The 239,520-nt window shown below is 43.6% G+C and overlaps 3 protein-coding genes across 6 annotated transcripts; 1 reads left to right on the top strand and 2 right to left on the bottom strand.

Moving 5' to 3' along the window:
* Positions 1-29,625: 29,625 nt before the first annotated feature.
* CCDC134 (coiled-coil domain containing 134) lies at positions 29,626-92,181 on the bottom strand. 2 transcript variants are annotated; one of them, XM_075286372.1, is made up of 8 exons: positions 92,121-92,155; positions 87,037-87,150; positions 75,732-75,842; positions 72,228-72,349; positions 68,949-69,033; positions 66,005-66,186; positions 62,096-62,167; positions 29,626-30,200 (listed from the first exon to the last, which is right to left on the bottom strand). In XM_075286372.1, exons 3-8 carry the CDS (start codon positions 75,835-75,837, stop codon positions 30,075-30,077), a joined length of 693 nt encoding a protein of 230 aa, XP_075142473.1. In that variant the 5' UTR covers positions 75,838-75,842; positions 87,037-87,150; positions 92,121-92,155; the 3' UTR covers positions 29,626-30,074. The 2 variants fall into 2 exon arrangements, with proteins under 2 accessions (XP_075142473.1, XP_075142472.1); XM_075286371.1 differs by lacking the exon at positions 87,037-87,150 and having other exon boundaries at positions 92,121-92,181.
* On the bottom strand, positions 78,076-165,944 carry WBP2NL (WBP2 N-terminal like). Of its 3 annotated transcripts, XM_075286366.1 has the most exons (9): positions 165,821-165,944; positions 157,969-158,077; positions 134,471-134,606; positions 131,222-131,314; positions 130,717-130,923; positions 129,924-130,061; positions 129,647-129,723; positions 122,833-122,899; positions 78,076-78,086 (listed from the first exon to the last, which is right to left on the bottom strand). In XM_075286366.1, exons 1-8 carry the CDS (start codon positions 165,877-165,879, stop codon positions 122,852-122,854), a joined length of 867 nt encoding a protein of 288 aa, XP_075142467.1. In that variant the 5' UTR covers positions 165,880-165,944; the 3' UTR covers positions 78,076-78,086; positions 122,833-122,851. The 3 variants fall into 3 exon arrangements, with proteins under 3 accessions (XP_075142467.1, XP_075142466.1, XP_075142468.1); XM_075286365.1 differs by lacking the exon at positions 78,076-78,086 and having other exon boundaries at positions 119,652-122,899; XM_075286367.1 differs by lacking the exon at positions 78,076-78,086 and having other exon boundaries at positions 119,652-122,899; positions 129,647-129,720.
* A 41,437-nt stretch (positions 165,945-207,381) lies between these two features.
* LOC142217927 (uncharacterized) lies at positions 207,382-211,912 on the top strand. Its single transcript, XM_075286257.1, has 2 exons — positions 207,382-207,452; positions 209,489-211,912. Exons 1-2 carry the CDS (start codon positions 207,445-207,447, stop codon positions 210,132-210,134), a joined length of 654 nt encoding a protein of 217 aa, XP_075142358.1. The 5' UTR covers positions 207,382-207,444; the 3' UTR covers positions 210,135-211,912.
* Positions 211,913-239,520: the final 27,608 nt, after the last annotated feature.

Raw genomic sequence — 239,520 nt, 5'->3', positions numbered from 1 at the left:
CCCAAACACGCTCCTCCGGTCCATACCCCTTCCAATGTATGAGGAACTGAAGGGAATTTCGCACTCTGCGTGAATTAATGACCCGTTCCACCTCATACTCTAGTTCCCCCTGAACGATCACTGGTTCGGGTGGGGAACGAGTGACCATTGCCGGAACATACTTTTTGAGTAGGGACTTATGAAAAACTGGGTGAATATGGAGGGACCTAGGAAGTGATAATTTGAATGACACAGGGTTGATTATTTCAGAAATGGGATATGGACCAATAAAAAGCGGGGCAAACTTAGAAGATGGAACACGAAGTTGGAGATTTTTAGTGGATAACCAGACCTTGTCACCCACCACAAAGTCAGGTCCTATGTTTTAATCGATGTTACAATCTATCTATGTGCCAAATTTCATTTAAATCCGTTCAGCCGTTTTTGCGTGATTGAGGAACAAACATCCAAACACACAAACTTTCCTCTATATGTTTGTTTTCTACTCCTTTGTCTCTTCATTGTCTCATTACGGTTTTCATGTATATTGTATATAGTACATTTATTTATTTTCTCTATGATATTGAGCCTTGACCTTTCATGTCACATTTCTGATTAATGTTTGTTCATTATTTCTAGATCTATTCCGATGAAGGTCTAATGACCTAAACGTCAAAACATTGATTGATCTAGTTTGCCTTGTCTGAGAGACGCTGGAGGCGGTCACAGGGGGAGAGGAGGAGGAATTTTCGGCGCACAAGCTAAAGAGGGGCCGGTTTTAAGGTATGACGCAGGGGGGTGCACGGTGGCTTGGAGGAACACCCAGGGTGCACAGACAGGCTCATTTACATATCGGTTTTACTGGTATGTTATAAATAGGGGGGGGGGGGGGTCCTTTAAAAAAAGAGTAACAGCATCCCTCTGCAACCACTATTATGCCCCACAGCGTAATAGTGGTTGCATAATAGAGTTGGGTGGACAACTGTGGGGCATAATAGAGGTTACAGGAGGCCACTGTGGGACATAATATATATAGACGCACACCTTCCCCCCGCTACCTGATGCGTACGATTAAAAGAAAAACCTAATCGCGCCCCCCCCCCCCCTTCAGTGCGGAGGACTTGGTAGGTCCTTTAGTTAAGTCTGCTTGAGGGCATCAGCATACTTTGGTAGTCATGGACTATGCTACCCGATATCATGAAGCCAGATATCATGAACCCTCTGCTGCCTCCAATTCTTTTGATCGACCGCCTCAAGTTGATCAAAAGACAGATAACACTTGTGGTATTCTTGGGGCTGTGTCCTCTGACCCTTGTTTTCCCCGCCACAAAGTCCATAACAGGGGAAAGTCCCATCCCAGAATGAGGTCATGGGGCAAGTTCTTAACAACCCCTACCTCGTGTCGGATTTCTCCACAGGGGGTCTGGATGGAGACCATCATAATTGGGTAGTCCCTTATTTCTCCATGTATACATAAAACCCCAACTGTGGGTCCAGTGACAGTCCCATGGTTAACACAGTTCTCACTAACAAGGGTCACCCGACTGCCAGAATCCAGTTGTGACACCACTTGGCATCCAGCCACAGTCACTTGGCACAGGTGACGCTCATCAGCAAAAAAAGGAAAAAAAAAAATATATAAAAATATAAAAAGTATTAAAAATTCAAATCACCCCCCCTTTCCCTACAACACATATAAAAGTAGTTAAAAACTGTGAAACACATACATGTTCGGTTTCCCCGTGTCTGAAATCGCCCGCTCTACAGATCTATAAAAATATTTTTCCTGTTCAGTAAACACCATAGCGGGAAAAATAGTCAAAAGTGCCACACCGCCGTTTTTTCGCTGTTTTGATTCCGATAAAAATTTGAATAAAAAGTGATCAAAGCAATAGCATTTCCCGAAAATGGTAGAACTAAAAAGTACACTCGGCCCCACAAAAAAAGACACCCTATGAATCCCCGTACACGGACGTATAAAAAAGTTACGGCTGTCAGAATATGGCAACTTTTAGAAAAAAAATTTTTTAACAGTTTTGGATTTTTTCTAAGAGGTCAAAATGTAAATAAAACCATATAAATTTGGTATTCCTGGAATCGTACCGAAACACAGAATACAGGGGACATGTCATTTTGGCTGCACAGTAAACGCCGTAAAACCAAAGCCAGTAAGAAATTCGCAGAAATGCATTTTTTTTCAAATCCACCTCATTCTGAATTTTTTTCCAGCTTCCCAGTACAATCTACAGAATAATTAATGGTGGCATCATGAATAAAAATTTGTCCCGCAAAAATTAAGACCTCATATGGCTCTGGGAGTGGAGAAATAAAACAGTTATGGGGTTTAGAAGGAGGGGAGTCAAAAACGAAAATCAAAAAATGCTATCGGATCGGCGATAAGGGGTTAATATTTAGACACTCCATGCATTCTTTTGGCTATAAGGAAAGAATGATGAATGAATGAATATCACTGATTGAACTGCTGCATTTTTCCATGTATGACATATCTGAAGAGGATAAATAGATAAACTTTAGCAAAAACCAAATTGATACGATAATGATTTTAACCAATGGAAAGTTTAATAACTTTATGGATTCCCAATATTATTTGATCATATTCATATATTGTACTAGAGGGAGGACCCGGCTTCGCACGGGTATATTACATTTTATGTTTGTGTAGTGGCCCCATAAGAATTGTCCAATTTTGCACTGGTGTATTTTTTTATATTGTTTGTGTGTATGTCCATAAGCGTCATGTGACTATGTGTATCTCATTTTGGATGTCAGTGAAAAACCTGTGATCAGTTGTTATGGATACCTGGAGTAAAGCTGTATCTAATCCTTCCCCGTGTAGTACCGTGTTTAGACGCAAGGATTAGACACAAGTATCTAATCCTTGTTGGTGCGGTACTGTGTGCAGATGCACATATATAATCCTATTATATATACTGTATATACCAGCTGGTACCCGCGACTTTGTCTGCGGTGATTGTAGAAGTGGGTATATACAGGCGTGGGTAAGGTTTTCGTACTGTGTATAAGGTAGGGGATATGAAATGTAACTTTGTATCTTGTTTTTGCTGTAATTCAGAGAATACGTGAGACTTTCGTGTTGAAGTTAATTTGTATTTGAGCTGCTATACGGTGTTCTGAGAAACTGTACATAGTGACTTTGGGACAGAGGTATTTGAAGTTAATATACCTCGATATATGACATTGTATGATTTGTTATTTTCTGCCAGTCACCGCAGTTGTGTTGACCATTTTTTGTTTGTAAAAGTTGCCATATTCTGACAGCAGTCACTTTTTTATTTGTCTGTGTCGGCGGATGTCTTTTTTTGCGGGGCTGGGTGTAGTTTGTAGTTGTTGCATTTTCGCAATGCTATTGGTTTGATCACTTTTGATTGATATTTGTATGATAATGAAAATAGTGAAAAAACAGCGGTTTTGGACTTTTCAGTATGTTTGCCGCTATGGTGGTAAGCGTCCAGGCAAAATATTTGTATAGCTTTGTAGAGCGGGCGATTTCGGTCACAGGGATACCTAACATGTATGTGTTTCACAGTATTTAACTACTTTTATATGTGTTCTAGGGAAAGGGGGGAGATTTGAATTTGTAATACTTTTTATTTTTTATTTATTTTTTTTGTTTTTGCATTTATTAGATCGCCTAGGGGTATTGACATGGATGGGCGGTGTTGCGGATTGTCAGAGCGGTGGGGGTCAGCAAACATGGCTGCTCCGGAGCGTTAAAGAGAGACTCCTGGAGTATCGTTAAGGTGAGGGGCAAAGTGATAAAGTATATGTATATGTGATTGTGTGGGGTTAGGGGCGAGGCTGTAGAGGGCAATATGAATTTTGGGGCTTGCTATGGTCCAAACTGTGTGAGATTGCAGAGATGGTGCTGTGAGTTTGGATTTTGTGGGGGTCCTGGCACAAACGTATGTGTGCTATTGTGACGAAAAGTAGCCTATTGCGCAATCCTGTGTAGAAACTATGTTTGTGGAAACTTTCAGCCAAATCGGTGGAGCGGGTTTTGCGTGATTGAGGAACAAACATCCGAACATCCAAACACACAAACTCACAAACTTTCACATTTAATATTAATAGGATATATATACACTCACCGGCCACTTTATTAGGTACACCTGTCCAACTGCTCGTTAACACTTAATTTCTAATCAGCAATTCAGTGCATTTAGGCATGTAGACATGGTCAAGACAATCTCCTGCAGTTCAAACCGAGCATCAGTATGGGGAAGAAAGGTGATTTGAGTGCCTTTGAACGTGGCATGGTTGTTGGTGCCAGAAGGGCTGGTCTGAGTATTTCAGAAACTGCTGATCTACTGGGATTTTCACGCACAACCATTTCTAGGGTTCACAGAGAATGGTCCGAAAAAGAAAAAACATCCAGTGAGCGGCAGTTCTGTGGGCGGAAATGCGTTGTTGATGCCAGAGGTCACAGGAGAATGGCCAGACTGGTTTGAGCTGATAGAAAGGCAACAGTGACTCAAATAGCCACCCGTTACAACCAAGGTAGCCAGAAGAGCATCTCTGAACGTACAGTACGTCGAACTTTGAGGCAGATGGGCTACAGCAGCAGAAGACCGCACTGGGTGCCACTCCTTTCAGCTAAGAACAGGAAACTGAGGCTACAATTTGCACAAGCTCATCGAAATTGGACAATTGAAGATTGGAAAAACGTTGCCTGGTCTGATGAGTCTCGATTTCTGCTGCGACATTCGGATGGTAGGGTCAGAATTTGGCGTCAACAACATGAAAGCATGGATCCATCCTGCCTTGTATCAACGGTTCAGGCTGGTGGTGGTGGTGTCATGGTGTGGGGAATATTTTCTTGGCACTCTTTGGGCCCCTTGGTACCAATTGAGCATCGTTGCAACGCCAAAGCCTACCTGAGTATTGTTGCTGACCATGTCCATCCCTTTATGACCACAATGTACCCAACATCTGATGGCTACTTTCAGCAGGATAATGCACCATGTCATAAAGCTGGAATCATCTCAGACTGGTTTCTTGAACATGACAATGAGTTCACTGTACTCCAATGGCCTCCACAGTCACCAGATCTCAATCCAATAGAGCATTTTTGGGATGTGGTGGAACGGGAGATTCGCATCATGGATGTGCAGCCGACAAATCTGCGGCAACTGTGTGATGCCATCATGTCAATATGGACCAAAATCTCTGAGGAATGCTTCCAGCACCTTGTTGAATCTATGCCACGAAGAATTGAGGCAGTTCTGAAGGCAAAAGGGGGTCCAACCCGCTACTAGCATGGTGTACCTAATAAAGTGGCCGGTGAGTGTATATATATATATATATATATATATATATATATATATATATATATATATGTGTATATATATATATATATATATATATATATATATATATATATATATAAAATGTGCAGATGCGTGTATCTAATCCTCCCCCGTGTGGTATTATGTGAAGAGGCACGTATCTAATCCTCCGGTAAGTGAAACTGTATGCAGACGTGCATATCTAATCTTATAGCATGTGGTACTGTGTGCAGACGTGCGTATCTAATCCTCTAGCGTGTGGTACTGTGTGCAGATGCGCGTATCTAATCCTCCAAAGTGTGGTACTGTGTGCTGAGACACATATCTAATGCTCTGGCATGTGGTACTGTGTGCAGAGGCATGTATCTAATCCTCCAAAGTGTGGTACTGTGTTCAGACGCACGTATCTAATCCTCCCCTGTGTGGTATTGTGTGAATAGGTGCGTATCTAATCCTACGGCATGTGGAACTGTGTGTAGACACGTGTATCTAATCCTATGGCGTGTACAACTGTGTGAAGACGCACGTATCTAATGCTCTAGTGTGTGGAACTGTGTGCAGATGCGCGTATATCCAATCCTTTGGCATGTGGTATTGTGTGCAGACGCATGTATCCAATACCCCGGCGTATGGTACTGTGTGCAGACGCACATATCTAATACTACGGCATGTGGTACTGTGTGCAGGCGTGCGTTTCTAATCCTCTGGCATATGGAACTGTGTGCAGATGTGCATATCCACTCCTCTGGCGTGTGGCACTGTGTGCAGATGCGCGTATCTAATCCTCCCCCGTGTGGTACTGTGTGTAGATGCACGTATCTAATCCTCTGGCGGTAGTACTATGTGATGACATGCGTTTCTAATCCTCTGGTGTGTGGAACTGTGTGCAAGATGCGCGTATATCCAATCCTCTGGCATGTGTTATTGTGTGCAGACGCATGTATCCAATACCCCGGTGTATGGTACTGTGTGCAGACACGCGTATCTAATCCTCTGGCATGTGAAACTGTGTGCAGACGCACGTATCTAATACTACGGCATGTGATACTGTGTGCAGACGTGCGTTTCTAATCCTCTGGCATATGGAACTGTGTGCAGATGTGCATATCGAATCATCTGGCGTGTGGTACTGTATGCAGATGCGTGTATCTAATCCTCCCCCGTGTGGTACTGTGTGTAGATGCGCATATCTAATCCTTTGGTGGTAGTACTATGTGAAGAGATGCGTATCTAATCCTCCAGCGTGTTGAACTGTGTGCAGATGTGCGTATCTAATCCTCTTCTGTGTGGTACTTTGTGCAGACACACGTATATAATCCTTTAGCGTGTGGAACGTTGTGCAGATGCGCACATCTAACCCTCGGTCGTGTGGTACTATATGCAGATGCACGTATCTAATCCTTACCTGTGTGGAATTGTGTGTAGACGCGTGTATCTAATCCTCCCCCGTGTGGTATTGTGTGCTGAGGTGCGTATCTAATTCTCTGGCTTGTGGTACTGTGTGCAGAGGCATGTATCTAATCCTCCAAAGTGTGGTAGTGTGTGCAGACACACATATCTAATCCTCCCCTGTGCGGTATTGTGTGAAGAGATGCGTATCTAATCCTACGGCGTGTGGAACTGTGTGTAGACGCACGTATCTAATCCTACGGCATGTGGTACTGTGTGCAGACACGCGTATCTAATCCTCTGGCATGTTGTACTGTGTGCAGACGCGCGTATCTAATCCTCCTCCGTGTGGTACTGTGTGTTGAGACGCATATCTAATTCTCTGGCTTGTAGTAATGTGTGCAGAGGCATGTATCTAATTCTCCAAAATGTGGTACTGTATGCAGACACACGTATCTAATCCTCCTCTGTGTGGTATTGTGTGAAGAGGCGCATATCTAATCCTACGGCGTGTGGAACTGTGTGTAGACGCGCATATCTAATGCTACGGCATGTGGTACTGTGTGCAGACGCGCGTATCTAATCCTACGGCATGTGGTACTGTGTGCAGATGTGCGTATCTAATCCTATGGCGTGTGGTACTGTGCTCAGACGCATGTATCCAATCCCCCAGAGTGTGGTACTGTGTGCAGACGAGTGTATCTAATCCTTCGGAACGTGGAACCATGTGCAGACGCACGTATCTAATCCTTCAGTGTGTGGAACTGTGTGCAGAAGCGTGTATTTAATCCTCTGGTGTGTGATACTATGTGCTGATCTGTGTATCTAATCCTCTGGTGCGTGTATCTCAGTTTGGATATCAGTGTTGTATTGTGCATGTGGAGTGACCGTGTGTATTGCAGTTGGAATATGAGTGAAAGATTTTCAGGTTTGTATTGGCTAAGGGGGTGGCAATGTGTTTGGAATGCTGTATCTCAGCAATCGTACGTCCAAACGAGTTGGAATCTTGTCTTAAACCTTCCCGGATACCTGAAGTATCTCTGTACCAAATTTGGTGAAGATCGGCCCAGTCGTTTGGTTTGCATTAGAGAACAAACAGACAGACAGACAAGAATTCATTTTTATAATATAGAGAGACTAGCTTTTACCCGCGACTTCGTCTGCGGTGATTTGAGAATTGGGCGGACACAGACTTGTGAAAGTAGTTTAAAAATGTTGGTAGGCCAGTAAATGAGATATTGTATATTGTGTATGTAGTAATACAGACAATTGTTATAGGGTTTGAACCTGCAATCGTTTGAGTGCAAGTCTCCATAGGAGGCAGTGATATGTATATGCATTACAGTAGTTTTGTCCGTGTGTTAATGATGTGTGATATGTATATGCATTACAGTAGTTTTGTCCGTGTGTTAGTGATGTGTTTGTGTCATTTATTTTATTCTTAGTTGAAGTTTTTTTGAGTGCCACTTAGGGGTTTGAACCTGCAATCATGTGATTGCAAGTCTCCATAGACGGCAATACACGCGTATTGCCGTCTATGGGAGATTGTGCCCTGTACTATTATCGCGGCTGTCTATAGACAGCCGCGATAGTAGTATTCCAAGCACAGACGTGGGAGCTTGCAGTATGCTCCCGGCGGTCAGCGGAACAGGTCGGCTCGTGGGAGGTGAGCAGCAAGGAGCCGGCCTGCAACTTAGAAGGTATCGGGATGGGGTCATTGAGGTGGGGGGGGGGGGGGTGTGTTAAATGTTAATGGCTGCAATCCTTTGATTGCAAGGCTCCATAGACAGCAATGCACGTGTATTGCCGTCTATGGGAGATTGTGTGCGGGACTATTATCGCGGCTGTCTATAGCCCAGCCGCGATAGTAGGATTTAAAGTACAGACGTGGGAGCGTGATGTGTTTGTGTCATGTTATTTTATTCTTAGTTGAACATTTTTTGAGTGAGTGCAAGTCTCCATAGACGGCAATACACGTGTATTGCCGTCTATGGGAGATTGTGTGCGGTACTATTATCGCGGCTGTTTATAACCCAGCCGCGATAGTAGTATTTTAAGCACAGACGTGGGAGCTTGCAGTATGCTCCCGGTGTTCAGCGGAACAGGTCGGCTCGTGGGAGGTGAGCAGCCAGGAGCCGGCCTGCAACTTTGAAGGCATGGGGGGGACACTTGTATTGTAAGGCCTCCGGGTGTAGCGGAGAGTCGGTAACTCTTTGGGGATGTTGTGGAGGGCCGGCCCGTATGGGCTAGCCGGTGGGCTGTGGGGAAACGCTAGGGCGGAGGAGACTGGAGAAAGAGCAGGAGCATGTGTGCCTGGAACTTACCGCTGAGCAGGCAAAGCAAGGTAGGGAAGGCAAGTTTGAGGGTCGGGGATGAGTGTGGAATGCCGGCACAGACTTGTGGCGGCGCGGACCAGGCTTTCTGTGCACTGTAGTGACGTGTAGGCAGGAAGTGTGCATGTGGCCTCCTCAGTGCAGTGTAGTTCGCCTGGGGCTAGGAGTCCTGCTTTTGTGAGTGTTCTGCTAGGAAGCCATGTTGTTTAGTGGCACAAAAAGTAGCCTATGACTCAATCCTAAGGGAAAGCTAGGTTTGTGGAAATTTCCACGCAAATCCGTCCAGGCGTTTTAGCGTGATTGAGGTACAAACATCCAAACTCACAAACATCCAAACACACAAACTTTCACATTTATAATATTAGTAGGATATATCTCAAATGTACGACCTGATTCACTTGGTGAAAAAGTGGCTGGAACCAGATACCTGTACCCCTGCAAAGATGGTGGAAAAGGTGGTCCTAGACCAATTCACCAGAGCTCTTCCTCCTGCGTTGCAGCGCAGGGTTAGACATGGAGACCCCAAAGATGCCAACCAGCTCCTCAGCCTTCTGGAAAGGTATCTGGCGACTGAGGCGGAACTCCGTGATGACTCTACAGCGCGACCATCCCCCAAGGAACACCCGGCTTAGGGCACCTCCCGGTAAGACTGTTCCGTTATTTGAGAGTGGAGGGAAAAGAGCTGGAGATGTGTTTTCTAGGCAGTCCACCAGCCCAAGAAGGGACTCTCTGCTGGAGAAACCAGGGCTGGTACAGTGTTGGAGATGCCATGAACGGGGACATATTTCTGCCCAGTGCCCAGTCACCTCTGAGCCAATGGACTGTGATGCTGGTGGACGTCGATCACTATTTGCCAGACCTGTCTGTGCTGTGGCACCGGAACTAGAGACTGGGCCTCAGGTCTGCCAAGTTGTGGTTAATGGCCATTCTGTCCAGGCGTTGTTAGACTCTGGTAACCTGGTCACTCTGGTGCATGCCAGCTTCATGTTTGGAGACTTTATACCGGAGAAACGTATGAGTGAGTGTTGCATCCATGGGGATGTCAAGGACTACCCCATGTCCAAGGTCACAATAGAGACTATATTAGGATCTGTTTATTATGAAGTGGGTGTTGTAAAGAACCTTATGCATAATGTAATTTTGGGACGTGATTGCCCTTTGTTCTGGGATTTGTGGGGAAAAGGTACAACCACACAGCCAAAGGTGGAAACCCTGCCTACATCCAAAGTGCATGAGGAGGACGACACCTTTCTGTTACAGGTACTAGCTGGAGAGGAGGATGATGCCTCTTCCCCAGCTCCTGAGCCTAACATACCTGAATTAGAGGTCTCACGGGATAATTTTGGTACTGCACAGTTTAGAGATCCCACTCTTGCTAATGCTCGTGATAATGTGACAGTTGTTAACAATGTTTGCTGACCACCAATTCCCACATTTTGCTATGAATAATGACCTTTTGTATCAGGTTGCTAAAAGTAATGGGGAAATTGTGGAGCAGCTTCTTGTACCAAAGCCATACCGCCGTGTGGTACTTGGTACTTGTGGTACCATAATCATGTGCTTGGGGGACACCTCGGGGCGGAGAAAACACAGGAGAGGATTCTCCAAAGATTTTATTGGCCAGGCGTGTACAGGGAAGTGAAGGACTACTGTGCGTCCTGTCCTATGTGTCAGGTACATGACCCAGCCCCACATTTCCGTAGTCCCTTGGTTCCCCTGCCCATCATTGAAGTGCCTTTTGAAAGGATTGGTATGGACTTGGTCAGTCCAATAGTCAAGTCAGCTAGAGGTCACCAATATATTCTGGTTGTCTTAGATTACGCTACTCGCTATCCTTAGGCGGTTCCCTTGCGTAATACGGCATCAAAGAGTATTGCCGTGAGTTATTCTATATGTTTTCAAGAAAAGACATACCTAAAGAGATACTGACTGACCAAGGCACACCCTTCATGTCAAAGGTGATGAAAGAGCTATGCAAACTATTTAAAATTACCCACATACGGACCTCTGTGTACAGTGTCGGACTGGGGTGTCTAGGGCCCACCAGTGGAATTATTTCTAGGGGCCCACCATCAGGATCCCTGCAAACCAGCGATACCAAGACAGGGCGGTTGAAGGTATTAACATATCAGGAGCCATGCTGCTCACCCGCCATACAATGTGCAACACTGCACTACCTAAACCTATTGCTACATACTGTATGGAAAGTGAACAGCGTGGCTCCTAGAAATGTTACCATTACCTATAGCTGCGCTGTCCTGGAAGATCTGATCTGTAGAGGTCCTGGCTGTTGTGGACAGACCATCAATATTACAAAGATGGATAAACCCTTTAAAGATTTATCCAGGAATTGCAGCGACCCATGTGCTGGGAGGGAGGTGTAAAATAAAAAAATAAATAAAAAGCGCCTTCACCTGTTCCTGTTGTTCCGTTGTCCGCTGCCAGTGTCCTTTCAGTCTCGCGCCGATGCCTCCATGCTGGGAGTCCTGCACCTCATGGGACGACTGAAACCAATTAGGTCTCATTTCTGGAAATCCTGTATCTAACAGACACAGGCGGGGACAACGGAGTGCTGGGGACAAAAGCTCAATGAAAAACACTGTGGAAAAAATATATTGAGATTCACTGCAATTTTTTCCCACAATGTTTTTTTAGCTGTATCTCGCAGTTGCGCCTAATCCTTAAAGAAGACCTTTCACCATCTGGGGCACATGAGGTTTAATACACCGCTAGAAAGCCAACAGTGCGCTGAATTCAGCGCACTATTAGCTTTCACGTTCTGTGCCGGTACCGTAGATCTTCATAGTCAGAAGAGCGTTCTGACAGTCAGTCAGGAATGGCCTTCCTCACGGTAGCGTCTATAGCGCTGTACTGTGAGAAGGGTCGTTGCTTACCAGCCAGCGATGACACTGAACGCCTATAGCGCTCTTACAGTACAGCACTATAGGCGCTGCTGTGAGGAAGGGTGTTCCGGACTGACTGTCAGAAATGCCCTTCTGACAGTGAAGAGCTACGGTACCAGCATCAATAGCTCTTCACCGGGGGCACAGAATGGGAAAGCCGAAAGTGCGCTGAAATCATCGCACTGTCAGCTCTCTAGCAGTGTATTAAACCTCAAGTGTCCCAGGAGGTGAAAGGTCCTCTTTACCATCTCAATATACTGTACATCACACTATAAGGATAAGGCCTAACACAGCGTCCCACAGCCTAAACACAACGTCCCACAGCAAAAAAGTTTTTACAGAACTCCACAGAGGTTTCCGTTTCCGTACTCGTTTTGTACACAATACAGGACTGGGAGGGGCCACACGGTGGCTCAGTGGTTAGCACTGCAGCCTTGCAGTGCTGGAGTCCTGGTGTTCAAATCCCACCAAGGGCATAAAACCATCTGCAAGGAGTTTGTATGTTCTCCCCGTGTTTGCATGGATTTCCATCCCATATTCCAAAAAAAACCATAATGATAGGGAAAAATGTACATTGTGAGCTCTATGTGGGGCTCACAATCTACATTATAAAAAAACAAAAAAAAAAAACAATACAGGACTGGGAGCAGAAAGCTTTATCCACTGTATAGTTGCCTGGCAGATTCACTGCAGCTCAGCTCCCACTGACTTCAAAAAGTGCTGAGATGCAGAGGCCTCAACATATGCAGAGGCCTCAACATATGCAGCGGCACCATAAAGTAGCCTGGAAAAGCTGTGCCTCAAATGTGGAGGTCCAGCCTGTCACAAGAACTGTTGCATCGCCCAGTTGCATACACCCCATTTCAGGCAGTCAAGGCTCCACCACCTCAGCAGAAGGAAGCTGGTCGTGTGATGCTCCTGCTCCTCCTCCTAGTCCGTCATTGCATAAGCAATCAATCAGAGAAACTAAGAGCTAAAAATATGTGTGCACTCATCCAATGGTGCAGAAGCTGAACGTGCTCCTGTCCAAGTTGCTGGTGCTGCATTCACTCTCGTTCCAAATTGATGGACTCTGCAACATTCAGAGAACTGATGGCTTGCGCCGAGCCGAGGTGGAAAGTCATATCTTTGCCAAGAAGGCAGTGCTAACTCTGCATAAATATGTAGAACAGAAGGTGGATCAGTACTTGAGTCTGTCGGTGTCTGCCAAAGTGTGTGGCAGTGCCGACGTTTGGAGCTGTAACTACGGTCAAGGACAATGTATGTCATTTACGGGCCACTGGGTTATTGTGAGACACCAGCAACTCGGATAGGTGACACAGCTTCTGCCTCCACATTCTAACGCCATTGGTCCTACAATGTCCGCCTCATCCTCCACTGTGTCCTCAGCCTCCACTGCAGGGACAACTCCCTATACTCCTTCGCGCACCACATGTGCAGGGCACGGCGGCGTCATGCTGTTCTACACCTCGTTTATCCTGGGTGAACGAAGTCACACAGTGGGAAACTCCGTTGTCTCAATCAAGAAATCAAATCCTGGCTTTCTCCAAAAGAACTTAAAATCAGAACCATGGTGATTGACAATGGCAAGAAAAACATAGTGTTGGCGCTTCGTCAAGGAGGGCTGAGTCATACACCCTGCATGGCGCATGTGTTCAGTCTGGTTGTCAAGCATTTCCTTAAGTATTCCAGCCATCTGCAAGCCATCCTAAAAATGTCAAGAAAACTTTGCATGCACTTAAGCCACTCGTACATAGCCAAGCACACACTCCTTGAGCTGCAGTATCAATAAAAAGTTTTCTCTGCAGTAAAGGAGCTATTATGTAGCTCCATACATGAAAATATTAAGTTAAGGGTGTCAAAATATGTTTGTTTTTTATTTGTTGGTGCCATTATGAAATACAGGTTGCCCTGCAAAATATTATCCCTTATATGATATAATTAAAAAAAAAGTTGTGGCTTTTTAAAGATGGGGAGTTAAAATTTTAAACGCAAAACACTTAATTTTAGCAGTTGCAGAAATTTCTTAAAAACTGCCATGTGTGAACATACCCATAGGTTCTGTTCACATTTCTGTTTTTTTTTTTCCATTTTTTTCTGTTCAGTAAGAGAACCAAAAAAGATAGTGCCGAATCCATCATGTGAAACACTATTGACTAAGCCCATCAGGGGTCTGTTCTGTTATCCATTATTTTAACTTGAAGAATATGCATGCTGCACTATTTTAACTGTCAAACATGACAGAACTGACAGACTCCGAACAGTGCTTTTAGCAGAAATGTGAACATAGCCTTAGTAACTGGCTGAAATTTTGTTATGGCAGAGAAAACGCTTGAACACAAATGTAATGCATTGCATGGGGTTCAAGACTCCTATGGGGTCTAATAAATGCATAAAAATGTTTTTAAATGAAGTTAAAAAAATATTTTTTCAAAAATTGAAATCAACCCCCTTTCCCTAGAACACATATAGAGGTACTTAAATACTGTGAAACAGTTACACATTAGGTATCCTTGTATCTGAAAATACCCGGTCTAAAAATCTATAAAAATATTTTTCCTGTACGGTAAAAGTGGGGAAAAAAGCCAAAAGTGCCAAACCACCATTTTTTCACTGTTTTTCCTCTGATAAAAATTTGAATATAAAGTGATCAAAGTAAAATCAATCCCACAAAATGGTGTAACTGAAAAGTACACCTGTCCTCGCAAAAAAGACACCCTATGCATCCCTGTACACGGAAGTATTTAAAAGTTACGGGTGTCAGAATATGGCGACTTTTATAAAAAACATTTTTGGGCACAGTTTTGGATTTTTATTAAGGGGTTAAAATGTAAATAAAATCATATAAATTTGGTATCCCCGGAATTGTACCGAAAAGTAGAATACAGATGATGCTAGGTTCACACCTGCATTCAGCCCTCCGTTCTGTGCTTTCCGTCTTCTACATGCAAGAAGACGGAAAGCACAGACCGGGTCCGGCCGTGAGCGGCGGTGAGCGTTTTATGCTCTCCACCGCGAAACTGTTTTTTTAAATCCAGACACAGAGTACTGCATGTCCGACTCTGTGTCCGGATTAAAAAACCCGGTTTTGCGGCGGAGAGCGTAAAACGCTCACCGCCGCTCACGGTCGGACATCTTTCTCACCCATTCAAATGAATGGGTGAGAGAGACTCCTGTAGGTTTTCGTCTCCTGCTCTGTTTTATGCAGGAAACGGAAACCTGTATAACGGAGTGCCGGGCGCAGATGTGAACGAGCCCTGACATATCATTTTGCTGTACAGTGAACGTTGTAAAAACGAAGCCCATAAGAAAGTCGCACAAATGCACTTTTTCTTCAAATTTATCCCATTCTGATTTTTTTTCCCCTTCTTTCCAGTACATTATACAGAATAATTAATGGTAGCATCTGAGGTAATGGGATGGAGGTTAGCAAAGAATTCTACAGTCTTATTATCAATGATATCCTCCCTAACTTAAAAATCCAGTGTGTCATGCATAGTGGATGCAATTCTAGAGGAGAGGTTAGATGTAAGTAATTGGTATGTGTTAGTGTCTCAAAGTTGACGCATAATTTCCTCTAGATAATCCTGTTTGTCCATAACAACCAGGGCACCCCCTTTATCCGCTGGTTTGATATGATATCCTTGTTATTTCTCAACTCAGAAAGGGCTTTCCTTTGTTCCGGGGAGACATTAAAGCAGTATTTGAAATGGCCCTTAGAGACCGTGTGTACAAACTGAGTTGTTAATCATAGTGTAATGTTCCTTGTAGTGGAGTATTAGGGTGATAGACAAAGAGTGAAAGAAAGGAAAGAGAAAAAGTTCAGTTTAGCTGGTAGCTGTTGTATCAAGACAGCCACACAGGCGAGGCCATACAGAAACCCAGTCGCAAAGTAGAGGTTGCAGCAGCAGGAGGAGCCCATACAGTCTGTTAGGACTGTGCAGTAGGTGCGGCCATGATGTTAAGCTCGCAGCCTGTTCCGCTGTAGCATTTCAGTCCAGTATGCATGGGGTTAATTCCCTTGCAGCCGATGGGCATGTTTGGTCTGCTGACTGACACTGGTGTCAGCCTATCGGCATCTGGCTTGAGCACCTGGGCTGGCTCATCAGTCCCGTCTTCTCTCCATTTAAGGAGGCTGGTTTGGGCCGTCCGTGCTGTAGCCTCAAATCACATTTGCAAAATATGTGTGCGTGTGCATGGGTTCCTGTGTGGTTCTCTAGTTGGCCATAGTTAGATAATTCCCCTCAGACAGAATCGCACTATTAGTTGCCTTGTGTGTCTGGTTGGAATTGGTAGCACACACTTGGAGTTGGTCAGTCTAGCTCTGCTGTACTGTCTAGACTTGCTCTCCTATATTGGACAGTCTGCTACCTGTGGTACTACAACTGCAGGTGGCTGTGAAGTGGTGTGGCCCAGTAAAGCACTTGGAGCACACGGTAAAGTTTGTGTTGGTCTTGCAGTGCAGTAACTGCAAGACTTTATAATTCATTTGCGGCTGCTCTGTCCTGCAGAGAACTTATCGATTTAGTTTCAGTTTGTACCCAGATAGTGTTGTCGCCCGGCAGTGACATTAACTGTCGAACTTTGTTCACACTAGGGTGCTCTGCGGTTCAGAGCCCAGTGGGCTCCGAAGAATATTTATTATTTATTTATTTTTAATATATCCTGCCAATCATAACACAGTGGGAGTAGGCAACAGAGTGGAAAGTCGATATAATTTGGAAGTAGCAACAGCCTTATGAGGCCATACAGTGACAGAGTGAAGGTTGCAGCAGTATGAGCATTTCTTAAACAAATCTTCTAAATGGGTCTAAAAACTTAAACATGAATGCACCCTAACTTGCATTTCATTAATCTATGCCCCAACTCTTTATAAACTTAGAATTGCAATGGGTCACTCCTGCTCCCACCACATCTTTAGCTCTGCTACAACTCTGCTTGTTGTTACTATCAATCATACTCTTGGTATGTTGTTAACCACTTTATAGTAATGGGAGTTTTTTTTCCACGTGGATTCTGACACGGATTCAGCTTCAAAATCAACGCCAAAAAACTCTGTATGAATGTACCCTAAGTGTCATTATGGGCGATTTCAACATCCCCATTAACACAGACCACACCCCCGCATCCAGTCTCCTGTCCCTCACCGCTGTTACGGTCAGCAGGGTTTATTAAAAAACTAAATAAACAAAAACTCTGCGGAGCCCTACTGAACTCTGAACTGCAGAAACACCCTGGTGTGAACACGGTCTGGCAGTTAGTGTCACTGACATGCCCACCTAGTCATGTGGCCGTGTGATGTCACACAAAGGTCCTACCATAGAGAAGTGATCCTCCACAGCCTTTTATCTATTATAAGAGCAGGCGGTGATCGGAGGAATGATTGTTAGGTAAAACATTAAAGGGACATTCAGGGAGCTGTGCGGTACAGGGGTAGGAAAGCGTGACTGTCCCGCCAAATGCGGGACGGTTGGGAGGTATGTTAACCAGTGTGTGCAACCAGTTCCACACAACACACAAGGCAGCTAGCTGCCCAACCAACTAACAGTGTGATTCTGTCTTAGGGTAAAACTAGCTAAGGCCAACTAAGATTGATCAGCCTGGAACCCATACACATACACACACACACACACACACACACACACACACACACACACACATATATATATTTACAAATGAGATTTGATCTTAGAGCGCTGGGCATCCAAACCAGCCTCCTTAAATAGGGAAGGGGCGGTCCAAGCAAACAGCCCAGCTGCCCACGCTGAGCGTACATTGGTCAACACCCCAGTCAGTCAGACAGTCGACCATGCCCGGCTGCTGCAAGGGAAGTTAACCCTTGCAAGTAAGACAGAATCAAGTAGTGGAACAGGCTGGGACTGTGATATCATGGCCACACCTGCTGCACAAGCCTAACACTACCCCCCTCCCTCCACGGAGCAATGACGCCATGCATCTCCGGACCAGAGAAGAAAATGGTGAGGAGTGAGCCAGACATGACCCCCTGGGAACAACTCAGTCCCTTTGCCATCTGTTAACTTAGCCACATGATTTGGCAAGTCTGGAGGAAAAACATGCTTAGCCCTCCTTTTATGCTGCCCAGACACTGTGCCTTCACCAAGTTTAGTGTACGTTTTTTTTCTCATTTTTCCCTTGCAGGCACAAAACCTCCCTGGCACCAGTTGGCCGGGGACAATGAGACCTTTTTGCAGATTTTAGCTTTCTGCTTCTGCCTCAAGGCGGCGGTGCCCTTGGCAACAAATCAGTGGAGTATACCTGAGGCCTAGGTTCTGTCAAAGTCTTAATAGCATTGTTTTTAGTAAAGGCCACTGCAGGCTGAGGGGTAGGCCCTCCTGCTTTGAAGGCCTCACTGGAGGGATGGATAATGGTATAGCCTGGCCTTGCCACAGGCAAAACTGCGATCAACTTCTTACCTTTACCGTCCGCTCTCCTACAATGAGAGCGGGTCTTATAGGAGAATACGAGACGAGCTTTCTAAAGTTTTTATATTTATTAACCCAAGAGGGTCGATACTAGACAACCAACATAAATAGAGATATATGCTAGCGGATTACAAGCTTATATGGTTACAGAAAGGTAGGATACAGTACAGTAAGGTAATAAGAAATAAAGATTAGAAACAGAAATACCATACCCGATTGGTTCTCTGGAATTCCACTCACGAAATCCAGGGCACAATCCTTTTAGAGTTCATAAGTAGTCCACAAATCCATAAGTAGTAGTAGTTGGGGGGTTGTCTACCCCATCACAGAACAGTCCCTAGGCACATGGCATTTTTACAGCCAGCACATGGTATCCATAAGGCAAGAGATTACAGTCCAATAGTGTCCATGGTAGTGGGACATACAGCCTACCATATAACATATAGCAATAGAGAGAGTCCATACCAGTATAACAGTCAATCATCAGATCAGAGTCCATAATCGTTCATCATAGTCCCTCGGCCTCACCACATGGCTTCTTAGTCCCCACCCTTCCACCCATCAAGGGGGGAGGGGGCCACACACACAGAGCTGACTTGCTCACATGTTGTAGGCAAGAGAGAAGACCAAAGAGACCAGCTTCGTCCAAGGTCCAACCATATATTGACCCTGGACTCCGCCCTGGGGTGATGTAATCAGGGCTTTTGTGCCCGCCCCCCATCCTTGTAATCAAATTACTATAAACAATCATAATTTGTTCGCACATGACCATACTGTCAAACGAGGGGCATGACTGGGTTCACAGCGAGGCCCCTGCCATATAGACACCAAGGACGACACTCCAATCCCCTATGGGTAATGAGATCAGTGTCTGTGCTCTTCCTGGACCCCTAGGCGTACAGTCTTTGGGCTTAGAACGTGCGTCTTTGTACTGAGCACCTGAGGAGTTTATTGTCATAACTATAACATATTTTTCTGGGACAATATTATCATAAAACCATAACTGTTTGAAGTTATCTATGATTCAAGCTCGGCACCGCACAGTCTAATAGGGTTCGTTTCAACCCTTGTGTTGCAGGAAAGCCCCCTGAGGAGATAACGACCTTGCATAGGTATGCAAAAGAACTTTTGCCAGGAGATAACAATAGATTTTGATCCAAGTAATTTACAACAGTTATTTAATTAGACTCAGCCGTTTGACAAATGCCCCTTACACCCTGCTAACATAACGAGATGAATTAGCAAAATGGTGGATTACATGGCAATTAGAGATTATATACGGATAACAGGCCCTGTATATGAGATGGACACTGAAAAATCTACAACTGATGGGCCATTCATCCCATTGATACAATACACAGATTTTTACATACAGGGCTGAAAATCATAATTGAGGGCCAGTTCATTACAACCTGGCTAGCCCGTTTTTCCGGTGGACTTGAACATTGAGGGGCAATATGCCCTGGTCTGTTGCAATGGTAACAGATCACCCCCTTAGTCTTCCTACTCCTGCTGCCACCAGAAAAGGAAGCACAGGAGGTGTCCATAGGTTCCGTGGACTCCTAAACAGGCGAGGCAGTGATGATTTTAAGGTTATGCTCAAGTCCCCGCTCCACTCTCCTATCTGACAACTGTGTATTAACACGAGTCGCTGAATTTATAAGGGCTGAGAGTGAAGTAGAAGGTTCCCGGCCCGCTAGTTCGTCCTTTATACCTAAGGAAAAACTCTCCTAAAAAATTGCCACCAGTACCCTGTCTGGCCAATCCAGTTCGGATGCCAAGGTCCAAAACTCGATAGCAAAGTCCGCTACAGAGCTCTGGCCATGCCTTAAGCGCAAGAGCTGAGAGTCGTGGTGAAAACAGCAAAGCTAGCGTAGCCAACTCCGCCACGTCCCATTCTTTTAACAGAGTGACCCAGGCCAATGCTCTCCCAGTGAGCAAGGAAACCACAAAGGCCATCTTAGTTTTCTCATCTGGGAAGAGACTGGGACAGGTCTCTATACAGGTATAGTAGCAAAAACAGCGAACACAAGCCGGCAACTGCTCCGAAGGTGTATGATAAAATTAAACTTTATTTCAAGAGTACATACAAAAATAAACAAAAACAAAAAACCCCATAAAAAAACGCCAATGCGTTTCGGAACAAGTCGTTCCTTTTTCAAGGCATATACCCTAGTGATCTCCAAGCCTTATATACTCTCATCTTTCCCCCCTAACTACTTAGTTCCGGTTTCCTGCATTTCAATAATAATGCACAGGTGATATCACGGTACACATACAGGGTCATTATTCAACCACACTTTGTGTTCTATTTGTACGCCACAATTTTACTGCATTCTACAACCTCTACCAACATGTTTGATGCACAATAAAAATGTTTATTTTGGCAAACAATTCTTCTATTTATAATTTATTAATGTGGTACATTAGACCAATCACCGGTTAGGACCGCCTCCTACATAGCTAGGTTCCACTCTCACCATCAAGAGATGGAAAGAATGGTTCACGCCCATTTTCTAACCGGTGATTGGTCTAATGTGGTCACGTGCTCAATAAAAAGTAGGTGGAGATTGTGAGAGTGTACCAGAAAGCTGGGTAAGTTGCGAATCCAAAGAAATCACACATTTTGTGGGTATTTCTTTATTTTCCCTAGATTGGATGTAAACGCTCATGCTGGATGCAATTCTTTTTGGGGCATGCATGATGGGATGCTACCATATGCTTATGTACGGCTTTGAAGGAGCGTGTTTCTTCTTTTTTCACCAGTGGTTGAAATGGGTCACGTGATGATGTGACTCATTTCAGTGTAAACTTGACTTTAAATCTCTTTGTCCATAATAGTGTGATGGTTCATTGAGGGTAAAATGGATGAGTATGATAAAACACAGAAATTCTTGTATGACTCCACATTAGTTAGAGTGTGAATAACACGGAGTTATTTGATGACAAAACGCACTATGTGTGAACAATGAGTAAATAAGACACATTAAGGGTAAACAACAAGTAGAGTAATAAAACGCACTGAGTGCAGATAACAACTCAAATAATATGATGCGTCAAGTACAAATATATATAAAAAACAAATAATAAAAAATAGGAAGTAAGATGATAAAACGCACTCAGTGTAAATAACGGCTAAAGGAACAGAATGCATTGAGTGTAGCTAAAGGAATAAAATACACCTAGTACAAATAATAAATTATAAATAGAAGAATTGTTTGCCAAAATAAACATTTTTATTGTGCATCAAACATGTTGGTAGAGGTTGTAGAATGCAGTAAAATTGTGGCGTACAAATAGAACACAAAGTGTGGTTGAATAATGACCCTGTATGTGTACTGTGATATCACCTGTGCATTATTATTGAAATGCAGGAAACCGGAACTAAGTAGTTAGGGGGGAAAGATGAGAGTATATAAGGCTTGGAGATCACTAGGGTATATGCCTTGAAAAAGGAACGACTTGTTCCGAAACGTATTGGCGTTTTTTTATGGGGGTTTTTGTTTTTGTTTATTTTTGTATGTACTCTTGAAATAAAGTTTAATTTTATCGTACACCTTCGGAGCAGTTGCCGGCTTGTGTTCGCTGTTTTTGCTACTATATTTGAAGACGTCCACCAGTTCTGGATGTGCCGTGCACCCTGAAGAAAAGTTCCACTGCAACAACTTGATATAATTGGGTGAGCTCTCAAAAACTTTTTTCTTCTCTATACAGGTGTTGCACTGATGGATGTATCCCCGATATCCCTATGGCTCACCCGCGTACTGCTGCGGAGGCAGGAGAGGACGTGGTGACGCTGCAGGGGTCGGCAGACTACCCACCAACTTAACCATAGCCTGAACTAAACCCTGAGATAGGGCAGAAATGTCAACTGGGGCAGCTGGTGAAGATTGCTGCAAGTGTTGCTCCACCGTGCCCAGGCGTGTGTTCAGACACACTTTAACATACAAAGCCATCCACAACTTTTCCCCTCCATATACCTCTGACCTAATCTCCCGCTATCTGCCCACACGTAACCTCAGATCCTCCAAAGACCTCCTACTAAACTCTACTCTCATCTGCTACTCACAAAACCATCTCCAAAATTTCTCTTGTGCATCCCTCATACTCTGGAACTCCTTACCAAGACACATAAGATTGACCCCCACAATCACAGGTTTCAAGAAGGCCCTGAAGACTCACCTATTCAGGAAGGCCTACAACCTCCAATAATACTACTATCACCACACCACCATCTGAACAGTCTCTCCCCTCACGTTCTGTTTCTACTCCTCAGATTTTAAACCCTTGCGGGCAGGGCCCTCTATATCACTGTGCCAGTCAGTCATTGTTAGTATTATATTTGTCTGTATATTTTGTGTACTGTATGTAAACCTCCAAATGTAAAGCACCATGGAATTAATGGTGCTACATAAATAAACAATATTATTATTAATAATGATAGTTACTGACAGCCTTTTCTTTAAGACGTTTATACAGAGTGTTTGGTAGCTTGGTAGAAGCCGTGATGCAGACCCAAACAGTCAAGACAGGAACACTAAATATGTATGAAACAGTTTATTTAGAAAAAAAAACCCTTGACTTCAGGCACAAAATGAGCGCAACAAAATACAGCCTTAACTTCAGGCAAAAACAAACTACAAACCTGCTTGTCCAAGCGACTAATTAAACTATAAGGTTAACCTAACTATACATGTGGCTTACTTACAGCCACACAAAAAAAAAAACTAGCATAACTTTGTCTCATCAGACTCAGGATTAAAGGAGAGACCCAACATTTTCTTTCACTTCAAGGATCTGCATCGGACTGCAGAGTCTGCAGCCTTTTTCTGGGCAAATAATGAGCCAATGACTAACACCTAGAGCTGAGGCTTACTCAAGACCCACACTGAACCACACATAGGTCAGAAACCTGGAGGAGACATAGTGAGATTCCAGGAAAAAACACAAAACAGCACCGCACGGCACCTAGTGCATTATCCCTTATATTGAAAGATAATCAAACATAGGGACAATTAAAAAATCACCTTATGATATGATGTTAAAAGTACTCAACAAATATCAATACAATGAGGGACCAAAAGCAGCAGGAATCACTTGTATAAAAATGCAGTAATGGAAAAACCAGGACCAATCCATCCAATTCTATCATATAAGAGTGGAAAGGAATAATAGATCTGCGCTTACTCTCAGAACACGTTTATTCAAACTTTCAGAAGAAACACAATACACAACGCGTTTCGGAACTAGAGCTGTTCCTTTTTCAAGTGTCCGTTTGATCAGTATAAAAACCATGTTTAAAATGAGCAATATATAAGAGGACAGGCTTAATTGATACACGCCCACTTGTTCACGTATACAGAGACGTCTCAATGTGGAAAAATCCATAATTATAATCATTCATTAACAAAAAGAATCATAAAACATACCGCATACAAGTTTCCAATCCCATCATAGCATTATCCGGGATCCGATGTGCAAATGTGCCGAACATGCCGCCGAGGTAATGCGCTCCACCTGCCAGGAGGGACTAATACGCATGCGCAACACAACACGGCAGGACGTGAATGCGTTCCACCGTATTGAGAGAAATGCGCACACATAACAGATTCTAACACCATCATATAGTACATGATATTGTAATAATGATAATACAAAAATAAAAAAATAATAAAAAATTCTTTTACAAATAAGACAATTATTACGGCCATATCCCCCATGTTTCTTAATAAAAACATACCTATGAGATGAAAATCTAAAACTATAGATCTGTAAAACATACAAAAGAAAAGATGTGACGAATATATAATAAATAATGGGCACATATTTCCCTAAAATCTCATATACCATATAATATGTACCTAAAAATATGTTTTATATAATATATAATATTTTTAAAATATTTATTTTAAATTCCCCATTTATATTAGGTAAGTGAATATATTTCAAAGAAAAAGGAACCAATCATGAAGTGATATCTTCCAACATTTCATTTAGACCCATTGGACTTATTCAATTGATAGACGTCGTGAGATCTATTGGATCTAAGTGTCTCAAATCTATTTGACTGATTACTCGGAATAAAATCAATAGGCGTTACTCTGAATCCTCCAAAATCCCTATTGTGTCTTGTGAAAAAGTGACGGGATACACTATGTTTTAATGTTTTTGAATGGATACTTAAAACATAGTGTATCCGGTCACTTTTTCACAAGACACAATAGGGATTTTGGAGGATTCAGAGTAATGCCTATTGATTTTATTCCGAGTAATCAATCAAATAGATTTGAGACACTTAGATGTCGTGAGATGTATTGGATCTATCAATTAAATACTTTAAGTCCAATGGGTCTAAATGAAATGTTGGAAAATGTCACTTCATGATTGCTTCCTTTTTCTTTGAAATATATTCACTTACCTGTGTATATAGTTTTATAAATAAATTATATATAGAAATGGGGAATTTAAAATAAATAAATAAATATTTTTAAAATATTATAAATTATATAAAACATATTTTTAGGTACCGTATATACTCGAGTATAAGCCGACCCCCCCTAATTTTACCAAAAAACACTGGAAAAACTTGTTGACTCGAGTATAAGCCTAGGGGGAAAATGCAGCAGCTACTGGAAAATTTAAAAAATTAAAATGGTCGGAGTTTTTGGGTGCAGTAGATGCTGGGTGCTGGGGAAGGGGAGGGGGTGTTTTGGTTGTCTGTCTGCCCCTTCCCTAAGCTTGAGGACTTTTTTTTTTTTCCTCCACTTGGAATTCAGCCTGGCTGAATATAGCGTATCTGCAGTGCTCCTATTAACCCCTTCCCGACGGAATATGAGCAGTGCAGATACCCTATACTTAACCTGGATGTAGTCAGGCTGAATTCCATTGGGGGGGGGGGGGGACTCAGTCTCGGGGAAGGGGCAGTTAGACAACATTTTTTTCCTGCTACTGCATTTACCGTACAGGAAAAATATATTTATAGGTATGTAGAGCGGGTGTTTTTGGACAGAGGGATAACTAACGTGTATGTGTTTCACAGTATTAGTATTATATGTGCTCTAGGGAACGGGGAAGGATTTGAATTTTTAATACTTTTTATTTACTAATACTTTACTAATACTTTATTTTTATTTTTTTACATTTTTTTTGTTGTTTTTTTTGCAATTATTAGACCCCCTAGGGGTCTTGAACCCCAGGGGGTCTTATCACTAATGCAATGCATTGCAATGCTAATGCATTGCAATACATTGCAAAAATTGTCATTTCTTTTGCAGGCTGCATAGAGCAGCCTGCAAAAGAGAAGCACTGCCAGCTGGGGAGCCTTTGCAGGACCTCTGAGGAGAATCCCCAGCAAGAGCTCTGAAGGGAATCCCCAGCCGGCCGGACCTGAAGGAGAACTGCAGCTGGCTGGCGGCAGGAGCGCTGAGGGGAATTCCCGGCAGAAGCGCTTCTGCCGGCGGCCGACTGCAGTTCCTAGGATCGCCCTTGAGAGAGCGGTCGCGCCCGCTCCCTCCTCCCAGGACATCATAGAGCATCTCCGCTGTAACACTTACAGCGGAGATGCTCTAGCACCCCATGCCTGCAATCTCTGATTGCAGGCATGATTGCAGGGAGCTCCGAGGTGCCGCTTGGTATGGTAACTACTTTGAAGCAGAGTGGCGCCATTATAGTTACAGACCTGTCATCCGGACCCGGCATACAGACACCGGGGCAGATGCCGGGCCACAGCATCGCCACGCTCATAGCAGGAGTGTAGCGATGCTGTCAATTTCAAACTGCAGAATTACTTACGATACTTCTGCTAGCAGGGCTGGAACACAGATACACGCCTGAGCCTGGGCCTGAGCTTACGTGGCCACATCACCCGGCGTGTGATGGAGTTGGGGGGCAGGGTCTGTATTCCGGCCTGCTAGCAGAAGTACCGTATGTACTTCTGCAGTTTGAAATGAGAAGCATCGCTACGCTCCTGCTATGAGTGTGGCGATGCTGCGGCCCGGCACCCGTCCTGGTGTCTGTATGCCGGGTCCAGATCTGCAACTATATTGCTGAATTACCATAATGACCCGAGTATAAGCCTTATAAGCTTATACTCAAGCATATACGGTACATATTATATGGTATATGAGATTTTAGCGAACTATGATGTGCCCATTATTTATTATATATTCATCATATCTTTTCTTTTGTATGTTTTACAGATCTATCGTTTTAGATTTTCATCTCATAGGTATGTTTTTATTAAGAAACAGGGGTGATATGGCCGTAATAATATTGTTTAGTAATAATTGTTTTATTTTTTTTTTGTATTATCATTATTGCAATATCATGTACTATATGATGGTGTTAGAATCTGTTATGTGTGCGCATTTCTCTCAATACGGTGGAGCGCATTCACGTCCTGCCGTGTTGTTTTGCGCATGCGTATTAGTCCCTCCTGGCAGGTGGAGTGCATTTGCGTTCCACCGTTGTTTTATGTTTCCATTTCCTGTTGGGTCTTCCGGTATGAGATGTTGTGGATATCACTCAGCGGCATCTTTGGCGCTTTTGCGCAGTAGATCCCGGATGATGCTATGACGGGATTGGAAACTTGTATGAGGTATGATACTTCTATCACTAGGTTCACATTAGCGCCTGGAGTCCGTTCTGAGCTTTCCGTCTTCTGCATGCAGAAGACAGAAAGCTGTCAGGCCGGGTCCGGCCATGAGCGCCGGCGAGCGTTTTATGCTCTCCGCCGCAAAACAGTTTTTAAAAAAAACCGGATTCAGAGTACTGCATGTCTGACTAGGTGTCCGATTTTTTAAAAAACGGTTTCGCGGTGGAGAGCATAAAACGCTCACCGGCGCTCACGGCCGGACATCTTTCAAACCCATTCAATTCAAATGAATGGGTTTGAAAGAGGCCTGCAGGTTTCCGTCTCCTGCTCAGTTTTGTACAGGAAATGGAAACCTGCATGTATGGAGACTGGGCGCAGATGTGAACGAGCCCTATGTCTGTTTTATGATTCTTTTTGTTAATGAATGATTAGAATTATGGATTTTTCCACATTGAGACGTCTCCGTATACGTGAGCGAGTGGGCGTGTATTAATTAAGCCTGCTTTCTTATATATTGCTCATTTTAAACATGGTTTTTATACTGATCAAACGGACACTTGAGAAAGGAACAGCTCTAGTTCTGAAACGCGTTGTGTATTGTTTCTTCTGAAAGTTTGAATAAACATCTTCTGAGGGTAACCACGGATCTATTATTCCTTTCTGCTCTTACGCTCTACGGTAGTAGAATTGGATGGATTGGTCCTGGTTTTTCCATTGCATAGTGAGATTCCAGCACCCTGCTTGTCACCTTTTCACAAGAGTTAGTTGTCAATCACTAAGTTGGACCAACCTACTGCACTCCTAAACATAGAAACAGCAGGAATTAAAAATAATGTATAAGTTACACTATTTTTTTTGCACAAAAATATACAAACTTCTGTCTGCAGATGGGACTGCAATTTCCAATTTTCAAAGTGACAGAACTTGACAACCCGTGTAATAAAAAGAACTGTTGCAAACCTGATAATCTTTAATAAATAAATAAATAAATATTATTTATAATGGAAAGAAGTTGTATAGATTTTTAGTATTCAATATATCTGATTGAATAATACCTATTTCCATGCACAGTATAAATTAACATGTAGTCTGGATAATCAATGAAAATGAATGCACCAGTTATGTCTTGATACGTCTTTCCAAAATATTCTTATTGCTCAATTTTAGCAATTTATTTTTGGGGAGAATATAAAGTTGTCAAAATAGTTCTTGAAGAAGAAATTCTAAGATTACCGTATTTTTCGGACTATAAGACGCACCTAGGTTTTAGAGGAGGAAAATAGGGAAAAAAAATGTTGAAGCAAAAAATGGTAAAATATTTAATATATGGGAGTTGTAGTTTTGCAACAGCTGCAAGGCCACATTGACAGGTGACCCTGCAGCTGTACGGGGACGCATAGAGTGTTTTTTTTTTTTTCCGGGGCCAGAAGTACTTTTTAGTTATACCATTTTGGGAAATATCTATTGCTTAGATCACCTTGTATTGAAAAAAAACCCGGTGGTTTATGACATATGATTTTCTACTTTTATATATATATTCTAGGGACAGGAGGTGATTTAGAACTTTTATTTATTTCATATTTTTAAAGTTTTTTTTTTTTTTTTTTTTTTTTTTTTTTAACTATTTTATTTCTCCCCCGGAGGCTTGAACCTGCGGTCACTTGATTGCAAGTCCCATAGACGGCAATACAACTGTATTGCCGTCTATGGGCCATTCTGTCTATTAGTATTACGGCTGGTCATAGACCCAGCCGCAATACTAATATATAGCAGTGACAGGCCTGGGAGCCTCATTAGGCTCCCGGCTGTCACCCGAACAGGTTGGCTCCTGCGATATCGCCGCGCAGGAGCTGGCCTGCAACTTTACAGGTACGGGGCCGGTGGGGACCGGCCCCGGGGGAGAAGGGGCCACCGATACTGACCCGACATCCGCTGTACTAGAGAGGCGGATGCCGGCAAGGGATAGATGCCAGCACAGGTGCTGGGGCCTGAGACATCGCTGCGCTCCTCTGCCCTGCATGAAGCCAGCGGCGGGGGGACGGAGGAGCGGAATAGCATCGCCCCTGCCGCTGCTGGCTTCATGCAGGGCAGAGGAGCACAGCGATGTCTCAGGCCCCGGCGTCTATCCCTTGCCGGCATTCGCCTCTCTATTACGGCGGGTGCCAGGCGCCACATTCAGACTAAAAGACGCACCCTTCTTTTCCCCCCAAATTTGGGGGGAAAAAAGTGCGTCTTATAGTCCGAAAAATACGGTACTATTCAAGGCTGCTAGTAAGGAATCAAATTCCGCCACAATTTCTATGACTTTTAAGAGTCTACATATTATTGTATGGTTAAATTTTCATATAGTCTTACTTTGTTAATGATATACTGGCTATAAGCTATAATTGAACTTGGGGGCATCTGTAAGTCTCCCACAATCTTCTCATATCTCAAAGCAGGAGCAATTCTTAACAGAGAACTTCTATGTTATTTGACAATACTTACTGCAAAGAATAGTGCAAAATCAAATGTATCAGACAAAATTACTTTTAAAAATAAACAAGTATTTTAAGGGTGTATTGTAGTTTAAGGGTGTATGTTGTAGTTTAACTATAGTTATAGTAAATCTTGCAAAACTTTAGCATCAAATGACAGCACTGAAGTAAAAACAAAAAAAAGCAATCCAACCAAAACATGGGATTATACCCTTTGAGAATGCCCATATTTAGCAGCTTTATTGCCGTTTTGTTACAATTTTTGCTATAAAAGTGAATTAATGAAACATGACCCATACTGCACAATATAGGACTATAAAAAAAAGCACTAAATAAAAAACCCACAAGGTTAAACACAGTAATTACACAGCAAACATTCTTTGATTCAACTATCGCATGGATTTTGTTTTCCAGATCAAAATATCTTGTGAGTGAAAGAATAATAATTTACACAAATAAGGAATAGAGGACAGAGCCAGAGAACCACGGATTAAATCTTCTACTTGTGTTCCTCTAAATCCAGTTAAGAGTTTTTGTTATATTTGTGTTCAGAGAGGAATGATGTTGGCACATATATTGTTCTATAAGGCTTTCTCCACTATATTCACACAACGTTACTCTCACTCAGGATTACAATTCAGACCTAGAGCGTGTGATCCGAGGACCTTTCCTGATTTCTTTCCTTTTCTCTTCCTTACGTCTTCGTTTTTCCTCTTCTTTTAACGCTTTCTGAAAGGCATCTGTATTTGGTAAAAACTAAGAAAAATAGATCCACAATTACATCTGTTAGACTTCAAAATTCCAATTCATACAATAATTAATACACAAAGCAATAATCAATAGATTTATGATATGATGATGTTTTCTGAGAAAATATGGTCCACAAGTATCAGTGCTTTATAGTAGTCTTTGTGCCCTGCATATCAGTTTGTAACAACCTTAAAATATTGTGTTATTAAGCCCACAAGCTGAATATTGTAAAAGGACAAAAAAAAAAAAAAAAAAAACACGTCTCCCTCAAGCCAACAAAATAATATATACAGAACAAAAAGTGATTTCAAAAGTCATGTACCCCAAGAAGGTGCCAATAAAAACTACAGCTCCCTCACAAAAACCAAGCCCCAGAACAGAAAGAATAAAGTCATAACTAACTTCTTATATGGTGCCCATTAGCAAAACAAAAATCTGTTTCAATCTACAGCACAATACGGTGTATGCACATGGGGTTTAAAAACCATAGAACTTCTTGTACACAAAAAAGTGGTGAAATTTCCATTAACCCCTTCCCGACATACACCGTACTAGTACAGCAGATGCCAGGTGTTTAACTATAGCGGCCGCTCGGGAGCCGAGTAGCCGCAATAGCAGCAGACACCTGGCACTAATGCCCGCGATTGGTGCCCAATCAGCTTTGACTGAGGTGCCATTTTCCCGAGGATCGCAAGCACCTGGAGCAAGCTCCAGGGCTGTCGTCCCATTTCTATGAGAGACGGGAGTCTTGTCACTCCTTAGGGAGAGACCACCATGTAGGTGAGTGGAGTCTTATAAAATGGCTTTATAAGACTCCACACACCTACATGGTGGTTTCTCCCTAAGGAGTGACAATATCCCCAGAATCTGGTCTAGAAGTCTCTCACCTCTGCCAAGTCAGTTCTCCTTAGACTGTGCTGATGAGATCAAATCGGATCAAAACGGCGCCGTCCATAGTTGGGATTATACTCACTTGGCAAAATCCCGCATCATTGCAATTAAAGGGTTGTTGAAAAGTCGGGCACGATGTTCAAGGGAGCTGCTTCCAATAGAGGGCAGCATACAGAGGCAGTGTTTCCCTATTTATATCCTGGGAAAACATATGCATATTCTTCCCATAAACCGGGAGTCTTGTGAAGACTCTCTGGCTAGTCATTCTATATATTCTATTACAGACTACTCTATGTACTCTGTGCTTGTTGTCAACAGGAAAACACATCATCATCAAGAAAGACAACATACTAAAGGGGTTTTCTGGAATTAAGATATTAAAGCATAATGAAAATACAGAAGTATTTTCTGGCAGTATTTGTGTCATTAATAAATTTTGTAATATACTTTATTAACAAATTTTGCCTCCTTTCTGCAAGTATGGGCTTGGAGTACAGGGCTCTGTAAAATGTAGGGAAAATAAAGGGAGGAGAGGGTAACTTCAAACAGTTATATTGAGCATTCTAAAAATGTACAAACTTGCCTTTATTGTCATATGAAAGAGGAGATTCTCTTCTTTCATATGACACCAACATGCTATCTATATTATTTCCAGAGATAACATATTCTCCTACTATAGTGAGCTGGTGTAAAGCTGCTGCTCATCCCAGGGACCACTTAAATGGGTTGTCCACGATAAACTAAGAATTAACCCCTAAACTAGATCCCCTCCCCCTGCCTAACTTGTAATTTACTTCAATTTAAAAATAAATAAATCTATAATTACCCATATCCCTGGAGCGGTCATGTGACCGAATGAATGAAACCTCACCACTTATTCTCCAAAACCCCCTTATTCCCATCAATACTAAGCAGCCTTCCTGTGCCCGGGAATGGCTTCTCCCCTGTTCCTCTTTTGCTAGTAGTGGGCAGAATAGGTTAGTAATGGGCAGGATCACAAGGCTAGGGAGATGGGGGAGGCTGGGAGGAGCTAATAATGGGCGAGATCGCTAGACTAGAGATATGGGGAAGGTGGGAGGGGCTAGTAATAGGCGGGATCGCAGGGGTAGGGAGATGCGAGAGGGTAGGAGGGGCTAGTAATTAGAGGAATAGCTAGGCTAGTGAGACAGGGAGGGGGAGTGTAATGGAGTGAGGGGACGCTGAGTGAGAGGGAACTAGTGTAAAAGCTACACAGGAAGCTGCACAGAAGGAAGTTACACCAAGTAAACAAATGCATAGGATGCTAGCAGCAAACAGAGACATCCAGAAATCACTCCAAACACTGCTAAAGGTATATGGGTGTGCTTATTAACCCATTACTAGCATTAACTTACTGTCAGAATCCTGTGTATTTTGCTAATCTACCACCAGTGGCAACTATTTCTCTCACTCTGAAATATTGTTGCACTTCCACTAATCACCACTGGAGGCTGCTGTGTTCATCCTAGGAATTGACTTAAAGATTACAGTTCTGTACCAGTGTGAAGCCTTCTTGTTTTCTTTTTGGGCCTATTTATTCCCATGAGGCAGTACAGCCTTTGCTTGAGTATTGTGACTTGTTCCAGTCTCCTGCTTCTCAGAACTGTCTTCCCAGACTCTTTCTACTCCTTGCTTTATTACTAGAGATGAGCGAACACTGTTCAGATCAGCCAATCCGAACAGCACGTACCCATAGAAATGAATGGAAGCACCTGTGACGCTGACTTTGCTGGCGGCCGGCATCACAGGTGCTTCCATTCATTTCTATGGGTGCGTGCTGTTCGGATCGGCTGATCTGAACAGTGTTCGCTCATCTCTATTTATTACCCTTGCGAATCTACACTTTAAGCCACACCTCAGACTACTACTCTTCAGTACCTATCTGTTCCTGGCTTGTTCCATCTGGCCACCGTATTCCAGTTGTGTATACCAGTAACGTAACAGAATTCTTGAGCCAAAACTATGGAATCCAATGGAAAAGTAAGCTTGGAGGCTCGTGTAAGTAATAAGAGCTGTTTACTTACTAAGGGAGCGTTCACACTACCGTCGGTGTCTGACAGCTAGTGTCCGCTGCTAATGTCCTTGCAAAATCTTGAGCGGACATTAGCATCAGACACTAGCTGTGTCCGTGACATTTTGCATTGATTTAAATGGACATGTAGGTTTTTGCTGTCCGCTTGAAAAGTCGGACATCTTTGGGAACGGACAGTTAAGGACACCCACGGACAGTAAAAGAACGCAGCCGATGTCAATTTAAATCAATGCAAAATGTCACGGACACAGTCAGTGCCCGATGCTAATGTCCGCACAAGATTTTGCACGGACATTAGCAGCGGACACTAGCTGTCGGACACCGACGGTAGTGTGAACGCCCCCTTGCATCTACAGTGATATGCAAAATTTCAAAACTAAGTATTTGGCATTTGAAAATCAAAACATCTCAATGTGCAATTATTTGGACAAGCAACTCAGGAATTACAAAATATTTTAGCTCAACACGCAGAGCAAATACAGGAACTTCAAAACCGGGCTGTGGTTTCAGCTCCTGCATCTACCTTGACCGAAGGTGGACCCTTTAGATTTGGTGGGGACCCTGACAAATACTGTGAATTTATTAATCAATGCAAGTTGTATTTTGGTGCATACCCCTCTCACTTCCTCACTGGCAGATCTAAGGTGTTGTGTATTGTGTATTGTATAATGTGTATTGTATAATGCTTTTGACATATAAGGCCATAGCCTGGGCTAATCCTCTTATTGTGACTGATGATGCACGTTTTGAGGATTTGGATGCCTTCCTTGCAGCTATGAGTCAGGTATTTGATGATTCTAATTGACGCCCGGTTACCGAATGTGCAACAGAATTCAGAAGGGGGGGGGGGGTCATTGACATTGAATGGAATAATGTTGCAAAATTAACATTTTTCAAGATGCTTCTGATGCTCCCACAATGTTTGATAATTTTGTACTTCATTGTGTTCGTATTGATACTTGATTGTCTCAGCAGAGGCAAGAAAAGTGGAATTCTATTTGGCCTCGTAATCATCTGTACTTATCTGTTCTACCTTCCACTTCCAGAGACTCTGAACTAGAAAAATACACTGAAGTTGATACTGAATGTATGCAGATTGACAGTATACAAAAACATGAAAGTGCCGATAGAAGAGAACGCAGACTGCAGTAAAATCAATGCTTTTATTGTGGTAAACCTGATCATTTTCTCAGTAATTCTCCAAGTCGTCAACAAAAGTCAGTGGCGGTTATAGCGTCATTCGCTCAATCTCTTCAATAGCATCTAACATTAAGAAGGAAAGAAAACTCTCATTGCTTCATTTCCATCAAGTTTGAATTATTTGAATTATTGGTGTTTTGTGTGTTGTCTTTATATGTCATATAACTTTTAAATAATGGAATTTTTTCAAAAATAAAAGATGTTGTTTTACAATACTCTTTGTATATGTTGAATACTTCAAACCTTTTTGGGATTTTATATCCCTAATCTTTTGTCTATATGTATTTTTTTGGTTGAAGTATGCTCTCTACGATTGGACTTACTGGTGGGAGTTATTTACATATATTTGACTAATTTTGAAACTCCCTTGTGCTATGCTTGTTCTGTACTGTATATCCATTGCCAGAGCCTGAACTGAAAGCTGTTAAAGAATATATAGATGAAAATTCAGTTAAAGAAATTATTCACCCAACTACATCACAAGCAGGTGCACCGAGATTTTTTTTTTGTTAAAAAGAAAGAGGGTACCTTAAGGCCTTGTGTTGATTATAGAAAACTGTGTGTAAGACCTGGTAATGAATGGAAAACAGCATTCAGATCATGTTATGAACACAGAGTATTTATTCGTGTCTTTTGGACTGTGTAATGCAGTTGCCACCTTTCAGCACTTTATTAATGACATTTTCAAAGATCTGCTAGATCACTTTTTAGTCATCTATCTGGATGATATACTAATCTTTTCCAACTCTGAAGAAGAATACCAAAACCATGTCAGAGTTGTGCTACAGTGTCTACGAACTCATCAACTCTATATTAAGTTGGAGAAAGTGAATTTCATTAAACAGAAATTCAGCTCTTGGGTTATGTAATTTCTACTAAAGGACTGCTTAAGATTCAAGATTCAAGCAATAATTGACTGGCCAACCCCAAAGAATGTGAAGGAGTTCCTAACTTTTCTAGGAACTGGTAATTTCTACACACGGTTTATCAAAAAGTTTCCAGCTATAATAACACCAATTACTCAATTAACAAGGAAGGGAATACCATTTATTTGGTCTTCTCAAGCACAGGAAGTCTTCCTTTGTCTAAAGACAAAATTTACCACAGCCCCTATACTGATTCATCCTGACCCTGAACTTGCCTTTATCATTGAAGTTGATGCTTCTGATTGTGCAATAGGGGTTTTTCTATCACAAAGAACTGGAGAAAAAGACTTGCTACATCCTTGTGCTTATTTTTCTCGAAGATTAACCTCCTCAGAAAAGAATTATGATGTAAGAAACAAGGAACTTTTAGCCATTGTTGCTGCTTTTCGGGAGTGGCAACATCATTTGAAAGAAGCAGCACAGTGGTATTAATGGACAATTGTAATTTATTTATTTATTTTAATGTAGATTGTGAGCCCCACATAGAGCTCACAATGTACATTTTTCCCTATCAGTATGTCTTTTTTGGAATATGGGATGGAAATCCATGCAAACACGGGGAGAACATACAAACTCCTTGCAGATGGTTTTTTGCCCTTGGTGGGATTTGAACACCAGGACTCCAGTGCTGCAAGGCTGCAGTGCTAACCACTGAGCCACCGTGTGGCCCCTGGACAATTGTAATTTAGAGCTCATCAGATCTGCTAAATGCTCATCAGATCTGCTAACCAACTACCATTCTGTTGGATTCCAATTTTTTGGGGTCATTGCCAACAAGGATCTGCTGGAAGAGATAAGGGCAGCATACGAGACAGATGCAGTTCTTCTGAATCCACCAGATGATGTATCCCTTATGTTTCAAAATAGAGTATGAACTCTCAAACATTGCATTTATGTGCCAGAGAGTGTACGACTAAGAGTATTAAAGTTTATTCTTGACTCCAAGCTAGCAGGTCACAAGGGTAATCAGAAGATAAAAGAACTTCTGTCACACCTCTTTTGTGAAGAAATATGTTTCTTTTTGTAACATCTCTGCCATGAATAAAACTCCTAATACGTCACCAGTGGGTCTGTTGCAGCCTCTTTCAATCCCGTCCCCTCCTTGGGGGTCTATATCTATGGACTTTATTATTGAAATGCCTGCCTCTAAAGGGAAAAATGCCATCTTAGTTGTGGTTGATCGACTGACAAAAGCAGCTCACTTTATTCTATGTTCTGGTCTCCCTTCTGCTAAAGAGACTGCAGACCTTATCATCCAAGATGGCTTTCGTCTCCACGGAGTACCAGATGAAATTGTCTCTGATCACGGAGAACAATTTAAGTCCACATTTTGGAAGAATTTTTGCAAAACACTTCACATTGATGTTAATTTGTCATATGCATTTCACCCCCAATCAAATGGTCAGACTGAACACACAAATCAAACTTTGGAGTAGTATCTTCAATGCTGCATTTGCCATTTGCAAGATGACTGGGTCGAATTTGCTTCTAATGGCAGAATTTTCATACAATGATACTCAGAATGCTTCCACCAAACAAACACCATTTTTTGCTAATTTGTGTTACCATCCGAGTATCCTTCCTAATTTTCCCAGAGAGAGCAAAAGAGGGGAGAGAAGACACTGAGCGCTCTGGGTGCAGTATGCAAATCAAAGTGGTGGATAAAAATATGAAGAGTTGATGAAGTAACCAGTTGGTCTCTCACCTATAGTAGCTTTGAGATGGAGAATCCAGGTGAGAGTGGCAGCGGATCTGGTAGTGCATCAGATGACCGGAGAAGAAATGCGTGGAGAACAAGAACCAGAGGTTCGTAACAAGAGAAGGATCCGCGCTCACTGGTGATGGAATGATACAAGAACCGGAATATCCAATATGGAGTATTTTTATTAAGGTAGATAAAACAGCACGACGCGTTTTGGGCCAACCCAGGCCCTTTCTCAAGTGTAAATGTGCTACAAAATACATAAAGTAAAATACATAAAATAGTGTTATGTCAGTCCAGGTAGCTGCAACGGGGCTAAGGGATAGCAGTAGGGAATCTCGCCCTGCACTACTCCCACTAGCTATCCCGGTCCCTGCCTCACGGGTGTGGGTCGGCTGTACTCAGGCTAAGCCTGACCCCGACAGCTCCTCTCTCACTGATTCCGTAGGCCTAGAGGGAAGTGGGAGAAGGAATGCCCTATAAGATCACTAGGGACTGGAGACTAAAGGGGGTCACCCCTAACGAACAAGTGAAGCTGCTACTGACAGGGACTGACAAGGGTGTGCGCTGACTAACAACACAAGCAGCACACAGGAAACATGTGGGAAAGGATTCCCCCAAACCAATATGGGAAGGAACCATACACTAGGAAACAAACACAGGGAAACTGAGTAGAAATCAAAGGATAAGGCAATTCACTCACACAGTCAATTATACACAGAGGGAGGATTGGTGAACACAGAAGGGAAAACACACAAACCAACTCGTTCACCCAAACCTCCCAAAAATCAACCACGGAACTTCCTCTATCCCAGAACACCACCTACTCCTCCTGCTAAGGCCTAGCTCTGTAAAAGCGACACTCAGCACAGAACCAAGGGAGGCATGGGTTTAAATACAGAGTAGAGACCACTCCTCCCAGGTGCAAATGGGAGGACAGACTAATCAACCAGGAAATAAAGCTGCCTACCAGCAGTGCGCGCGTGCAAGTCAGAAGGTGTGCACCAATACTCACGACAGGACAACCCCGCAGCGCCAGGATGCCACCCCAGACACTGCGCAGCCAAAAACTCCCCAGGTAAGAAAAATAGAAATTAAAGAACCTAAATACTCCTAACAAATAGAAGTAAATGAAAGTATGTCCTAGAAAGATGCATCTAGCCTAAAAGCCGTTTGGAATGGATGAGTCCTGATCTGAACAGACTTGGTTATGCCGTTTTCACGGAAATTATAACAGACTTCAAATTATCCATGTAAATGAGTAAATCATGGAGAAAGTCAATCTCACCATAAAAGTATCTAGCAAAAATTAAAAACCATTATGTGGGTACATACTGTAACCAAAGGTAATAAAACTTTATAAAGGTTAAAAACATTATATATATATATATATATATATATATATATATATATATATATATATATATATATATATATATGAACATAAGAATGTGTATAAAACCAAGATGCTAACTATATCTCCCATAAATAAATAAAAGTTTATAAAAAGGCCAAGTTGCTTACATAGCGAATATAAACTTCATTTTTATAAACACCTTAGAACTTTTAAAGTTGGAGAAAGAGAGAATAGTATAGGTGATCCCTGATATAGATGAAGTAATCTAAATGAGATTCAGAAGTTCCCATAGAGTTGATATATAGTGAGATACATACTGTATATACTCTAGTATAAGCTGGCCCAAATATAAGACCCCCCTAATTTTACCACAAAAAACTGGGAAAACTTATTGACTTGAGTATAAGCCTAGGGAGGAAATGCAGCAGCTACTGGAAAATTTCAAAAATTAAAATGGCCAGAGTTTTTGGGTGCAGTAGACGCTGAGGAAGGGGAGGGGGTGTTTTGGTTGTCTGCCCCATCCCTGAGCTTGAGGACTGTTTTTTTTTTTTTCCCCACTTGGAATTCAGCCTGGCTGAATATAGTGTATCTGCAGTGCTCCTATTAACCCCTTCCCGACGGAATATGAGCAGTGCAGATGCCCTATACTTAGCCTGGATGTAGTCAAGCTGAATTCCAAGTGTGTGTGTGTGTGTGTGTGTGGGGGGGGAACCTCAGTCTAATCTCTGATTGCAGGGAGCTCCGACGTTACCACTGTAAGAGTTACAGCGGAGGTGCCGGTTGGTATGGTGACCGCTCTGAAGCGGCACCATTATGGTTACAGACCCAGCATCCAGACATTGGGGCGGGTGCCGGGCCGCAGCATCGCCAGGCTCATAGCAGGAGCATAGCGATGCTGTTAATTTCAAACTGCAGAGGTACTTATGGTACTTTTGCTAGCAGGCTCGGAACGCAGATACACGCCAGGTGCGGGCCTGAGCTTACGTGGCCACATCACCCGGCGTGTGATGGAGTGGGGGGGGGGGGGGAGGGGCGGGGTCTGTATTCCGGGCCTGCTAGCAGAGGTACCGTAAGTACTTCTGCAGTTTGAAATGAGCAGCATCGCTACGCTCCTGCTATGAGCGTGGCAATGCTGTGGCCCGGCACCTATGGGTCTGTAACTATGATATTGCTGAATTATAGTAATGACTTGAGTATAAGCTGAGGCGGACTTTTTCAGCACAAAAACTGTGCTGAAAAACTCGGCATATGCTCGAGTATATGCTCGAGTATGAAATTACTGTAGAGGGAATCAGCTATAGGAAGCTTCAAGTCAAGTGGAAACAGGGCGCGGGGAATTGCTTCCCGTGCGCACGTACCACAAATTTTTTGGTTTTCTCTGTATAATCAACATATACTATATGTATTCATACTTCAATTTGTTTTTCTGACCTTCTATTTTATTTTGATGCTTGGCTAGTATTTATGATATATTTATGTGTTGATGTTGCTCTATAATGACATTTACATGATGTCACTATGTTTTCCTTTAACAATTTCAGTCTTTGAGAATTCAGTTTTCTCGATCATTCAGGCAGGTTGAATGCCAATGTGGTCAGTATATTGCTATATGCATGCCATTTTGCAAACACCATCAGTCTTATTATATTGAGAGTACAGGGCTTTCTACTATTCTAACCAATGAATAGTCAAAGCCTCTCTATTATACTAATACCCGCTCCATAGTGCGTGCATGCTGTTAATTAGATGCATGCACGGTAGCCACTCTGCTATACAAGACATACACCTCTATGCGCGTGCATGCTGTCAATTAGATGCACATGCAGCAGTCACATCGCCAGACAAATACACACCCTAGAGCGCATGCGCGTCTCCACAGACAGGTGCATGTGCAGTTCAATTTTCAAGATACCGAAAATCCTCTCCATATGGAATAGTGGTACGCGTGCAGGAAGCAATTCCCCGCACCCCACTTCCATTTGACTAGTTAAATACCGCGGTCATAGTCGGGCCAACATGCATCTGGCCCGACATGACCTGGTAATTCATATTTTATTCTTATACTCAGTTTTGCACATATGACAATGTTCACCTTTACTGCCTTTCATGATTGCAAGCAGCTCCATGGGTTACTTATATCTTGCAACTTTGTTTCATATGTTGCTTCTCTGTGTTTATGGTTCATGTGCCTCTAATATTAGTACTTTATCTTTGTTTTGAAACTTATTTAGCCTGAGAAGCTTCCTATAGCTGATTCCCTCTACAGTAATTTCATTTATGTATCTCACTATATATCAACTCTATGGGAACTTCTGAATCTCATTTAGATTACTTCAAAAAACAAAAAACTTGAGTCTTCAGTAGTTGATACCTTTTTTTAATGGCTAACTCATAATGATGACAGATTACAAAGTTTTGAAGCTCTCGGCTTCTTTCTCAAGTAAATTTAAAAACAATTTCTGAAGGCTGCATATTTATCTACAAAAGGACACTGCATTTGAGGCTTGAAAAAGCGCTCAGAGGAGCGCGAAACGGCTGTTGCCTTTTTCAGTCGCCATCTATGCTGTTCTTCCCTCACAAAAGGTTGATTTTAATGTTTAAACCCTAACAAAGGATGCCTTTTTAGAAGAAATTCTCTAATGGGTGAGTGCCCCTCCTATTTTTTTCTTTTTTGTTTATTCATTTCTTTATGCTGGTTTCCTGGATGTTGAGCACCCCTCCGTGTACCTGCTTCTTATTGTTTATCAAGATTATATGCATATAGAATCAGCAGTGCCATCCTATCTTTCTGTTTTACTGGACTTCATATATATAATGCTTTTTAACTTGTATAAGGTTTTATTACCTTTGGTTACAGTATGTAACCAAATAATGGTTTTTAATCTCTCCATAAAAGTATCTAGCAAAAATTGACTCTCCATGATGTACTTCTTTACATGAATAATTTGAAGTCTGTTATAATTTCCGTGAAAACGGCATAACCAAGTCTGTTCAGATCAGGACTCTCATCCATTCTGAACGGCTTTTGGGCTAGATGCATCTTTCTATGATATACCTTCATTTACTTCTATTTTATGTATTTCACTTTATATATTTCACTTTATGTATTTTGTAGCACATTTGTACTTGAGAAAGGGCCTAGGTTGGCCTGAAACGCACCATGCTGTTTTATCTACCTCAATAAAAATACTCCATATTGGATATTCCGGTTCTTGTGTCATTCCATCACCAGTGAGTGCGGATCCTTCTCTGGTTCTTGTTCTCCACGCATTTCTTCTCTGGTCATCCGATGCACTACCAGATCCGCTGCCACTCTCACCTGGATTCTCCATCTCAAAGCTACTATAGGGGTTGTGACTGCTCACAACCCTATCAGGTGAGAGACCAACTGGTTACTTCATCAACTCTTCATATTTTTATCCACCACTTTGATTTGCATACTGCACTCAGAGTGCTCGAAATGTTCTCTCCTGTCTTTGCTCTCTCCATTCTTTCAGCTCCAGTCATTGGACTGCAATCAAGCAAGTTGAGTTTCCAGCATCCCAATCTTGGCTGACTCCACCTGCTTGTACCAACACCTAGAAGCTGCCTGTGGTCTCTCCCACCAAGGAATTCATCAAACAATGTAATGAGAAAAGGGAAGACCTTGCATTAAGGTACACTAAATAGAGGCCAGCTGCGAATTCCCCTAATTTTCCCAGAGACACTCTCATTCCTGCAGTCAATCTCTCCCACAGAATCTGGAGATGTTAAGGGACACATTGACGTTTTCCCAGGAAAGATATAAGGGAACAGCAGATAAATCCCAAGACTTTCTCCAACTTCCAAGGTAGGAGATAAGGTATGGCTTTCTAAGAAAAATCTGAAATTTCATGGACCAGCAACACTAGGTCAAAAATTCATTGGACCTTTCAAGGTTATTGGACAAGTGAATGTTCCATTTATCACTTCTGAAACCTGTTTTTCCACATCCATTTCTGGAACGTAACTTGCCTCCCCTCGATTCAATTGTAGTGGAAGCCATCTTGTTTTCTGTTTGGGCCTATTTATACCCATGAGGCTGTACAGCCTTTGCCTGAGTATTGTGACTTGTTCCAGTCTCCTGCTCTTTATTTATATATATTCATAAACATCAATTTAAAATAAAAGTAAATAAAAACAATAACAAAAAAAAATGTCAAATGTATAAATATTGAAATGGAACTCATAATATATAATAATATAATAATGGATGACATATGTAATAAATATATTTATCGTAAACAACAGTATCTGCAATTAATAAATAAATGGAAATAAATGTATATACAGAAGTATTTGTATAAACAAGGAGGAAAATGAATAAGTAGGTGGTAGGGAACGTAAAATATGTAGAAAAATAAATCAAAAACAAAAAAATAGTTTGAAACAGAAGGCAGAGCAAAAAACAGTGAATACTCAAAGAAAGCTCAATGAGCTGGTACGTACAGTACAGACCAAAAGTTTGGACACAAGTTCTCATTCAAAGAGTTTTCTGTATTTTCATGACTCTGAAAATTGTAGATTCACACTGAAGGCATCAAAACTATGAATTAACACGTGGAATTATATACTTAAAGTGTGAAAGAACTGAAAATATGTCTTCTATTCTACAGTCATGGCCAAAAGTTTTGAGAATGATACAAATATTAAACTTTACAAAGTCTACTGCTTCAGTTTTCCTAATGGCAATTTGCATATACTCCAGAATGTTATAAAGAGTGATCAGCTTAAAGAGGACCTTTCATCAGGTTAAGCACAGGCAGTTTTATATACTGCTGGAAAGCTGACAGTGCGATGAATTCAGCGCACTATCGGCTTTCCCGATCTGTGCCCCGGGTAAAGCGCCATCGGTCCTGGTACCGTAGCGCTTTACAGTCAGAAGGGCGTTTGACAGCTAGCCAGGGACGCCCTTCTGCCCAGCAGCACATATCGTGCTGTACTGTGGAGCGGGGAAGAACGCCTCCTCCCTCTGCTCACACAGCTCGTCCATAGATGAGTGTTATCAGGAGAGGGAGGAGGCGTTCCACCCCGCTCCACAGTACAGCGTGATAGGCGCTGCTGGGCAGAAGGGCGTCCCTGGCTAAGTGTCAGAAACGCCCTTCTGACTGTAAAGCGCTATGGTAACGGGACCGATAGCGCTTTACCAGGGGCACAGATCGGGAAAGCCGATAGTGCGCTGAATTCAGCGCACTGTCAGCTTTCCAGCAGTATATAAAACTGCCTGTGCCCAACCTGATGAAAGATCCGCTTAAACAGCAATTTACTTGCAAAGTCAAAATTTGCCTAGAAAATGAACTTTATCCCCCAAAGCACATTTCAACATCATTGCAGCCCTGCCTTAAAAGGACCAGCTAACATCGTTTCAGTGATTGATCTCCAGCCCTGTCCTCATCAACACCCACACCTGTATTAATGGAGCAATCTGTCATGTAAGATCAATCTGTCAAGTAAGAATGACACCACTGGACACTTTAAAAGGAGGCTGGTGCTTGGCATCATTGTTTCTCTTCTGTTAACCATGGTTATCTCTAAAGAAACACGTGCAGTCATCATTACACTACACAAAAATGGCCTAACAGGGAAGAGTATCGTAGCTAGAAAGATTACACCTCAGTCAACAATCTATCGCATCATCAAGAACTTCAAGGAGAGAGGTTCCATTGTTGGCAAAAAGGCTCCAGAGCGCCCAAGAAAGACCAGCAAGCACCAGGACCATCTCTTAAAAGTGTTTCAGCTGTGGGATCGGGCTACCAGCAGTGCAGAGCTTGTTCAGGATTGGCAGCAGGCAGGTGTGAGTGCATCTGCACGCACTGTGAGGCGGAGACTCTTGGAGCAAGGCCTGGTCTCAAGGAGGGCAGCGAAGAAGCCACTTCTCTCCAGAAAAAACGTCAGGGACAGACTGATATTCTGCAAAAGGTACAGGGAGTGGACTGCTGAGGACTGGGGTAAAGTCATTTTCTCTGATGAATACCCTTTTCGATTGTTTGGGGCATCTGGAAAACAGCTTATTCGGAGAAGACGAGGTGAGCGCTACCACCAGTCTTGTCTCATGCCAACTGTAAAGCATCCTGAAACCATTCATGTGTGGGGTTGCTTCTCAGCTAAGGGAATCGGCTCTCTCACAGTCTTGCCTAAAATCACAGCCATGAATAAAGAATGGTGCCAGAATGTCCTCCAAGATCAACTTCTCCCAACCGTACAAGAGCAGTTTGGCGATCAACAATGCCTTTTCCAGCATGATGGAGCACATTGCCATAAAGCAAAGGTGATAACTAAATGGCTCAGGGAACAAAACAGAGATTTTGGGTCCATGGCCTGGAAACTCCCCAGATCTTAATCAAATTCTGACAAAATGCAAGCATTGATTGTGCAAGAATGGACTGCTATCAGTCAGGATTTGGTCCAGAAGTTGATTGAGAGCATGCCAAGGAGAATTGCAGAGGTCCTGAAGAAGAAGGGTCAACACTAGAGATGAGCGAACACTAAAAAGTCCAAGGTTCGAAATCTGATTCGAACAGCCGCACACTGTTCGACTGTTCGAACGGATTTCGAACCCCATTATAGTCTATGGGGGGGGGGGGGGAATGCTCGTTTCAGGGGTAGACAACATTCGATAAAATTATACTTACCAAGTCCACGAGTGACAGTCGGACAGGATTCTCCTTGAAGTCTTCTCCCGGCGCAGTGTCCCCGCGTCTTCTTCCGGCTGGAATTCACTCTGCCTAGGCATCGGGGCCTAGGCAGAGCCGACTGCGCATGCACAGTCGGCTCTGCCCAGCCCGATGCCTGAGCAGAGCTGACTGTGCATGCGCAGTCTGCTCTGCCTAGGCCGGATGCCTAGGCAGAGTGAATTCCAGCCGGAAGACGCCGCGGGGACGCTGCACGGAGAAGACTTCTAAAGGTAAGAGAAGAACCAGCGTTGATTGGCAGAATGTATAGCATTCTGCCAATCAATGCTGGTTCTGCATCGAACCTTAAACTTCGAACAGCTAGTAGTGTTCGATCGAGTACGAGTATTTCGAATACCGTAGTATTCGATCGAACACCTACTCGATCGAACACTACTCGCTCATCTCTAGTCAACACTGCAAATATTGACTTGCTGCATTAACTCATTCTTACTGTCAATATAAGCTTTGGTTACTCATAATATGATTGCAATTATATTTCTGTATGTGATAAAAACATCTGACAAACACACATAAAAACCAGAGGGCAGCAGATCATGTGAAAATATAATATTTTTGTCATTCTCAAAACTTTTGGCCATGACTGTAGGTTCTTCAAAGTAGCCACCTTTTGCTTTAATTACTGTTTTGCACACTCTTGGCATTCTCTTGATGAGCTTCAAGAGGTAGTCCCTGGAAATGGTTTTCACTTCACAGATGTGCCCTGTCAGGTTTAATAAGTGGAATTTCTTGCCTTATAAATGGGGTTGGGACTACCAGTTGTGTTGTGCAAAAGTCAGGTGGATACACAGCTGATAGACCTGACTTTACACCATGGTTGCTTTGTAACCTTTTTATTCAAACGATGGAATAAAAGTTAAATTTTAATTTATTGCGGAAAGTTTTCATCATTATTCTGGACGTAGCTGGCTTCATTTATCTTTGCAATATCTTCATCAAGACGGGTCCAAGTCCACCTGTATGCCGTGCTCTCCAGGACTGATTTATCTTGAACATATGGTGAGCTGAATAGTATTTTTTCTTTTTCATCTATTTGTTGGACTTTATTCGTGCTCCCAAAAACATGGATAAAAATAGTGATATATGTTCAAATCTGGACAATTTCTCCATAGAAAGGGCTGCTAAAATAGCCACAGTTTTTGATGTGAATATGTCTGGAGTAGAGATGAGCGAACAGTGTTCTATCAAACTCATGTTTGATCGGATATTAGGCTGTTCGGCATGTTCAAATCGAACACCGCGTGGTAAAGTGCGCCATTACTCGATTCCCCTCCCACCTTCCCTGGCGCCTTTTTTGCTCCAATAACAGCGCAGGGTAGGTGGGACAGGAACTACGACACCGGTGACGTTGAAAAAAGTAGGAAAAACCCATTGGCTGCCGAAAACATGTGACCTCTAATTTAAAAGAACAGCAACGCCCAGGTTCGCGTCATTCTGAGCTTGCAATTCACCGGGGACGGAGGTTTCCATCCAGTTAGCTAGGGCTTAGATTCTGGGTAGACAGGGACAGGCTAGGTTAGGAAGGAGAAGACAACCAACAGCTCTTATAAGAGCTAAATTCCAGGGAGAAGCTTGTCAGTGTAACGTGGCACTGACGGGCTCAATCGCCGCAACCCAGCTTTCCCAGGATCCTGAATGGAATACACTGACAGTGTATTCCCGTATACCCCATATATACACCCCAAATCCCCGTTCCAACGGTGTGCCCCCCCCCCCCCACCTTCACCCCAGAAATACCCTGCAAGTCCCCTAGCAATAGAATTGGGGCTATATACACCCACTATTTTTGCTACTGCCATATAGTGCCATTGTCTGACTGGGAATTCAAAGAATATATTGGGGTTACATATAACTTCAATTCCAGGGAGAAGCTTGTCAGTGTAACGTGGCACTGACGGGCTCAATCGCCGCAACCCAGCTTTCCCAGGATCCTGAATGGAATACACTGACAGTGTATTCCCGTATACCCCATATATACACCCCAAATCCCCGTTCCAACGGTGTGCCCCCCCCCCCCACCTTCACCCCAGAAATACCCTGCAAGTCCCCTAGCAATAGAATTGGGGCTATATACACCCACTATTTTTGCTACTGCCATATAGTGCCATTGTCTGACTGGGAATTCAAAGAATATATTGGGGTTACAAATACCTTCAAGTCCTGCCACTGCCATATAGTGCAAGTTTCTCACTGGGAATTTAAAGAATATATTGGGGTTACGTGCACCCACAATTTTTGCTACTGGTATATAGTGCCAGTTTCTGAGTGGAAATTCCCCAAATAATTTGGGGATTCATTCACCCTACATCTCAGGCTCTTGCCATATTCACCCAGGTTATCAGTGCTGCACCAGCTCGTTCCCAGACAGCTCGGCCCGAAAAACACATTACCTATATAGAGGATTTGGACAATGAAAACAACATGTTCTAAATCTAATGTCTGCACCTTCTCCAGAATTAAAATAAAGGCAGCGTTTAACTTTGAAATAGCACTGCACAAAGGAAGATCTTATCAGCTTGTCTCATGACATGCTACTAAAAAGTGTCATTTGTGTATCTTAATGTAAATATAGTTGTATATGCTTTTTGGGTTTTAGGCACTGCCAAGTTATTTACTACCACCCGCTCCCTTATAATGATGATGACGCCAAAGTCACTGTGGGTGTTCAGAGCTCACAGCTTTGGTTGACATTTGTCTTGCTCTCTGTCGGGACCAGCTGTCTTTTTGGATACCGTAAAGTTATGTTGACTTTATTAACAGCTATAGAAGCTTTAGCCAGGTTGTGACGGTGTGTAACCCTAACAACACTAAGTGGGATACACATTAATAGTCAGTCTATGTACGCTAAACGTATCACTGAAGTAATTTTTTTTCCCTCTCCCCTAATATAAGAAAGGAACAGACATTAGACCTAGACCGGGGTTCGAGGCTTGTAAAAATCCAGTATTATTTGTTCTTCATGATGTGAAATATGTGTTGAAAAGCAACCCAAGATGAAGTCAGCCATGTGTGCCCGTGTGTTACTTGGCATGCCTTTGCTGGCCCCAACTGTAAGGGTCACTCTCCATTTCCTCCATTTTCCACTCCCCTTCACACCATTTGTGGTGAAGCAATGGGATGCACTGAAGTGCACCCTCTAGCCTCGTGTGGGACAGGGACATCAGATGCCACTCCAACCCCCTCGTCTTCCTCCGCCAGCCAACGGTGCGAAGATGAGAGGAGTGTGCGCTGAATGTTTTCTGCCTAGCAGAGGCTAGTTCTCACTTACGAAAATGGCCCCACTTTGACCTGTATATCAGGTACAATGGTGTAGGTTTCAAAGAAACATGGCACCAACAAGTTGAAAAACGTGGGCCATGCGTGGACCGTGTTTGAGTCTGGCAAGCTCCAGATCTGCTACCAGGTTCCAGCCATTATCACAGGCGCAAAAATGCCAGGCCCCAGCTGTAGCAGGGAAAAAAAAATGCCATCTCAGCCAGGATGGCATCCCTGACCTCGGAGGCACTGTGCTGTCTGTCCCCCAAGCTGATCAGTTTCAGCACGGCCTGCTGACATCTCCCCACGCCAGTGTTACAGCGATTGCCGCTAGTAGCTGGGGTGGAGGTTGCAGCATCGTAGGGTTTCAGTCTACTCCTGCCATGAATTTTGGCCTGGGAGAGGAGATAGGCCACCCCAGTTTGAACCCGGGGACCAGACTCCACCACATTCACCCTGCCTGTCATTAAAGATAAGCACTGCAGCATCCCTGACCACAGGCGCTTATCCATGTGTCGGTGGTCAAGTGGACCTTGCAGCAAAGCTCAGAGCTCTGGGCCCGACTGATGTTATGGGACACATGCAGGCGCAAGGCAGGGACAGCACACCAAGAGAAGTAGTAACGGCTAGGCCCAGCATAGGGAGGTGCCCCAGCTGCCATCTGCTGACGGAAGGCCTGGGTATCCAGAAGCATAAACAAACACCAACATCTCCAGGGCCAGCAGTTTATCGATGAGGCTTTTAAAGGCTTGGGCATGGGGGTGGGTTGTGTTGTACTTCTGCCTGCAATGAAAAGCTTGGGAGATGTGGAGTGGCTGGGAAGAGGCGCATGATGGTGCAGGCCAAAAGGGCGCATGAGGGTGAACTCCCCAATGTGTCAGAGATAGGTGTGTAGGTGTCCTTGCATCATATACTTGCACCATACTTGGCTTTGGAAGTTAATTTTGTGCCAAAAAGTGGTTAAGACAGCAATACCTCAGCTACTCCCGTTCCACTGTCTATTGACAACTCCAGCCCTGAAATTACCACCTTTGGAAGTGGACCACCACTTCTAAGATCCCAAAGGAAGTAGGCAAGAGATGTGCAGTGCAGAAAAAAAGATGAAAAAAATAAGTGTAGGCAGTAGAGCACAGAGGGATCGGAGAGGACAGAGCTGGTGTCGGCCAGGTATTTCCACAACATGCGCCTATACTTGTCCCTCCTGGTGACACTAGGCCCCTGAGTGGCAGTAATTTGTCCAGGGGGGGCCCATTAACGTGTTCCAGACCTAGGAATAAGTCTTCCAACAGGGTAGAGTTTTGCATGCCTTTGCTTCTACCCACTGTTTTTTGCTGCTTAGCTTCCCTCCACATCTACACTGCTTTAGCCCCTAGACATCACCCCTGTCCATGTGGGGTCGGTGGCCTCGTCATCCACCAACTCCTCTTCCAATTGCGCACTGCCCCCTTACTGCAAACCGCACATGACCACAGCTTGCCCTGATGGGAACTGTGTCTCATGATCCCCACTGAGGTCCAGACAAGTCGGTGGCGGGTCCAAAACCCCAAAATTGGAAGGAAATGGCGGATGCTGCAGTATTTCTAACACCTGTTCCTGGTGCTCGGGCCTGGTCTGTGTTGTACCCTGCACCCTGCTTAACGCAGCTGCCATATCCGAAGTTGTGCTGAGCGCATGCTAATGTTTCGTGTCCAGTGCAATGGATGGGATGGGATTTCACATAAGTCTGCCACCCATGGTTGAGCAACTGAGGGAGTTGACTTTGACGAACCCGAGGGTTTTGGAGTTGGAACTACATCAAAGGTCTGTGCTGCTCACACACTCTGCTCAACACATGATATGTTTAGTGCCAGCAGTGTGGAGACGTCGCACAACAGCCGTTGTTCCAGCAGGTACAGGCGTTGTAGGAGTGCATAGAGGCTAGCAGTGGCAACTATAGACTTTAAAAACTATCCGCACAAGCGCCACACTTTCACCAGTAGCTTAGGAACATTGGGGTAGCTTTTTAAAAAGATTAGCAGCAATGAGTTAAAAACGTGGCCCAGGCATGGAATATGTTGCAGGCTGCCAAGCTACAGAGCCGATCCCAGGTTACGGCCATTATCACACATGACAACATGCCTGGGCCCAGGTGCAGTGGCAAAAACCACATTGCCGTCTCATCGAGGATGGCATGACTCACTTTGTAGGCAGTGTGCTGTCTGGCCCCCAAGCTGATGAGCTTCAGCACGGCCCGCTGACGTCTCCCCACACCAGTGTTGCAGCGTTTCCAGCTCGTAGCTGCGATCAATCTAACAGCGGAGGAGGAGGAGGAGGGGGGTGGTGTTTCAGCCCTCCTCCCAGGAATGTTTTGTGGGGAGACAAGTCAGGTAAATTCTTGAAACAGGGGAGAGTTTTGCATCTTTGCCCTTGCTGCCTATGGACATCCCTTTGCCTCTAGCCACCATTTTCCCTGCTTTGCTTGCCTCCACATCCACACTGCTTTTGCCCCTGGACATCACCCCAGTCCATGCCTCTGCTTTTACCCCCAGTTTTTTATGCTTAGCTTGCCTCCACATCCACACTGCTTTTGCCCCTACACATTACCCCTATCCATGCCTGTGCCTCTAGCCATAACTCTGCCACCCATGGAAACTCATGGTGCAGAAAGTGAGGGAGCTGACTCTGAGGAACCCTTGGGTTTTGTAGCTGGTACTCCAACAAAGGTCTCTGCTGCTCACACACCCTGCTCAACATACGGTATCTAGGGTTTGAGCGTGTGGTGACCTCGCACAACAGTAGGTGCTTCAGGCAGATGTAGGCCTTGCTGGAGTGTATTGCGGCTAGCTCCAGGTACTGTAGACTTGGGAAAGTGGGTGTCCAAGTGCCCCACTTTCACCCTTATCTCTGCTAATTTGGGGTATGTTTTTAAAAATCGTTGCACCACTAGATTGAACACGTGGGCCAGGCATGGAACGTGTTGGAGGCTGGCAAGCTCCAGAGCCCTCCAACAAGACAAAAAAGCCTGGCCCCAGGGGCAGCGGGGATAAACAAATTGCCATCTCATCCAGGATGGCATCCCTGACCTCAGAGGCAGTGTGCTGTCCGTCCCCCAAGCTGATGAGCTTCAGCCCGGCCTGCTGCCGTCTCCCCACACCAGTGTTGCAGCGTTTCCAGCTCGTAGCTGGGGTCAATCTAACAGCGGAGGAGGAGGGTGGTGTTTCAGCCCTTCTCCCAGGAATGTTGTGTGGGGAGACAAGTCAGTCTACCACATTTTGCGACCCGGTCCATGCCTCAAGTACATTCAACCACTGTGCCAAGATTAAAAGTTAGCGTCCCTGTCCGCATGCACTTGTCCATTCATAGCTGGTCACGTGGAAGTTTTGGGCAAAGCGCTGAACTTAGGGACCGCCTCATGTTTGGGGAAAAGTGCTGGTGTGGACGGCACAGTGAGGTGGCGCAGTAGCCAGCAGGCCCAAAAAGGGCAGAGTGTCCACAAGCCGGGACCCCAACATCTCCTGGGCCAGAATTTTTGAGATGAGGCCGTTGAAGCCTTGGGCATGTGGGTGGGTTGTGCTGTACTTTAGCCTGGAATGAAAGGCCTGGGAGATGGGGAGTCGCATTGCAAAGTGTGTAAACCACACTCAGTTTGTCCTCGACCTATACATTTAGAAATTATCTCCCCCAGCGAGGAACGTGGCCTCTATGGGGGAATTTTTCTAAGGAAGCTAGAAAAGAGGGCATCTTGGGCCTTGCTGGCTCAGGTCTAGCTTCTGTCATGCAGCTGTCTTCTGCCTCTGGCCATCCCTTTGCCTCTAGCCCCCTTTTTCCCTGCTTAGCTTGCCTCCATATCAACAATGCTTTTGCCCCTAGACATCACCCCAGTCCATGCCTTAGCTTGTACCCCCAGTTTTTGCTGCTTAGCTTGCCTCCACATCCACACTGCTTTTGCCCCTAGACATCACCCCAGTCCATGCCTTAGCTTGTACCCCCATTTTTTGCTGCTTAGCTTGCCTCCACATCCACACTGCTTTTGCCCCTAGACATCATCCCTATCCATGCCTCTTCCCCTAGCCATAACTCTGCCACCCCTGGAAACTCATGGTGCAGAAACTTTGGGAGCTGACTTTGAGGAACCCTTGGGTTTTGTAGATGGAACTCCATCAACGGTCTGTGCAGCTCACACACCCTGCTCAAGATATGGTATTGTAGGGTTTCAGCGTGTGTGAATGACGGACAACAGCCTGTGTTTGGACAGATGTAGGCCTTGCTAGAGTGTTTTTAGGCTACCAGCGACTCCTGTACACTTGCAAAAGTGGGCGCACAAGCGCCGCATTTTCAACAGTAGCTTCGGTACATTTGGGTATGTTTTCAAAAAACGTTGCACCACTAGGTTAGACGTGGGCCAAACATGGAACGTGTTGGAGGCTGGCAAGCTCCAGAGCCGCTACCAGGTTCCAGCCATTATCACAGGCGTAAAAATGCCAGGCCCCAGGTGTAGCAGGGGAAAAAAAATGCCATCTCAGCCAGGATGGCATCCCTGACCTCGGAGGCACTGTGCTGTCTGTCCCCCAAGCTGATGAGCTTCAGCACCGCCTGCTGACGTCTCCCCACACCAGTGTTTTAGCGTTTGCCGCTAGTAGCTGGGGTGGAGGTTGCAGCGTCGTAGGGTTTCAGTCTACTCCTGCCATGAATTTTGGCCTGGGAGAGGAGATAGGCCACCCCAGTTTGAACCCGGGGACCAGACTCCACCACATTCACCCTGCCTGTCCTTAAAGATAAGCAGCATCCCTGACCACAGGCGCTTGTCCAAGTGTCGGTGGTCAAGTGGACCTTGCAGCAAAGCGCGGAACTAAGGGCCCACCTGATGTTGAGTGACACGTGCTGGTGCAAGGCGGGGACACCACACCGGGAGAAGTTGTGACGGCTAGGGACGGCATAGTGAGGTGCCACAGTTGCCATCAGGTCCGGGAAGGCGGAGTTTCAACAAGCCGGAACGCCAAGATCTCCTGGGCCAGCAGTTTAGCGATGTTGGCGTTCTAGGCTTGCGTGGGTGGGTGGTTAGCGGTGTATTTCTGCCGGCGCTCCAATGTCTGAGAGATGGTGGGTTGTTGTAAAGAAGCGCCTGATGGTGCCTTTGATGGTGCAGGAGGAGATAAGACAGAAACAGGGGAGGATGAGGGAGAAGTCAACAAAGTGGCGGAGGCAGATGAAGTGATGTCCTGGCTCGTCCTCTGGAGTGCATCGCCAGCACTGTGAGCAGAAGCAGTGGCATGAACGGCGGGCGACGTTTGTCCTGCCGTTGCTGCCTGCCACTGATTCCAGTGCTTGGATTCCAAATGACGGTGCATTGAAGTGGTGGACAGGTTGCTCTTCTCAGGGCCCCTACTCGATTTCGAGAGGCAAATTGTGTAGACGACACTATATCTGTCCTCGGCGCATTCCTTGAAAAAACTCTACACCTTCGAGAAATGTGCCCTCGATGGGGGAGTTTTTCTGGGCTGGGTACAAAAGGGAACATCTTCGGACATTCCGGGTCTGGCCTGGCTTCGGCAAAGCTGTTGACCTCCGCCTCTAGCTACCCTTTTTTCTAGCACCTGCCTCAACATCCACACTACTTTCCCAGCTTGACATCCGCCTTGTCCAGGTGGGGTCGGTGTCCTCGTCGTCCACCACCTCCTCTTCCAACTCCTGTCTCGCCTCCTCCTCCTGCACAATGCGCATGTCAACTGGCTGCCCTGACAGCAACTGCATCTCATCGTCGTCGATGAGGGTGGGTTGCTGGTCATCCGCCACCAAATCGACCGGAGATGGAGGAGACTCTAGTGTTTGAGCATCTGGACACAGATACTCGTCTGTTAGGTCCGTGGAATCGCGAAATGGAGGGGCAGGTTGCGGTACAGTCAAAGGAAGGGAGAACAGCTCTGGGGAGCAGGGACAGTTGGGGTTATTGTTCTGGGAAGATTGGGAATTTTGGGTGGAAGGAGGACAAGACTGTTGGGTAAGAGGAGGTAGAGGCTGACTGGCTGGTGGACAATGTGCTTTAAGCGTTATCCGACAGCCATTGCAAGACCTGTTCCTGGTTCTCGGGCCTACTAAGGTTTGTACCATTCAGCCTAGTTAATGTGGAACTTTTGTGCAAAGCGCAGAACTTAGGGCCCGCCTGATGTTAAGGGACACATGCTGGTACAAGGCTCAACTCACCCTAAGTGCCAAAAACACTGCTGGTGCAAGGCTCTACTCATGCCAAGGGCCTCAATCTCTGCTGGTAGCTCAGCTTAAGGTCCTGTAACTTTGTTTGGAAGGGCTCATGTTAAGGGCTAGAAAAGTGAGTTTGGAAGGTCTTACCACATCACACACACTCACACTCAAAATGACAGTTAAGGGTCAGGGCTTTTGGATTTCCCATTGTCTATTCCATCCGTGGTGGTCATGGGGAACGTGATTTAAAGGGGTGGTTGTTACTGTTTGTTGAGCTTAAATTGGGGTTTGTGTCCATCCATTTGGGGAGTAAAGAAGGTTTCCAGGTATTTTCCCACTTTGATAGAGGTTTTTTTGAATGTGTAAAGTGTGTAGTTGTTAGGCTGTGATGTCGGGGTAATAGAGGGTCTTTGGTGTGTTAGATGCCCCCAGACATGCTTCCCCTGCTGTCCCAGTGTCATTCCAGAGGTGTTGGCATCATTTCCTGGAGTGTCATAGTGGACTTGGTGACCCTCCAGACACGGATTTGGGTTTCCCCCTTAACGAGTATATGTTCCCCATAGACTATAATGGGGCTCGAAACCCGTTCGAACACACGAACAGTGAGCGGCTGTTCGATTCGAATTTCGAACCTCGAACATTTTAGTGTTCGCTCATCTCTAGTCTGGAGTTCCGAGCACTGTTGAAACCAATGTGGATTGCAAACAACTGATAACTAAATGGGAACGCTTAATGAGTTGCGATTATCTTGGGACTGCATTACCCTTGAAAAATATATTGAAAATAGGATGGTGCCGAGAGGACTCCGTTTAAGAAAATTCCCGACAGTTGTATACAATGATAATTTTATGACGGCTTGGAACGAGACATTGTCTTCATGTTCTATACAATTAATGAAACTGATTGTGGAACAAGAAAAGATTAAACTGGATGTTATAAAGAGAGACATCCTTGAATTACACGCTCAATTGAAAGTGTTTGAGAAGGACCCCGTATATAAAAGTCTGAGTGATAAAGCTGTAATGAAACTCGATAACATGGAAAAACAGATTATGGCAGTAAAAAGAAAGACATTTACTAGAGATCTGGATGATTACATTACCGGATATGTATATGCACAAAGGAAACAACAGAACACACCTAAGTCAATTCTTAAAAGAAATAAACGCACCAGAAATTTTGATGAGCGTAGAGTTTCATTCAGCCCATCAGATTGGGGGTCCGATAATTCTAATTCCGCTTGCAATGAGAGTAATAACTCCAATGTGTCTAATTTTCAAGTTCATTCATCTACCCCGTATAGGGATAAAAAGAGACATTTTCATGCTACATAGGATTCAAAAAACGAACAGGAAAATTCAGACGTGCGGGACGCAGGCATAAAACACAGAAAGCGTTATTTTACAAGGGCCAACAGGTCACTGACCCACAACCCAATGAATTAAGTAATATTGATAAGGCTGTTTTGAATTTGTCATCTGTTGCTTTACCACAAGAAGAATTGGCGATTTTGGCTAAGGGATTGAAATTTGTCCCTACACAGGACTTTGATGTGTTTTCTACGATTTTAGATGTCAACAGATTTATAAGAACTTTAACTGTCAAGAGACACTTCTATAATGATGATGCAGTTGGTGATTTATAACAAACAGCCGATGATGATGATTTAAGAGGGGTTGTGAATGAACAATCAAGTTCCACGTCCGATAATGTCTTTTCGGGCATATTGTTTAAAGAACAAGTGGCTTTAATGAGTCTGATGGATTTACAAAATGAGAATGTTCCATATAATGATCACTCTAGGGTTAAATTTCCTAATCCTGGTTTTTATCCCCTGAAGTCTCGGGCTCCGGTCTACGGCTTGTTTCAACAGGCCGTGGAGGCGGACCTCGAGACTTTGGGGGAGAAAATTAACCATTCTGGGAGGACTGGTAATCTTTCCAGTCAAGAACAAGCTATGATGAAACATTTAAAGGATCGGAATGATATCGTGATTAAACAATCCGATAAAGATGGTAACGTGGTTATAATGGATAGTTCTGATTACTCAAAAGGCTGTCTGGATATTTTGGGAGATAAGATGACAAACAACTTGATAGTGATCCAACTGATTGTGTACGAAGTAAATTGGAATGTATTGTGAATAAGGGAGTTTCTCTTGGTATCTTCTCTCCAGAACAGGCTAGACACTTAGTACCTAGTCATCCAGTTATGGCCATCTTGCATGGCCTACCTAAAACCCACAAGGGGCGTATACCTCCACCATTACGCCCCATTGTGGCAGGTATCGGGAGTATCAATGAACCATTGTGCTCCTGGCTGGATGACTTATTAAAACCTTTGGTCTGGCGTACGCCGGGTTTCCTGCGGGATTCGAAGGCGGTACTACAAACCTTTCAGAGTTTTTCCTGGAAACCACACTACGTATGGATTACGGGTGATGTAGAGCAGCTCTATTCGAGCATACCACACGACGTTGCTGTTGTTGCATTAGAACATCATTTATTAAAATACAGTAAATTTTCTTTACAGTTATGTGAGTATATTTTGGAAATTACATTATTTTTGCTTCAACACAATTTTTTTAGTTTTGATGGGAAATATTATTTGCAGGTTAGGGGGGCTCCCATGGGAGCCCCCTTTTCTCCATCTATAGCAAATTTATTTTTGGCATGGTAGGAGGAGGATTTTGTTTTTTCTTTAAAGAATCCGTACTTCAGCAAACGTCGTGTGGTATGGCCGATATATAGATGATCTGTTGGTGGTGTGGGAGGGTGATACTAGTTTGATTCCTGACTTCATGGCATACTTGAATCAGAATAATTTAAATTTACGACTTACATACTCAGTCAATCAAAAGTTTCCTTTTTGGATATTGAGCTTTGCAGTGATATGTGTAGGAGTACGGTGGAAACTAGTATATATATCGGAAACCCACGTCTGGAAATAATGTACTGCTTGCTAGCAGTTTACACCCGAGGCATACTTTAAAGTCAGTTCCTCTGGGTGAGCTATTGAGGACACGTCGAGCCTGTTCAAATGATATTGACTATAAAATTCAGAGAGAGTACACTCTTGCAAGGTTACGGGATCGTGGTTATCCGGAGTGGAGTTTGAATAGAGCAGTGAAAATAGTGGATGGTAGAACTCGTGCATCTTTGCTGATTAATAAAAGACAGAACAAAGTCAAAGAGTCTGATCGTAGAATTGTTTTTTCCACTCCATATTCTAGACAATTCACACAGATTAAATCAATTATACTTAAAAACCTGCCTATTCTTCTACAGGATGCCATAACCCGGGAAATATTGAAAGATGGCATACAAGTTGTAGCCAAGAGGGGCTGTTCTTTGGGAAGTCAGTTGTCTCCAAGCTTATATTCTAGTAAGAACAAACATATATCCACATGGCTTAATTACCGCGGTTTTTACAAATGCGGTAATAATAGGTGTGCTGTATGTCAGTACGTGAATAAAACTTCCACATTTTCTAATTCGGATAATACAGGTCATTTTTCCATTGCTTCCTTTATGAACTGTAATACAGATCATGTTATTTATGTAGTTGAGTGCATTTTGTGCAGACTCAAGTATGTGGGATGCACGATTAGAGCAGTCAAAGTAAGGATTAGTGAACATATTGTGGGTAGTAATAGAGAACAAGAGAATTCCTCAGGAGTTTCCCGACATTTTTTTCAAGAACATCAAGGTAACGTTTCCAGTCTTAGGTATTATGCCATAGAGCATGTGTTGAGACCCGCGCGGGGAGGTGATTGGAGAGAAAAAAAAAAAAGTTCTCCTACGTGAGGCTTTTTGGATCTTGAAATTAAAGACGAGGTATCCCAGTGGTCTCAACATACGGTCTGATTTAGCTTACATTTATTGAGTAATCGTATTGGATTGGAGATAGTAACATCTTAATATATTTGACACAATGTATACATTATGGAGTTGTAGGTTTACATACTAACGTGTGCATGTGTGGGAGATTTTGATCTATATATATGATTGACTGTTATCTTTTGACTGGATTAATATAGGTAACCCTGTGAGCTGTGATTACAATGTTTCACTATTTAGTGTTAGATTTGTGGTTATAGCAAATATTAGAGGAGTATTGTAATCTATGGCGAGTTCGGCTGTTGCCTCCGATCATGTGATCAGGAAATTATTGCGTTCCAGTGTGCGGTCCACTTGATAGTTTCTCCGATCACGTGATGAGTTTAGTCATGAATACGACATGAATTTACGACATGAATATTTACAATGAAGGAATGTGAGTACATGTTTTTGTATATGTTTTTTTATTTATTTTTTAGGTTGATTTGTATTTCTAATGGAAGATTCAAAATGGGAATGTATTTTTGCTATGCGATCTACCGTATTTTTCAGACTATAAGACGCACCCAGGTTTTAGAGGAGAAAAATAGGGAAAAAAAATTTTCAGGCAAAAAAATGGTAAAATATTTAATATATGGGAGTTGTAGTTTTGGAACAGCTGCAAGGCCACATTGACAGGTGACCCTGCAGCTGTACGGGGATGTATAGGGCGTTTTTTTTGTGGGGCCAGGTGTACTTTTTAGATATACCATTTTGGGAAATGTTTATTGCTTAGAGCACCTTTTATTTAATTCAGAGGCAAAACAGAGAGAAAAACCCGGCAGTTTAGCGCTTTTGATTTTGACGTTCACTGTACATAAAAATATTAGTAGACCGGGCATTTTCAGACACAGGGATACCTAATGTGTATGTTTCACAGTAATGTTATACTTTTATATGTATTCTAGGGAAAGGAGGTGAACTTTTATTTTATTTTTTATTATATTTTTTTTTTTAAGTGTTTTTTTTTTTTTACTATTTTATTATCCCCCGCCTAGGGGGCTTGAACCTGCAATCATTTGATTGCAAGTCCCATAGACGGCAATACAAGTGTATTGCCGTCTATGGGAGATTCTATACATTACTATCGCGGAGGGTCATAGACCAGCCGAGATAGTAATATATTACTATGACAGGCCTGGGAGCCTTCATTAGGCTCCCGGCTGTCATCGGAACAGGTCGGCTCCTTCGGCCTCACCGTGCAGGAGCCGGCCTGCATCACTAAAGGTATGGGGCCGGTGGGGGGGGGGGGGGGGGGGCTAACTGACTGCCGGGACCTGCGGAGGAGGAGTGGATTTGCAGCATGGCCGCGCTTCCACCGCTGGTTTTCTTCAGCGGCAGTAGCGCGGCAATCTGCAGGCCCCGGCAGCTAAGACAGTCCCCGGCATCTGCTGTAATAGACCGGCGGATGCCGGGGAGTGTCTTAGCTGCCGGGGCCTGCAAGATTGTCACACTCCTGCCGCTGAAGAAAACCAGCGGTGGCAGTAGCGCGGCAATCTGCAGGCCCCGGCAGCTAAGACACTCCCCGGCATCCGCCGGTCTATTACAGCAGATGCCGGGGACTGTCTTAGCTGCCGGGGCCTGCAGATTGCCGCGCTACTGCCGCTGAAGAAAACCAGCGGTGGCAGTAGCGCGGCCATCCCACATTCAGACTATAAGACGCACCCTCATTTTCCTCCGAAATTTTTTGGGGAAAAAAGTGTGTCTTATAGTCCGAAAAATACGGTATGTCTATTCTATGGATGTGTTCAGATTTGCTGAAAAACCTTTTTTTTGTATTTGTGTTTTCTGCAGTATATAAAAAACAAACAAAGTATATTTATTATACGTTATCCCGTTCATAAATTATGATTATTATGCATATTGGATTTGTGTTATATTTGTGCACAACTGTTGGTAAATATGCAAATGAGTTTGGTAGAAATGGGGTTAATTTTGTGGACGGGAGGTGGAGTTTGGTCAGTGTCATGATTTTAAAAGGATTGTGTTCAGTTGTATGTTTAAGCCAAGAGGAAGGGACGAGCGTCCCGAAACGCGTCGCTTTTGTATACCTGACTTTACACCATGGTTGCTTTGTAACCTTTTTATTCAAACGATGGAATAAAAGTTAAATTTTAATTTATTGCGGAAATTTTTCATCATTATTCTGGACGTAGCTGGCTTCATTTATCTTTGCAATGTCTTGAAGAAAGTAAAAGGTAATAAAGTACCCAACTGTTTGGGATGAGTAAATCTAAAAACTCAAATCTGTTGAATAATGATACATTTTGACCAAGTGAGAGGATTAAGTTAGATGCAGATTCGTCATCGCCATTCCAGATAATTATTAAGTCATCTATATATCATTTGTAAAAAATAATTTGGGGATGTGGTTGTTCTGTAGACTGGATGAATTTTACTTCGAAGTAACCCATGTATAGGTTGGCATAAGACAGTGCAAATGTGGTGCCCAACGCACATGCTTTTATCTGCAGGTACATTGTGTTTTGAAAGGAAAAGATGTGTTCAAATATGAATTGGATGCTATCCAAAATGAACTCCTTCTATAGTGTTGGCATTGATTAGTTCTTGTTGGTGGTGGAATGTTTGAATATAAACCTGGAACATTTGCTATCAGTAGAACCCACCCATTTTTGGGCTGGTGCGTGGTATTCAGATATCTGAGATCTTTAATAAGTTGAATTTTTTTTAAAAAAATGTAGATTGTGAGCCCCATATAGGGACCACAATGTACTTTTTTCCATTTAAGTATGTCTTTGTTGAATGGGAGGAAATCCACGCAAACACGGGGAGAACATACAAACTCCTTGAACATTGTGTTCCTGGCGGGATTGGAACCCAGGACTCCAGTGCTGCAAGGCTGTAGTGCTAACCACTGAGCCACCATGTTGCCTCATGAGTTGACTCTTTTAGGTATGAGGGGAATTGTAACACCAGTACCTGAAGGTGGAGTTTTGTTAAGTGGGAAAGATTACTGGTTAGTGAACCTTTCTAATATTATGGATTGGCCAGGTAGGAAAACCAGAGATTCATGCACTTTTGCTAAGTTGTAGAAGAATGGAACAGGAGGTTCAATAACATGGAGGAATTTGTGTGTGTGTGTGTGGGGGGGGGGGGCGGGGGGGGGTTTGTTTAGGAGTTTGTTGGTTACAGCCCGGTTAATAAGGTCTCTGTACTCAAGGATATAAAATGGTAGTGGTAAGGGATGGTAAAATCCATTACAATCAAAGAGACAGATGGCTTCCTTTATATAATCAGCTTGGTTTTGGATCAATATTCTGACTCCCTTGTCGACTAGCCGGATCATTACGTCTAAGTTCATTTGTAAGTTTTTTAAGGCCTTAGATTCTGTTACTGAAATATTTTAAAGTAGGGTCTATGAAAAAGCTGCAACTCTTCTTAAAGCAATTATCTGGATTAGTAAAAAACAAAAACAAAAAAACATTCAAATCCTCAATGAGAAAATTCTGAGTTGGTATGAGAGTGGATTCCTTTTCAGCACCCTCAATTTCAGATGGACACAAAAGAGCAGGTCTCAATTTAGAGAAGCCACTACCTCCATGCACAATACAGCTTTTTTGATTCTACAGAAGCTTTTTAAACAGCAGCTCCTGAATCCAACTGCTCCACCCCATTAGCGTATATCTGAGGTACTGTTTCACAGGATTTGACAAGTATACCACTGTAATGCTTTCATTTAAAACAATGGCTAGGTATTAAAATCCACATATTAAAAACAGAAAAAGTATACTTACTTCCATATTTTCATTTCTAAAGGGATTTCGATAATCAGGCGACTTTTCACTGATGCCCAACTCCTGAGACATCTAAAATAAAAGGTTATATGAAATCACAGTATAGCTGCCAGTAAAGCTACCCATAGCACCTATAAGCATATCATTGTAGCATTAAATATAATACTCATTTAGAATTAAGTAAGTTCACATACAGTAGCAAAGCTGTGTAGTAAGAGAAATTTGGGGTGGAGATGGAGTAGAAAAAAAAATATGTTACTGACTCTCTACTACATTTTATAACAAATAATCCTACTAATATTATAAATGTGAAAGTTTGTATGTTTTTGTCACTCAATCACGCAAAAATGGCTGAACGAATTTGGTACTTTCGACAGACATCATGTGAAGGTTAGGAGACTCTTATCCAGTTATTGGAATATTTTAGAGGCGGACCCGGATTTGAGGAATGAGATTGGGGATGTTCGAAATGTCACTTATAGATGGGGAAAGAACCTTAGGGATCGACTGATCTACGGTAGTCTACCACGTATCCCAGAACATGGGAATTGGCTAACACAACATAAATCAGTGGGGACTTTCAACTGTGGTAGATGTACAGCTTGCCCATTTATTAACAACAATCCCCGTTTCTCAAATGGATCCACAGGAGTCTCCTTTGAATGCAGAGAATTTGCAAATTGTTCGACAACGGGGGTTGTTATCTCCTCAGCTGCTCTCGCCCACTGAGATATGTGGGGAAGACCAAAAGACAACTGAGGAGGTGTATTCGACATCATATATGTGATATACAAAATAACAGGGATACCCCCGTTGCGTGCCATTTCTCTACATATCATTCAGGAGAAGTCACTGGTTTTGGGGTTCAGGCTATAGATGTCATCAGGCCTCCCCCAAGGGGAGGTGACTGGGATAGATTTATCCTAAAAAAAAGAAGCACAGTGGATTTTTAGGTTGGACAAGATATTCCCAAATTGGTTGAACGAACAATTAGACTTCACTTGCTTCATAGAATAGCTTTGTGAGTTAATCATTGGCTCCATTTCTGCCTTTTGATGTAAATAGACTCTTATTTATCTATGAGTGTTTGACAGTTATCTTGATGAGAAAGCAGAATGTGCAAGTATCACCTTTAGAACTGTTTGGATATTATAGGCTTTATGTTTTTCGGCGCGGCAACTTTGTTGCTGCTAACCCACGGTAAAAAATAAATAAATTCTGCGCTATTATTTAGACCAGGTTGGCGCAACACACCTAGACATCTCTACTGTTGTGAATCTGTATGTCGTTTATGATCTGTGATCCAGGAAGAAGGTGATATATTGGGATCATCCTGTAAATTGTATCTTATATCTAGTACCCCGAATCAATAACTAAGAGACCCTTACCTGTATAATGATGGCTCCACAAGGTTGCAGCGCTAAAGGGACATGTTTTGAAATATGAGGGCTGAAGTAGCGCTGTATATACTAAGAAGGAGAGCATATAGGTCTATGGGAAACATTGAGTTGTCCTAGTTGGCATATGAGCGCTATGGCATGGGTTGTTTGAATTCTCCTTGCAGAGTTGTGCATGCGTGACAGCAATATGCATTCTGAATACCTTGACAGCAATGTATATTCTGAATACTAAGTCGGCGCGCATGCTTCAGAACACATGCAGGAGACGGGACAAGAGGTGCACAGGAGCTTCTAAGTGGGCATGCATGTGCGAGGAGGCAGATCATTGATGTCTATAGTGTGGTCGTGACATGCCTGGAAACTGTAGTGGAGCTATTGGAGGCGTTCCACTGAGAACCAATGAAGCGGGAGAACTGTCTTACGGTATAAGCGGGAATGAATTACAAGAGGTATGTGTAGAGTACCTACTCTACATACACCTCCTGTAATTCAATCCTGCATATGCCGTAAGACAGTTCTCCTGCTTCATTCTGGCATGATGATGATTGGATCGAAAAACCCTGGTGGGGGTTGCAGGAAGTTTAAAAGACCACAGATTTGCAGGGCAACTCAACGCTGAATGTAGAGCGGCAGTCCTTCCGGCGGTCAGTCACCACACTGCTATCACAAAACGGAAGTTTTGTCTGCTTTCTTTTTGTGAGGAAAATTTATGAGACCCCTGTTGAATCTTTTGTTAAAAGAGGAAACGCGTAGGGTCAGTTCTTTTAGCAGTTTGTGAGCACATTCCCAATATAACTTCCAAAAGGAGACCTCTCTGTTGGTGTGGCGGTAGGGAAGGGGGGGGGGGTGTGTGTGATCCACTGAGCCTAGATATCGAGTCCCTTTGTTGGTGATTGATATTTGAGAATATAATCTGAATATATCTGAAGGGAGTGAGTGTTACCCTGTCTCTTAGGGACAAGTAGAAACAATATATCACTCCTACTCTCTCCTCACAATTGAGCACGGTGTTCAACATTTTTTATACTTTTTGATTTTTTAAAGACAGCTAATAAAAGCGATGTTTTAATATTTGTATAGTAGTTCTATGGATGGACAAGTTTGTTGTTATCCCTTTGACAAAAAATGGTCAGGAGTGTAGGACTGTTTATTGCTAGGGAGTGATTTACTTTCACATTTTAACTAGGAATTATTAAAGGTTAAGTTTTATTTTTTTATTTATTAGTAGCTTTTTAGTAAGGACCTCTGGTGTTTGAATGTTCAAGTTTTCCTTACACCCTGTGTATCATACAGATGTTGTCCTTGGCAGGATTCAAAACCAGGATTGCAGAGCTGCAAGGCTGCAGTTTTAACCACTGAGCCACCATGCTACCCAAGTATCAACCATTCTAAATGGCACTGAGCTGTAGCACTACCATGTGAGCAATGGATGCAAGATCACTTCCCAAGAAGAAAGTAAAGTAGAGCTCCTGAGTACTAAGTGGTTGTGAAGGCCTAGAAAACATGACTGCTGTCAGTTTTCATTGTCAACTGTTTTGTGCTTAGTGGTTATTACTCAACCATACTAAGTGGTTATTACTCAACCATAATAATAGCATGTACAGCCAAAGCAGATCTAGTAAATAAGACATTTTATGAACTGACCTGACAGTGAACTCAATAATTAGAAGGGTTGTACACATACTTTTGGACATACAACATATTTAAAAAATCAGCTAATCCAACAATAAATTGATAGCATTGTAGTATTGTGGGTGTACTTGACAAATAATACGATTTCTGGCCCTTATATTACTTGTATGATGCAAGTTTAATGATTTTCTTCTTACAGGCTCTCTCAAGTTATCCATTTTCTATGAGTTGGTGGAAATGGATAATGGTGCCATAGACAACGCCATCATTTACTCTCACAAAAGCAGCAGCATCATATAACACACAGCAGCATCATATAACACATATAACAGTTACACACTTCTTGTGTTTGTCTTGCCCCCATCTCACTGAGCATCTGCTCACCCCTCCCCCTCCATAAACCTCTATTGGGAGCCTTAGCAAGATGCCTTTTGCAGGTCTTGTTCTGGTAAGATACAACTCTGTAGAAATGTCATAGTGAAAGTCAGTTTAACTGAGGGGGAGACATACATTTAGAAAGACGATTTTTTCAAATAAGATAAAGTATTACAAAGATTGTAAGATATTTGTTTGTACTATTGACTTAGTTTTATTAAAAGCAGAGCGTGCAGCCTGTGGCTCTTGAGAGGGGAGTCCAATGCTTCAGTCAGATAATTATATAACAATAACAGGACCTATCTTGCCCCAAGAAGATCGAAACAGAAACCTCACAGTCTCCCTTGAAATCAATGGGGAACAGAAGGCACTCAAATGACATCCAAGTGCTGGAAAAAAAAAATTGGTGTGCTATCTGGTCAAGCAAACTGATATCAGATGAAAATACATAAATATGAACTCAAAGAGAGTAGTTTGCCATGATAGAAGGTTAAAGGCATACCAGGCCAAGAAGCTGGGAATGTGGACCGTCATCAAAGATGCCACTCAGGTTACAAAAGCCAATACCCCACCGAATTAGGTTGTTCCAGTTGGAATTTCGATCAAAATAATGATGAACGATCTTGGGAAAACGTAACACAACATCACCAAAGAATGCAGAATTTTCCACAGTGTGCGAATAGGCTGCAACAATAGTTACATAAAGAAGGTGTTAAGATATATTTATGGAATTCAGCTACATAGGTACAGCTCTAATTCTGCCAAGAACATAACTGCATTCAATTTTTTCCTTAAAACAAATACACTAAAAAAAAAAAAAAAAAAAAAAAAAAAAAAAAAAAAAAAGGAGGAGATGAAAATAATTTCTGCATTCCTATTTCTTTCTAGGAAAATCTGCCATAGTTACTGAACATTTTATGTTTAAATTAGATTATTATTTCAGTTTAATACAATTCTGTAATGTTGGCATCTCATAACCTATTCACAAGATATTCAAAAGCAAAATCCTTGGTAATTGTCTAATAAAGTATAAGAAATATATTTGACTGATATAGACAATATCAAAACCATGTATTTTAATGGTATACAAAAAATACATACGGTACATTGAAAGGTGGCCACATCTCTGCTGGACCTGCACCCACAAGGTATTGCTGTGCTGCTTTGAAGATCTATTTTTCTAAGCTATTCCACCCACTACTAGAAGACAGGAGGAGGGGGGAGGACTCATTCCCCAGACACAGCAAGGTTAGAAAGTATTGCAAGTGATAGGGGAGGGGGAAGAGAGATGGTGATGTTCCGTTTTGGAAGCGGTAAAAAATTGAATGTGACCAGATTATCAGAAACTGTCCCTGGAGTGGTCACATAACCACTACAGGGATATGGGTAACTATACATTTTTTTTTTTTTTTAATTTAAGTAAATTAGAAGTTAGGTGGGGCGAGGGAGTTTAGTTTAGGTGATAATTATTAGTATATCCTGAACAAACCCTTTAATACTAAATGGTGATATGCTACCAAAACACTGAACAGGCTACACTTTAATATAGGATAGGATATACATGAGTCCCCCTGCGAACTTCCGGTTGGCACATGCGCAATGGAAGGGCGGCAAGAAGACTTCCTGTTCCTTAGTGAATTAACCAGGGCTGGGTATGTACTTCAGGGTATGGTCCTCGGGTTACGACGAGCCTGCTGCAGAACCTCATTTTCTGAATGCTATACAGTGTATAGCATTCGGCAAATGAAGGCTGATTGTGTAGCAGGCTCGTCCTTGCTACGAGCAGGTAAGTATGCTGTTACCAGTTGACTTTTTCTCATTGAAATGAATAGACCAGCGTTGATTGGCCAGTTGCCAGTGATTTGGCCAATCAACGCTGGTTCTGCCAGAGGCTCGTCTGAGGAGGCGGAGTCTAACATCGGACTATTCATTCCAATGAGAAAAACTCTTGCCTGCCCGTAGCAAGGACGTGCCTGCTGCAGAATCAGTGTTCATTTGCCGAATGCTATACATATATATAGCATTCGGCAAATGAATATATATACTGTATAGCATTTAGCAAATGAGGTTCTGCAGCAGGCTCGTCGTAACCACGAAACAGTATGCCTATACCCCTGCTAGACATGGCAAACTCTCAAAACCGGAAAGAGATCTTCGACCGGAAATAGGAAGGGCGGGACTTAATCCTTTGTTATTGTTGTCAAAGGGGGACTCATGTATATCGGATATCACAAAACAGTATTATTTAAAGGGGCTCTATCACTAGGAAAAGTCATTTTTAACTAATCACACCTTTGCATAGCCCTTAGAAAGTCTATTTCACACCTACCTTTTGTATGTAGATTGCCTCACTGGTTTCTGAATAAGTCTGTTTATATTCATATGCTAATTAGACTAGTGCACGATAGAAGGTGCACACCTCTCCTATTGTCTTCTATGGGAGACGGCTCCTGCTGCTGCTGATGACTCGCTTCCTGTTTGCTTCACACACATAGAAGATAATGGGAGAGAGGAGGCTGCTGGGAACTTCCTGTACTGGCTGGAAGCTCATTAGCATATGAATAAAAACGGACTTATTCAGAGACCACTGAAGCAATCTACATACAAAAGGTAAGTGTGGAATAGCCTTTCTAAAGCCTATGCAAGCATGTGATTAGATAAAAATGACTTTTCCCAGTGATAGAGCCCCTTTAAACTAACAAATTACACATATCTACATACATTTCCAGGCAAGTGGAATGGTAAGGTAAGACACATCTATAGGTCTGTATATAGTACAGTATTATAGTAACAAGATTTAAAAAGAGGATGCTACTGCATATATAACACATCCATGAGTCACAAAAAGACAACAAATAACTCCATACTGGCCGTACATATAAGGGGGCGTTTACCTGTCGGACACCGACGGTAGTGTGGTGTGCGCTCCTAGTGTCCGCTCAAAATCTGGCACGAACATTAGGAGCAGACACTAGCTGTGTCCGTGACACCTGTCATATATTTAAATGGCGATCGAGTGCGACATGTAGGGTTTTTCTGTCCGCTTGAAAAGTCGGACATCTTTACATGCGGACAGCGAAGGAAGGGCACGGAGTGCAGAAGAACGCACCCGATGCCCATTTAAATAAATGACAGGTGTCACGGACACAGCTAGTGTCCGCTCCTAATGTCAGTGCCAGATTTTGAGCGGACACTAGGAGCAGACACTACCTGTCAGACACCGACGGTAGTGTGAACACCCCTTAAGCTGTTCTGCTGTAGCGAGAGATGTTTGCTCTTATTTTACATTTAATACATATTATTCAATTAGCATTCATTAGAAAATAAACAAAAATGGCACATTACTCTTAAAAATCAACTAAATGAAATAAATGGTTTACATTTCACAAATAAACAGGGTCAACATTTTAACTAGGTATACCAATCTATATCTGAGCATATTTTACCATCTTTAATCTTCTCATCTACAGGAAATGGACCATCAGGCTGCAATCCTGCTGAAATAAGAATAGCTCGGGAGTCCTCCAGCACCTGTAAAACGAAGAGCAGATAACTGGACAATTCTGATTTTCCATATAGATGGTTTTACATTGAAATGAGCCAAAATTACTAATCCTGTCTAAATTTTAGGCAGGGTAAATTTAGGGCGCTGCCACGCAATGTATCATGTGGCATTGTAGCTGCACTCCAGGCCAATGCTTTCATTTACGGAAGTACTAGCTGATTATGGACTTTCCCTTATCAGCGGCTGTGTGGCAATCTGTAATAATACTGTACACAGATTGTAATGAGGAAAATATACTAATCGCTTACTGCTTTTACTTAACGACTTCCAGACCTCCCATAGGACTTTATATGTCCGGATAGTGGTTGCCTTGTTCTGACAGGACGTGCCGGTACATCCTGTCAGAACACAGCAGCTGCACAAGTTCGTGCAGTTGCTGATACTGGGAGCCGGCTGTAACTATAGCCGGAGCTCCCAAAGAGATGGCAGGGAAGGTTTATTCCCTTCCCTGCCTTCTTGATCGCTATGTATACAGCGCTCAATGAGTGCTGTATACACAGCTATGCACGCCGCCATGATGGGGGTCGCCCTCTGACCCGGGGGTCACGTGATCCGCCGGGCCCAGTGTCTTGCAAGAGCTGCTGGGTCCTACAGGACCCAGATCCGCTCTGCAAGCAGTATACACAATGTGCAGGAGGCTGTATTCCTCCTGCAACTGAGGCTAATGTACCAGCTACAGGGGAAATCAGCCTCCAATACAAAAAAAAAAAAAAAAAAAAAAAAAGTGATCAGATGCCCCCAAAGGTTTCTTATGACCTTATGAGGACACCGTCTGAAAATAAATTTTATATATATATATATATATATATATATATATATATATATATATATATATATATATATTTAAAATAAAATTTAAGAAAGATATAAGTAAAATACACCAATAAAATCCCGTTATTAAAGGTTATAGCTCCACCCACAACACCATATAAAATAAAAATTACCATAACTGAGAGGAAAAACTATTTTATAAAAGTTTTTCAGTAGTAGTTTTTAGTAACACAATTTCCGTCCTATTTGGTTTATATTTTCCCGGATAAAAAAAAAAAAAAAATTAACACATTCAAAAATAAAAACAAAAAATAAAAGCCCTATGTGTCCCTGAAAAAAGATGTAAAAATTATTTGAATGAGACGTATGAGAAAAATGTTACATCCCTCTAAACTGCACATACAAAATAAACCTAAAATGTGTGTTCCTGGACTACAAATTAGCCCGGTACTGAAATGGTTAAAAACACTCCAGCTTATGCTCTGTATTATGCCTAGAGCATGGCTTGAGGGGATGGTGAATGACTAACGTTAAGGGTTCCCTGAATAAAGATCCAGGGAAACCCTGACCTTAGTCGTGCTCCAGCCCCTCAGGCCCTGTTCTACGCATAATACAGGGCATTAAATGGAGCCTTAGCATGACTCAAATGAGTCATGCTCAGACTCTACAGTAGGAATAACTTTAACAGATTTGCCTAGTGTGTGCCTATAATAAAGTGACCAACTGCACCATTCTGGAGTGGAACTATAGTGCCACAGTACATCCTGTGGCAACGCAGTAATTCTAGGTTCACATTAGTGTCACCTCTGTTGTTCTGGTCTATCGGAGGACCAGACCACTAAAATAACAGTAATAAACAGAGTCTGACAAATCCCATTGACTATTACGGGTTCTATCGATAAAACAGAAATCAGCAGAGTTTCCTCCGACAATTTTCACGCAGACACTGCAAGAGTCTCCACCTGAGTCTGTGGCATAAATGTGAATATAGGCATCGTTCACACCCGCGTTGGTATACCGTCCGGGAGAGTCCGCTTGGGGACCACACCGGAACGGAATACCAAACGCAATTGCAAGCGTAGTAAAAGCACATGGATCCCATAGACTATGGGGTCCATGTTCTTGCCGCGCACTGTCCGCACGAATCATGCAGACAGGAAAGTAGATTGTGAACTACTTTCCTGTCTGTATGATCCCTGCAGAGATCTGGCAGCAAGCACACAGACTTCATTATAGTCTATGGGGATCTGTGTGCTTTTACTGCACCGCGCTTGCAATTGCCTTTGGTATCCCGTTCGAGGGGGTCCCCTTTAGGACTCTCCCAGATGGAATACCAACACAGATGTGAACGAGGCCTGAGGGTGTGATATTTCTCCAGAACAAGCGACAATTGACAAGACAATTTATGTTCAATGGCTTTTTTTTTTTTTTTTTTTTTTTTTTTTTTTTAAAACATGTGTGGCAGGGTCCACCATCCTTCAGCACTACAACTGCTGTTAAACTACGCTTCTCAGAACTCCCATAGAGGTGACTGGAGCACAGTGGAAGTTATAGTTTTACGACAGTTGGAGTTCCAAAAGTTGCTAATCCCTGCAGTATAGAGACTGTTAATGTGATATATATATATATAGATATATATATATATATATATATATATATATATATATATATTATAGAGAGAATATATATCTCTAATTATATATCTATATCTCTATATCTATAGCACTCATTAGACAACCCTGGGGTGTCTGATCACTAATGCAATACATTGCAAATTAAGATTTCTATTGCCCGCTGCATAGAGCAACTGGCAATAGAAGACAATGAGAGACAAGCCTGGAAGCATTCAAAAGGCACCTGGCTGTCATAACAGGATGCCGTCCTTGGGGCTCGACAAAATGGAAGCTCGGAGGCACTAATTGTGGGCATTAGCGCCGGATGTCTGCTGTATAATGCAGCAGAAACCCAGCAGCTATAGTGGCTTCTCAGCTCCCGAGTGGCCACCATATTTAAATACCTGACATCCACCGTACAATAACGAATATCAGGAAGAAGTTTAAAAAAAGACAAAAACAGACTCATGTATGCGTTTAGTAACAGTTTGTAATCCATTTTTAGACCAATTCATTTATTTTTTAAACTATTTTCAAGTGGTGTGAAGCTATGTTATAATTTCTGACAACGGACTAGGGGGGTCAGTTTACTGGAGTTGCACAGGGGCGTCTTTTACAGTCTGTGTCCACCCCTGTAACGACTATACGTAGAGGAAGTCTGAAGAGTTAAGAAAACAAAAACTATATAATATTTTAGAACAGGTAATGCCGTGCAACTTTAATTCTGCCAATACATCTCATTAATGTAGAAAGGTGAGCTGTATAAAACTTCTCACCTTGAATAGACCTTTTAGCATTATGTCAATAATCTTGTACTGCTGGTTGACATCATTGAGTTCAATTAGGTTATTGAGGGCACTGATCTGATCCTTCCTCTTCACTTCAAAAAGTTTTTTATCTGCAATCTGTCAAGGCCTAAATAGAAAAAAAAAAAAAAAACCACACACCTTCACAGAAAAATAAATAAATTACATACTAAACTTTCCCATATTCCTGTTAGGTTACGTCAACCTACAAATCTAAAAACCTAGGCAGATAGCCAAGACCATCCCTAACTACCAAGCACATACAACCCATCAGATTAGTCTACCTCATAAATAAATATGCCACCACAAATTTTATGCAAAAATGTGATTTTTTTTTTTTTTTTTTTTTTTTTTTTTTTTTTATTAGTTACAAGAAAAAAATTACCCAAAAAAATGCAAGGTCACGATGTCCCTGCATGAAAAACATCCAAAGTGTATACATTTCAATTAATATCTCAGGATGAATATACAAGTAGCTAAGCCATCATATATCTAGAAACATATGTAAACAGATAATTATAAGTCCCCATTCATTAAACATCTATAGGGAAAGTATTGGAATCAAAACCACATCCAAATGGAAAAATATAGTAAATATTAAGTAGACATTAGCAAATATCTTTCCAATAAATTTATATTACCTATAGTTAAGGTACCAAGACCCCTCCCCCAGTAATCAAGTGGAGTTGACAATACCACAAAATAATATCTTACTACATAAAGATATACAGCTCACAAATAGAGACAGAGACCTCCACCAGCAGCCCTACGCACATTTCGCCCCCACTGAAAGCGGGCTAATTGAAAAATGGCTGGGAGAATTAATAAAAGGTACATCTGGAATAGCCTTTCTAAAGCCTATGCAACTATGCGCTTCATTAAAAATGAGTTTTACCATGAGAAACTCCCTTTAACAGGCCGGAGTGCTTTAATTAAGGCGTGCCTCATTCCAGTCAGGGACTATATTGAGAGTGGCCAAGTAAAGAAGGCCATTCTTAATAAATTCTCCACAATATGAACACATCCTCATTTAGTTATTTATTCAAAATAACTGTGTTGAAAGAGAGGCTATTACATGTGACTGCAATGCAGTATTGTGTCACGTGACAACTTTACATTGTTTTACCACAAATTGCCAGTGTTGCAATATTTTTTCAGCAGATTGTTCAATTCAACCACAATAAACCTGTGAGCTTAATTTGTTCAAGCGGCTTCACAGTAGAATAGCATAAAGTTTTGCAACGTAGCATGCCGTTTTGCTGCACAGCATACTACTACTACCACCACTACATGGCTGCAATATGTAATAGCAGCCTCAAATAAGATCCATGAACTAGCTCATTTTGAAACTGTCTGGCCAGCTTTACACTGTGTGCAGAATTATTAGGCAAATGGGTATTTTGATCACATCGTCCTTTTTATACATGTCTTACTCCAAGTGGTATAGGCTTGAAAGCCAACTACCAATTATGTAAATTAGGTGATTTGCATCTCTATAATGAGGAAGGGTGTGGTCTAATGACATCAACACCCTATAGAAGGTGTGCTTAATTAGGCAACTTCCTTTCCTTTGGCAAAATGCGTCAGAAGAGCGATTTGACGGACTCTGAAAAGTCAAAAATTGTGAGGTGTCTTGCAGGGGGATGCAGCAGACTTGAAATTGCAATACTTTTGAAGCGTGATCACCGAACAATCAAGCATTTCATGGCAAAAAGCCAACAGGGTCGCATGAAGAGTGTTGATTAAAAAAAAAAAAAAAAAAGGCACAAAATAACTGCCCATGAATTAAGGAAAATCAAGCGTGAAGCTGCCAAGATGCCATTTGCCACCAGTTTTGCCATATTTCAGAGCTACAATGTTACTGGAGTATCAAAAAGCACAAGGTGTGCAATACTCAGGGACATGGCCAAGGTAAGGAAGGCTGAAAAATTACCACCTTGAATAAGAAACATAAGCTAAAATGTCAAGACTGGGCCAAGTAATATCTTAAGACTAATTTTTCTAAGGTTTTATGGACTGATGAAATGAGAGTGACTCTTGATGGGACAGATGGATGGGCCCGAGGCTGGATGAGTAAAGGGCAGAGAGCTCCACTCCGGACTCAGACGCCAGCAAGGTGGAGGTGGGGTACTGGTATGGGCTGGTATCAAAGATGAACTTGTGGGACCTTTTCGGATTGAGTGAAGATCAACTCCCAGACCTACTGCCAGTTTCTAGAAGACACCTTCTTTAAGCAGTGGTACAGGAAGAAGTCGGTATCGTTCAAGAAAAATTATTTTCATGCAGGACAATGCTCCATCACATGCATCCAAAGACTCCACAGTGTGGCTGGCCAGTAAAGGTCTAAAAGAAGAAAAAATAATGACATGGGCCCCCTTGTTCACCTGATCTGAACCCCATAGAGAACCTGTGGTCCCTCAAAATGTGAGATCTACAGGGAGGGAAAACAGTACACCTCTTGGAACAGTGTCTGGGAGGCTGTGGGGCTGCTGCACACAATGGTGATCGTAAACAGATCAAGCAACTGATAGAATCTATGGATGGAAGGCTTTTGAGTGTCATCGTAAAGAAAGGTGGCTATACTGGTCACGTTTTTTGGGGTTTTTTTGAATGTCAAATGTTTATTTCTAAAATTGTGTTATATTGGTTTACCTGGTGAAAATAAACTAGTGAGATGGGTATATATTTGGTTTATATCAAGTTGCCTAATAATTCTGCACAGTAATAGTTACCTGCACAAACAGATATCCTCCCAAGATGGCCAAATCTATAAAAAAAACAAAAAAAAAACAAACAAAAAAAAACAAAAAAAAAAAAAACACTCCAACTTCCAAAAATATTAAAGAGGACCTTTCACCATTTTGCCCACAGGCAGTTCTATATACTGCCGGAAAGCTGACAGTGCGCTGAATTCAGTTCACTGTCAGCTTTCCCGATGTGGGCCCAGTGTGAAGAGCTTACGGTCCGATACCGTAGCTCTTCTATGGTCAGAAGGGCGTTTCTGACAGTCAGTCAGAGACGTCCTTCTTCACAGCACAGCCAATCGCCCTGTGCTGTGAGAGTCGGGAGGAACGCTGGAGGGGGCGTTCCTCCCGGCTCACAGCACAGCGCGATTGGCGTAACTAGTAGGTTACTGATCACTCTGAATTTCTATATACTATACTGGTCATTTTGTACTCAGAAGTAGCCAAGCATTTCTTCAAATTCCTGTACCATAAATGCTCATGTTATAAGTTAACCACTCAGCCTCCCCACCCCAGGTACTATACAAACTCCATGCTTATTATCTTAGTCTCACGGATCATGAAACAGATGCCCTGCACCTCTGGAAGTCATCGAATGATGGCTATGTATCAGTGCATGGTATATAATGGGGCTAATGCTAAAAGGTATTTGGGTGTATGTATTAACCCATTCATAGCACTAACCAATCTTTAAAAAAAAAATTCCCCTCTATAAATAATAAATGGATACAGATTTCGAATGCTGTGTCTTTTTTCTGCTTGTTAGTCTCTGAGCAATTCCCCAAGGACAGCAGAATGAGCAGTAGAAAACTCAATACTTGGACAGGATCCATCATTGTACCTGCAAGACAGTGAAAAAACACATGCACTGAGTGATCATATCGAAAGATAACAAGCAATTAAAAAATACACGCACACAAAATTAAAAAAAATCTATACTAGTAAGATAAACAGATTTATAGAGATTTCCCTTAATATATAGAAACGATCACTAAACAAAATCATGCATGACATCAACCAATGTATTCTCCCTTCTGTTCACATACATACATCTTTTGGGGATATTTAGTGACAATTATTAGAATTACTAATTTGGGCTATAGAGCTGGAAGAACTGGACAAATGCCAAGTATAATTAAAAGGTGCGCTCACATCTGTGCTGTTAGTTTTTCTGTTCCACTGAAATGACCAAAAAAAAAAAAAAAAAAAAATCTGATAAATGCAGATTTCCTTGAACTCCCATTGATTGCAAATGATTTTTAAACTGCCCAGGTGCCACCCATTCTTTTGAGGATTTGTTCTTCAACTAGATTAAAAAGCCATGTTTAAAAAATAAATAAAATGGTCAATGGCAGATCAATAGAAACTGAAGGCAATTTGTTTATTAGTCTATCTATCCATTTTTGCTCAAATCCATTTTCCTGAGCCATCAAAAATAGAACCACAGATGTGAATGTAGGCAAACTTATTAAATGCAAAGCTTGTTGCACTTTGACTTTCACCCCTTAACTACTTCAGTACCGGGCCAATTTGTGGTCCAGGATGTGCAGTTTTGAGGGCTGTAACATTTTTAGCATGTGTTATTCAACTAATTTCTGCGCCTTTTTCGGTGACACATATGGCTTTATTTTTATGTTTTTATCTTTGCATGCGTTTTAATTTCTTATAAATCGGGGAAAATTGTTTTTACTTTTTTTATAAACCGGTTAAAGGGGTTGGTCACTTTCAGATAAGTATCCTCTATTCCAACCAACTCGTCAATTACTGAACTATATTCTACCATTTCATCCAGGCTGTATTTTTGCATTTCCATGTGTTCTTATCTGTTCTAGTGTCAGTATTTTGATGCCCACTGATTTTATGGCAGATTCTGATCAGCGTTTACTTGGATCCACGCAGCCCAGTCTTCTAATGTGTCACAGTTTGCAGATTAGTTAACTTAAATTAGTGCTAGTTCTGAAGCGCTGCTTCCCTATATAAGTAGGGATTTCCAATGCAGGGGGGCATTTCCTTATGCAGCACCCATCTTAACTGAAGTGCAGATTAACTGAAGTGCAGATTAACCGAAGTGCACTTACACATGGCACGAAACAGGCTAACCATGGCAGAACACCAGGTAAACTTCAACCTAAAACAAGCTTTAACACATGGTATCATGGCGCTGCACTGTCACTTACTATCTTAGCAATTATCTTCCTGCAGACCTCACCTCCACACTACACTATCACCACACTATCCATATCAGTCCCTCTCTTCTTCCTTCCGCCATGTACAGCACTCACACACTGGCCATCCTTCTTGCACGAACTCTTCTTCTTGCACACATAGAAGGCCTACAAACCTCAAATATTTACTGTGTATCTTCTCATCTCTCTCCTGTCTCTTAACTGCTCTCTCTGGAACACCCACTCAATATGTAACAAACTAGAATATATTAACAACTTATTCCTTAGTAAATCCTTCAGCCTGCTCACCCTTACTGAAACTTGGATACAGCAGGCAGATACGACCTACACTGCTGCTCTGTGATGATGGCCTGCAATTCTCACATACCTCTAGGCCTGATAATAGGCAGGGTGGTGGGGTAGGCTTACGTCTGTCATCACAGTGCATTTTTTCAGTCCATTCCACCGGTACCCTTACGAACAGTCTCCTCATTTGAAGTGCATGCTATCAGACTTTTCCACCCACTCTCCTTACGTGTAGCTATGACTTACCATCCACCTGGCTCACACGACCAATTTTTGGACCACTTGGCTTCCCCACTTTTTATCCTTCAAAATGCCTACCCTCATGATGGGTGATTAACATCCCTATTGACACCCATCTCCCCAGCTGCCTCACAGTTTCTCTCAACCACTTCTTTTGGTCGTTCACAATGTTCTTCTTCTGTCACACATGTAGATGACAACACTGTTGATCTAGTCTTTCATCGACTCCTCACAGTTTCTAAATTTACTAACTCTTCTCTGCCACTTTCTGATCATAACCTTCCATCTCTCACCATCAGTGCCGTCTCCTCTTCACAAGATACACCTACCCATCATACATATAGGAATTTGTGTGCCATCGATCCCCAGAGGTACTCTACAGTCCTCTGTCCCCCATGTCCTGTCCCAAGCTAACCACTATAATGAAACTCTTAATGCATTGGATGAGGTGGCTCCCCCCCTCCACTCGTAAAGTTCCACATAGGAGGCAACAACCCTGGCATACGCCACAGACACGTTTTCTTCAACGGTGCACTACGTGTGCCGAACATCATGTACACCTACAGATTTCCTCCACTTCAAGTTTATGCTTAAAGCATATAGTTCTGCCCTTTACCTCACCAAACAAGCCTATTTCACTGCTCGCATTTCTTCTCTCCAGCAACCCTAAAAGGCTTTTTGGAACTTTTCACTCCTTACTCACACTCGTTGCAAACGCCATTCACAGACCTTAGTGCTGATGACCTGGCCACTTATTTCCTGATGGATCTCATCATGGAAATAACAGCCCAATCCCCAGATGGCATTGATTCCCACACCACCATAGTACTAATTCCTTCACCTACCCTAGCACTGACCCCCTCACCAACCACACTTCAGACTGTCCATTCTCATCTTTTGAACCAGTTACAGAAGAGGAAGTATCCCAGCTATGTTCTTCATCTCATCTTAAAACCTGCAGTAGTGACCCCTTCCTCTCACACCTTCTCCAATCTCTGTCGCGACTTACCTACTAAAATATTTTCCCTCTATTCTGGAATTTTACCATCCTCTTTCAAGCATGCTGTCATAACCCAGCTATTGAAAAAAACCCTGCCTGGACCAGTCCTATACGTTATCTCTCCGCTACCTCTCTTCTTGACCCCTTACAATCTGGTTTCCACGCTCTGCACTGAAACGACCCTCACAAAAGTCTCCAATAATCTCCTGATGGCTAAATCTAATGATGACTTCTCTCTGCTTATTCTTTTGGACCTCTCAGCAGCGTTTGACACTGTAGACCATCAGCTCCTCCTCACTATGCTCTGCTCAGTTGGCATCAAGGACACTGCGCTCTCCTGGTTCTCCTCGTATCTCTCAGACCACACTTTCAGTGTGTCATTTGCAGGCTCTGTTTCTTGCCCTATTTCCCTTGCCATTGGTGTTCCTTAGGGCTCGGTCCTAGGCCCCATGCTCTTCTCTCATTACACAGCCCCCATTGGACAAACCATCACCAGATTGTGTGAAATGACTTTCTTTGTAATGTATCTTTTTGTCTTTATTTGAACCCTACAAATTGTACAGTACTGCGGAATATGTTGGCGCTATATAAATAAAATTATATTAATATATACGATAATGCAATGAGTACTTGTCATTTATAGAATTCTAGACTAGACTTCATCATACAACAAATAAGACTGCATGCTTAGAATATAAAAAAAAAAAAAAAAAAAAAAAAAATTATATAGCGCCAACATATTCCGCAGCACTGTACAATTTGTAGGGGGCCTAGGACCGAGCTCTGAGGAACCCCAACAGCAAGGAAAAGAGGTAAGGAGGAGTTGATGGTCAACAGTGTCAAATGCTGCAGAGAAGTTCAAAAGAGTAGAGAAGTCACCATTAGATTTAGCCATCAGAAGATCATTGGAGACTTTTGTCAGAGCAGTTTCAGTAGAGTGCAGAGCGCGGAAACCAGATTGTAAGGGGTCAAGAAGAGAGTTAGCAAAGAGATAGCAGATTAAAAGGATAATAGGCTAGGCGTTCCAAGATTTTAGACATGAAGGGGAGGTTAGAGATGGGTCGATAATTAGCAGCACAGGACAGGTCCAGGAAGGGTTTTTTTCAATAGCAGGGTTATGACAGCATGCTCTTCAAAGAGGATGGGAAAATTCCAGAATAGAGAGAGGAGGTAAAATATTTTAGTAAGGCAAGTCGTGACAGCAGGCGACAGAGACTGGAGAAGGTGTGAGGGGAACGGGTCACTACTGTAGGTTGTAAGGCGAGATGAAGAAAGTAGCTGGGATACTTCCTCTTCTGTAACTGGTTCAAACGATGAGAGTAGACAGTCTGAAGTGCGGTTGGTGAGGGGATCCGTACTATGGTAGGTGTGGCGAAAATGGACCGGACAAACAGAGGATCCCCGCGCTCAATCCGTCGTCTTTCAAAATCTCACTTTATTTAGGAAAAGTACACACAACGCGTTTCGGGCTAACTGCCCTTTTTCAAGTGCATAAACTAAACAAAAATAAGAATAGCCCCAAAAAGGGGAAAAGCAGCAATAAGCAAACCAGTAAAAAATAACAAAAGATACATATATACCCAAGTGTCTAGAAAGGCATCCAAATGTACTTTGGCAAAAAGATGTGTTACAAGACATATTGCTACTACAGCATGAAACTGACAGAACATCCATCTTTTACATATGTACTAAAACATGTATGGAATTCACAGTAAAGATGGTAAATGTGAAAATGACTGACAGGTACATAGAATCATTCTAGATCATTCTAGAATGATTCTATGTACCTGTCAGTCATTTTCACATTTACCATCTTTACTGTGAATTCCATACATGTTTTAGTACATATGTAAAAGATGGATGTTCTGTCAGTTTCATGCTGTAGTAGCAATATGTCTTGTAACACATCTTTTTGCCAAAGTACATTTGGATGCCTTTCTAGACACTTGGGTATGTATGTATCTTTTGTTATTTTTTACTGGTTTGCTTATTGCTGCTTTTCCCCTTTTTGGGGCTATTGTTCTTATTTTTGTTTAGTTTATGCACTTGAAAAAGGGCAGTTAGCCCGAAAAGCGTTGTGTGTACTTTTCCTAAATAAAGTGAGATTTTGAAAGACGACGGATTGAGCGCGGGGATCCTCTGTTTGTCCGGTCCATTTTCGCCATTGCCTACACCCAGGGTGACGTGGATTCTGCTGGCTCTCCTCCAGGGGTATAAGACCTCCCCTCCTTAAGTGGCCTATAAACTAATAAAAAGGTTGTTATCACAACCTTCTAAGGTGAGAAGCTTTCTTGTCATATTGACCCCCGTATTGTACGGTACTTCACTATGTGCAGCTCGGTGCTGTTCTCTGTCTGTCAATGGTAGGTGTGGGGAATTATTGCCACCTGGGGATTGGGCAGTTATGGCCTGATGGATCTTATCAATTTTATCATGGAAATAAGTGGCCAGGTCATCAGCACTAAAGTCTGTGAATGATGTCTGAAACTTTTCACTCCTTAATCACACCCAAGGTGCAAAAAGCCCTTTAGGGTTGCCGGAGAGATAAGAGATGAGAGTGGTGAAATAGGCTTATTTGGGTAAAGGGCAGAACCAAATAGTTTAAGCATAAATTTGAAGTGCAGGAAATCTGCAGGCATACGTGATTTTCTCCACAGACCTTCAGCATATCTAGAGCACCGTTGAAGAAACTGTCTGTGGCATGAGCCAGGGTTGCTGCCTCCTAAGTGGGACTTTACGAGTGGAGGGGGGAGCAACCTCTTCCAATGCATTTTTAAGGGTTTCATTATACGGACTGGTGGCCAGGTTGGGACAGGAGATGGGGGACAGAGAAGACTGTAGAGTATCTAAGAGTTGCTGGAGGGGTGGGGGGGTAGACAGTACGCAAATTCCTATATGCATGATGGGAAGTTGTATCTTGTGAAGGTGAGAGATAGAAGATTATAATCAGAGAGCGGCAAATAAGTTAGTAAATTTAGAAACTGAGGAGTCATGTGAGGATCAATAGTGTTGCCATCTACATGTGTGGCGGAAGAAGAACATTGTGAAAGACCAAACAAAGTTATTGAGATAAACTGTGAGGCAGCTGGGGAGTGAGGGGTGTCAATAGGGATGTTAAAGTCACCCATGATGAGGGTAGGAATTTCACTGGATAAAAAGTGGGGAAGCCAAGAAGCGAAGTGGCCCCTGGCAAAAATTATGGAACCACCAGTCTCGGAGGACGTTCCTTCAGTTGTTTACTTGTGGAGAAAAAAAAGCAGATCATGGCTATAGAAAAAAAAATTAAAGGCATTTCAATTGGCAACTTTCTGGCTGACAAAAAAAAAAAAAAAAAAAAAAACACACACTCCTGGCATCGGAACTCCTGGCATCGGAACTTTTAAAAGATAACTTGCATGCCCTTCTTCTCCAGAGAGAGAAGCAGGAAATATTGGGAAGAAGAGCAGGCATCCATATTAAAAGTAAAAAGTCAGTAGTCCTCATCACGAACTAACAAAAACAGAGAGATATAGGTATATCGCATACGCTAGCAAACATACTAAAGACGACAACATTGCGATCACAGCTCAGAACCAAAGTAAGTTACAGTAAAGAAAGAGTTAACTGAGATCAACAAGGAGTATGTTAGGTAGAGGTTGAGAGTTATACTTTCTAAAAAGAGAAACATCAATGCAGACTGGTAAACTCAAGAGACAAATGAATTAAGAGAGCAGTCAGCGTCAGACATCTGTGTCTGACTCTACGATCTCTCAGCAGCAAGTCCTGGGACTTCAGAGCAGATTTCTTCCCTTTAGGGGATTTAAAACGTCCTGGGGTGCGAAGAGAGTCCAACTCACAAGTAGCAGGTATCTGCAAGGGCATCAGATCCTCTGCCACCGGCATCCAGGATGGGAATCGTCAGAATGTCCAGCAGAATCCAGGCAGCCTCCAGGTCCTTGGGTGAGTGGATGTTAAAGGGGTTGTCCCATCACAAGGATCCTATCTATACTGCTGGTTAATGTGGATGTAAGACTTTTCCTAAATACATTGCTTCAGCAAAACTGCTTTGTTTGTTCACTATCTTACTTTATTCAATTCTTTGTGGCCACATCCCTGACTTAGCTGCTCCTGAGTCAAATGATGTATCTGCTGCTCTCAGGGGGGAGGGAGGAGGGGCTAAGTGCAGGGAGCGAGCCTGTGTATCTAGCTAATCCTGTGTCTGCACCATGTGACCTAGGTCCTGCACTCAGATAGAGGAGCTGCTTTCATTTCTTCTGTTCTCCCAGTTATCAGGCTAATTCAATTGTGTTCATTATGGCAGAGACAGGCAGTCTCTGTATGTAACACAGAATGGAATTGCTGCTGCCTGTACTTCATAGTCCAATGTGGGTGGGCGGAGCTACACGCGAATTTGGGGGCGGAGCTAAACGGCAGGTTGCCTGTGAAACCCCGCCCTCCAAATGATGCAAGAAACCAGGAAGAAAGAAGATTTTACAAGAGTGAAGACTGCTGAGTATGTGAGGTGGGAATACCCCTTTAACTCTGCGACCATTTTTATATAGAAAGCCCCCAAATGGGAAAAGCAATGCATAATTTACTCCCTGTTCCCTCAGCTTCAGCGTGGATGGTGCCAAATCCTGGAACATCTGGATGGGGTGTTCTTCATAGAACAAGGTTGGAACATCTCTTGCAACTTTCAAGAGCTCCGTAGTGGGAGCTGAAGACAGCAGGGCACATATATCTCATGCTCCTCTGCTGCAGGTTTGAGTCTCGCAGCATGATGTACTCTATGTCCATCAATGCTCTTTTATCCAGGCCAACTAAGGAGCAGAAGATCGAGGAGAGAACAGTTTTCAAAGAGTCAGGAGGATAGGACTCAGGCAAGCCTCTGATCTATACCAATTCAGTTGTGAAGAGACTTTGAGGGGCCTATAGAATAGAAAACTTCCATAAATGACCCAATTTTAGAAACGGTATTCTTCAAACTATTCAAAACTACTCAAACTATTCAAATTCCTCAGGAATTAAAGGGGTATTCCCATAACCCTTGTTCTGCAGCCTGCAAGGCTCTGTGCTCTCTTCACTTCCTGGATTTCTCAGCACATTGGTGGGCAGGGTTTCACTCGCTCTGCTATCTGCCATGTTTGCAGTCAATAATGAGGGATTGGTTGTTAATGCATTACCACAGTATAAAGCTGATGTGGAAACTGATGTAACAGAGCTGGATTTGAGTCAGCTTGCATTACATACAGAGGTAACGGACTCGTTATCTTAGCCCTTATCAGCCAAATTCAATTAAACCAGCTGATAAGTGTAAAAGCTGAAGATAGACCACACAGTAATCCTGGAGCTCTCATCTCCCCCCTCCCCTATCTGAGGAGCTTCGTTGCTTGTCAGCCCCTCCCTCCCCCCCTGAGAGAAGGCAGCTATGTCACTTGAAAAATGAGCAGATAAGCCTAGCGGCCATAGAAACGTTTCTATGGCCACTAGGCTTATCTGCTCATATAGAGAGAACAGGAGAATCCACATTACAATTTATGGTCTATATCTCTGGTGGCACATGCTGGGTACAATTTAACGGGCACTGAAATGGCATATATGATTCAAAAATTGCAATTCTCATTCTGGACCATCCGCTGTGTGGTTTTTTTTTTGTTTTTTTTTTTCTTCCTTTTTCTCTTAATAGAAAAGCCTGCAGGGTCACTATGCCCTTAGACAAATTCTTTAAAGGGTCTAGTTTCGAAAATGAGGTCTCTCTTGTGGGATTTCCACTGTTCTGATGGCTCTGGAGCTCTGCAAAGGTGAGACCCCCTTAGATAAAACATTTGTATAAAATCAGAACTCCAAAAGAGAATTAACACACATAGGGATTGCTGTACTCAGGAGAAATTTGTTCCCTGGTAAAAGGGAAATATATGGAAAAAAAATACATATAACTAATTTAATATATATATTAAAAAAAACACACAGCAGATGGTCCAGAATGAGAATTGCAATTTTTGAATCATATATGCCATTTCAGTGCCCGTTAAATTGTACCCAGCACGTGCCACCAGAGATATAGACCCCATAAATTGTAATGTGGATTCTCCTGGATATAGCAATCTCTCTATATTATAAAAATGAATTCTTGTCTGTCTGTTCTCTAATGCGAACCAAACGACTGGACCGATCTTCACCAAATTTGGTACAGAGATACTTCAGATATCCGGGAAGGTTTAAGATGAGACTCCAACTCGCTCGGACGTACCGTTGCTGAGATACTGCATTCCAAACACAGTGCCCCCCCTTAGCCAATACAAACCTGCAAGACTTTCACTCATATTCCAACTGCAATACACACGATCACTCCACATGCACAATACAACACTGATATCCAAACTGAGATACACGCATCAGAGGATTAGATACACAGAGCAGCACACGCCAGAGGATTAGATACAGGGGTCTGCACACAGTCCCACACACCAGAGGATTAAATACGCACTTCTGCACACAGTTCCACACACTGAAGGATTTGATACGTGCATCTGCACACGGTTCCACATGCTGAAGGATTAGATACAGGCGTCTACACACAGTTCCACACTCCAGAGGATTAGATACGCGCATCTGCACACAGTTGTACACGCCATAGGATTAGATACACGCGTCTGCACACAGTAGGATTAGATACGCGCCTCTTCACACAATACCACACAGGGGAGGATTAGATACGTGTGTGCACACAGTACCACACTTTGGAGGATTAGATAGATGCCTCTGCACACAGTACCACAAGCCAGAGGATTGGATACGCGCGTCTGCACACAATACCACACAGGGGAGGATTAGATACACGTGTCTTCACAAAGTTGTACACGCCATAGGATTAGATGCACGCATCTGCACACAGTACCACATGCAGTAGGATTAGATACGTGTGTCTGCACACAGTACCACATGCCGTAGGATTAGATATGCGCCTCTTCACACAATACCACACGGGGGGGGGGGGGATTAGATACACGTGTCTTCACACAGTTGTAAACGCCATAGGATTAGATACACGCGTCTGCACACAGTACCACACACCAGAGGATTAAATACGCACTTCTGCACACAGTGCCACACACTGAAGGATTTGATACGTGCATCTGCACACAGTTCCACATGCCAAAGGATTAGATACGCGCCTCTTCACACAATACCACACAGGGGAGGATTAGATACGTGTGTGTGCACACAGTACCACAAGCCAGAGAATTAGATACACGTCTCCGCACACAGTACCACACGGGGGAGGATTAGATACGTGTATGTGCACACAGTACCACATGCCATAGGATTAGCTACGCGCGTCTGCACACAATACCACACAGGGGAGGATTAGATACACGTGTCTTCACACAGTTGTACACGCCATAGGATTAGATGCACGCATCTGCACACAGTACCACATGCAGTAGGATTAGATACGCGTGTCTGCACACAGTTACACACGCTGAAGGATTAGATACGTGTGTCTGCTCTAAGTACCACATACTGGAGGATTAGATACGCATGTCTTCACATAGTACCACCGCCAGAGGATTAGATACGCGTTTCTACACACAGTATCACACGGGGAAGGATTAGATATGCACATCTGCACACAGTTCCATACGCCGGAGGATTAGAAACGCACGTCTGCACACTGTACCACATGCTGTAGTATTAGATACGTGTGTCTGCACACAGTACCATACGCCGGGCGATTGGATACATGTGTCTGCACACAATACCACATGCCAGAGGATTGGATACGTGCATCTGCACACAGTTCCACACACCAGAGGATTAGATAAGCAGGTCTGCACACAGTACCACATGCCAGAGGATTGGATACGTGCATCTGCACACAGTTCCACACACCAGAGGATTAGATAAGCAGGTCTGCACACAGTACCACATGCCAGAGGATTGGATACGTACATCTGCACACAGTTCCACACACCAGAGGATTAGATAAGCAGGTCTGCACACAGTACCACATGCCGTAGGATTAGATACGTGCTTCTGCTTACAGATCCACATGCCAGAGGAATAAATACACGCATCTTCACACAGTTGTACACGCCATAGGATTAGATACACACATCTGCATACAGTTCCACATGCTGTAGGATTAGATACGCGCCTCTTCACACAATACCACACAGGGGAGGATTAGTTACATGCATCTGAACACAGTACCACATGCCAGAGAATTAGATCCGCATCTCAGCACACAGTTCCACATGGGGGAGGATTAGATACGCGCATCTGCACACAGTACCACACGCCAGAGTCATTAGATATGCGCGTCTACACACAGTTTCACTTACTGGAGGATTAGATACGCGTCTCTTCACACAATACCACACGGGAAGGATTAGATATGTGCATCTGCACAAAGTACCACACCAACAAGGATTGGATACTTGCATCTAAACACAGTACTACACGGGGAAGGATTAGATACAGCTTTACTCCAGGTATCCATAACAACTGATCACAGGTTTTTCTGCATTAAGTTGCACAAATTTCCACTTGACCGCCGACGCATGGACAAGTGCATGCATCCAGAGACGCTGCATCTCAATCGCGACACACTGGCTGAATGTAGTTGAGGCTGGAACCGGGTCGCAAACTGTGGCGGCCTGCCCAATATTCATGGCAGGAGAGCTGAAACACCACCCTCCTCCTCAGCAGTTAAATCGACCCCAGCTACGAGCTGGAAACACTGCAACACTGGTGTGGGGAGATGTCAGCAGGCCGTGCTGAAGCTCATGAGCTTGAGGGACAGACAGCACAGTGCCTCTGACGTCAGGGATGCCATCCTGGATGAGATGGCAATGTTTTTTGCCCCGTTGCAGGTTGGCGAATGTGATAATGGCCGGAACCTGGTAGCAGATCTGGAGCTTGCCAGACTCAAACACGGTCCAAGTTTTCAAATTATTGGTGCGACGGTTTCTAACAACTTACCCCAATTTACACAAGCTACTGGTTAAAGTGCGGCACTTGTGCTCCCACTTTGGCAAGTCTACAGTACCTGGTTCTAGCCTCAATATACTCCAGCAACGCCTACATCTGCCTGAAGCACCGGCTGTTGAGAGGTCACCACACGCTGAAACCCTAGATAGTGTATGTTGAGCAGGGTGTGTGAGCAGCAGAGACCTTTGATGGAGTTCCATCTCCAAAACCCAAGGGTTCATCAAAGTCAGCTACCTCAGTTTCTGAACCATGAGTGGCAGACTTATGTGAAATCCTATCCCATCCTTTCCACTGGACAAGAAATATTAGCATGTGCTCATCACAGTTCCTGATATGACAGCTGCATTAAGCAGGGTACAATGCAGACTAGGCCCAAGCACCAGGAACAGGTGTTACAATGGCTAGCGGATAATGCTTCCAGCAGCCGGTCAGCCACTACCTGCAGTCGCATTCATGCCGAAGAGTCTGCCCCTCCTTCCTCCCAACGTGCGCAATCTTCCCAACAGAGTCATCCCACCCTTGCCCCCTCCCAGGATCTCTTTTTGGGTCCTTTTACTGTCTCCCTCTGTTGAACCACTTCAAATCCCAGGAGCTACCAGACAACTGTGTGTGAACTGATGCCCAAACACTGGAGCATCCGCCATCACCTGGTGATTTTGTGGTTGTGGACCCGCAACCAGCATTTTCCATCCTCAGTGATGATGAGATACAGTTGCCATCAGGGCATGCTGTTGTCATGTGCGGTTTGCAGTAAGAGGAGAGTGAGCAATTGGAAGAGGAGTTGGTGGACGATGAGGCCACCAACCCCAAATGGACAGGGGTGATGTATAGCGGGGAAAGCAGTGTAGATGTGGATGCAAGCGCAGCAGCAAAAAAGGTGGCTAGCGGCAGAGGCATGTCCAGAGGCAGCAAAGCCAAAGATTTTCTGTGTACTAGCCACTCATGCAAAACTTGGTGCCAGACTAATTCCTCCAACAGGCTAACAACTGCCATCCCATCCACACCCACCAGGGGCACACTCTTCAAGGTCTGGGACACATTAATGGCATCCCCTGGCCAAACTACCACCACTGAGGGGCCTAGTGTCACCAGTTACATGACAAATTTAGTGCGGTTTGCACACTTGGCAAGTCTAAACTGAGTAGGGGCTCTGAAAAGAGCAACCTTACCACCTTTTGCATGCTCTGTCATTTGGAAGGCAAGCCCTGGGCTCAGTGGGAGAGAGCAAACACAGGACAATCGTCACCCAGAGTTGCCGACACTGCTTCTTCCACTGTTTACACCAGCCTGGACACCTACACATCTGTCTCTGACACATTGGGGAGTTCACCCTCATCCGCCTTTTGGCCTACACCATCATGTGCCTCTTCCCAGCCACTCCCCATCTCCCAGGCGTTTTATTACAGGCAGAAGTACAGCGCAAGCCACCCACATGCCAAAGCCTTTAACAGCCTCATCTAAAAACTGCTGGCCCTGGAGATGTTGGCGTTTATGCTTCTGGATACCCAGGCCTTCCGTCACCAGATGGCAGCTGGGGCACCTCCCTATGCTGGGCCTAGCCCTTACTACTTCTCTTGGTGTGCTGTCCCCGCCTTGCGCCTGCATGTGTCCCATAACATACGTCGGGCCCAGAGTTCCACGCTTTGCTGCAAGGTCCACTTGACCACTAGACCCTTAAAAATTGGATTCAGCGTACATAGCCTGACTGAATTTCTGTGTCTCCCACCTAGGTTTTGGGGGTACACACCCTTTATATCTGGATTGAGCGTACATAGCCGGACCTAATTGCTCTGCATCCCTGTTTTGGGGTTACACACTGCCTGAAAAGCTGGTTTGCATGTACATATATAGCAAGAACTAACTGCTCTGCATTCCTGCTATTTTGTGGTGGGGACACCCCTAAGAAAAGCTGGTTTGCACGTATATAGCCGGCTCTAACTGCTCTGTATTCCTGCTTTTTTCTTTTTTTTGGGGGGGGGGGGGGGGCACCCCTAACAAAAGCTGGTTTGCACGTATAAAGCAGCTCAGTTTGGCGTTTTTCAAGGAAGCGAAGAGTTATATCTTTGGAGTTCCCCAATTGAATATCAGCTGAAGAAAAACCTTTTCGAAGAGACTAGGCCCCTGGATCTAACTTCTTGATAAAAAAAAAAAAAAAAAAAAAAAAAAAAAAAAAAGGCTGAGCCCTTTATGTGCACTGCCATAAGGGAGAGGGCATTCAATTCCACCCACCTGAATATCTCTGTAGCTAAAGCTTGAAGGGGACTGTCTGGTTCTTCCTTGATGACGAAAAAAGGAGGCTACTGTTATGTTGTCGGTCATCACCTTCAGGTGTGAACCGTTTAGAAGCCTGAAACTATCCCAGACCGCTTTTAAATCTCTGTAATTTGAGGAAAGGCTCTGACTATGAGATGGCTATAGGCCTTGCAGAGGAGTGTCCTTTAAAGTTGTCCCCACTTATCCTGCTGGCGTCTAACTATAATCATCTTAGATGATAAGATGCAAAGCATTCCCTTGCTCAAGTTTACTCAATCAAACCACCAGAAAAGTGATATTTTCACAGACTGGGAAACCTGAATTCTTCTGTCCAGAGAACTCTGGTTACCATCCCAATTTGATAAGAAACATTTTTGTAACGGTCTTGAGCAAAACTGGGCAAGGGAATGGCTTGAATTAAGGAGGACACAAGACCTAGAATTCTCATCCCATATCTTATTGAATTGCACTCTTCTGAAACTCTGGCTCCTCTTGTGAACATTCTCCTGTTTTTCTCTTAGGAAGAAAGAGGTTTGTAGGATGGAGTTTAATAGAACCCCTAAGTAGATTACTTGAGTAGAGGGCAGCAGGTGAGACTTCTCTAGGTTCATGATCCACCCTAGGGACTCAAACTTATAGGACATAATCCCTCTGCTCAACCAACTCCTCCCAAGTGCTGGAAATCATTGAGGTAGGGTAGAATCAGAATATTTTGATACTTAAGAGCCAAAGGCCTTCCTTATGAAATCCCAAAGGGTAGGCAGCGGAACTGATAATGATGGATCCCTCTTACTATTTGAATTACAAATATCAGGTATTTCCAATAGGTTAAACACGCAGCTCCATATTTACCATTTTGAGCAGTATCTAGTACTGATTCTCACTATTGGCTCAGAACTACATCTGTTATCCTAACAGAATAGCCAGCCCCAAGTAAAACTACACTACTCAAATAACAGATCTGAATGAATGAAATATTCTCATTGAATACTTTGTTCTGTACAAAGTTGAATGTGATGACAACAAAGTCACAAAAATCATCAATGGAAATCAAATTTATTAACCAATGGAGGCCTGGATTTGAAGTCACTAGGGTGCAACGTAACTGTAGATGGAGCGAGACATGATGTCCCAGATGTGCTCAATCGGATTTAGGTCTAGGGAACGGGAAGGCCAGACCATAGCTTCAATGCCTTCATCTTGCAGGAACTGACCTGTTATGTGGTGTGTCGGGTGCAGCAGCCTCCTCTTTAGCCGACCAAAAAGTGAGTGTGTAGGGGGTGTGGGATAGCCACGGCGCCGGGACCATGTGGGCTGCCGCCATCTTCCTCGCCGTTTCCCTGCTCAATCAGCACGCCCACATGCAGCCCCCAACATATAGTGCCGCAGCCCTGGCTCCATAGCCTGCCCACACCCAGCCATGCACCAATAGGAGGTGCGTGGACAGACCAGCGCTGGCGGAATGCCAGCTGCTACAGCCGAGCCGGAGGGTGACTGTGGCGATTTGGGGTGAGTGACCCACATTTAAAGTAGCCTATCCTTCCTAGCGCGCGCGTGTGTGTGAGATATATATATATATATATATATAAAAATCTATTCAGATTGAGGAACAAAACATCCAAACTTTCACCTTTATAATATTAGTAGGATTTAAAAACATTTCTGAAACCTAAGCACAGTTATTATAAAGGTCCTTACAGAGAGTGGGGTTTAGCCAATTCACTGTGAATACTATAAGAGATCAGGCCCAACCAATAGGGGCAAAAATGGTGCCTTCAAATGATGGAAAATAGACGGCTCACATAGAGTTGGCTAAATACCATCACTGGTGAGGACCTGGTCCCTCTGGAGTACGGTATTTAGCCAATTCACTGTGAGCTGGCTAAATACTATCTCAGTTAAGGACCTGACCACTAGGGGGCAAAAAGGTCCTTACCAGTAATGGGAAATAGACAGCTCACACTGAGCCGGCTAAATACTAGACGCCGTAAGGATCAGATCCCTACGGCGTCTTGTATTTGGTCACCACCAATACAACACTGTTTATCCTAATTCAGCAGCAACCCAGAGATTACACCAGATACAGGAAGAATCATTATAAAGATGCCCAGACAAAAAGACCAAAAAAAGGAAGCGAGATGACACACATTCATTGAGACCATATCACCAATCCGCCACATACCTTATACAGTATAATAGACCAAAGAGCGCTGTGCCCTGCAACATGGAGTGGTATTGTCCCTTAAATAGCGTATATGGCGCTCGTAAGTGACGTCATCAATCGCGACCGTCACTAGAACACGTGACCCAGACTACAGTGATGACTCAGTTCACATGATCCCGCTGGATCGCGGCTGCGCAATAGACTTAATTCTGGTATACAGGGCAGCAAAATAAATAAATAAATAAAAAATCGGAAGTGTGCGGTAGTGCTGAGTAGATGCCGGGTAACGGTCACATGATCCATCAGCTCACACCCTCTCAAACCAACTTAATTGATATAGACAATACTGGACAGATATAAAGTACAGCTGCTGCAGGCATTGCTAAACCTTGAAAAAAAAGCTATACCTTGAGAAAGCATAAGGAATAGACTGACACACTCAATTCTAGCATAATAACATGATGAAATTATGAATATATAACTGGTGTGTATAGCTAAGTATATACCTCCCAACGTTTTTTTTTTTTTTTTTTAAATGTAGATTGTGAGCCCCACATAGAGCCCACAATGCATACCTCCCAACCGTCCCGATTTCCGCAGGACATTCATGATTCCGGTGACATGTCCCGCGGTCCCAGTTGGAGGGAGGTATGTCCCGATTTCAACTCAGATCTGCGTCCAGAGGACTCAGATCTGAGTTGAACACATATACGCGGCTGAAGCAAGGAGTTGACACAGGTCAGGTCCTCGCTTCGCCGCTGCTGCTGGCTACTGGCTTGTAGACGCGATGTGATGACGTCACATCGCGTCTACAACTGTGCGCCAGTGAGAGAGAGGCGCGCAGAGTGCAGCGAGGGAACGAGGAGAAGGTAAGTTTAATGTGGAGGTGGAACGTGAAACTGGGGGCAGATGAAGGAGAGGACGGCATGACACTGGGGGCAGAGATGGAGGGACATGACACGGGGCAGAGATGTGGGGACATGAATCTGGGGGCAGAGATGGAGAGGACATGAATCTGGGGGAAGAGATGGGGGGACATGAATCTGGGGGCAGAGATGGAGAGGACATGAATCTGGGGGCAGAGATGGGGGACATGAATCTGGGGGAAGAGATGGGGGGACATGAATCTGGGGGCAGAGATGGAGGGACATGCATCTGGGGGCAGAGATGGAGAGGACATGAATCTGGGGGCAGACATGGGGGGACATGAATCTGGGGGCAGAGATGGGGGACATGAATCTGGGGACAGAGATGGAGGGGACATGAAACGGGGCATAGATGTGGAGACATGAATCTGGGGGCAGAGATGGGGGGGCATGAATCGAGGCAGAGATGGGGGGACATGAATCTGGGGCCAGAGATGGAGGATCGATCCTTCTGAAGTAGCGGGGCCAACCCTCATGGTCCCGTGAACTGCGGTTTTCACCGCACAACTAAACCATTAGCCATCATGCTTACTTACCGTACTTCCTGATGAACCACAGGGGAAACGCATCAAGGTCTTTTTTTTAGTGAGGAGGAGGGGGACTTTAGCAGTGTCTTCAGGTGGATAGTCTCTCCCTAGGGATCGACGGGATAGAGATGTATGGTCACATAGTCTGACGACTGATCTCCTCTTATTAACCCCCGCTTAGCTTCCTCATGGCATTCTTAGGGTTGTGAGGGTGGATAGCATATGTGGAGCGCTATTTGAGCATAATTTAATGATATTCAGGACAAGGAGGGCAAGATATTTCAGTGAGGGTTGTTGCCCACTGCCACTGCATTGCTCAGCAAAGCATGTAAATTAGTGCTATCCCCTAACCCCTTGTTTTTACTTGGGTTTACGTTTTATTGTGTATAAAATAAAAGTTATATTTTATTCTGAATAGGGAATTTTTTCAGTGTACAATATGACATGAAACTGGGGGCAGAGACGGGAGGACATGAATCTGGGGGAAGAGATGGAGGGGACATGAATCTGGGGGAAGAGATGGAGGGGACATGAATCTGGGGGCAGAGATGGAGGGGACATGAATCTGGGGGCAGAGATGGGGGACATGAATCTGGGGATAGAGATGGGGGGACATGAATCTGGGGACAGAGATGGAGGGGACATGAAACTGGGGGCAGAGATGGAGGGGGGACATGAAACTGGAGGCAGATGAAGGGTGTATATGAAACTGGGGGAGAGATAGAGGGGGAATATATAATTTACGGGTGACTGTAGGAGGATTATACTGTGTGCGGGCACATGAAAAATTAATGAGAATGGGTGGAGTCAACACAAAAGTGGGTGGGGCTAAATTTGCCGCACATTTTGTCCCTCTTTCGGTTCTTCAAAAGTTGGGAGATATTTACAATGTACTTTTTTTTTCTCCCTATCAGTATGTCTTTGGAATATGGGATGGAAATCCATGCAAACACGGGGAGAACATACAAACTCCTTGCAAATGGTTTTTTCCTTGGCGGGATTTGAACACCAGGACTCCAGTGCTGCAGTGCTAACCACTGAGCCACTGTGTGGCCCATACCTCGCAACTTTTGAAGAGCCGAAAGAGGGACAAAATATGCGGCGCGTGTGCGCCACGGCAAACTTAGCTCCGCCCACTTTTATATTGACTCCGTCCTTTCGCATTGTGCCCCCACACAATATAATCTTCCTAGTCACCTGTAAATTATATTCCCCCTTCAACTCTCCTAGTTTCATATAACCCCTTTATCAGCCCCCAGTTTCATGTCCCCCCTCCATCTCTGCCCCCAGATTCATGTCTCCCCCCTTCATCTGCCCCAGTGTCATGCCATTCTCCCCACCTTCATCTGCCCCAGTGCCATGCCGTTCTCCCCCCTTCATCTGCCCCAGTGTCATGCCATTCTCCCCCCCTTTCATCTGCCCTAGTGACATGCTATGTCGTTATCCCCCCTTCATCTGCCCCAGTGCAAATGCCGTTCTCCCCCCCTTCATCTGCCCCAGTGTCATGCCGTTCTCCCCCCTTCATCTGCCCCAGTGTCATGCGGTTCTCCTTCCCCCCTCATATGGCCCAAGTTTCAATAGGCCCCCTACATTACGTTCTCAATGTTTAACACAAACAAATACTTATACTCACCTTCTAACGCTCCCCCGCCGCTCTCTCCACTCTCTCACTCCACTCACATAGTTGTAGGCCCGATGTGACGTCATCGCATCACGCCTACACACGCCGGAGCGCAGCAGTAAGGCAGGAGCTGAGCTGTGACAGTTCCTGCTTTACTCGCTTATATGTTCCGGAGGACGCCGATGAGTTGGAATCGGGACATACCTCCCGCCAACCGGGACCACGGGACAGGACACCGAATTCGTGAATGTCCCGCGGAAATAGGGATGGTTGGGAGGTATGATAAGTATGGATATAAAAAAAAGTATATAAATCCTCCAGATATACATAGGACATACCTCCTGACTATCCCCAATACTGTGGGATATTCCTGGATTCTGTGTTGTATCCTGCAGTCCCGGTTGGTAGGAGATATGTCCGAGCTTCAACTCATCTATGTTTGGAATTAAATACACTGCTGAATCAAGAGGGAGCTGTTGGCTACTGGTTCACCAAAGTCCTTCGGCCCCTGGAGCTGTAGGCACAATGTGATGACGTCACTCACATCGTGCCTACAGCTCTGTGACTGAGACTGCAGACAGAGCGACGGGGAAGCGAGGAAAGGTGAGTATCAGTGTTTTTTTATGTTAAAATTTTAGGGCAAAATGAGGGGGAAAATGATGAAGTGGCACATTAAATTAGAAGCAGACGAAGGGGAGGGGACACAAAACTGGGGTAAGATAAAGGGAGGCATGAAACTGGGAGCATATGGAGGTGGTACATTAAATTGAGAGCAGATGAAGGGAGGATGTGAAGCTGGGGGCAGATGAATGGAGCACTAAAAGTGGGGGATATTAATGGGGACATTAAACTGGGTACAACTGGAGGGGGACATTAAACAATGGAGGTCACTGGAGGAGGACATTAAACCGTGGGAGTAGCTGGAGGGAGACCTGTCTGCCTCTAGTTGCCCCAAGTTTAATGTCACTTTACAGCTACCCCTACGGTTTAATGTCCCCTTTCAGCTGCCCGGGTTTAATGTCCCACTTTTAGTTATGGGGTACTATAAGAGGGACTTAATAATGTGGAGCAGTTGGAAGGGAACATTATAATGTGGGGACATATAATGTACGGGTGACTGTAGGAGCATTATACATGTGTGAGGGCATATGCATTTGCATTTTTCTCAGGCTGGCAAGGTCTCAGCACTTTAAACTTGATGTGCAAACACACCTCGTAGCCGCCCATCAAATACAGTCCTATGAAAAAGTTTGGGCACCCCTATTAATCTTAATCATTTTTAGTTCTAAATATTTTGGTGTTTGCAACAGCCATTTCAGTTTGATATATCTAATAACTGATGGACACAGTAATATTTCAGGATTGAAATGAGGTTTATTGTACTAACAGAAAATGCGCAATATGCATTAAACCAAAATTTGACCGATGCAAAAATATGGGCACCTCAACAGAAAAGTGACATTAATATTTAGTACATCCTCCTTTTGCAAAGATAACAGCCTCTAGTCGCTTCCTGTAGCTTTTAATCAGTTCCTGGATCCTGGATGAAGGTATTTTGGACCATTTCTTTCTACAAAACAATTCAAGTTCAGTTAAGTTTGATGGTCGCCGAACATGGACAGCCCGCTCTCAAATGATCTGAAAACAAAGATTGTTCAACATAGTTGTTCAGGGGAAGGATACAAAACGTTGTCTCAGAGATTTAACCTGTCAGTTTCCACTGTGAGGAACATAGTAAGGAAATGGAAGACCACAGGGACAGTTCTTGTTAAGCCCAGAAGTGGCAGGCCAAGAAAAATATCAGAAAGGCAGAGAAGAAGAATGGTGAGAACAGTCAAGGACAATCCACAGACCACCTCCAAAGAGCTGCAGCATCATCTTGCTGCAGATGGTGTCACTGTGCATCGGTCAACTATACAGCGCACTTTGCACAAATAGAAGCTGTATGGGAGAGTGATGAGAAAGAAGCCGTTTCTGCACGTACGCCACAAATAGAGTTGCCTGAGGTATGAAAAAGCACATTTGGACAAGGCAGCTTCATTTTGGAAACAAAAATTGAGTTGTTTGGTTATAAAAAAAAAGGCGTTATGCATGGCGTCCAAAAAGAAACAGCATTCCAAGAAAAACACATGCTACCCACTGTAAAATTTGGTGGAGGTTCCATCATGCTTTGGGGCTGTGTGGCCAATGCCGGTATTGGGAATCTTGTTAAAGTTGAGGGTCGCATGGATTCCACTCAGTATCAGCAGATTCTTGAGAATAATGTTCAAGAATCAGTGACGAAGTTGAAGTTACGCCAGGGATGGATATTTCAGCAAGACAATGATCCAAAACACCGCTCCAAATCCTCAGGCATTCATGCAGAGGAACAATTACAATGTTCTGGAATGGCCATCCCAGTCCCCAGACCTGAATATCATTGAACATCTGTGGGATGATTTGAAGCGGGCTGTCCATGCTCGGCGACCATCTAACTTAACGGAACTTGAATTGTTTGTCCAAAATACCTTTATCCAGGATCCAGGAACTGATTAAAAGCTACAGGAAGCGACTAGAGGCTGTTATCTTTGCAAAAGGAGGATGTACTAAATATTAATGTCACTTTTCTGTTGAGGTGCCCATACTTTTGCACCGGTCAAATTTTGGTTTAATGCATATTGCGCATTTTCTGTTAGTACAATAAACCTCATTTCAATCCTGAAATATTACTGTGTCCATCAGTTATTAGATATATCAAACTGAAATGGCTGTTGCAAATACCAAAATATTTAGAACTAAAAATGATTAAGATTAATAGGGGTGCCCAAACTTTTTCATAGGACTGTACTACTTTGGGAAGCTGGCAGCTTGCGCTGTGCAAAAACTAACTTACCTATAGAGAACTATTGACCTTATTCTTGCATTTTTCTCGAGCTGGCAAGGTCTTGGCCCTTTCAAACTTCATGTGCAAACACATTTCGTCGCAGCCCATCATATACTGCTCGGAGAAGCTTGCGTTGTGCGGAAAGTGCCTTTTCCCATAGAAATGCATTGACATTAACTCGAGCAATTTGCTTGGGCTGGCAAGGTCTCAGGACTTTAAAATTTCACGTGCAAACACATCTCGTGGTATGAATATGAGGTTGTAAATATCCAGCTTCCAACGTCTTTGTATAAAACTTAAATTTTAATGGATTTTCAACATAAAACAGGAATTGAAGAGTATGAACGACATCAAAGTTGCTAGTTGACGCATTTCGGAAAGAACATGTTTCCTTAAACGTAGCCTGATGTAGATAAAACTCTTTCCTCAATAACTAATCAACATGGATTAATAACAAATGTGGGAAGGTAGCCGGTGGTAAACACCCAGATACACTTCCCCTAAACAAATCTAAAACATTAAAAACATAACATAACAACATAAGAATGTAGAATATCATATTCCTCAGTCCTGATAATAAATTCTTCATGGATGATATTAAATGTGTTAATATATGCTGCACTGCATAAAAAAGAGAACGGAGCAACGCTGTAATCCAACTGAATATTCGAGACCTCTCCAATATTAGAAAATCAGGAAGGAAAATTGTATTGGATGACCATAGGACAAAATATATATATATATATATATATATATATATATATATATATACTGATGAGCTAAGTAAATAAGTATGACAAGGTAGATATGCCTGAATAATACCGTATTAAACAATAAATATTGCCATGACAAAGATGGCTGCCTTAATCAAAGAGTGTATCTACTGCGCATGCTCTCACATGGAGGGAAAATGCCCTCAACAAAGATGGTTCCTATTCTCTACCTGGATGCTAGTGCGCATGCGTATTATCAAAGGATCCTGAATGAACAAGAATATATGCTAAATTCAGTCGAATAACAGGACCTTGGCATACGGAGCAGCACATCACAGCTATTGTGTACAGGTAAGTAAATAAATGTTGGTAATGTCAATAAATGTATGCTAAATCATTTCTTAGGTTCATGCCGCGTGGATATCTGGTGTTAAGTTTCATGATCCACGCGGCTTCTTTGATCCTAAGTTTATGAGTACGATCACCGCCCCTAACGGCTTTAGGGATTTTGTCAATAGCTTTAAAGGAGAAAGATCTCCCTGATGTACATTTAAAAAATGTTTGGATACACTCGTACTTTTAAATTGATTTTTGTTAGTAATATTTTGAAGATGCTCCGCAATCCTATATTTAATCGGTCTGATAGTACTGCCCACATAATCCATGTTGCAAACATTGCAATTGACCATGTAAACTACATGGTCTGACATGCAGATAGCACAGCTCACTTCCAGAAGACCCGGAAGGATCAACCAGGTATCGGTGGCTCAGGGTAGCCTGGGGTCACTGGTCAGACCCCAGGCTGCATAGTAGAGATACCAGCTCTCACCTCGGGCGGTGCCAGTGGGGATTGAACAGCGCGAAATCTGAGTGAACTGCAAAGAATCATGGTAATTGTAGGCTAAGACAGCAGGAAGGTATCCATGTAATCAAATGCAGAGGCTACAGGATAGAGCCAGAAATAACTAAAAACACTGCTAAAGGTATTTGGGTACATTATTTCACCCATTGATAGCAGTAACAGACCTTTTTTTAAAAAAAAAAATAATTCGCCCGGAATACCCTTTTAATAACAAGTGGACATCTATGCTAGAGCAAGAGCTATAAAGTCCCTGCTCTGACACAGATAACTATAGAGAAGATGGGGAGCAATGACTTCACTATATTGCACCCCCTGTGCCGGACCTGCTTGGAAGTCCAGTAGCAGGGATAGAGGCTTCAGCATCAAGATTCATCGGGGGGAGTGTAGTTAGGTAAGTGAAAGATTTATTATTTTATGAGAAATAAAAGGACATCATAACTAAAAAATGGGGGTACATATTTGTAATAGTTCCCCCACTAGATTTACAAAAATAAAGAAGCTTTATTGGCACGTCTGAATAGATATTTGGTATTGCCAAAGCAAGTAGAGTGGGGGTGGGGGGCAGGTGTAGGGTGGATGATTTTGGGTATTTTGGGTCCTTGGGGTCTCATCTTCCCCTCAATTGGTGGCAGGTGGATACATATTGGGCAGCGATCTCCACAGTCGACTCCTCTTCTCCCGGTAGGATGTAGAGTTTTCTCTTCTCATTAAATCAAATCAAATAAAGAAGAGCTTTATTACTATTACTATACTTTTCATATAAAAAACAAGTTTTTAGTTTTTTTATATTTCCTACCCGCTGGCTAACACGGTACGAGAACAAACATTTTCCTTATACTATTCATAGTTCCTTTTTATACATACCCCATTATATAATAGTTCCTCTAGCCTTATTAATAATAGTTTATCCTTATAAATAGCTCTCTCTCTCTATTGAGCTAAGTATAGAGCTATATATACACATTGTGGGGATTTTCCCTAAGATTGGATCTAACCGAAACAGGTTCTATCAATATAGAATTTTCTTAAAAGTATTTTTACCGTGGCTGTTTTTCTGGCCAATGGTATTAATCCAGCACAATGGCTAGAGGAGGCAAGAACGGTCTTCTCAGAGAAAGAGTACATACAATCAGATTCAGTGGGCACTTTGAAAGAAACATTCAAGACCTTGACTAAGGTTTATCGGGAGTTCACACGGTGCTGGTGGGAAATACAAGCACTCACCAATTATCTTGACAATAAAATTGTACCTAAGGGGTTAAGGAACCCTATTGAACCCGCTAGGCGAGTGAGAACTACGACTCTAGTGAATGCATGGGTTAAAGAGGTAACAGACTCATCACTCCGACTTATCTCTCTCATTTTAGAGGAAGAGAAAACCAACTTGGTTAGATTAAATGAACAGCTAAAAGACATGATTATAAAAGCAAAGACATTCTCGAATGACCCAGATTTTATAAGGAAGGAAAAAGATTTACAAATGAATATTGAAAAGTATACGAATCATATCAAAACACGAAAAAATCAACAGTTCATGTGTGATTTGCATGAGTTTAGGGAAAACAAAGCTTACTGGGAGAATGACAAACCAGGGGCAGCTAGTGATCTGTCCTCTTCCGATTACGAATACTCGGATAATGAGAGAGAAGGTCGGGGAAGGGATCCACCACGTGGTAGGGGTCGTGGTTATAATTCCTCAACTAGGGGGAAGACCAAACCCCGAAATCAGGGTTGAGATGGTGGGAGAAGTGCAGCTGAAAATGTTTTTTTTTTTAGCCCAGACCCTGCAGATAATGCAGTATATGCTGCGGGGCAGGACGGAACAACCCACCACTTAATACATTCAGTTGGACCCACCGATGCACCAGTTGGGGCTGAGTCCACAGATGCCCTAAGTGTTATCAATTTATCACAACATTCCCTAACTGGGTGTGAACTTTTGTTGTTGAGTAAAGGGATGTTGTTTGTGCCTACTAATGCATTTAATCATTTCCAATGGGTCAAGGACCTAGCACTATTCACACGTAAACTGCGTTGGTCTAAGTTCATGTCTACCGTAGAAAGCAGGAGGGCTCGTGAGTTGGGGGTTGAGGTGGAGGATTTGGAGGGGATTAGGACATTAGAAAGCTTATACCTGGAAGGACAGGGACTTGACGAAACCCTTCAGGTAACAAATTTACGTTCAAAAAATCAAAAAAATCCCCCTCCCTGTGACTCCAAGTGTATTGATGTCTTCGAGAGAGTGGTCCTGGAAAATTTATCTAAGCTGGCTTCCCGGTCGGTGCCAAGACGTAATAATTTAAGTGTCAACCAATGTGCCGCCCTGAGGTCTTTGGAAGCTGATGACTCTATCATAATTAAAACAGCAGACAAGGGCGGCAATGTTGTGGTTATGGACCGGGATAAATACATGTGCCACGGGATTCTCGATGACAGCTCAAATTATGAGATCCTTGTAACCGACCTACTCCCCAATACACTGAGGCGCTTTTGCAAATACTGGATAATGCCAGGGCGCAGGGTCTAATTTCCAACAATGAATACCGGTACATGCGCCCAGAGTTTCCCAGGGTCCCCACGTTCTATGCTTTACCTAAGGTCCACAAGGGCTACCATCCCCTCAAGGGCTGCCCCATTGTGTCTGGCATAGGGGGTGTTACTGAGGGGGTCAGCAACTATATCGACCAAGTGTTGCGACCCTTCGTTCTGGCTCTACCCTCCTATGTCAGGGACACGATGGATGTCCTCCGTCATCTGGAGGGCATACAAGTACCATCGGGGGCGGCCCTGGCAACCTTGGACGTGGAGGTGCTCTACAGCTCCATACCCCATGATTTGGGGCGTGGGGCTGTAGGGCGCTTCTTGGGGACCCGGGGTGAACAGTTTGGTAGACATAATGAACTGGTATTGGACCTCCTTAACTTTATTTTAGCACACAATGTATTCCTATTTAATGGTAGGGTTTACCATCAGCGGTGGGGCACCGCGATGGGGTGCCCCGCAGCACCCACTTTTGCAAATTTATATTTGGGATACTGGGAGGAGGTGTGTGTTTTTGGCCAACATGCTGAGACCTGGGCCCGGCGCATAGTGCTGTGGCTCAGGTTCATTGACGACATTATGATAGTGTGGTCTGGTACATCTGAGCAGTTCAAACAGTTTGATGAGGTCCTGAATAAGAATGAACTGAACCTACACTTCACATCATTCTTTCATCCGACATGCGTATCTTTTCTGGACATCCAAATCGTCCTCGATCCTGATGGGAGTTTTACATCTACCCTTTTTAGAAAAACTCACAGCAACTAATGCCCTGCTTGAATGGGGGAGCCACCACCCAATGTCCCTCAAGCGAGGTATCCCGAAGGGACAGTTCCTCCGTTTATAGAGGAATTGAAGTAGCATTGAGGACTTTCATATAGAGAGTGAGGCCCTGCTTGAACGATTTGTGGCCCGTGGCTATCCTCGGGCATTGCTAAATTCAGCAAGGCATGGAGCAAGACGAACACAAAGGGACACTTTGTTGGCACCTAAAAAGAGGGATGGGGGTCGACAGGAGATACGCAGGATCGGTCCATTTGACAGTTACTCCAGTGAAGTCACAAATATAATGCAAACCCATTGGAGTATATTGAAACAGGATGCGAACATACGAAATGTCATCTCTGAGCACCCCTCTATTACATTCCGAAGGGGGAGAAATATTGGTGACAAGGTCATGCACAGTCACCTCCCACCTGCAATGAGAGATGAAACCTGGTTGGGCAGAATTCACACACCAGGCACGTTTAGATGTGGCTCATGTCGGGCATGTGAATATATACAACGTGGTACCCAGATTAGAGCCTGCGCTACAGGTCGGGTTTTCAACATCAAGGACTTTTCGAACTGTAAAAGTGAGGGGGTTGTATATGTGATTACATGTCCATGCCCCCTCAACTATGTAGGGAAGACCCGCAGACAATTGTGCAGAAGGGTGCTTGAACAGGTGGGTGATGTGGTTAGGCAAGTGGAAACCCCCGTTTCCAACCACATCTGGGAATGTCATGGGGGAGACCCCTTTGCCCTCAGGTTTCAGGTGATAAAGAGTGTGCAAAAATCTGTCAGAGGAGGGAATTGGGATGAACAGATATTGCGCCGTGAGGTGTCAAGGGCCCCTAAATACATGTAGTGGTAGTGATCCAGCGGCATAGGCTCTAGTCTAGGATGATATTGGTCGGAATTAATGTAAAATATTTATGATCCGATAGGTTTAATATTGGGGGGAAGGACTGTGGATACAGGTTGATTTGTATCCTGAATCCTCTATAAGGTTATGAGGGATCGCCCAGCTTGAAAAGATCCTATATGGACTAGCATGGGAATTTTATGTTCACGGACCAATAGAACATAGATAGTGCTATTGCCTTCCCAGATTACACTTACCTGAGATTTTGGGGAGCTAAGGTATTTTGACCCCTTGAATATTGTTGCCATGTTAGCCAGACTTGGCCCGCGTTCACATAATGCGGGTTTTTTTGTTTTGTTTTTTGGCAAGTGGGGCATTGATACTCCTTTAGATACCCAGACAACACAACTTAGTGGTTATATGCACAATCTACATCCGGTTTTCTGGTCTGTGATGTTTTATATTCAGCGATGTCTTAGGACACTATTCACATACTTACTTGATACGCTGTATGCCTTTTTTTGGGGGAATGTTATGTATACGAACCAATAGAACATAGTGCTTTTGCCATCCCGGATTATACTTACCTGAGATTTTAGGGAGCTAAGGTATTTTGACCCCTTGAATATTGTTGCCATGTTATCTAGACTTGGCCCGCATTCACAATACATTTTTTTTTTATTTTTTTTTTAAGCAAGTAGGGCATTGATGCTCACTTAGATACCCAGGCAACACAACTTGTTGGCTAAATGCACAATCTACATCCGGTTTCCTGTTCTGTGATGTTTTATATTCAGCGATGTCTTAGGACACTATTCACATACTTACCTGATACGCTGTATGCTCTTCTTTGGGAGGACTGTTTTCACTCTGGCGCTGTGCCTGAATGAGACCCGCCCATGTTACGCCCTGGGAATGAGAGGAGTACACGTCACATCTCTAGACGGCCTCAGATTGAGCGAGCCCCGGTAGGGGGGCGGGGCCTGTGGTCCGCTCTGTTACTATACAAGAGCGGCCTGCACTGAACGCAGTGTCAGCCTCTATGAAAGTATCAGGACCCACCATCTGGGTCCTGAGAACTGCGGTTTTGACCGTACACCACTAGATTGCTTAGAATGTATTGTAATCTTAGCCTGGAATCATAGGCAGGATATTTTATGTCTCCTGATGAGTTTAAATGTACGAAACACGTAGAGACAGACAAGTGAGACAGAGACAAGTTTCAAACAGTTTTATTTTTAATGCAATTGTTTGTGTAGCTCCTTTTGAGATTTTGGCAGAAGGTAACCTGCTGAAACGTACCAGCAATGAGGTCTGGGGTGGCGGGTGTGACAATCTAATTGCCCTACTCTGTTTGCAGCAAGACAGACCTAGTCATGAATAGTAGGTGTTAGGTTCATAAACGAGTCTAATGTGACACCCTCCTTTATCTCCCTATATTATAAAAATGAATTTCTGTCTGTCTGTCTGTGCTCTAATGCGAACCAAATGACTGGACCGATCTTCACCAAATTTGGTACAGAGACACTTCAGGTATCCGGGAAGGTTTAAGACGAGACTCCAACTCGCTCGGACTTACCGTTGCTGAGATACAGCATTCCAAACACAGTGCCCCCCCTTAGCCAATACAAACCTGCAAGACTTTCACTCATATTCCAACTGCAATACACACGATCACTCCACATGCACAATACAACACTGATATCCAAACTGAGATACACTCATCACAGGATTAGATACACAGATCAGCACACAGTACCACATGTTAGAGGATTAGATACACGGGTCTGCACACAGTTCCACAGACCAGAGGATTAAATACGCACTTCTGCACACAGTTCCACACACTGAAGGATTAGATAAGTGCGTCTGCACACGGTTCCACATGCCGAAGGATTAGATACAGGCGTCTACATACAGTTCCACACTCCAGAGGATTAGATACGCGCGTCTACACACAGTACCACATGCCATAGGATTACATACATGCGTCTGCACACAATACCACACAGGGGAGGATTAGATACACGTGTCTTCACACAGTTGTACACGCCATAGGATTAGATACACGCGTCTGCACACAGTACCATATGCCGTAGGATTAGATACGCACCTCTTCACACAATACCAGACAGGGGAGGATTAGATACACGTGTCTTCACACAGTTGTACACGCCATAGGATTAGATACACGCGTCTGCACACAGTACCACATGCCGTAGAATTAGATACACAGATCAGCACACAGTACCACATGCCGTAGAATTAGATACACGGGTCTGCACACAGTCCCACACACCAGAGGATTAAATACGCACTTCTGCACACAGTTCCACACACTGAAGGATTTGATACGTGTGTCTGCACACGGTTCCACATGCCGAAGGATTAGATACAGGCATCTACACACAGTTCCACACTCGAGGATTAGATACGCGCATCTGCACATATTTGTACACGCCATAGGATTAGATACACGCATCTACACAGAGTACCACAGGCCTTAGGATTAGATACACGCATCTACACACAGTTCCACACTCCAGAGGATTAGATACGCGCGTCTGCACACAGTTGTACACGCCATAGGATTAGATACACGCGTCTGCACACAGTACCACATGCAGTAGGATTAGATACGCGTGTCTACACATAGTTCCACATGCCGAAGGATTAGATACGCGCCTCTTCACACAATACCACACAGGGGAGGATTAGATACGTGTGTGTGCACACAGTACCACACTTTGGAGGATTAGATACATGCCTCTGCACACAGTACCACATGCCATAGGATTAGATACGCGCGTCTGCACACAGTACCACATGCCGGGGGATTGGATACGCGCGTCTACACACAGTTCCACACGCCGTAGGATTAGATACGCGCGTCTGCAGACAGTACCACATGCCGGGGGATTGGATACACGCGTCTGCACACAGTTCCACACGCCGTAGCATTAGATACGCACCTCTTCACACAATATCACACAGGGGAGGATTAGATACATATGTCTTCACACAGTTGTACACGCCATAGGATTAGATACGCGCGTCTACACACAGTAGCACATGCCGTAGGATTAGATACCTGCCTTTTCACACAATACCATAAAGGGGAGGATTAGATACACGTGTCTTCACACAGTTGTACACGCCATAGGATTAGATACGCGCGTCTACACACAGTACCACATGCCATAGAATTAGATACACGGGTCTGCACACAGTCCCACACACCAGAGGATTAAATACGCACTTCTGCACACAGTTCCACACACTGAAGGATTTGATACGTGCGTCTGCACACGTTCCACATGCCGAAGGATTAGATACGCGCATCTACACATAGTTACATACGCCGAAGGATTAGATACGCGCCTCTTCACACAATACCACACAGGGGAGGATTAGATACGTGTGTGTGCACACAGTACCACACTTTGGAGGATTAGATACATGCCTCTGCAAACAGTACCACAAGTCAGAGAATTAGATACGCGTCTGCACACAGTACCACACGGGGGAGGATTAGATACGCACGTCTGCACACAGTACCACACGGGGAGGATTAGATACGCGCGTCTGCACACAGTACCACACGGGGGAGGATTAGATACGCGCATCTACACACAGTACCACATGCCATAGGATTAGATACGTGCGTCTGCACACAGTACCACATGCTGGGGGATTGGATACGCGCGTCTACACACAGTTCCACACGCCGTAGGATTAGATACGCGCCTCTTCACACAATACCACACAGGGGAGGATTAGATACACGTGTCTTCACACAGTTGTACACGCCATAGGATTAGATACACACGTCTGCACACAGTACCACATGCCGTAGGATTAGATACTTGCATCTAAACACAGTACTACATGGGGAAGGATTAGATACAGCTTTACTCCAGGTATCCATAACAACTGATCACAGGTTTTTCACTGACATTCAAAATGAGATACACATAATCACATGACGCTTATGGACATACACACAAACCACATACAAAATACACCAATGCAAAATTGGACAATTCTTATGGGGCCACTACACAAACATAAAATGTAATATACCCGTGCGAAGCCGGGTCCTCCCTCTAGTTCTCTGATAAATCCAAGTTGTCACTGTTGTCACTAACACCTATGTGATACATGTATCAGTGCTAGGGATACTTAGGTAATTAGCTTAAACATCTTGGCTAAAAACACTCTGTTTACTACCTATAGTAATCTCCTTGTTGTGGAATAGGGAGGGGAGCAAGTAAATACCTATCACTACTAGAGATAGGGCAATTTTACACACACCTATACCCGCTGCTTTATACATGGGGGCCGTATTCTGTGTTTGTGCACCTATTTTTAATGAACCACCCATAAAAGTTAAGTTTTAATAGTTTTTTCTAGTGGGGTTGCCCCTTTTCGTTGTTTACACTATATATACACATACTTGTGAATGTATTTATAAGGGAAGTTTATTATTAGTAAGGCCAGGGGAACCATTATGTAAGGAAGGGGGGTATGTATAAAAATTAACGATTAATAGTAAATCTAGTGGGGAAGCTATTATTAATGAGGGTGCTAACAGTTCTCGTAGCTTTTTTAATAATAGATCCTCCTTATAAATAGCCCTGGATTGGTGGGCACAGTACAAAGGTTTCATAAATTGGCCCACCCCCATCACCAACCACTATTATACCCATCTGAAAGATGGCAAAAATTGTGATTATATACGGTGACATTCAATGGGTGAAAATATATTAACTGACTGATGTAACTTTCCTCCTGTAAGATGTGTTTTATACATTCATCTCTGTTAATAATCGCTATTGCCATTATTTTAGTGTGTAACAGATATCGCTAGAGAGCGGTCGAAGTATTTTACTCTATAAAGGTCAGGCATATGTTGTATAAGTGTTACTTGCAACTGTTTTGGCGCTGTAATCTGGACAATAATAAACGTCTGTGTCACAGTGCCAATAACTTCCTGTTTATGTTCAGAGGGGTATTACATACCCCTCTGATTGACCTCAGAGGGGTATTATATTATCTCTCACTGTGACAATTAGAGTGCAAAAATACAGCATACACTCTGTGGATAGGATAGCAGAGGCAAAAAGCCTTTCTAGCCCTCCTCCTCTGGAGGTCACAGGTTATGCACAGACAATGAGGATTTCTCATTGTCTTCAAAGTCTGCAGCTCTGCTCCGTCTCCTTTTTGCACTCAACTGTTAAAATGCTGTCTCAGGCAGCATTTTATCTCAGGGTCCATTAGGGCTATGAAGATAAGCTTGGATTCACTTAAATCTTGAACATCATGAGACATCTTTTAAATGAAACCAAGATTATCATAATAGTCCTTACAGGTTTAGAGCGATCTGCTTTTAAAAACAGTGTTGGAAAGTGATATCTGCATTGGGATTCCAATACTGAACATTGCTTTCACCAGTGATTACTCTGGATCTGCAAGGACTATCATTATGATCATGGTATCATTTTAAAATCTCCAAAGTGAATCCAATATTCTCTTCAAAGCCTTAACAGATCCTGCAACTAACGTGTCACCCTGCCCAGATGGCTGGGAAAGGGTTAAAGGGGTTGTCCAGACAAAAATGGACAACCCTTTTAAAGTTTAAATAAGTGGCAGTGAAAAACAAACAAAAAACCCCACATACTCACCTGTCCTCGATGTCCTGTTGTCCTCCTGGTTCTTCTGCTGTGTCTCCCAGCGTTATGCTGAAGTTGCTGATTGGTAGTCCCCTGAAGAACCGTACGTAGGCGCTCAAGGTGGAGGTTTTAGTATCTATTTTTTCTGCCTTACAAGATATTTTGTATTTGATTCATATTGATGGCAGTGTTGTATATAATGCTGATGACACTGCATTATGCTATAGGACCTATGTTTTGAGTATTGATCAGCATGCATAATGAAGGTTTTAGTGTATTTTACACTCCAGCATTGTTGTAGATGAGCGAGTAGTATTCCATTGAATACTACGGTATTCGATACACTCTGTCTGGGTCTGGGGTTACTAGGTGGGGTGGCATAGACACACAAGTCCAGTTTCTTTAGTCCAAAACAAAGGAAGAGTTTATTTTCACTCAAGAATATAGTGCAGCAACAAAAGGAAAACAATACAAAAATAAATACCTGCCCGGCTAGGCTCTAACTGAACATAGAATAGGTTACCTCACCTAGAGTAATAGAAATCCAAAAGCCAGTAGAATCTTTCAGGGCACAGCTCCAAAAATATGATCTCTCTCTCTTTGGCTCTCCAGCCAAGCTCTGCCAAAGTGTTGTTGCTGGAGCTGGCTTCTTAAGCCTCCTTGACGAGGAGACTCTCTGCAGCTGAGTCGCCGCCGGAACATCCCCAAAGTGTGGACTGGAGGGGGGTGGAATAACAGGTCCCACTAACAACCTACCTGTCATTCCTAAAAATCCAGCCCAGTACTGAGCATTTACTAAAATGCTCAGCAGATGAAAGTTGTCTGCTGTGAACAAACATTCCTGGAGTTTTCTCATCTCACCCACCTGAGTAGTCTGGGTGAGGTGTACACCCCCTCCATTACCTGACCAGCCATCGGCTTACAACTCGTACTCGGTCGAATACCACACAGTAAACGCAGTAAAAATTTGATTCCCTTCTCACCTTCCCTGGCGTTTTTTTTACACCAACAACTATGTAGGGGGAGGTGGGACACACACTAGGAAAACGTAGGCATTGGAAAAAAAAAACCAAAAAAAAAAACATATACAGTCATTGGCTGGCTAAATCAGCAGCAGCAATAATAATAATACTGGGACTTGGGCATGTTAGATGCACCCAGACATGCTTCCCCTGCTGTCCCAGTTGCATTCCAGAGGTGTTGGCGTCATTTCCTGTGGTGTCATTGTGGACTTGGTGACTCCAATTAGTCGAATTTTGGTTTTCCTGAAACGAGCATGTTTTTCTCATAGACTATAATGGGATTCGATATTCAAACGAATAGTCGAACGTTAAAGGGGTTGGCCACTTTCAGACCAATATTGAGAAACAAATGTACAATAAAAAGATATACAATTTTCCAATATACTTTCTGTATCTATTCCTTACAGTTTTCTAGATCTCTGCTTGCTGTCATGTGATGAGCACACAGGTGCACAGCTAATTACCAGACAGATGTCTGAATATTGTGCTGTGACTATAATGAGCAGCACCTGTGTACTCATCACATGACTATGGACCATAAATCACATGACCACGGTCAGACTTTTATTCACTAGAAGTAGCAGAATGAATGACAGCAAGCCGAAATCTAGAAAACTGTGATGAATTGATACAGAAAGTATATTGGAAAATTGTACAACTTTTTATTATACAAACCATAACATGTGTCTCTCATTATTGGTCTGAAAGTGGACAATCCCTTTAAGGTCTACTCGAATCAAATTTTCAAATATTTCAGTACTTGCTCATCTCTATTGCTTATGATTGTGTACCTGAGGTTTTTTGTTTTTTTTTAAAATACACAATTAGATATTGAGTTTTTGTGAGACAATTACAGTAGGATATGAAATTTTTGCGTTATTGTATACCTGTTATATTTGTTGTCCATAGGCAATATCTCTCTCTGCCATTTTGTTTTTAATATTGATATAGTATAAGTGGAGTGCTACCACGACTTCTGCCTTCTTTCTGTATGTGTGTTTTTATATGTGTATGTATTTTTTTCTTTGATTAATACAATATATATTTTTGTACTTATTTTGTACATGTGGTTGTTATTAATTTGCAGTGATTCTGTATAGGCTTATGAAATTACTTTACTGTATGTGCCAAATCTAAAACTACCATTTGATAGGACCAGGGCACCAACAATTGTTCAACAATTTCTCCCCGTATTTGGTTTACCCTATACAGAAGGTCCTGGCTAATGGACATATAGAGGAACTCCTTGTCTGCCCCTGGATACTGGGGTTCACCATTTACCACCTTTACATTTTCTCTGGCATGTGCCAGATTAAAATCTCTAATTTGAGCAGTCCCAAAATTGTCATGGGACATCTCGAGCTCTGGCACCTCAGCAACTCCGTCCTGCCCTTCAGCATTACCAGCTAATACAGACAGGGGAAAATTATTACCTTCTTGGGTCACCCCTACAACTGGTGTTTCCCTGTCAGGATCAAAGGGTTCAGGGTTAAACTTAGGCAAGGCATCATCAGTCTTAACATTTTTTGGACATGGTAGACACTGCTTTTTTCCCCCCACATATCCCAAAAAAGAGGAAAATCCCTCCCCATGATCACATTATGGAATAGGGACTTAACCACACCCACTTTTGAGAGTCAGTGCCAGAGGTAGTTTCTGCTGAACAAGCTGGAGACTGCACTTGGAACTGCTGCAGTCCATGGGCTCAGTCATCAGGGGACAGTAGGCAGCAACGTAACCCAGTTCATGGCACTGCCAACACCTGAGGTGATATAGGTCTCAATTTTGAGACCTAGGTTTAACACTTTCAGTCCCAGCTGTCTGTTCCCCCTGTGAGTATCCTCCCCTCACAAGCTTTCTGGCCCCCACAGTAGTATGTGCAGTCTTACCCGCTTTGGGGTTAGTAGATCTGGGAGACGCCTACAGTAGCTCCTCTGTGGCTCAGTATCGTTCCACCAAACTCACCAGCTGGCCAGCCGTTGTAGGTCCCACTTCTCCTACCCAGCACTGAATTTTGGTGTAAGTGATATGGTGTATTTATCCAGAACCACTCTCACCACCATCTGTGCCGGAGTGGCCTCCTCAGGCTTCTTTACAGATAGATCAGATCATGTAGGCAAAAAACAAACAACACCGAGCCGATCCTCGTGTATTACCACTGGAAGAAAATGTGGTTTAAATGTAGAGACAAGTGCTTGTTCACCTGGGTGGGTTGTGAGGAAGTCACAACAACCCAAATAACCTTGAGAGCAAGCAAGTCCAGGGTATGTAGAATAAGGTGGAGGGCAGCAGCTGCAGGACCGTTACACGAACGGGAACGTACAACGAAAAATTGGGGCCGGCCTGATACAATGCTCAGCCTGAAGAACAGCGCTCACCCAGAAGAGGACAGAAATTTCTTTAATAACCAATGGAACAGCACAACGCGTTTCGGACATATGGTAGTCCTTCCTCAAGTGCACAGTTACTGGCCTGGATGGCTCCAAACATGCCATGATGAAGGAACCAGCAAGGTTCTGAAACGCGTAGCTTAAACAATCTCTGTACGCTGGGTGTACTTACCTGTGATGCTTATATTTTTTTAATGCGGAAATAAAAGTTAATTTTTACCTTCTGGAGACGCTGGATATTCTTTACTTTTTGATGGCTCCAAACATGTTTGGAGCCATCCAGGCCAGTGACTGTGCACTTGAGGAAGGACTACCATATGTCCGAAACGCGTTGTGCTGTTCCATTGGTTATTAAAGAAATTTCTGTCCTCTTCTGGGTGAGCGCTGTTCTTCAGGGTGAGCATTGTATCAGATCAGATCATGTATCTGGGATCGGTGTGGGAGACTCTCGGAGAAAGTCCAGTGGTGCACTCTCCCAGAATGTACATGTATATTCAAACTGAAACGTGCCAGGATCTCAGCTCTCAGTCTGGAGTATTTTAAGTCTATATAAGCCATATTTTAAGTCTATGAAATTCACACAGATCATAGTAGGCCTTCTGAGGTTCCCCAGTGAGAAGAGGTGCAACTACACTGACCCACTGATCCTTAAGCAGTTTCTCTTGCTTGCCAACTCGCTTAAAAACCCAAAGATACTCCTTTACGTCATCTGTGGACATCATCTTTTGTAGAGCACTCTGCACGGCAGCTCGAACAGAGAGCTGTACCCTTTGGGTCTCTCTTACACTAATACACTATCCTGTCTTCCTCTGGTCAACCAAAGCCTTGTTGAGTTCCATCAGCATCTCCATAAGCCGCAAGTTCACCTCCTGCTGCTGTGCTTGCTTCTGTCGTCTCTCTGTTTCCATCAGAGCTTTTTGTTGCTGAGCCTCAGCTTGCTGCTTCCCAAACTGTTATACAAAGTCCTCCATGTTGGTGTTCTCCTTTTTAACCTCTACTACAGCCTTTTACCTAGGACATAGAAGAGGGGGGGGGGGGAGGTGTATGTCTCTTTAAGACTGTGTAACTTGGGTTTGCCCGCATCTGAAACACCATATGTGGGAAAGGTAGCTCAGTAGAAGCAGTGGTGCGAACCCAACCAGTCAGAGACAGGGACACAAATCTTACAGCAAACCCCAGCTTATTTAAAAAAAATAGCAAAAAAAATAAACCTTTACGTCAGGCACAGGATAATCAAAATAAAATGCAGCCTTAACTTAAGGCAAAACAAAACCTGCTCGTCTAAGCGCTAACTAAACAGAAAATAATAACTGTACATGTGGCTTACTACCAGCCACATGAATCAGCCAAAACAACACAGTCCTGTAACATAATGCTCTCAGTGTCAGGACAGACCCAGCCACTTCCTCTCCTCCCAGAATCTGCCCTGAAGTGCATGCTCTGAAACCCTTTATGGCCCAGTAACGAGGCTGTGACCTACATCTGGGCTGCAGCTTACTCAAGATCCGCCCTTGACCACACATATGTCAGGAATCTGGGGGAGATATACCGTGACTCCAGCACTCTGCCAGTCACCTTCTCACATGTGTCATACAAACGGAGGCGAGTCACACTCTTCCATAAGATGATGCCATATTTTAAGTCTATGAAATTGAGAAACAAGCAAGCAAATATATAGTTTTATTAAAGAGTAACATGAAGGATAAAATATTAACCTATACATGTATTCTAGATCTGTACAAATATATCTTTATTACAAGGTCTGTGTTAACAAGAATATAATTCAGCTCAGGCCCAAGTCATAGTCTTATATGCATATCATCACCTTTTCCTATTTATAGGAGCTTCTACTTCTGCTTTAAGTCTGTCTTCTCTAACAAGTAGTTATCAAGCTCAAAATACAAAAACTGAGAAATATGTAAATATTTCATGATTTTATATATATATATATATATATGTATATATATATATATATATAGATATACACACACACACACACTGTATATATACACACACAGTGCCTTGCAAAAGTATTTGGCCCCCTTGAACTTTTCAACCTTTTGCCACATTTGAGGCTTCAAACATTAAGATCCAAAATGTTAATTTTTGGAGGAAGAATCAACAACAAGTGAAGACCAAGGTACACACCAGGCAGGTCTGAGATACTGTTGTGGAGAAGTTTAAAGCTGGATTTGGATACAAAAAGATTTCCCAAGCTTTAAACAACCCAAGAAGCACTGTGCATTGTGCAAGCAATCATATAGAAATGGAAGGAGTATCAGACCACTGCAAATCTACCAAGACCCGGCCATCCCTCTAAACTTTCATCTCAAACAAGGAGAAGACTGATCAGAGATGCAGCCAAGAGGTTCATGATCACTCTGGATGAACTACAGAGATCTACAGCTGAGGTGGGAGTGTATGTCCATAGGTTAACAATCAGTCGTACACTGCACAAATCTGGCCTTTATGGAAGAGTGGCAAGAAAGCCATTTCTCAAAGATATCCATAAAGTTTAAAGTTTGCCACAAGCCACCTGGGAGACACAACAAACATGTGGAAGAAGGTGCTCTGGTCAGATGAAACCAAAATCGAACTTTTTGGCCACAATGCAAAATGATATGTTTGGCGTAAAAGCAACAAAACTCATCACCCTGAACACACCATCCCCACTGTCAAACATGGTGGTGGCAACATCATGGTTTGGGCCTGCTTTTCTTCAGCAGGGACAGGGAAGATGGTTAAAATTGACGGGAAGATGGATGGAGCCAAATACAGGACCATTCTGGAAGAAAACCTGTTGGAGTCTGCAAAAGACCTGAGACTGGGACAGAGATTTATCTTCAAACAAGACAATGATCCAAAACATAAAGCAAAATCTACAATGGAATGGTTCACAAATAAAAGTATCCAGGTGTTAGAATGATCAAGTCAAAGTCCAGACCTGAATCCAATTGAGAATCTGTGTTAAGAGCTGAAACCTTCTGTTCACAAAAGCTCTCCATCCAACCTCACTGAGCTCCAGCTGTTTTGCAAGGAAGAATGGGCAAGAACTTCAGTCTCTCAATGTGCAAAACTGATAGAGACATACCCCAAGCGACTTGCAGCTGTAATCGCAGCAAAAGGTGGCGCTACAAAGTATTAACACAAAGGGGCCGGATAATTTTGCATGCTCAATTTTTCAGTTTTTTCTTTGTTAAAAAAGTTTTAAAAAATGCATTGGATGAGGTGGCTCCCCATTCCTCTCGTAAAGTCCCACATAGGAGGCAGCAACCCTGGCATACGCCACAGACACGATTTCTTCAGCGGTTCTCTAGGTGTGCTGAACGTCTCTGGAGAAAACCACGTTCACTTGCAGATTTTCTTCACTTCAAAGTTCTACCCTTAACCTCGACAAACAAGTTTATTTCACCTCTCTCATCTCTTCTCTCTCCAGCAACCCTAAAAGGCTTTTTGAAACTTTTCACTCCTTACTCACACCCATGGTACAGACGCCATTCATAGACCTTAGTGCTGATGACCTGGCCAATTATTTCCATGATAAAATTGATAAGATCCGTCAGGAAATAACTGCCCAAGCCCCAGGTGGCATTGATTCCCACACCTACCATAGTACGGACCCCCTCACCAACTGCACTTCAGACTGTCCATTCTCATCTTTTGAACCTTTTACAGAAGAGGAAGTCTCCCAGCTACTGTCTTCATCTCGCCCTACGACCTGCAGTAGTGACACCTTCCCCTCACACCTTCTCCAATCTCTGTCGCCTGCTGTCACGACTTACCTAACTAAAATATTTAACCACTCTCTCTCTTCTGGAATCTTCTCATCCTCTTTCAAGCATGCTGTTATAACCCCACTATTGAAAAAACCCTTCCTAGACCAATCCTGTGCTGCTAACTATCGACCCGTCTCTAACCTTCCCTTCATCTCTAAACTCTTGGAACGCCTGGTCTATTCTCGGTTAATCCGCTATCTCTCTGATTGACCCCTTAGAATCTGGTTTCCACGCTCTGCACTCTACTGAAACAGCCCTCACAAAAGTCTCCAATGATCTCCTAATGGCTAAATCTAATGGTGACTTCTCTCTTCTTATTCTTCTGGACCTCTCTGCAGCTTTTGACACTATTGACAATCAGCTCCTCCTCACTATGCTCCGCTCAATCAGCCTCAATGACACTGCGCTCTCCTGGTTCTCCTCTTAACTCTCAAACCGCACTTTTAGTGTATCATTTGTGGGCTCTGTTTCTTCCCCTCTTTCCCTTGTTGTTGGGGTTCCTCAGGGCTCGGTCCTAGGCCCCCTGCTCTTTTCTCTCTACACAGTCACCATTGGAGAAACCATCGCCAGATTTGACTTCCGGTACCATCTTTATGCTGATGACACCCAATTATACACATCTTCCCATGACATCACCCCTGCACTAATACAGAACACCAGTGACTGTCTTTCTGCTGTCTCTAATATCATGTCCTTGCTCTATCTGAAACTAAATCTCCCTAAGACTGAACTACTACTGTTTCCACCATCTAATAGATCTGTCCCTGATGTATCCATTGCAGTCTCAGGCCTTACTATAACTCCTAGGCAGCATGCCCGCTGCCTCAGGGTTATGTTTGACTCAGACCCCTCATATTTAATCACTCGCACGCTCATGTCACCTCCACCTTAAAAACATCTCCAGAATACGCCCTTTCTTTATCAGAGATACATTAAAGTTTATCCAAAAGCTAAGAGCACAAAATTGTGTTAAAGAGCTGAGACAAGTAAACAAAGTGACCCGCAGCTTGAAAAGAAACGGATGAGACAGGCTAAATGTAAGGGCCCGTTCACACGGCGTAAAACACGCGTGTATTTTGGCAAAATACACGTGTAAAAAATACATGTGTAAAAATAAGACTCCCAATGACTTTAATGACATTTTACACGTGTATTTTGACGAGTATTTTGATGTGTATTTTGACGTGTATTTTGACATGTTTTTTTACACGTGTAAAAAAATGTCATTGAAGTCAATGGGAGTCTTATTTTTACACGTGTATTTTGCCAAAATAAACACGCGTTTACACCATGTGAACAGGCCCTAAAGCAGCTGAGACATCACAGCAACGGGAATGTTGTCTTCACAAGAACTGGATAAGGCAGGCTGAAGCAAAGGAATATGGAAACATCTGAACAAAAGGTTGAACGTTCTGAAAATGACTGTATACGACATATGTAATGGGGCTGCCTGGTCTATCAACCACATACAGTGGGGCAAAAAAGTATTTAGTCAGTCACCAATAGTGCAAGTTCCACCACTTAAAAAGATGAGAGGCGTCTGTAATTTACATCATAGGTAGACCTCAACTACGAGAGACAAAATGAGAAAACAAATCCTGAAAATCACATTGTCTGATTTTGTAAGAATTTATTTTCAAATTATGGTGGAAAATAAGTATTTGGTCAGTAACAAAATTTCATCTCAATACTTTGTTATATATCCTTTGTTGGCAATGATAGAGGTCAAATGTTTTCTGTAAGTCTTGACAAGGTTGGCACACACTGTTGTTGGTATGTTGGCCCATTCCTCCATGCAGATCTCCTCTAGAGCAGTGATGTTTTGGGGCTGTCGCTTGGCAACACGGACTTTCAACTCCCTCCAAAGGTTTTCTATAGGGTTGAGATCTGGAGACTGGCTAGGCCACTCCAGGACCTTGAAATGCTTCTTACAAAGCCACTCCTTCGTTGCCCTGGCGGTGTGCTTTGGATCATTGTCATGTTGAAAGACCCAGCCACGTTTCATCTTCAATGCCCTTGCTGATGGAAGGAGGTTTGCACTCAAAATCTCACGATACATGGCCCCATTCATTCTTTCATGTACCCGGATCAGTCGTCCTGGCCCCTTTGCAGAGAAACAGCCCCAAAGCATGATGTTTCCACCCCCATGCTTTACAGTAGGTATGGTGTTTGATGGATGCAACTCAGTATTCTTTTTCCTCCAAACACGAAAAGTGGTGTTTCTACCAAACAGTTCCAGTTTGGTTTCATCAGACCATAGGACATTCTCCCAATACTCTTCTGGATCATCCAAATGCTCTCTAGCAAACTTCAGACGGGCCCGGACATGTACTGGCTTAAGCAGTGGGAAACGTCTGGCACTGCAGGATCTGAGTCCCTGGCGGCGTAGTGTGTTACTGATGGTAGGCTTTGTTACATTGGTCCCAGCTCTCTGCAGTTCATTCACTAGGTCCCCCCACGTTGTTCTGGGATTTTTGCTCACCGTTCTTGTGATCATTTTGACCCCACGGGGTGAGATTTTGCGTGGAGCCCCAGATCGAGGGAGATTATCAGTGTTCTTGTATGTCTTCCATTTTCTAATTATTGCTCCCACAGTTGATTTATTCAATCCAAGCTGGTCGCCTATTGCAGATTCAGTCTTCCCAGCCTGGTGCAGGGCTACAATTTTGTTTCTGGTGTCCTTTGACAGCTCTTTGGTCTTCACCATAGTGGAGTTTGGAGTCTGACTGTTTGAGGGTGTGCACAGGTGTCTTTTTATACTGATAAGTTTAAACAGGTGCCATTACTACAGGTAATGAGTGGAGGAAAGAGGAGACTCGTAAAGAAGAAGTTACAGGTCTGTGAGAGCCAGAAATCTTGATTGTTTGTAGGTGACCAAATACTTATTTTCCACCATAATTTGAAAAAAAATTCTTACAAAATCAGACAATGTGATTTTCTGGATTTGTTTTCTCATTTTGTCTCTCATAGTATGGGTCTACCTATGATGTAAATTACAGACGCCTCTCATCTTTTTAAGTGGTGGAACTTGCACTATTGGTGACTGACTAAATACTTTTTTGCCCCACTGTACATGTCCATCGATTCACTCATGGAGAGTGAACAAACCATAATGTATCCATTGGAGTTCCTGAATTCTTTGGAGCCTCCTAGAATGCCACCGCATACACTCACTTTATAAATAGGAGCCACAATAATTTTGCTTCAGAACCTTGACCAACCAAAAATATGTAACAGAAGGGGCAACACGGTGGCTCAGTGGTTAGCCTTGCAGCGCTGGAGTCCTGGGTTCGAATCCCTCGCCAGGAACAACAACTGCAAGGAGTTTGTATGTTCTCCCCGTGTTTGTGTGTACTTTCTTCCATTCTACAAAGATATACTGATAGGAAAAAAAAAAAAAAAAAAAAAGTACATTGTGATCCCTATATGGGGCTCACAATCTGCATTAAAAAAAAAAAATTGTAATGGCACAAAATTGTGCATTAAGAGTCTTCATGCCCAATGTTATTGATCCCACTATTCCTATGGGAAACTCTAAGGGTACATTTACACAGAGGAAAATGGCGCTGAATTGGGTGTGGAATCTGCGTCAGATTCAGCACTGAAAAAAAAAAACATCCCATTGACTTCAATGGGTTCCATTTTTCTCTATGTGAATGCACCCTTAGGCTAAGACCCACCAGCGTGAACGCTTCACGGTTCTTCCTGCAGAGCTTTGAACAGAAAGTTCATGAAGTTTTCCTCCGCGGACTTTCTGTTTACAATTATATCTACGGTAAAGCCACCGGCGTTTCCGTAGATATAATTGACATGCTGCGATTTTCAAAACTGCGACGGTTTTGAAATCGCCGCGTGTCCGCGCTGCGATTTTTTTCCGCAAGGTGGGCACGGGATTCGCGTGAATCCCATCCATTTTCAAAGAACTGTAAAACGTTGCGATTTTTCTCGCGGGGGAAAAATACGGTGTTTCCGGTCCGTGGGGCCCCAGCCCTAGGGAGCAAATGTTTTCATTCCGCGTATTCCTTTGCTACCAAGCGACATACCCTTCCCAATCAGACTTGCATTTGCTATGACTATAAACAAAGCACAAGGTCAATTACTTAAAGTAGCCGGCATTAATTTGGAGAGCCTGTGTTTCTCACATGGACAGTTGTACGGTGCTTGCTCTACAGTGGGTAACCCCAAAAACTTTTCATATACAGGTATGCACCTGAAGGTAAAACCAGAAACATTGTGTACCAAAAAGCACCACAATAGATAGTTGTATAACTGTAAACCAATGTTACTCTTTGGTCCGTGAACTACTTATAGATTACACTGGAGGGAGGGGGAAGGGCTGCACTATGTTGTTAAAATTGTTTGTGTAAGGGGCATAAATTTTAATTTTTGATTAAAAAAATAGTTCAAGAAAAGATGTAATAGTTTATACTACATAATATGTACTGAACATTTAAAATCGATAAAAATGTAAAATTAGTAAAAAAAAAAAAAAAAACAATTAGTGAAATGCCAAAATAATAAAAATTTAGAGTGGAAAAAAAAGATTTACTATAGCTCTGAGAATGTCAATTTCAGTGTGACACTGAAAATTTTACTTTAGGATAACCAACAATTTAACATATTTTTCGCGAGCGAAGCCGCGGGTAATCTACTAGTTATAGAATAAAATATAAAAGTTCTCACCCTCATCCACAAGGCTCTCCATAATCCTGCACCTCCCTAAATTTCCTCCCTCATCTCTGTCTACCGCCCAACCCGTACTCTCCGTTCACTCAATGACCTAAAACTTACATCCTCTATCCCACGCTCGTATACAAGACTTCTCCCAAGTTGCACCACTTCTCTGGAATGCTCTACCCCGGACAATCAGATTAACTCCCAATTTCTACAGTTTTAAACGCAAACTAAAGACACATCTTTTCAGACAGGCCTATCACAATTTCTAATGTAAACCCTTCCATAATATAATTAGAATCCCCAAAATTTAACCCTCCTCTGTCCCTGCTCCCACATTACCCCACATGATATGATGCCATTTCAGGCTAACTTTATATGCTCAAAGCTCCATCCACATGTTACAGGACACGACTAGTGATGGCTCAAAGTTTTATGTTTGTGTAACAACAGTAACCTCTATTACAACATTGTCTGACCTCTGTATAAGCAATGCCACCCCTGCTACCATTTGTGTCACCCCCTCTACCTCATAGATTGTAAGCTCTTGCGAGCAGGGCCTTAGTCCCATTGTGTGAAATGACTTCCTTTGTTATGTATCTTTCTGTCTGTTTTTGAACCATACAAATTGTACAGTGCTGCGGAATATGTTGGCTCTATATAAATACAATTTATTATTATTATTAAAATTATTATTAAAATATCCAATACATTTTGTTCCACTTCACAATTGTGCCCCACTTGTTGTTGATTCTTCCCCCCAAAATTTTAATTTTCTATTTTTAATGATTGAAGTCTGAAATGTGGCAAAAGGTTGAAAAGTTCAAGGTGGCCTAATACTTTCACAAGGCACTGTATAACCAAACTGCAGGATCATAACAGGCCTTAAAGGGCTTGTCCAGGCAAAATGGACAACGCTTTTAACATTTAAATCAGCCGGGGGCAGTGAAAAAAAAAACAAACAAAAAAACCAACAACATACCTATCTGTACCATGATGCTCCAGTGTCGCGGTTCTTCTGCAGTTCTGCTGAAGCCAATTAGCAACTTCAACAGCACTCCGGAAGAGAACGCGGGCAGCAGAAGAACCAGAACGCGCAGAAGAGGACATCGTAGCATTGGGGGACAAGTGAGTATGATGGAGTTTTTGTTTTATTTATTTTTAAAATATTTTATTCACTGCCCTTGGCTGATTTAAATGATAAAACAGTCATCTATTTTTGCCTGGACAACCTTTTTAATATTCTCTTTCACAGCTTGAGAACCCCAGGGAGATCATAGAAGTGATAAATCATGTTAATATCATTACAGTAATAAAGAAGTCACTATTCCTTTCACTAATACTAGTCAGTCATTTATTGATACCTGCTGCACAGTCCTTAAGCAAAAAGTGCTAGTTGATAACCGGGAACCAACTTAGTGGAAGGGTTGGAGAGAAGGAGAAAAAAAAAACAACAAAAAAAAAGACAACTTAGAGGACCTAAATATAAGGATGCAGAAGCAGCCCCAGAGGGCACTAAATGATAACATGCCATCCTAATTTGTCTTCTTGTCATCTGTAGGTGCATAGGGAGGAGGTCGCTCCTAAAAAGAATTTTTAGAAAAGTGTAAATTTTCACAAATTCAATAAGAAAGCAAACAAATCATTAAAAGTGTGAAGCTGAAATGCCGAAAGCTAAGCCACACGAGACCCACACGGAACATTAAAATATATCTGTCCTTAAAAAACACTTTATTAATCCATTGAACATTCCTTTGTCAGAAAATAAGCTGTAACATTCTCTCAAGCAACTAAATCACTAAAGTGGAAAGAAGGTCCATCCAGTATTCAAACTTGTACTGTTAATACATACGTATATGGCAAACGCCAAGGGGGTGTAAGATCTGTGATTTTTGTATGCTGTGACATTCATGGGTTGTTTTTAAATAAAGGCTTACCTATTTTTGTTATACTGTAGTTAGGGCTACAGTATTGTAAACATAAAGCTGAGACTCTAAGCCAGTGATGGCGAACCTATGGGACGTGTGCCAAAGAGGGAATGCAGAGCTCTCTATGCTTCGAACGTGGTCAGGTGATTGGGTGCCACACATCACACAGGTCAATGCCAAACGACGCCTCGCTTGGTGTAAGGAGCGTAAACATTGGACAACTGAACAGTGGAAAAACGTTGTGTGGAGAGACAAATCACGGTACACAATGTGGCGATCCGATGGCACGGTGTGGGTATGGCGAATGCCCAGTGAACATCATCTGCCAGCGTGTGTAGTGCCAACAGTAAAATTCGGAGGCGGTGGTGTTATGGTGTGGTCATGTTTTTCATGGAGGGGGCTTGCACCCCTTGTTGTTTTGCGTGGCACTATCACAGCACAGGTCTACATTGATGTTTTAAACACCTTCTTGCTTCCCACTGTTGAAGAGCAATTCGGGGATGGCGATTGCATCTTTCAACACGATTGAGCACCTGTTCATACTGCATGGTCTGTGGCGGAGTGGTTACACGACAATAACATCTCTGTAATGAACTGGCCTGCACAGAGTCCTGACTTGAATCCTATAGAACACCTTTTGTATGTTTTGGAACACCGACTTCATGCCAGGCCTCACCGACCTACATCGATACCTCTCCTCAGTGCAGAACTCCGTGAAGAATGGGCTGATATTCCCCAAGAAACCTTCCAGCACCTGATTGAATGTATGCCTGCGAGAGTGGAAGCAGTCATCAAGGCTAAGGGTGGGCCAACACCATATTGAATTCCAGCATTACTAATGGAGAGGTGCCACAAATTTGTAAGTCATTTTCAGGCAGGTGTCCAGATACTTTTGATCACATAGTGTGTGTGTGTATATATATATATATATATATATATATATATATATATATATATATATATATATATATATATATATATATATATATATATATATATATATATATATATATATATATACACACACACACACACACACACACACACACACACACACACACAGTGGGGCAAAAAAGTATTTAGTCAGTTACCAATAGTGCAAGTTCCACCACTTAAAAAGATGAGAGGCGTCTGTAATTTACATCATAGGTAGACCTCAACTATGAGAGACAAAATGAGAAAACAAATCCAGAAAATCACATTGTCTGATTTTGTAAGAATTTATTTGCAAATTATGGTGGAAAATAAGTATTTGGTCAGTAACAAAATTTCATCTCAATACTTTGTTATATATCCTTTGTTGGCAATGACAGAGGTCAAACGTTTTCTGTAAGTCTTGACAAGGTTGGCACACACTGTTGTTGGTATGTTGGCCCATTCCTCCATGCAGATCTCCTCTAGAGCAGTGATGTTTTGGGGCTGTCGCTTGGCAACACGGACTTTCAACTCCCTCCAAAGGTTTTCTATAGGGTTGAGATCTGGAGACTGGCTAGGCCACTCCAGGACCTTGAAATGCTTCTTACAAAGCCACTCCTTCGTTGCCCTGGCGGTGTGCTTTGGATCATTGTCATGTTGAAAGACCCAGCCACGTTTCATCTTCAATGCCCTTGCTGATGGAAGGAGGTTTGCACTCAAAATCTCACGATACATGGCCCCATTCATTCTTTCATGTACCCGGATCAGTCGTCCTGGCCCCTTTGCAGAGAAACAGCCCCAAAGCATGATGTTTCCACCCCCATGCTTTACAGTAGGTATGGTGTTTGATGGATGCAACTCAGTATTCTTTTTCCTCCAAACACGAAAAGTGGTGTTTCTACCAAACAGTTCCAGTTTGGTTTCATCAGACCATAGGACATTCTCCCAATACTCTTCTGGATCATCCAAATGCTCTCTAGCAAACTTCAGACGGGCCCGGACATGTACTGGCTTAAGCAGTGGGACACGTCCGGCACTGCAGGATCTGAGTCCCTGGTGGCGTAGTGTGTTACTGATGGTAGGCTTTGTTACATTGGTCCCAGCTCTCTGCAGTTCATTCACTAGGTCCCCCGCGTGGTTCTGGGATTTTTGCTCACCATTCTTGTGATCATTTTGACCCCATGGGGTGAGATTTTGCGTGGAGCTCCAGATCAAGGGAGATTATCAGTGTTCTTGTATGTCTTCCATTTTCTAATTATTGCTCCCACAGTTGATTTATTCAATCCAAGCTGGTTGCCTATTGCAGATTCAGTCTTCCCAGCCTGGTGCAGGGCTACAATTTTGTTTCTGGTGTCCTTTGACAGCTCTTTGGTCTTCACCATAGTGGAGTTTGGAGTCTGACTGTTTGAGGGTGTGCACAGGTGTCTTTTTATACTGATAACAAGTTTAAACAGGTGCCATTACTACAGGTAATGAGTGGAGGAAAGAGGAGACTCTTAAAGAAGTTACAGGTCTGTGAGAGCCAGAAATCTTGATTGTTTGTAGGTGACCAAATACTTATTTTCCACCATAATTTGAAAAAAAATTCTTACAAAATCAGACAATGTGATTTTCTGGATTTGTTTTCTCATTTTGTCTCTCATAGTTGAGGTCTACCTATGATGTAAATTACAGACGCCTCTCATCTTTTTAAGTGGTGGAACTTGCACTATTGGTGACTGACTAAATACTTTTTTGCCCCACTGTATGTAATATATATATATATATATATATATATATATATATATATACATATACACACACATACATACACACATGCATACATACATACACCAGCAGGAGGACCCGGCTTTGCATGGGTATATTACATTTTATGTTTGTATAGTAGCCCCATAAGAATTGTCCAATTTTGCACTGGTGTATTATGTATGTGGTTTGTGTGTATGTCCATAAGTGTCATGTGATTATGTGTATCTCATTTTGGATATCAGTGTAAAACCTGTGATCAGTTGTTATGGATACCTGGAGTAAAGCTGTATATAATCCTTCCCCGTGTAATACTGTTTAGACGCAAGAATCTAATCCTTGTCGGTGTGGTACTGTGTGCAGATGCGTGTATCTAATCCTCCCCCGTGTGGTATTGTGTGAAGAGACGCGTATCTAATCCTCCGGCAAGTGAAACTGTGTGCGGACATGCATATCTAATCTTACAGAATGTGGTACTGGGTGCAGACGCGCGTATCTAATCCTCTGGCGTGTGGTACTGTGTGCAGACGCGTGTATCTAATCCTCTGGTGTGTGGTACTGTGTGCAGGCACGCCTATCTAATCCTCCCCCGTGCGGTACTGTGTGCTGAGATGTGTATGTAATTCTCTGGCATGTGGTATTGTGTGCAGAGGCTTGTATCTAATCCTACCCCATGTGGTACTGTGTGCAGACGCAGGTATCTAATCAAATTAGCGGCTTCAACAGCACTCTGGAAGAGACCCCGGGGAGCAGAAGCAGAAAGTTGGTATGGGCTAGCTAAGGAAACAGGGAGGGGTGTGAGAGAGGGGGGATCATGGGAGTTGTAGGCTAGGACAGCCTACAGGTACACAAATGTAGAGGATATCAGGAGGTCCCAGAGAGAGACAGAAATCACTCAAAACACTGCTAAAGGTATTTTGGTGCAATTATTAACCCATTAATAGCACTAAAATAGCTTCTCCTTTTTTAAAGTTTTTTTTTTGCACAGAAAAAACCCTTTAAAGAGGATTTTTCACCACCTCCAACAAGTTCAGCTCTTTACTTTAATTAAGAGATGCTGCTGAACTGATTCTGGACCAGCATTATTTGCTTGGAAAGGATGAGGGCTATAGAAAAAAAAATCCAACTATTAGTTTTGGTCTCTGATATGCTAGTTAAACTCTATAGTGTCAGGATGGTGGTGTAAGGCAGAAGCAAAGGGTGTGATTCTGAGCTCTGAATCACCTCTCCCCCAAACCACCTGACACTGTTCTTCTGATATTACAGAGCATAAAGAGGACCTTTTCTTGTGGGACAAACCTCCCCCCCCCTTCCCGTTCTCTAACAAAGCCTTCAAACGTCAGAGGGGGTGTTCCTATCGCCCAGTGAAGATGAGAACAGGATAGTACAAATATTTTTCTCGCTTAATTCATTGGAGGATACAGCACCATAGGATGTCCTAAAGCAGTCCCAGAGGGCCATGTATAGCTCTATACGGCCATCTGAACCTAGAACACAGCTGCTTGTAGAATCTTATGGGCCAAGCGGTCATTGGCAGAGGTCACAGAATGGATTTGATAGAACCTTGTGAAGGTATGGACAGAGGCCCAGGTGGCAGCCTTACAGATCTGGGCAGCAGAAGCCTGATGCCAAACAGCCCAGGAGGCTTCAACAGCTCTCTTGGAATGAGCAGTCACATGTAGAGGCTGTGGAAGATTCTTAAGCAAATACAGTTAGGGCCAGAAATATTTGGACAGTGACACAATTTTCGCGAGTTGGGCTCTGCATGCCACCACATTGGTTTTGAAATGAAACCTCTACAACAGAATTCAAGTGCAGATTGTAACGTTTAATTTGAAGGGTTGAACAAAAATATCTGATAGAAAATGTAGGAATTGTACACATTTCTTTACAAACTCCACATTTTAGGAGCTCAAAAGTAATTGGACAAATAAACATAACCCAAACAAAATATTTTTATTTTCAAATATTTTGTTGCGAATCCTTTGGAGGCAATCACTGCCTTAAATCTGGAACCCATGGACATCACCAAACGCTGGGTTTCCTCCTTCGTAATGCTTTGCCAGGCCTTTACAGCCGCAGCCTTCAGGTCTTGCTTGTTTGTGGGTCTTTCCGCCTTAAGTCTGGATTTGAGCAAGTGAAATGCATGCTCAATTGGGTTAAGATCTGGTGATTGACTTGGCCATTGCAGAATGTTCCACTTTTTTGCACTCATGAACTCCTGGGTAGCTTTGGCTGTATGCTTGGGGTCATTGTCCATCTGTACTATGAAGCGCCGTCTGATCAACTTGGCAGCATTTGGCTGAATCTGGGCTGAAAGTATATCCCGGTACACTTCAGAATTCATCCGGCTACTCTTGTCTGCTGTTATGTCATCAATAAACACAAGTGACCCAGTGCCATTGAAAGCCATGCATGCCCATGCCATCACGTTGCCTCCACCATGTTTTACAGAGGATGTGGTGTGCCTTGGATCATGTGCCGTTCCCTTTCTTCTCCAAACTTTTTTCTTCCCATCATTCTGGTACAGGTTGATCTTTGTCTCATCTGTCCATAGAATACTTTTCCAGAACTGAGCTGGCTTCTTGAGGTGTTTTTCAGCAAATTTAACTCTGGCCTGTCTATTTTTGGAATTGATGAATGGTTTGCATCTAGATGTGAACCCTTTGTATTTACTTTCATGGAGTCTTCTCTTTACTGTTGACTTAGAGACAGATACACCTATTTCACTGAGAGTGTTCTGGACTTCAGTTGATGTTGTGAACGGGTTCTTCTTGACCAAAGAAAGTATGCGGCGATCATCCACCACTGTTGTCATCCGTGGACGCCCAGGCCTTTTTGAGTTCCCAAGCTCACCAGTCAATTCCTTTTTTCTTAGAATGTACCCGACTGTTGATTTTGCTACTCCAAGCATGTCTGCTATCTCTCTGAGGGATTTTTTCTTTTTTTTTCAGCCTCAGGATGTTCTGCTTCACCTCAATTGAGAGTTCCTTTGACCGCATGTTGTCTGGTCACAGCAACAGCTTCCAAATGCAAAACCACACACCTGGAATCAACCCCAGACCTTTTAACTACTTCATTGATTACAGGTTTACGAGGGAGACGCCTTCAGAGTTAATTGCAGCCCTTAGAGTCCATTGTCCAATTACTTTTGGTCCCTTGAAAAAGAGGAGGCTATGCATTACAGAGCTATGATTCCTAAACCTTTTCTCCGATTTGGATGTGGAAACTCTCATATTGCAGCTGGGAGTGTGCACTTTCAGCCCATATTATATATATAATTGTATTTCTGAACATGTTTTAGTAAACAGCTAAAATAAAACTTGTGTCACTGTCCAAATATTTCTGGCCCTAACTGTAAGCTTCTCTGATAATAGACCAAATCCATGTAGCGATGGAAGGCTTGGATGCAACCAGGCCCTTATGAGGATCCTCAGAGAGAACAAACAAGGCGTTCGAACAACAGAAGGGGTCAGTGAGATAGTAGAAATAGTAGTTAATAAATGGCAAATTAAACCAGAGCTTATAATAGAACTACAGATCAATCTGCTCAGCGTCTCCTGCTTCATAAACTACTACCAATCTACAGATTGGACTCCCTTACAATGACAAGCTCCCTGTATACAGATGTTGAGTTTATACCCTATAAAACAAGTTTTGTTATCTGTAAAAAATATATGCGTTCCCACACATTCAACAAAATAAATATAAATGTAGTTAAGTGATGCGTCAAGGACTCACCATGGGCATGTAGACATTGTGTGGATTTGCAGGGTTGTAATAAGCGCTGGATGCAGCTTCTGCAGCTTTGCCACCTCCTAAAAATATAAAACAATAAGTCCCATTGAATCTTTACTGATCAATGCAAGTCTAATGTCTTCCTATTACCAAAAGGTAAGTGAAATCAGTGAGAAACTAGTGAGTTTGTAAGTTAAACTACACAAGCTGATTTCCCCATCTGTGCCATCCACACCTCTGTGTAGTTTCAAAACATATGGTTCACACAATACGTTCTTACCTGGCATGCCAGGTTCTGTCCATGCTGAGGGAACACTAGGGGCTGGGGTTCCAGAATAAGGTAGCCCTGGATAAGGTGGTGGAGGTGCCATGTACATAGGATTCATCTCAGGTGGTAGATACATACCTTGATTAGGGCCTTGATTATACAAAAACAAGAGAACCAATGGTAAGTGCTTAATCCAGTCATTTATAATGCATAATTTAGTAGTAACCTTTAGGTTAACTCTGCTACATCTGTATATATAGAACAAAAGTGTGACAACAGTTCGTGAAAGAGAATAATGTTAGACATACCCTAGTGGAGGTCAATTACTAATATAATTTGCTTATATCTGGGGGTTTGGTGTCAGCCATTCCATAAAGACACTGTATTATCCATTAAAAGGAATTTGTCATCAGAAGAGTTACTATTGAACTACATGAATAACTACATGAACTCACATGAATAAAGTGCTTTTTTTCTGCTTCCTGATCATTGTCTCTATTGATGAAATATTAGCTTATATGCTATATAAGCTGTTTGGTGCCCTTGGTGTACCAAAGAGCTATACCAACTTTCTATGCTATGTCTGACATGTACACTACCTGACCCAATCATAGTAGGGAGGTAGCTTATCAGGCAAAAGGCATTTTAATCAGGTGAACCCCAGCTATGTATATAAAATGTGTTTATTTGTTTCTTTTATATATGAGTAAGTCTCAGAAAATCAACAAATTGTATCTAAAATATATTTTATCAGAACGGCTAAATGAACACAATATAATACAACATCTTTGAATTATATCAGTACCTGACGGTGGAGGGTATGGATAACCCATGGGCTGAGGTGCTGGAGCAAAACTATTCATGGATGGGGGAATATATGGGTAGGGTCCTGCAGGAGGAATTGGAGCATATCCTCCAGGTGCAGGAGGGTATCCTCCCGGACCATAACCTCCTGGTACAGGAGCAGGTGTGTAACCATATCCAGGATTAGGGACTTGTGGTGGTCTAGAAGCTAAAAGAAATTAAGATTTTAAATACATACATCATAATAGGACGAGATATTCACATCTGAAATAGCAAAGTATGCCAAGTATAAAATGGTTCATGGACAAAGGAGATGTGTAATAAGAAAAATTGTATCAGTAGTATAAATGAGAAGTTATATCAGAGTAGCACTGTTCAGAAGTACTAGTGAATACCTGGAAGAAACTTCCAGCAGACACAACCGGTGGTCCTTCAGTACAAATTTACTTCAAACAAACATTGTATAACAACCAACAATTCTTGTGTACTAAAACAAAAATCCATACCATTGGTTGCCAACTTAAACATCTGTTGCCCAAATTCTATGGCTCCACCACTGTTAAAGGTAAGCTTAAATGATGCCTGTCCTTCCCAACCACCTGGAAAGAAAAAAAAAAAAAAAAATTTAAGGGTGATTAAAATGTACACATTTAACATTTATAATACTTTAGAATTCACCGGACAATGATATAAGATGATGACCTTGCTTGGTTGGCATACATACAATATCACTTAGATGAATTACGTGCTATGGTTTCAATGGGAAGTTCTCAAAACGTATTGGTGATGCTGTGTCATGTAGACACTATGTAGATAGATATTCAGACTAATTATTTAGTCTTAAAGAAGTAGTCCAGACAATTCCTTCATCGTGAATCTCTTCCACTGAAGCCGCTACTTGGCTTCACAGTTAGTGACATTGCCTGCCCTTTTTTAGGCCACTGTTTGGCCTCAGTGGTCACGTGTGGCGGGGACCACCACCACGCGTCAACACTGTCCCTGGCTCATTTATAAAGTAAACGGGTTGTCCATGTTTGCTTTGGCAACCCCTTTAAGTTAAATGGTTATTTAGACCTCAGTCCAGATCCCTGCACTGTCTTATCAGAACATGTGTGAAAAAAATAGATTCAGACCCTAAGTCTGGGATCAATCCCCATAATTACAGCAATTCAGAGCCAATAACTATTTAGATATCATATTTAAAATGCTTTACAAAGTGATGGTATGCAACCCAACATCTGGACCACCACCATACCTGAGAATGAATGCTTGGCTCCCCCTTTTAATCCACAAGGACCAAATGGGCTTCATTCCCTGTTGTCAGGGCTGCGACATCAGCAGGACGACTGTGGACTTTGTGGAGGTGGCAAATCATTACTCCATACCAGCTCTCCTCCTGAGCTTGGACGCTGAGAAGGCCTTCGACCACCTAGATTGGTCATTCATGCAGACTACACTGAGGGTATTTGGGTTCACAGAGCCCTTTCTTCACAGCGATCCACCCCTCGGCGGAGTTTAAACTCCCCCATGCTTCCTCGCCCTCCTTCCCTATCCTTAACAGCATTAGGTAGAGCTGTCCACTTTCTCCCTTTATCTTCGCTCTATGCATCAAACCTTTGGCGGTCAAGATACAACGGGAGCCCAATGTCAGGGGGATCAAAGCCTGCTATAGGGAACTTAAAGTTTCCCTTTTCGGTGACTATTTATTCCTCACTCACCTCCCGTCATACTACCCTTCCTCTACTTGCTGCGTTTGCTTGCGGTCTATAGCGATTTCTTGGGCTATAAGGTGAACCTCTTGAAAACCGAAAGAGAATCCATATATCCTCTTCCTACACAGTCTTGTACTCGATTATCTGCAGCTGTTTTGCGAACTGACAGGCCTCTTGGACAGATGGCAACCCTTGCCCATCTCCCTCGTGGGGAGAATTGCCACAGTCAAGATGACTCTCCTTCCGAAACTTTTGTATTGCAGTCCCTCAGATACTTATGAAATTTACAGAAAGCTATTTTTCAGTTTATATGGCAGGTTAAGCGTCATCTTATTCTCCATTTTGTCATGCTGGCGTGGAGGAGGTGCGGGGGCTTGGCGGTCCCACATCTTTTGCACTACTACTGGGTAGCTGACCTGCACCGCATGCCACTTTGGGCTGCTATGTCGGCGTATACCAAGTGGATTGAGATCGAGAAACTCTGGCTGGCACCTATGCATCCCAATGCATTTTTGTGGGTTGGCTTCCCCCCTGCACCCTCTTCCCCCTATCTGCTTGGCCCCATTCGTTTTACTAGGTCTATCTTTTCTTGTTGCAGTGTTAAGTTGTCCTTGATGTACCCGCACTCCTCAATGGTATCTATATTTTATAACCCCCATCTACAAGACAGTCTGACTTCTACTATGGTCAAGGTGTGGTCCGAGGCGGGCCTCTTCCGGATCGCTGATATGGCTGACCCTGCGTCACTGGAGCTAAGGCCCTTTACCTATCTCACAGCCAACTTGAACCTCCCGACTGCTGAGTGGCTTCACTATTCCCAGTTGGTCCACTTTTTCTACTTCCTTCATGGGTTTTCTAAGGTATCACTCCCCATACCTGTCGAGAAACTTTGCCGTGCAGGCATGTCGACCAGGAGCCTCATCTCCTCAATCTACCAGCTTCTTGCCTTTCAAGTGACTGGCTCCCCTGTTAGTCACCGCTATATGTCTAGATGGGAGGAGGCAGTGGGTAAACCTATTTTCCTGAGACAGTGGCAGATTGTGTGGTCTCAGGCTCAGAAGTAGTCTCAGTGTGTGACCTTTAGGGAGGCTCAGTATAAACTGATTATGAACTGGTATCACACCCCCACCCTTCGTCACGCTTTGAACCCGTCGATTTCCTTGGGGTGCTGGTGCTGCGGAGGGCACTCTGTACCATATCTTTTAGACTTGTCCCCTTATCTTGGGCTTCTGGAGGAAGTTCAGATCTCTGGCAGATGCCCTCTTCCTACATGGGTCCCCCTCGTCTATCTCCTGATCCTCACTCCTAGACACCTAGGCAGCAAGGCATCCAGGTGCTTCTTGTACCTTTATACTGCAGCAAAAACCCTCATTGCAGAAACTGGAATTGTGTGCACCCTTCTACTGGTCTTGAGTTTTTTGCTCGAAAGAAGGATGTGAGGAGCCTTGAATTCCTGACTGCAAGTTTAAGTAACACCCTGGATGCCTTCCGCTCCATCTGGAATCCCTGGGGACACATATTGTACTTTGCGGGGTCTCTGATCCATGTTTATTCTCCTTCCCTTTCCTCGTCCTTTTCCCCTTTGTTATTCCCTAGTCTTTTGGTTTTGTCTTCTCCCTTCATCCCCCTCCCCTTTTTTCTTCTTTTCTTGTTGCCTGGTCTATATAAATGATTCTTGCCTATTTGGTGATTGGGCGTAAACCCCCCCCGCCTTTGTTTCTTATATATTTTATTAAAACTTTTCAATAAAAATTACAATTATAAAATAAATAAATACTTTTCCTGTACAGCAAGTAAAGTAAATTGAACATAATAATAAATGAGAGCATCACGAAGAATTATTTGTCCCACAAACATTAAGCCCTCATATGGCTCTTAGAATGTAAAAATAAAGTTGTTATGTGGTTTAGAAGGAGTCAAAAACAAAAATCAAAAAATTCATCTGGCGGGAAGAGTTTAAATAAACACAACATGAAACATTAAGAAGCTTTCTAGACTAGACTGGCAAAACTGGTCAGTAATGAAATCAACTCACATCCGTACCATTGGGTTCTGAAGTTATAGTGCCTTTTATGTAATTTGCAGAGAACACTGGTTGTTCTATGGAGCATCCCTTCACAAGGTAGAACGGCATCATGAAAGACATTAGGGCATCCTTCCCCTTACTTAGAAAAATTACCTAAAATAGATCAAAACAATGATATAGTCAGCAATATCAGCAGCACATATGTAATAATTTCAGCTTCTTTTCATTATCAGGATTATTATCATTATTAACAGGATTGGCTGATTTACTATTGCCCTTTAGTGTAACCAAACTTTTTATTTTTTTCCATAGTTTAAATAAAGATAAACTTTGTTATATAACAAGTAGTGATGTCCTTGATTTTCCTTCTTGACGCCACTGATTGGCTTCAGCTGTCACGTGTGGCGGGTACTTCTGCCAGAAGACAACAACAAACCTGCAGGAGCGGACCACGGAGACAGTCGAGTATGGTTTGCTTTTATTTTATTTTCACCATGCCCGCCATAATTAATGAATAAAATTTTAGCCTGGAAAGCCACCTTAAAGGACACAGGCACTTTTCTTTAGTGAAGTATATTGCAGTTTGGTCCCCTCACCTGTATAACTGATTAATAGTAAAATAACGTTTACTTACGCTTTAAGGAAGACCTTTCGCCACTTCCAATAGGTGTGTTGCTCAACGAACTCTGATGCAATTCGAATTTTTTTTCTCTAATCATTGCTGTTAGTTCCAGTACAATCATACATCTACAGCCAGGTAGGAGGGACCAGGCTGGAGCAGAAGGATAGGGAATGCTCATCTAGCAGCAAAGAGCATAACTGTACTGAAACTAACATCAAGGGCAACGGAGGGGGCTAGAGAAAAAATTCCAACTGTACCAGAATCAATGAGCAACACACATTGAAGGATACAGAGACTTTGAGTTGATGGTGAAAGGTCCTCCTTAACCTTACACTGCCAGGTGTTTCTTGAAATTTTGCACCTCAGGCTGCCAGAGCAATTTTCACCATTTTGAGATGGACAAATCAAAGCTGAATTGCAACATTAAAAAATCCCCCCCCATATGACACCTGCAGCATTGTCAGAATGCCACTTGATACTGTATACGAACAGGCACCTTAATACAATTTTGATTTAAAGTGAATGTTTTATGAAAAAATGCAAATAAATGTTTATTAAAGGGGTTGTCCCATCACAAGGATCCTATCTATACTGCTTGTTAATGTAAATGTAACACTTTTCCTTTTCCTGAAGTTTTGCTTCAGCAAAACGACTTTGTTTGTCCACTATCTTACTTTATTAATTTCTTTGTTGACACATCCCTTGACTTATCTGCTCAAAAGTCAAGTGATGTATCTGCCTGTTGCCAGGGGGGAGGGAGGAGGGGCTAAGTGCACGGGAGCAAGCCGGGTGTGTGTGTGTGTGTGTGCGTGCGTGTGTGCGTGCGTGCGTGCGTGTGTGCGTGCGTGCGTGCGTGTGTAGTTTACACTTTGGGGGAAGGGGCCGCCAATACAGACCCGGCATTCGCTGTAATAGAGAGGCGGATACTGTGGAGGGTTAGACGCCGGCACAGGTGCCTGCGACATCGCTACACTCCTGCCCTGCATGAAGCCAGCAGCGGCAGGAGCAATGCTGCTATTCCGGAGGGGTGGGGGGGTGGGAGAGCAGCATCGCTCCTGCCGCTGCTGACTTCATGCAGGGCAGGAGCGTAGCGATGTCGCAGGAACCTGTGCCGGCGTCTAACCCTCCCCAACATCCGTATTTCTATTACAGTGAATGCCGGGTCTGTATTGGCGGCCCCTTCCCCCAAAATGAATTTTTACGTCCCAATGTTAGTAAAATCTGTAAAACAACTGTAGGGTCAAAATGCTCACTATACCCCTTGACGAATTCTGTGAGGGGTGTAGATTCTTAAATGGGGTCACTTTTGGGGGGTTTCCATTGTTTTGGTACTTTAAGGGCACTGCAAATGAAACATGGTGTCTGAAAATTATTCCAGCAAAATCTGCTGTTTAAACACCCAGTGTCGCTCCTTCCCTTCCATGCGCTGCCGTCTGCCCAAAAATCAGTTTACACCCACATGTGGGGTATTTCTATGCACAGGAGAAATTGCATAACAAAATGTGAGATGCATTTTCTCCTTTAACCCTTTGTGAATGTGTTAATTTTAGGTCTAAATGAATGTATTAGTGAAAAAAAATGAAATGTCTAAATTTCACCTCCATATTTTTATTCTTATGAAATGCTTAAAGAGTTAACACACATCCCAAATACTGTTTTGAATAATTTGAGGGGTGTAGTTTTGAAAATGGGGTGATTTATGGGAGTTTCTATTGTACAGGCCTTTATAATTCCTTACAGAACTGAAGCGGTCCCTAAAAAATTGGTTTGGGGAATTTTCTTGTAAATCTAGAAAATTGCTGTTACACTTGTAAGCTTTGTAACATCAAAAATAAATTAAAAGAATCAAAAGATGATGCCGATATAAAGCAGAGATATGGGAGATAATATTTATTCATGTATGTGGATGCTATAACTATCTGCCTGAAAAGCAGAGAATTTCACATTTTGAAAATTGCAATTTTTTTCCAAATTTCCTAGTTTTTTTTTTTATATAAATACAAAAATATTGATTAATGTTTACCACTAACATGAAGTATAATGTGTTACAAAAAAAATCAATCTCAAAATCACTTGTGTAAGCTAAACCGTCTCAAAGTTATTGCCATTTAAAGCGACACGTCAGTTTAGAAAAAAAAGAGGCCTTACTTTTGGGTCCAGTCCTTAACCGGTTAAAATAATAGCTTACGGTGTAGACAATGTGTATATATATATATATATATATATATATATATATATATATATATATAACTGTACTAGCCTCTGCCCGTGGCTTCATCTGCGGGTTGTTGGAGAGGATGATCCGCCTATATTCAGCAAATTACTGCTGTCGATGGTTTGCCTGCTCCGATGTTTTGGCAGCTCTTAAGCTACCCTGCTGCTGAACTTGTTCCTTGCATCGTGCCTGTGATTGTTCTGGCATCTCAGCAGCTTGCTCAGATGCCATATAATGAGCGTCTGGTTGATATTGAGGATCCACCTGCTCCAGCATTTCGACAGCTGTCAAGCTGGCCTGTCGCTGAAATCGTTCCTCGCGCTGTGCCCGTAATTGTTGCAGCATCTCAGCAGCTAGCTGGGACGCCATATAATGAGCGTGTTGTTGGCGTTTCGGCAGCTCTGAAGTTGGCCTGGCACTGAAGTTGTTCTTTGCATCGTGTCTTTAATTGTTTTGGCATCTCAGCAGCGACACCATATATTGCATGTGTTGTTGGCGTCGATGATCCCTCTCATCTCTGGTTGAGGAGAACGCTGTTGACTTCTGGCTACCTTCATAGCTCTTTGCAACAAATTAGATTTTTTTCCCCTGGCATGTTTAAAATTGACAAACTGCCAATTTGGATTAAAGGTGTTTGCCCATGTCAGTTTGTCAGCACTGGAGCAGACCAGATAATATGCAAATGTGTATACACACTGAGGGTGTGTTTACACAGAGAGATAACAGCCTTGGGACCTGAGATAGGGCTGCTGCAGGAGCAGTGTAATATAGTGTGTGAACATAAATTTATAAAAGTCATGAAGCCATGTCATTTACTGGGATAAAGAGTGGCCTATGTTTTAATGGAGGTTAAACACTACATATGTCCCGAATTTCTTTCATTTTTGCGTGATTGAGGAAAAAACATCCAAACACACAAACTTTCACATTTATAATATTAGTAGGATAGGATAGGGTGTACTGCAAATATCAACTACAATAAGAGCTCAGACTCCCAAAAACACTAATACAGAAGACAACCAAGATTTTGCTATTATTCACTAATATGTTAAAAATCTAAACTGTGACACCAAAGTCTAACCTTTTTTAAGACTGTACTGCATACCGTATATAAAAACATAACTTAATATTTCATATACACAATCACCTTCTTGCAACTTTGCAGCAAACAGAGATTACAAGTAAAAATTGCACAAAAAAGGGGGGCGTGGCTAACCACCAAGCTCTGCAGTTGCATTGCTTCGGAGCTCCTGCGGTGCTGGCAAATTGAAAGCAGCTAGCATTCACTAACCTGCAGCCAGGATGCTCTGTGCACCCCTGGACCTCCCCCAGGTCCCAGTACAGCTCTTGGGATATTGTGGAATCTCTCCTGGTCGGCTGTATCCTCTCCAGCCGAATCCTCCACACGCTCCATCGTGTGCTCCTGTCGCCATCTTTCCTGCATGAGGGTGAGGTGCGCAAGGCCTGTAGTAGCAGCGCTCACTACATATACAGTCACTACCGGGACTTCACTGACTGCGTCTCTGCTCCTCCAAGGGCCTTGTAACTTCCAAAGCCGGTAGCCTTCCTCTCCATCCATTTTCTCCTGCACCCTGGACTGCTCCCACAGCATCTCACCACGAAGTGAAGAGCATCCTGGACTTTCTCCTTTCTCTGGCCTGCAGCTACCATACCCTGCCCTTCATTCCCTCCTTCTGGAAATCTATATCTCCTTGCCCTTTAACGGCCGCCATCTTGGACCACCTCACTCACCTCCTGCACAAGCTGCGGCCATCTTGGTGCACCCGGCTCTCTATCAGTCAGACCTTGCTGGCCATCTTGGTGCTCCCTTGCACACTAACAATCCAATAGCAGCAGCCATCTTGGTACTCCTGATTTGTCTGTGGTGGCAACAAGGCGAGCTGGATAAATACCTAATGAAGAAAAAAGCCTCTGCTCATTCTAAAGCAGCGGCCCGACTCAGAGGAAGGCGTCCTCCGGGCTTCGGATGGGGAGAGTGAGGATGACATCTCTGTATCCAAAAAAGTCCTTCCCTCTCCCGCACCTTCTTCCAGCAAGCGCTGACCAGCGCCATCTCCCCAGTGATGCAGGAACTGGCTGATATAATACAGGACATTCGTCATATTGGGCAGAGTTGAGAGCTTGGAAACGGCCCATGCCTCCATGCTTGAATACAACACTGCAGCCACCCAGAGCTTTGCCACCTGCCAGGAACACATCAACCATCTCTACAGGGCACTTGAGGACCAAGAGAATAGAGAGAGACTTAATAATATCCACATCCACGGGATTCCCGAATCAGTTACAAATGAGGGAGTCCCTTTGGCAGTTCACCAGATCTGCACCACGCTTTTAGGGGAGAGCAAGGCAGCAACGGTGATAATTGAGCGAGCTCACTGAGTGCCAAGACCAAAACCTAAGCCTGCTGACCCTCCGCGAGACGTTATCTGCTGTTTTCTGAACTTCAGAGATAAGGAGGAGCTTCTGAATAAAGCCAGAGAATTGGACTCTCTCACCTATCATTCCTCACAAATCACGATATTCCAAGATCTATCTCCAGTCACTCTCCAAAAGAGAAGAAAATTGAAGCCCTCACGGACTGGTTGTGTCAGCAGAAAGTGGCCTATACATGGACTTTCCCGTTTGTTATCTCTTTCCTACTCTCTGGCCGCCGCATCACCATCTCCACCATGTCTGACCTCAAGCTTGCATGCAAGCTATGTGATCTAGCCTGACCTGAGATTGAGAACTGGGACACTGTCACCAACATCAATGTCCTTCCCTCTCTGTCCCATCACCATGGGAACAGATGACTCCCAAGCAGCAGAAGTCAAAGAAGATGCTTAAGTCCACACGGAAGAGGTCTCTTCTTGCTCCTCCCTGATTACCTTTGTCTTCCTGGCAATGAGAGCCCAGTATCCTTTGTGGCGGTTCCACCTGCCATAGATTGGACTAATGGTTATGTTAACATTTACAATTCTACAGTTACTGGGGGGTTAGCATCGCAATATCGCGTCACATTCCTTTTACACTCACAGCGCAATTCTGTCATTCCGAGGGGCGCTACATTTTTATGAAGGGTCTCACTTTTATCAAGGGTCTAACTTTTGCTAACTTATAATTTCCAAACCAGTCCCAGCTTCCTTGGTTTATTCAGACCACCAAGGTCCTTCGTGATTTTATGGAGGGTGTACTTATCCTTGGTGGTGATTGTAACCTGCCAATGAATCCCCTTCTGCACTCAACAGGTACGAGAAATACTTCCTATCGCCACCTTTTGAGGATAGACAAAGCCCTCCATCCATTTAGTGGATGCATGGCGGTTGCAACACACTTCAGCCTGTGACTATACATATTTCTCTCGCACACATATCTCTTCCTCCAGCAAAAATCCCTAGACCTACTATTTTCCTCCTCCATCAGTAACATTCTCCTGTCTGACCATGCACCTGTATTCCTTACGATTAGCCTGCATTATATTCCCAAAGGGGACTGGTGCTAGCAACTGAATACCATGCTTCTGAGCGATCCGACTCATGCCCACAAAATTGAAACCCTGCTGCAACAATATTTCTCTCTCAATAAATCGGACGAGGTTTCTGACCCTATCCTCTGGGAGGCACAAAAGGCAGTTGTACAGGGGGGAATTAATTTCCCTGAGCACTCACGTTAGAAAGGCTAGACAAAAGACCCTGGATAATTTGCTGGGGCACATTTCTGCACTGGAATGTGCCCATAAACAAACCCAGGCACAGGCAGCACTCCAATAGCTCACACTTACTAGGGACAAGGTTAAAGTCTTACTGAATGTCAAATCCTCTAAACTGTTCCAGGCCTCCAGATGCAAGTTCTACATGCACAGCGACAGGGGAAACAAAATCATGTCCGCACTAGTACATAAACGTAGAGAGAAGACATATCTCTGAGATCACTCATGCTACTGGAGAGGCTGCCCACACCACAAAACACATAGCCGAAGCCTTTCACGATTTTTTTCATAATCTGTATAACCTGGAAAATCCTTCTCATGCCTCCAACCCATCCGCTCCTACACATAGACTCATCCTTATAAACTCGTTGATTCTATTTTCCTCCCGAAGCTTAGTGAGCAGGATGGGATGCTTTTAACGCATCCGTTTACTGCTGATGAACTGTCCAACGTCCTGTCTTCCATCCTGTCAGGCAAAAGCCCTGGTCCAAATGGCTTGCCAATAGCGTATTATAAGACATTTAAGACAGTCCTCCTGCCTCATTTCACCTCCTTTTTTTAACTCCCTCCTTCGTGGACAGAATCTCCTCTCCCAGTCCTTTCATCACTATCCTCCCTAAAGAAGGTAAAGACCTGAAACTATGTGGTTGCTGCTTTCATCGACCACTTCACCACCTGGCTCACACACTTCCTAGCCACAGACACCCCCACCATCATCATGGGTGACTTCAACATCCCCATTAACACTGACTACCCTCCTGCCTCCAATCTCCTGTCCCTCACCGCCTCCTTTGGTCTCTCCCAATGGTCTTCCTCAGCCACCCACATAAAGGGGCACACGCTATACCTCATATTCACCCGCCTCTGCTCCATATTAAGCCTCTCTAACTCTCCATCCACGCTCTCTGACCACAACCTGCTGACATTCTCTGTCCTCTCCTCTCCAATAGACACCCCAACCTCTAAACCAACACGCCCCCGCAGGAACCTCAACTGCCTTGACACCTGCACCCTCTCAGACTCTCTCCTACCACTCGATGACATATCCTCACTCCAGGACACAGATGCAGCTGCTGCCTTCTACAATACCACCATTACCTCAGCCCTGGACTCTGTGGCCCCCTACACATACACCAGAGCCCGACCGATCAATAGGCAATCCTGGCACACCGACCTGACTAAAAAACTGAGACGTGCCTCATGGGTTGCAGAACGCCTCTGCAAGAAAAGCCACTCCCAGGAAGACTCTCTCAGCTACAAAAAGGCAGTTCTCACATTTAAGGACGCACTCACCTCCACAAAGCAGGTCTACTTCACCACACTCATATCTGCACTCTCTCACAACCTCAAACAGTTATTCACCACCTTCAACTCCCTCCTCCGTCCTCCTGCCCCCCCTCCGACACCACTTATCTCAGCTGACGACATTGCCTCCTACTTCAAAACTAAAATTGACACCATCAGATAGTCTTACCCTACACCCCCGATATCCCCTCTATCCAACTACTTGCTGCTCCTCATCCCTGACCTGTTTCCCCACTATAACTGATGAAAAACTCTCCTCCCTAATCTCCAAATCCCACCTCACCTCCTGTGCGCTTGACCCGATCCAGTCACATCTCATCCCCAAACTCACTGAAGTCATTACTCCGGCCCTAATTCAGCTCTTCAACCTTTCCCTAGCCAATGGATCCTTCCCCTCTGCCTTCAAACATGCCACTGTCACTCCTATACTTAAGAAACCGTCCCTCGACCCGTCCTCTCCAGCCAACTATCGTCCCATCTCACTGCTCCTGTTCGCCTCAAAACTACTTGAGCAACACGTCCACTCAGAACTCTCCTCCTATCTATCGTCCAACCTGCTCTTTGACAGACTTCAGTCAGGCTTCAGACCCCGGCACTCCACTGAAACTGCCCTAACAAAAGTCACCAATGACCTTCTAACCGCCAAAGCCAAGCACCATTACTCTGTCCTCCTCCTTCTTGACCTCTCCTCTGCCTTTGACACAGTTGACCACTCCCTCTTGTTAGAAAATCTCGCATCCCTTGGTATCTCAGACCTGGCCCTTTCCTGGATCTCCTCATACCTCACATTCAGTGTCTCCCACTCACACACCACCTCCTCACTACGCCCTCTCTCTGTAGGTGTCCCCCAAGGCTCCGTCCTAGGACCCCTCCTGTTCTCCATCTACACCCTTGGCCTAGGCCAACTCATAGAATCTCATGGTTTTCAATACAATTGCTATGCCGATGACACCCAAATATACATCTCTGGACCAGACATTACCTCCCTGCTGGCCAGTGTTCCAGATTGCTTAGCGGCCGTAGCCTCCTTCCTATCCTCCGCTTTCTCAAACTGAACATGGAGAAAAAGGGGTTCATCATTTTCACCCCACCCAATGTGGCCCCTACACCTGACCCATCTATCAAAGTTAACAGAACCACAATTGCCCCTGTCCCACAGGCCCGATGTCTTGGGGTAACCCTGGACTGTGACCTATCCTTCAAGTCACACATTCAAACCCTCACGCCTCCAGCTCAAGAACATCCATCAAATCCACTCCTTCCTCACCCCTGAAACTACCAAGATGCTTGTCCAAGCTCTCATAATCTCCCGCTTAGACTACTGCAACACCCTTCTCCATGGACTCCCAGCAAACACCCTCGCCCCCCTCCAGTCCACCTTAAACTGTGCTGCTCGTTTAATTCACCTCTCTCTCCGATCTTCATCGGCTTCTCCCCTCTGCCAGTCCTTCCACTGGCTACATATAGCCCAAGGAATTGAGTTCAAGCTACTAACGCTAACATACAAAGCCATCCATAACCTGGCCCCTCCATATATCTCGAAACTAATCTCCCGCTACCTGCCCACACATAACCTCAGATCCTCCAATGACCTCCTACTCTGCTCCTCTCTCATCCGCTCCTCACACAACCGCCTCCAAGATTTCTCCCGTGCATCTCCCATACTCTGGAACTCCCTACCAAGACACATAAGACTGATCCCCACAATCACAGGATTCAAAAAGGCCCTGAAGACTCACCTATTCAGGAAGGCCTACAACCTCCAATAACACTATCACCACACCACCATCTATTCAGTCTCCCCCTCTCCTTCTGTCTCTCCCCCCTTCCCCCATAGATTGTAAGCCCTCGCGGGCAGGGCCCTCTACCCCACTGTGCCAGTCGGTCACTGTTAGTATTATATCTACCTGTATATTTTGTGTATTGTAAACCCCCAAATGTAAAGCACCATGGAATTAATGGTGCTATATAAATAAATAATAATAATAATAAATAATAATGTGGTAGTTATAGGCCCATCTCCCTTCTTAAAACGGACATTAAATGGTGGGTTGAAGAAAAAACGGGTAGTCCGGCAACTCTCCGATGATAGATAAAATTTAACTTTTAATGAAAATCATAGAAATGACCAAAACATGACAAATGTGCATGAGAAAATAAAGAAAAAAAGAAAACCCCCTAAAAAAACGCTGACTCGTTTCGGAACAACATAACTCCTTTTTCAAAACGTATCTCTGATAATTGTATATATAAGGGCTATGTCATAGCCGTTTGGGTTTACCTTTTCTTTCAGCGTAATTTAGATCACCTGTAACCTGCTCTGACATTCACATCTTTGAAACATATAGATTCAGATCATTACCACAAAAAAAGAAAAAACAACTCACAATAAACCCAATTTCGCATTCTAAATTTCAATGCTATTTTTACTTTAGTTATATAGTTTTTGCTAGTTATTTCAATTATAAGATTTAGTAAAAGTGTACAATGTAACTTATTTACTTTTATAGTAATTGTAGAGATAGAGAAAACTAGCTTATCTACTATGGTAACCACTAAAGGCTTCTTTAGATGTGGAGACAGTAGATGCACAGTATGTGAATACACAAATAAAAAAAGAATACATCGTTAGCTACAAATCAGGAAGAAGAGTTAAAATAAATTCTTTCTTAAATTATAATTCACACCATGTGGTATACAATATTAAATGTAGGAAATGTGAACTAGACTACATAGGGTGTACAACAAGACCTTTGAAAATCCGCATAGTGGAACATATTTCAGACGGTAACAAAACATATACCTGGAATTTTCAGACTTTTCCACTGTACACAAATCTGAAATGTCATCCATGGAATTTCATGAAATAGAATTAGTAAGAAAACCACAACAAGGTGGAAGTTGGCAAAAAATGCTTCTTCAAAGAGAAGCATTTTGGATACTCAAATTTAATTGCATGAATCCAATGGGAATGAATGTCAAGACAGATTTCACATATAAGATCTATCGAAGTGATATTTTTTAACATTCTAATCTATCATTGTACAAAAATAGGTGCCCCCCAAAAGAAAAAGATAAAAAATAACCTTTATTAAATATATTTAAAAGTGAGAACACTTTAAAAGTTGACAGCTGTTGGCCTCCAACAAGATTAAATAGCTGGAAGTAGTCCACCCAATGTTAATGCATTGCATAGCCCCTGGTCAACAGTATACTGACATACAGAGCATACCACAATTATGATGTTTAAAAGGCAACAATGTGGCCACAACTGTTGCCTACTGTGTGTCAGGAAAACAATTATGTGTCCAATATAATTTAGTTAGTATGCCTCCCTCTAGATTACACAAGCAACAATTACTAGTTCATTTGAATTGAGCTATGCCTAAAGCATAGAAGTCAGAGGCCGTCCATTGCACACCCCAATAGCTGCCCTAGATTCAATATAGTAATCCCTGGTATGGATAACGCCAGCTGCAGATGTAAATTGCGCTGTCTGAATGGCAGATCTATTCAGGGGATTAAAGGGGTTGTCCCATCACAAGGATCCTATCTATACTGCTTGTTAATGTGAATGTAAGACTTTTCCTAAATACATTGCTTCAGCAAAACTGCTTTGTTTGTCCACTATCTTACTTTATTCAATTTTTTGTGGCCACAGCCCTGACCTAGCTGCTCCTGAGTCAAATGATGTATCTGCTGCTCTCAGGGGGGAGGGAGGAGGGGCTAAGTGCAGGAAGCGAGCCTGTGTATCTAGCTAATCCTGTGTCTACACCACGTGACCTAGGTCCTGCACTCAGATAGAGGAGCTGCATTCATTTCTTCTGTTCTACCAGTTATCAGGCTAGCTAATTCAGTTGTGCTCATTATGGCAGAGATAGGCAGTCTCTGTATGTAACACAGAATGGAGTTGCTGCTGCCTGTACTTCATAGTCCAATATGGGTGGGCGGAGCTACACACTAATTTGGGGGCGGTGCTAAACGGCAGGTTGCCTGTGAAACCCCGCCCACCAAATGATGCAAGAAACCAGGAAGAAAGAAGATTTTACAAGAGTGAAGACTGCTGAGTATGTGAGGTGGGAATACCCCTTTAATAACACACTAAGGGGCTGGTGGTTACAGTTTAACTCACAGCGATAATAACATATAGAGAAAATAGAGTGAGCCTGATGTCACTACACTCCTGGCAGTTCTAACGTCTCAACGCGTTTCATTACCCTAATGTAACTCATCAGGAGACTCTCTTTAATCCCTGCCTGGACTAGAAATACAGTTCCTATACACCCTGGTAACGGTGTGCGGTCAGAACCGCATTTCCCGGGACCCAGAAGGTAGGTCCCAGTACTCAAATGAAGGCCGACGCTGCGCTCGGCACACTCCGTTCCTTTATGGACTCGGAGTGTAAAGAAGCCCCACCCCTTCACCACACAGCCCAATCAGCTTGCGTCAGAGTCACTGACGTACACAGCATCATAGGAAAGGGCGTGTGAGGAATGGGGACAGTCAAAGCGCTGCTCGAATAGCCAGCGTATGATCACTACAGAAGGAAAAGCAGGTACATCGTCATTCCAAGAGCCTGTAGATATTTATATATACAGGTTATGTCAACAGAGTGGCATAAGGCCATAATGCCAGGACTGCCCTTGCATCCGTCACCCCATAACTTCGTTCCATGATCGCTCAGTTAACCCTTGCGTTACCGCAAAAACATAAACGCACTGTCTGGACACACTCGTCCCCTAAAGAGGTGGGTTTGCATCCAAGTGGTCTGAGAGCACACAGCACATTAGAGGGCATAACCTTTAAACAAGGTATAGAAGCGATCCGTCGGCATACTATCCGAAGTCCACATCATATGATAAAAATTCCAACTCCCTCCAGTATGACAGATCCGCGAGTATATGTAATGAGGTGACATATGATGTTTATAGTGGCATCCTAGACTTGTGTATATTATTACCACTCAAAAACAAAACCTAATACACATTCACCAGAAAACATTTCATTTCAAATGAACGGTAAGTATGATATTCCATCGTTCAGACCTCTTGGTTTAACTGACGCAAATTTAAATATCCAGAAGGCCTCACGGCGTAAAATCTGCGCATCCCAGTCTCCTCCCCTCACTGACCTGGGTACCCTTTCAATAACCTGGAATTTAAGGGCAAATGGGTCCCCCCCATGACATTCCCAGACGTGTTTGGCTACAGGCGTCTCGGTCTGTCTAACTACATCGCCGACATGGTCCAACACTCTCCGTCTCAACTGTCTCCGAGTTTTGCCCACATAATTTTGTGGGCAGGGGCAGGTGATCACATACACAACACCTTCGGTTTTGCAGTTGGCAAAATCTTTAATGCAGAAAGTGTGGCCAGTGGCACAGGCTCGGATCTCGGTGCCACGCTGTATATAGGCACATGCCTGACAAGACCCACACTTAAAAGTTCCAACGATCTGGGATCTATTCAGCCACGTTCTCTCATTCAGTGGGAGTGACAAGTGGCTATGAGTTATTATATCAGCCAAATTTTTCCCTCTACGGAAAGTGATTGAAGGATTATCAGGGATGACAGCACGTAGATCCGGGTCCTGTTTGAGTATGCTCCAATGCGTCCTTATAAGGTTAGTCACCTCTTTGGCGCAATCATCAAACGGCCCGATCATGCGGATCAACCTTTCCTCATCCCTCCTAATCCTCGGGACCAACAGTGATTCTCTCGGGGTTCTTCTTGCTGACTCCCTAGCTGCCTTGAGTAATGCCCTAGGATATCCACGAGAGGCAAAACATTCTGTGAGGGCCCTACTCTGGATATCATAGTCCTCAATATCGGAGCAGTTCCTCCGCAAGCGCAAAAACTGTCCCTTGGGAATACCCCGTTTTAGGGGCAACGGATGGTGGCTGCCCCACTCTAGGAGAGAATTCGTCGCCGTGGGCTTCCTGAATAAAGTTGATGTAAAACTATCATCAGTCTCCAAAGATATCAATACATCCAAAAATGGTAGAGTGTTTGGATGGAAATCAGATGTGAACCTCAGATTAAATTCGTTCATATTGAGAGCCTCAACAAACTTGTTGAATTCAGGTTGCGTGCCGGACCAGACTAAGAGGATGTCATCAATGTACCTGAGCCACAGCACAATGTGCCGGGCCCAGGTCTCTGCGTATTGTCCGAACACGACAACCTCCTCCCAGTGTCCCAAATAGATATTAGCATACGTAGGCGCGGCGGGGCACCCCATCGCGGTGCCCCGCCGCTGATGGTACACTTTGCCGTTAAACAGGAACACATTGTGAGTCAAGACAAATTGGAGGAGCTCCATAACCAGGGTATTGTGTTCAGTAAATTGTCCACCCCGGGTCCCCAAGAAGCGCCCCACAGACCCACACCCCAAGTCATGGGGTATGGAGCTGTAGAGCGCCTCGACGTCCAACGATGCCAGGGCCGCCCCAGATGGTACCTGGATGCCCTCCAGATGTCGGAGGACATCCATCGTGTCCCTGACATACGAGGGGAGGGCCAACACAAAGGGCCGCAACACACGATCTAAATAGTTGCTGACACCTTCGGTGACCCCCCCCATGCCAGAGACAATGGGGCGGCCCTTTAGAGGAGGGTAGCCCTTGTGGACTTTAGGAAGGGCATAGAACGTGGGGACCCGGGGATTGTCCGGACACATATATTTGTATTCCTGGTAAGAAATTAAACCCTGGGCCTTCCCCTGGTCAAGAATATGAACGAGAGATTCTGCAAACTGAGAGGTAGGGTCATTAGGGAGGATGTCATAGCTAGTACGGTCCCCAAGAATGTGATCGCACATCTGGATGTACTTATCGCGATCCATAACTACCACGTTGCCGCCTTTATCCGCTGTTTTGATAACAACCGAATCATCAGATTCTAAGGCTTTCAAGGCAGCACGCTGGCTATTGTTCAAGTTATTACGTTTTGGGGACCTTTTTCGTGCTAATCTGGATAAACCCTCCTGTACCACTTTTTCAAAAATGTCCACACATTTTGAATCACAGGGGGGTGGATTCTTCTTATTTTTAGGACGCAGATCAGTCAATTGTAGGGTTTCATTCAATCCCTGTCCCTCTAGGTACAGACTTTCAAGCGTTCTAATCCCCTCCAGATCCTCCACCTCAACCCCCAGTTCCCGGGCCCTCCTACTCTCTACCGTTGACATAAATTTAGACCAGCGTAACTTTCTGGTAAAAAGGGCTAGATCTTTTACCCATTCAAAATGTTTAAAGGAATTTGACGGGACAAAAGAAAGTCCCTTGCTCAACACCGATCGTTCACACTCAGTCAGGGGGCGTTGGGACAAATTAATCACCCTCAAAGAGTCATCCCTCACCCCCCCACTTATTTCATTAGTTATGGGGGAGGTCGAGATACACCCAGTGGTTGGTCTGACCTGGTTCGTAGCATATATTGTGTTATTTGGGGTGTTTGTGCTAAAAAAAACCCCACTACCAGCAGCACCATTTGTTCCTTCTCTCCCCTGGTTGCGAGTCTTGGTTCTACCCCGGGTGGAAGAATTATAACCCCTACCCCTACCTCGGGGTGGGTCCCGAGGCCGATTACTTCTTTCATTATCCGAATACTCATATTCGGAGGAGGAAATGTCACTTGCAGCCTGTGCTGACTCATGAGTCCAATAGGCCTTATTTTCTCTAAACTCCTGAACATCACGCATAAATTGTTGGTGCTTTCTCGTCTTAATGTGGTTAGTATACTTCTCAATATTCACCTGGAGATCTCTCTCCTTTTTGGTATATTCAGGGTCATTGGAAAAAGTTCTGGCCTTGGTTATTAGTTCTTTTAACTGTTCATCTAGTTTAGTTAGATTCGTTTTTTCCTCCTCTAAGATAAGAGAAATCAAACGCAGGGATGATTCAGTTACCTCTTTTACCCATGCCGCCGTCAAGGCTACTGTTCTAATCCGCCTTGCCGGTTGTACCGGATTTCTAAGACCCCGAGGAACAATTTTATGTTCAAGATAATTTGTCAGAGCCTGTATCTCCCACCAACATCTAGTGAATTCACGGTATGTTTTAGTTACAACTTTAAAGATCTCTTTGATAGTACCAATGGAGTCTGAATGTGTGTATTCCTTCTCTGAGAACACTACCCTGGCTTCTTCGAGCCACTGCGCAGGGTTAACACCCTCGGCCAAGAAACCGGCCATAATACGTTTAAGATGTATACTGATATAGCCTGTAGCGACTTGATCCAAAAACAAAACGGGACTAGCCCTCTTTTAACACCCTAAAGGATCTAGAGCAACGAATAATTTAACTTAAATACAAAATTAGGTGCCCCCCAAAAGAAAAAGATAAAAAATAACCTTTATTAAATATATTTAAAAGTGAGAACACTTTAAAAGTTGACAGCTGTTGGCCTCCAACAAGATTAAATAGCTGGAAGTAGTCCACCCAATGTTAATGCATTGCATAGCCCCTGGTCAACAGTATACTGACATGCAGAGCATACCACAATTATGATGTTTAAAAGGCAACAATGTGGCCACAACTGTTGCCTCCTGTGTGTCAGGAAAACAATTATGTGTCCAATATAATTTAGTTAGTATGCCTCCCTCTAGATTACACAAGCAACAATTACTAGTTCATTTGAATTGAGCTATGCCTAAAGCATAGAAGTCAGAGGCCGTCCATTGCACACCCCAATAGCTGCCCTAGATTCAATATAGTAATCCCTGGTATGGATAACGCCAGCTGCAGATGTAAATTGCGCTGTCTGAATGGCAGATCTGCCAGATCTGTGACGCACTGGACTATAAGACGCACCTAGGTTTTAGAGGAGGAAAATAGGGAAAAAAAATTTTGAAGCAAAAACTGGTAGAATATTTAATATATGGGAGTTGTAGTTTTGCAACAGCTGCAAGGCCACATTGACAGGTGACCCTGCAGCTGTACGGGGATGTATAGAGCGTTTTTTTTGCGGGGCCAGCTGTAATTTTTAGTTATACCATTTTGGGGGATATCTATTGCTTAGATCACCTTGTATTGAAAAAAAAAAACAGGAGGTGATTTAGAACTTTTATTTATTTCATATTTTTAAAGCTTTTTTTTTTTTTTTTACTATTTTATTCCCCCCCGGGGGCTTGAACCTGCGGTCACTTGATCGCAAGTCCCATAGACGGCAATACAACTGTATTGCCGTCTATGGGACATTCTGTCTATTAGTATTACAGCTGGTCATAGAGACCAGCCGCAATACTAATATAGCCGTGACAGGCCGGGGAGCCTCATTAGGCTCCCGGCTGTCACTCGAACAGGTCGGCTCCTGCGATATCGCCGCGCAGGAGCCGGCCTGCAACTTTACAGGTACGGGGCCGGTGGGGACCGGCCCAGGGGGAGAAGGGGCCACCGATACTGACCCGGCATCCGCTGTACTAGAGAGGCGGATGCCGGGGAGGGATAGACGCCGGGGCCTGAGACATCGCTACGATCCTCTGCCCTGCATGAAGCCAGCGGCGGGGGCACGGAGGAGCCCCTGCCGCTGCTGGCTTCATGCAGGGCAGAGGATCGTAGCGATGTCTCAGGCCCCGGCACCTGTAATGGCGTCTATCACTTGCCGGCTTCCGCCTCTCTATTACAGCGGATGCCAGGCGCCACCTTCAGACTATAAGACGCACCCTTCTTTTCCCCAAAAATTTTGGGGAAAAAAAGTGCGTCTTATAGTCCGAAAAATACGGTAAAAATAGCATTGAAATATACAATGCGAAATTGGGTTTATTGTGAGTTTTTTCTTTTTTTGTGGTAACGATCTGGATTTATGTGTTTCAAAGATGTGAATGTCAGAGCAGGTTACAGGTGATCTAAATTATGCTGAATGAAAGGTAAACCCAAACGGATATGACGTAGGGTATTAACCCCTTCCCGACATGCGCCGTAATAGTACGGCGCGTGTCGGGTCTGTAACTATGGCGACCGCCCGGGAGCCGGGCGGCCGTCATAGCCGCCGGGTGTCTACTGCTTTAAGCAGTAGACAACCGGCTCTAATGCCTCCGATCGGTCCCCGGACCGATCGGAGGCATTAACCCCTCCGGCGCTGCTGTCAAAGGCGCCGGAGGCGCCATCTTCCCGGCGGCGCATGGGCGCCGCCATTTTGGCAGGGATCGCCGGCTCCTGGAGCATGCTCCAGGGCCGACCCCCTGTTGCCATGACAGCCGGGAGCCTTGTTAAGGGCTCCCAGCCAGTCTGCAAATTCTCTCTTTTGCAGGCTGGTGTATACAGCCTGCAAAAGAGATGATGATTTTTTGCAATGCATTGCAATGCATTAGCATTGTAATGCATTGCATTAGTGATCAGACCCCCTGGGGTTCAACACCCCTAGGGGGGTCTAATAAATGCAAAAAAAAAAAAAATAAATAAAAGTAAAAAAAAATATAAAAAAATATAAAAAGTATTAAAAGTTCAAATCACCCCCCTTTCCCTAGAACAAATATAAAAGTAGTTAAAAACTGTGAAACATATACATGTTAGGTATCCCCACGTCCGAAATCGCCCGCTCTACAAATCTATAAAAATATTTTTCCTGTTCGGTAAACGCCGTAGCAGGAAAAATAGTCAAAAGTGCCAAACCGCCGTTTTTTCACTGTTTTAATTCTGATAAAAATTTGAATAAAAAGTGATCAAAGCAATAACATTTCCCGAAAATGGTAGAACTAAAAAGTACACCCGGCCCCGCAAAAAAAGACGCCCTATGCATCCCCGTACACCTATGTATAAAAAAGTTACGGCCGTCGGAATATGGCGACTTTTAGAAAAAAAATTTTTTAACACCGTTTTGGAATTTTTTTTAGGGGTCAAAATGTAAATAAAACCATATAAATTTGGTATCCCTGGAACCGTACCGAAACACAGAATACAGGGGACATGTCATTTTGGCTGCACAGTGAACACCGTAAAACCAAAGCCCGTAAGAAAGTCGCAGAAATGCATTTTTTCTTCAAATCCACCCCATTCTGAATTTTTTTCCTGCTTCCCAGTACATTATACAGAATAATTAATGGTGGCATCATGAAGAGAAAATTGTCCCGCAAAAATTAAGACCTCATATGACTCTGGGAGCGGAGAAATAAAAAAGTTATGGGGTTTAGAAGGAGGGGAGTCAAAAACGAAAATCAAAAAATGCCATCGGCGGGAAGGGGTTAATTGTATGTATAAGGGAAATGTCATTTATCAGAGATACGCTTTGAAGAAGGAATTATGTTGTTCCGAAACGTGTTTTTTTTTAGGTGTTTTTCTTTTTTTCTTTATTTTCTCATCTACATTTGTCATGTTTTGGTCATTTTTATGATTTTCATTAAAAGTTACATTTTATCTATCATCGGAGAGTTGCCGGACTAACGTAAACCCTTAACCCTCCTCTGTCCCTGCTCCCACATTTCCCCACATGATATGTTGTCATCTCATGGTAACTTTATAGGTCCAAGCGCCATCCACATGTTAAAGGACACGACTGTTGACGGCTCATAAAGTTTTATGTTTGTGTAATGACAGTAACCTCTATTACAAAAGTGTCTGACCTCTGCATAAACAATGCCACCCCTGCTACCTCTTGTGTCACCCCCTCTACCTCATAGATTGTAAGCTCTTGCGAGCAGGGCCCTCAGTCCCATTGTGTGAAATGACTTTCTTTGTAATGTATCTTTCTGTCTGTATTTGAACCCTACAAATTGTACAGCGCTGCGGAATATTTTGGCGCTAAATAAAATTTATTATTATTACCCGTTTTTTCTACAAGTGATTATATTCTACAGCACTTAAAGAGTAAAGTGCTAGCCGTGCACCCCGAAAGTTACTTCCTTCCAACAAGGTGAGCAGAAACTATTTTTCTATTTTTTTGGTTATTAAATGGTGGGCTAAAGCTCTGGCGATGCACCTCGCACCCCTCCTGCCCTTACTCATAGGAAAGGAACAAGCAGGTTTTGTCCATGGTAGGCAAGAGAGGGATAACACTTGGAGAGTTATCAGGTTAATCGAACATGCCAGATCAGCTAAAATCCCTCTGCTCCCATTGAGCACGGACGCTGAAAAGGCGTTTCATAGGGTCAGCCGGCCCTTCTCCATAGCTACGCAGGTTTGGCATGCCTGATGCGTTCATTGCAGCTGTCTTGACTCTTTACCAGAAGCCTAGCGCTAGGATTAGAGTGAACGGCATACTATCTCGACCTTTTTTAATCAGCAACGGTACGCGATAAGGTTGCCCTTTTTCCCAGTACTTATTTATTATGGTAATGAAAACCCTGATACAAACCATTAGACAAGACCCACACATCTCAGGGATTACGATAGGTGACTTTACGGTGACTTTACAAGACGGCGGCTTTTGCTGACGACTTTTTGGTTTTAGTCACTAACCCTACCCACTCGCTTCCCCGAGTCACTGAACTGTTTAATGTGTTTGGTAGGGCTTCCAATTTCAAAATTAACTTCAGGAAGTCCGAGGCATTGAATATTTCTGTAGAGGACTCCTCAATTGCTTGAATGAAATCAACCTACCCGTTCCACTGGCCCACCTCAGACATTAAGTACTTAGGCATTTGCATCTCACGTGACCCGACTAAACTATTTGCCCTTAATTATGCATCTTTACTTAGGAATATCCGGGAGCAGCTCTCCAACCTCAAGATCCCTTATGTGTCTTGGCTAGGCCGGAAAACCTTACTGAAAACTTATATTCTCCAAAACTGCTCTATTTATTGTGCACACTTACCATACAATTTCCTAGATCCTTTTTTCGACAAATCAAGACGCCTTTTCTCCACCTTTCTGTGGAATCGGAAACACTCTAGGATTAGGTACACCCAACTTCAGCCACCGCCCTTTAGAGAGGGAATTGGACTTCCCGATTTACAAATGTACGACAATGCCCAACAGCTGGAACGCTGGATCCTTCTAGCTAGCCCCCCGCGTGATAATCTTGCTCTGCAACTTGAACACTCTGGATCAACTTTCACTCTGGAGCATACGGGCTCCTTTCCCTAGTAAAAGCTCTCTCCTCTATAGCACAGCTAAGGTATAGCAGGCCTTACAGAAATCCCACCCACTTCTCTCCGAAATCTAGATCCACTATACCTCTTGCCTTGCTCCCATACTTGGTTAACCTCAAACGACCAGTCCAAAATACATTCTGGAATAGGCTACAGCACCACACTCTATCTTCCTTCTTTGTGAAGGACACTCTCCCAACACCCTCTTGGTAACTACAAACAATGGGTTTAGTCTTGACAAATTTTCTTTTCAGACCCGAACCCCCCTACCTCCCCTTGAGTATAATAAACAGAGCCCCAGGGGAGGTGTGAGAACATAAACAGTTTTATTCACATCTCCGGGATCCGATGTTAATCCTAGCCGGCTTCGGGCCTATATGGTAATATCCCAGACGTCACATGATCTGGGATATTACCATATAGACCCAAAGTCTGTGCTAGCAGTACCGTATAGGCCCAAAGTCTGTGCTAGTAGTAATAGCCTGTTACTGCTAGCACAGGCTTTGGGCCTGTATGGCAACAGGCTGTTACTGCTACTATAAGGCTTTGGGCCTTTATGATAATATCCCAGAAGTCTGGGGCATTATCATACAGGCCCAAAGCCTGTGCTAGCAGTAACAGGCTATTACTACTAGCACAGGCTTTGGGCCTATATGGTAATATCCCAGACCACGTGACATCTGGAACATTATCATACAGGCCCAAAGTCTGCTAGGATTAACATGAGCACAAACAGAATGTCACGCATTTTCCTCCCTCGACTTATACTCGAGTCAATATGTTTTCCCAATTTTTTTGTAGTAAAATTGGGGGGGGGGGTCGGCTTATATTCGGGTTGACTTATACTCGAGTATATACAGTAAATAAATCAATAAGAAATGAATATAAGAAATCCCTGTTAGGCCAGGGCTCCAAGTAGCATAAACACTGAAGAAAAAAATCGCGGTGTTTTACAGTCAGAGCAAAATGGATGGGATTCTAGTGAATCCCATTGCCCACTTTACTGTAAAAAAATGTGCTACAGAAACGCTGCAGTTTCCAAAACCAGCACAATTTACCCATAGGTATAACTGAAACAGAAACCTCTGTGAACTTTCTGTGTAATGCTTTGTGAGAAGAATTGTGATGCATTGCCGCCACGGTTTTTCTCGCTGTGTCTTTTTTGCTGTGGGACACCACATGGGGCCTTAGCTTTAAAGGGAAAGTATCACGTTTTTATTTTTCTAATTAAACCCACTTTTTTTCTAATCTGTTTTTACTTTTTGATTGTAGACTTTTTTTTTTTTTTTTTTTTCTATCTCTTGTACATGATTAGGGGGGCAGCCATTTAGAGAAATAGACTCATAAGCCTCATTTAGGTTTAAGGTCCAGTTCACATAAACAGGTTAGAAATCTGCTCCATATCTCACAAACCAAACTTGACTGTGTGAAGCGGACTTATGGGAAACTTTTCGAGACATCTTTTGTGACATGTGCAGAGGTCATTGTGCACTGAAGGAGTAGACAGGTAGTCATCTATAGTAAATAGTGGTCCTAATGATACATGGTATATATGCTATCATGGTAATCCTGCCTGTGCTAATGAGCCACTACAGAATTACCAGAATTTTATCTTTCAATATACACATATTGACATATAATTAAAGGGAAATGGGCCAACAAAATTCTTAAAAAAATGCATTTCACATAAAATCTTGACTTAAAGGGGTTATCCAATATTTCTCTTCTTAGAATGGGACTGAGGTGTAGCATGGCCATGTGACCAACAGTTGTATCGTCACTGCTTGAGTAGATGTGGAGTGCAATCTAAAAGAAGCAACCACATTTTATAATACTGGATAACTCCTTTAAAAAAAATAGGTCATTTTCTGATGAAACACGTTAAGTCAGGACTAGGAGATAAAATAACTTAAAAGGGTGTTTCAAAACTTTTAAATCAATGATCTAATCTTAGGATCAATTGAAGGTCAGTGGAAGACTGACACCTGGGACCACTGTGGATCAGCTGTTTGAAGCAGCAGTGGAGCGCCCAGATTGCCACTTCAGCTTCACAAGGCCAAATGACATCACATTCATTGGTCATATGGCTTGATCACAGCTCAGTCCCGTTCAAGAAAAACCTAAGCTGTAACACTAAGCACAGACACTGCATAAATGTATGCTGCTGTGTATGGTAAGTATTGAAGAAACTGCAGCCCTCACGTGACAGCTGCAGTACCTTCAAACAGCTGATTGGCAGGAAAACTAGGCATTGATATATAGGGAGCTAGTTTTCAAAATGTGGTGATAGTGAAAGTTCCCCTTCTGTTGGACCCATGTGTAAGCCCCAGCTGATCTTTAATTAGTAAGTCCCAAAAAACTCTTTTAGGCTAAGGCCCCAGAACTGAAGCTGCAAAGAAAAGTCCTGTGGGAAAATCTGCAGTGGAAACACATCGTAGTTTTTCCTACAGCGCTTTTCACAGAATATCCTTTGTGGACTTTCTGCTTCAATTATATCTATAGGTATAATTAACATGCTACGATTTCCAAAAGCGCAACAGTTTTGGAAAGCGCAGAATTTCCACTGTGGGTATTTTTCTGCAATGTGTGGATGGGATTCAATAGAATCCTATCAGTACAAAACATTCATAAAACTTACCCTGTATGGAGTGAGGTACAGTATCCCCTTCTTTGTGCTTTTGAAGGCTTCAGTCTTGTGAACCATGTCACTGAAGCAGAGTTCCACATCTTTACACATTTTCAGGATGCTAGAAGCAAATATAAATAGGGCTTGTCAAGAAAGTGCTGTAATATTTCTTCTATTTCTTGGAGTAGCGCCATAATCACCTTCTTTATTTACCCTTCTAGCTGAGAGTCCTTCCTCCTTACATTGTGAAACTGATCTGGTGAATTCTCTCTCATTTCAGTACTAGAAGCTACTAACAACTGTGCTTCATTGCTACAAAAGCTGTCAGTTGCTGCAGAACACAGATGCCAACACGGCTTGGATCTCAATTTTATATGTATAACCCTTAAAAATGTTGTTCAAAAACTGATCGGTTGGATTTGTTTCTCCAATTCTATTATTCCCTCAAAATAAACATATCCGTGATGGCAAACCGTTTAGAGACTGAGTGCCCAAACTGCAAACCAAAACCCACTAAATTATCGTAAATTGCCAACACGGCAATTTAGCCTTAAAGAGATCCTATAATTTAAACACATTTTTCTAATTACCACGTTGGAATAGCCTTAAGAAAGGCTATTCGTCTCTTACCTTTAGACGTGGTCTCCACGGCGCCGTTCCTTAGAAATACCGGTTTTAACCGGTATGCAAATGAGTTCTCCGCAGCAATGAGGGTGGACCCCAGCGCTCAAACGGCGATGGGGGCATCCCCACTGCTGCCCGAGAGCTCTTTCCAGCTCCGCCTCCATTTTCAGCTGCAACCCCGCCTCTTCTGTCAGTCCAACTTCCCACGCCTGCGCAGTACGCTCTTGTATTGAACTACAAGAGCAAGAGCAGCCTCCCAAAAATGGCTGCTGGCCGGCGGCCATTTTTGGGAGGCCACTCTTGCTCTTGTAGTTCAATACAGGAGCATACTGCGCAGACGTCGGAAGTTGGACTGAGAAGGAAGACAGAAGAGGCGAGGTTGCAGCTGAAGATGGAGGCGGTGCTGGAAAGAGCTCTCGGGCAGCAGTGGGGACACCACCAACGCCGTTTGAGCGCTGGGGCCTGCCCTCATTGCTGCGGAGAACTCATTTGCATACTGGTTAAAACCGGTATTTCTAAGGAACGGCGCCGCGGAGACCACGTCTAAAGATAAGAGACGAATAGCCTCTCTTAAGGCTATTCCGACATGGTAATTAGAAAAAATGTTGCTTTAGTGGTAGAATCCCTTTAAGAAAGGCTATTTGTCTCCTACCTTTAGAAGTCTTCTCTGGGCCACCGTTCAGTTAAAATTCAGTTTTTCATCGGTATGCAAATGAGTTCTCTCGCAGCTCTGGGGGCGGGCCCCAGTGCTCAAACAGCACTCAGAGAACAGAGAACTCTCCAGCGCCGCCTCCTTCTTCTTCAGGAATTGTAAGTGGTGGGCATGCGCAGTCGGCTTTACCCTAGGCCTAGAAGTTTGAAGCCAACCCCCGGAAGAAGACGCGTTCCTGAAGAAGATGGAGGCGGTGCTGGAGAGTTCTCTCACAGCATTGGAGACTCCCCCAGTGCTGTTTGAGCACTGTGGCCTGCCACCAGTGATGTGAGAAAACTCATTTGCATACCAGCAAAAAATGGGATTTTAACTGAAAGGCGGCCTGGAGAAGACATCTAAAGGTAGGAGATGAATAGCCCTTCTTAAGGCTATTCCTACGTATGAACCAGGAAAAAAAAAAGTGTGTAAATGATAGGATCCCTTTAATACTGTGCGGATCTACAATTGGGTCATTCCATGTCAAGTGAACCAATGATTTTTACCTCTATATTTTTTAATTCTTTTGATATTTTATTTGGTAATAGTGTGTCAGAGAATGCAAAATATGAAGAAAAAAAAAATTCTAGTTTTTTTTTTTTTTTGATTTTCAAAGTTTGATAAAAGTGTGAATTTCAGTGTTGCCTGCCTTTACATTTCTCCTCATAACTCAGGCTAGAAAAACATAAAAATAAACACTATTCTACTCATAACTGTACAGGCTTCACCAGATATGTCACAAGAGCATACTCACTATACCCCTTGATAAATTTCTTGAGGGGTCTAGTTTGCAAAATGGGGTCACATTTCGGGGGTTTCCACTGTTGTGGCATCTCAGGGGCAAATGCGAAATGGTGCCTGAAACTGATGACAGCAAAATCTGCTCTCCAACACCAATTAGTACTCTGTCTGTTCCAAGCTCTACCATATACCCATACAGCAGTTTACAACCACATATGGGGTACTGCTACATTTAGGAGAAATTGTGCAATGAACTAAATGAACTGTGGGGTGCGTTTTTTCTCTTAACCCTTGTGAAAATTTGAAATTTGTGGCTAAAGAGACATTTTACTGTAAATAGAGTAATTTTTCCTTTAAAAAAAAACCAAAAAAACCCCATTCTTTATTTATAACAAAGAGAAAACAATAAAACAAACAAAATAAACAGCACAGATCAATAATGTAGCAGGGCCCGAAAAACATACAGGGGACCGCAAGCGGAACAGATCAGAACAAACAACAGCAAAGCGGGGCAAAACGAATACAGTCAAGTATTGCCCCAGGACAACCCTAGCACAAACGGGGGGACAGAACATGGCGGGGTACATGGCCCACAATGCATCCTCAAACCATCACATCTCTGTATGATTGTGAACCCTGGAAGAGGAGCCATGGTGTCCAAACATCCATAAAAGCCCCCCCCCACCCACAAGGTACCTTGTAAGGAGATCCATTGTTTGAAGGGGGTGTGGCGGCACCAATCCAACACTCTCTGTAGTATGGAAGCCTCATAGTATCTGCGGGTATCAGGGAGTCCCAGCCCCCCCCCCCACACACACTGTTTCGGCAGAGTGAGAATCGATCGGGCCAATCTGGCGCACTTACCCTGCCAAGAAGTTCAGGAGGTCACTGTACAGTAATTTAAAGAAGCTAGAAGGAACATGGATTGGCAAAGTTTGGAGTAAGTAAAGCAAGCGAGGCATGACCTTCATTCTGTAAATAGCACAGCGACCAAACCACGTGTATGTGCCCTTGGACCACCGTTTCAGGTCAGTTCTGATTACTTGAAGCAGGGGGAGGTCGTTTTTACAGTAAAGGTCACCTAGGTCCCCTCAGATCCAGAATCCCAAGTATCGGATAACCGAATTAGACTATCTAATCCTCCAAAGCAAGGGGTCAAAGTCAAGACAAATATCAGGAGGAGAGAGGGCAACCCTGGCGTGGGCTGTTCCCGATCGGGAAGGAGGGAGGACAAAATCCCATTGACTCTGGTGGATGGATTGGAGAGAAAATCCAGGCTTGCATAGTCGGGCCCAGGCCAATGTGGTCCAACACTGCGAATAAGAAAGAAAGACCAACTAACCCGGTCAAATGCTTTCTCGGCATCCGTGGGGAGAAGACAGAGTGGGAGGTTACGAGGAGGGGAGCTAATCTCGTTGCCAAAACTTTAGAGAAATCTTCAAATCAACATTAAGGAGGGAGATGGGCCTATAACTAGTGCAAAGCGCAGGGTCCTTCCCCTCATTATGTATGACGACAATGTGAGCTCTAGTCAAGTCTGGAGGGAGGGATACACCCGCCGACAAGGCGTTCAGGGCACGCACCAGGGGGCCCAAGGCTGTCAGGTCCGGGGGCCTTGCTAGGTTGCATTCTTTTGAGAGCCTGTGCAATCTCTTCCCCGTTATAGGAAGGTCGAGCGTGGCCAGAATGTCCTCAGAGAGCCTGGGCAGACCCGAAGCTTCAATATACTGCCAAATTGCTGGAAGCAGGGAAGGAACAGATAGGGCCAAAGTAAGGGGGGAGGGGGGGATTATAGAGTTGATTGTAAAACCGTGCAAACTCCTCAGTTATACGATGCAGATCCGTTAGACAGGTACCCATCGCATCAGTGATCGAAGGAACATAGTTACGGGATCGCTGTTCCCTAAGGGATCTGGCTAAGGTACAGCTACACTTATTCCCAAACTCATAAAAGTGGCGGTGGCCTCTGGCCAAAAGATACCTAGTTCTGATGTCCTGTAGGAGTTCCTGTAGCCTTTTATGAGCTAAGAGAAAGGCAGAACGAGTGTCCACCGCATTAGTTCCTTTGTGAGCCTGCTCCAGAGAGACAACATTCACGATTAGGACCACAACTTCACGTGATCTGTCCTTCTTGAGAGGGGTACAATGCTGGACAAACACCCCCCTGGACCACATATTTGTGCTCAGCCCAAAGTGTAACCGGGGATACATCGGCTGTATCATTCTCCTGAAAATAGAAGTCAAGAGCATAAAAATGCCACTGCCAGGACCGAGGTCTCGAGGTAGGGGATGTCAGAACAGCATGGACCATAGCATGATTAGCAAAAGTCAGAGTCGATTGTCGAGTAATCTAGTCTGGAGTAGATATCACGGGGATGGGATCTATGCAGAGCAGGGGCTGCAGCTCCCTGTGTCTTTCATAGCATAGATCTACTGTGCACATGGAGATCTATGATAGACACAGGGAGCTGCAGCCCCTGCTCTGCATAGATCACTACTTAGAAGACGACCAAGGACCTTGTAGGGACGTCTTCACAGGTCCTTTTCCACTCTTCTGAGAAGAGACAGTTGGAGCTGGTGAATCGAAAGCAGGAGGGGGACTTAAATAGAACAACAAGGACAGGAGGGCACGAACAGAGTATGACGTGGAGGGATGCATGGGAACGCCCACGGTGCACGGTAGGGCTCATATACATTTAAAAGGTAATTAATGGGGGGAGGGGGTCTTTTAACAAACGATTAGCAGGACTTGAATAGCCTTTTTAAAGGCTATTCAGGCATATGTTTAACTAAAATAGCGAAAATCCAGTGATACTGTTACTGTAAAGCGCTTAAAGGGTTAAACTTCTCAAATGCTGTCTTCAATTGTTTAGGTGGTGCAGTTTTGAAGATAGGATGATTTATGTGGATTTCTAATACAAACACCTTTCAAAGCCCCTTTGGAACCGAATTAGTACCTTAAAAAATTTGACTTGTAAATGCTCTTGAAAATTCCTGTTAGACTGTAAGCCTTATGTCCAAAAAAATTAATTGAACGTTTAAAATTTGATGTCAACATAAAGCGGAGATATGGTAAACTGTGTTTATTAAAGGGGCTCTATCAGCAAAATCATGCTGATAGAGCCCCACATATGCGTGAATAGCCTTTAAAACGGCTATTCAGATGCCGCTAAAGTTATATTAAACTACCCCCCAGTATTAAAATAATACCCTAAAAAATAATGTGATCAACTTACCCATCGTGCATGGTGGGCGGGCATTCAGAGTCCGCCGTCTTCTTCATCCACGCCTCCTCTTCCTGCGATGTCCTCGGGTTCCGTCTTCCTCCGGCGCTCGCGAACTAACATTGCTAGAAAAAAAATGGCCTGGGCGCATGCGAAGTAGCATGCTGCTTTTACTACGGCTACTGCACATGCGCCCAGGCCATTTTTTTTTTTTTTTTTTTTTTTTTTTTTTAGCAATGTCAGTTCACGAGCGCCGGAGGAAGACGGGACCCGAGGACATCACAGGAAGAGGAGGCGTGGATGAAAATTTTTTTGCCCAGACAACACCTTAAATGTAGTACAACTCCCACATGTATTTCACTTACATGAAAGTGGCGTGGGAGATGAAAATTGTGGTGGAAAAATATCAGAAAATGTCTAGAGAATCAATAATCAACAATAACTGTGTCTATTGCTTTAAGAGAATATATTCAGTACACTATAGGAGATGATTCATTAGAATCTTCTCCTTCTCAGAAGTTCTCACGTTCTTTTGATAATAGTGTCCATTTGTATGTTTCACTCCCATAACCCACATCTTGGAAACATGGTGCTAAGAGCTAGGTCTCATTAAAAATGTTATGTGACATTTTCAAGGTCTACTGACTAGAATGAGTAGAATGTGTTAATGTGGTCAGGTGCTAAAGATGGCGGACTTCGGATGTCCATGGGATGCTCATGTGCTAGTCATGCAGAACGCTCACCTATTTGTACCAATTGTATTACAAGCATAATGTATTTTGTGACGCTTAAGCTGGCATAAAGCTGTTATTTTCCTTAATAATCTTGTGCGCAGCCTCAAGAATTATTATAGAGAACAAATTGTGTCCTGGTGGTTATTCCTTCTGAGCTCAATATAATTAATTAATTTGGACGTCCCCTGGCAATCAGACTGGAACCACTTGTGTTCCGATAACAAAACCAACCAACCATTTTTGAAGAAATCTGGTATAGACGCTATAATAAATATAATGCTCCACAAACTGTGCACAAATCATGCATGTTGCCGCTAGCGGAAAAAAGAAGCGACATGACCTTTCTTGAGGCGGATTCTGCTTTAGGAAGGCAATAGAAGTGAAAGGGAAGCGGAAACCGCATTGTGTTTTTTTGCCAAAAAAGTGTCGCAGTATATGGCGTGGGTTTTGGCAAAAACCGCGACGCAGGTTTTTTACTGTCCATTCACTTTCCGGGAGGGGAAAACTGCCTGGCGTTTTCTGAAGCAGTTTTTACCAAAAACCGCTCTAGAAAACGCTCCAAAAAATGTCTCATGGTCCAAAAACTGCTTCCTAATTAGGAAGCGTTTTTTTTTTCCGAACCAAATTACGCCACACGTAATCCATGTGTGAAATTAGCCTTATGGGTTAGATTTGATTTCAATCAGCTGAACCGGATGGTTTTGGCCAACAATTTAAAGGGATTCTACCACTAAACTTAACATTTTTTTCAAGAGCTCTTGCTCTTGTAGTTTAATACAGAAGCATACAGCGGCCACCCAAAAATGGCCGCCGGCCATTTTTGGGAGGCCGCTCTTGTAGTTCAATACAGGAGCCTACTGCGCAGGCGTCGGAAGTTGGACCGCATCAGAAGACAGAAGAGGCGGAGTTGCTGCTCAAGAAGGAAGCAGCGCTAGAAACAGCTCTCGGGCAGCAATGGGTACGCGCTCACCGGCGTTTCAGCGCTGGAGCCCGCCCTCATTGCTGCGGAGAGCTCATTTGCATACCAGTTAAAACCGGTATTTTTACGGAACGGCACGGCGGAGACCATGTCTAAAGGTAGGAGAAGAATAGCCTTTCTTAAGGCTATTCCGACGTTGTCATTAGAAAAAAATGTTAGTTTAGTGGTAGAATCCCTTTAATGTGTATGGGGCCAGACCACTTTGATAGAAGGTAGATGTAAGGTGAGAGAAGGATCAGGCAGCTGAATTTCAAATACCCAATCCTTTCTTTCTTGGGGCGATAAGACACTATTTATTCACACTGATCAGCCATATCCATGGTGCGCATGGCTTATACTTAAGACACATGTTTCATCAAAACAAGCTGTCACATTGTGTGTGGACTTTACACTTAATGTCTGGAGACTGTCCTGATGTATATAAATAACATTAACCCTGTCATCATACGATGACATGTGTAACCCATAGGCCTCCATGTTAAAAAAAAATAATAATAATAAAGGGTGTATCATATGGTACAGTAGATTGTATAGGAATGCACAAATATATAAACAGCATACTGGTGTAGTGATATATACCAGACATTGGTCCACTGAGTGAATGTACATCCTCATCAAAGCCTTATTACAGTGAATGATGGGAATATAGTTGTGCCCCCTCCCAACAACCTTGTTTATAAACACTTCCTGTGTACATGTTACCAGAAGTCACCATATGTTACCAAATGACTCCCCAAAACAACTAAGTGGATACAGAAGCTGAAGAACTAGACGCAAAGCTTGCTGGGATTTCTAGTTCGGCAGATCACACAGAGGACGCAGTATTCCACGTGCACATCCGTATGGGTCTCTACCGTAAAGTAAGGCCACTGACCTTTCGCCATTGTCAATGATAACACCGCCGTTTTGTGAGTGGTTCTTATTAAGCGCCATGTCTCCGCGGCTACTGCTCCTGATGCCCACCGAACAGATTCAGGAAGTCCGTGGTAGGGCGGGGCTGGTGACGTCGTTTCATGTTGTGTAACGTGATGAGTCACATGTCAGCTGACCCGGGCGAAACCTGCATACCTCATCGCCGCTGCCTTATCTGATTGCTATTAGAGATATTTTCCAAGCGCTACCCCGTATCGAGTTTAGGTCGCAGAGTTTAGGTCCAGTGTCTGCTATCTTCATTGCTGTGCTGGATATTGCAGTTTGCAGCTGGAGGCAAAGTCCTGCTGTAACACAACATAATGCCAGCTAGCCCAGCAGCCTCCCTCCATGCCCATTATGCCACTGGCCTCTGCACCTTCAGGGAAGGACCGCCATCAGAAACGTCAGGTCCCCATCAGGACAGATTTAATACATTTGTGGGTCCAGTGCAATGGTGTCATAAGTGCTCCCACCATTACCACCACTTAGAAATATCTGACCAACAGAAATTATGCTCCTCAATGGTACCCGCATAATATAATGCTCCTCAGTGGCCCATCACACTGTCAAATGCTGCTGCATGCATTAACCCCTTAAGGACCAGGCCATTTTTTGGTTTCGCATTTTCGTTTTTCCCTCCTCACATTTCAAGAGCCATAACTTTTTCATTTTTCAGTTCACAGAGTCACATGATGGCTTATTGTTTGCGGGACAAATTGTACTTTGTAATGGCATCATTCAATATGCTGTGCAATGTACTGGGAAGCTGGAAAAAAATTCAGAATGAGGTGCAATTGGAGAAAAAATGCATTTGCGCCATTTTCTTATGGGTTTAATTTTTACAGCGTTCACTGTTTGGTACAAATGACATGTTACCTGTGTTCTACGTGTCAGTACGAACGCGGTGATACCAAATTTATATAGTATTTGAAATGTTTTGATACTTTTAAAAAAATGATAAACTTTGCAAAATAGAAAAAAAATTTTGTGTCATCATGTTCTAACACCTGTAACTTTTTCATATTTCCATATATGGAGCTGGTTGTGGTGTCTTTTTATGCGGGACAAGATGACGTTTCTATTGATACCATTTGGGGAAAGATCTGATGGTTTGATCACTTTTTATTCAATTTTTTATAGGAGGCAAAGTGTTGAAAAAAACGCTTTTTGGCTGTTTTTATTTTTTTTGCCGCTACGCCGTTCGCAGTACGGGATAAATGTTTTAATATTCTAATAGTTCGGGCATTTTGGAGCACGGGGATACCTAATATGTTTATGTTTAATGTTCTTTAATTACTTTTATAGCTAATCTAGGGAAAGGGGGGTGATTTGAACTTTTATATTTTTTTTATTTTTTTAATACTTTTAAAAACTTTTTTTTTTCTTCTGTTACATTTATGATCAGACCCCTTAGGTACCTTGAAACCTAGGGGGTCTGATCGCTCATACTATTCACTACAGTACTGCAGTGAATAGCAGAATCCCAGCACTTCTATTAGACGATGCCTCTGGCATCGTCTAATAGATCTAGTGCAGAGACAAGCCTGGAAGCCTTCAATAGGCTTCCGGCTGTCATAGCAACCGATCACCGCCCTCATGTGACGTTCAGGAGGGCGGCGATCGGGGAAACATGGCGGCGCCCATGCCGCCTGCGCTGTTTACACGCTGCGGTCGCGTTTGACCGCAGTGTGTAAAGGGTTAACAGCAGCGATCGGCTCGGGCACCGACCGCTGCTGTTATTGGCAGGTCCTGGCTGTATTATACAGCCGGCATCTGCCGTGTATGGAGCGAGCTCAGCGTGTGAGCTCGCTCTATACATCCCCATGCGACCCATGACGTACAGTTACGTCAAGGGTCGCTAAGGGGTTAAACATTACTCTCACCGTTGTGGCCCCTCTAACATTAGTCTGCTCCACCCTGTGGTCCCCAGACATTATATTTTAGTTTGACCCCATAGTTTCATCACCTACCTTCCCCTGGTTGCCACCCCGATGTTAAGTTCCCCTTCGTGTTGTGTCCACAGTTTCTTCACTACGTCCACAGTTTCAAGTCTCCCCCAGGTTGCCCCCACAGTTTCATGTCCCCCTTCAGTTGCCCAACGCTTTATATTTTAAAGGGATCCTATCATTCAGACATGATTTTTTCTAAGTACCACGTCCGAATAGCCTTAGAAAAGGCTATTTGTCTCCAACTTTTCGTTGTCTTCTCTGCGCCACCGTTCGCCTACAATCCCGATTCTTGTCGGTATGTTAATGAGCTCTCTTGCAGCATTGGGGGTGGGCCCCAGCGCTCAGACAGCTTTGGGAGCGTCCCCGATCGGGTGCTTTCTTTTGCACTCCGTGCCCTTCCTTCACTGTCCGCTTGTAAAGATGTCCGACTTTTCAAGCGGACAGAAAAAACCTACATGTCGGGTTTTTCTGTCCGCTTGAAAAGTCAGACATCTTTACAAGCGGACAGTGAAGGAAGGGCACGGAGTGCAAAAGAACACACCCGATCGCCATTTAAATGAATGACAGGTGTCACGGACACAGCTAGTGTCCGCTGCTAATGTCTGTGCCAGATTTTGAACGGACACTAGGAGCGGACACTACCTGTCGGACACTGACGGTAGTGTGAACGCCCCCTTACAACGAGGTTTTGAACTCCATTTATTAGTTATATGCATTTTCTAAATGTTATATAAGAATGATGTTCATATAGCAGTCCTTGTGTTCTTTTAAATGTTTTTAGTGTTCTGTCAGACTAAGGGCTCGTTCACATCTGCGTTGTGGTGTTCGTACTGCAGGTTTCCGTTTCCTGCCTAAAACAGAGCAGGAGACGGAAACCTGCAGGAGTCTCTCTCACCCATTCATTTGAATGGGTGAGAGAGATGTGCGGCGGTGAGCATTTTGCGCTCTCCGCCGCGAAACCGGGTTTTATAATCCGGACACAGAGTCGGACATGCAGTACTCTGTGTCCGGATAAAAAAATCCGGTTTCGCGGCGGAGAGCATAAAACGCTCACCGCCGCTCACGGCCGGACCCGGTCTGTGCTTTCCGTCTTCTGGCATGCAGAAGACGGAAAGCACAGAACGGAAAGAAGAACGCAGGTGTGAACCTAGCGTAAGGTGTGGGTGCTTTTTACAACCATGCATGTGGCCAGTTGATTATGTTGATCGTGTTCAGCTGGTTCTTCAGACCTCACCTTTTATATATAGACACAGAGTTTTCAGATCATTTGAGCTATGACTAAGAAATGATAGTTTCGAAACGTGTCAGCTTGTCAGTCAGGGCTGCTACTGAACTGCATAATTCCAGTTTGTCCATGTACAGTTTGTATGTCTGCAACTTTTAACGATGTTATAATAAAAGGATAATTTTATGAAAAGTGGATATCGCTGAACTTCATACTTACCGGAATTCTACTAGTGTGAACACGTTCCAAGCCGGAGGAGCCTAGGAGATTTTGTGCGATTGTTTTACCATTGATTTGAGTGAGTGCTCCAGCTTTTGTTTTATATCAAAATGTTTGGACTGTAATTTTCACCACACAGGAGGGCTGTGTTTTCCCTTTCCTTGCTTTTCCCTGGATTATATCAAGATACGTTGCCGGCCACACGTGCCCCTGTGCTGGTGGATGAACTGTTATACACTTTTTGTTGATTATTGACCTGCTGGAACTTTTTAAACAGACAAATCAAATAGTTGTTTGTCTGTTTTATACATTGGACGTTTCAAACGGAATTATGAACACAGATGTGGAGGATAATTTCTCAGAGGATCAGAGAAATAAAAGATTGTTTTCAGTGATCATACATCTTTACCCACTGATAATTTGACCTTAGATATGAAATCCATGTTGTCTAAATTAACTAAACTTCAATCTCAAGAAGTTAGATCTTGATGGGAATGTAAAACTTTAAAAACGTATGCGGAAAGAAACATGATACCACGTGGTTTACGAATAAAAAAGTTTTCAACTTTTATTTTTAATGAGGCATTTAAAGGAGAGTGGGAAGCTATTCTAACCGAGTTCTCTATAAATCTCTATAAATCTCATGAAGTTGAGATTTATGAGGAGGAAAAGTTGAAAACATTGGAGGAGGAAAAGTTGAAAACATTGAAAAGAGATATTAGCACCACAAAGGAGGACTTAGCTAAGTTCCAACAAGATAAGGATTTTGAGGTTGGTCTTCATAAAATTCAAAGGAACATCAAGTATTTGGTGGATAAGGTTACAGAGACTAAAAGGTCAAAATTCAAACGAGACAAGGAAGATTATGACACTAATCAAGTCTATATTTGGCATGATAATAGTAGATCACAGTCTTCAGTCTCCTCCACCCCACGTTCGATCTTAAAAAGAGGCAAAAGGTTTTTCAAACGGAGCAATTATAACCACAGGGTGTCATTCAGTTCATCGGAACGAGACTCTGAGTTCTCGGATACGGACATGAGACCGGAGTCTCGTAATACTTCTACTTCTGCCTCTTTTTTAGATGGGAAAGAGAAAAGTATAGAAAGAGTGAGACTGATGACAAGAAGAAAAACAAATACAGATGACATAGAGCTGGGAGAAAGCACAAGAAGAAAAACAAGACATCAAACACGCAAGAGATACTAGTATGGAAGGATTTGGACTCTAACAAGGGGACTCATTCCAGTACACTTTCAAATGGAAATAATTTGACTGATACAAATATGATGTTAAACGAGAATAATCACGGTCTAGATTCAGGACAGTTACAATGTGGAAAGGTTGGGTCTTCTGATTGTCCACCCGGTTGGCATACAAAGCTGGTGGGGAATGTATTGAATCTGTCATCTGTACAACTTGATAAATGTGACATTTCTTTATTGTCCAAAGGTTTAGGATTTGTACCAACTAGTAAATTTAATTTATTCGACATGTTATTAGCTCTAAATAAGTTTATTAGGAATCTCACAGTAAAACGTCATTTTTTTCATAGTGACAAGGAGCGGGGGTACTGTTACGTTCCAACATAAAAATGAGTTTGAATCTTTGTTGTTCGCAGAACAGTGTTGTCAGAAAGATCTCCAAGAGCTAGGTGAGTGTTATCCCACCTTGAATATAGATACGACGGTGGATACTAAGAATCCCAACTATTACCCTTTGTCTTCCAGAAGCTCAGTACTGGATCAATTCCAGCAAGTTGTAGAAAAACAATTAATTAAATTGTCTGAGGAGATTTCCTCGGTCTCCATTACTGATAATTTAACTAGCAAAAGAAAAAATATGTCCTTGTACCGTGTTAGCCAGTGGATATGAAATGAAAGAAATTTTTTGAGAGAAGTCCTCAGTAGTTGATACCTTTTTTAATGGCTAACTTAAAAAGTTTTTTGATGACATATCGAGCTTTCGGGACTACTATAAAGGTCCCTTCATCAGGATGGTATAACACAATTTCTGAAGGTAGGCATATATATATACACTGAGAAATGGAGTGTTAGATGCAAAATAGAAGGAGAACAGAACACCATGTAAATAAACAATGAAAAACCATATATATCAGTTCACAGGAAAGTTCTCTGGGTTTATGGATTCTTTGATCAGTGACGTGGTGTCTAGTGGTTGTAAAACGTCATAAAACCCTGGGCCTGGTTTAAACCCCTCTGAAGCGTGTTAAAGGTCGTCATGAGTTTAATCTTCCATATGAGGCGATCTTTTCTGCTCTTGAAATTCCCTCTCAGTACCAGGATCTTCATATCCTTGGTCATGTTATGACTTTCATTGCAGAAGTGTTTTGGCACAGGGAGGTCCAGTCTCTGTTCTCTAATTGTATGTCTGTGTGAGTTCATCCTCATCCTCAGTGACTGTCCTGTCTCACCTACATACAGGCCCTCAGGACACTTAGTACATAATATCAAATACACTACATTAGGTGTGCTGCAGGTGAAGTTACCTGGGATCTTGTAGTGTCGATCAGAGTTTGGTATCTCTATCCTGTCAGTGGTCATTATGTGCGGGCAAGTCTTGCACCTCTTATTTCCACATGGAAATGTTCCTTTGTTAGTTGGAGGTGACAGAGAGCTGCTAATAATCATATTCCTGAGGTTTGGTGGCTGTCTGTAGCATAGGAGAGGTGGGTCTGGAAATATGGATTTTAGGTGGTGGTCTTTTTGCAGTAGTGGATGTAGTTTGCGTGTAATTCCTCTAAGCATTTCCAGGTGTGGGTTATATGTGACAACCAGGGGCACCCGATTGTTCCCCTGTTTGGTGTTGTATTTTAATAACTCCGATCTTGGTATTCTCGTGGCCCTGTTGATTTGGTTTTCAACTGTTCTTGGATGGTAACCCTGCCTCAAGAATGTGTTTTTGAGGCCCACAATGTGCTTGTCTCTGTCCACCGGGTCTGAACATATGCGATGGTATCTGACGGCTTGGCTGTAGACAATGGAATTCTTTATGTGTTTCGGATGAAAGCTATCCCATCTTAGGTAGGTAGGGCGGTCAATCGGCTTCCGATACAGTGATGTCTCAATTTTGTTGTCCTGTATCTTGATGACTGTGTCTAGGAAGTTTATTTCAGAGAAGGAGTAATTGAGTGTCAGGTTGATGGTGGGATGGAACTGGTTGAATTGTTCATGGAAGGTTTTCAGCTGTTGTTCAGACCCAGTCCAGTTCATTGACGATATCCTAATCATTTGGACTGGGTCTGAACAACAGCTGAAAACCTTCCATGAACAATTCAACCAATTCCAGTTTTTAGTCGCACTGTGTGAACTCAGCTCTAGTTCTGTGATTGCATTTGCACCACGCCACGTCTTCTGCCAATGTTGCCTCTGTCCATTAAGTGTTTGATTTTGTCTTGCCTGTGATTGACAGCTTTCCTTCCTATCAGGTTCAGGTCGGGTTCTTCCTCCCCTATTTAGTCTTGGCTCACAGTCACACTGGTGCCGGTTATTGCCACTTGCTTGCTGGTATTTCTGAACAACAGCTGAAAACCTTCCATGAACAATTCAACCAGTTCCATCCCACCATCAACCTGACGCTCAATTACTCCTTCTCTGAAATAAACTTCCTAGACACAGTCATCAAGATACAGGACAACAAAATTGAGACATCACTGTATCGGAAGCCGATTGACCGCCCTACCTACCTAAGATGGGATAGCTTTCATCCGAAACACAAAGAATTCCATTGTCTACAGCCAAGCCATCAGATACCATCGCATATGTTCAGACCCGGTGGACAGAGACAAGCACATTGTGGGCCTCAAAAACACATTCTTGAGGCAGGGTTACCATCCAAGAACAGTTGAAAACCAAATCAACAGGGCCACGAGAATACCAAGATCGGAGTTATTAAAATACAACACCAAACAGGGGAACAATCGGGTGCCCCTGGTTGTCACATATAACCCACACCTGGAAATGCTTAGAGGAATTACACGCAAACTACATCCACTACTGCAAAAAGACCACCACCTAAAATCCATATTTCCAGACCCCCCTCTCCTATGCTACAGACAGCCACCAAACCTCAGGAATATGATTATTAGCAGCTCTCTGTCACCTCCAACTAACAAAGGAACATTTCCATGTGGAAATAAGAGGTGCAAGACCTGCCCGCACATACTGACCACTGACAGGATAGAGATACCAAACTCTGATCGACACTACAAGATCCCAGGTAACTTCACCTGCAGCACACCTAATGTAGTATATTTGATATTATGTAGTAAGTGTCCTGAGGGCCTGTATGTAGGTGAGACAGGACAGTCACTGAGGATGAACTCACACAGACATACGATTAGAGAACAGAGACTGGACCTCCCTGTGCCAAAACACTTCTGCAATGAAAGTCATAACATGACCCAGGATATGAAGATCCTGGTACTGAGAGGGAATTTCAAGAGCAGAAAAGATCGCCTCATATGGGAGATTAAACTCATGACGACCTTTAACACGTTTCAGAGGGGTTTAAACCAGGCCCAGGGTTTTATGACGTTTTACAACCACTAGACACCACGTCACTGATCAAAGAATCCATAAACCCAGAGAACTTTCCTGTGAACTGATATATATGGTTTTTCATTGTTTATTTACATGGTGTTCTGTTCTCCTTCTATTTTGCATCTAACACTCCATTTCTCAGTGTATATATATATGCCTACCTTCAGAAATTGTGTTATACCATCCTGATGAAGGGACCTTTATAGTAGTCCCGAAAGCTCGATATGTGTAAGGATTGGAGTCAGGGTCAGGCAGTGCAAAGTGACACAGCTGGGAAAGCAAAACTGTGCAGCTAAGGACAAAAGGGGTCGCAGGCCCTGCGGCTATGACTATGCTGTAGTATCTGAGATGAGGCAGACCCATGCACTTCCTAATTGAAGTGCACCTACCAAGGCTCCTGACACTTCTATCCGGCGGCTAGGATAAGGGGAGAGGAGGCCCTGAAAGTCCTAGGGACTGGAGTCACGGGGGTCACACCTGAACAGAAAGCACAGTGTACTGCAATGCAAAACAAAAGACTAAAACAGCATGGAACCAGGGAGGACCACAAGTCCCAGCAAGACACAGAAGAGAAGGCGAGGTCAGACGAGCAAGAGGTCGAGCCAGGAGATATAATAAAGGTACCGAATCAAAAGACAAGGGAGAGTCAAAAATACAAGCCGGGTCTAAAAACCAAGAGACATATGGAAAACAAACAGACAGGGAATCAGACTGAGCAGGGGGACCAGGAAACCCAAAGTGAATGGCTGGCAAGGATCCATGCCTGGGTGGGGTTTAAATAGCAGCAGAGAACACACCTGATGGCTAATGACATGGAGACTGAAAGCAAGGAAAAGATTAACCCTTAATTACCTAAGCACACCCAATAGAACTCCTAACACGTCTCCCAGGGAGACGCCGCGCAGCAAGGAGACCGCGGCGACTCCGTATCCTGACAATATGTCATCAAAAAACTTTTTAAGTTAGCCATTAAAAAAGGTATCAAACTACTGAGGACTTCTCTCAAAAAATTTCTTTCAATTTAACTAGCAGTGAGAGATATAGTCTTACAAAATTAAAGAACAATGGGGAAATTATAGTCAGGGCAGCTGATAAGGGCGGTTTAATAGTTGTTATGAATGCTGTTGATTATGAAACATCAGTATATTCCATCTTAAATGATCCCTTGACCTACAGACGTTTGGGAGGGGATCTGTCTGAGACTTTTTCTAATATTCTAAGTAGACTTCTGCATGAAGTTCATGCATTGGGTATTTTTTCAGATTCTGAGATGCAGTATCTTAAGCCAGACTCTCCCACTGTTCCAATTTTCTACGGCCTGCCAAAGGTACATAAAAATGTTTTCCCCCCTCTGCTGAGACCCATCATATCAGGTGTGGGATCTCTCAATGAAAGATTATGTCAGTGGACAGACAAGGTGTTACAACCTTTCGTGACCCGTGTCCTGGGACACATTAAAGACACAAAAGAATTGCTTAGAATGTTTGATGGGTTTCAGTGGAGGGGGAATTACATGTGGATATCGTTTGACGTTATGTCACTTTACTCCTCAATACCGCATGATGTGGCTAGGCAGGCAGTAGCACATCATTTATCTAAGTTTTCCAATTTTGCTCCTGAATTTTGCGAGTATGTTCTATCAGTGGTAGATTATCTTTTGACACATAATTTGGTACTATTCCGTTATCGGGCCAGCAGCAGCGCAGTTCAGCAGCAGCTTTCGGGACAGCAGTTCAGCAGCGGGAATTACAATGACATCCGAGGACTGCTGGCCCGATGCTTGTGCCCAGTAACCAGTACATCGATGACCCCCCTCCCCCATCCTTCTCCTCCTGCCAGTGCTGCCCCCCAGCTCTCCTTACATCTTCCCCGTACCCTCTCCCCGCCACACGACTAGGCCTCACCTCAGCGCTAGTACCGAGACCGAAAGGAAAGACACCGGGGCTCAATCCAGGCCCTGACAAGAAACACGCCGACTATAGGAACGGTGAGCTACAGCGAGCCGGAGGGACAAACTTTCTGCAGCGTCCGGCGGCTATCTAGTAGCATTCATTGCTCAAGATTTACGGTGAGGCCTATTACAGGGAGAGGGTACGGGGCAGATGTAAGAAGAGCTGGGGGGCAGCACTGGAAGGAAGAGGAGGATGAGGGCATCGATCGATGTACTGCCTACTACACACAAGCACGGCCTCTATCATCGGGCCAGCATCGGCTTAGTCATGTGGCGGGGAGAGGGTACGGGGTAGATGTAAGGAGAGCTGGGGGGCAGCACTGGAAGGAGGAGGAGATGGAGGGGGGGTCATTGATGTACTGGCTACTGGGCACAAGCATCGGGCCAGCAGTCCTCGGATGTCATTGTAATTCCCGCTGCTGAACTGAACTGCTGTCCCGAAAGCTGGTGCTGAAATGCGCTGCTGCTGGCCCGATAACGGAATAGTACCCATAATTTTTTTATGTTTAACAATGAGTTTTTTCTGCAGCTGTGCGGGTCGCCGATGGGGGCGAAATGTTCATGGTCATGGCTCTCTGGGAAGATATGTTTATTTTTAATGATCAAAATCCATTTTGTAGGTCAATAGTATGGTTTGTCGTTACATTGACGATCTGTTACTGGTTTGGCAAGACGATTTACATAAAGTGTCGGATTTCATAAGTTATTTGAATGACAATAGGTTCAATCTCAAATTCACTTATAATGTGGAAGAAACAAGTATAAATTTTTTGGACATCACATTGTCAGCGGACAAAAGAACTAATACAGTACAGACTAGCCTATTTAGAAAACCCTTATCGGGAAACACACTTTTGCACACCAAAAGCCAACATCCTAGACATACGATAAACTCGCTCCCGATTGGCGAGTTTATCAGAGCCAAAAGGGCATGTACGGACACACGAGTACATGATGAAAGTGCTAAGGCAGTGTCTAACAGGTTCTTAGATTGGGGATATCCACAGTGGACAATTAATAGGGCGAGGAGGATAGTTTCAAATTGCGATAGTAAGTCTTTATTTGAAATATCAAATATTCAAAATCCAAAAAATCCAAATTGGAACATAGGGATGATAGGAGCGTGTTTTTTTAACCACTTTTAGTGAGAACTATTCACAAGTGGTTAATATCATCAAACAGAATTTGCCGATATTGAACCAGGATGACATCTTGAGTTGTTCCAGTACTTATGTGGTCTACGTCATTACTTGTACCAAGTGCGATGTAGATTACGTGGGTTGCACCACTCGTTCCCTTAAAATTAAAGGTTGCGGAGCACATATATAGTATAACAAATACAAATTGTACCAAAACTACGGGAGTGTCGCAACACTTTATTCAGATGCATGACAGAGATCTGAAATACTTTTCATTCAAAGCCATTGATCAGGTTAAAAGACCAATACAAGGTGGCAATCGTGAATACCAACTGAAAATAAGGGAAGCGAGGTGGAGCTTAAAACTTAATACAAGGTATCTGGGTGGTTTGAACAGGAGGAATGATCTTTCGTATATTTATTAAAGCAGATTTTGGTTTTATATTGTTATATCATATTAATTAAAGATACTAATCAGGTTTGCTTTGCACTGTGGATGTCCCCAGTAATTTGGCACATTTGGTGTTAATGTATCCCTATTCTTATGAGGGCTAGTAGATATGCGTGTCACATCTTTGAGATAGCGTACAACAACACTCACCTGGTTTACCTCTTCTATGCAGTTAACTACTGTGCGGATATTGGACTTTCGTCTTTAGTGAGCTAATGCATGCGCATTTAGTTTTCCTCACTATTTTCGCCATCTTTAGTGTGGGCAAGGTTTCGCGGCGTTGCTATTTTTCCATCAATAGAGCCATTGAATGCACACTATATAGGCTTTCATGATTGTTTGGATATGATGTAATCTGACATATACATGTATATATTTGATGTTGTCTTCCTTAGGGCATTTGTCTTTATACTTAGATGATGTGCATGCATTTGGAATATATCTGACTTTGTTTATAGTCAGATGATGCATCTGCATTTAGAATACACTTGATTTTGTTTTTCTGTTTTTTTGTCCTTATTTTATTCTTTAATTTGGATAGATATTTTTGTTGACTTCTCGATGTTTATAGATACCCTTTGTATTTTGCTGTTTTTCAGTTCAAGGGTTGGCTTTATCTTGTCTTGTAGCTGGTTGGTGAACATTGATGTGGTGTGGGTTGACTTATCTGGTCGTGGGTAATACGTACATCATGTGGTATATATGATGACAGCATATGTAATAGTAATGGATGTGTTTATTCATTTGATTGTTGAAATTAATTACAATGACAAAAATTTAAAGATATAGAACTTGGAATAAAAAACAACCAGGTATACAATGAAAAATATTAGGAATAAAAAATATAATTGATTAATAAATAAAGAACTAAATATATACAAACATTTTTTAGTAATGATTAGAGATGAGCAAACACTAAAATGTTCGAGGTTCGAAATCTGATTCGAACAGCCGCTCACTGTTCGACTGTTTGAACGGGTTTCGAACCCCATTATAGTCTATGGGGAACATATACTCGTTAAGGGGGAAACCCAAATCCGTCTCAGGAAGGTCACCAAGTCCACTCTGACACCACAGGAAATGATGACAGCACCCTGGAATGACACTGGGACAGCAGGGGAACGATGTCTGGGGGCATCTAACACACCCAAGTCCCTGTATTACCCCACTATCACAGCCTAACAACTACACACTTTACACACTCAATACCACCTCTCAGACAGTGAAAAAACACCTTGAAATGTGTATTTGGCCCTTGGAGTGAGGAGAGCCTGTCACCAGCATTGTATTGGGTACTTGGAGTGAGGAGAGCCTTGCACCAGCAGTGTATTTGGCCCTTGTAGTGAGTTGAGGTTGGCACCAGCATTGTTTTTGAAAATCAGGGTGGAGGGAGCCTCTAACCAGCAGAGTTGTGGGAAATTCATGGTGAAGGGAGCCTCTAACCAGCAGAGTTTTGGGAAATTAATGGTGAAGGGAGCCTCTAACCAGCATTGTTTTTGAAATTCATGGTGGAGGGAGCCTCTAACCAGCAGAGTTGTGGGAAATTCATGGTGGAGGGAGCCTCTAACCAGCAGCGTTTTGGGAAATCAGGGTGGAGGGAGCCTCTAACCAGCAGAGTTGTGGGAAATTCATGGTGGAGGGAGCCTCTAACCAGCAGAGTTTTGGGAAATCAGGGTGGAAGGAGCCTCTAACCAGCAGAGTTTTGGGAAATTCATGGTGAAGGGAGCCTCTAACCAGCATTGTTTTTGAAATTCATGGTGGAGGGAGCCTCTAACCAGCAGAGTTGTGGGAAATTCATGGTGGAGGGAGATTTAATAGCAGTCTACAAATATCTGAAAGGTAGTCACAGTGCAGAGGGATCTACCCTATTCTCATTAGCACAAGGAAGTACAAGAAGCAATGGGATGAAACTAAAGGGAAAGAGATACAGATTAGACATTAGGAAAAACTTTCTGACAGTGAGGGTAGTGAGAGAGTGGAATAGGCTGCCACGGGAGGTGGTGGGCGCTCCATCAATGGAAATCTTCAAGCGGAATCTGGATAAACATATAGCTGGGATGATTTAGGAAAACCTGCACTCGCAGGGGGGGTTGGACCTGATGGCCCTTGAGGTCCCTTCCAACTCTACCATAAGAATAAGAATAAGCAGAGTTGTGGGAAATTCATGGTGGAGGGAGCCTCTAACCAGCAGAGTTTTGGGAAATCAGGGTGGAAGGAGCCTCTAACCAGCAGAGTTTTGGGAAATTCATGGTGGAGGGACCCTCTAACCAGCAGAGTTTTGGGAAATTCATGGTGGAGGGAGCCTCTAACCAGCAGAGTTGTGGGAAATCAGGGTGGAGGGAGCCTCTAACCAGCAGAGTTTTGGGAAATCAGGGTGGAGGGAGCCTAGTAGGAGCAGAATTGTGCAACGCTTATGGTGGATGAGTATGAGATCCTAATAAAAAAGTTTTACATATTCGTCTCAGGATAATATAATTAATATCTAACTCCTAAATCTAGAAGCAAAGGGTATCTGCTTTATTGATCCAGAAATCATGATCTATCTCCTGGATCAATAGCCAATAGACAAATGTCTCACTAGTGCTTAATATTTAAAAAGAAACAGAAAGTAGCATGCCGTCCATAAGGTAGCAGAAATTGGCTTAAGTGTATCTGTATTTAAAATAGTCTACCACCCACTCTGCCCAGTATTAGCTATCCGGTGTTAAGCCGATATAGCAGCTGATGGTAATTTGCTGAGGATCTTATCAAGGGTTAAACTTCTAAATCCCCATTCACATACAACAGTCTCGTCTCAACGCATTTCCCTCCCGTATTTGAGAGTTCATCAGGAGACTAAATAGCTGACAAAGTCTGCAGCTTCAATGTTTCTACAGACGTATGAGGTGTCCTACGCCTTCAATATACTCTCACAGCAAAGAACCCTCTTGGAGCCTTTCTAATCTCTTTACGGCGGCTCACATACATTTGAACCTAATAGTCCACTTCCTAAATATAAAAGATGGGCGGTTAGAACCACCGTTCCCCGTGCCTTGATGGTAGGCACAGGTACCAGGATGAAAGCTTTCATCAAGGTCAAGGATAGCAAAGATCCAGTACTGCTTGTCCTCCATTATTTTGACAATACGCTTGTCAGTTGTAAAGCACCCCAACATGAAGTCAGCTATGTGTGCCACAGTGTTAGTTGGCATGACTCCTCTGGCCCCACCGGAAAGTTCAATCTCCATTTCCTCCTCATCCTCCCTTTCTACCCATCCGCGGTGCAACAATGGGACGATTCGAAGTTGCCCGGTGGCCTCCTGTATCACCATCACATCATCGGACAGGTCTTCATCCTTCTCCTCCTCTTCCTCCATTAAACGCGGTGAAGCGGACAGATGTGTGGGTTTTGTAGCTGGTATTCCATCAAAGGTCTCTGCTGCTCAACCACTCTGCTCAACATGTGATAAGTTGAGTTCCAGCGTGTGGGGACGTCGCACAAAAGCCGGTGTTGTGGCACATGCAGGCGTTGCTGGAGTGTTTTTAAGCTAGCAGTGGCTACTGTCGAGTTGCGAAATGAAGGCCCCAATTTCTTAGGGGAATTTACACTCAGAACCTGGCACTATATGCCAATAGCAACAAATAAGGGTGTTATGAAGGCCCCAATTTCTTAGGGGAATTTACACTCAGAAACTGGCACTATATGCCAATAGCAACAAATGAAGGGTGTATGTAGCCCCAATTTTGTTCCACACTACACATTACACACAGTGTATTCAAGTTCGTTGTGGGGGTGGGGGTGCACACTGTTGGAACGTGGATTGGGGGTATATAGGGTATATGGGAATACACTTTCAGTGTATCCCACTTAGGATCATCCACATTGCGGAAAGATGGGTTGCGCAGATACAGCCTGTCAATGCCACGTTAGTGTCAGTGACACTGACAAGCTTCTCCCTGGAATGTAGCTCTTAAAAGAGCTGTTGGTTCTCTTCTCCTTCCTATCCTTTCCTATCCCTGCCTAGCCGAATCTAATTCCTAACTCTATAGACGCAGACCTCCGTCTGTGACCAAGTGAAAGCTCAGAATGACGCGAAGCTGGGCGGCGCTGTTCTTATCAATCAGAGGTCACATGTTTTCGGCAGCCAATGGCATTTTCCTATTTTTTTTCAAGGTCCCTGTTGTAGTTCCTGTCCCACCTCCCCTGCGCTGTTATTGGAGCCAAAAAAGCACCAGGGAAGGTGGGAGGGGAATCGAGTTTTCACTCACTTTACCATGCGGTGTTCGATTCGAATTGAACACCGCGAACAGCGTGATATTCGATCGAACATGTGTTCGATAGAACACTGTTCGCTCATCTCTAGTAATGATATCACTAAGCATCTTCTGTTGGATTTTTTCATCTGTATTACAACGAGGTTTTGAACTCCATTTATTAGTTATGTGCATTTTCTAAATGTTATATAAGAATGATGTTTAGCTAGCAGTCCTTGTGTTCTTTTAAATGTTTTTAGTGTTCTGTCAGACTAAGGTGTGGGTGCTTTTTACAACCATGCATGTGGCCAGTTGATTGTGTTGATCGTGTTCAGATGGTTCTTCAGACCTCACCTTTTATATATAGACATGGAGTTTTCAGATCATTTGAGCTATGACTAAGAAACAATAGTTTCGAAACGCGTCAGCTTGTCAGTCAGGGCTGCTACTGAACTGCACAATTCCAGTTTGTCCATGTACGGTTTGTATGTCTGCAACTTTTAACGATGTTATAATAAAAGGATAATTTTATGAAAAGTGGATATCGCTGAACTTCATACTTACCGGAATTCTACTAGTGTGAACACGTTCCAAGCCAGAGGAGCTTAAGAGGTTTTGTGCGATTGTCCTACCATTGATTTGAGTGAGTGTTCCAGCTTTTTTTTCGATATCAAAATGTTTGGACTGTAATTTTCACCACACAGGAGGACTGTGTTTTCCCTTCCCTTGCTTTTCCCTGGATTATACCATAGTGTTTTAGCTCATGGTCACAATATAAGTACTGTCTCTTCATAATTTGCGTAATGTTTGTTCATAATATTCTGCTCTCTGTGACCCTATTTATTTGTCTGTTTCTACACATTATTTTATGTGCTTTATTGTATGTTCATATATATACTCTATTTTAACTGAGCTTTATATATTCCTTGATATGTAAATTGCTTTGCTATCATAGCCTTTTCTGTTTTCTATTCCTTTTGTCTTGTATTTTGAATAATTTTGATAAAAACTATTGTCTTAAAAAAATAGCTTGTCAAAGACAAGGAATCTTATGAAATGATAGAAAGGGAAAAAATGTTGGAAGACTTTTATTTTATTTAACGTTGTAATCATATAATCAAACATGTAATGATCAGTTTGATAAGCGCTGACCTACATACAGAGCTGCTGCAGGTGTCTTAGACAAAATCATCCTTTTTTTGTAAAAAGTGCAGACTAGCCCATTTCCTGTATTCTGCATGTAAGATATTATGCTATATACAGCAGCTATAACTACAGACATAATTGTTTGTTATTTTCCCTTACCTTTCCTGAACCTTCGATTATTATACTCAGGGCACTGAGGGAGTGTGTAGGGCCACTGTGGAACATTATACTGGGGAAGCCCCCCCGGAGAGTGTATTATATTCTGTGGGACCACTGTGGAGAATTATAATGGGGGAGTGGACTCTCTAGAATGCATATTATATTCTGTTGGGTCTCTGTGGAGCATTATACTGGGGGGCCCTCTAGACAGCATGTTATATTCTGTGAGGCCACTGTGGAGCAATATACTGGAGAGCATATTTATTATACTCTGGAGAGCATATTATAGTGTGTGTGGCATTGTGAAACATTATACTGGGCGGGCCCTCTAGAGAGCATAGTATACTGTTTTGGGCCACTGTGGAGCATTATACTGTGGAAACCTCTCTGGGCAGTATATTATACTGTGTGGAGGTCATTGTAGAGCATGTTATACTGTGTGGGGCCACAGTGGAGCATTATTCTGTAGGGGCCCTCTACAGAGCATATTATATTGCGTGGTGCCATTGTGGAGCATTATTCAGGGGGCACTAAGGAGCGTAATACTAGAGGGCCCTCTGGGGAGCCTATTATACTGTGTGGGGCCTACTATGGAGTAATATACGGGGGGCACTCTGGGCAGCAATATACTGGGGGGCATTGTGGAGCATTATACTAGGGGCCCCTCTGGGGAGCCTATTATACTATAGGCCACTGTGGAGATTTATACTGGGGGGAAGTGCAGTGTGGTGGAGCCTGCTATACTGTGTGGGGCCACTGTGGAGTGTATTATATTGTGTGTGGATTCTCGGGACCATATTATACTCTGTAGGGCCATTGTAGAGCATTATACTGCGGGAACCCCTTTTGGGAGTATATTATACTTTGTGGAGGTCATTGCAGAACATGTTATACTGTGTTAGGCCACTGTGGAGAATTATAGTTGGGGGGGCACTTTGCGGAGCATATTGTGTGGGGCTGCTGGAGATCATGGAGTACACTGTCTGGGGCCACTAATGGGTGGTATACTGTGTGGGCCAATGTGGAATTTTATACTGTGCTGAGGCTCTGCATAGCATATTTTAATGTGTGAGGCCAATGTGAATCATTTTATACCACGTAGGGAAACTGTGGAGCGCTCAGGGGAGCATTTTATACTGTGGAGCATTATATACCATGTAGAGCATTATACTGTGGGGGAGGGGCTCAAAGTTCCTGCTGGCAGCCCTGTGTGCTATGTCTGCATCACTGTAATCTTGCACATACGTCTAGTGCTTCATGGCCATGTCATTCCCCATACAGTACTGTGCATGAACTAGCCATGGAGTTATTGGGGTCTGCACCATACTATAGGGGCTGACTATACTGGGAAGATACTCAGTAACACCAGATAGTCAGTACATATGTTGTTGTAAAAAAGAAGGCATTGTTATAGGGGTTGCCACTGGAAGACGATGGTTTTGTTTGCATATCAGCATTTGGGGCCCACTTTTAATTTTGCCTGTAGCCACACTTCGTCTAAAACTAGCCTTGTGTAGACCATAACATTTAACAGTGGCAATCACTGCTCTCCCCTTCCTCACTACCTAAATCTGAGTCAGTAGCGTAACTACCGCCATAGCAGCAGAGGCAGCTGCCACAGGGCCCGGGACATTAGGGGCCCGGTGACAGCCACTACCGCTGCTATCATTATACTCGGGGGTCTTTTCGGACCCCCGAGTATAATGATTGACAGTCCGGGAGAGGTAAGAAACATAAAAAACACTGTTACATATCTCTCCAGGATCCGTGCAGACTTCGACCTAGGCGTCTGACGTCTCATGACCCCAGCCTGCGTCCCGGGTCATGTGACGTCTGACGTCATTGAAGATCGACTACTTCGGAGGCCGACAGTGTAGGAGACGCGAGATAGGTGAGTAACATAGTTTTTTTTATGTTTTTCTCCCCCTGGGTCTCCGATTATTATACTCTGGGGTCTGAAAAGACCCCAGAGTATAATAATTGTTTATGGGTGTCCACAGTGGGACATAATACTGTGTGCAGGGGCCACTATGGGGGATAATACTGTGTGTAGGGGCCACTATGGGGGATAATACTGTGTGCTGGGCCACTATGGGGGATAATACTGTGTGCAGGGGCCACTATGGGGGATAATACTGTGTGAAGGGGCCACTAGGGGGCATAATAGAGTGCGCATGAATGCGTAGGAGGGGGTTGTTCGAGGTCTTCGGCGTCGGTGTCGGTTGGGGGGGGCCCAAGTCAAAAGTTCGCCACAGGGCCCCGCCATTCCTAGTTACACCCCTGCTCTGAGTCTGTACTTTACCTTTCTAAAGTGTCATGATTGTATTTTTGTAGGGAGTAACGAGTGAAAGAAAATTATTTTAGAACAATTGTTCCCACCTTTAAAAATGTGCATTACTTCTTTATTTTAGAAGTTTTGTCTGTACATATTACCATTACCTTTGTTATATTTGGATTATTAATTCAGATATGCTTGCTGAAATTAGTACTAGTAGAATTCTCATCCACACTATTCTCAGTATCTTATTGTATATTATTATAGTATATTATTCTTATCTTATCTTTTTGCAACATGTTGAATATTTATATATTGCAATATTATACCAATGGGATGTGGTCAGCATTTGAGCCAAATGTAGTACAACTGGGCATTGGCTTTAGGCTTTTGTTTTCCTTCTTCTGATATATACTCTTCTCTTTACACTAAATGGGCGGTTAGGATGGTGGGTGAGTTTCTCCTGCCTATGGGGAAAAACACGTAGGCTTCTTTGATAAATTGAAGGGTTTCTGGGTGCAATACGTAACTTCAATCTGATGATACCCCGGTTGATGCTATCCAGACGGTCATTTAATTCATGAAGTCGTTTTTTTAGAGAATTAACATCTCTAAGGAGGTCATCAATAGCTTCAGCAAGGGATCGGATACTAAAAGAAAGGACAAAAATATTCCTGTAAACAGTAATATACTCCTGCAGGCTAAATTCACACTGTGATTTTTAAATGACATTGAAATGTAACATTAATTTATATACATACAACATACCACCACATATTTAACCCCTCAGGGGCACAGCTTAGTTTGGTAATTTAGGGATACAAAACACATTTTTCTTCTCTACTTTCATAAAGCCATAAGTTTTAAATTTTTTGTATTTTTATTGGAACTGTTTTGGGGCATGTATAACTTAACTATGTATTTTGGGGGGAATGGAAAAGAAACACAACTTTCCTTTGTGTTTTGGGATTTATACTTATACTTTTCATGGTTCAGTATAAATACATAAATGTATTTTGTGGGTGATTATAACTAGGGGCATACCAAATTTAGGCAGCAGAATGCAAAGCATATGCTGCAGAAAAAATCCCTATAGTAGGCTGGGGGCCCCACTGAGCCACAGTGGAAACATTATAGCAAATAAACCCAGTATTTTACAGCCCTTGCAAAGTGGATGGGATTCTCTAGAACAGTGATGGTGAACCTTTTTGAGACTGAGTGCACAAACTGCAACTTAAAACCCAATAAATTATCGGGGAGTGCCAACACCGAAATTTAACCTTAAAACTCTGTGGATCCACAATTGCGGACAATTATGGACCCAGAAATTGCAGTCGTGTGACTGGGGCTTTACAGAGTTTGTACTGAAAGGTAAAGGCCTCTGCATTTAGTACTTTTGAACAATTAATGTTCACTATTTACATCGCACAGGATCTGTTTTATAGTGACCATGCAATGTTATTACAGCCTGTACTAATATCATGTCTGCTATAAAACAGATACTGTGTGATATAAATAGTGAGGGGACCCCAGACAGTACAATCTGCCCCACAGTGGCTCCCCCACATAATACAATCTGGCCCGCAGTGGCCCCCACACACAGTACAATCTGGCCCGCAGTGGCCCCCACACACAGTACAATACAATCTGGCCCGCAGTGGCCCCCACGCAAAGTACAATTTGTCCCGCAGTGGCCCCCACACAGGATTATACCTGTATACTCCACAGTAGTCTCCTTCCCCACACAGCATGAAATGGTCCACAGTAGCCCCCTCCCACACAGCATGAAATGGTCCACAGTAGCCCCCTCCCACACAGCATGAAATGGTCCACAGTAGCCCCCTCCCCACACAGCATGAAATGGACCACAGTAGCCCCCTATCCACATAGCATGAAAGGTCCACAGTAGCCCCCTACCCACACAGCATGAAATGGTCTACAGTAGCCCCCTCCCCAGAAAGTACACACAAAAATATACTTACCTGAAGAGCTGCCAGGCGTCCTCTCTTTTGTTCATTGCGGGCGCTGATGACTTACGTCATCACACCCGCGCCGATGCAAAGGTCATACTCTGTAGTCAGTGTAGGCCTCACGTAACACGTGGCCTACACTGACATCTTTCAGCTGGGTGTGCATTTGCACAACCAGCTGAAGGCAGCGACCGAATGCGTGCCGGCAGAGGGGGCTCTGCATGCCCTCTCTGGCACGCATACAATAGATTCGCCATCACTGCTCTAGAATCTAGGAAATCCCATTTACACATTGCAGGAAAATAACCGCATCGAAAATGCTGCAATTTTCAAATATGTTGCATTGTTGGATCGCAGCATGTCAGTTACATCTACAGAAATGCTGGCAGGTGCCCTATAGTATAATTGAAGCAGGGTGTCTGCAGAGGAAAACTCTGCGGACTTTCTGTGAAAAGTGCTGCGGGAAAAACTGTGGTGCATTTCCGTTGTGGTTTTTCCACTTTTTTGCTGCTACAAAACTCAATGAAGAACACTGCGGGAAAAAATGCAACACATTAGTTTTTTTTCCAGCTTCTCGATACATTTTACAGGATAATAGATGGTACCATTATGATTAACAATTTTTCCCACAAGCTTTGTGCTCTCGTATGGCTATGTGGATGAAAAAATGGGGTTTGGAAGGCACTGGAGTCAAAACTGAAAATCGAAAAATGTCACTATTGCTAAAAGGTTAAATCATCTATGAAGAAAAAAAAGGCTAAAACAGTACAAAGTTCATCAAATTTATTGACACTGGCAAAAAAAACCCCTATACATCCAATAAAAACATAAAAAGTGCCATCCACATGAAAAGAAACAGATGGGTGCCCAATGCAGTCCAATGCAAAAAAATACATATATAACGAGGCCTACAAACATCCAGTTTTTATACCATATATGGGACAGGATGACAGAAGGGAAGTATATGTCTACCAGTAACAATTAGAGACACCCTATTGTTTACTGATGAAGAGAAAAATAATAAGCTACAGGGCAAGTGCCATCCATACACCCACAGCTCATGAGTGGTTTTTTTGTGTGAGAAAAAATTGTCAAACATACAAATAACTGCTTTGATTGTGAGTTAATTGATATTACACTAAGCAATTATTCTAAAATCTGTTAATTTCCAATGAAACTCCAGGAAAGGATAATAGAGAAAAGATAAAACTATTGCTGGTGCTTATTGATTGTGCTAACAAAGAAATCACCTCCATTGATGGCTAAAAGCAGCATGTTCTACGATAAGGATATGTTCACAAAGAAGTTTTTTATGCTGATTCCAATATGGAAACACGTCAACATCAGCGTGGAAAATGCCTTCGCGGAAATGCAGCTTTTTTTTTTTATTGCAGATTTAGCTGTGGTCAAAGCCAGGAGTCAAGGAGAGGTGTAGATTGAGCAGATCGTGGAAGTACTTCCTATTTATTTCTCATTCCTTTTATAGCAATTCTTGACTTTGGCTAAAAAAATGAAAAAAATTAGCAAGAAAAAAAGCTGTGTTTCCGCAATGTGGGCCTTAGCCTAAATCTGATTCATATTAATGTCAATATTAATCAGCAGGACATGCTTTTTTTCAGAGCACTTAAAAAAGTGCCATGCCTTATTGTGTCAAGTGGGTGGCAACAAATTGATGAGCACTAGAGATGAGCGAACACTAAAATGTCCGAGGTTCGAAATCCGATTCGAACAGCCGCACACTGTTCGGCTGTTCAAACGGATTTCGAACCCCATTATAGTCTAGGGGGGAAATGCTCGTTTCAGGGATTGGCAAAATTCGATACAATTATACTTACCAAGTCCACGAGTGACAGTCGGGCTGGATTCCCCTTGAAGTGTTCTCCCGGCGCAGCGCCCCCTTGGCGTCTTCCAGCTGGAATTCACTCTGCCTAGGCATCGAGGCCTAGGCAGAGCCGACTGCGCATGCGCGGTCGGCTCTGCCCAGCCCGATGCCTGAGCAGAGCCGACTGCGCATGCGAGGGCATGCCCGCGCATGCGCAGTCGGCTCTGCCTAGGCCGGATGCCTAGGCAGAGTGAATTCCAGCTGGAAGACGCCACGGGGACGCTGCACGGAGAAGACTTCTAAAGGTAAGAGAAGAACCAGCGTTGATTGGCAGAATGTATAGCATTCTGCCAATCAACGCTGGTTCTGCATCGAACCTTAAACTTCGAACAGCTAGGAGTGTTCGATCGAGTACAAGTATTTCGAATACCATAGTATTCGATCGAACACCTACTCAATCGAACACTACTCGCTCATCTCTAATGAGCACCATTAAGCAGGGTCCCAACCTCCAGTAATTCAAACCTGCTGACAGTGCTTGCAAGCCAAAGCTCAGCCTCAGATTTCTCCCACAATCTCCATGGCAAAAGTTTCTAAGTATATTATTGCTTTGTGAACATAGTCTAATAAGGTAACCCTTGTGAAAGGCCCATTTAGCAAGCTGCAGCCAAAAAGAAGCCACAGTGGAAACTCATTGCAGTTTTTCCTGCAGCCTTTTTCACAGAATGTCTGCAGAGTTTTCCTCTGCAGACTTTCTGCTTCCATTATACCTATATGCAAACCGCCAGCGTTTCTGTACGTATAACGCTAGGTTCACACCTGCGTTCTACTCTCCGTTCTGTGCTTTCCGTCTTCTGCATGCCAGAAGACGGAAAGCACAGACCGGGTCCGGCCGTGAGCGGCGGTGAGCGTTTTATGCTCTCCGCCGCGAAATCGGATTTTTTAATCCGGACGCAGAATACTGCATGTCCGACTTTGTCCGGATTAAAAAACCCGGTTTCGCGGCGGAGAGCGCAAAACGCTCACCGCCGCTCACGGCCGGACAGCTTTCTCACCCATTCAAATGAATGGGTGAGAAAGAGTCCTGCAGGTTTCCGTCTCCTGCTCTGTTTTATGCAGGAAACGGAAACCTGCAGAACGGACACCTGGGCGCAGATGTGAACGAGCCCTAAGTGACATACTGTGATTTTCATAAACACAAGCGCTTTTTAAATTGCAGCATTTCCACTGTGGATTATTTTCTTCAATGTGTGGATGGATGGGATTAGCCAGAATCCCATCCACCTTGCAGGGACTTTAAAATGCTGTGGGGTTTTCCGCAACGTTTTACCTTTATGACATTTTATATTTCATCCATTTTCTTTTAATAACAGTATAAGAATTTGATAAATGAAAGGCATTTATACCCAGTATAATCGGGAAGCAGGCTTTGTGGCTGGTACATCAAGATATTCTTTCCTTCACTAAAAATTTCATTTCCCCATTTCTCTAGGGTTCTAGTTATGCTACGAGTCCCAAGGAGGTTTACTTTCCCTGCTAAAAGAGATAAACAAGAGATTGGTTATCAATACATAATTTCACATAGTAAAGAATAAACCATTGTTTGTAGTTTTTTTTAACCCCTTCCCCCTGCACAAATTTTTTGATTTTCATTTTTGACTCCCTGGCTTCTAAATCCCATAACTTTGTAATTTTTTAATTCACAGAGGGCTTCATGTTTGTGGCACATTACTTTGTAATGGTATCTGTACGATGTACTGTGAAGCTGGATAAAAATTCAGAATGGGGTGGAATTGGAGAAAAACTGCATTTATGCGACTTTCTTACAGACTTTGTTTTGACAGTGTTCACAGTACAGCCAAAATGACATGTCATATGTATTCTATTGGTCAATACCAAAATTCACAGTTTTTTTTAACGTTTTAAATTTAAATCTTCACAAAAACATAATTTATTTTGGGTTGCCATATTCTGCATTCAACGTATTGAAAAAATATTGTTATTGTATTCAGAGACGGGATGTTTAATATGTTTGTTTATTTTTGTCTATTTACTTTTGTTCAAATCTAGGGAAAGGGTAGGATTAGAATTTTTTTTTTTTTTTTAGATTTGAAAAAACTTTTTTTTTAAATTTTATCAGACCCTGCAATTGAACCTGAAATCTTTTGCAGTGTATGGAAAGTTCGCTATATGGCTATTGAGGATGGTCAAAGAATACATTACTATTATTATATTACTATCTTAGCTATATTACTATGACAAGCTTGGCAGCCATCAACCAAAATAGTACAGTGCATTTACTTCTTAATTCATTCTGGGTCTCTACAAAGCTGTACAGTATGATTTAGGCTAAGGCTCCAGCTTGCGAAAACACAGTTAGGCCTGGTACACATCAGTATTTGGGTTTCTATTTGGGGAGTCCGCTTGGAGACCCCTCAAACAAAAACCTATATGCATTAAAAAGCAGTTACCTAAGAAACCACATGGACCCCATAGACTATAATGGGGTCCGTGTGGCTTCCGCTCGGTTTTCGCACGAAACATGTGGACAGAAAAGTACTGCACAAGCAAGCTTTTTAATGCGTATGCCGAGTCCCCGAACGGAAACCCAAATGCTGATGTGAACCAGGCCTGAGGTTGAGGCTAATTTTTTGCTGCAGTTTATTGAGGCAAAACCAAGAATGACTACGAAACCAATGGCAAATGTCTAGGAAGTTCTGCTCAATCCACTCCTGGCTTTGACTCAAAAAACCGCAGCAAAATCAGCAACAAGAAAAGCCTTAAGATGGGGCCTCAGCCTTAAAAACACTGCAAAAAAAAATGAGCAAACACTCTTTGTTTCTCACTTCTTTTCCACGTATAATGAAAACGTTTGTTTTTGTACCATGTTAGCCAGTGGTGGGAAATATAAAAAAAAACAAAACTTGAGAGTCTTCAGTAGTTGATACCTTTTTTAATGGCTAACTAATAATGATGATGACAGATTACAAGCTTTCGGCTTCTTTCTCAGGTAAATTTAAAAACAAAGTCTGAAGGATGCATATTTATGCACAAAGGGACACAAAGGAATAGAATTTTAGGAGGGAGGGTGGAAGAAGGTTATTGGTTATTGGTACATACAAGTAAACAGTTCATCAGTTTGCAATGTTCTTAATAGTTCAAAGAGTCGTCTTTTATGGATTTCTCAGTTCAGTTATTTCTGCAGGATGTCATGAACCCATGTGACAGATTATCCCTTTCTGGAGAGTGTTAAACAAGGTCATCAGCTTGTAATCATAAATCCTCCTGTCTTTCCTTGATTTAAAATGCCCTCTTAAAACCAAATTTTTTATGTCATTGGTGATATTATGATCTTCATTGCAGAAATGTTTTTCACACAGGAAGATCCTTCTTTGTTCTCTAATTGTATGATGGTGTGAGTTCATCCGCATTCTAAGATTCTGACCAGTCTCTCCAACATACAGATTTTCAGGGGAACACTTGGTGCATATTATTAAATACACTACATTAGGTGTGTCACAGGTGAACGTCCCTGGGATTTTATATTCCCTGTTAGAATTTGGGATCTTTATCTTGTCGGTGGTCATGATGTGAAGACAGGTTTTGCACCTTTTCTGTCCGCATGGAAATGTTTCTGCGTTAGTTCGAGGTGACAGTGAGCTGCTAATCACCATATTCCTGAGATTAGGTGGCTGTCTATAGCACAGGAGAGGGGGGTCTGGAAATATGGATTTTAGACAGTTGTCTTTTTGCAGTAGTGGATGTAATTTGCGTATGATTCCTCTCAGCATCTCCAGGTGTGGGTTATATGTGACGACCAGGGCACCCAATTGTTTTCTTGTTTGGTATTGTATTTTAATAACTCCCATCTTGGTATTCTGGTGACCCTGGTGATCTGGTTTTCAATTGTTCTTGGATGGTAACCCTGCCTCAAGAATGTGCTTTTGAGGCCCCCAAGGTGTTTGTCTCTATCTGCAGGGTCTGAACATATGTGATGGTATGTGATAGCCTGGCTGTAGACAATGGAGTTCTTTATGTGTTTAAGATGAAAAGCTATCCCATTTTAGGTAGGTAGGGTGGTCAATTGGTTTCCGATACAGTGATGTCTCAATTTTGTTGTCCTGTATCTTGATGACTGTGTCTAGGAAATTTATTTCAGAGAAGGAGTAATTGAGCGTCAGGTTGATGGTGGGATGGAACTGGTTGAATTGTTCATGGAAGGTTTTCAGCTGTTGTTCAGACCCAGTCCAAAGGATTAGGATATCTGTGTGCTGTCCATCTGTCACTCTTCAGCATCTTCTTAGATCCTCTTCTATCTGTGACTAAGGTTACGTGACCCAGAGGTTACTGCTGGGTCCTGTGATTGGGCCTCAGTGGTCACATGGGGCGCACTGACATGAATAAGCCAGCGCATCCCAAGACCCAATCACAAGCCCCACCAGTGACCTCAGTCACAGGGCGGAAGAGCCCAAATAGGATGGAGAGGACCGTCAGAAGCTCAGGAGAGGCGAGTATAAGTCTTTTTTATTTGTAATCACCTCTGTTGGGCAGGCTTCCATTGGAAAGGGCCGTGGCAACATGTACAGACATCATGTCATACTGGCTTACTTTGTATTAAGGAGATGTAGAGCGGTTGGGGACCCAGGCTTTCCTGTTGTATGCTGTCATGGTGGTCCAGAACCCTGGCCATTTCCAGCTGGCTACAGGCACCATTGTCAAGGTACTTATACTGGGCTTTTGGAAACCAATGGATGGCTAGGCTCTGTAGTGCAGTAGTAGTAGCAGGTATCCGCCGTGCAGCAGATAGTATATTGGAACTTGTAGTGCAGCGGTAGTAAAGAACCAACTGGGATCAATCAGCCTCAAGGACTGAGAAAAGTAGGTTTCAAACACAATACTTAGGCACTGAGTGATTAGGTACATGAGTTCAAATAATCAACAGATCATCAGGCAGAAACAAAGATGACCATAGACAGGAAACACACAAAACAAAATCTTACTAAGCCTTGTTCCCCGACCCCTAATACTGTTTGGGGGCCACAGTGGAGCACGTAATACTGTTTGGGGGCCACAGTGGAGCACAAAATACTGTGTGGGGGCCACTGTGGTGCACATCATACTGTATGGGAGCCACTGAGGCGCACGTAATAGTGTTTGGGGACCACTGTGGGGCATGTAATACTGTGTTGGGTCCACTGTGGAGCAGGTAATACTGTGTGGAGTCCACTGTGGAGCATGTAATATTGTGTGGTTTCCACTGTGGAGCACGTAATACTGTGTGGGATCCACTGTGGAGCATGTGATACTGTCCCAGTATTGTGTACATGCTGGGTACTGCTCACTCACCATATTGTTAATAACTGCAGTTGTGGGTACCAAAGTTGTATCTGAGATATCGTTTCAGCGCCCGTAACTGCCACTATCAAGAATTTGCTCTAGGAAGGGGGTAAGTTTGCACCCAGGGCTACAAGACTTAAACTACGCCATTGCCTTAGAGGTTGGTAATTCCACAATGAAATCTATAGTGATGGACCCCAGGGGTGAGTTGGAATAGGAAAAGGTTGTAACAATCCTGTTGGTGAACAATATGGTGTCTTACATCTGGCACAAACGTCACAAGAATGGGCATAATTCTTGACATCTTCCCAATAGTCAGGTGTCAGGATTTGATCCGGCGTCTTGTAGTTTTCCTGGTTGGTTCTCTACTTCGTGGCTATTTGCCTGGTTGTGTTTAGTCTCTGTCTCTCTGTTGTATGTGCATCTTTATTGTCTGCTGGAGTTTGTAAGACTAAGGTGTGTTTATTTGTATCATCCTGTCAGGTTCTGCCAGGCTCTATTTTAGGCTGGCTGTCTTTTCATTCCTTGCTGGTTTTTGTTGTAGTTGCAGCTAATTCTTGGCCCATATTCTAGAGGACTATTTAGAATTTTGCAGTTTCTAGCCTGGGGGTAGTGGTGAGAGACTTCTTGTATGAAGTTTGTCTTGGTTGTTACCCATAATACCTCTCCTCACTATTTTCACTCTCTGTTGTGTATTTGTGGGCATACACTTTGTCTTGCAGTAATCTTTTCGCTAGTGGTGCCTAAATTTAGAACACCAGACCAAAGTTTGTTAAGTTAAGTTAAGTTTGTAGCCCTTTTGTAGCCCTTTTTCCCTTTCTATCTGAATAGGTCTTTGTGTTCAGAGAGAGAGAGCTGCTGGGATGACTAGGTGAAAGCTGCCGTCTTTTTCGTAAGTTGAGTGATAAGGGGAACAATTTCTGAAAAATTCTTAATGAAGCATCAATAAAAATTGGCAAATATGATAAAGCACTGAACTTGTTTAACATTCCTGGGATGGGCTAATTAATAATTGCCTGTATTTTACTTGAGTCTATGTAATCAAACACCCCAAGAATTAAATTTCCGATATATGAAACTCAAACTTTTCAAGCTTTATGTAGGGCTGGTTCTCCCTAAAATGTCCCAAAACAGTCTTCACATGCTGTTGATGTTCTTCGGCAGAATTAGAAAAAAATCTAAATATCATCCGGACAGATTACCATTGAAGAGATCAGAAAGATCCCTGAAATTTAATTTACTAGATGTTGGAAGATGTCTGGGGCATTACAAAGCCCAAACGGAATGACCAGGTATTCAAAATGTCCATAACGAGATCTGCAGGCAGTTTTCTATTCATCCTTAGACCTGATGCGGACTAAATTATATGCTCTGCAAAGATTTAATTTTGTGAAGATCTTGGCCTGCTGTACTCTGTCCAGTAGTTCTGGAGTTAAAGGCAAATGATAACGATTTCTAATTGTATCCTTGTTAAGTTCTTGATAGTCTATGCAGGGTTGGAGAGAACCATCTTTCTTCTTAACAAAGAATATAGGAGCTCCTGCTAGGCATGAAGAGGGGCAAATAAATCCTTTAGCCAAATTCTCATCGATGTATGCTTTGAGAGCTTACAATTCTGGTTCTGCTAGTGGCAGAGGTGTAAATAGCAGGGGGCAGAGGTGTGCTGGCCCCAGGGCCACTAACCTTGTGGGGTCCACTTTGGAGCCACCCCAAACAAACAGATATTTCATCTGCATCGGCATCTCCAGGACACTGATACAGTTGAAATACTTAGTAGAGCAGGAAAAAAACATCTTTCTGCTCTACCATTCTGTTCACGTGGAGGCCGCAGGCCTATAGGAGCTTGCAGCCTCCAGGTGTCCTTGCAATGCTAAATAACGATATTAGGGTGTATTATTAATATAACATTGGGGCTGACAGTGTTAATACAAACAAGTCATTTAAGATAGTATTAATCTATGTGGTATTGGGCTATATTAATTTAAGGTGAACATTATTGATTTAAAGGGGTTCTCCAGGAATTTCAGGTGTCAGAGAGGAGGATACCTGTTTCCAGCACTCTGGTGTCCGCTGCCATTTTCCTGGGCATACACCAGTACTCCGTCCTACCATACGGGACGGGGGAACTGCGGTTCTTACCGCACTACGATTAGTACTATCGAGTACTTCACTCCCTCCTGATGATTTGACCCGTAATAGGGCTAATGAAACGCGTTGAGGGGAATATGCTGAGAGCAGGATATCATTTTTACTGCTAAACATTTTTCTGGCTAGGATGCTAGGAATAGCCCAGCCGTATTTGTAAATAGGTCAGGGTGAACACTTTAGCCACTGACCATGCAAACTTAACCCCTGCTTTCATTTTGGGGTAGTTAGTGGTGACTCAGGGCTAGTGGAGGCATGTATCTTAAAGTGTGTCCTATAATGTATGGGCATACCTCTAATCTTTCTACCCCTGAGCACCATTAGTTAGTGTATTGGTGGATGATTTTAGAATCTTTTTTATACATCACTATTAAAAGTTATGTTTTAATTTTATTACTCCTTCAGTGACTGCATATTTATTGAGTAATTACCCCTCAGTGACATACATTTTCCTGTCCAGAGCGTTTTTTTTGCCTTTGCCAGGTGGAAGTCTTGTGCTGCACATGACTAGTGAGGTCAGTTAGACACAGGAAAGGAACCAGTGACGTTACTCACATACATACTCCTTTCCTGTGGCTGCTGAATGGCCTCAGTAGTCACATTTGGCTCAAGACCTCTGCAGGCAAAAGCACGGCGCGTGCTGAACCCGAGCACTGGTGACAGGTGAGTATGGTTTTGTTTTGTTTTTTTTAAATGTTTCACCTTCCCCGACCTGACTTCTGAAATTTCTAGACAACCCCTTTCAAGGGGATATGCAAGATAAACCATTTTTCTTCTGATATTCCTAGACAACCCCTTTCAAAGGGATATGCAAGATAAACAATTTTTGGCAAGGTAAAAAAAAAAATAAAAATAAGTGCTACACCTCAGGCTAGTGGATAAATGCTACAGGAGGTAGGCTACAAGAGGTATAGCCACAGAAGGAGGTAGGCTAAAAACTGGAGCTGGATCTGGAGTCTCCATATTAACAGAAATGTCTCTCCCTGGAAAATGTATCTCCTTCGTTTTCCAGTTGATAACAAGGTTCTGGGTCTGCATGGAGAGGTCATCAGCATAAAAGTAAGTATCTCCTGATGATCTGGTTTCAAAAGGAACCTTAAGGGTACGGTCTCTTGATCCACTGCTCTTAAGACTAGTGCAGATCCATCCACCATCTCCAACAACACAGGAGAAGCCCTCTTCCAGAATTTTATCCCATGCTTCTTAGCAAACAAAAAATCTATAAAGTTTCCACTGGCTCCTGAATCTATCATGGCTATACTAGAAACCCACTGAGAATTGATCAAGATCTGAGTAGGGAGAAGGCAATGTGATCCCTTCTCTCTTCTTTTTTTTTTAATTTATTTATTTTGTTTTTATTGAGCTTTATAATAGTACAAAGTAAATGAAATAACAAGTAATAATGGCATAGGTGAACAGTAACATAAACAAGTTGAAAATATAAATGTGGTAAAAAGTAATACAGAGGTATACAACAATGTGTAATTATATCCATTAAATACACATGGGACATGAGCTATAAGTGGTAAATAAAGTCCTTTTGCATATCGACGTGGGTGACGAAGAATATGCAGATATCAAAAAGATTTTATTTGCTCATCCAAGCATAGCTCCGAGTTAGACTAGGTTATTATGATTCCTGGAGAAACAGAGGCGTGATTAAGGATAGGAGGAAGGGTAGAAAGTGGAGAACAGGAAGAAGGAAGGGGGGAGGGAAGAGGAAGGGGGCGGTATGTTGGCCTGAGAGTCACGGAGACAGGAATTTCCACGGTGACCAAATTTTCTCGAAATTATGATGAGATCTATTTTTCCAGATCTCATTTTCGAGATCTCTTCGAATCGAGATATTTGGTTAATTCTCTCTATCCATTCCCTCACCGTGGGAGGATCTTGTGATAGCCATTCAGTTGGAATTAGTGAGTTTGCGGCCAAAAGTAAAAGGGAAATCAAGTTTTTCCTGGAGGGTTTATACGATATGGAAGGTAGGGCTAGAAGGACCATTGAGTGTGTGAGTTCAATGTTCCTTGCGTAAAGTTTATTAATTGTGTCCTGCACTTCGGCCCAGAACTGTTTGAGTTTTGGGCAGGACCACCATATATGTAATAAAGTGCCTTCATGGTGGCCACATCTCCAGCAGCGATTGCAGTCTGTAAGCTTCCTATCAAATAACAATTGAGGAGTCCGGTACCATCTTGTCAAGAGTTTATAGTGCGTTTCTTGAAGACAAATGCATGGTGAGAATCCATGTGAGGAGTTAAGGATCTGTTGCACTTGCGCTTCCGTTAGAGAAATATCAAGTTCCTGTTCCCAAGAGGTGATAAAGGTAGGTTTTTGGACTTTCAGAGGCCTTACAAAGGTGGGGAGAAGAAAAGCTGTTTTCTTTATGAGTTTGTTTTTGGCTAAAACAAAGCGCTCAAAATTTGTGAACTCCATTCTTATTTGGTTGAGAGTTAGTGCCGATTAATAACTTCAGTCGTGTGTATTTTGTTTAAAAAAGATGGGTGTGGGTCGGTTGGCAGTAAGGTCGAGAAATTATCAGAGTCAAATCTGCGATCCTGATCAACAATGTCCATTAGGCGATGCGATAAGAGATGAGTCCATAAAGGAGGATTGATAAAAGATGACTTCCCTAGAAGCTCTGGTAGAATTCCTAACGGAAGAATAGGTGAGGGGTGAGGGGACAAGATGGGCCTCATACCCTTCCAGACTTCACAAGCTCCCAGTAAGAGATGGGAGATATTTGTGGTTTGGGGTACCATACAGCCACAGAGTTGCTATCATAGGAAGGCCAAATGTATCCAGGGTGAAGTCAGCCAAATGTGAGTTTGCGTCTAGTGCTGTGAGTTCTACCCATCTCTTAAGTTGAACAGTTTTATAGTAGTCTAAGACATCTGGGACTCCCATGCCCCCCTCCTGCCTCCTTCTTGTCATAAGTGACATTGCAAGTCTAGGGTGTTTATCTCTCCACAAAAAGCAGGAGAATATTCTTTTGATCGATTTGAAAAAGAGAGGGGGAAGATAAACTGGAAGCATATGAAGTCTATGCAAAATTTTTGGTAAGCTTTGAGTAGGTTCCTTCTGCCAAACCAAGAAAAGGGTATGCCTTGATATGAGAGCAACATTTTCTGCTAAGAGAGGTAGGATATTAGTGCCATATATGCCATCGATGTTTGGGGTTAAGTATACCCCCAAGTATTTGATTTTCTCTCGGGCCCACTGAAAGGGAGTGGAGGAGGCAAGTTGTGATGCCCTATTTCGAGGGATAGTAATATTGAGGACTTCCGACTTTTCTAAGTTGGCCTTATAGCCTGAGACTATGAGACTATGCTGTAGTCTTGTAGGAGTGACATTATAGTAGGGAGACCTTTCTCAGGGTTGCTTACTAACAGCGGGACGTCGTCATTGAAGGCTGCTGACTGAAGGGTATGTCGTCCAATTTTCAAGCCTTGTATGTCTGAGTGAGACCTAATTGACTTGAGAAGAGGCTCCAGGGTCATGATGAAAAGGGAGGGAGACAAGTGGCAACCCTGTCGTGTACCATTTGATATTGTAAACGTAGGAGACAATATGCCATTAATTTTAAGTTTGGCATGGGGTTTGTCATAAAGGGAGTAAATTGCTTCAATAAACGCAGGGGGAAGTTACATTTTCTTAATGTAGCTTTCATGAAGAGCCAGTCCACTCTGTCGAATGCTTTTTCAGCATCTAATCCCAGTAGGACCAAGTCAATATTGTGTTTCCTGGCATGAGAGATGGCATGGAGAATGCGGTGTGAGTTATCTTTCCCTTCTCTACCTTTGACAAAGCCTGCCTGTTCAATATGTAGGAGTTTAGGGATGAGATTTTTAATTCTGAGGGCAAGAACTTTTGCCCATACCTTGAGGTCCACATTAAGCAAAGAAATAGGTCTGTAGCTTCCACACAGTAAGGGGTCTTTGCCGTCCTTGGGGAGGAGGGTTATGTGTGCTTCCTGGGCTTTGCGAGGGAGTTTTTTGCCCGAGAGGAGACCGTTACAAGAATGGGAGAGATGGGAGATAAGGATGGATTGGAATACTTTATATTATTGTAATCGGAATCCGTCAGAACCTGGGCTTTTCCCTTTCGGGAAACTATTTAAAACTTGTTGAATCTCAGAGTGTGAGATGGGATGTCAGGGGAATGATATCTTCCTCCGTAAGGGAGCGTAAGGTAATGGAGGACAGGAATTTATTAATTTTGTCCATGTGGGCTATAGTGGCTTCTGAAGAGCGTTTTGGAGCTAGATTATACAGATCAAAGTAGAACTTTTGAAAAGCCGAGGCAATGTTCTCTGTGAGTTTTTGGGCTTGCCCTCTATGATCTCTTATCTCTGAAATAAAGCATTTAGATTTTCTTTGTCGTATGAGGGAGGTCATAAGTTTTCCACATTTGTCTCCATGTGTGTATATTCTGTGCTGGAAATGTAAGTACTGTTTGGCTGAACGGGCATTGATGAGATCTTTAAATTTTTTCCGAAGGGATCGCAGTTCGTCTTCTCTGTGGTTCCTTAGGGTGGCTTTCTTCAACCTCTCAATTCCAGTTATGTTTAATAAAATGTCATCTAACTCTTTTTGAGATTTCTTTTTAACCTTAGAAGCTAGGGATATAAAGATGCCTCTTATGACCGTCTTGTGGGCTTCCCAGGTTATGGTGGGACAAGTTTCCGGATTCGCATTGATTTTAAAATAGGATTCCAATTGCTGAGAAACAGTCTATTACTTCCTTCCTATCTAGTAGGGCCTCGTTCAGCCTCCAGTTCCAGTCCGGCCTGGGTAGCGGAGCAAGAGTCAGTTGAGCCGATATCGTGATTGATTTGATCCTGGATTTGATGGATCTAATGGCTAAGTCTTTAGAGAGAAAAATATAGTCCAATCTTTGGTAAGACTTCCTCGGATTGAAGTAAAAGGAATAATCTTTCACAGAGGGGTTAAGCATACGCCATACGTCCATCAAATTCAGGTCAGAGAAGTCTTGCAAAACCTTTCCTAGAGCTTTTTGGTGTAGATGAGGTGCCAGAGGAAGCATCTAAGCGTGGATCTAAGGTTAAATTCAGATCCCCCGCTAAAATGATGGAGCCTTCGGCGAAAGAATTCCAGCTTTTTCAGGACCTCTGAAATCCAAGCTACCTGACCCTGGTTTGGGGCGTATAAGTTTGCAAATGTGAATTTGGAAGAAGCAATGGTGCCCTTCAGGAACAGGAACCTGCCCTTCAAATCCTCATACGACTGCGTACATTGAAATGGAACATTATCGTGAAACAAGATGGAGACAACTTTGGAAGCTGAGGTAGGATTGGTGGAATGATAGCTAAGGGCTTGTTGGGTAGGCGGGGTACTTTCCCTGATTTAAAATGTGTTTCCTGTAAGAAGGCTATTTGGGTTTTAAGCTTGCGTAGTAGGGTAAAAATTTGAGATCTTTTGTTGGGGGAATTGAGAATATTATCGGACAAATGTGCAGTGAAAGACAGGGCCTTTCAAATACAACCGTATTGTGTACATAGAGACAGGGAGCATAAGAGACAATGTAGGAGGAAGAGGAAATGGGGGGAGGGGGGGAGAAAGGGGAAAAAGTGGAGGGGGGGTTGGGGTGGAAGTGAAGGAGATTCATTTATATATCTAAACTAACGCATAACTCGTAGACATTGATCAGAGACTAAGCCTGAAGGGTAGTATACAGTGGGGAGATGTGAGAGTGAATGGGGAAGCATATCCCAAACAGGGGCGAGTAGGCATTAGAATATGAAGGGGGGTACATTCTAGAAACTTTCAATAAACAAGGAAAACTTAACAACAAAGGAAGATGGATAATATAAAACTATTAAGAACGTGAGGAAGATGGACATGCATTCAATATTCGCAATAACTTATTTTCTGTAGAGATGTAATCAGAGGTCGCGGGGAAACAGGAAGGGGGGGGGGGACATGGGACAAGGGATCAGGGAACCTCCACTGCCTGTGGCCATGGGACCAGACACGTGTAACAGCGGAGTGGCGCCAGGGCCCCAGGCAGGGGAGGGAACCTAGTAGATACAATGAAAATCATACACCAGTGACAATTGTATATGAACAAGAAAGCATGTAAAAGGGATAAGCTTATCCCCGTAAAGTTGAACAAGAGAAAGAAAGTAAAACTATATCGATAAGCAAACAATGAGAACCTAAACCATAGAATGGAACCACAGCACTTATCTAGTGTCACCTTAGCAAAGTGAGCTGTAAGAGCTGTAAGTCCCAGGGTCAGTGGCAGAATGAGAGACCAACATGAAACGGTTGTATGCATAGAAGAAGCTCCTTATGTCAGTCCTGCTCTTGAATGAGCCTCCTGGGGTTCCCTTTCTTTGATTTGGGTGATTTGAATCTGCGTGGCTGTTCCTGTTGCTCTATACTGGAGATGTCTGGCCATGTGGTGATGTCTTCTGGAACTGGCATCCAGGAAGGCAGTTGAATAGGAGCTATGTCCAGCTGAGACCAGGCGGGTTCTAAGTCATCTGGAGATCGTATGTTAATTCGGCGGCCCTGCTTGACCACTGCAAGACCAAAAGGGAATATCCAAGTGTATGAAAGTCTCTTGTCCCTTAGAACTTCTAAGAGAGGGCAAAGAATTCTGCGTTTCGCCAAAGTTGTAGGCGCAAGGTCCTGGTACAAATGCACTTCAAAACCATCATGGGATATAGGTCTCTTTTCCCACGCAGCATTGAGTATGGCTGAGGTATCAATAGAGGAAAGAAGCCCGCATATCATGTCTCTAGGCAGCTCTGTGCCCACTGGCTTGGATCTAAGTGAGCGTCAGCTCTTTCGGGGCCTAGCAGTGATGTGAAGATGGCCGACATTACCTCCCTTAGGGATTCTGGCGGGAAAGATTCCGTTAAGCCTTTCAATCTTATATTCCTTCTCCGGTTCCTGTTTTCAAGGTCCTCAAGCAGGTCATACATTTTTTAAGGTGTGAGTGGTGGTTGGATAGATGTAGAGCAGCTGTAGTGGTATGTGCTGCCAAGGCTGTGTTTGCGGATTCCAGAGAGTATACCCTCCCCATCATGGCCTGCATGTCCGCCCTCATGCCTGCTATTTCAGACAGTACCAGAGCTATAGCTTGGGCTAATGCTTTCCTGAAGAAGGCTTTGGTGATAGCGTGTGAGGGTACTTCCTGATGTTCCATACCTGGCAGGCTGTCCATGTCGGAATCTTCCACTGTCTCTCCTGAAGGTGCATCTTACGGCGCCATTTTGTGGGTGAGCATGGGAGATTGCAGCGTCTTCTTTCTGAAGAACTTATGCACCTCCACCGAGTGATGTTTGTTCAGCGGGGTGTCAGGCTGTTCTCCGGGTCTTTCCCTATTAGTTTTGCCCATTTCTGGTCGCTGCTGAAGGTTGTGAGGGTGAGTTTAGGCTCTATAACAAATGGAGCTCCAGGCTCAGACCTCCATCTGCATCGACGGTTAGACTCCGTCCCGCCCCTTTCTACTTTCAATATGAAGAACAGTACAGGCACAAGCCTTCTCAAAGCCTGCATTTCTTATGGTCCGCCTCTGTAGGAAATCTATCTGCATCACACAGACACGGGAAGAACATACATAATCCTTGCAGATGTTGTTCCTGGTGGGATTCAAACCCAGGACTCCAGCGCTGCAAGGCTGCAGTGCTAACCACTGAGACACCATGTTGTCCCCCGCCTGGCATTTTCTGAAGCTGAAGGTTTTAAAACCGCTCCAGAAAACGCTCAAAAAAATGTCTCAAGGTCCAAAAACCGCCTAGTAATTAGGAAGCGTTTTTTTTCCAGACCAAATTACTCCAAACGTAGTTCACGTGTGAACTTAGCCTCACAGTACTGGACAAACCTTTACGGAAGTGTTCCAGTTCTTATCTCTCATCCAATCTGCTCTTTGACAGACTACAGTCAGGCTTCAGACCCCGGAACTCCACTGAAACTGCCCTAACAAAAGTCACCAATGACCTTCTAACCGCCAAAGCCAAGCACCATTACTCTGTCCTCCTCCTCCTTGACCTCTCCTCTGCCTTTGACACAGTCGACCACTCCCTCCTGTTAGAAATTCTCTCATCCCTTGCCATCTCAGACCTGGCCCTTTCCTGGTTCTCCTCATACCTCACCGACCGCACATTCAGTGTCTCCCACTCGCACACCACCACCTCACCACGCCCTCTCTCTGTAGGTGTCCCCCAAGGATCTGTCCTAGGACCCCTCCTGTTCTCCATCTACATCCTTGGCCTGGGCCAACTCATAGAATCTCATGGTTTTCAATACCATTGCTATGCCGATGACACCCAAATATACATCTCTGGACCAGACATGACCTCCCTGCTGGCCAGAGTTCCAGACTGTTTAGCAGCTGTAGCCTCCTTTCTCTCCTCCTGCTTTCTCAAACTCAACATGGAGAAAACAGAGTTTGTTATCTTCACCCCACCCCGTATGGCCCCTCCACCTAATCCATCTATCAAAGTTAACGGAACCACAATTACCCGTCCCACAGGCCCGATGCCTTGGGGTAACCCTGGACTCCGACCTATCCTTCAAGTCACACGTTCAAACCCTCAACACTCCTGCCGCCTCCAACTCAAGAACATCCACTGAATCAGCTCCTTCCTCACCCCTAAAACCACTAAGATGCTCGTCCAGGCCCTCATAATCTCCCGCTTACACTACTGCAACACCCTTCTCCATGGACTCCCAGCAAACACCCTCGCCCCCCTCCAGTCCACCTTAAACTGTGCTGTTCGTTTAATTCACCTCTCCCCCCGATCTTTATCGGCTGCTCCCCTCTGCCAGTCCTTCCACTGGCTACCCATAGCCCAGCGAATTGAATTCAAGCTACTAACGTTAACATACAAAGCCATCCACAACCTGTTCCCTCAATATATCTCTGAACTAATCTCCCACTACCTGCCCACACGTAACCTCAGATCCTCCAATGACCTCCTACTCCGCTCTGCTCTCATCCGCTCCTCACACAACTGTCTCCAAGATTTCTCCCGTGTATCCCCCATACTCTAGAACTCCCTACCAAGACACATAAGACTGACCCCCACAATCACAGGCTTCAAGAAGGCCCTGAAGACTCACCTATTCAGGAAGGCCTACAACCTGAAATAACATTATCACCTCACTGCCATCTGAACTGTCTCCCTCTCTCCTTCTGTCTCTATGCCTCCTTCCCTCATAGATTGTAAGCCCTCGCGGGCAGGGCCCTCTACCCCACTGTGCCAGTTGGTCATTGTTAGTATTATATCTACCTGTATATTTTGTGTATTGTATGTAACCCTCAAATGTAAAGCACCGTGGAATTAATGGTGCTATATAAATAAACAATAATAATATCAAAAGCCCATCTCCAGCACACAATAGCATAGTACTGTATGTCACGGAACACCTGCCCTGGCGTAAAGTTAAAATAGTTGCTTTGGCAGTAGCATGCCGATTAGGGACATCAACCATTTGACTCAAAGCTGTGAAAAAATAGTTCAGATTGTTTAAGAGAGGATCATTAGTCTCAATTAATAGGTTGGCCTAAGTTATGGCTTTGGAAGTCAGAAGCATGATGATACACAATACCTTGGACCAATCTATAGGAAATTGACTTGCGTGGGCGTCATAATACAACCAGCATTGATTTATGAAGCCACGGAATTTGTCACATTCACCACAAAATCGAAATGGTGGTAACTTAGAATAGAAATAGCACCAGGAACGGATATCTGTGTCTCCAATTTCGTTGCCCAGTTACGTAGTTCTTCAATTGCTTGGTTGAACACCTGAGTGTTATGGTTAGATTGCCCAGCTACTGCTTTGATTCTTGCTTTTAAAGGGGCTCTATCATCGGGAAAAGTCATTTTTAACTAATCACATCCTTGCATAGCCTTTAGAAAGGCTATTCCACACCTACCTTTAGTATGTAAATTGTCTCAGTGGTTTCTGAATAAGTCCGTTTTTATTCACATGCTAATTAGACTGGTGCACGATACATTGTGCACTCCTCTCCTATTGTTTCCTATGGGAGGCTGCTGCTGATGACTCAGCTTCCTGTTTGCACACACACATAGGAGATAATAGGAGAGACTAGTGCTGCTGGGAACTTCCTGTGCTGGCTAGAAGCTCATTAGCATATGAATAAAACCTGACTTTTTCAGAAACCACTGAGGCAATTTACATACTAAAGATAGGTGTGAAATAGCCTTTCTAAAGCCTATACGAACCAAATATGGCCAGAACAAGTGGAAATTGCTCTGGAGCGTCTTCTAGCACACCCAGAGCTCATCAATCTTCAGGGGGACTCCTCGTTGGAGAGAGCTAGTTCTACGGGAGAAATGACCACCTTCTCCAGTTTTTGCTTGTCGATCTGTTTTTTCTCCCTTGCCATTTTTAGAGACACTGGAGTCTGTAAGCTATCACTGGCGGTAATTAGTTTTTGAATATGCTACATACACCCGGTGCAGTGTTCTTTTTATTCCCCGGTACCACCGACGTTGTTCCTCACGAATATAGAAGGTTTACCTTATATTATTTCACATATTGCTTTTTGTATTACAGGTTTTGTGTCCTTTAGTTGACGTGAGTGTTATACAGAGCTTTAGATGACTGTGATTGATTTTACATTCTTCTCACTGTTACTTTGCCAGTTCATATACAGTAATCCTCTGGCCACCTCTACATTTCTTTTTCTAACTTAGGTGCTTGTTCCCTATCTATACATGCTCTCCTCATGTGTTGTCTTTGCTCCTCCCATCACTTGTTTCCCCATTCTTCTTACCTCCCTGCCTTCTCTCTCTCCTTTCTTTTTCCCCTCCCCTCGCTGTCTTTATTAGTTCCTCCTACCTTCTTATTCCCATGAACCTTCTCGCTCCACCGTGGCGCGCACGGCCTGTGCGTCACATTATACATCACTTTCCCCCAGCTCCCCCCCCCCCCCTTCTGAGCACACTCTGCCCTGCGTAGTTTCTCCTTCTGATCCTCCTTAGTGTGGTCACTAGAAATCCGATGTATAGGTATGTATGACATTGATGCCTTACTCACATTGATTGAGATTGGGCTATAGTGTATGATCCTGATGGCTTAGGTATCTATTGTTATGGTGTGTTCCTAATTTCCTTTCCCCCCTTTACTCTCTCTGGCTCCAATATCCAATCACTATCTACCCCCCCAAATCCTGCCCTCCCTCTCCCTCCGCCCTTCCTACCCTCCTCCTTTCCTTTTAGTACTAGTATTTGTTCTGTTATAGAGATTATAGAGATTATCTTTTTCTGGGTGACTATGCCTTTTGAAAACCAAAAAGCAGAACCAATAATTAACTACGGTCTCAAAAACCACTAGGAACATGAACAAACAAATTGAGACTCCCAAAATATAAAAATATAAATAATTTTATTATTGGATTTACATAATCCAAATCAAAACAACATAAGACATAGGGAAGACAGACAAGGGGACAAATCCCCTACACTAGGTGGCAATATAATACCGTACCCTCCCACAGATGAGGACTGAGAAACTACCCCAAATAACCATAAAATATCACAAAATAGGAAAAACTGTCTAAGGGTGCATTCACACTACGTAACGCCAGCGTGTATCACAGCCGTACACGCCGGCGTTACAGCAGGGCTGCCGAACACTTCCCATTCATTTCTATGGGAGCCGGCATGCGAGCGCTCCCCATAGAAATGAATGGGCTGCTTCTTTCACTGCGAGCAGTCCCATTGAAGTGAATGGGAAGTGCTGGCGTGTACGGCAAGCTCTGCTCACGCCGAGCCGTACACGCGAGCACTTCCCATTCACTTCAATGGGACTGCTCGTAGTGAAAAAAGCAGCCCATTCATTTCTATGGGGAGCGCTCGTATGCCGGCTCCCATAGAAATGAATGGAGCTGCTTTATACGCCGCTTATTCTGAACATGTTTTACGTTCAGAATAAGCTTCAGTATACGTAGTGTGAATGCCCCCTAAGGGAGCATTCACACTGAGTAACGCCGAGCGTGTATCACAGCCGTACACACCGGCATTACAGCAGACTGCCGAACACTTCCCATTCACTTCAATGGGAGCGCTCGTAAATGCCGCTGTTACAAGCGCTCCCATTGAAGTGAATGGGAAGTGTTCGGCAGTCTGCTGTAATGCCGGCGTGTACAGCTGTGATACACGCCCGGCGTTACTCAGTGTGAATGCACCCTAAGGGTGCATTCACACTGAGTAAACGCTAGCTTATTTTGTAGAGTAAAATTACACTTGTAAATTTTGCTATTCCATTGACTTCAATGATATTTTTTTACAAGTGTAAAAATACGCCTGTAAAAAATACGCCTGTAAAAAATACGCCTGTAAAAATACGCCTGTAAAATGTCATTGAAGTCAATGGGATAGCAAAATTTACAAGTGTAATTTTACTCTACAAAATAAGCTAGCGTTTACTCAGTGTGAATGCACCCTCACATGATAATATAATATGGTCAAAAGAGTAGTACAATATATCTAATATATGTCAGTCTGACCAAAAGATAAACATGTACTCAATTTGTAGAACACCAAAAAATGAAGAGTGTCCCTAAAGGGAATACTCACACATACTCATAGGTGCAGACATAATTCTAGACCAAGTAATAGAATGACAGGGGAAGTTCTCAGAACACCATCAGTGGGATCAACAAGAACGCCCGACGCACGTTTCGCCGATGCCCAGGAGTCTGGTTCGGGAAGGAAGGAGTGGCCATCAAGTCTTGGAACGAGCGTTTGGCGAAATGTAACCAGAGAATTGGACTGTGGAGCCTCAGACAGCTTTCCCTGGAGGGAAAGACACTGGTCCTGCGGAATGAGATCCTGCCTGTGCTCCAGTACACCGCACAGGCCTGGCCACCTCTCAACACCGTGGTCAAAGCCATCTACAGGATCGTGTTTCACTTCATCTGTGGCTTGAAGATGGACAGAGTGAAGCGGGCCATCATGTACAAGGAGCCGCTCAAAGGAGGTAAGGGGGTGCCTGACATCCCAACTCTGCTGAGACTAACCTTTGTTTGTGATTGTGTCCACAGAACCCTGAGGACTGGCAAGGATTTGGCCAGCAGAGCCATGTCCTATTTGTTCCTGCTTCCCCTGTGGCGTCGCCTGAGATGGGACAAGTGGGACAGTTCCGTCCCTTACAACTGGACCATCCCCTGGTACTACAGAGATGTCACCCGGTTCGTGAGGGAGCACCAGCTGGAGGGGCTCAAGCCTGACCTTTGGAAACCGAAGACGGTCCACAAGCTAATCCGAGCTAAGAACACCATGGAGGAGATCCCAGGGCTGGCGGCAGGATCCGCTGAGGTCGTCTGGAGAAACGTCTCGTCGGACCAGCTGATCAACGGACACAAGAACATGTCGTGGATGGCCATTCAGGGAGGACTGGCGGTGAGGGCCTTCATGCATGCTCGCAACCTGAGTAAGACACGCAACTGCCCCAGATCTCCCTTCAAGAAGGAGACCACCCACCATCTTTACTGGGAGTGCCCGTTTGCTCAGGGTCTGTTGCCTTGGAAGCTGAACTGCAGGACTCTGTGCCCAGGAGCAACCTTTCTTACCATTCAGTGTTTTATGGCCTGTTCCCGGGAATCCACAGAGAGAGTGACTGTGAGAAGGCCTGGCGCCTTATGGGCCCTACCCATCAACCAGAAGAAGACCAAAGTCATGGTATTTTAGAAGAAGGGCCACAACAAAGCCCCCACCCCACAATTCACACTGAACGGCTCCACACTGGAGAAAACCAACAGCTACACCTACCTGGGGCTGGAGCTCAGCCAATCAGGAAGCTTCAAAACAGCAATAGAAACCCTGAAAGCAAAAGCCTGCAGAACCTTCTACGCCATCAGAAGACAACTGTACCACCTCAAACCACCGGTGAGGGTCTGGCTGAAGATATTTGACGCAGTCATCGCTCCGATCCTTCTCTATGGCAGTGAGGTTTGGGGCCCAGCCACCTATCCAGACCAGTCAAAGTGGGATTCCAGCCCAACAGAGACCTTCCACCTGGAGTTCTGCAAGTACCTCCTCCAATCCACCGCAGCACCTCCAACATAGCCTGCAGGGCAGAGCTAGGCAGACTCCCCCTATGGCTCACCATGCAGAAGAGGGCGCTATCATTCTGGACTCACATACAGGGCAGCAGTCCTGGCTCTTACCACCACCAAGCCTGGCTGAGCCACAGAGCCCCGAGAAAAAATGATACCCCCCCAACCAAGCATCAGCCATCTGCCAAGCCAAAACCCCCAACATGCCCTGACCAAGGCTCAAATAAAAGGAGTCATTGAGAGAGACAAAGAGCGGTACATCGAGGAATGGAGAAGTGCAATAAATAACTCCCAGTCACTGCAAAGGGACTACACCATGGCCATCTACCTGGAGAGAATATGCCACCCCAAACACAGACAGACCCTGAGCCGTTACAGACTGAGCGCCCACAACCTGGAGATGGAGACGGGGCGACACAGGCAGACGTACAAGCCATGGGAGAACAGACTGTGCCAGTACTGTGACCAAGGGGCCCTAGAAGACGAGGCCCATTTCCTGCTACACTGCACCAAATACTCAGCTGTGAAGGCTGTCTACTACCAAAGACTCTCTGCCCACATCCCAGACTTCATATCTGCAGACGAGAAGAGGAAACTCTACATCCTACTGGGAGAAGAAGAGGCCACTGTGGAGATCGCTGCCCAATACGTGTCCAGCTGTCACCAAACAAGAGGAAGATGAGACTCCACGGACTGTTATACCCCAAACCACCCACCCCACCCCACCTCCCCATATAGCGGTCACCAACTAAGAGGAAGATGAGACTCCACTGACTGTTATACCCCAAATCAGCCCTCCCTTCAATACTCTCCCCCTCGACTCCAACTCCCCCCCCACACACACACACTTTACTAGCTTTGGCAATGCCAAATATCCATTCAGACGTGCCAATAAAGCCTATTTGATTTGATTTGATGTGGAGTTAGGAAATACTGGTATGGGGTGGGGTGAGGTGGAGTGCTAGGGGAGATTTCTTTCCTGTGCTCTGCCTTGCCCTGCTCCATGAGGTATGGGAAATGTATTTATTTATTTATCTGTGAGTATTGTAGTAGTATATCATATGCGCTGCGTCACAGTACTCTGTAAATACTTTTGGTTGACGACTGATTGGAATAAAAGCTATTTTCAATTTTAAAAAAAGTGCTGTGATACTGTGGAAACTAATCCCTTGGACTATGGACTCTATTGCCTATGGAAATACCATGCATCCTGGACTATTCTGCTAATGGGGTAGTCAAACACTTACCAACTAAGGATTACCTATGGACTTTCACGGCTTACAGACTTTAAAGAACTGTGCCCTGGATTTCATGAGGTGAACTCCGGAGACCCAATTATAATTCTGTTTCTATTCTTTTATTCGTCTTATGTTACTGCACTGTAACATACCTTTCTGTAACCATATAAGCTTGTACCCGCTAGCATATATCTCAATGTATGTTGGCTGTCTAGTATCAACCCTCTTGGGTGAATAAATATAAAACTTTAGAAAGCTCGTCTCATATTATCCTATAAGACCCAGTCCCTCTCTGAGGGTGAGAGCGGACGGTAAAGGTAAGAAGGTGATTGCAGTTTTGCCCGTGGCAATGCCAGGTAGGCCAGAGGCTGGGTAAAAGTGGCTGTGGCTAGACGAGATCCTTCACACAGTGAAAGGGTTAAAGGTATGCCAGACCCCTTGCGTGCATTCGTAAGATTGGGGCATGGCGGACACAATGTTAAACCCCCAGTCACTCCAATAGCAAACAATTTAGAATTTAAGCAGGAGTGCCCCGTGGCAATAGTCCCTATATGTCGTATCCCAATTTGTAATCTCCATAGGATAAAGTTGTAGCAGAACCCAGTGGGAGGCGTGCTGGTATATGTTGTCCAGCTGGTCAGATATGCACACTGAACAATGTCAGTACAGACCCCGTGTGTTAGATATATGATCCAGGGACCGGTTGGAATTCAAGCCCCTGCTAAATGTAAACCCACACAGAGTCACAAGTTCAGCGACTAATTTCAAGCCTAGCTAGTAGTGCAATAGCCTTCGTTGTCAGTGGGCTGCTACCAAAGTCTGCCTCTCTGAGAATTCCGACCGGTGTGCATATCAGAGATGAAGCAGAGCTGGCTGTGTATCTCCGGATTAGTCGAGCTCAGCACACGGCCAGCTCTACTTCATCTTAGCATAGGAATGCATTGACCAGCGTTGATTGGCTGAATGCCATACATAGTATAGCATTCGGCCAATCAACGCTGGTTCTGCCAGTGGAGGCGGAGTCTAAGATCGGTCCACAGCAGTCTCCATTCTGGTCCAATATTAGACTCCGCCTCCTCACAGACGAGCCTCCGGCAGAACCAGAATTGATTGGCCAAATGCTGTACTCTGTATGGCATTCGGCCAATCAACGCTGGTCTATGCATTCCTATAGGAAAAAGTCAGCTCCCGCATATCGCAAGCTGACAGGGATCCTGACATAATACAGTGACTTGGGCATGTTAAATGCCCCCAGACATGCTACTCCTGCTGTCCCAGTTGCATTCCAGGGTGTTGGCATCATTTCCTGGGGTGTGATAGTGGACTTGGTGACTCTCCTGAGTCGAATGGTGGAATCCCCTGAAACGAAGCATTTTTCCCCATAGACTATAATGGGGCTCGATATTCTTTCGAATAGTCGAACATTGAGCGGCTATTTGAAACAAATATCAAATATTTTACTGTTTGCTCATCTCTAAAAATTACAGCAGAATAAGAACAATGGGCAGAACACAGGTGTTGTTATTCCATTTTACACAAACAATATTAGATGAATCTCAAACAAAATTCTCACTTAAAAGTGGGTTCTGACTTTAGAAAGTTTGGGAACCATTTCTTTTAAAACAGATCAAAATATACAACATCCTAGGCTTATAGAATTTACCTGCACAGAGAGGCTAATAAGATTGGTTTGACAGGACTAATAAACTCATTCTGATATAGTGTTATTTTAATTTATTTTATGATTACTTGTATAGTGCCATCATATTCCGCAGCACTTTACAGACATTGACAGTCACTGTCCCATATAGGGCTCACAATCTATATTCCCTATTAAAATGGCTTTGGAATGTAAGAGGGCCTCAGTTCCCCCCCCCCTTTTTGAAGATTTGTGGCACAAGATTGGTCTGTATAGAATTTTTGCATACTAGAAATAAGCGCTTGATAAGGCCTTCAACACGTGACACAAGTCTATCCCACAATTTCAAGGCTAGGTACGGATATTTAACAGTGGATACAAGTCTCACCGGCAAATACAAGATATTTAACAGTGGCGAGCCAGCACGGTCGTTTTTTTTCCTGTTTTTCTTGTTCCGTTCACTTGCAATTAAGGGGGATGAGAGGAGTATTTTGCAAGTTGTATGAATTGCAAGATTCAGGAAGACTTCGAAAAAGAACTTATATTGGTGAGATACAGATGACTGTTGTACGTGTTATATGATACGGAAGCCTGTGTGAGGAAAGCCTGTGAGGAAACACAGAAGGACCACAAGTGCCAGACGTACTGAGACGTTCTGATGACAGGGACCAACTGTTCCAAGGACAAGCTAAAGGTGAAGCTTTCTACAGTGGTGAGTAAAGATTTTACTTTTAAAGTATGGAAAAATTTGAGTCATTGTCTAAAAAATGTAACGTTGAGTTTAAAATTGTGGCTAGTGACAATTTAGCGAGTATATGGCAAGATTTGTATACACAATGTGAGCAGGCAAATTCTAAGATTGAAAATAGAATTTGTTCTACAAAAGAGAAGCAGGTATTTAGGAATATAGCTTCTTTGGTAAAGATTTTTAATGATGTGGTAACAGAGAAGAAATTACGTAATAGTATGCATAAATCTGTTCAGACAGATAATGAGAAATCTCAATATGTTGACAAAGAGCACCACGTGGCAGTAATGGCCATAGATGGTGAGGAACAAATGATACAAGAAACTAAATTGAAATTAAAATCTCAGGAATATTTGATCAGTCTGAGTAAAGCCATTCCCACATATGATGTAAAGATCCATGTGTGTAGAAACTCAGAAATTTTTGAAAGCCATGCAGAGAAATTTGATCTATCTAATGAACAAAAAAACAAAATGTTTAAATTATGGCTTCCTATTGATTTTACAGAACGTTTGTCTGCAAAAATGTCTTATGATAATGAGTCAAATGAATGGTTAAAAGACAGTGATGTGGAGAGATTAAGGAAACTAATCTGGTGCACTAGAGGTGACAGCGTGCCAACACCTGACATACTGAATGAGATAAAGATTGGCAGAAAAGAATGTACATATGCATTCATGTCTAAATTTGAAAGGACATACAAAACTGTCATTCCAAAGGTGAACTCTTCATCTATGGTGAAAAGTTTTGTTAAAAAGTTCAAATTTTTGGATGCAGTCACCCTTGCCAGTGCCTCAGATAAGAAGACTTTATTTGAAGCTGCTAGTTTATTGGACATGGCCAGAAGACATCAGAAACATATGTCAAATGTAAATCGAGTATGTCCAAAGCAAAAAGCAAAGCCTATTAAGAGACATCTGTCAAATCATGTTAAAGTGTCCCCTATTTATAGGAGGCAAAGTGACAAAATCTATGAGAAACGTAGGAAATTACATGTTGCATATAAACCATATGCCATGCAGGAAAGTCCACAAATTGAAATTCCAGTATTAACTGAAATTAAAGAATTGCAGCCAACCAAATCTATTGATAGTCAAAAGATTGTATCTGGGAATGTACCAGTTGTCTCCAAAATGTCAGATCTTTTCAGTAACCCAATGGCATCTGACCTGTCTTATATTCTTAGGAAAAGGGCAAGCTTGGCATTCTCTCATGACCTGGCGAGGCTATTATGGATGGACGTGTTGACAGGAAGTTCATGGGTTTAACTTAAAAATATATATCTGAAAGGAGGTCAGGGGTCGAATTTAAAAGTATCTCTGAAGGAATGACTGTCTACTGAGTTTTACTTACGTACTATTTGGCTATATAAAGAGAAATCCCTTTTATATGAGGAGAAGTCCAATGATCAGGTATAATCCACATGATTATGTGATGATGTTTATAAATAATCCTAATTATGCTATTGTGAATAATACTATGGATCATATTATTATATACAGTATATATATATATACACACAGGAGGAGAGTCTCATGTGTGGTGACAGATTTTCGTCATAGTCCACTCTCTAGATGCAGAGAGAGAAGGAGCATGTTATATACAATATATGAATATATGACATGTATATGAATATATGTACAATATATTAATATGATCAAATAGTATTAGGAATCCATAAAGTTATTAAACTTTCCATTGGTTAAAATCAATATTGTATTAATTTGGTTTTTGCTAAAGTTTATCTATTTTTCAGATCAGAAATGTCATATATGGAAAAATGGATCAGTTCAATCAGTGATGTCCGTTCATTCATCATTCTTTCCTTCTAGCTAAAAGAATGCATGGAGTGTCTAACGATTAATGAGTAAACAAATTAACATGGTGTGACTAATAACAATGCATGATAAAGTGATAGAAGTTCTAACTTACCTCAAGCATGTTTTTCAATAGGTTCATGTAAAGTCCATGTTTTTAGGATTTTCAAGTTATAATCCATTTTGTTTAAAGGCATGCAACTAGGCATGGAGCTCTTACTGTGAATTAAGTGTTCGTTCATGTGGTCAGTTGATTGACAGCAACACACTGTGACCTGTGACCCTGATGGGCTGGTCAGTATAAGTGTTAAGTGTTATGTGTCGAGTCGACTCGTGTATACAACAGATCTGTGACATCACAAATAGGCCTAAGAAAATCAGGATGCATCCAAGAAGGAAAAAGAAACATCTATCCAACAAAAAGACGTCTATTTCTATTTTCTTTTTCTATTTCTTTCTATTTTTTATCTTATATGATCCTCTATATTAAATTGGGAAATTAGCAAATATATGTGAAATCCATTGAAAGGAACCTCATATGTTTATACCTACAGGAAAACCAAGTGTTTAAGTCACATGAGCTGAGAGAAAAGGTGACAGCTGCACTACAAAGCAAGGTTATTTTAGGTGAACATTCTGTAGGAAAAAGTAGCTTTTGAGAAGATACAGATAATCTTCAATATATTTGTTCAAACATGACAAATAATAAAGGTTTATTGGGGTAATTGGATCATGGGATAATAAATATATTAGTTATGGTGGGAAAATCTAGTTAGCTATAGCCAGTATTGTATTATTGTTTTATTGTATTATTATTGATTATGTATTCTTACATGTATGCACACACTTGCATACACTTACACACATCAACATCTACAAACATTGGGAAAACAAACATTGGGGAAACAAACATTGGGAAAACATAAGTGTCTTATATGCAAATAAGATAAGCTAATCATCTTCATGAAAGGAGAAGTATAATATCATCAAAGGATATGGGATATCAAGAGAGATAGTCTCTGGTTTATTCTTTAAACTTCTGATTATAGGATGTGACATATTTTGAAATGTTTATGTTTTATATACTTATTTCATATATATGGTATTCACATACAGCCAGTACACAAGAATATATACAGTTAAGTTAAAGACAGTCAAGTATGTTAAGTCTTGTCTCTATTCTTGGTATTGGAGGTATCTGAAAGGTGAAAAAGGTCACAGGAGTCTGTGAAGAGACGAGGTGTTAAGAGGAAACTTTAGGCACATACGTTTTATGAATAAAGGGTTAATATTGTGTCTCAGATAAGGAACACAATGATAATTAATAAAGTAATGTTCAAAATAAAATTATTTCTTATTAAAAAGGATAATAAAGTGATTAAACTTTAGAAAATGTATGATAAGTATGATAACATAATCATATAGGAACATATGTTTAGTATAATTGGTGAAAAGTTCTAACTAAAGAATAAATATTGTGATTGTCTATAGAATGGTAATTAATAATCACATTATATTTCAAAGTCGTGTTGCAATTTGTCATCACAAGTAATGTATTACACATATATATTCATACATATAGATATAAAGATATATATGTTGATATATGATGTTTATATAGATTATTGTATCCAAAGTACTATTATCTGATAGTTTGATAAATGTATTGAATATCAATATTTTAATAAGTCAAATATAAATATTGATACAATGTAAAGAGAAGTCTGATCTATAAATGAATGATATGGTACACTGTGATATTATAGTTTAGTTAATTGCCTAGTTTGGCTTAGCTATTAGGGAAAGAAAACTTATCTTCAATCAAGTCCAAGATTATGATAAAGTTTGATATCAAATGTTAATAAAAAGACTTTAACAGTTACAAGAAGAAGATGTGCGGGAAAAGATAACCTGAAGGTATGATGCTATATGCTTAAGCTTATGCCAAGGACTGTGTTTAAAAACTATTACTGGAGTTTGGAACCTTTGATCAGCGGATGATTGGACAGATATAAAGACGTCCTCATCAATGTTTGGTGGAATCCTTTCTATTTCAAGACTTCAAGTTGTTTGTACGCAAAAGGGTTATGAATGATAAAACCCGAACACAGATATTGTGTATCCAAGAGACTGAGATTCCAGGACTGAACCTTACTGACAAGCAGCAGGGATGATGTCAGAATTCACACTTGCCTTGCTTTTGCAGTATTGCTCCAGAAGTGTCACATGATTGTACAGTGACAGGAGGTCAAGGTAATTACAGAAGGAAACCCTTCTACAGTCTATGTCTTGGTGAAGTGAAACATAACATATGGACTTTGCTGTTATATCAATATCTTCATAATATGAACTTTAATGGACAATGTTATAATATCTGCACAACACGGAGGAAATCTAAAGGACTTTAAGTCAAGAACTACATTTGTGGTAATAAGCCTTCTATTATGACGGAAGAAGAGATGACCAGAAGACCAGACGATGAAAGAAGAGCCTTCATCAGGTGTAGGTTAGATAGTGGATCAAATTGTTTCCATCTTTGATCACAGTTTACCATAACATAACATTTATTAATGTCAAAATGTATTGCAAATTGATGAAATTATTGTTACATGGACAATCAATGAAAATTAAGTTCCAGCAAAGAAGAAAGAAGATATAATCTAATTGTATGAATATTGTCGTATGGTATATCTTGAGAGTTCAAACAGATATTTCACTCTCAAAAGGGGGAAATGTTAAATATTATATATTTACAATATTCTCTAGCAGACATGGGGTTAACACTCTACTGACATCATAGTCTTATATTTTGGGTGCATGGGTGCGGTTAGAGTAGACCATTTTAGAAATCTCCTTACATAGCTACAAGATGGAAGGTAACACCCACTCTCATGAATATAAATGAGTAAGAAATACACATGTCTGGGTCTGTCTTTGGGAAGACCAGGGGAAGACCAGGAGGTCTGTCTTTGGGAACACCAGGGTGGGTGGTCCAGGCAGATGGACATCCATGAACGTCGTAACCAGCCCAAGTCCACCAACCAGATGACAAGCATGAACCAAGCTGTAACTACAAGATATCCAGATGATTTAACTTCTCTGAAGATGTAAGCTATTGACAATTGACTGATATTTGTGTTATTTGGACATTTTCCCTGTTCCTGTGTTTTCCTTCAAGATATTAATAAACCTCTACACTGATTTATAACAAGCTGACTTCTTCCTATCGTGGACAAGGCCAGGTCCGGATATTTAACAGTGGACACAAGTCTCACCGGCAAATACAAGATATTTAACAATATTATAAAAATGAATTCTTGTCTGTCTCTGTCTGTCTGTTCTCTAATGCAAACCAAATGACTGGACCGATCTTCACCAAATTTGGTACAGAGATACTTCAGGTATCCGGGAAGGTTTAAGACAAGACTCTGAGATAAAGCATTCCAAACACAATGCCCCCCCCCCCTTAGCCAATACAAACCTGCAAGTCTTTCACCCATATTCCAAGTGCAATAAATACGGTCACTCCACATGCACAATACAACACTGATATCCAAACTGAGATACACGCACCAGAGGATTAGATACACAGATCAGCACACAGTATCACACGCCATAGGATTAGATACACGCGTCTGCACACAGTTCCACACACCAGAGGATTAAATACGCGCTTCTGGACACAGTTTCACACACTGAAGGATTAGATACACGCATCTGCACACAGTACCACACGCTGGGGGATGGATACATGCGTCTGCACACAGTACCACATGGCAAAGGATTGGATACACACAACTGCACACAGTTCCACACACCAGAGCATAAGATATGCAAGTCTGCACACAGTACCACATGCCGTAGGATTAGATACACGCATCTGCACACAGTACCACATGCCGTAGAATTATATATGTGCGTCTACAGTTCCACACGCCGTAGGATTAGATACGCACCTCTTCACACAATACCACACAGGGGAGGATTAGATACGCGCGTCTGCACACAGTACCACATGCCGTAGAATTAGATACGTGTGTCTACAGTTCCACACGCCATAGGATTAGATACACGCCTCTTCACACAATACCACACGGGAGGATTAGATACGTGTGTCTGCACACGGTTCCACAAGCCGAAGGATTAGATACACGCGTCTGCACACAGTACCACATGCTGTAGGATTAGATACGCGCGTCTACACACAGTTCCACACGCCGTAGGATTAGATACGCGCCTCTTCACACAATACCACACAGGGGATGATTAGATACGTGTGTCTGTACACAGTACCACACTTTGGAGGATTAGATACATGCCTCTGCACACAGTACCACAAGCCAGAGAATTAGATATGTGTTTCAGCACACAGTACCACACGGGGGAGGATTAGATATGCACGTCTGCACACAGTACCACAAGCCAGAGGATTAGATACGCACGTCTGCACACAGTACCACATGCCGTAGGATTAGATACGCACATTCTACATACAGTTCCACAGGCCGTAGGATTAGATACGCGCCTCTTCACACAATACCACACAGGGGAGGATTAGATACGTGTGTCTGCACACAGTACCACACTTTGGAGGATTAGATACATGCCTCTGCCCACAGTACCACAAGCCAGAGAATTAGAAACGCATCTCAGCACACAGTACCACATGGGGGAGGATTAGATACGTGCATCTGCACACAGTACCACATGCCGTAGGATTAGATACGCGCGTCTACACACAGTTCCACACGCTGTAAGATTAGATATGTGCATCTGCACAGAGTACCACACGACCGAGGGTTAGATATGCGTGTCTGCACACAGTACCACACGCCAGAGGATTAGATACGCGCGTATACACACAGTACCACATGCTGTAGGATTAGATACGCGCGTCTACACACAGTTCCACATGCTGTAAGATTAGATATGTGCCTCTTCACACAATACCACACAGGGGAGGATTAGATACGTGCATCGGCACACAGTACCACACGACCGAGGATTAGATATGCGTGTCTGCACACAGTACCACACGCCAGAGGATTAGATACGCGCGTATACACACAGTACCACATGCTGTAGGATTAGATACGCGCGTCTACACACAGTTCCACATGCTGTAAGATTAGATATGTGCCTCTTCACACAATACCACACAGGGGAGGATTAGATACGTGCATCGGCACACAGTACCACACGACCGAGGATTAGATATGCGCGTCTGCACACAATTCCACATGCTGAAGGATTAGATACGTGTGTCTGCACAAAGTACCACCGTCAGAGGATTAGATACACACCTCTTCACACAATACCACACAGGGGAGGATTAGATATGCACATCTGCACACAGTTCTACACACTGGAGGATTAGATACGCATGTCTTCACATAGTACCACCGCTAAAGGATTAGATACGCGCATCTACACACAGTACCACACAAGGGAGGATTAGATACGCACATCTGCACACAGTTCCATATGCCAGAGGATTAGAAATGCACGTCTGCACACAGTACCATACGCCGGGGGATTGGATACGCGCGTCTGCACACAATACCACATGCCAGCGGATTAGATACGTGCATCTGCACACAGTTCCACACACCAGAGGATTAGATAAGCACGTCTGCACACAGTACCACATGCTGTAGGTTTAGATACGCGCATCTGCTTACAGTTCCACACGCCAGAGGATTAGATTTGCGCATCTTCACACAGTTGTACACACCATAGGATTAGATACACGCGTCTGCATACAGTACCACATGCTGTAAGATTAGATACGCGCGTCTACACACAGCACTGTCAGGTAGGGAATGAAATGTCCTTTTTAGCCTTCCCTCTCAAAAAAAAAAAATTACCTATTTACCTATATCACCTCAGAAGTCTGTATTTAAATTAGCTAGAAGTAGTAGTAAGATAGAAAAGAGTCATACTGGCCTCTTTAGTGCAGGAGGGTTAACTTCATATGCCAATAAGTTGGTCTCTGTAGCACCTCATAGTTTTAAAATGGAGAATTTGGGCTTTAAACGGGGCTCTATCATTTTGAAAAGTAATTCTTAGCTAAGCACATACTTGCATACAGTGGCGTAACTACCACGGTAGCAGTGGTAGCAGCTGCCACAGGGTCTGACACCTTAGGGGGCATGGGCCCCATCACTAGTTAATATGTCAAAAAAAGAAATAAGCAATAAATTTTACTTTTTGAGGCCCGAGGCCACCAAAGGTGTCAGTTCCGGGCGGTGGAGAGCCTCACCAGCGTGTGTCCTGACAGTGGAGGAGGGCCGGAGACATCGGGTAGGAAGAAGATAGCGATGCCTGGGGATGGAGTGAGCAGAGCTGAGTGCAGGGCCGCCGATAGGCCAGTACTACTGCTACTGGCGTCAGGGGCCTGGCCAAATTTTAAAATGGGGGGGGGGGGCCCGGGCCCCCTGGCGCCGGCAGCAGTCATTATATGTCCTGTTTCAACTCAGATCTGCGTCCAGAGGACGCAGATCTGAGTTGAGCACATAACGCGGCTGAAGCGAGGAGCTGACACAGGTCAGCTCCTCGCTTCGCCGCTGCCGCCTGTCTCGCTGACACATATGCAGCTGAAGCGAGGAGCTGACCTGTGTCAGCTCCTCACGTCGCCGCTGCCGCCTCTCTCGGTGACACATATGAGGCTGAGCCGGAACCCGGCTCAGCCGCATATGTGTCAGCGAGAGAGGCGGCAGCGGCGACGTGAGGAGCTGACACAGGTCAGCTCCTCGCTTCAGCCGCATACATGGCAGCGGCGAAGCGAGGAGCTGACCCGTGTCAGCTCCTTCCTTCAGCCGCATGTGTCAGCGAGAGAGACGCGCAGAGAGCGGCGAGGGAGCGGAGGAGAAGGTAAGTTTAATGTGGAGGTGGAACGTAAATCTGGGGGCAGATGAAAGAGAGGACGGAATGACACTGGGGCAGATGAAGGAGGGGACGGCATGACACTGTGGGGACATGAATCTGGGGGCAGAGATGGAGAGGACATGAATCTGGGGGCAGAGATGGAGGGACATGAATCTGGGGGCAGAGATGGAGGGGGGACATGAATCTGGGGGGACATGAATCTGGGGGCAGAGATGGAGGGGACATGAATCTGGGGGCAGAGATGGAAGGGGGACATGAATCTGGGGGCAGAGATGTGGGGACATGAATCTAGGGGCAGAGATGGAAGGGGGACATGAAACTGGGGGCAGATGAAGGGTGTATATGAAACTGGGGGAGAGATAGAGGGGGGACATATAATTTACGGGTGACTGTAGGAGGATTATACTGTGTGCGGGCACATGAAAAATTAATGAGTGGGCGGAGTCAACACAAAAGTGGGTGGTGCTAAATTTGCTGCGGCGCGCTAAGCGCGCCACACATTTTGTCCCTCTTTTAGTTCTTCAAAAGTTGGGAGGTATGGAGATGGGGGGACATGAATCTGGGGGCAGAGATGGAGGGACATGAATCTGTGAGCAGAAATGCGGGGACATGAAACTGGGGGCAGAGATGGAGGGGACATGAATCTGGGGCAGAGATGGAGGAGACATGAATCTGGGGGCAGATGAAGGGTGTATATGAAGCTAGGGGAGAGACAGAGGTGGACATATAATTTACGGGTGACTGTAGGAGGATTATACAGTGTGCGGGCAAATGGAAAATTAATGAGTGGGCGGGGTCAACATAACAGTGGGTGGGGCTAAATTTTTCACGGCGCGCAAAGTAAAAATGGCAGAGGAGGGGGGGGGGGGCCCAGACACTTAGGCTGTATGGGGCCCCAAAATTCCTGATGGCGGCCCTGGCTGAGTGAGTGCAGTGCAGCAGACTGGTGAGTTTAACCCTTGTGTGCAGGGCAGGCTGTCAACACACAGTACTGTGCTGGCAGCTGCCTGCTGCCTGGGGATGAAGGGTAGTGAAATTATTACAGTATTATGTATTACAGTACATAATACTGTGCTACAGGGGCCACTATAGGGCATAATGCTGTGTGCAGGGGCCACTATGGGACATAATACTGTGTGCAGGGACCACTATGGGGCATAATACTGTGTACAGGTGTTATGGTGAGCAGGATTTATTTAAAAAAAACTAAACAACTGAAAAACCCTGCGGAGCCCTCTGGGCTACTGACTGCTAAACAACCTGGTGTGAACGCTGTCAACAGTTACTGTCACTGCTAGCTAAATAAAAGGACTAGGTGTGCTCTGTTACTATTCACAGAGCCCTGTGCAGTCACAGCAGCCGCACAAATAATCTAACTGGCTAGCCAGCACTCCTGGACTAGCCAGAGACCAATTAACACCCTGTGTGCTTCCAGCCACTCAACCCCCAATGCAGCTACAGCCAAACAACTGGTCAGTGTGAACAGTGACTGACACAGCAATGGCCTAGTGAGCTTTCACACAATTCACACACAAGGCAGCATGCTGCCCAACTACAAATGGCATTGCTGTCTCTGAGGAGATTTTTAACTAGGGCCACTGAGTAATTACAGGCTGGAACACGCACGCACGCACGCACGCACGCACTTCAGGTATCAGATTTGATTTGGGATTTGATCTTAGAGCGCTGGGCATCTAGACCAGCCCTCTTATATAGGCAAGGGGCGGTCACCAACAAATAGCCCAGCTGCCCAATCCGAGCGTCCATTGGTCGACACACATGTTGATCAATCAGTCGTCCATGCCCGGCTGTTGCAAGGCAGATTAACCCTTGCAACCCTGGACTGTGCAGAGGAACAGCCAGCGACGCCCAGATCATGGCCACAGTTACTGCACAATCCTAACAACAGGAGCCACTATAGCATATAATACAGTGTACAGGAGCCACTCTGGGGTATAATACTGTGTGCAGGAGCCACTATGGGATATAATACTGTGTGCAGGGGCCACTATGGGGCATAATACTGTGTACAGGAGCCACTATAGCATATAGCCACTATAACCACTGTGTACAGGAGCCACTATGGGGTATAATACTGTGTACAGGGACCACTATGGGGCATAATACTGTGTGCAAGAGCCACTATGGGACATAATACTGTGTGCAGGGGCCACTATGGGGCATAATAGTGCCTGCAGGAATGCGGGGGAAAAGGGGCGGTCGGTTGGGGTCTTTGGAGGGGGGGCCCCATGTCAATGGTTCGCCACGGGCCCTGCCATTCCTAGTTACGTCACTGCTTGCATAGCCTTTAGAAAGGCAATTTCACACATACGTTTTGTATGGAAATTGCCTCATTCCTTTTTGAATAAGTCCGTTTTTATTCATATGCTATTTAGTAGAGATGAGCGAGTAGTATTCGATCAAATACCTCCCCTGCATAGACATTGGTGTACTCAGTCGAATATCACGCGGTAAATGCAGTAAACATTCGATGCCCCTCCCACCTTCCCTGGTGCTTTTTTTACACCAATATCTATGCAGGGGAGGTATTCGATCAAATACTACTCGCTCATCTCTACTAATTAGCCTTCTCCGTGCACCCTCTCTGCTATTCTCTATGTGTATGTACAGCAGAGGCTGCTGTGCTGATGACTCGTCTCTGCTGTACATAACCATAGAGCAGACAGTACACAGAGACGCTTCCACTTCCAGAACCCCTTCCCACAATATGAATGTATGACATCTTCCCTTTAAGTGCTAAAATCATAGATGTCTAGACCAACTACTAAATTATCACGTATGGTTTTATTATTGTACTAGCAGTACGCGCGACTTTGTCCGCGGCAGCGTTGTCGCGATGCGCGGCCCTCCTGCAGTGCGGCTCGGCGGCCCTCCCATTGTCCGGCGTGACTTCTCCCCCCCACTGACCCTCTTTCCACTGACCACGGCCCCCTTTTCACCACCCCCCACTACCCGCGACCCCGCGCTCCCCCCACCCTCTTCTGCTACCCCAAACCCCCCCACAATGACGCTGCCTCCCTCTCCTCTTCCCCATACCCCAGCCCCCTTTACAGCACTCTTTCCCCACCTACCCCCGCGACCTCCTCTTAACCCCCACAACCCGGGCCCCCTTTCCACTCCCTAAAACCCTGGGCCCCATTCACAGCACTCCTTCCTTCCCCCCCATCTCTGCGACCCTCTGTGCAGCAGAGAAACCCCCCCCCCCGGACGACGTTTACAGTCACCCCCCCTCCCCCCGCGACCACCGTTACATTAACCCCCCACCCGCCAAGGTGACTTACCACGTACATGCTGGCGAGGGATGGGTGGCGTGTCAGTCACTGCAGCCACCAGGACTTCTCCCTCCGCAGCCGGCTCTTTAGCAGGCTAGTCAGTGTTCGCCGCTGTACAGGTGGGAGCGCGTCATCGTCAGACATCCGCATCGGGCCCCGCTCTCCCGGCTGACACGGGAGCGGCAGTCCAGAGTTGCGGGCAGTCGCTGCGGCACAGGTGCTAGCACTGCGGCGGCTTACGTTGGGCTCGGGCCCCGCTCTCCCCGCAGGCATGTCAGCAGCGGGCCGGAGCTGCGGGCAGCCACCATGTTGCTTAGCCGCGCACGGGATGACTCTCCCCGCCCACTCATCCCCGGCAACGTATTGGGCCGCGCTGCTGTCCCTGCGGCCCGCCCACACACCGGCGAGAACCAATAGGAGGGCCGCCGACTTGCTGCGCTGACGTCATCTCAGCTTCTGCAGCAGAGGCGGCCACAACTTTAGCTCTTCACGGTGTTGATTTTACCCGTTCACGGTGGCGATTTCGTTGGACTGAGCAAGATGGCAAGTAACCTATGTTTCCTTCCTGCACAATCTGTAGGCATGTGTGAAATTTCAGACCAATCCATTCAGCCGTTTGGCTGTGATTGAGGAACAAACATCCAACATTTATAATATTAGTAAGATAAGATTCACTGGGATTGCTGTAAATAAGTATGTAGTTGGCTCCCACTAGTGAATGAAATATAAATTACAAAGAGCAGAAAAGTACTAAGTGAAATATCCTCATAAATTTACACAAGAGATTCAAATCCAATGCTCTGTCTCCTGTGTAAATTTATGTGGTACTGAAAAAAATGTTACTATCAAGAAATACACAATTAACAAATCTGATACTTAAAAACAAATGGTAATCTACCCAGAATACTGTAGTGAAGCTTGATTTAGTATCTATAATGTGTGTAAATTTACCTTACCTCCTTCTCTGTAATTCCATTTTTCAAGCTGATTGATGGCGTCTTTCTTTCCATACGGAAGAGCAATCAGTGAAAGGAAGGTGAAAGTAGAGAGCAGGACTTGGCAATTCATTTTGAACAGATCTGTGATATAAAATAATGTAGAACACACTGGATCAAGGGTTACCAATTTTACAATAATTCCAAAAAGGGGGCACCCTCACTAAATAGGATAAAGCGTAACCTTTATTTATAATATATATTTTTTTTTAAATTAAAATACCCCAACACAGTATTCGGCCCCTATAATTCTTGCAAAGGGCATATGTGTAAGTGTGTCTATCCACTCTACAGATTGAATAAGAGTGAATTAAATTCCTCCCAGACTCACAGGGTGTGTTTCTAACAAATGCTTCACACGTCTCCCTGTGACTGAGATTACACTTGCTGCACACTATATACTATATACCTCTCATCCAGCAAACCAGAGGACAGTCAATAGAGTGTTAACACTGATTACAATGTGTCGTTTGCATTAACCCCACAATACTATTTGAAGCTGTACACTGGTGAATAAGGATTTGAGTGTGATAGCTGCAGCTTGATATTGAATAAACAAGACTTCCCTATTGTCTGTAGATATTTACAAGGTGGAGCAAATCCCATTAACACACAAACACAGCCCACAATCTAGCAGTTCATTTAAACTGATAGGTAGTCAACACACAAACACAGCCCACAATCTAGCAGTTCATTTAAACTGATAGGTAGTCAACACACAAACACAGCCCACAATCTAGCAGTTCATTTAAACTGATAGGTAGTCAACACACAAACACAGCCCACAATCTAGCAGTTCATTTAAACTGATAGGTAGTCAACACACAAACACAGCCCACAATCTAGCAGTTCATTTTAAGCTAGATTGTGGGCTGTGTTTGTGGCGAAGCGAGCACGCGAGCAGCTTCAGCCGCATGTGTCAGGGAGAGAGGCGGGCAGCGGCGAAGCGAGGAGCTGACCTGTGTCAGCTCCTTCCTTCAGCCACATGTGTCAGTGAGAGAGGCGGGCAGAGAGTGGCGAGGGAGCGGAGGAGAAGGTAAGTTTAATGTGGAGGTGGAACGTGAATCTGGGGGCACATGAAGGAGAGGACGGCATGACACTGGGGGCAGAGATGGAGAGGACATGAATCTGGGGGCAGAGATGGAAAGGACATGAATCTGGGGGCAGAGATGGAAAGGACATGAATCTGGGGGCAGAGATGGAAAGGACATGAATCTGGGGGCAGAGATGGGGGACATGAATCTGGGGGCAGAGATGGGGGACATGAATCTGGGGCAGAGATGGAGGGACAGGAATCTGAGGGCAGAGATGTGGGGACATGAATCTGGGGGCAGATATGGAGGGACATGAATCTGGGGGAGTGGACATGAAACTGGGGGCAGAGATGTGGGGACATGAATCTGGGGGCAGAGATGGAGGGACATGAATCTGGGGGCAGAGATGGAGTGGACATGAAACTGGGAGCAGAGATGGGGGACATGAATCTGGGGGCAGAGATGGAGAGGACATGAATCTGGGGGCAGAGATGGAAAGGACATGAATCTGGGGGCAGAGATGGGGGACATGAATCTGGGGGCAGAGATGGAGGGACAGGAATCTGGGGGCAGAGATGTGGGGACATGAATCTGGGGCAGATATGGAGGGACATGAATCTGGGGGAGTGGACATGAAACTGGGGGCAGAGATGTGGGGACATGAATCTGGGGGCAGAGATGGAGAGGACATGAATCTGGGGGCAGAGATGGAAAGGACATGAATCTGGGGGCAGAGATGGGGGACATGAATCTGGGGGCAGAGATGGAGGGACAGGAATCTGGGGGCAGAGATGTGGGGACATGAATCTGGGGCAGATATGGAGGGACATGAATCTGGGGGAGTGGACATGAAACTGGGGGCAGAGATGTGGGGACATGAATCTGGGGGCAGAGATGGAGGGACATGAATCTGGGGGCAGAGATGGAGTGGACATGAAACTGGGGGCAGAGATGGGGGACATGAATCTGGGGGCAGAGATGGAGAGGACATGAATCTGAGGGCAGAGATGGGGGACATGAAACTGGGGGCAGAGATGGGGGACATGAATCTGGGGGCAGAGATGGAGAGGACATGAATTTGGGGGCAGAGATGGAGGGACATGAATCTGGGGGCAGAGATGTGGGACATGAATCTGGGGGCAGAGATGTGGGGACATGAATCTGGGGGCAGAGATGAAGGGACATGAATCTGGGGGCAGAGATGGAGGGACAGGAATCTGGGGGCAGAGATGTGGGACATGAATCTGGGGGCAGAGATGTGAGGACATGAATCTGGGGGCAGAGATGCAGGGACATGAATCTGGGGGCAGAGATGGAGTGGACATGAAACTGGGGGCAGAGATGGAGGGACAAGAATCTGGGGGCAGAGATGGAGGGACATGAATCTGGGGACAGAGATGTGGGGACATGAATCTGGGGGCAGAGATGTGGGACATGAATCTGGGGGCAGAGATGTGGGGACATGAATCTGGGGGCAGAGATGGAGAGGACATGAATCTGGGGGCAGAGATGGAAGAGGGACATGAAACTGGGGGCAGATGAAGGGTGTATATGAAACTGGGGGAGAGATAGAGGGGGAACATATAATTTACGGGTGACTGTAGGAGGATTATACTGTGTGCGGGCACATGAAAAATTAACGAGTGGGTGGAGTCAACACAAAAGTGGGCGGGGCTAAATTTGCCGCGGCGCGCGTAGCACATTTTGTCCCTCTTTCAGTTCTTCAAAAGTTGGGAGGTATGATAATACTGTGTGTGCAGGGGACACTATAGGGGTTAATACTGTGTGTAGGGGACACTATGGGGGATAATACTGTGTGCATTGGACACTATAGGGGTTAATACTGTGTGTGCATTGGACACTATAGGGGTTAATAATACTGTGTGCATTGGACACTATAGGGGTTAATACTGTGTGTGCAGGGGACACTATAGGGGTTAATACTGTGTGCATTGGACACTATAGGGGTTAATACTGTGTGTGCAGGGGCCACTATGGGGTATAATACTGTGTGCAGGGGACACTATTGGGGATAATACTGTGTGCAGGGGACACTATTGGGGATAATACTGTGTGCAGGGGACACTAATGGACATAATACTGTGTGCAGGGCTTACTAAGGGACATAATAGAGTGCGGAGGAGGGGGTCAGTCGAGGTCTTTGGCATCGATTTGGGGAGGGGGGGCCCCATGTCAAAAGTTCGCCACGGGGCCCCGCCATTCCTAGTTACGCCACTGGCTGTAATACAGCAGTGTGAATAAAGTCAGTTCTCATATGTAGTACATAAATAAATGGGGTGAGAACAGATCAAAGTCTCTACTTTTTATATGTTGACCTTTTGGAGGGCAAATATAGAAAAAAATAATTTGTAAGGGATGTAATCAAAGAAACCGAGTAACTGAAAGAACTTTTGTAGCAACTCTACTTGATGAAGAGATAGGGGTGCACTTACATTTGTAAAGCAGATTTGTTTACTGGACTTAAAAATTAGATGCAAACAGCAGGCCATCCAATTACTTGAAGTCAATGTAAAAAAAACTGAATCTGTTCCTGCCTGTTTTATTGGTATGCTACATTTTTATGTCCTTTAAAAAAAAAAAAAAAAAACAAAAAAAAAAAACCAGACAGAAGCATCTTCTTTTTTTACATTGACTTTATTTAAATAGATGGCTGTAACATCTCTGCCTGTTCGGGCCTCTGTGCCACCCTCTGCTCGCGTGCTGCGGCGCAGGAGGCGTGTGCAGTTTGATAATCTGCTTAAAGTTTTTATTCGCACTGTGTGAAGTCAGCGCTAGTTCTGTGATTGGATTTGCACCACACCCGTCTTCTGCCAATGTTGCCTCTGTCCATTTAGTGTGTGATTTTGTCTTGCCTGTGATTGACAGCTTTCCTTCCTATCAGGTTCAGGGCGGGTCCTTCCTCCCCTATTTAGTCTTGGCTCACAGTCACACTGGTGCTGGTTATTGCCTCTTGCTTGCTGTTAAATTACTTGTATTCTAATCCTTGACCTCTGACTTCCCTACTGACTATTCTTTTGAACTTCGATTTGGCACTGCGTCGCTCTACTGTTACTGAACCCTGGCTAGCTGACCTCCCTTTGTTGTTGTTCGTCTTGTCTGCGTTTTGTGTTTCACGTATTCAGGGAGGGACTGTCTTCGTGGTTGTCACCTATTACCTAGGATAGGGTCTGGCAATAGGAAGGGAAAGTTGGGGGCTTCAGCTTAGGGCTCACTCTCTCTTGTGCCCCTTCCCCCAGGGTTCGCCAGCAGCTTCTGGGGAATTATCATCTGGCTGTTCCCTAACAATGGCCTTCTACTTGCATCTGTATGCACCTGTGTTTTGCATCTGTTAAAGGGATCTGCTAAAGTGATGTAAAAAACATGATATGAATAGACTCCTAAACTCTGTAATTGGTCTAGACAAAGTAGCACTTGCATTAAAGGGGTTCTCCCATCTCAGTCATTCTCCATGTTGCCTGTAGTGTCTTCTCTTCTCACCTCCTGTATTTATCCTCCCTCCCCCTCCCTCTTGCTAAACCAACCTGAGAAGCCACACAACACTTATACAGATGATATAATATGCAGGTGCTTGTACAGACTCCATGTTATCTGTGTGTTTACATAAAGAGATAACAGACTAAGCTTTATCAGCAAAACTGCAATTAGATGAACTTTTGTCCTGCCAGCAATGAGTAAATGACTGCTTGTCCTATCTCCCAGGTCTATGGTTATAGCAACACTGTGTAAACAATGGGAGGAATAAGGTCACAGCAGAAGAGAAAAGCTGAATTTTTAAAGCAATATATTTTGGAAAAGTATTCAATTTACACAAGCTACCAGTATAGATAGGATCCTTTAGATGGGATAACAACATGAGTAAAACTGCACATGCAATAGCTAGGGTTGAGCGATCGGGATCAGAAAAGATCAGATTCTGATCGGCGATCGAGTAAATTTCATGATCACGATTGCAATTCCGATCCTGATCTTTTTAGGCGGAATCAAAGTCGGAGGTTATTTCCCACAATGCTTTGCTACTACCAAGCATTGTGGGAGACCTAACAATGTTAGCTACTGGAGATGAGCGAGTACTATTCGAAACTGCCATTTCGAATAGCACGCTCCCATAGGAATGAATGGATGCAGCCGGCACGCAGACTTTGCGTCCGGCCGCGTAACCCCCTGCGTGCCGGCTGCGTCCATTCATTCCTATGGGAGCATACTACTCTTCTGTTTCCTCCCTGCTGTGCCGTATACTCGGCTCTGCTACATCTCAGATGTAGCAGAGCTTGTAATGCAGATGTAGCAGAGTCCAGTATACGGCGCAGCAGGGAGGAAACAGAATAGTATAGTCCACTAGAAACAGAATAGTCCACTTACCTGCACAGATCCGCTGTCGCTTCCTGTTCGTCTCAGTCTGGTTCTCTCTCATTTACAGGCCTTCAGAGCGCAGAGCGCGCCCCTGCCTCCCCAGTTAGTGTTACAGACCTAGGAAGAAGGCGGGTCTTTTGGCTTAGGAGAGTGTGGGCGGGTACTGGGAGGGGAGATGTGAGTGATGGTTCTCTCAAACCATTTTCTAGTGCTTTTTGAAGTGTGTTTTGGGTCATTGTCCTGCTGGAAGACCCATGACCTCTGAGGGAGACCCAGCTTTCTCACACTGGGCCCTACATTATGCTGCAAAATTTGTTGGTAGTCTTTAGACTTCATAATGCCATGCACACGGTCAAGCAGTCCAGTGCCAGAGGCAGCAAAGAAACCCCAAAACATCAGGGAACCTCCACCATGTTTGACTGTAGGGACCGTGTTCTTTTCTTTGAAGGCCTCTTTTTTTTCCTGTAAACTCTATGTTGATGCCTTTTCCTAAAAAGCTCTACTTTTGTCTCATCTGACCAGAGAACATTTTTTGAAAATGTTTTTGGCTTTCTCAGGTAAATTTTGGCAAACTCCAGCCTGGCTTTTTTATGTCTCGAGGTAAGAAGTAGGGTCTTCCTGGGTATCCTACCATACAGTCCCTTTTCATTCAGAAGCCAACGGATAGTTCGGATTGACACTGTTGTACCCTCGGACTGCAGGGCAGCTTGAACTTGTTTGGATGTTAGTCGAGGTTCTTTATCCACCATCCGCACAATCTTGCGTTGAAATCTCTCGTCAATTTTTCTTTTCTGTCCACATCGAGGGAGGTTAGCCACAGTGCCATGGGCTTTAAACTTCTTGATGACACTGCGCACGGTAGACACAGGAACATTCAGGTCTTTGGAGATGGACTTGTAGCCTTGTGATTGCTCATGCTTCCTTACAATTTTGCTTCTCAAGTCCTCGAACAGTTCTTTGGTCTTCTTTCTTTTCTCCATGCTCAATGTAGTACACACAAGGACACAGAACAGAGGTTGAGTCAACTTTAATCCATTTCAACTGGCTGCAAGTGTGATTTAGTTATTGCCACCACCTGTTAGGTGCCTCAGGTAAGTAACAGGTGCTGTTAATTACACAAATTAGAGAAGCATCACATGATTTTTCAAACAGTGCCAATACGTTTGTCCATCCCCTTTTTTATGTTTGCTGTGGAATTATATCCAATTTGGCTTTTTGACAATTCTTTTTGTGGTTTTCCATTGAAGACAAATTAAATTAAGATAATAATACCAAAGAGTTTGTGATTGCAATCATTTTCTGGAAGATAATGAGTATTATCTGACAGAATTGCAGGGGTGCCAATACTTTTGGCCAACACTGTACATGGAGCCTGCTCTACAATAGTAAGGTTTGGTCACAAAATGTACAACACGTCATATGCATATTGAAGAGTAAAGCTTACCCATCATAAAAACAGCGTGAGGATAGGTTATAGGGCACTAAGAGGACACGCCGACTCTCACCCGACGTGCGCGTTTCGTCACGCCTACCTTCCTCTGGGCATGGAAGAAAGTGACCAAGTCTGTGGTTTTTATGTCAAGGTAAAGCCAATAAACACCGCATCTCACCCCAAGGTGTTCTGGTTGGGTGATAATGCTGTGCACCTGTGTAGTCGGCGCATGCCCAGTGACGCACCATACCAAACTCCATGACTACGGCAGGAGGCAGGGGCACGCACGGCACTCTGAAGGCCTGTAAATGAGAGAGAAGCAGAGCATGAACAACAGGGAGCTGTAGCGGCAGCGATCTGTACAGGTAAGTGGACACCAGGGGGGACTAAGTAGCCAGAGGATTTTTTTTAATCACTACCAGCCTTGGCCAAAATCACTGTATTTTAAAGGCTCTACTCACTCCAAGGGCCAAAAACACAGCTTTTTAAAGGCTCTACTCACTCCAAGGGCCAAAAACACAGCTTTTTAAAGGCTCTACTCACTCCAAGGGCCAAAAACACTATTGGTACAAGGCTCTACTTCGGGGCACACTCCTGTCCGCTTCACAGTGTATATTGAGGGAGGAGGAGGAGGATGACGAAGTGGCAGATCTCATTTTCACACAGAAGGCTAGCGGGGAAGTTCATTGCATCCCATTGTTGCAGCACGGTTGGGGCAAAATGGAGGAGGAGGAGGAGGAAATGGAGAGTAACCATTCCGGTGGGGGCAGCCAAGTGACGCCAAGTAACAATCTGGCACACGTGGCTGAATACATGTTGGAGTGCTTTTTTTATTTTTAATGTAGATTGTGAGCCCCACATAGGGCTCACAATGTAAATTTTTTTGCCCTATCAGTATGTCTATTTGGAATATGGGATGGAAATCCATGCAAACATGGGGAGAACATACAAACTCCTTGCAGATGGTTTTTTGCCCTTGGCAGGATTTGAACACCAGGACCCAGGACTGCAAGGCTGCAGTGCTAACCACAGAGCCACCATGTGGCTCCATTTTGGAGTGCTTTGCAAATGACAAACGCATTGCTAAAATCCTGGAGAGCAATGACTACTGGATTTTTGCAATCCTCGACCCCCGGTATAAAAATTATGTTTGTAATTTTATTCCGGTAGAGGGGAAGGCCAGTGGCATGAGTGATTGCCACAAGCAACAGGTGCAGAATATGATGGAGATGTTTCCATCAACTGTCGTTGGCGGCACACAGGAGAGTTCCAACAGGCGACAAACTGTCATCTGGTCCACACCCGGCAGGGGCACACTATCCAAGGTCTGGGACACGTTAATGGCACCCCGTGGCCAAAGTACCACCACTGAGGGGCCTAGTGTCATCAGGAGGGATAGGTATAGGCACATGTTGCAGGAGTACCTGGCTGACACCAGTCCTGTCCTCCACGATCCCTCTGCGGCCTATACTTATTGGGTCTCCAAGTTGGATTTGTGGCTGGAACTTGCGCTGTATGCATTGGAGGTCCTTTCCTGCCCTGCCACCAGCGTGCTTTTGGAAAGGGTCTTCAGCACTGCCGGTGGCATAATTACGGATAAGCGCAGCTGGCTGTCAGCTGACAGTGCTGACGCTCATAAAAATGAACAGCCACGGGATAGACCCATCATTTTCATGTCCACCGGTGTCAAGCACCCCGACATGAAGTTGCATGTGTGTGCTCACCCTCTACAATTCCTCCTTCTCCTCATACTCCTCCACTATCAGCGTTGCACAATTCTGATCCTACTAGGATCAATCCACCCTGATTCTCCCCAACTCTGCTGGTTAGAGTCTCAATGCACCCTAAATTCCCCCAAACTCTGCTGGTTAGAGTGTGAATCCACCCTGATTCCCCCAAACTCTGCTGGTTAGAGTCTCTACTCACTCCAAGGGCCAAAAACACTGGTTTTTAAAAGCTCTACTCACTCTAAGGGCCAAAAACTAAATCTCTGCTGTTTAAAGGCTCAACTCACCCAAAGGACCAACAAATCTCTGCTGGTGCAAGGCTGAACTAAGTTAAAGGGCCTAAAATTCTGCAGGAAAAGGCTTAAGTCACTTCAAGGGCCTTGATCTCTGCTGGTAGCTCAGCTTAAGGACCTGTAACTTAATTTTGAAGGGCTCATGTTAAGGGCCAGAAAAGTGAATTTTGGAAGGTCTCACCACATCACACAGACACACATCCACAATGACAGTTCAGGGTGGGTACTGTTGGATTTCCCATTGCCTATTCCATCTGTGGTTGTCATAGGCAACGTGATTTAAAGGGGTGCTTGTTAATGTTTGTTTAGCTTAAATTGGGGTTTTTGTCCATCCATTTGGGGAAGAAAGAAGGTTTCCAGGTATTTTCCCACTTTGATAGAGGTTTTTTTGAGTGTGGAAAGTGTGTAGTTGATAGGCTGTTATGGTGGGGTAAAGCAGTGACTTGGGCTTGTTAGATGCCCCCAGGCATGCTTCCCCTGCTGTCCCAGTTGCATTCCAGAGGTGTTGGCATCATTTGCTGAGGTGTCATAGTGGACTTGGTGACCCTCCTGAGTCAAATGGTGGGATCCCCTGAAACGAAGTATTTTCCCCCATAGACTATAATGGGGTTCGTAATTCGATCGAATAGTCGAATATTGAGTGGCTGTTTGAAACGAATAACGAATATTTTACTGTTCGCTCATCTCTAATCATGAATTATATTTTAAAAAACCGCCTGGTGTTTCTTGATCAGGTTTTTACGCTACAGGTTCCGCTTCAGGTTTCTGACGAAAAAACGTGAGCAGGAAAAACCGGCTCACATTGACTTGCATTGAAGCCGTGAGCCGGAAAATGCTCAGGCTTCAAAAAAGAATGAACATGTCGCTTCTTTTTTGCCGCTAGCGGAAAAGACTCAGGAGCGTTTTGTATATTTTGAATGGTGAGGCATTTTTTGGTTCAGGGTTTGGAGGTGGATTTCTGCCAAAACCCTGACAAAAATAAAACTCTGTGTGAACTTAGCCTAACATGTCCATTCTTCTGGCGGATTCCGCCTCAGGAAGTCAATACAAGTCAATGGGAGGTGGAAAAACTGCTAGCGGATTTTCCTCCTCCCATTGACTTGCATTGATTTTTTCAGGCAGAAATGCCTGAAAAATGCGTCAAAAAAACGCTTCAAAAATTGCCTCCAAAAACTCCTCATGAATTTTCCTGAAGCAGATGTTTCCTGACCAAACTCCTGACCAAAAAACTCTGTGTGAGCTTACCCTAAAAGGGTAAGTTCATACAGTGATTTTTGGTCTGGAACCTGGACCTGAACTTACCTAAAGGGTAAGTTCACAAAGCAATTTTTGGTACGGAACCTGAGGCAGAGGCACTGCACCGGCATCCAGCCGCGCACTCTGTCATGGATCTGTTGTTGTAATACACACTTTTCTGTCCATTTGAAATGACTAGAGATGAGCGAATATACTCGATCGAATACCTCCGCCACATAACTCCTGGTGCAAAAACACTTCCGGGGCATCAAATTTTTACTGCCCCTCCCACCTTCCCTGGCGCCGGGAGCTATGTGTCGGAGGTATTCAATCGAGTATATTCACTCATCTCTACAAATAACGGACAGGAGCATACAGAGACCAGATTGTTTGGGGTTTTTTTTGGAGGCAATGGGTCCCATTGACTGACACGTTTTTCTAAGGGTAAACAACTATAAAAACGGATCAGTCAGGCGGACCTGTATAACATGATGTGAAAGGGGCCTTACAATGCTGTAACGTCATCATCCCTGCCTGCAATGGGAAGCAGACATCTTGCTTGTAGTCATGACACTTTGTAAGGTGCGGACTTAAAGTAAGGCAAGTAAAGTAGCTTGTTGATTACAAGTTACAAATTGGCAGACCAGGAAGAAAACTGCTTCTTGCTCTACCATGCATTCCAACTACATTGGTGTCCTGTGGATGCTGATATAGTTGCTAGTGTTTGTGCCACTCCCCACTAGCAACGTCTCTTGATTCTTTTACTCAAAGTATAAAATCAAACTGGACGTTCAAAACTGCAAACCAACCCCCTTCTTGTGTAAGAAACAATGGAAAAGAAGTATGTTTTCAAATCAAATACACAAAAAAAATATCCTTTATTGGGGGGATAATGAAGGGGTCAATAATATTATTTATATTTATTTAGGGCATTTATTATTCAGTGAAAAATAATTCAATCTAAAAATGTCCGACAGGGGCCAGAGCTCCATCATTGAGACCTATAGCTCCAGCTGCATGGTAAAAAGACATAACTGTTTATTTAGAAGAAAAAGGCCAACTTACACTATGCATTCCTAAGTACTGCGAAAACAATTCAGTGTTGTTGTAGAAATTACAGAAAGAAAACATCTGGTTCCAAAGAGTTAGCTAACTAGTCAACATCTCAGTAATATGAAGTAGGAATTTGTAATCCAGTCATTTATTACATGCCTCTTCTTTGTATGCTTAATAAGGCTCCATTCACATGGAGGAAAATGGTAAGGTAGCTTTCACACGGAGTTACGCTGCGCTCATTCTGAACGTAAAAACACGTTCAGAATGAGCGCATAAAAAGCAGCTCCCATTGACTTGAATGGGAGCTGGCATACATGCACTCCCCATTGAAATCAATGGGAGTTTTTTTCCCTATTGCTTTCAATGGGTTCCTTTTTCTGCTAAAGGAACCCATTGAAGTCAATGGGAGCCTTTTTTTTCAGCGCTGAAATTCCACACCAAATTCCTTACAATTTTCCTCCGTGTGAATGGACCCCGCCGTCCCGCTGGAGACGTTTTTCGATTTTAATTTTTAACTGCCTGCCTTCTAAACCCGATAATTTTATTATTTTCCGTTCACAGAGCCATATGCTTGGGGGAAAAAATTGTTCTTCACAATGGTATCATTTATTGCTGTCTACAATGTACCGGGAAGCTGGAAAAAAAATTAGAATGGGGCAGAATTGGAGAAAAAGTACATTTGCATGACTTTCTTACAGGCTTTGTTTTTACAGCGTTCACTTTGCATCCAAAATGACATGATACCTGTTGTCAGGATTTGAACCTAGGGATTGCAGTGTCCCAGGCGGTAGCTCTGCACACTGAGCTATTCAGCCTCCTGGACAGCTCCAGTGCTGATCTGAGCCTAGTTCCCGCAGGCTCTAATTCTAGTTCCTGCCTCTCTGGGTTGCTCCACCCTGTTCTCTGATTGTGCATCCTATTTAAGCCCAGCCTTGGACTTCCTGCTTTGTGAGATTATTGTGCTCTGCATGTGATCAAGCTGCCTTACTGCCCTGCTATCAACCCAGACTCGACTCGACTCGACTCGACTCGACTCGACTCGACTCGACTCGACTCTCCTCTCCTCTCCTCTCCTCTCCTCTCCTCTCCTCTCCTCTCCTCTCCTCTCCTCTCCTCTCCTCTCCTCTCCTCTCCTCCCATCCTCCTGACTTGTCCCTGACCACGGTATTTGCTCTCTCCTCAAACTCTGACGCTCACCTCGTGTACCGACCTCTGGCTTTCCCTTCTGACGATTCCTTGGACTTTGATTTG

This window comes from Leptodactylus fuscus, chromosome 9 (assembly GCF_031893055.1).
Source record: "Leptodactylus fuscus isolate aLepFus1 chromosome 9, aLepFus1.hap2, whole genome shotgun sequence".
Classification (NCBI taxonomy): domain Eukaryota; kingdom Metazoa; phylum Chordata; class Amphibia; order Anura; family Leptodactylidae; genus Leptodactylus; species Leptodactylus fuscus.
Note: the sequence above shows the minus strand (reverse complement) of the source record. Positions and strands in the feature narration are given on the sequence as shown.

Bases quoted from the DNA above. Each gene is read 5' to 3' on its own strand.
- CCDC134 (XM_075286371.1), bottom strand. From the start codon at position 75,837: ATGATGGATCCTGTCCAAGTATTGAGTTTTCTACTGCTCATTCTGCTG. The intron at 66,187-68,948 runs GTAAAATATGCT...CTATTGTTGCAG, and splicing joins AGATGAGAAGATTAAAGATG to CCTATTCGCACACTGTGGAA. The intron at 30,201-62,095 runs GTAAGTATACTT...TATTTTTCTTAG, and splicing joins TTAGAAATGAAAATATGGAA to TTTTTACCAAATACAGATGC.
- WBP2NL (XM_075286366.1), bottom strand. From the start codon at position 165,879: ATGGCGCTTAATAAGAACCACTCACAAAACGGCGGTGTTATCATTGAC. The intron at 134,607-157,968 runs GTAAGTTTTATG...GATCTATTTTAG, and splicing joins TGTACCTCACTCCATACAGG to GTAATTTTTCTAAGTAAGGG. The intron at 130,924-131,221 runs GTATGGATTTTT...AATTTCTTTTAG, and splicing joins GTTTAAGTTGGCAACCAATG to CTTCTAGACCACCACAAGTC.